The sequence below is a fragment of the Acipenser ruthenus genome, chromosome 21, assembly GCF_902713425.1.
Source record: "Acipenser ruthenus chromosome 21, fAciRut3.2 maternal haplotype, whole genome shotgun sequence".
In the NCBI taxonomy this organism is placed as follows: Eukaryota; Metazoa; Chordata; class Actinopteri; order Acipenseriformes; family Acipenseridae; genus Acipenser; species Acipenser ruthenus.
The window spans coordinates 28246661-28504660 of record NC_081209.1 but is presented as its reverse complement, the minus strand read 5'-3'; the positions used below and the strand labels follow the sequence as shown (position 1 = coordinate 28504660).

At 41.3% G+C, this 258000-nt stretch overlaps 9 protein-coding genes across 17 annotated transcripts; 4 read left to right on the top strand and 5 right to left on the bottom strand.

Moving 5' to 3' along the window:
* The first annotated feature begins 25933 nt into the window (after positions 1-25933).
* LOC117964206 (DET1 homolog) lies at positions 25934-32272 on the top strand. Its single transcript, XM_034906999.2, has 6 exons — positions 25934-26212; positions 27138-27922; positions 28420-28773; positions 28863-29053; positions 29202-29393; positions 29729-32272. Exons 2-6 carry the CDS (start codon positions 27194-27196, stop codon positions 29916-29918), a joined length of 1656 nt encoding a protein of 551 aa, XP_034762890.1. The 5' UTR covers positions 25934-26212; positions 27138-27193; the 3' UTR covers positions 29919-32272.
* Positions 32273-35664: 3392 nt separating this feature from the next.
* Positions 35665-40336, bottom strand: LOC117427972 (small ribosomal subunit protein uS11m-like). Its single transcript, XM_034046414.3, has 6 exons — positions 40149-40336; positions 39685-39780; positions 39354-39452; positions 38859-38988; positions 38055-38120; positions 35665-35895 (listed from the first exon to the last, which is right to left on the bottom strand). Exons 1-6 carry the CDS (start codon positions 40214-40216, stop codon positions 35788-35790), a joined length of 567 nt encoding a protein of 188 aa, XP_033902305.2. The 5' UTR covers positions 40217-40336; the 3' UTR covers positions 35665-35787.
* Positions 40337-40558: 222 nt separating this feature from the next.
* Positions 40559-43245, top strand: LOC117428437 (large ribosomal subunit protein mL46-like). Of its 2 annotated transcripts, none has more exons than XM_034047438.3 (4): positions 40559-40860; positions 41402-41624; positions 42330-42503; positions 42726-43245. In XM_034047438.3, exons 1-4 carry the CDS (start codon positions 40600-40602, stop codon positions 42971-42973), a joined length of 906 nt encoding a protein of 301 aa, XP_033903329.3. In that variant the 5' UTR covers positions 40559-40599; the 3' UTR covers positions 42974-43245. The 2 variants fall into 2 exon arrangements, with proteins under 2 accessions (XP_033903329.3, XP_033903330.3); XM_034047439.3 differs by having other exon boundaries at positions 40561-40860; positions 41402-41594.
* Positions 43246-43941: 696 nt separating this feature from the next.
* Positions 43942-54085, bottom strand: LOC117428436 (cartilage intermediate layer protein 1-like). 3 transcript variants are annotated; one of them, XM_034902228.2, is made up of 9 exons: positions 53956-54085; positions 51607-51792; positions 50913-51008; positions 49913-50182; positions 49256-49447; positions 48539-48856; positions 48190-48298; positions 47372-47529; positions 43942-47038 (listed from the first exon to the last, which is right to left on the bottom strand). In XM_034902228.2, the coding sequence occupies exons 2-9, from the start codon at positions 51674-51676 to the stop codon at positions 44673-44675; spliced, it is 3579 nt and encodes a 1192-aa protein (XP_034758119.2). In that variant the 5' UTR covers positions 51677-51792; positions 53956-54085; the 3' UTR covers positions 43942-44672. The 3 variants fall into 3 exon arrangements, with proteins under 3 accessions (XP_034758119.2, XP_058851424.1, XP_058851423.1); XM_058995441.1 differs by lacking the exon at positions 49256-49447; XM_058995440.1 differs by lacking the exon at positions 50913-51008.
* Positions 54086-70233: 16148 nt separating this feature from the next.
* Positions 70234-72296, top strand: LOC131699185 (gonadotropin-releasing hormone II receptor-like). Its single transcript, XM_058995646.1, has 3 exons — positions 70234-70746; positions 71019-71220; positions 71706-72296. The coding sequence occupies exons 1-3, from the start codon at positions 70234-70236 to the stop codon at positions 72092-72094; spliced, it is 1104 nt and encodes a 367-aa protein (XP_058851629.1). The 3' UTR covers positions 72095-72296.
* A 904-nt stretch (positions 72297-73200) lies between these two features.
* LOC117428344 (cysteine-rich motor neuron 1 protein-like) lies at positions 73201-77943 on the top strand. The gene is made up of 5 exons (XM_058995645.1): positions 73201-73554; positions 74249-74339; positions 74734-74929; positions 75222-75296; positions 77929-77943. The coding sequence occupies exons 1-5, from the start codon at positions 73203-73205 to the stop codon at positions 77941-77943; spliced, it is 729 nt and encodes a 242-aa protein (XP_058851628.1). The 5' UTR covers positions 73201-73202.
* Positions 77944-82288: 4345 nt separating this feature from the next.
* LOC117427970 (protein mono-ADP-ribosyltransferase PARP16-like) lies at positions 82289-88454 on the bottom strand. 4 transcript variants are annotated; one of them, XM_034046413.3, is made up of 7 exons: positions 88388-88454; positions 86848-87043; positions 86559-86696; positions 85731-85937; positions 85296-85467; positions 84153-84297; positions 82289-83893 (listed from the first exon to the last, which is right to left on the bottom strand). In XM_034046413.3, exons 2-7 carry the CDS (start codon positions 87034-87036, stop codon positions 83749-83751), a joined length of 996 nt encoding a protein of 331 aa, XP_033902304.1. In that variant the 5' UTR covers positions 87037-87043; positions 88388-88454; the 3' UTR covers positions 82289-83748. The 4 variants fall into 4 exon arrangements, with proteins under 4 accessions (XP_033902304.1, XP_058851421.1, XP_033902303.1 ...); XM_058995438.1 differs by having other exon boundaries at positions 88393-88413; XM_034046412.3 differs by lacking the exon at positions 88388-88454 and adding an exon at positions 87892-88353.
* Positions 88455-118253: 29799 nt separating this feature from the next.
* Positions 118254-181865, bottom strand: LOC117427845 (immunoglobulin superfamily DCC subclass member 3-like). Of its 2 annotated transcripts, XM_058995435.1 has the most exons (15): positions 181506-181865; positions 174326-174631; positions 153544-153591; positions 143951-144095; positions 143317-143447; positions 142641-142778; positions 140166-140324; positions 135133-135298; positions 127990-128237; positions 126840-127004; positions 126001-126189; positions 125653-125757; positions 125132-125267; positions 124357-124570; positions 118254-123530 (listed from the first exon to the last, which is right to left on the bottom strand). In XM_058995435.1, the coding sequence occupies exons 1-15, from the start codon at positions 181567-181569 to the stop codon at positions 123381-123383; spliced, it is 2364 nt and encodes a 787-aa protein (XP_058851418.1). In that variant the 5' UTR covers positions 181570-181865; the 3' UTR covers positions 118254-123380. The 2 variants fall into 2 exon arrangements, with proteins under 2 accessions (XP_058851418.1, XP_058851419.1); XM_058995436.1 differs by lacking the exon at positions 153544-153591 and having other exon boundaries at positions 181506-181861.
* A 5508-nt stretch (positions 181866-187373) lies between these two features.
* Positions 187374-241338, bottom strand: LOC131699159 (immunoglobulin superfamily DCC subclass member 4-like). 2 transcript variants are annotated; one of them, XM_058995434.1, is made up of 20 exons: positions 240633-241338; positions 222808-223125; positions 220081-220222; positions 217564-217697; positions 212567-212701; positions 210815-210967; positions 210016-210426; positions 209684-209851; positions 209233-209370; positions 208888-209058; positions 207860-208093; positions 204646-204753; positions 204134-204317; positions 203632-203759; positions 201570-201740; positions 201015-201158; positions 199236-199341; positions 197715-197952; positions 196079-196243; positions 187374-193199 (listed from the first exon to the last, which is right to left on the bottom strand). In XM_058995434.1, exons 1-20 carry the CDS (start codon positions 240700-240702, stop codon positions 192711-192713), a joined length of 3807 nt encoding a protein of 1268 aa, XP_058851417.1. In that variant the 5' UTR covers positions 240703-241338; the 3' UTR covers positions 187374-192710. The 2 variants fall into 2 exon arrangements, with proteins under 2 accessions (XP_058851417.1, XP_058851416.1); XM_058995433.1 differs by having other exon boundaries at positions 208888-209061; positions 240633-241337.
* Positions 241339-258000: the final 16662 nt, after the last annotated feature.

The window sequence follows — 258000 nt, the reverse complement described above, 5'->3', positions numbered from 1 at the left end:
GGGTTCGCTAAACAGCAGCAGTATGAAACACTCTTAAACTCATAAACTGTTCAGTGAACATTCTCTCAGCTGGCAGTCTGTAGAGCAGTAATTGTCATGAAAACGATGGATATGTTTGAGCACTAAAGCCAAGCACTGAGCTAACACCACCCCAGACTTGGGTATCTCAGTGCAGGAGTTAGCACTCATCCTGGCTGGGGGACAGAATGGGAGGCCCCTAAGGAAGGCCAGCTGGGTTGGTGTCACTGCCACACAGCAGCAGCCGGTTTGTGGGTAGCTGCGAGAAACGCTTCCTTCAGATGCTAGTCTTTAACCGTGGTCCTTTTATTAAAGACGTCATTTTAAAGGGTTGTTAATCTTTGTTACATTCTGAGATATATTACCCAATACTGCTGCAAGGGAAGGCTTTAAAATGAACACTATATTATTATTATTGTTATTATTTATTTATTTATTTATTTATTTATTTATTTCTTAGCAGACGCCCTTATCCAGGAAGACTTACAATTGTTACAAAATATAAGTATCGCATTATAAAATATCACAGTACAAGTTATCACATTATATAGGTTTTGAAGGTTCAAACAACTGCTTCCTCATTCACTTCCTGTGCTGAAGGTCACCCCAATGATAGAGGGACAAGTGGACATTTAGTCAGTACTAATAAGACGTACAGATTTTAAAGTGTTTGTTACCCAAAATGACTTGGAATTTCAACAGGGTTGTATTTATTTTATTTATTTCAGCTCTTACCCTGCTTGCCCATTCTAAAAATCGGAGAAGTAAAAAGTATTTCTTAAAACAGGTCATGTGATATTTTAATAGTGACAGACTCTGTAAGTACTGGAAGCACAAGGAAACTGGCTTGCCTTGCAATAGGACAGTGGGTTTGTTAACAAAAATACCAGAAGCAAACCTCCACTCTCATCTTCACAAGATATACCTTGAGAGGAGATTGTCAGCGAATCTATCGAGCTCCAGTACGGCAGGTAATAAGTGTTTTCCTAACTGTGTTTGTTCAGTGACAGTTTGTATAGCTGCTGTACATAGTGTAGGCAGTGTGGTGTGAGGGAGTAATATCTCTGTAGTCCTTGTGTTTTACCCTCTGGGCTCCTTATGCCTTTTAAACTTCACCCCTGTTAATATGAGCTTACCAGATAGCCCTATACAAACTGTAAGACGTTGAAACTGTCTCTTTAAATGAGTAACTCACAATCAATCCATTTATACCCTGCTGAAGAGGTCTGATGAGCGCTGTGTGTAATGAACCTCAAGGCTCTTTGAAATCACATGAACAATCCCACACGTGTCTCTGTGACTACTAGGCCAGGGTTGGTAATTCAGAAATGGTTGCCATGGCGGTATCCATGGAAACATCCTACACCATTCTGGAAGAGTTGAAGGTAACACCCACTCCCGTTGATCAGCTTCTTTAATGCTTACTCATGACCAGAGAAAAGCTATCACATAAAAAATGAGTAGCGTGAAAATGTGCCTTTTATCTATCTATCTATCTATCTATCTATCTATCTATCTGTCTATCTGTCTATCTGTCTGTCTGTCTGTCTGTCTGTCTGTCTGTCTGTCTGTCTGTCTGTCTTCCTTTCTATCTATAACTGTCAGTCTGTCTCATCAAGAATTACAGTATATATCAAAGTAGCTAAAAAACAAAACAAAATTGGTCCTAATAGATACATATATAAACATATTTAAATCATTTTTATTGATTTTTTTAAACCAGCAGTACAATTCAATATTAAGAAAGCAAGAGTAGTGTAATACACACACACACGCACACACAATATAAAAAAGATACAACTCTATATATCTCCTTTTACTTACAATAGCACTCATTACATGCTGTTTCTATAGTGTTAGCATCATGGCATGGTGACAATTAGGAGTCAGGCTCCCTGTTGCATCCTGATTTAATTGTCATCATTTTTGCTAAATTCAAGACTTTTCTTTTGACCAATAAAAGGCTTTCCTTGGATACCTTGAGCCACTCATGGAAGGTGCAATGGGAACCATTGTGTAGTTGCTATGCATGCAGTCCTCATGCCTGTTCAGTTAGATGTGTGTGGGATTTCAGATACAGCCCAGCATTGCTTTTTGGTAAAAAAGATACAAAAGCAAAACCAAAGGTGATCTGAAAGCGAGAACGTGAATCTGCTGGCTTCCTGTGGGCGGCTGCACACACATGGTGCTGCAGTGCTGGCTGGGAAACCAAAGAAGTATCCAAGCTGTGGTGCAGGAAGGGGTGCTGGGAGTGTGACAGTGGCAAGCTGTCCTCAACCCAATTTCTCCATTGATTTCGGCTCAATTGAATTCAGTTATTTATTACTGAGCCAGGAGGAGAAGCCATTGCGATCAGCAGCTCATTTCCAAGCACATTTCTGAAATGACGTCAGCGCTCTCAATTACAGTGGAGTTTGATCTAATCATGAGCTTCTTGTTTGTTTTGAAATCGGCCCCAAGCTATCCCTGTCTGGGTGAGATATAACTGACATGTTTTCCAGAGACTGTTTTAAAAATCAAATTGCCCTACTTACAAATTCTTGTCGTGCTCGTCACATGGCATTCTGTCTTTCGGATGAGTTAAACTAATGGCCCGTCTACTTTTGTGGCCCCTGTAACATGGCATGGGTTTGTATGAACGGGTGAATCACGTGTGAATCTGAAGAGAATATCCTGAGCGGTGAGGTAGACTGTGACTTGTTGTCAGGTTACATTGTGATAACAACAAAATCACTAGTCTTCCACACCGGCCAAGACCACTGACTGGCCCCGTCTTTGTGTGAGCTTCTTCAGCCAAACAACTGCAACCTGTTTACTTACTGTTTCCATGGGCAAATGGATGCACTGTGCACTGCTCTAGTATTCTAAAATATATCACAAGGGCTGCATTAAAAAAAAAGAAAAAGAACAAGAAAATACTTTAGAAAAGCAGATTAACCCATTAAGTGCCGCAGGATACTTTGTCATTTTGTGAAGCATTTTTAACTGGCATCTACGTGTTATTGAAATGTTCTCTTTAACTATATCGTTATGGTGACTTTTGTTATGTTAAATATAATGTATCAAATCACATAAGGGTCTGATTTTTTCAACGAAAAATGTATCTGGTACTTAATGGGTTAATCTCGGAGTGAAGGAAATCTGTTTTTCTGGACAACCCTATAAAACCCTATAAAACCCCATTGATATAAATAAAGCAGCTGTGTCTTGACCGTGAGCAAATGACTGCGGCTTCAATTACTCTAGCATCTGCAATGGATGAAAAAGGGAAACAAAAATACAGTTGCCAGTTATTCATTTGTTTATGGCATCGTGAATCTGTATTATTAAAAAAAAAAACTTGTTTCTTCCTCACAGAACAAACACATACCTAGAATCAATTGCCTTTGCTTCAGTTACATTGAAAGCATTGCAATAAACTTTGCATTTGTGAAGCTTTCGGCTCGCCTCGTGTCTCTAGGAGGTTTTATAATGGGGTTGCAGAGGTTCAGGGCTGCGCTACATACATTTTTATAGGGCCAGGCCTTAGCCATTTATGAGCTTAAAAAGAGATGAGCATTTCATAAATTCAAAGAAGCCTCATGAAAGGACCCTATTAAAATACATTTTGGACAGCGACGAAACTCAATAAACTTTTATTACAAACCTCATGGGTTGGCTCATTGTTCTACTGGAAGGGCTCTAAAGCTAGCAGGACTTTAGAATATTGAAACATGCTTTAAACAGTGACATTCATTTCAAGCAGCCTAAATGATCCATTCAAAAATGTCTTCCTACACAAAAAAACATTTGTTAGGTTTGTAGGAGCATTAATACCCTCCGCAGCAGATCGCTGCTCTTGTCTTTAAATGCCCTCACCTTTGGGATACAGGCATGCCAATGGAACTGGCAGAACTTCCAGAATGTTGCCAATTCAATCTTCAAGCTCTAACAGCACAAGAGAAATGTAATAAGACTCCCAGGAAACACCTATGGATTTCATATTTGATGGCAACCTCCATCACGATGTTAAAACTATTTTGTAATACCTTCATTTTTTTCGGTGCCAGATTCCAAAACCGGATGGTACAGAGTGCAATGCAAAGGGGTTTGAATGGCTCGTCAGCAACCTCAGATTACTGTCACGATAAAGCTAACCTGTAATCTGCTCCTCCGCTGGCTACCAGTTTATTGCATGCTTCCTGATTTGTCGTTTCATGTGTCCCGTTGGAGCTCCCGTAATTGGCCATTGTATTTCAAGTGCACAAACCTGCATACTGATTTGAGGAAACAATAAGCACGCAAATAGGGATTGCGTCTGGGATTAGCTGAAAGGAGTCAGTGGTAAATGTCACCAGAGTGTTTGCTGTTCAATAAAAAGACACCCAGCTGTCAGTCTGGCACCTACATTTGTAATCAAGGTACGCAGCTTCTTTTCATAAAAAAAGCTTAGCGATGAATCCATCAATCCAAAGCTTTAGAGTTAATAATAGTATATCACAGTCTGTACCCTTCCGGGCGAACAATCCTGTGTCATCTCTTCATTCCTGAAATCCCACCCTCCCTTATTTCCAGTCAGTCCCATGGATCTCATTTCCTCTGCCCCCTCTCATACTCCTATTCAAATACAGTAGAAGCTCCAGTTGATTTAATAACTCTCCTTTTCAATTGGTTTACTGTAATGCTGTCCTCCCTGTACAGCGAGTAACACAACACAAAGAAATAGTGTGGCTGAGCATTCGTCCCACTGTAAAGGTCAGCACTGTATGTATTGGTGGCTGTGGTTACTGGACAGTGCTCTACCTACAGGACCCGGGCTGCACTCCTCAATCTGTCGCGGTCTCTCATTCTCAGCTGCTGCTGGAAGCCAGTCATTAAGCAGTCTGCAACAGAAAAAGGGCTTATAATCAGAAAATAAATTGGAATCTGTCAACAACTCCAGGGCCATGAATGTGACAATAAACATGTCTGAAGTATCTTGTTTGAGTCTTACCTGGTTAAATAAAGGAAGTTATTGATTGATCAGTTGATTGGTTGATTGGTTGATTGATCATTTTAGAATCGGTATTGTCTTGTGCCATACCCTATAGGGCTAGATTCTCAAAGATATTTACTCCAAATCGTCATTAGCACATTTTATTTCTCAATGGAAAACACTGTTTAAAACGTCTAAAAAGAATAAGAAATAACGTAATCATTCGACTTCATTTCATACTTCATTCAATTATTGTGTGCGTCTCTCTTTTCTGCAAATTGTGCTAATGACGAATTGGAGTCAATAGCTTTGGGAATTTAGCCCATAATGTGTTATATAAACCCCTTCCCAGAATGACTCCTCAGTTGTCCCTCAGATGTACCAATGTACGGTATGGGCACAGCTGGTTGACAGATCACACTGCACAAAGAAACACAGAGGAGATGTGAGGACCCTGCTGATGAAACTCGGGCGCCTTCATTCTGCCCATCTCAGCCTCCTGGCAGCAGCAAACAAATCCACTTAGAACCACAACAGGCCTGAATAAAATATAAATTAATACAAAAAAATAAATCCCCTCCCTTCGCCCTCCACACACGCACGCACACACGCACACACACACACACACTCAGAGCCTTTTACGATTTTAATAGAGGAAGCTTGACTACAAGGATGTGACATTTAGACTCTGTACAAAATGAATTCGAGGGCAGCTACCAACAGGAATCTGCGCTTGCATTAAAGACCACTTAGCATGGCCATGTTTCAGAATGCAGATGGCTAATTCAGCACGCCTTCTGTAGTGTAGAAGCACTGTGTCTTTGATTCACATCCTGTGCCCCGCAAAGCCTGTTATCTGGATCGTTCTCCAATCTGTCACCCTGGCACCTCTCATCTCTCCAGCTCTGTCACCCTTCACAGCAAGAACCAAAGCACTCCATTCTCTCTTCCCAAATACCCAGCACTGTCACCAAAAGGAAAATGTCATTGAACCAATTCGACACCCTTAAAGCCATTAGAAACTGCCGGTAAAGCCCCAATAGCAACAGCACCTTTACCCTCCAGTGACCTTGCGATTGACAGTTGCCTCGGGCTGGCGTGATTGCCCCGAGTTCATGTTACAGCGCCCATTTATTTTGTATAAGGCACTGCTCGAATTAGCATGAACAATAGAGCAGCAACAATCGTCCGGCATTGTGCTGCAGACAGTATTGTATGGAATGACAGGCCGGTACTTTACTCTGAAGGAAAGGGTCATTAACAACTTGCTCCTCGCTGTCACTGACTCAACAGGGGGCCAATGTATTACTGCAGAAGCCACACTGTGATGGGGAAATTAGGCTGGATCAGATCTGTTTTTTCCTATTAAGAATATATTGGCTATAATGGAGCCCTGCGCCTCTATGAATACCCCAGACTATTTTAAACAGCGAAGCTGCCGCCCTTGCATTTATGTATTTACTTAAAAGATTCTGGGAAGCCTGCATGGAAGCAGGTCTTTTGTTTCCATGTAGGGTTCGGGTAAAAATAATAGACAGAGTCTGGAATAGTAATGCAGCATTAAGATAACTGAGCTATGGCATTCAAGCTAGGGTGAATAGCTTTAATTAGAGAATATAGGGAGTGGAGATTTAATTTAACCAACCCATCCCAGGTCACATTTCCTTCTTGTCTGTTTATCATGCAAGCATGAAACCTCAATTAATATTAATTCATATAACATATCGCATTGTTACAGGTTTTTACTGCACTGTTTTTTTTTTGTCTATTGTTGAAATGTATAAAGTGCAACTTTTTCTGACAATGGGATTTGGAAACCAATTTTCTGCACTGTCTACATTTGGAGGACTGTTAGTTTCCACAGATCAGTAGTGAAAGATTTATTTTTTGACAGTAACAAGGGAATCACAAAAACTGCAGGTTTTCTGTAAAATGGCACTAGTTTGGTGGTCCTAACAGTGCTCCACATCACAAAACCAGAATGAGATTCAGCACAATAGGTACTGGGCACCGTGATTCTTAACATCATGTTAGAGTTACCAGCAATGATTTGGGGCAAATACGAAAATATTAGATTTTGCTATTCCTGCACTGTGGATAAATAAAGAGGACTTCAGTGTTCAGTTCAGCACAGTATATATATATATATATATATATATATATATATATATATATATATATATATATATATATATATATATATATATATATATATATATATATGTGTGTGAGTGTGTGTGTGTGTGTGTGTGTGTGTGTGTGTGTGTGTGTGTGTGTGTGTGTGTTTCTTGGTTCCCGGTTACCCAGCTGGATAAGTAAAATTCTGCTCCAAATCGATTTAACAGTAAATTTCACGGCAGACACCAGCCAATCAATAGACTGAAGAACTGCGAAAAACAGGCTCCATGGTTTAATCATGGCCGCATGGGAATCATTGCACAAGCATGGAAAACTTTGAGTGGAAACGAGGCATTAAGAAACAAGCAGGCTGCAGGTACAAAGGGGCTCCCCTCTATACATGCATTTCAATATTAATGAGGATTCACCACGAGACAAGCCCTCTTTACAAACCCCACACAGCCCATCTCCTAATGAGGTACTGTCACGTTAAGAAACCCCCAAGAGGCTGCAACACTTAAAACAAACATTTACATGAAGTGAATGTGACAGCCACAACTGGCGCTTAATGAGATTGAACCCCACTTCCCTTACCCAGAGCATATTAATACATTTGCATAATTAATCCTCCACCCCCCTCAAAGAGTGTAGACCGAGATGCCCAAGTGGAGCTGGGATACGAACTCAAATATTCACTGAAATCTCTGACGCTCCACGGAGCCGTTGTTGACTTTAATCACTCTAATAGAAGCATGACTGCCGTCAGGAGAAAGGGTGTCTGTGTTAAAGCTTGCGAGCTTTAAATGGGATGAGATAATGAACCGCATCGCCTGGGTTCTATATTTGCTCAGTTTGAAAGGCTTTTAGGAAGTGAAAAAGGCCAGGTTATTGTGGAACTAAATGAACCCATCCCAGTGTTTTTTTTCTTCTGATTTTAGAAACAGGACAGAGAACATGGTTAGTTTGACAGTGTTATTCGAGTGTCAGTGCTTGCAGCCCCCTTTTATATGTAAAGGAATTCATTTTATGTTTCATTTACTTTGTTTATAAAATATTCTTTTTTTAAATGTTAATGAATGTTTTGTTATTATTATTATTTGTTTACTATTACTACTGTTTAATAAATAGATCTGAAATTGCTACCTGTCTACATTTTGCAGAAGTGAATGCGTATTTACTGTACTGTTCTGTAGTGCTCATTGCCTCTCTAGTAAGACAGCTATAGGACTGAGCAGCGCAGAGATTCTCCAGGGTTTACTGGGACAGCTTGCCCCAAGATGATCAATACTCATAATCTAGGCAACCCTGATATGCAGGTGCACTAAGTGAGTTTTATTTGCAAAGCCTCATGAAACCCACAATCCATAAACGGAAAAAATGATTATCGTCTATGTAATTATCTCCAGATGAAGAAGCATGGGACTGAGTGGCCAGCGCAGGTCTAAGGATCTTTGGGACTGAGCTGCCTGTGGTATTACATTGCTGACAAGATCACGTATAGATACGCTAAGTAGAAAACAGCTGGCTATTTCCCATCATGACTTATTGAAGGTAAAAAATAATGATATTATCTGTAACTACATTTACTTGCCTATTGCCTGCCCCTTACAATGACATATCTGACTCAAATGAAGGGCCATATCAACACAACGCACTAAGCAAAAGGGGAAGATTCATTCCAATATTCCTCTAGGCGTGTTGAAAGTCTTGTCACATATGCAGAGAGATCTGCACCAACACAATGGCGTTGGGACACAGAAATCTGGCATGACCATTGATCCAAGCAGCGGGGGAAAACAAGGGTCTGGATCATAAAGAACACTGTCTAGAGGCAGAAATAACAAGCGCTAAACTCATCTTCCTGTTTGCACAACAGGTTCCAGCAGAAGAGTCGGGCAGCTTTAATTCAATAGCTCCCACCACGATTAGTCTTGCTCTTAAGGCGGCTCGCTGCCATCACCTTTCTAAGCAGATTACTTTCTCATGGAGTCAGCCTGTCCTGTGGGGAGCACGGCTGGTACACCTTAACTGGCTGTTCATTCACCCTTCAATTCATTACCTCTGCTTCTCCCCAGGCGCTGAGCGCAGCTGATTAAGAGTGTGAGTTACAGAAACAGAAGTGACTGGAAAAACAAGGCAAGGCATTGCTGGTTAGAGCTGCCCTTACTGATTCTTCATTAAGGGCACTGACAGGAGGATGAGAGGGGCTGTCAGCTGGCAATATTAATATATATTATTAATATATATATATATATATATATATATTGTTTTTGCTCAAAATACCCAGCTTCCCAGCGTTTCTGTGTGTTTAACATACCTTTGTCAAGGGAAAGTGCTTGAAAACAAAGGAGGTACTTTTAGGCTTTTGATGCCATGGTAACTACACTCACTTATTTCTATTTAAATCTGTTAATGTGCTTGTGATGTCATTTGCTACATAGTTAATGATGTAATGATGTACTATTCCTTTCTATAAATATAAAATTGTATTGAAGGACATCTTTGTGGAAGGCTGCCTGTGTGTCCGATCTCTTTAGAATGTGCCTTGATAGGCTATTATAGGCAGGTTTGACCCTTTTTTTTAATGTGAACCTGATTTTGTTCAGAAGGCCCCACGTGTCAGTCCACAGCAGTCAGGTTTTCAATGGCTATGATAAAGTCTGTGATTTGCTGTAATTGCTTTGGCTGGGGCTGCAGTGTAGCTCTTGTTAATTACCAAAGCGCACTCTCCCAAAGGGGCCCTGCGGGGAATTTGTCTTTCATTTTGTTGCGGCAGGAATTTGAGGGGTGTGGGGGTGGATAATTGGCCTGCACTCCCCTGTCAGAAAGTGACACAAATCCTTTCCGAAGCATGGCAGTTTGGCAGAGAAAGTGATCTTCGCTGGAGCTTGGTGAGATCTATGCTGTATTACAGCAGCAGTTTTTTACATGGGACCTACATGTCTTAATTATCGAAGGTGAGTCCAGTCCTCTGCAGGCAGGCGTGAGCTGACGTTGCCATGCTTATCTAGGCTCTTCCCTATTTCCATTTTGAAGGTGACCAGAAAACCATTTTCACAGCTATCTTCCTGTCATAGATATCAATTGCAAGACGTGCCATTGCATCAGGGTTGGGGTCAGTTCCTGATTTTCAATTCCTAATTCCAATTCCCTTTCAAAGGAATTGGAATTGGAATTGACATTTTAGAGACACAATGATAGTTGTGACCGTTCAACTGCTTTCATTTGAAGCCGGTTGAATTGACTGACTGACAGTGACTTCAATATAAGTAATGTGTTGCCACTGTGAGAGGTTCATTTTAACAGAATACTGCTAATTGCAATTTTGATCGATGATGTGTTGGAATTGATTAACAGGGAATTGGAAATTGATTTTTAAAAGGAATTGACCCCGACCCTGCATTGCATGTAGTTTTACTTGTTAAACTGTTAATGTCTTTATCCAATACAAATCATTATTTCAACACTTGCAGTGCCACTCTACATGGTGAACACGATGACTACCTTGATTTCATAGCAATCCTCACCACACGTTTATCATACACTCTAGCCTCTTGTAATGGTTTCGACCTGCATTTGTGTGCATGAGTTGGTTTACATTAATATACTGGCCTCTGAATCTCTATGCAAACAAACACACATTAATTCCTGTTAATCATCCAACTAGATAATGTTACATTACTTCCGACGGAGATAATTCATAAACGATGAACTCAGATATGGAGTACATGTTCTGTAAACGACTACGCAAGACAAGATATCCAGATGAAGTGCTTCCTATCATCCACAGGGTCTTCTTACGCACCCATGGTACACATTAAGATGCATGTAGTTACTCTCAGTTAGTGGAAACAATTTAGAAAAACACATGCAATACATGACAAGGAAGCAGGAGTGAGATTCCATTTATTCAGGGGTGTCCAAAGTGGGCCCGTCCACTCCTGGTCTTTATTCAAACCCTTTTCTATATTGTCCTCCAGCACTGCGACTGGCCAGCTCCGATGTAGACAAACTGACAGGAAACTCACAGTTGCCAACAGGGAAAGTTAATTAGGGTGAAATAATCTAGCAATGTACTCTATATACCAGTTGGGTAGGTAACCACCGGGAAAGCAGTACATGTGCTCCAAACTCCTACAAAACAAACATTAGATACAGTTTCTTTTCAGCTAAAGAATGGTTTCCTTGTGTGAAATATTTTGAATCCATGAATGACTAGGACCCCCTACCTTGGGTATCTCCTGCAGCATTACCTAAGGCAGTGTGAGTAGATTGAGTGGTGCGTGGCTGCACCGTGCTGGTCCAGCTGAGATCATCTGTCTGCTTCCTCCCGCCCCCCCCCCCCCCCCCACCTCCTCTGCACCCCACCCCTGCCACGAAACACACACACAACCCACATCAATTCCTGCTGGCTGGCGAGCTTATCGATGTGCTATATCTGGAGCGCAGTGTCTGCCTGGCTGCATTCGGCCCATTGAACATTTTTCTTTTGTTTGTTTTATTTTATATTGCTTTACCCAGCTGCACAATTTACTTGATTAGCAGAGTAACGATAGCAACAGGGGACTGCACCTGGAAACCACACCTGTTCTCTCTTAAGTAAGCAGGTCAGTAAGAATACAACAGAGACTGGGAGAGGATTGGGGGGGGGGGGGTGCTAAAGGTTAACCTTTCATTTTGTCGTCTCAGTGCTTTCCAGGGCACACTTCATGGCTCCTGAGTCACTCCACTCCTCAGCCTCTTCCACAAGAGCTATTCTGCAGTAGGGGCTGTCCTCCTGGAAGAGCAGAGAAAAATACACCTTATATCAATGTAGGACCTCAGTGTTTATCACGCCCCTCACATTTCTCTTTTGTTTGTTGGCATTTCAGACACAAAGAGATGCCCATAACTACTACGCACTAGGGCTGGAGTGACTCTGAACGAGTGTATTGAGTTCCATAAAGGAGCTTTAGAGAAGAGCCAAATAAATCCTTAAAACCCAGATTCATTGATGTTTTCTGTCCGTTTTAGCAGTTTTAGCGTATTGTAACATTTCAATTATTCTTGTCGCCTTTTTGAATCTCCGCCTCAGTGGTTTGTAATACAAGATTGCCACAATGATCAATCCATGGAAGGAATCCATGATTAAAGTAGGATGTTTTTTTCTCATGACTCAGTTAAAATCAGAATCCCATTTATGTTGTCTTAAAGAAGACACAGTTCCCTCTCACTGAGGGACTCCTCATCAAATACATCTTGCTAAAGATGGTGAGGAATAACAGATGGAAACATCCACAAAATGATTGATCAGCTCGGTTTACCGGGTCATTTTAAAGACACCTACAAATCATTTCAATTTCATTTGAAGTAGGGTCTTTAATCGATTTATCAGAGCATGTAAATAATGGCTCATTTAATTTGATCACATATCATACAGGTTCCATATGATGTGGTAGCAACAGTCTACCCCAAAGCATTCCGTAAACTTTTACATGAAAATGAAGCTCTGAGACACAAGGTTGAAGGCAGCTATTTCAGTAAATGCATTCATACTTTGTAAACCTGTTTAATGAGCTGATGAAAGATTTTTCATTTACTTTATTAAAGACAACCTTTAAATCAACTAAAACCCGCATGCAGTACTGTCAAGACCTTGAATAAAAATCATCAGAGCTGTACAAAATGGAACTATTGTTCTGGCATAAATACACTTGCCATTTCCATCACCTTATGCTACTCATTAGCTTGCAGGGGGGCAGAGTACATGGAAAGCTTTAATAGAGGCTTTCACGAGGCAGGATTTTCATGCTTTTCCCCTGAATAGGTATTTTTAACTGCTAAGGTGCTGGAAACAATTAGTGTGGCTGGCATGGGATGAACGTTACAGATTCTCAGGCCCCAGTCTGGGGAGTGTACAGCTTAACTGTCCTATTAGTGGTTAAGGATAACCTGGGCATATTCCTAATCACAATGCATCGATCAAATAGCTAGCTAAGCATACAGCACATCCCTCTGAACAGCACTGATAACTGAACATGTTTCCTATACTGGACAAATAGGCAATGGGATTGTTAAGGTTACTTAATGTAGTACAAGGGCTTCAGTAGCCCTGAGTTGCTAAAAGTCTCTAACCTGCCCTTCATTCTTCATGTCACCGTATAGACCCCTCACCCCGCAGCCCTCAAAGGCAGAGATCAAAGGCTGCAGCGGATCCTGACAGCGCTGCAGGGACCAGGGGGCTCTGACGGCTCAATTGTGGTGCCCCTTCCCTGATTGTGTTTGCACTTCAAACGCTCTTCCAAATGGCTCCTCTTTACACAAATGCTGTTGCGTTTTGATGTTACTTTAAATGCCCTGCAGCGCCACATCATTTTCAAAGGACCTGCCTTCTCGAAAGGCGATCACACATCTCAAGGTTAGGCACAGGAGAGAAACCTGTACAGCGTGATGCTGGAGGAACCAGCCATCCATATGATCTATCTCTAGATTCACCCATTCATCCTTCCTTTCGCTTGTCGTTCAGGCTCATTTTAAGTCGTGATGAGGAATAACATTAAAGGTAATTTAATTAATGCATCTCATGGGTGGATAATAACTGCATTACCTAGTGGAAAGTATGAACAAAATATACAGCCATCAACGCTTCCCAGGAGGAGCTAGCACATGACAACGGCCACTATTCCTGAAGCCACATTTCTATAACAGCACAAGATGTGTTCAAGTCTCCAGCTCAGCCCTGGTTCAGACCTAACTCTTATGAGCCTCTACACATATGATAAGTGCTGGACAGGTGAATATGCACATGATCACAGCCTTCCAGACACAACCAGTCAGCTACTGCAGATGCAGTAGGAGAAATAGCCTAAGACCACCTCGGCATATCTGAAAAACAGCGTGACTGGTGAGGTAGAAGCTATGGCAAAGTTGTCCTGTCGCTTCAGCACAGGGTGTGCCCCCTGTCACGTGACCGGCTGTGCATCACAGTATTAGCACCTGCATCCCTGTAACTGAAGCTGAGAAACCAAAGACCACTTTGCAACGCATCTTTAAATCTAAAAGACTGCAACCACACCCAATAGCACCCATTCAGCCTACCATATAACATATAAATAAACGAATCCCTCACACACATCATGCTGCTGCTAGGCTGCATTTGTGTATGTGCTTTTTGCCTAAAACAGTAAAAAGGCCTGCTGCGGTATTGATGTAGCTCTTTTCAAATTAAGCTGAATTGACAAGATAACAACCAACGCAAACATTTCTCATGTCGAAGTCTTTATGACACAACAGGAGCCGGGGAAGAATGAATTCATACATTGCATTTACTCTTTGGTTTTCATGTGTGCGCCTTGGGACAGTTTCCCTTGTAATGACATTATCTCTGCCTGCTAAGGAGCATCCTGTCAGCCTCAGTTCTTCCCCATATCGTTTTTTGTTTGTTTGTTTGTTTTGTATGCAGTGAGGTGATCTGCGCTCATCAAGCGCGCGTACGGAGGACACCACCAAGCCTCGCGTTATTGGTAACTCGATTATTATAATTGCATTTGGTGCTGAAAGGATATCAGGAACGAGATAACAGTTTCATTTAGTCTCTTAGGAAGGCTCGCTGTCTGTGGTACTATTTAGACCACCCGTGTGTGTGTGTGTGTGTGTGTGTGCGCGCGCGCGTGTGTGCGCTCGCGCGTGTGCGTGTGCGTGTGCGTGTGCGTGTGTGTGTGTGTGTGTGAATACGTGTATTATTCTGCAACAATGCTTATGGCTTTTGGAGCTTTCTATTTTCTTTTTTTTCCGACATCATAAAGTCTTATTTATCTAAACATTATTTGTTCTTTACAACAATACCATTGATCAGTCCCATAAATATAATAAAAACACAAGATAATATTGATTAGTGTTCTATGTTGCAAATGCAAGTTAGTTATTGTCATGGTGTATACTGTAATAGAGGCGTCGGTGTTTACTGTGAGATTGTCTTACCAGCTGTTACTAAATCCTGGGGCTTAATAGAGCACACACTGAACAGAGCGGCACCAGCATCTGCGAAATCATACCGCTTCACCTTCACTAGCCGCAGCCGACAGCACAGGAAAAGTTCACGATACAAATTGTGAACACTGACAATCCATACTCGCGTTTACAAACTGCTAGGGCAAGGTATGCATTTTATTATTATTATATATTTACAGGATTGTATTATTATTATTATGATTATTATGATTATTATGATTATTATTATTATTATTATTATTATTATTATTATTATTATTATTATTATTATTATTATCTATTTATCTGTAGTGCAGCTGTCTTTTTTCTTTAACCTTAATGTCTTACAAAAAGGAATCACACAACACCCTAAACAGAGACGTTAGCAATAATACAAATAAATAAATAAATATTTTGTAAAAGGATGTTCTAAACAGACCAATTACGGGTTCCATAATTCGATGGTTCGTATTTGGAACGCCCGATCTCTACCAGATCCACTGTAAATATTAAAAGTACGTTGAAGAACGTCCTGTCCAAAGGGGAATTGGTTTTATTACCTTACATTACATTTTTTTAAAACAATAATAGAAATCAAACACTAATCTATAAGGACTCTTTTTTTCTTCTTTTCGCTTTCATCTTCAAAAAAAAGTGAGCCAGGCTATTGGATCCCAGCGGTGTCTTAGCTGGGATCCAACCCATCCACGTTTGTACTAAAAGCACACTGTCATTGCCTAGCCTAATGCTATTCACATAGCTAACATAACTAACACGATATATATGGGTGGCGTGGCGCTGTCCGAAACGGAGGTGCTGAAATTGTTTCCATCGCTGGTGTTCTCACAGATCCCCCGAAGATAATTCGACGGGGCTCGCCTGCGAATATCCGAAAGCGACAATCCCTGACAGGCTATCGGTGCTTCTCCAGAACAGGCAGTTCAAGAATGACTTCTCTACATTGTGCTCAAGGGAGTGTTCTTATGGCAAGTGTATGCTACGGCACGATGGTTTTCTGGGATTGACTCCATGTGATTACATTGGCAAATACCAAGTGGTAAGGATATCTGATCCACCACAACACTTGTCATTAGGCCAGATTTAAAAAAAAAAACAGAACTATCGTGCAGTATTACAAGAATGGGGTATGTATATATTTTTAAAGCGTACTTTTAATTGCGTCTCTTTCAATAAAACAATAACCTTCAATAAAACAAAAATACCCTGTGCGTATTGGCATGGCAATATTTTTGTTTGTAATTAATTAAAAAATATGAACCGCCTGCTTTAATGAATAATAATAATAATAATAATAATAATAATAATAATAATAATAATAATAATAATAATAATAATAAAAAGGCGGGTTGGGATCGTGCCGTGCATGTTGGTCCCAGTTTGTCATGAATCTCTACAACATCATGGTATTGCTTTATTAGAATTGCATGTGGATCAGGCCAACTAGGACATTTTAATAGAAACCCTGAATGATATGGTAACTATGGGGTGCTGATAGGAGGCTTCTGTAATTGAAATACAGTAAAAGGCAGCCACTACGATAATAGCAAAAGACTTTTCTTAGCGTGCTCTTACCGAGAAAGGGTTTTGGAGTGGCATGTGGAATTAATTTCCTGAATCGGTAGCCTTGGGGGTGATGTTGGAATCGACTTCTTTCAATTTGATTCCAGAGCAGTGGTGGCCAAATGGATTTACTAGAGAACAGCGCGACGGGCGGGAGAAGCGCTCTCCGGTTACTATAACAGCTCCAACAATACCAAGCTAGCTGACCCTGCAAATGAAAAATCCCTCAGCCGTGAAGGCATCCAACACCATCAGAGACCTGAAAAGGTGCCGGGAAATTGGGCGAAGTTACAAACACACCCAAAAGTGCACAGTATCGGACTTCAATAGGTTTAGACTTATTCATATATATATATATATATATATATATATATATATATATATATATATATATATATATATATATATATATATATTAAAATTAAACATGTTCACTTATAATAATGTTTCAATATTAAGCAATGTAGATTGATATTCTAAACAACGCATTTTACTGGTAGATTAAACAAATACTGTACATACATACATACAGACAGACAGACAGACAGACAGACAGATAGACGTATATATTTTCACTCCAGCATAGTGGATATAGCTTTGTTGTTTTAATAAAATAAAATAAACGATACACCGGAATAGAAGATACACTGCTGGTCTATGTCTGGAGCAGTTCTATATAACCTGCTGGTGTGGTATTGAATTTGTCAAAGATAAGTACAATAAGCGTTTTTCAAATCAAATTGCTGTCATTCGGGGCGTTCTTCCTATATGTGATAGCATTATTGATTACATTGTCATAAAACCAATGAGATTCGTTTAATAAGAGGTGGGCAGCTGGGAATATGGGTGGGTAGACGTGTCCGTCAAGACAAAACTGGACGAAGTGCTAAACTTGAAAAATATGAAAACTTAAATAGAAAACAAAGACAAAACGGAAGAATTGTGCTTGAGTTTATTACAGACCAGGGGTAATTACTAAACTGGTGATATGTTGTTGTGTTTTTACCGGTATACCAAATGAATATATTCATTTGAGTTTGTATCTAGATAATCTTGAAAGTAGCAAACATGAATCCACAAGCACACATGCATTCTGAACTACGCCTTGCCTTTCCTTCACAGTGAAGTTGAGCCACTTGGTCCTGCCTTCAACCTGTTGCTGTCTGTGTCCGGCATATCCCTCGCTATTTAACTTTCGAGATGGGCACATCCTTCACAAACGCCTTTCAATGCCATCATCAGACACAACCATATCTAGCTTACTTAGTAATACATCGATTTATATATGTATATCTATGAATTGATATGCTGCATATATAAACAGCGTGTCCAGTAAAGTAACGAGTTCACTCTTCGAATTGGCAACTGCAGCCTACTCTTCTATATTATCTACATGCTGCTCTTATTAATATGATCATGTACAGTTATTTCTTACCTTTCCCGGCGTCTTTTCTGCTTTTGGTGTATTATTCTTTTTATATCTGTGGTTTCTGTTGCTCCCGCGGTGGTGGCAGGTCTTGATTGCCGATGGTGCTTCCTTGACAGAGCAGTACTCGCTGCTAAAAAAATAAATGTAAAAATCTACCAGGGAGATTCGGTTGTATTATGGAGAACTCACGCGGTTTTTTTTTTTTTGTATCCCCGCCGGTAGCTCCAGGCTAGGGACCAGTGCTGGATATGACAGCCCCCTTTATATCTCCAGCTGAGACAATGAGACAATAGCCAGGGCTCCTGTTTTAGCTCGAGTCAGCCTCTTTAAAGCCCAGATCATCCCACAGGTGGCCTGTCAGTTTCACGGGCACCATGACGTCACTACTAGAGGAAATGAAGAAACCTCACTTTCATAACAAAAGTCCCGCGGGCGGAGGAGGAGTATGACAACCCATTGCAAATGTCAAAGCGCGTAGTAGAGAAAGTAAGAGCCCCGGTTTGAAGCTAGGTTGTCTCCCACTCCCACTTAACATAAGATCATTATTAGTGGTTAAAAAATAAATACATTGTTTGCAAGACAACATGCAGAAAATACATTTGCATCATATTAATCTCGAACAAACAGCGTGTGCACAATTGCATCACCATTATCTCCCATCTGTCTAGCTGTCTATCTACCTCTCGCCATGCATTATTTTGGTGTTTTTCCCCGCATCATGATATTTTATATACATAGGTTTATCAATATGTTCATATTTGATAAAATAGACAAGAAACACAAACGTAATTATGTGCACCCCCTGCATCAGAAACAGCTACATTATGAACTTGCTTTAAACTTGTTTACTACATTGAACTTGTTTGCATGGGCTTTACCATGCTTTCACTATAATTTCACCATATTACCATTCAGTAACAAATCAAAGGGGTGTATACATGAAATAAATGCAGATTACAGTCTTGTAATGCACATTTCTGTTACTGTTTGTTTGGCTCACACTTAGAAGACGGGGTTCGTGAACGATATGGAATCATATTACAATAGATCCTTTGGGCTTTCTTTGGAATCCTTCGTTTGTTAAGGTTCTGTAAGGTTTCATACTAATAATATTGTTAGGTAACAGAGGGTTCGGCTCATATCTAAAAGGAGGATCAGATTACGTGTCATATATGGCATTTCTGATTAGGGATTATCTGACCCATTGCGTTGTGTCTTTGAATACCCTACTCAAAGGACTAATCGCAATGGTTTCACTGTTTCAGACAGAAGTTCTACTGTCTCTCCTTGTCTGGCTCTCTTAGACCAGGGGGATTGATCAGAAGGAGGATCCCTCGTGTAATGCAAGCGCGGGATTTTCTTTAAAAAGAGCCGTTTGATGTAAAAATAAATAAATAAATACATAAATAAATAAATAAATAAATAAATAAATAAACAAACAAATAAATAAAAATACAACAGCAGATGAATAAGGAATATTCTGGTAAAAACAAATGAAAGCAACTTTTTTTTCTGAGTATGAGAGAAAGTAAGAAGTTATTCCTGCAAAAAAAAAATACTTGTTACTTTAATATTTTAACACTCCTCTCACGTTTGTCAAACTATTACATTAAGTGGACAACAGCACAGGCCAGTCTCCTAAGGTAATGTTGTAAAAGCGACAGATTGTAAACTGAATTGTGCTTCATCTTGTTTAGTGGACCTTACACCTGTTTGTTACATTTTGTTTTAAGAACCTGCTGGCATTGCTCGGATATAATCCACTGCCCAAGCCTCCAGTAATATGATTTTTGTTTTAGCTTATTAGAATCGTAGATGGCAGATTTGTGTGTGCTGGTGGTTTAACCCATTCAGTGCCACTGGCCTAATTTCAGGACAGGCTAGTTTGTAATTTCTTGGAACATTTTTAACTGTCACCTGCCTGTTATTTTAATGTTCTCTTTAACTCTATTGTTATGATAACTTACTCTAATTTTGTTATCTGCAAAAGTTAAGTCTAAATGTAAGGTATCAAAATACATCCATACAGCTTGTGTTCTGATTTTTTAAAGCAAAAAAGTAATTTGGTACTTAATGGGTTAAGTTAGTCATGCTGGTTCAAGAGGAGAATGTAATATTAGGTCAGTTTCTGGTACAAAAATACAGTCAGTTTGCTTTACAACCCTATATTGTATAATGTGGGATGGGGAGGCAGGATCCAGCTTGGATGAGGAGGATTGTAAGAAAGGGTTGGCCAAGGGAAGTTTTCATGTATTGATCTTGGTATTTACCACCCAATGGTTAGGTGTCTATGACTATAGGACAATTACCTGCAACCCCGCCACCCCGACAGAGCAGCACCCTAGTAGACTGGATAGAAGCCCAGCTGTATCACTGTTGATTGACTAGCATCTCACTCTGAATCAGGCTGATCAATGAAGTTCCAAAGCACTGACCGTTCGGAGTCCCCCATTGGAACCTGCCACAGCATCCTATGAGCATTGAAAAGTGGACAATGCCATCACTGCCATTGGTGAAAACACCAGATCCCCCCCATCCACATAATGTGATTGAAGGATAAGCAAGGCTGTATCATGTATGCTTCAGGGTTGCTTAAACTGTACATGATTTAACCTTTGGTTTGCTTCCTCCTGTAAGCAGTTCCTGAATGGCTGGACCTCATCAAGTTGCTGCCTTTCCGAAACAGAGACCAGTGCATGGTCAGAAAGGGACGAGGGTTGTGTTACCTGTTTGAGAACATCCGCAGGGTTCAAAGGTCACAGTGGCAGACGCCTGTGTCAGTGTTACACAGACTGGGATGAGGGCTTTTTTTAAGCTGGCTGTAAGTCATTAATTGTGTTCAGGAAGGAGGAACATCTGGCCATGATAGAGCCAAATCCCCTGGCTGTAGGTTGCACCTATATTTCCTTTGCAGTCACTTGGACTTGTTTTTGATGATCTATTACATATTTTGAGATCACTATCTAGGAAAAAAAGTGAGATCCAGTAACAAGCTCTCATCTTTTCAAGGTGTTCATTCAATGCAATCCTCTTTATCACACACACACACACACACACACACACACACACACACACACACACACACACACACACACACACACACACACTGCACGGGTGCCATAGAAGACATTCAATTAAAATAGTCACTCATCAAAAAACAAATCCTTAAAAAATAAACCATAAAAAACGACATTACTACATTTCCATAAAGCCTACCCTAAGCAATTGAGGTGCAAAATAAGGACCATATTTCTCTATGAGAATGGTCCTTGCTATTGCAGAAAAGCAACGCACACACTTTGACACACACAAACATGAAACAAAACAGATGCCAACAAGTGGATGCTTGCCTCCTCCTCCTCCTCCTCCTCCTCCTCCACTGTCTGTTTCTCTCCTTTTCCATTCCTTTATCCTTTGTTTGGTGCTGAGAGGTTTCTATGGAAACCGGGGTTAAAACAGCATCCTTATATACCTTAAGATACACTAAGCAATGAGCTGCAGGATTTGCTATTAAGTATAAATACAGGAGCAGCTTTGTGTGTCTGTGGATTGGGCAGTCTCATAGGAAGAGTCGCTAAACAAGAACCATGAACAGGCTCCACTGTACATAGTGTGCATGATCCTCAGACTTGTAGATATCTAAGCTCTGGCTAAATATTGCCATTGTTTATATTGTTTTTATGCCTTTTGTGCATCAAGGTTATCAGTAATAATAAAATACATTTTCAAAAATCAGCTTCATCACTCAGTTTTCTTTTTCAAAACATACAGTACCAGTGTGATTTTTCTCTTGTATGCTGACATTCAGGTCAAGGTTATTACAATGTTAACTCTCTAAGCAAGAGCATTCTTCTGCTGTATGTCTGGAAATCAGTTGAATACAGGTGCTGTATTATTGGATTTGAGTCTGTTTTAGTAGTATGCAAGATTTTATGATTGGTTGCTTGAAGTTAAAGGAGATTTAGCAAGGTTATAGAGACAAACATGCTTTGATGATTAAAATGGAGTCCATCAATGCCCTTTCGACAGTTATTGCAAAGAATCAGGCATATTGGTGTTTTCAATTAACACACTCATCTGGCTAGCATGCATTGACCGAAACCACACGTCGGCTCACTTTACCCAGCATGTGCCTCAATCAGATCAGTGGTTGGAAACTCCACTGAATAAAAGGTCAAGACCAAGCACCAGGCACACCTTATTAGTGCTGAAGAATGAGTTGTGCCTGCTGGTCTGGATTGGAATCTGGAATATGGGTCAGCACTCTAGGGAAAAGAACGTAGGAGCAGAAGAACAGAAAACTGAATGAAAGAGAGGATGCCATTCGGCCCATCTAAGCTCGCCCGGTTCCTGGTAGCAGATTGATCTCAGAATTAGTCTTTGATTCAGATGTTTCTAGAGCTCAGAAGCTAACGGACCAGAACGCAACCACACCATGTTGGTATGGGGGCCATTTGTGGACAATGCCTTTAAATATTTTGTGGACATAAATCTGTGCATTAAAGGTGATAAATCAATTCAGTAAACCAGCAGCTTTTGGAAGCAACAAGTTGACCAAACCCACCTGCTGTGCCTAATTGAATAATGTTGTCATGTTGCCTTTTACTGCTCCTGGGTAATGGAGACAGACAAACCAATAGATACAAGCCGGCTGCAAGTGAATTTGTCATTGTAACGAGGCGCAGCCATGGGGGAGGTGGGAACCAACACATTGCTGTATCTGGTCTGTGGAAAACATTCCAGTCAACAGTGCTTGCAATCCAGTGTTGTTAGCATGCACTATGCAATGCAAACATAAACACATTGAAGGTTCTGATTCAACTGTTTCAATGGAATCTAGAGTCAAATAACCAGTCTGATATGGTATTGCTTTCTGTTTGTAGTATTAGATCTGCTCTCATTTGCAGTAGTAGAAAAACTGTGTGCAGCGTTCCTATAAGACTGAAGGTCAGAAGCAGCACACCATTTATCAGACATCTTAAGGTTACCAATACCTCTGTTTTATTGAGTCCATATGGGTCAATGCTGTGGAGTTTACTCCTTACACTTGCATTGAAAGAAAGAAGTATAGATGAGAGCCCTTTTTACTTTCTTGGCCTTTCTACCCCTCTTTTTTTCTCTCTTTTTTACACATCCCTCCCGTTCCCTCACTCAGTCTCCTGTTGCCTCCGCAGCTCTCAGCCCTGAAGCTCGTCTCTCTCCTCTTCAAGTAGACTGGAGAGGGCCCTTCTCAATCAGCCCATACCCGAGATCCCCCTCTCCTCTTGGGATGAGAGAGACTGGGCTGCGGACGCCAAATGGAGCTCAAGTGGGGTTATGACCTACCAGGCTGAATAGCAAGCCGAGCATTCCTGCCTTGCAGCGCTCGCCTCTGCCCCATTACCATAATGCATCGCTGGCAGCTGCTAAAAGCCTGAGCGAGAAGAACATGTTTTTTTTTTCTGCATTTATTACAAACCCTCCAGGCTGAAATGGGCACTTGAGCGTTGTTTTCCTTCTTTGTTCTTTTTTCCCCTCTTCCTCTTAGAGACTAAAACACAATGGTCTATATATCCTTAACCATTAGCACCCTCGTAACTGCACTGCACTAACTCGGAACCCCAGTGCTCCCCCAACACACACCCATTTTGTTTCACAGCCTGCTATTATAGAAAATTACAGTTTATATAATCTACATACTTGGGGCAGAGATAACTGGACACAAAACCATTATGCTGCTCTCAAGGCCAAGCATGTAGGTTTCTTTCTCCCTTTAATGTGTTTTTTTGTCTTAAAATAGAAAAGGTCTGCCTTTCTGACAACACACAAAATGATATATCAGAACAACACATTATTTTCCATCGCATTTCTTTTCTTTCTTTTTAAAGATTATGAAAATAATATTTTACAATGAAAGTAAAAGCCTGCCTTGGTATTGTATGATAATGATTGCGGTGCACTTCAATGTAGCCACATTATCAGTGCTGTGCTTGGTGGAATTGTGACTTCTCTGATGGATACAGATTGCTGTTGACTTCTTTGGGTCGTTGTGTAAGACCCCCTGCCACAGCCGCCTTCCCCTACTACACACACCCCCCTTCCCATCACACATTGACTGATTACTATTTGTCTTGATTTGATTGGCTTTCTAAACACGCATGACATAGTGGAAATTCATTTTACGTTTCAGGCTGAAACTGATTGAATGACAAACCCTGTTCCACCATTGTTCCCTTTTGTAACTTGAATTATTATTATTTTTAAATCTGCTCATTTAATGGGCACGTAACTATAACAGCTAACTGGCAGGTCTCATGGCAACGCTATGGTTCGGCTCCTCAGTGCATTCCCTCATTATCAGCCTCAATGTTTTACTAATAGTCCTGGATGAAATGGCCACACCCTGCAGTATCTGCTGCATCTTCATGTTTGTTATGACAGAAATTACTTGGTAGAACTAAGACAGCACAAAAGACCTCTCACCTAAATTAAGAGCTTGAGAAAATAATAATAATAATAATAATAATAATAATAATAATAATAATAATAATAATAATAATAATAATAATAATAATAACTGAATAATTGTTCTTGCTTTCATAATATCTGCGTATTCTTCTGGAGATTGGAGTGAGTATAAGCGTATGTAATATAGGATCCAGGCAATGCTGAATTCAAATAATTTCATAAGAATACTCCATTTCGATTTATGAATTTAGATTCTGGTTCTTCGGATCTGTTTGCTGCTGTCGATTGCTGCTTAGTGTGGTGTGTGTGTCTGAAATGATGTTGTATCACTGACTGCGTGTGTGTGGGTTTCCATGACTACCACAAGATCTCTAACCACCTCCCAAGTTCTCCTGCTTTTGGTCCCTTGGAAGTGTTTTTTTTCTGCAATAAATTAAAAGCAACATGTTTTAAGCATCTACAAATGGAAGAAGAATGAAGCACAAAAAATATTTAAAACATAAATACATAAATACAAATAAATACAAAAACAATAATATCAGTAAGGGATGCAGAAATTCTACTCTTATAACAACCTTGACTTGTATAAAGAAGGAAAAACATGGAGTGAAATAGCTTGCATCACTCGATTTTCAAGGTGTGGTATCCGAAGCATAATCAACAAGTACAGAGAAACGTCATCTGTAATTGACAAACCCAGGACTGGAAGACCCAAAAAACTGTCTAACAAGGATGAGCAATACTTGAAGATAATATTCTTAAGGAATAGAAAGAAGACAAGTGTTGAATTGACAACAGAACTGGCAGAAGGCACAGGTGTTGTTGTCCATCCATCAACAGTCCAAAGCACCTTTGACCATTGTTCCATAGTCCAATTTCTGTGTTCTTGTGCATATTTTAGCCTTTTAGTCTTGTTCCCATTTCTTAACAGAGGTATTCTTACTGCAACACATCCTAGTCTTTATTTCAAGAGTGACCTTCATACTGTTGATTTGATGGACAACGACACCTGTGCTATATTAATCATAGTCAAAGTTGTTATAATTGTGGAAAACATTAGTGGAGGCTTTGAGTAAATTGTTGATGCTTATAACATCGATATATTGTAACTCCTGAATGTATCTAAGACTTTTGCACAGCAGTGTATATGATTGAAAAGGATAGTCTTAAAATTTTCCGAATAAAAGTTAAGTGTTAAAAAAAAGGTTGTTGAATTGTATAGAACGGTTATATAATCGCAGTGTGTTTTACCACCAGTTTCACGCTTAAATGTTGATTAATATATTTTGACATGTCTTGTGTTGTTTAGCCAAATCCTACAGGTTTGCACAATGGGAAAGCCAAGGTACCGCGCTTTCCATCCGACAGGGGTCGCTGTGAGTAGGAAGACGCACCACGAGAGAGGAGGAACTAAAGGAGCAAGCGCTACTCCATCTTCCGTAATGATTTCTGTGGTTGCTAGCATGGTTTCCGAGTTTTCAAGAGGAAAGCGAGGAAACCTGGTTTAAACTATTTTAAAATTAATTTATTGCGTTTAATTATATTCTTAGCAGGGTATACTTCGAGCCACGTTTGCTACATTGGATTTTGAATCAAGAATGGAATTTTTTTTTAGATAAATCTTTATTTTTCTCAGTTTTTTTATAACTAATAAACCATTGTTGGGAAAATAGGGCTCTGCGCGCTTCGGAAAGTCGGTAAGTGGGCGTGGTTTATTATTAATTAAGAGATTGCTTTTTAAAAATTAGCGCCGTTGAATTTGTTTACAAGTTGAATGTAACTTTACTGTGTATTGTAGTGAAGGCTCAGGTTAACCACTTGCACTGCAGACATTACAACTTGGCTGTCAAACTGTTACGTTTTTAATAGATTTTTTAACCCGCTTCATTTGTATTTTATTTATCGACGATTAAAGTTAAACAAGCCCAAATATTCTCCACTGCAAATTTTTTAATGTTATTTTTTCAAAATTATTATTTTTTTTAATTTAAAATGTAATGATATATTTTTGTGAGGATTGGACCTTTGTTTGTGAGATCACCGAGCACCTTCAAATTTAGGTCGATTTGATTTTCAGCCCATTTAAGGACCAAGTTAAGTTGATACATTAACATTTAAACATAGCTTTTGCGGTTAAAAGAGTTAGAGAAAATTAAAATAACAGATGCCAGTTAGATATGCTTAAAAAATGCTTAAAGAAAGTAGTTTAGGCCAGTACACATTCTTGCTAAGTATATTAGCAAGTTATATTCGTGGTAGCTGAGTTTTAAAGTGTGTGTACAAACAACTGACAAATGTAAAATAAAGTGTAGGTTTAGAACCAGTGTGGTCGCAGTGACTCATTGTTGCTTTAGTGCAAGGTGACTTGTATTTAAAATTATAAAATGGCTTAAACAAAACAAATGCTCTGATATGCCATGACCCACTAAAAATCCTTACAGGACTGCACTGGTTGGATCCTATGAACTCACTTCCGTATTTAAGCTATTTTAAAAGTGAAATAACACTCTCTGGGCTGTGAGGCCATTTGTGTAATATAAAGACTTCTTGGGTGTGTTGATAACCGTGAAATCCAGCACCTCTTATTAATTTATCATTACTTTTTGTATGGATCTTTTGTAGTGGTTTTAAAGAAACCATGTAACCCATCCCACTAGACCTCCCCAGCAGTCAGTAAGATGGAGGATGAGTGCCCGACACTAAAGCCCCGTCGGATCCAGAACCAGAATGTGGTCCACCGGCTGGAGCAGCGGCGGGTCTGCTCGGGCAGGGCCGGGGCTCACTGGTACCGAGTGCGCTGCTTTCACCAGAACTTGTTCTCCAACTTCACGGTAGTGAACGTGGAGAAGCCCCCCTGCTTCCTGCGCAAGTTCTCCCCAGACGGCCACTGCTTCATTGCCTTCTCCGCGGACCAGACCTCGCTGGAGATCTATGAGTACCAGGGCTGCCAGGCGGCGGAGGACCTGCTCTGGGGCCAGGAGGGGGAGACCTTAGCTAACGGCAACGACCAGCGGTCCCTTAACATTCGCGGGCGCCTCTTTGAACGTTTCTTTTCTCTTATGCACGTCACCAATGTGGCGTCCAACGGGGAGCACCTGAATCGCGAGTGCAGCCTCTTCACGGACGACTGCCGGTACGTCCTTGTGGGCTCGGCAGCTTACCTCCCGGAGGAGCCCCACCCGCACTTTTTTGAGGTGTACCGCAACAACGAGTCAGTCACCCCTAACCCCCGCTCGCCCCTGGAGGACTACTCCCTGCACATCATAGACCTCCACACGGGCCGCCTCTGTGACACCCGCGCCTTCAAGTGCGACAAGATCATCCTGTCCCACAACCAGGGGCTCTACCTCTACCGTAACATCCTGGCAGTGCTCTCCGTGCAGCAGCAGACCATCCACGTCTTTCAGGTATTTTAAGCACAAAACTGATCTCATTTACTTCATATGGGTGTCCCATTACCCTGCTGTTGCAGTGTTTTCCACTGACCAGTTAGTGTGTGTGTGTCTGTGTGTGTGTGTCTGTGTGTGTGTGTGTGTGTGTGTCTCACATTATACCTTGGCACAGAGATGTAATTGTATTGGTGAGAAGTGCAAAACTGGTGGTGATACAGGTCACTGCACTAACATGTAGGTAGGTACTAAAGGGCCATTGCATTAAAATGTAACATTTGTTACACTGGGTAAGTCATCGGTATCAGACAACTGACAAGCCCAAGATCTTTTAAAAATCTGACACTTTTGTATAGGCATAGATGCAACACCACAAAAAGTTAGAATGTGCCATTATACTTATCAACGTCATCAATGTAGCAAATGCACCATTATTGAAATGGCTGTATAGAACACTAGTATTGCCACATAACGCATGACCGCTTTAATAAAACGTGTATTTATTTGACCCCAAGGTGACTCCAGAGGGCACCTTCTTGGACGTTCGGACGATTGGCCGATTCTGCTACGAGGACGACCTCCTGACCCTGTCGGCTGTGTACCCCGAGGCGCAGGCTGAAGGGCAGCCGGGGTTCTCGCGGCTCTACAAGGAGAAGACCATCAACTCTCTGAAGCACCGGCTGATGGTGTACCTGTGGCGGCGGGCGGAGCGGGACGGCAGTGCCACCGCCAAGCGCCGCTTCTTCCAGTACTTTGACCAGCTGCGGCAGCTGCGCATGTGGAAGATGCAGCTGCTGGACGAGCACCATCTCTTCATCAAGTACACCAGCGAGGACGTGGTCACCCTGCGAGTCACGGACCCCTCCCAGGTACATAGTGTAGGGTGGGTACATATAAATAGCAACATGAAAGCTTAGTCTACCAGAGCCGTTCTCTCTCTCTCTCTGTCTCTCTCCAGCCATCTTTCTTCGTGGTATACAACATGGTGTCGACGGAGGTGATGGCTGTGTTTGAGAACACGTCGGACGAGCTGCTCGAGCTCTTTGAGAACTTTTGTGACCTGTTCCGTAACGCCACGCTGCACAGCGACGCAGTGCAGTTCCCCTGCTCCGCCTCCAGCAACAACTTTGCACGGCAGGTCCAGCGCAGGTCCGTTTATTTTGTTTTTTGTTTTGCTGTACTAATCGTCTGTGTAACACACGGTTTTAGAATTCTAAACCATTATGGGCCTTTGAAAGCGTCCTGATTTGAGAAGGATTTCCTGAATGCCATTTTAGAAAATGCGTTCTTCTCTCAGGTTTAAGGATACGATAGTGAACGCCAAGTACGGCGGCCACACCGAAGCAGTGAGGAGACTCCTGGGTCAGCTACCCATCAGCGCCCAGTCCTACAGCAGCAGCCCCTACCTGGACCTCTCGCTCTTCAGCTACGATGACAAGTGGGTGTCTGTGATGGAGCGCCCCAAGACCTGCGGCGACCATCCCATCCGGTAGGCTTTAGTTAAATATGCATCTGACTCCAACTATTTATACAAGAAGATTGCTTTCCCTGTTTCTAAAGCTGAGGGAACACAAATTTTGTAAATTGGTTTCAGGAGACTAGATTTCAGGGCACTGCATGGCACACCAGGAGAGATTTGGGGTTTGATACAGCAAAGTTGCTTTTGAACTAGGTCTCCTGGAACCAGGTTTCAAGCCACTGTTCCTGAAAAAGTGGCTTTGAGTTCCCTCAGCTTTAGGGTTTTAGGTTGCCAGTGCCAGCACTGTAACTGCATTTTGTTCTCGGCCTGCTCCGAAGTTGCCCATTGTTCTCTCTCCCTTGCAGGTTTTATGCCCGGGACTCGGGGCTGCTGAAGTTTAAGATCCAGGCAGGCCTCTTGGGTCGGCCTATCAACCATGCGGTACGTAGACTGGTGGCTTTCACATTCCACCCCTTCGAACCCTTCGCTATCTCCGTGCAGCGCACCAACGCAGAGTACGTGGTCAATTTCCACATGCGCCACGTCTGTGTCTGAAGGACCTGAGGGGGACAGGCAGCTACTGACTGGTGCACAATGGGGTTGTGAGTGTCCCTGTTTCAAATAGGTTTTCTCATACTCCACTGTTATCAATCTGCTTTTAAGCGTGGTCTGGGATTAACAGTTCTGAACCTGCATTTTAATGAAGAAACAGGTGAAGTGACCACTATAGCAATACAGGGTGCCTTCAGAAACGTGTTGAATTGTCCTAAGACTGTATTGTGCTGGCCTTGGGGCCCATCTTCAGTCATGGAAAGAGAAAACTGTCTAATAGTGTTTTTAAACGGATGAACTGTACCACATCATACTGTGCTGCCATGGTCCAGAAAGACCATTATCAATAACAATGAAACCAGGTCCAAAATGTTTTCACAGTGTCAGGAAAAGCCTGGGGTTGGAAGTCAATAAAATGAAAACGTATGTTTGAGCTAGGGTTTTGTTCTTACACGCTCCTTGGAGGTGTAACTACCAGGATTTTAAATGAGGTTACACTTTTTAATTTCTTCTTTTTTCTTTTATAGTGTATACACATATTCTGCATCACAGGATTGATTAAATACAAAGCAGCTGAGAGCTTGTTTTACTTTTTAAATGTATTTTTTACCTGCCAAACAGGTATATTGTGCCCTGTTGTGCATTTTAACATTGTCGTTGGCCACACACGTGACCAGAATGTGTATTAGGCACAGGTTTGTGTTTCATACAGGTTCTATTAAAACTAGTGACATTGATACATTAAAATGCCTTTGAGGTTCACCTCAATCACCTGTAAGCACATGTATTCAAACACCTCAAGATTTGTCATTTGTATCTTTTATACCTACCTGCATGAAAACCTCAGGGTGTGAGAATTTCAATTTGTAGTCTGTAATCAGTGATATAGAAACAATAGGCACTTGTGTGAAAATGTTCGACCACGTTGTGCTTTTAGTTAGGCATCTTAAACAGTCTCCTGCACATAAGTGTGGCTATGTGTGTCTTTTCTCTTACTGTTTTTAATTACTTTAATTACTGGCTTATTCAAGTTGTCAATTAAATTTAGACAATCACTAATTAGCTTATTTTTTCAAGGTTTTCAGTTCCAGTGGTTTGATTTCATATGCACAACAAATCAAACCAACAGAAGCAACGGGGTGTTCTCATACAGAAGCAGCTCATACATGTGCTACTGCTGTATAGGCACACTACAGTATATATTAACAGAAAATGACACCCTCTGGTATACTAACATGTACAACATGAGGAAAGTTGGGTGTTATGAAAATTGTTAACAGTAACGGTGCACTACAAATGAAAAGGCTGGTTTTTAAGCTTTTAAATTTCAGACGTCTCCTGTGGTATTTAATTTATTTTTTTAAACATTGTTCTCAAATGTAGTCCTTTTTTCCCTAAATGTAAAAGCGAATGCATTGAAACGCTGTGTGCATGTATTGTCGTGAGTGTGAGTGGGTGTCTGTGGGTGGGTTCCTTTTATTTAATTGAACATGAAAGGTCTTGCTGCAGAAAAAGCACTCCAGGAGCTACAGCACCACACTGCAATCAGAATAAAAGTGCAGTACAGCACTACAGGACCTGGACTGGTGTACCAGTCGCTCTGTTCCAGTAGCATACAAATTACACTGTCATATAAAAAAAACAAAATTTCAACACAATAAATATTTTTGTATTCATGCCGCTGTACCGTGCCCCCCAGTTTGAGCCCCCCTTTCCTCAGAAACACGCAATTAAAGAGGTTTCATCTTGAAAGCTGTACAGCATCAAAGAGTCAACCATTTTCAACCATGCAGGCTGCTTAATAGACTCCGAATTGACCTTTAACATTATGAGATTGGCCAGTGTTTACAACCTGATTATAGCGTGATCCAGTTCATCTTGTAAAATACAAAAGAGGGATTATATTTTATTTATTTTTCTAAAAACCTTACTAAGTGTCTAACGCAGAATCGAATCCGATATTTATTTTAGGTTGGCTGATATATAGCGGTGTGCACAATACGATTTGAAAGCGCTCGGTGTGTCGAAAGCCATTGTGTTTTTATAGACCCGAGTCCAAGACTCCTTTCTCTTTTGAACAAATAATTCAGTTGTGAAATGGTATAAACAGCTGTTGTCAGTGTGTCTGATTACCCCCTTGCTGGTAACAAGGCTGCCTCCTCCCCTGCAATGCTCTTATCCCTCAGTGCCATTATAATGTAGGTCAATTACGGGTTGGTTTTAGGAGGTCCTAACCCAAAAGTTCAAAAAGAACCAACTTCTTTATTGTTTTTATATTCTCCATAACATTGTCAATTTTTGTAAATATATATTTTATATTTATCCGGTTCTGTTGCAAATAAAGATTTAAGTATTTATCCTTGTTTCCCGTTTTATAACTATTTTCTTTTGCCACCGGTGGGATGAAATGTTTAATTTATTTGGGGAGGGGATGGTGGGAGTGTCATGTGAGGTTGATTTTTCTATCGCTTCAATTACCTGTCATATTACTACTCCTTAGGTAAGTAACAAAAGGGTGTGTGTGTGTGTGTATACAGTACCTTTAAAATAAACTTCAATTAAATTAAACCCAACATGGGCCAAATCCAAAGCAGCTGCAGCAACTCTGTGAATACAAGCTGTCTGGAATTACCTGGAGAAGGACAGCAGGTGCATGGAGATCAGCTGTACACAGTGACCCTTGGATTACGGGGGGGGGGGGGGGGTCGGGTTACGGGGTACTATAAACTATAATCTTGTTTTATTGCTACAGCTCTTCCTCTGTTGGTAGGCAGGGATTTCTTGGTTGCGTACCCGATGGTTTGAGTTCAGTCAGTTGATAGTGTACTTGAAGACTGCATGGTTGATACGGTACAATTACTGGAACACGCTAAAAGCAAATCATAGGTGTGTGTTTCAAGAAAAAAAAAAAAAGTAACAGCAGTACTAAAGACAGCCGTTTGTTTATTTAAATATATAATACTATACACATTTAATAGGTATACAATACACATTTAAACAAGTTCTGTGTATATTCAATAAATTCGTTCACACCAGGTATAGTGTTAGGCACACTGTAGCTTCTTGCTGTTGTAATCCTTGGCTTCTTGAATTTCGGTTCATTAGAAGGTAAGCAAGCCTTGTAAACTCCTGAAGAGCCATGTCATTGTCTAGCCAGCTGTCACGGTGGAGCTCCTGCTGCTGCTGCTGCTGCTGCCCTGAGGCACACATTCAACTTAAAAGGTCACCACTGGAGAGATTTGTTTTTTAACAAAATTAATACAGAGCCAGCAGCGCCGCAAATTGGAGTCCTCAATCCTGAATGCAATCACCTGAGTAGTGTCTTCTTTGTCTGATGCTGTGTCAACTGGACTGAGTTGCTTCAATTTTATTCAGGTTTTGTTTTTCAGTGTCCGAGGCTGTGTGTCGTGTGCTTGCATTGTGCATTGTGCACTGCCCGTTGTGTGTGTGTCTGCTGAAAGACTGTTAGGTGGATTTATTGTCCTGCAAGTGGCATTGGAGGTTCTTGGTCTATATCCCAGTGGCCAATTTAGAGTTGCTGGGTCTAAATGACAAAGCGAAAGATATCGCCCAGACAGGTGCAAAAGGCTCCAATTTGATCAAATTTGCATTGTCTTTGAAATGTAATGAACTGATAAGAAACGGTACTGTCTGCCAGCTAAATGATTGATGGAGTATCTGAAACCAGGGGTTTCAATAGGGGGTGTGTGTGTATTAATATAAAGGAGGAATATGCGATGCATGCTTTAAATCTGAGTGGGTGAGGGGCTCTTTTTGTACAGTCACACGGCGGTTCTTTGGAACATGCATGCACAGTTGAGTTCAGTATTAGAATGTATTATTATTGATTGATTATTGATCAGTTCCCAGCAGTGCCTCACTCAGGTGTGAGTTCTTTGTTCTTGTTGAGCGTACACTTTAAAGCACACCTTTTCAAGGAGAAATTGTGAGTGGCAATCGCCACGTTTACATGGAATCAACAATTCTTGTGGTTTTTGGGGAAAAACTGATCACAACATGTAATCGAAGTCTTGAAGTCCTGTACATGTGTGCTGATGGGTCAGGTGCTCAATACCTGCACTGAGAATATTAATACCATTTACAAACCGTTCTCATCGGGATCTGAATCACGGGAACAATGCACTGAACAGCACATCCAAGAAAATCAATTTTCAAAACCAAGTTCATAATTGACCTCTGGTTATTAAGAAACTAGCTGTCTTAATTGCATTTATTTCAGTGAGCATTTTAATTCAGTTAAGTGCTATAATCATTGGCTTTCATTGATTTAGGTGCCCTCTCGTCATTTCTAAAGACTTTTTGGCACCTGAACTGATTTAAAATGTTGATTGAAGTGTTTTTACATTTTGTGTTGAAGCAGAGAACACTGGAGATCTGAATAGAGGAAGGATAGAACAATTGCTTCCCTGCATAAAAGCTGTTATTTCATATCAGCTTTCATATTCTGTATCCATTATAATCTGAACGCATTTCTTTTCAATGCATGCTGTTTTAGATGTCAGAGGTAGCATTTGAAGGGTCAGTAAAAAGAATTTAAAAAGACAAATTGAGGCTTTTATTGGATCCAACAAGTTCTTTTCTTTGTTAAAAGACAAATTGTGTTTTATTTTTAGCTGAAAATTTCATGTCATGATTTCGACCTGCTGTAAACCTGTTCCTGTTTGTCTCCCTCTGCAACAAGTTGCATTTTATTAAGCCTTTAAGATATTCCTAGTGCTGCTAAGGGGTAATAAATGGATTCAAACCTTTGCTAACACCAGTATGAGAAATATATATATACGTGGGAGTTCATCTCTGTAGCCACAATGGACAGGAGGTCGTTCTACACAGTTACAGGTCTGACTGTTGCTTTCAAACACAGGTTTAACACTTGAGCTGTTCTATATGTAATGATGGCTTTTGTAACATTTTCATTTTTGACTTCTTGTGCTTAACATCGTACCTCCGAAGTGTGATACCTAAGTAAGCGGTTGAGTAGACCTTTTCCTGTATGGAAACGGTGTGAAGGGTTTTTGGTTAGTATTTCGACCTGTGACACCCAGTGTGAGAATACAATGCACAGCATATGCTTGTGTTTAATCAGTGTATCTGATTGCATCAGCCCCCTCCCCACAAGACTGTGCTGCTGCTTTGTGAAGTGGCTAGTGCAAAGGCAGATGTACAGTGCTGGCCTGACCAAGGTTGTCATGGTTACTATATCCACAGCCTGCCTGGAAACTCAGTTCCTGCTAATTGCTGTTGTCATGGCAACAAAGCACCTGATGTAATCCTGGGAAAGGGCAGCAGTCCTAAATGGATACGTTATATTTTTATTTATTTCTTGTCTTCTCTTGGAAGTGAACAGGAGATGGGGTTACATTGATCCCTGGCTGGGGGTTAAACAAAGCCACGTCTTTTAAAATGTTTTATTCTAACCTCTACCCTTGTCTCCAATGCCTAGGATTACAGGCCTGGGCAGCCCTGCAGCTGTAACAATTGAATTCTCTGTAGACCCCAGTGCCCTTGTTTATAAAACTACATGCATGTCACCCTTAACAGACACACACCCAGAACCCTGACCTGATTAGAAGGTTTTTGGGGGTTATTTCCATTGTAATGACCTGGCTTGAACAAGCGGTGTAGGTGTGATCGACCCACACACATGTACGTAGCCAGCATGCTATAAGACAAAGGGAAACCTGTCCCACTATCCACATACTCTCTGATGATAGACAAAAAGCCAAGGAGGTTAGAAAAAAAAAACTGAAATCTTTATTCTATGATTGTGAACAGGGTTGCAGGGTTAATGAAGTCCATGTGCACTGTTGAGAGGATGCAGAGCACATTCTCTCTCTCTCTCCCTCTCGCCACCTCACATCCTCCGAGCCTTGCGTGGGCGGCAGCCGTTGTGCGGAATGGGGGTGTTGTCTGTGATGGACACGACCTCCAGCCCGCCCATTGTTAAACCTTTGATGGAAGACTGAAAGAAAAAAAATATATATATATATATTTATTTATTAACATTCATTTTAATATGCAACCTGAACCGTCTAAGAAGCCGCTGGAAATAAGTCACCAGTATGCAGTAGAACTAACTTCCATGCGTGTTACGGTTGCCACCAAAAAATATTTGAGGATGTTTCACTGTTAATTTGTGTTGTCAGAAAACCATTGTAAGAGGAATTGTACTGGGGGAGGTTCTGCCTCTCAACTTCTAGGTGGAGATTGAGATAATTCAAATTAAGGGTCGCACAGCAAGTCTGTGGCTGATCTGGGATTGGAAGCTGGCGTCCCATGTCTCTTAACTCTAACCTGACAACGCCTCACATTGCAGGAAAACATGAAAATCTGCCTAGCTGCAGAACAGCACATTACAGTACACTGCACGCAGCGGTGCCTCCCTGAAAGCCGTTGCCCGTCGCTGCCTGCCCTTAATTTAGCACTGTGTGTGGCTTGACAAATATCCCAGCCTCCCAGGCAGAAACACCCTGAGCTGGTGTGAATGAGATCCTGAATGTCAGAGGAGATTTCCAGCCTTCCTTGCCATGCAGCGCTGCGCCGTCCCCGTCGCAAATCAACAATTCCAGACGCCTGGAAGCATGCCTGCTTAGGAAGCGGCCCCCACAGAGCAGCCTGGATCGTCCACGCTTCATTTCTGCCTCGTTACCTGTTGCGTGTCTCATCATTTCCGTCAGAGGCACACACCTGAGTGCACTGAAGCAGGGAGCCTGGTGTCATGTTGTTAGGAGAGTCACGGGGGAGCAGCAACAAAAAACACTACAAATATTCTGATAGGGAACAAATTTGCTTTTGCGACAGCACTGTTGTATTGTGGAGACTCGAGGAGACAGCATTGGGATATGAAGCACTTCACACATGGGTTGATACAGAACGTTATGCATTAGCTTTAAATAGCTTTTCCTTTATTATTATTATTATTATTATTATTATTATTATTATTTATTTCTTAGCAGACGCCCTTATCCAGGGCCTTTACAGTGATTGAAGTTTACAATCAGAAGTTATGTTTCTCCAATACTGATATAATACTTACTTAGGCAACATGCTTTCTGAGGACATATATATATATATATATATATATATATATATATATATATATATATATATAATCATAACAGAGTCAGGGGGTGATATCTTGCATGCTATTCTCAGGAATCAACAGCTGATAGCCAAACAAAGATTCTCCCATAAAGCTCAAAGAAAGGTACAGATATTTATAGACATATCTAAAAACAATCAAATCACAAAAATGAAGCACCACAGAATGATTGTAAATAACAAAGGAAAGTAAAAACATTCAAAAGGTATTTGAAAACATCTAGTGTTTTAGTTTTCTGAGATACTGACGGCTAGTTCCACAGACCCTGATTATAGCTATCTCTAATCTTGGATTACCAAACCTAAATTAACATTGAGTAGCCCAAGAGTAATGGGAAAGGGGGTCTATGAAACTAGCTGTGAGAGTGCCACACAACATCTCACGCATCTTTGAAAAAAGTGTTTTCCCCTCCAAACTAAATAAGCGGAACAATTAATAAATAAATAAACAGACTGGTTCTCTGAGATAACCCGGCCTGCCAGGAGTTACTGTGAAACAAATTACATTCAGAGGATAATCAAGCATACTGGCCTTTCTCAAATACTCAATGGTAATAAAAAATAATGAAAAAGGAAGAAGCTTTAAAGGTTAAAGATCTCCCTTCGACTGCAAAGCAGAGTTTTCTTTACGAACCCACGGCACCCAACAGATAAGAGAATACAACCCCATACTGAGGCTACACTCAGTGCCTGTCCTTAAAGGGTGAATAATGAATCTGAAAACCGGGAAGTGATGGGCGTAAGGGCTTATGGACCCTCCCCCCCACAGTATCTATTAAATGCATTTTAACCACAAATGGGTGATGTTAGGGCTGATGGGCCCGAAGCATGAAGCATTAATTCATTCTCTCTCTGGCTTGATTCTGCTCTGCAGTTCCTTGCCTGTTGCTCAGAGCGGCTGTACTGAGGCATTGAGATTCAGACATGGTGCAGGGTCAGGAGCTCGTCCCCCAGCCTGTGAGAGCAGCCTGTAATCACTGCTCAGGCATGCAGCGGAAACCAAGCAGTAAGCAGACTTACCATCCGTCCTGGCCCTAGACCCTTCACCACCACACGCACGAAGGACACGCCTTTAACCAGCGCCTTCTGTTGAAGAGAGATAGGAACAGGAATCAGGAATACTCCCAAGAGATTACAACACCCACACTGGACACGATCCAAGATCATCATGAGATCATTAACATTATTATTATTATTATCATTATTATGCATTTGTTTCATGTATGTTTTTTAAATTACTTTTAATAATACATTCACGACAATATAGCTTTTCTGAATTTGGAAATAAGATGAATACTGGAGAAATCAGAAAAACTCCAGGAGTTTATATTGAACAGCAAGTGAGAAAGACGGAGAGGGACTTGCGTCAGAAGAGGAAATTATATTTTTCTTAAAAAAAAAACAGACGAACAGAAAGAAAATACATTTCAACACAATAGATAACTACCCTTAAAACAAAACTAATTTCTACTGTTCTGAACACAGAAGGATGCCTGCTGGGTGAAATCAGAGACATAGCTAAAGGCAATTTCTTTTTTTTTTTTTAATATAAGAAATGAATAAAACAAGTTAGCTTTCCTCGAATGACTGGGAAAACTGATAAATAATATAACTGGACTAGCGAAGCTCAAAAAGGATTCAGTAAACAAACACATCTTGAACATTTTTTTTTTATAAACAATATAATATTATATTGAAAGAACATTGCAGGTCCTCAATTAAAATTGACTAATGCGCAAGTGCTGCCATCTACAGGAAAATAACAAGATTGCATGAGAAAACAGGAAGCAGAGCATGAGAGTGGAGATCAATGAGTTTCCTTACTGCCGCAGCGGAGATCCCTGCAGTCTGAGCAGCGACCGGGGTGCCTTTCTTGACATTTTTGAACCCCTCCGTGCCGCAGGAGGTCCTGACCATGTACTGTCCCAGGTGGTCTGTCACCTGAATGTGTGTGCTGGGGGAGGGGCGGGGTCACAAAAAAATCATGCATTAACCATACGCATTTCATTTAGCGGCTAACATCTCATATGACAAATCTCATCCCCTGTATATTGCTAATGTCTTTCATTAGATTTCAACTAGCTAGGATATAAAACGCAGAAGTGTGTACAACACATTTAGACATGTTTGTATTTAATGATTTAAAAATGTCTCGCACTGTCCCTCATTTTGATATATACTGGGTATTTTAGCTTCCATCCTCTGATCTGTTTAATGGGAAATATGTACTGTAGGTCTTGGCTAGAGTGATGTCTTTGTTTTGCCTTGGTATGAACTGCAATCAGAAGAGAATGTGAATGAGGAGAGGCAGAGACTCACTTGTTGTAGGTTGCTTTAATGTGCGCTATGGGCAGCTCCTCATACTTCTTACCCCCCCATCGCAGCAGGCTCTCCTGTCCGGGGAGTGGGGGGAAAACACTGTTCAAAACAAACAGAGGATTCAGAAGAAGAAGGGCTATGAAGTGTATCGGTAACAAGCTCAGGTGTGTCTTATTAAACTCCTAGTAAAACCAGGAATGGATCAAACTGCTATGCAAGGGGAGTCTTATTGCCATCCCTGTCTTGACATGGACTGGACACATAAGGAAGATACTGAAGTCCTCTCTGTTTTCCCATTGAGTAGGGACTGCACAAGATTAAGAGTGCCCACCTGAACTCTCTTGAAGTCTTTGCTGGAGCGGTGCTGGCAGAACTCTCTGCAGCCTCCTGGAGTCTCTCTGCACTGAAACACACCCCGCGGCTCACACTGCAAAGGGGATTGAAGGAATTGCAATATCACACACAAGGAGTATCCTTTATGCAAGCGCTTGAACATGCCACTCCTGCAAGCTGCATTTTAAACACACCTACTCCTACTGTTGAAGGGCTGCAATGACAATCGCAGTGAGGCAGGCTTCAAGGAGACTGAGACAAACACGCCTGTAGTGTGAATTACATACTACTACTGCACTACTACTATAATAACCATTCAGATTAAAATAGTGCGCTTCAGTAGTTTTTTCGCCATCAGTTTGTTTATGCCTTGCCTCTAAAGACGGGGACGGTCTGTCTCCTACAGACAGTACTAGACCGTGTCATGCCTGTAGTACGGAGACAAACAGTAGTCGTACTTACAGTGTCGAGCTGTGGGGGATCACAGGAGCAGAGAGTCGCAGACACGTTGTCCTGGCAACGCTATACATGGTATTATTAAGAACACAATCTCCACTTTATTCCCCAAAAACGAATTTCTAAGACATCCGTACGGCACTCCGCTTCATTGCTGCAGCCATATGTAACGTGGGTCACGTGAGTGCATGTCAAGGTTACATGAGGATCAATCCATAATACACGTTCTAGAGGGGGCGAGTTTTGTAAATCGATAATAGCCCTCTTTCCAGTTTAATGTAATACTGAATAATGCCTTATTGTGTGCGGTTTTGACTTTCTACATGATAAACAGTTCGCAATTACCTGAGTGTATGTTTAATACAATTGTAGCAACTCCCCTCTTCTCATTTTGAGATTTCCCACTTCCCTGCTGCTATTTGCCAGTTGGTTATGGGAAAGGGGCTGTGAAGTCAAGATGGCTGCGCCCGTAAGGAGGGTGCTGCTTCGTCCTCTGCGGAGGATTTTAACGCAGATTCCGGGCTCTGGAGTCGCCAGCAGCGGCTGCAGGCAGTTGTCAGTCGGGCTCCGGGTGCCGGCGGTTCAAAAGCCAAACGAAGCAGTGCTAGAAAGCCCCTCTCCGTGGAGGCTGCTGGGAGCGGTTTTTGTGCAGAGACTCGCTGTCATCTCCAGAGACCGGAGCTCGATAGAGAAGGACTTTGCCGAGCTGCTGAAACAGGTGTGAGCATCTGAAATAGTTATCGAGATAAAAGACGTTTAGATTAGGTCATGCGAAATAATGTTTCTGCCAGATTGTTGGTGAACTGGGGGGCGGCCCTTCATAGTAAATTTCATATGTACTGATTAAGCTCCCTTGCAGAATAAGTTTTGTAGCATGTGACCCAAAAACAGATAGTTTGGAAGTAGGTGTAACGCGACGCGCTGGGAATTACATAACAAATAAAACATGGCTGTGATGACAATTCTTATGTTTTGAGCTTCACAATTTGACTTCACTCAGTGGGCTCTTCCTGAATGTAGGGTGTGTTTTGTTTTTTAACCCTTTACTGCCCAGAGTATGTTCCCATACCTAATTAAATGAATGCCTATAGTCTCAATGTCCAATATATTGGACACTGGGCAGCAAAGGGTTAACCTTTGTAGTGTGTTGTCACTCTGTATGTTGTCGAACAGTCTCTGAAACTTTAAAGTCTTGAAATTCACTGCAGTAATGTGAAGCAGGGTTCATTAACGACAAGCCCACGTTTACCTCTCTGTAGACTGAGCTGGAGAGGAGCCTGCTGGCCGACCACGAGCTGCGTCTGCTGGAGGATGCCGAGCGGGTCAGCCGGAAGCAAGAGGAGGATTACGACTCGGACGAGGATTCTGGACAGGACATCGTGACCGCGCAGGACCTCGAGGACACCTGGGACCAGAAACTGCGACAGTTCAAGCCAGCCCAGCGCCTCACAGGTTCCATTCAAAAACAACTTCTGAACTCTGGTAACTAGGAAGTGGCAGCTCCTGCTCTGAAATGAGAAATTCTGGCCAGTTTTTGGCCCAGTTGTTTTGATACAGTACAGGTTGTGCTCTTGCAGCCTACTCTAAGTGGATATGCACGGGTCTAGCATCTGATTCTCTAGGTCCTGCGCTCTTGGCAATAGCTTAAGCAGATGTGCTCATTTTATGCATGACCGCATCTATGCTGTTGACACTAATCTGAGTGAGATGATGCTCAGATTAAATAAATAAATAAAGCCATGCAGGATGTGCCGACTTCCATGTGTATGCAAAGGAAAGTTAGCTTGTGCAACTGACAACCATATTCAGAAACAACCTTTGAGCGTTCGTGCTCACTTAATTAAAAAAACAGTAACTGAGCATGACCATGCAAGTTTTGTTTCTGAATATGGCCCTAAAGCTGAGGGAACACAGTCACTTTGTGGCTTGGAACTTGGTTTTAGGAGACCAGGTTTCAGGCCACTGCATGGCACACCAGGGGAGACTTGGGGTTTGATACAACAAAGTTGCCTCAAACTATGTAGGTCTCCTGGGACCAGGTTTCAAGCCACTGTTCCTGGAAAAGTGGCTTTGTGTTCCCTCAGCTCAAGTCCCCTGATAAATTAGGGTTTGCTGACAATATCACCAGAATTTTAAGTGCACTCTGCTTCAGTGATTATTGGTGATAAAAACTGCAATGTGTTTCAGAAGCAGACAAGAAAGCAGATCGAACCTGTCTGGAGCGCTGTCTAGAGGACAGCCTGGTGTTGCTGGTGAAGGAGAAGATTGGCAGCGAGGATGTATGGCTTCTCCCACAGGTGCAGTGGGAGAATGGAGAGACCCTGAGAGAGACTGCTGAGCGTGCCCTTACCACTCTCACAGGTACTGAAAGGATTCTCCACACCACTCCTTTCACAGCTCTCTCCAGCACTGTCGCCCCGCACCTCTGTAACATTCACTGAAACACTCCAGTTGAACCATTGTCACCTCTACACCTTCAAGAACCAGTGCTGAATGCTGCATTCTCAAGTCTCTAACACGGTGTCCATACATCTTGAAAGTAATTCATCACATAATTATTTTTTTCTTTCTTTCTTTTTTAAGGTAACAGCATCAAAGCCACGTTCCTGGGAAATGCTCCCTGTGGAGTTTACAAGTACAAATTCCCAAAGGACGTCCGGACGGAAAGCTGTGTCGGAGCCAAGGTGTTTTTCTTCAAAGCCCTGCTGGGTAGCGGTGACATTGCCCCAAACAAAAAGGGGGGCCATGTGTGGGTAAGCAAGACGGAACTGCAGGACTATCTGAAACCACAGTACCTGGAACAGGTGGGCCGTTTCATGGTGGACCTGTGATGAAAAGTGCAACTTGATGAGACTACATGACCAGCACTGGGTGAACTGGAGGGTGGTAATTCTTCTTAAAGGGGAGACGGGATACACAATGCAGGATGTCTCCAGATTCTGTTTCTCAATCAAAGACCAAACCCCCTCCTTTTTGCAGATGTTTGCCCTGCTCTCATCCTTTCCTTGTGTATTTCAAGTACTTTTTTATGTTTCTCTGTCAGAGCCCCCTTTTCATTTTGTTATATTGTCACAATACGAATAAATCCAAACTCTATACAGTATTTTACTTGTAATCTGAAACTATGAAGCACTCTGTAGGACTTGCATTTAGAAATGCTAAAAGAAACTTCAATGAAATGATCAATGTTTCCAAACCAGATTTTTCAAAATTTAATTTTTCTTCAGTTTTCCCTAAAAGCACAAATATTCACGCAGACTTTTATCAAAACACTCTCCTATTATGTTCTAATTTGCTTCTGGAAATGAAGCCAGTGTCTCATTTTACCAAGACACAGAATGGCAGTATATAGCTAAAGCTGTTTTGGACTGAACAGCTGAAAACTCCCCAGCACTGAGAATCTCCACCTTACCTAAAACAGTTCATAAAGAAACACTCCAATTATAGGTGTTTATAGACTGTACATGTGGCAAGAGGACTAGAAGCAGGTTCAGATGACCATGATGAAAAGAACCACGACGGCCTTTAAAACCTACATGACACTGTGTATTGCAGTGACTGTGAACCTATGAAGACTTCACAATCAGAGCCCGGTTTACATCCCTGTTTCACTGACCCCGATAAGCACTAATCTACCTATGGTAAAGTAGTCGGAATAGTGAAGCCAGTTATGCTTCATGTCATTTTCAATCCCAGGTTTGTCGCAATACCAATGTTCACCACCAAATGGCAACACATGCACACAAATGGTATTGTTTAAATGTATAGCTCTTAATGAAGTAGACACAAAGGACAGAAATTGGAGTTTGCTTTTATTAGAAAGTATGGCACACATTTAAAAATAGACGCTTACTGAAGTTTAACCTAAAACTGATTGCACACTGACTTAATATTTAAATATCAAGACAGTGTCTGGTATAATTCTAAACAAACATTTGTACCATTCATGTATTAGGATAACCTAAGAATAGTGTATAGAGTATATGCTGTATACACACATTACTTCAAGCTGTTTATGAAATAAATAAGTCCCTATTTACATATTCAAGTACAGTCCCATTTATCACAGTGTTGTGATTGAACAACTCTTCATGAACGTGGTGCTGAAATGAGCGACTAACCTGAAGTGATTCTGTCTCATATTACTTGGCAGGATGTGGTATGTGTTAAAGAATGACTGCTTTTAAGCATGCACTGGTTTTGAATGCCGGCTTTCTCAGTGTAGTGTTGCAGGAGTTTCTGTTTCATCCCCTGTCTAATTTATCAGTTCACAACTAGCTACTGTAGTGGCAGCGTTTCAATGTTTCTTTATAGGTGGATAAGGTGTTTGTTTGTTTTTTATTAATAATGTATTGGGATTGAGCTAGATCAGAAGATTTCAGAAGATACTTTGGAATAGGAGTAGAAATAGTTGTATTTATTTTAAGCTATTTAAATCAGTTCCTCTGGTTCTGTTTTGTATCATGCTGCATTTGTTCTTTGTTCTTTTGGCTTTGCTGTTGCATCTTTTTTTCCTGTAGAATTCCTTTCTCACGCTCTGCTGGTCATTCGAGTTCTTCTGAGAGTGCTTGCAGGATTGCGTGCGTTCCGTCTCTGAGCCCGCTGAGAAGAGCTGCCTCTCTGTCTCCTGCTGGTCCTCCCTTCCCTCATGGAGCTGGCCAGTGACTGACCGGGAGAGTTCTGCAGAGACTGGAACACGCTCTGGCGAGTCACCTCCCTCTCTCCACAGTTGAACGTCAGTGCCATTCCCACATGGCTCTTCATGACTCTGGAAGAGCCATCCGAGGTCCCGTCAAAGCATCGGCTCAGCGCAATCTCCTTAGCGGTCCTGGGGTCTTGATCAGTCACTGTGTAGATGCCGTAGTTGTGTCCCAGGGGGTCTAGAGGAGCCAGCATGGTGAACTCGTTTGTGTCGTTATTAACAGCGAGGGGCAGGTGGTTCACCAGGTATTCCTGAAGCATGCCGTTAACGAGCTCTCTTCGACAGGATCCCTGGGGCAGGATCTTGACCAGCGTGCGATCGACGCGGTCTTGGTCATACAGCATGCCACTGCACTTGAACTCCAGGCAGACTGCAGACACACTGGGCTGCTCCATATCCCGGGTACTGCGCACATCCCGAATGCCATACAGCTTGCCAGCATTCTGGGGGTGGGTTCCTCCCATGTTTTTGGATCTCACCATTATTTCCTGCGGCCCATTAATTTTTACTTTTATGTAGCATGCTCTGTATTCCAGAGGCTTGGGCCACCAGCTGAGGTAGTCTGCAGTCCAGCTCATGGGATCGTCCTTGTTGAAGGGGACTGTGTTGTAGTCATATCTGTCCCCTTCAACCCTGTAAAAGCGGAAGTGACCGCTAGTAAAAGGAGCCTCCTCACATTCTTTGAGGTTTTCGTACGAATAAATGGGGCCGTTACTTTCTTCAGCAGCGTTTATGCTCGGCTTCGCGACGTTGATATTAAAGGCTGTTTTCTTAACCTTGGGATCATCGTGGTCAGTTCTCTTGTAGTTGAGCTTGTTTAAGTAAGGCTGTGGGACTCCAATAGCATTGGGGTTGTATTTTGGGGATGATGCAACTGCTTCCAGCTCCTCTCCCCCTAGGTTGGCCATTACATAGGCTGAGTAAGCGTCATGCCTTTGTTCGTCACAAAAAGCAGGTAAGCAGGCTCCATTAGAACCAGTAATGACGCTATCAAACCGCCCCCACGACCTCGGGTTTGAGGCGAAACCTGCCGTGGGCTCCATGTTAATCAGAGTTATCACAACCCCTTCGACCTGTTCACTTAGCATAAACCTCTCGCTCCGGAAGGCTCTTACTTTCACATGACACCTTCTGCTCTCAGGAACATCTAGATTAAAGAGTCGCCTTTCCCGAATTTCCATGTTCCCAATCAGGAAGGTTCGTTCTTCTCTCTTGCCTCGTTTGGTCTTTGCGAAACGGAATTGTCCTTCTTCCTCCCATAGCCCAGTTTCAGGGTTGAGGGACCACAGCTTCATCTCGTTCAGGTGCTCTGGCATTTTCACTTGTGCAGAATCGAGGAAGACTTTCACTTCCCCCGCATTGAGGGACTCGGTGGATGTTTCATCTCTGAAGTCCACTGAAAACATGCCGTAGGTCCGCAATGGGAAAATATCTCCTTCATCGTTGACAAAGTTGAGGTCGCTCTGGGCTGCTGTAGCAGTTGAAATATTTCTGGGATCCAGGAACGTTATGCTGGCTTGCACTTTTCCGGTGTAAACCTCCCCATTCTCTCTGTAGAAAGCGTTGGGAGGGATTTCAAGCTCAGCAATAGGGTCTTCCCCTTCAATTTCTCCCAGAGAGACTGAATTAGTCTGAGTAGAAACCAAAGTTACTGGTTCTTTCTTCCTCAGAAGCTTCACTTCGTGATACACAGCACCCCCCTTTTTGTTGAACGGCAGAACTTTTGTGGTGTTCACAAACTTTTGCAGGTGGTCAACAAATGTCAGTACCAGCCTTTCCATGTCTACTGGTACCTGGATTGAAAAAGTTCCTTTATATCCAGTCCTACTGATTCTAACCTTTCCCATAAAAATATGTCCAAAACGCAAAGGTTCACCGTTGTCTGCAGCAATGGCACGCCCACGGACAATGATTTTTGTTTCAACACACTTTTGACAGCCACATTTGGAAACCACCATCGTTGGCAGAGTGTATCCTTTGCAAGTGATCTGTCTCTCTTCCAGTTTTTCAGCTCCGCAGCAGTAAGATGTAGAGTCTTTGCATCTTATGCCATTATCTAGTTGTCCTGCACACGTTGCTATGGGACATTTCCCCACGTCGTAGTAGAAAGAGTTTGTGGGATTTTGGAAACAGTCGTGAGGTAGTCTGATGAGATGGCTTTCAGGCACTGGGTTGCATGAAGGTTCATTGTAAGCTATTGAAAGAGAAAACAGGAACAAAAACTGTTTAAATCTGAGAAGAACAAATCCTTACTGTAGTTCATAACAGAACTTTTCTTTTTATTATAACAATTTAGATTTGAGACCCTCCATTTGACACCATAACGATTTACCTGCCAAATTTGTGGCGGCATTTCCATTAAACTAAGAGAATACTGATGTATTCTTGTGGAGCCCATTTGTATGAATTAGCCTTTAAGGAATATTACAGGTGAAACTGCAATCATTTGACAGCACATGTCATTAGCTAAAATAGTGTTTCTTTAGAAAGATCTTTCTAACAGTCTGGCTGCTGGTATTGTGCGTACCGATTACAGTAAGTGTGGCAGGTTGGGATTTGATGGAGCCGGCATCATTGCTTGCTTTACAGTAGTACTCCCCTGACTGGCTCATTTGCAGGTTCCTTAACACTAGAGTGCTGTCGTATTTGTACAGCTTACTGTTGAGAAGGCTGCCATTGTGGTACCTGAAAAGAGAAGACATGGAAAGCGTTACTCAGAATTACAAACCCAATAGCATGGAAGCATCCACTGTTCAAACTAAGCTTGGAAACCATGTTAAACAACGAGTCCCAAGTTCACTATGATGATGCAAAGCTAAAGCCTGTTTGAGATTAATGAGGCACAGGTGGTTTCTGGGAAGGGCAACACGCACACACACATTTCAACAACTCTTACCAAGAGCAATCTGGAGGAAAGCAATATCTGCAACATGGATTGATGGTTTATCTTTTTTCGAAAGCAAGTTGTCAACAGTCAAAGCGTGTATCATTTTTAGTCTTGAAGAAGGCACTGTTTAAATATTTTCCCTCAGTCAAGTTCTCTCTTTATTTTGCAATGACAGAGCAACTTAAAATGTCTAATGTGCATTTCGATATTTAATGATCGGAGGGGCGTATTCTAGTGATCTTTAGAGCAGCGTATCTAAAAGCCTTCACCGTTTACACCATTTAAATAGTCTTGTGTTGTGTGCCAAGATTCTGAACCAACATCTCTGTCCGTCCATGTGAGTCCCATTGGGGTATGTAAAACATTAGGGAGGGCACTATTAAAATGTTTTTTTTATATGATATTTTTCTATAGGTACAGTAGCTTATCTATAGGTTCTCTCCTTTTGTTTTCCTTACCATTGGTAATTGTCTGGGGCTGGCTGCCCCACAATCTTGCAGCAGAAGGAAGCGGTCTGTCCCTCTCGTCTTGCTTTGCCCTCTGGGTTCATCAGTACATATGGCTTCTCTGCGTGGTACAGTGGAATGGATCAGTTCAGTTCAATGGACCAGTTCAACGGCACATTTTAAATTGCATATATATATATATATATATAATGAAAGACAATAAAAAAAAATCAGAAAACAAAGAGTTGTGAGAATGTTATTATGCTAACGTGATGTCGTGTTTTTGTTTTAATTCACTTTTTGCTGTTAAAGTGATGTGCTTAATTCTTAGAATTCAGACCGCACTCTGTAATTCACGCACCTGCCCTTTTGAAGCTGACATCAATAACCGAGGTTCTTTGGTTGGTAGATTTGGGCACAGTGACGGTTGCCGTGGCGTATCTGTCCATTTTGATTTTCAAGGTGGAGTTTCCGTCTGGGCACAGCCCGGGGATTCTGAACTTGCCGTTGTCGTCGGACACGGTGATGAGCTTGAGGGTCCTGCCCTGCCTGTAAACCGCGGCTCCGGCAGCCGGCTGACCCCCCTCCAGCTGCACCGAGCCCAGCAGCAGGTGATGCTCGCACATGCACGCATCGCACTCCGCGTTCACACGACCCTCCGTGCAACTCAGGCTGCAAGCTGGAGCAGAAGAAATGACAGGAATTAATCAACACACTCTGCTAGAGATATAAGGAAGCACATCTGTCAACCTCAGCATTAGACTGAACCCATAAAGAACTGGCAGAGATTGCGAATATAGGTTTGTTAACTTGTAAAACTGGTCACATTCCCATTTTTAATGTGAATATTACATTTGTGAAGCACACCCCTCTGCAAGGATACAGGAAAACACAGCTTGATAAAGGAGACTGAGCTGACTGGAGAGGAGATGTGGTGGAGGACGGACCACATAATGAGTTTGAACAGATGAGAAGAGAGACAGAGAGGAAGGGGCACACTGCAGGTGCACGTAATGAAAGTTATGAGCAAGGTTAGCAACAGAGTAAGAGATGTCGCTCCCACACTGGTGGATTCTACCTTTACAAGGAGGTCCCTTGCACATTCTGCCTTCCACAGTGCGCCCGTGGCACTGCTCCTCCCCCTGCTGCTGACTTTGTGTACTGCAGGTTCTAGTGCGCACCTGCACGGCCTGCTGGCCACAACTTGCTGGGCACTCGCTCCAGCCTGACCAGGGGGCCCAGGCCCTTCTCGCTGTGTTCCAGGGCTTCCCTGTGAGAAAAGAGCTGCTTCTGGGTCTCACTTTTCTACAACATCATTATTTGCTAATGAAGAAACCCATATACACAGGAGCAACACCAGCTACAAGACCATAGTGTTTAGTTTTGATTTATTTGATCAAACAAGGATATTGTTTAAAATGATAAGCCTTATTGTAAGTGTTGGATGATTGGCTAAAACATGAGACCTTATCGCAAAAGCTGTAAGTACCATCCCTATACACCTCAATGAGAACAAATAATAAAAAATAACTTGCTTTTAAGAAACTACTTTCAGCAGAAATAAAATGTGTTAAGGAGTGTTTCGATAAGGACTGTGTTTTTTTTTTTAAAGATCATTTTGATTAATGAATTTAATTTTGCTTCATCTCTGTTAAATCCTGCTGTGTCTGGTGCTATTGCTTAATTAGCACAACTTGACTCTTAACTTTCTTTTTTTTTTTCTGAATGCACCAACCTGCCGGACAGAAGAACCTCACTGAGTAGTTGGAGCAGTTTCTCCCTCCTGGTTGCTCTGCATTCAGACACCAGAACCCCAGCTCTGGGTCTGAGTGGACCACCTCTCCGGTGTTTTCTGCCGCAATCCATTCTGTGGTCCGAGCTTCAATTGCCTTGGGTCTGTCACACACTCGCTCTCTGTAGTAAAACCTGATGGCATCCAGCCGCTCATAATCCCCACTGCCTCCTGGGTGATCCACGTTGAACCAAGTGCTCCACTCCCAAGGATCTGCAGCAGTACGGAGCAGTGTTATGATACTTAACAACAGATACCGCTCTTCAGGATTTTGTTTTTAAAAACAATTGTGTTTATTTATTTATTTATTTATTTACTTACAGTAGTGTGCAAATGTATTAGAACACCTCCATTGCTTCTGTCATTTTGATTTTGTTGTGCATAGGAAATCAAACCACTGGAACTGTAAATCGTGGAAAATTGTCAAAATAGGCAAATTAGTGGTTGTCTAATTTAATTGATGGCTTTAATAGGCTCCCCATGCAAAACTGAAATTCCCCCACCCTGAGGTTTTCATGCAGGTAGACATATAAAGGATATAAATGACCAATCTGGAGGTGTTCTAATAAACGTGCACACTGCTATATTTATTTAAGGAGAAGCATTGGCAGGAGGTTCTAAGCAATTCCCTGATACAAGCTTTAAAGCCATACAAGGAAAGATGATCTGAGTCCGTCGTACAATGATGGAAACAGTTCCATGTCTGTTTGGAGTGACGCAGATTTTATTCCTGTTTCCACTACAGTGCTGTGTAAAAAATCGGGCTTGGTTGTCGAAGCTATTTATTCCAAATCGTTATTTGCACAATGTCTGTTTCAAAGAGAGCGATCGTTACTGTCTTATCCTATCATAGCTTCCATGCTGTTCTGTACTGGTACCCAAGAGCACTATCTGAATGTGTACAATCGAGTAAGCAATGAGGTGATGAAAGGGTGTGCCTTACCGCTTGTGCTGTACTTGACAAAAGAGTTGGAGCTCTGCTTTCCAGTTTGCACCTGTCCCATTGCTTTATTCAGAACGGACCGTCTGTTCTGGGTACCTTGAAGGAGGAATATTACCCAAGCATGGTATTATTGTGTACAATATAAGACATCAGCAGCAGGATTAAAAAGCCTAAATCGGAGCTATCGCTAATTTTTTGTCCTTTTACTGAGAAGTTATTGGGATTGTTCTTTAGCTGTTATACAGCTGTTATCTTAAAGTGACATTTTAAAATGTTTAGGCAGGTGACTGACGTGAACAGTGGCTCATGAGACCGAATCGTACAGAGCTTGCCAAAGCCATCCCCTACCTCGCATTCTTTCCTAGCATAGCCTGGGTAGAATAACCATTGTAGGCCCAAAAAAAAAAACATATGTGACAAATCAACCTCATAAACAATGTATTCTGGAAGATTCATTCTAAAGGTATTGGATGCAACAGAATCATTTCATTCTGAAATGCAGAACTATAAATTAGAACGAGTACCAATACAATTGTAATTAGGTGTAAGTACACATGAATTGTAATATGTAACTACAATGTAAATGCACAGTAATTAGTGACACTTAATGTAAAGTGTTATGGGGATCTCTAGTGTTCAGGCTCCCAAGCCATTAGATGTGTGTGGTCTATACGGATAGGTACAGCGCACTAACCTTGAGCTGCAGCACATGTTATCACTCCTAAGAGCAGGAGGAGAAGGATTCTCCCCCTCACAGCACTCATCTTCCCAGGCTAGTCCTATAATTGGCTCAGCCGGCCCCCCTGTAGGAATGTCACTGAAACAGCGCAAGGTCCTTCGCTAATTATAGTCCCGCTGTTGTGTCTCCAGCAGTAATGGCCTGTAAAACAAAACCACATATTATAGTTGAGTTCTGCAGCTGCCTGAGCACAACTCTCACAATATTTAATCAGAGTAGCAACATTATTATTAACAAAACAGCTCTCAATTTAGGATAGCAGATTTTACATCTTGAATTCATTTTGAATTTTGTTTGGATAAAGCTATTGAGAAGTAGTACTCATTAGCAATGGCAAATCATACATTAATGCCACTCACATTGTTATCATAATAGCACGGCCCCTAGCCAAAACTAACAGGCTAACTTTATGGCACACAGATCAAAGCTACCAAAGATAGCCGCACTTCCAAACCTGTACAGGGAGATTCTGTAGACACAGGACGTACAGTACAGTACCTATGTGATCATGCATACAATGATCTTTCCGACTCATTAATAAAATACTGTTTCTATGTGGTTTCTGTGGTTTGGAAAATTAAAGTTCCAGCAATCACAAGAGGGGATCCTGGAGTCTTGACATGTTTCAGTTTATGATTGATTCTCTATTTCCTTCAGTTTGAGTTCTTTAACTCCCAAGAACGTGGTATTGGGTATAGCTCCAGAGTTTTAGAAATCTGACATATTGTCGTGTTCACTACCCGTGTCATCAATTAGCAGCAGGGCTAGGGAGATCAACACAGGATCAAACAGCCAATCCATATTGATCAGTAAAAGCACGCCTGTTTAAATTTCTACATCCATAACTTCAGCAACACCCATAGACTCTCAATCATAAAACAAACTCAATCATTAAACAAATGTCAAGTAAACAGACTAGCAGAAACACTGGGCAACCTGTCTCATTTTTCTATGAGTCATGGAAAATATTCTTAAAAAGAAATGTTTCCTTTAATTAAAAACAATTCACTGAATTCACAGCTATGCAAACAAGATTTCCAGTGCATGCTATTTTAATTCATCAAGTAAGCGTTGCCTCGTGCACCGAAAACAAATTGCGACAAATGCTTACCATTTTTGAAAGGAGAGATGACCAAGTCTAAGTCTAAATTAAAACTAAATAATTGTTCACATTCTCTCCGCTGAGACTTTTAAGTTCCCCTGCCCACCCAAAGGCATCACATATCACCTCTCAACTTAAAAAAGAGACACAGGACTCAACGAAACGGAAAAATAATTGGGATGTTTGTAAATAAGATGAATGGAAAGGCTAAATGGCTGATTTATATCAAGTATTCCATTCTCAGCGCTGTTTTTAGATTATGGCTTGGATTTAATTATATCTTTGACTGACAAGGTCAGGCATGCTATAAGTGTCCTATTAGACTTTTTAAACAGCTCAGAAGCCTTAGCCCTCTTCCCTTTGAAAGCTAAGCCAGAAGTGTTAAACATTGGGCTAATTTAATATCAAGGTGAAGGTAATTCTACACATAAGGTAACTGAGGCAAATTGCATCAGAAATCAGCAGAATCAGCCGAGACAGCAGAAAGACCCCCTTCTCATATAACACAGCTGGAAAAAACATTTTCACATGTCAAGGGAATTTAAAAATCTTAATGCATTGACCAAAGCTTTTACACAGTCTTCATGAAACAGGCATTCCTCTCACACTGAAATGTTTCTTTTCTGAATTTAAAATATATTCTAATTATCTGCTCCAGTTCTAAGTTAGCATTGCTTTTTTTGTGTAAAAAAATAATAAAATACTAAAGCTGTGATTTTACAGAACTAACTTTAAACAAATAAAGTTATCTCCCCTTCAGCCATGATTTTTTTATTTCATTTTTAGAACACTATATAGTTTGAAAAGTTGCCCAGCCGCCCAAAAAACAACATTATGCATTATAAAAAGGATACAGATAGGAAACTTAACATGGTACAATTATACACACAGTGACTGAAAAGGATATGAAAGCAGTTCACTTTTTAAATGTTGCCAAATTATCATTTTTACTTTTAGACTGCTGTTCTTGAGCTGGAGAAAATTATTAGTTAAAATATCTATTTAATAACAATTATGCCAAAAATTACCATGCGTGTGTGTGTGTGTGTATATATATATATATATATATATATATATATATATATATATAATATATATATAAAACATTGAACAACAGAACCCATATAAAATGGTTCACACTTGCCAACACATGCACCTATCCTCATATCACTACTCAAGTTGTTGTTCTTGTTTAGACTTACCCGGGCTGCCTGCCTGCCTGTGAATTGAGATGGAGTGCTCTGTGCTCTGATGTCGCTGGCTCTTTTTATAGAGGCATGCGCAGCTCCTGTGTCTGCTGTTAGCCACACAGAGGAAACCAGATCAGAGTGTGAGGAAGCTGCCGTCTGAATCCGCTCTCTAACAAGGTGCATGGAGCGGGTTAAACGTCGCTCAGCTGCTGCTTGTTCTTTCACATATGCAAAAGCACACTGCCAGAAAAAACACTGCCCTGCATCCTGCACTTACTGAAGATAATTACTACTAATTTGCTCATTTAGAACAAGGTCACGTTTTAAAATGTGTGTTGAAAACTATATAAACATAATCCCCTCTTTCTTCTCTTTTTTTAGATAATAACCCCAGTCTGTTTAAATTAAAGCAACTGAGAACCTAAATCCGGGGTTCAAATGCAGTTTAACTGCTGTAACAAATGACTCTGTTTCATAGCTGCTTGGCTGGTGTCCTATAGGGATATATAACCAGTGGGTATATATTACCAAAGCATAAGCCCATTGTGAGGGACCTTGTATGCCAATGCATATACATTCATGTACCTTTATATTATGTCAATGTAAATAGGGACGGACAATATAGTGTATTCATATTTTTTCCATGTGAACATACACAATATTGTTTGAAAGTCTGGGTACATTCGGAAACTAAAGTACTGCATTAAACAAGTCAGGAATAGCAGTGTGCTTATGGATGACAATAGAGTTGACTTATCTAGGAAAGTAAGACAGAATCCTACAAATGAAAAGATCTAGCCAGCGCCAGTGAGGCAGGCAATGCGTGAGTACTGTGACTCTCCAGTTAACTCTCTGAACATGATGTCCAGCTGCACCTCAAGCACACTTCTGTTACATAATGAGCATTAAAGCAAAACTCCACCTCACTCTGCTTCTGTAGATTTGTATTCATGGTTTAGACGCCAAGGTCTATGAACCATACCAAAAGATGGTAGCCCGTCAGCCACACTGAGCTCTCGTTGATACTACCCTTCAATATCATGCTGGCATCCTACTAAAAACACATCTAACTAGACCAGATAGTATGAAGCCAGATCACATTCTGCCTTACCAGTGTTAAAGGGATGGAAGTTGTGCTAACACGATTATAGACAGATGCTGGACCACAGATCCATGAATACAGTAGACTGTGCCACATAAAGAAGGTAAAACATGGCAAACCGCATGGTATTAAACAGCAGCCTTTCAACGGTGCATTGTTATGAATGGGAGTGAGCTTCCAGAATGACTGCCACAGTGTCATGGGATTGGAGAATGCTATCACTCAGGGAGACATGCAGACCTAGAAACAACGCTGATGCCAGTCATCACCCCAGCCACTCAGCATCCATCTGGAACAAATCACATCCCAAGATGGAGCTGTCTTGGCTGCTGGGCTCAGACAAATGGTTATGTGGTAAGCATATCTGCTCGATTGATGGTTTTCACACATGATTCAAAGAAATGACCCAGAGCATTCTTCCTTTTAGACCTGCTGATGAAACTGACTACACGTTTCACATATATTAACTCAAGCAAGGCATTACTGAGGTCAATTAGTAATGCTATTTCAGGTGGCATTGCTTAAATTGTTATGACACATGAGACTGCTAAGATTACATTGTTACATTTTCAACTGCAGTCTAGTCTATGTAAGTGTATGTGCAATTACAGTGTGATTAATTGTACTCAGTGAAGTCTCGCTAGTAAAATAATTCCATTCTCCTAATGCATGAAGGAAAGGATTTCCTATTATTTACTATAGTACTGTCAAACTCATTTGGTGTCATATTCAATTTAGTTTTACCGTATAGCAGTCTTGATGTTCCATTTGTAAAAAGAGTTGACCTGAAATGTCTACGACAGACTGAAGTGGAGTTTATTCCTCCCACCTGGACCCCTTTCCTGCTGTGTGTGACATTGAACAGCCTATCAAACAGCAATCTCTGTCCCACCAACGTTGCCATCCTGAAACAAAATATTAAGTTACGATAGCAACAGTTTGGGAGAGCAAGGCATTGGGTTGATCGTTCTGTACCGCATGGTAAGACAGGGTTCTCAGCATTCATAGACTCCTCGGAAGAGTTTATTCAATTATTGAGCTTTTCAGTGTAGTACCTAGTGCTATATCTCTGTCTAAATTACAGTCTGACTTCACCGCCCTATTGGCCAGATGGTTGATTTTGCTTGGTTGGAAGCAGGCTGCCACACCCTCATATGTTCACTGGGTCAGGGATATTTATGTATTTCCTTCAATTGGTCAAGATTACATTTACACTAGAACATGTCAATCATTTCCATAAACCTCATAAGCTACATAACCCTCACTACTGAACTACTGAGAGTCTCACTCTTTCTTTCTTTCTTTCTTTCTTTCTTTCTTTCTTTCTTTCTAGAGAACCTTAAGTTTGCTTTTCATGGTTCATGTGGTGTATTATTTGATTGGTATTGAAAATCAATAAAAACATTTAAAAAAATAAAAAGAATGACTCACTCACAGGAATAAAGAACCTTCCGTGCTTGATGAAGTAATGCCAGCTGCCAGGGATCAGCCCATTTGAATTTAGAAAAAAACAACCAAACAGGTGGCAAGTCACCGCTAACCACAACTAATGAACAATGCAATCAATCCATGTGCCATAAAGCTTGCCTCATTGGATGGCATTCGGGACACCACTGTTTAACAGGCCGGGTTCCTTGTTAAAATGACTCATAGTTACAGCATGACTGCATTATCTCCATTTCATAATTTACTAGTTTTATAAGAATACGTAAGCTGTAGGAAAAGAGTTTCTTTGGTTTTGGATTGGGAGTCTGGAATACGATGAAACATTCGAGCAACCCCTTGAGGTAGCTAAGAATGTCTCTCAGCTTTCCCTCCAAGCCTCTTAGCACTCCCAATGCATTCCATCATCGTGTTTCACCATCTACTGTGCACACATTAAAAGGGCAGTTACATTTCCCATTCTTAAATCTTACAGCAGATATCCCACAGCTTAACTAAGATGTAATTATTAAATCTTAAAGCAGATATCCCACAGCTTAACTAAGCTACATTTATAGTTCTTTCTTGTTTTGTTTTGAGGCAGTAAAACAGATTTTGTTGCATCAGAGTCAAAAATAACTCCTTGCTTTCAATAGGAAAATGAGGGGCTGTTCTAGAGCCAGTAGAACATGCTTACCCGCTTGTTCCTTCTCATATAATTAAACTTGCCATATCAATCTTCTTCAGGCTTTGTATTTGATTTTAGTTTACAGCTTTTTATTCTGTGTTGATTAGGTTAATATAATGTAAATGAAAATATGATGTTATGAAAGGACAGTATAGTATATGAATATTTATTAAAGATCATTTCAAGAGTATAGAGGCAGCCAGGAGTAGCTCAGAACAGTAATTCACCTGATCCTGGCTGAGTTACAGCATCCATAGAAATGATGTGATCCGCTTATATTGCGACTGTTGAATACACACCACTGTGTTCACCAAGTTAAGTCACACAAATTAGAAGTCAAGCTCAAGTTTTAAAAAGCAAAGTACCACATACTAATAATAACACAAGTACAGTACATAAATGTTAAATAATATTCAAATTATTGTAGAAGCACCAGTCGGTTTTGAACAGTGAGTTTGTGGAATGAAATTGGAATGTCGCACCTAAATGATTTTTATTTTCTCTCTAAATGTAAGTCACCCTGGATAAGGGCGTCTGCTAAGAAATAAATAATTATAATAATAATAAATGTCTCTACGTGGTTTAGAGCTGCCTAGCGGATTGAATTTGCCTGTGCTTCCTGGTTCTAACCTGCCCTCCATCCCAGCAAGCACAGCTGAGGAAGGAAGAGGACCTCTGGGAAGAATAACAGGAGCCTGGTGTGGAGCCAGAGATCCCTGCTGTGCTTTTGATAGGTGATGTGTTTAAAGCACACAGTAAAGAACAGTAAGCATCTGGAAATTGCTCCTTGGCTTTAGTTAAACCTGGAAAAAAATATCAAAGATGAATACTTTTTTTTTTTTAAGCACGAGGTTATGAGAGCAGAACCAAGTGATCTGGCATTGCCTGGAGCCGATGTGTTGCAATTCTGTGAAAATGGGTTTCCCATCAACACTGGGCTAAATGGCTGTTTTTCATCTGGAATCTGGAAATCTCCACTTCCTTCTTGTGTCTCATGGAGCGGTATGCAGGGATTACATCATAATGAAGCTGCCAGTTCTGCTTGATAACACAGTCCCTGTAGAGTCTGAGAGCTCGTTCACAGTGCTGGAGAGGAACGTGGAAACCCTCTTGTGTCACTACAGTGTCTTTATAGCTAGGCAGCACAGTCGCCCACACGTTCAAAACAAGCTATACAGTGGTGTGTGACTGTATTAGAACACCTCATTGCTTAACATTTTCATTTTTTTTTTGCTGTTAAAATGGATGGCTTCATGGGGTTTTCTCATTAACTTTGGTAAATGATACATTCATCATCCCTACATTTTTTGGTCTTGCCAACAAGTTGTTTTCTTTCAGGCTGTCACTCAGCTAAACGGTCGTCGTTTACAATGTGATGACCTCATTTTGCCGTTCCAGCCTCGTTAGAGTTTCTGAAGTGCATTTAATCCTTGTGTCAATTAAGACAAATGTGTGAACCACTCTAGATCAGCGTTGGCAAGATCAGGATGACCCTGGTGTTACATGCTGTCCTTGTGGGTTTAACACACCTCTTCAAGCACCCAGATCCATTATGAGTGGGAACAGCTGCTGTGATGCTTGCGATGTGTGTTTAAAAGGCAATCTGATGCACTGTGGGACAAGGGGAAACATTCATCTTTCCAGATACCAGTATGTGTCAGAAGTGCTGCTTTCAGCAAACGTCCTTCTGTCCCGTGACAGCAGAGTTCATCCCACACAGCTTACCATTAACCATGAACAAGCTTACGCCTGCTGCTAGACGGCTATTCTTCAAAAAAAAAAAAAAAAAAAAAAAAAACCTGTCTGCAGTCTGAATGTAAATCCCAGGAGCTGTTGCAGGGGATTAGAGCTATTTCCCAGTGCTGAACTGTGTGACACACATACATAGTTCTAAACTTAGTAAAGCTAAATTGGCCTCTGTGAGCAAACCACAGAGATCAATTTGAGCTTATTGTTCTGCGATTTTATAAATGAAGTAATAATGGACCCATTCCCCACTGTGCTGTATTTATAAGGCATGGCTCATTAATTCAAGTGTGTAAATGCTTTCAGTAATGATACCTGTTTCAAGTTATTTTTATTTCTATGTTGCAAGTCACTTAAACTGAAGTATATCATTTAAAAGAGAAACGAGAAGACCCTGGCCATTGCAGTTGGATGTGTATAAGAACATAAGAACATTTGCAAACATGAGGTGGCCATTTGGTCCATGAGTGCTGGTCAGGTTTGCATTATCTGATTGATCCAGAACTACTTCTGTTTCCAGCATCAACAACATGGCTTGATAACCCATTCAACACCCTCACCACTCTCTTTGTAAAACAGCTCCTCCTGCCCTCTGCCTCAAGTCTCCACTCGATATCCAGCTGTGGCTTCTGTTCCTGATTGCTCTGTTAAGAGCGTGAATTTCAAACAGCCATCCTCAATGTGCAGGACATGGCACAGGGCATTCATGAGCAACTATTTGATTACAGTACCCATTTAGATTGTAACTACGGTTGTTTTATTTTGTGTGTGGCGTGTGATTTACTGGATTAAGCATGAACGAGATGGTGCATGAACAGTATCACAATATAATGCACACAGGCCATCGGGTAACAGTTCCTTCTGTTAGATAGAGGCTTCTTACAAAAGGTGCTGTATATTCTGATTGAAGACTACTACTGAACTGAAACTCAAAGAGGCGTGGAGTTTGAGACCCCACGGAGAAGAGATTCTGCCACAGCCGTAGAGATCAAATTACTGGGACACTGACAGTCAGTCAACTGTACTGATGGCTAGATTGAAAAGAGCTATTTCTGTAGTTTGCAATAGTGCTGATTGTATATTATGTCATTTTTACAAATGGTAAAATAATTTTGCATGTGAACAAGGGTCGCTCTTAATTCCGGTATATTCTGTGTGCGCGATGTTACGGGATTACGCGATTCTCATAGTTCAGGTATGCACGGCAATGGGGCAGCCAAGCCAAAGCTACAGACGGGAAACATCTGCATCCCAGTAGGGCTGTTACAGCCCAGTCTATACAAAGAGCAGACCAGGAATCAGCTGGAGCTATTCCAGTGGAGAGCATGATTGAAAATGCATGATTAGAACACAGTGATATTCATTTGATTCCAGTCTAACATCTATTGCAGTGAAGCGTCCTGCCCCCATGGACCCCTCTTTGTATTATTGGGTAGCGTCTGCAGAGAGCCACTTTCTAGATCATCTATGTCATGGTACCATGGAATCCATGAAAAAGGGTGTTTTTATAGCAATACATATCTGTGCCTAGCTATGTTTTTAGGTGGTGGAAAGACGGCCACAGAATGAGCTGTGAAGTAATCGAAAGGGAGAGGCAAGGAAAAAAAAAAAACACAGCATTGCAATAGAAATCCATTCCAGGTAAAGAAAGGTACAACCATTTTTCACAGCTGCATTTTAAGCTTGTTTTATTGAGATTGCAAATCTAGTTCCAATCCAGTTGTAATTCACTAATAGGTTTAACAAATTATAGAGAAGTGCATCTAAGTCTGCCAATACATGTGCCCAAGTCCAACTATTACATCATTTTAACAAAGACATTACTTTAATTATGCTCACTTGCAGAAAATGTGGAATTATGGATAGAAAGAATGCAAGGACAATTGATTTGCTCTATTAGTGGTACTTAATGGCTAGTAAACCACAACTCGTTTTTACAGGACAGTTAAACAGATTTTTCTATTTTTATTAAGCATGTTAAGGACACAGTTCCATTGTCTTGTGTATTACAACAGAGCAGGCACATGCTGTGCTGGAGAAGCAGCTTGTGTAAGGGCAACAGCATGTAGTGTACCAGAGTCTGACAAGGAGAACATGCTGGTAAAGTCCTTTCTCCAAAGCTGCAGGACTTAAGAAGTGCCAAAGGTGAATTTCTGGGCACAGCTGTGATGAATCATGCAACGGCCATTAGACACACAAGTCTGACATTTTGTCCACAGACACAGCTGGATTGTGTATCTCAATAAAAACAATCCTCAACTGAGTTCTCAAGTGGAAGCAAAGGCTTCAATGCAACTCTTCCAACCTGTGCTTGTTTTATAGTCTGTTCATACTCACAAAGACATTCTTCAGCTGTGAACGTCCTGTACTTCATCACTTAAATATACTGAACGCCTCATGCTGCCGCTTAGGAAACAGTTGAACAAATTCCAGTCTTCTTGGTTTTGTTCATAAATACTTCCAGCACCGATGGGGAATAAAACCATTATTTACACCCAGGTTAACAGGTCGCCACTCAGAACTACAAAGTGCCAAGTCATAGTGCACTTACTTTGATTTCTCTTATGACGTTGTTTTCTGAGTATGAGCCTGCAGGACACTGCAGCTCAGGAAACCAGGAGCACTTCCATTGTGCCACTTCTGTGTATTTCGGAAAATTCACATTGGTTTATATTGGCTTCCAAACCAACCTCAAATGGTGAACTTCTAAACTGGTCCAGCTTCTGTTTCCTAGATGCAGTAGTATTGTCTATATTGTCTTGATTCAGCCAAGCAAAGACAACCATACAGATTTATGGAACCCCCTGCAGCCTTCGAATGAAACCATGATGGTTCTTTGAGATCTGTGCTAAAACCAACTTTTATGGTTCTGCTTGACTTACTCCAGTTGTCTCTTATCTTGACTTGCCATAAACAACGTTAAACCTGTGAATCTGCGGTACATCTGAGTTGCAGACTGAAAACACATGCAAGAGCTTGTTTTCATACTTGTGCTTTGCTGTGCTGTTGATTCAGAAGCATCAATCTGTGGTTCTCCTGTCCACGCTAATCCCTTCTAAAACCAAATGAATTCAGGCCATGAAACATGATGCACTTTTCTTTATTAAATTCTTTCAGTTGAATATGACATTATTCAAGAAATTGTTGGCAGAGTTTCTCCAGTCACAATTGTTTGATGTTGTTGCTTAGAGAAAATCTCTGGAAAACGTCACCTACAGTATGTCTAGTCTGTTGAAAGGCTGCCACAAGAAATTCATAGGCTTTAGTCTGCCTGTTCTGCTTGACCATTTTCTGAACTCATTATAATCAGTCACAGCCATGCACTACCGTTCCACACGTTTCTGTACAGCCTGTCATAATACAGTCTCAATAACTTCATGTAGAAATATACAGTTAGGGTTACGAAAGAGGAAACTCAGTTAACACTTAAATAAGAGAACTCTGTTAAGGACAATGCTGATAAATTAAATTAAAATGATATTCGTTATTGGAGTAGGGATCCCTGTGCATCTGTTTATTACAGAGATTTGTATTTTTCTTAAATCCGCTTTTTCCACAAGAAAAAGTTTAATGAATCGATCCCTTAGTGAACCTATGAGGCTCACCGCACAGTACAGCACAGTTACCCCTGTATGTAACGCTGAAAACACTTTCTTTCTAAGTGTGTGTATGGGGGGCACTAAAATGTTACACTTTTATGCCAAATTGTGTTTCTTTCATAACCTTTGCAACATGTGTACAGTAAATCATCTTTAAGATGGCTTTCAAGACAGCATTTCTAATGTTCATCAAGTGAATCATTTAATGAACAGCAGTAGTCTTTAGTGGATACTCTATTGCTAAACCATACCTGTTTCCAATCTTTTCCAAACTCCCAAATCTGGAGTTATTTAAAGAGCGTCACTGTATGACTGTCAGAAGACAGCTTATAAGATATATAGCATTGTTGGGAAGATAGCACAGATGGTTAAAACAGGGAGGAGAGAACCATATTGTCAGTGTTTGAAATCTCTGCCAACCTCTCCCATCCATCATGCTACCCTTCTGTTTACAGCAGAAGATCAAAGCCCCCCTTTCACAACACCCATTTATTAAGCAAAGCGGTGGTTCAGGCAGGGAACTCACTTTAATCTCAGATCAAGTCACATAAACATCAAGCATATTTTAGACGCTTCCAATACCAGAACAAATCATCAGTCGAATAGCTAGTATCTTACTTGTCTTTCGATAAACAATACGTCCAATGATTTGCAAGGAAGGGATTGATTTGTTACCTCAATCCATTATGTCTCTGCTGTGTGCCAGGCAGCTATCCTACCACCCTGCCCATGGCTTCCCCATGGTCAGCCTCTCCACTTATCTGCAAGCTCATTTATGGTCAGGGGTACCTCAAAAGGCGAGTCCAAAGGCCAAAGAATATAGTGTAAAAATATGTATAATGTAGTAGGGTTGTCTAGTCTAAGCTTCAATACATTTCTTGACTGAACTAAAGTTCTAAATGCGACCTGGTATTCTTGGTGCACAGACAACCACTGGTATGTTTTATCTTTCGGATTAAACTAGTCTTAGTAGACAAGCTTTTCAAAGAGATTCGTGGTGTCTTCCCAAACCCTCAGCTGCAGCAAATGTCTTGTATATGTGTAAAGCCAGCAATGACAATATCAGTTCATTCTCTCAGGAGAATTGAAAGTAAGATTAAAGGCATTGCTGTGAAATTAGTGTGATTACAGATCTGCAATGGAAATAAAGATTTAAAAAACCTTTTGAAACCCTTACATTCTTTGTGCCAACAGTCATTGAGTAAAATAATGGCCTACTGGGACTGATGAGGAAATAGGAAGCATGCTATAATATTGTCTTTGTCAATATTGATCATTTCCTAAGACAAGGATCTGAAGGAAAGCCTGAAAGCCAGAATATATCTGTGGTTGTGATACTGGCAGCTTGTTGGACCAGTAGTACTAAAGCTCTCATTTCTGTATAAATGTATAACAGAAAAACCCTGCAGATTCTCTTGTCAAAGGCCACCACCAAAGTACTTCGTTATAGATGGATTCAAGTATAAACCCAGCATTGTTTAGTTCATTTCTGCATAACAATCGGCCCCACTGCCTTTAAGAAACGTTGCAATCCCTTTTGTCTGTATGTTTTGTAAAACATATGACATCATTGTCTGGAACTTAATGGCTGTAATTGCTTGATGTTCTGCCACTTTGCAAGACTCCCGCTATGTAGTGTTTGGTAAAAGTCATCGAAGCAGTATGATTTTCTCTCACGCTCTAAACAGACCATCGCTGTCTGTTTATGCCACTTGAGCTGGCCCAGTAGCACAACCAAACCAACTGCTAATAAAAAATAGTGGAGTGCAGGACTGCAGATCCTCCAGCTACTTTCAATTGAAGACTAAGCTGTTGGATCAGGTCCCATTAGAGGATGAGACCGTGCTTTGCAGAACAATTTCAGTAGAGGGTGATGGTGATTTGAAGGGGGACTGTTACCCAATGCTCCAGCCATGGCTCTGCCTTGTGTTTGCAGAACAATTTCAGTAGAGGGTGATGGTGATTTGAAGGGGGACTATTTCCTAATTAGAAGGAATTGTCCAACTTTGGTAGACGTGAATGCATACTGTATTGGTCTCACATCTATCAGTCTCATCACAGCAGATGCTAAGGAAGTGTTACATTATAGTGGAATTGAGGTTACCTCACTGTGAAACTTAAACTATTCCTGTTTTCATACAATACTTAACACTAATCCTAACAAGTCTCTTTACACTAGCAATTATACAACTCCATTATCATTCCTCGCTGGACACTTTTGCCCTAAAATTTTGTATTTATGAAAGTGTTCTAGACTGAATGTGAAACCTTCTTTTTTAATTCTTCAAAGCACTTTACATGATATTAATAAATCACGATTTAAAGCTTTGTGAATTGGCTTCAATATTCCATACAAATACTTCCGCAAAATATTTTATTCTTAGCTAAGAAACCAAGATCACAGAATCAAATCTCAATTGTAATATGTCATATAATGATACAAAGTAATAACAATATGTACCGTACCTGTAATGAAATGGCTGAGGTTTTTATGAGCATTTGTGTTTCCAGCCAAATACAGCAAATATACTGTTATTTCTATTCTGTGAGTGTGTGTGTAAAGTTTGCTAAGGCATAAAAGTGTTAAAAAGGAAGCCCTGCTGAGTGAAGTGAGGCGTGCATTCCTTTACCTCGACATGCATTATTTATACATGTCACCTGAACATTTCAAACAGGCTTGACAGCTTCAGTCAAAGATTCCCTCAGCCGCTGTCAGCTTCCTGTCAGTCAGAAAAGTTGCAGACAAGCGGAGGAGGTACAGCTTCCCCTTGGAACCAGGAATCTGGGAATGTCGTTAAGAAAACTCCTGGGTCCCCTGTCTCCTTCCAGTGCTGGGATTGATCTGCGCAGCTACCAGGAGTCTGGCCAGCCTCTGGAATAATAAATGATCTGTACTTAAAAACAACACGGCACACTTCCACACATGTAACTCATTCACTTTCACTGCACTGCTCCAGGGCTCAGATATAAGATTAAGCAAAAAAGAAGTTAAGATTCAACATCTCTGGGTACATAAATTGGTTTGTGCTCCATTGTAACTGTCCTGTTTTTATTTTAAAAGCGAAATCCAGTTCTACAAAAAAAACACACTATTTTAAATATGCATTTGTCTGCAGCACTGCACGGATGATATTCACATTAAATTCATTACCAAAGATTGGCCCAGCTGAATTGATTGAAAGTGCCTGGTGAGCAAACAAAGCCGAGAATGGAATGAAGTGAGAAATTCACAGCTTGACCACACGCAGCAGTCCTCAGAGTTTTATATCTAAAAAAAAAAAAAAAAACGGAATATATTTAAACAAATGTACAATAGAACTGTGTGCAACAAGATACTGCAATAAGCATTCCAACCCACTGCTCTGTAAAGCAGAAAACAGGATGCTTGGGTCCATAGGTTACACATTTTAAGCAGATTATTTTAATAAGGACAATAAGCATTTATCAGTTGTACATATTTCCTGGTACGGCTGAAACGTTGTCACTACAAGCTTTCAGAAAATGCATCTACTATGTCATTTACACTGGTATGTCCGTCTATATTGCGTCAGGAACCATTAGCCCTCTCTCCTTACCTTCATGGGATTTGTGCAAACTCTAACCCTAAGAGAAGCACGAATGGGTAGGTGGGTGTAAATGGTTCTGATACACAACCTGCCACCTCTCTCTCCCTCGCTGTGTATGCAAACAGGAACCAGATGAAAGTGTATGATAAAGATAATGAAATAACACTGCGACAGAGCCTACCATTCCTGACAGATTCATCAGCATGGCAGCCATATCGTATTGCTTTTATCTGAATAGAATAACATTGAGGAATGTGTGGAATAAAAAAACGATGCAAAAGCAGCTTTGTTTTGTATGATTCAAGCCCCCATGGGTGCAGTAAGACATGTCTGTGGCTTCTATACTCGTTTAGTTCAAACATATTGTGTCACTCCACTAATCTGTCAAGAACATTAGAAATGGAGGGCATGGTTTATGCCTCTAATCTAAAGATATGACTAATATTAACTTTGGCCCACGTCATTTTGCTTCAAAAGGGAACTTTCTTTTAGTTCCCAGGAAACAGGCTAAAAAGCTAACATTGGCCTTACCATAAAAGGAATGGTTGGGTTTGAAATAAAGCTTTGGTCAGATTGTGATACTTTTAATTATAGTGTAATATCTAGAGTATAAGGCACACTCTTATACAGGATATGTGTCCTGTACTCTGGTTATAGTAATATATAGAGAGAGCGTTTTTGTGCTTGTTATATAAAAAGAATACTCCATGCACATCAATGGATTGCTGTGCTAGTTTCACTAATGAGGATGGCCGATAAGCAATAAGTATAGTACTCCATGGTACTAATGGAGCATTCCCTGTAACTAGAGTGCTTTTGCTGGGGTAGTATGGACAAGCTGAGCTTTATAGAAGAGATGCCAATTATACAAGGCATGTGAACCAAGCACAGCTCGCTCATACACTGGGAACAAGTCATATTGTGAAATTTACGCTAGCTTCGTATGGTAGTTTTTTACAACTTGACTAGATTATTAAAATATCAATATGCACCCAGCTGAGAGTTCAACCCTCACTATGGTATTACAGGTGTCCGAGGATCCCTGCTGTACAAACAAGTTACATGAGTTTATCTGATTCTGGGATACCATTGGAGGCACTTCATGGAGTCAGAGCGCTCCTACTTTATTGATCTCAGTTTCTGTATACTGTAAGGGTATTGAAACAATTTATTATAATAAAGACAATCCATTAGCATTTCTGTATGCATGCGGTCCTCAAATTACTGTGAACACCAGTAATGAAGTACCTGCCTCTTTTGATGATATAAATGTAGTACCAGCCACTATGCCACGATTCTATCTTAACCATGAAGCCAGTTTGATAAAACTCAACCTCATGTTGTTTCATTATTAATATGTATTTTATTTAAAGGTTTCATCTGCAGCCTACAATCCAATCTTAAACTGAATGTTTTTTATTATTTAGAGTGCCCAATTATTGAACCCCTGATTTTCTCCCCAATTTAGAAACGTATTTATTATAATTCACCGCTGCAATTCCTCACACAACTCAGGGGAACTGAAGGTTCAGCGGGTGTCCTCCGATCACATGACGGAGCCAGCTTCCTTTTCTACACCCAGGAACTCCAGAGTGGATGTCAGCTCTGACCTCTGGAGGACAAAGCCCGAGCTCACTGGGTGCCTGGCCAGTAGGGTCTGCTGGTATTGCAAATACCCCACCTCGGGTGTTCCCTGTTTATGAATCTCTCTTAATCCTTTTAAATAATAACGATTGTAGATAACTACATATTTTTAATGTAGTAATTATGATCATGTTTAATAAATGTATTCTGTGTCTGAGTCAATGCTGTGCATCTGTTTACTTTGCAACCAAGAGACTAATAAAATGCAAAGCCAAAGACTGTCGCCTGATAACCAGTTCCAGTATGTATTAACATAGACATGCAGTATAAACTGCAGCGTGCTAGTAATTGGTAGAGGAGCCTCATGTGTCCTTTCCTATTTCTGTTTACTCCAGTGTTCTGTGCAGCTGACTCAATGATATCTCCCCTTTAGCATGCTTGGTACAGGCAGATCAACAAACACAGGTATCTCTGCTTGTAATCTTTGTTATGTAATGGCTGTGTGGCCTGGGGTTTCTGCAGTGGACAGGGCAAACAGTAATTTCTGATCTATGATCTGCTGTTGAAAACCCAGGTGACAGTGTGACTGAGACAGTCTTCAGACAGATTCAAATCCTTGGAGTTATAGAGATGTGTACATGTCAAAAAGGACAATCAGTGAAGCTCTTCCCGATTTTGATAAACAAACAGATAAAAGTCTTGTTGTGGAGCAATGCAACACCGTTTTAAATTGAGCTTACCTTATGGAAACAAAAAATATAAAGCAATATACTGCAACATATTTTTACACTATGCTTTCAATTAAACAGGCAATAAATCCTTTTTTTTTTTTTTAGGGAAATAAAGTAATATATGAAAGCGTGTAAATGTTGTTAGGCCAAAAGGTTTTGTTTTTTACAGTTATTTTTACTTGTGTCATCTTGAGCAAGGGCTGAGAATGCTGTGATGTGCTGGGAGAAGGTACTGCAGCAGACAAGGGTTTGAAATCTCCATGGTAACAGCCTCCAGAAGGAGAGAGGATGAGGTAGGACCAGCAGTAGCTGGCTGTCTCACAGGCTCACTACCTGAGACTCCTGGAGAAATAATGATCACTGGTAAACACTGACAGAGTCTCATGTACCAGACTAGCTTCTGTGCAGCACTACAGACACTGGTGTGTGCTTGCTGGCATGGACGAAGTGTCTGCTGAAACTGGAGCCAAGGAGTTTATAAAACCCACCCTGCATATGTTTTAAAATTACCACCCGGGACTAAACAATTATGGTACGTACCCCCTCGTCTCTCGTTATTTTATTCATCTCGTATGCTTGTTAAGTTTGAGTTGATGCAAGAGACTCACAGTAAGATGTGATAAATAGCCTTGCTTTCTGAAAAGTTTGACATGATCACAATGGGTGAAGTAGCTGTGGATATTTTTGTCTGTAAAGTAATTTGAAATAAATCAGGCAAACTTTAATGCAGTCTTTTAAAACAATTTAAGTATTCAATGTTGATTGAATGACCTTAAAATACCCTTCAATCTGGACCAATATCTAAATTCCAGTTATTAGTATGGATAACTTTATTAAACCAAAAAGTATTGCTATTACGAAAGAATAAAAAATCCTGTTCATCATAATGAATTTGTTTTGGTAACCTTTACTGAGCCTGAAGCATAGTCATACTTCAATTAAATGACGGCAGGGCAATCTGTGTTGTTTTTTTTTAAATCTACCTTATCTTTAGAAAAATGTAAATTCATACTTTTCATTAAATATTTTTCATTAAATATTAATATATAGATATCAATACAGATGTTAATGTGACATTACTGTACATATAATGTATGGAATATATATTTTCATTGTTAACCAATCTGAATATTCTCTGAGACAAGATAAAACTTGAAGAAAACACTGAAGTGGTATTTTTGTATTTCCGATATTTGTTGCTATAGGATGCTATAGGGTGGTGTAGGGACCAGGAGCTACTGTAGCCATCAGAATTGACATCACCACTAATTATCTGAAAGATAACAGCAAGCATATCAGATTCAGAAAGGTCCCTTATTACCCTTTAAAGGGCTTGAAAGGAAAGGAAATGTCAAGACTGTAATGCTGAAAAGATACTGGATATTCTACATAAATATGTCCATTATTTCTTATATACAGTAATGCATAATAGTATCCTTATGGAGCAAGCTATTTCATCTGAATGACTAAGCATGCAAGAGATGCTTCCTCAATTCTCATTGTGCAACATGCATTAATTCACTGCTTTTATCATGTACTGCACAGAATGTCATTTTTTATAAGCTTGTTAATGTGACATTCCTAAATGTCATCTTTGTTCAGTTAAAAATCTATACTGAATCAATGGGTCTGTTTCTCTTAGTTTCAAATACTTATTCTCCCTGAAACAAGAAATTATTTTAATAAGGAATGGCAATTTCATTTGATTTAGTGCTAGACTTGTATATGCAATATCGAAAATATGGTTAACCGCACGCCAAAACTTGACGGCCAACTATTTAACGTTTCTGCAGTTCAAGATAATGGCCACTAGTAGGCCTTTATGACGGCCTTTTTTCCCATTTTTCAGGCGATGACAGAGTCTCCAGTCTCATGCAATCACACACAGAATATTGTGACTTTAGGTGTCACAGTCTCCGCCACCAACTCCTCTGAACCCTGGAAGGAGCCTTCCTTCACAGCAGCGGCGAAGCTCCGCGTCATGCTCACCTTCTGCTTCTTCCTCTTCGCTGGGTACAGTAACTCCGCGGTGCTCTACAGCGTCGCTCGCAAGGGAAGAAAGTCCCACATCCGCATCCTGATCCTCAGCCTCACCATCGCTGACCTGATGATCACCTTCATCGTGATGCCACTGGACACAATCTGGAACATCACAGTCCAGTGGTATGCAGGGGAGGTATCCTGCAAAGTGCTCAACTTCCTGAAGCTCTTTGCCATGTATTCCTCCGCCTTGGTGCTCGTGGTTATCAGCTTGGATCGACACACAGCCATCCTGCGTCCTTTCAGCTTCACCAGAGCCAGTCACCGGAACAGGGTCATGCTCGCTGTCGCCTGGACAGCCAGCATTCTCCTGGCCTCACCGCAGGTATGGAAACATACATAGTGGAGCTATCTGAAGCTTACATTTGGGTGGGACTCACTTTTAAAAATGTAAGGGACAACTCAAAAGGCGAAGGTTTGAGGCTTCCGATGGTCAATAAAATCTTCAAGGCTGATAAGAAAAAGAAGCCTTCCGTTGTTAAGAGGACATTTTCCTCAAAATACCGTTTCTAGGGATCCAACCAAATAAAAGTCATTTTAATTGAACATGGGAGTTTATTGGGACGGGGCCTAACTTCTTTCTTGCTCTCGGTTTAGCTGTTTCTCTTCCAGCTCCGCACGGTTGAGGGGGTGAATTTCACGCAGTGCATTGCGTCGGGCAGTTTTAACGAGCGCTGGAAGGAGACGCTGTACAACATGTTCACCTTCGTCACCCTGTACGTGACCCCGCTGAGCGTCATGATCTTCTGCTACGCCAGGATCCTGTGGGAGATCGGCCGTCAAGCAAACCACGGCAGAGGTCAGCCTCAGATTCTGCAATGTTACTTCTCTGAGCCCTTCTTAAAACCTGCCCACCGTCTGTATAATCCAAGGGCTACTTCCACTGTATACTCTAATAAAAGCTCCATATTTAGTAAGTTAAGCACATGTCAGTTTAGGATAGATTTACTGTGTTCATAGCCTCCATGGGGTTTATTGAATTGTTCGAAATGTTGAGGGATCCAAATACCAGCAACCCATTATGCACCATTGCCCTCATTTCGGGACAGGCTACTTTGTCATTTTTGGAGCATTTTTAACTGGCATCTACCTGTTATTTACATTTTCTCATTAACTATATTGTTATGATGACTAACTAAATTTTCTCAAAAGTTAGGTCTAAGTGTAACTGTTAATTCTGCAAATACAGCCCTTCAGATGCTTTTATGACGCCTCAATATAAAATGAGAATTTGTTCTGCACATTCCTTTCCTAGACAAATTCTGTTTTTTTTATGTTCCTCAGCTCTAACAAGAAGCAAAAATGACCACATCTCCAAAGCGAGACTGAAAACTCTCAAAATGACGATTGTGATTGTGGCCTCCTTCATCGTGTGCTGGACCCCGTATTACCTCCTGGGGCTCTGGTACTGGTTCCAGCCCAACATGATTGAGGAAATGCCAGAGTACATCCATCACTCCCTGTTCTTGTTTGGCCTGCTCCACACCTGCTCTGACCCCATCATCTACGGCCTCTACACGCCCTGCTTCAGGGAGGATATGCGGATGTGTTGCCATGGTGTAACGAGACACAAGCTGGCACAGAAACCCAGGACTGTCGCCCTGCTCCATGTAAATGGTGACAATATGGGGTCTGTCGTTTCAAACAGGACAGCAGTTCAGACTGTGTTTTAAAACTGTGCACTGCTTGCTGACTGCATGCTATGGGATGCTACTGCCCAAGCAGATCTTCATATCACTTAGTACAGGAGGAAGGAGGTTTCTCAGGTGTTTTACAGTTTTACAACCCAGGTGTGAATAGGAGTTGATGTTTCTTATACAGTACATATAGTGGTATAGATTGGTAGCAATGACATTTATTAAACATCTACGTATAAGATGCCCCATTGTTTTGTCTCTGGCTTAGGTTCTTAGGTTCTTATGGTGTAACATTAATATATAAACATATATATTGTATTCACTTATGTGTTAAATAAATTAAAAGTGTTTTTGCTGAGCCAGAGTTGTGCATTAATGTTTTAAAAGTTTATCAAGAAGAAAATAGTTCTGACAAGACTTTTTTTTTTTAAACGCTATTGTAAAGCTACACAATATATTTAACTAAATATTTATTACAACACCGCTTGCCTGTTTAAAATGTTGCTTGTCACTCTTCAGAGAGCACCTCACACGTTGCTGTGCAATTCTGTCTTCTGCATAGGGACACAAAGGGACAAAGCAATATAATGTTCTGAAGGCAAAATGGAGGGCATGTGGGTAAAACATCCAAACAATTGTGACTTTGTGTTAAATAACTGGACCCAGTCCCTGAGAAGTGTAATAAAAGGCAAGGCTTTACTTACTCGTGTTTTAGTGTACAGTGCTATCCACACTGTTTCATTGTAACTGTTATTAATTTACTTAAGAACATGCTGATCTTAGATAAACAGCTTTGACTTAATCTCGTCCTTGTTAGAACATCTCCTAAAACAGTATTATCTCCAGGTCTGATAACCTTAATTGCCCTTCTTAATAACAAGGCTTTTGTCTTTTAATATTATCAAAATAAACCCGAAAATCTTATCTCGGATTGCTTAAAAAAAAGGAATATATAAGAAAACAGATAGACAGTAAAGATAACGTTCGCCTCTATCACTCTGATATCATACGAGTCAATATTTGAAGTCCATTGGCTAAAGGGCCATAAACTCTAAGAGGTCTTGTCAATCTTTTAACCTGGTGTGCTTTATAAGTGCACCCGTCTGTCAGTACATTTCAAACGGGATTCAGATTGCGTTCTATAATGACGACCAGTTTCAGGTTTCAGGTACCAGTAGCACTTTTGATTCCTTTACTGGTTTCCCAGTTTCCATTCACTTTGAAATGTGCTGAAGGGACAGAGCTGCAGACTCTCCACTGCCCCCCATGTGAACGCATCCACTGCACCCCAAGGAAGGCACTGAAGCAGCAGTGCAACGGAGGCATAACCACGGGCATTTGTGGGTGCTGCCCAGTCTGTGCCAAGACCGAAGGGGAGACCTGTGGAGGGAAGTGGGACTATCTTGGGAAATGTGACGAAGGCTTGGTTTGCACGTACGAGGAGAGCCAACACATGGAGGTCACTGGCCAGGATTTCAAAGGCATCTGTCAAGCAGGTAAATAATAATTTATTTTTCATGCCAGCAGGAGTACCAACTGAAGAAGTTATAATGGGATGCATGCCTTTTTTTGTGGGTGTAATTCTGAATATTTGAATACCATTTGGTGCTTAAGAGTTTGTAATGCATTGCTTTCAAGATTCTGTATAGGATGTTGCTTATTTCTTCCCTTTCATGATTCTTTTGCAGATTAAATCAGTTTTAATAATCTAGATTTTTGAATGTCTTTGTGCCCTTGTAGTTCCAGCCACCTCAACATGCCGATGGGACTCACAGCCGTGAACAATAATATAATCTGCGCTTTGATTTGATATGCAAGCTGTGAAAATGACTGCATTATATCCATTGTGTTTCTTTCATGTCAAAGTGCTTTGTTAGGTTAATAAATTAATAAGTACCGTGCTTATCTAAGGTATGCTTGATATAGAGCCCAGTTTATCTAAACTGCATCTCAACATAGTCAATAGTTCAATTGTCTTTCCAGATTATTTCAAAGGCATATCACTTCTACCCTGCCAGAACAGAATGTGACTTTTGTTTACATTGACATGCATTGTACCTTAACTTTAAAAATGTATAGAGAATATTCCACAGATATACATGTTTCAGCATTAGATTGTTCATAAGTGTGTTATTTTAAGTAACTGCAGTATATACATATGCATGATATTATACATACTGTCTCTTGCAGTTTTGGATCGACCATCAGAAGATGAAGTTTGCAAACCTGAGTGTACCTGGGAATTTTGCCATGCCAACCCCTTTGAAATCTGCTCTGCCAAGTGAGTCTAGAATAATCTGTCCTGAAGCCATTGCTCTACAGTGGATTAACAAAGCCATGCAACTTCTTAGCAGGGAAAAGCAGTCAGCCCTGTTCGAAGGCATTAACGAATGCAACTCAATGGAGCACCATTTATTATACAGAGTGAACTATATGCGTACCTTAAAGGTACAGTAAGCAATTAGTGAAGGATCATTACAGATTACAATGTAATTGACTGTGTTACCGGAACTGAATATATAAAATATACTGCTGAAATGTTGTCATCTTTTAATGGATAGAAAAAAATAAAAATAAATGATAGACCAGGATCATCAGGCCAGAAAGACAGCTTTTGGAGTACTAGGGGTTCTTATACAGTAAATACTCCATTGACGGTTGGTCTTTGATTGCAGGACACTTGCCCTGGAGAGAAAGGCTTGTCATGGCTCCTGTCAGCACACTGCCTGCAGCAGCTGCTTTCAAATCAAACAGTCCCAGTGCAATACGGGGTGCCATTCAACTGACCTGCCCTGCATCAGGAGCTTCGGGAGGTGTGTGTACCATGAGTTCATGGACCAGGAAGAGACGGTCTTCCAGCAGGTTCAGCACGTGAGTATCTGCTATAGATCAGGAGCTTCGGGGGTGTGTGTACCATGAGTTCAGGGACCAGGAAGAGACGGTCTTCCAGCAGGTTCAGCACGTGAGTATCTGCTATAGATCAGTAGCTTCGGGGGGTGTGTGTACCATGAGTTCATGGACCAGGAAGAGACGGTCTTCCAGCAGGTTCAGCAAGTGAGTATCTGCTATAGATCAGGAGCTTTGGGGGGTGTGTGTACCATGAGTTCATGGACCAGGAAGAGATGGTCTTCCAGCAGGTTCAGCACGTGAGTATCTGCTATAGATCAGGAGCTTCGGGGGGTGTGTGTACCATGAGTTCAGGGACCAGGAAGAGACGGTCTTCCAGCAGGTTCAGCAAGTGAGTATCTGCTATAGATCAGGAGCTTTGGGGGGTGTGTGTACCATGAGTTCATGGACCAGGAAGAGATGGTCTTCCAGCAGGTTCAGCACGTGAGTATCTGCTATAGATCAGGGCCTTGTCAGGTATTCAGGTACAGTAGCTTCACAGGTATGCTTTCCATATAAAATACAATATAATACAGCACTGTGCAAAGTTAAAAACAAAACAAGTGAGCTCATATGTATAATACACTCCAGCTACAACCTGTTATATAAAAGCACATTAAAAAATTGTATGTTTTCAATTTAGGTTTAAAATAACCTAATGTTTTCAACCTGCCTAATGTCATCCTGAGTTCCCAAAGGAGCTCAACAGCAGAAAGCTCTGGCCCCAGTTGATTTAAGATTATTTTTTGGAACAACTAAATGTAGGAATAGGCAGCTAGTAGTTCTTGGAGATAGGATGGCCCTAATCCATGAAGGACCTTTAAAATCAATTTGGTAACTCACTGGTAACCAGTGTAAGCACAGGAGTAATATGTTGAAAAAAGACGAGTGTGAGAAAGCGGATGGCTTCAAGTCCATGAGGACAGCATACAGTATCTCCTGGTGAAACTGTAGGGATATGGTAATCCTTAAAGGAAATGGCAAAACAGTATGTCACCTGCAACTACTGTGTAAACACACAAGCACAAGTTGTATAGACGCACTCAAATGAAAACACTGACGTGTCTCAGAAGTTACTGTACTTAGTGTATTGTTAGGACTTCTCCATAACACTCAGTACAGTATTGCAGGCACTAGAAACCTTGTTTGCAGGATGTTTATCAGAGCAGTCACAGCTAACAGAAGACTGTTTTGGAGGAAAAATAAATAAATAGAGAGTAACCTAGAGTTAAGATAAGATTATTATTTGTTTATTTATTATTTAGCAGACGCACATATCCAAGGCGACTTACAGAGACTAGGGTGTGTGAACTATGCATCAGAGTCAGTTACAATTACGTCTCACCTGAAAGACAGAGCACAAGGAGGTTAAGTGACTTGCTCAGGGTCACACAATGAGTCAATGGCTGAGGTGGGATTTGAACTGGGGACTACCTGGTTACAAGCCCTTTTCTTTAACCACTGGACCACACAGCCTCCTTAAGTGTAATGCTAATGAAGTTTCAGACTGTTACAGTGTTTTCTACCACTTCATTATGAAACAAGTCAGAGGATTGGATTAGGAGAACTGTCCTGGGGGAAATAATTTTGTGGGGTTTTTTTGTTCGTTTTTTTTTTTCCTGCACCAATCAGTAACAAGCATAAAAGTCTATTTCTGGCTTGTTTTTATAACTAGTTTCGTTCCTTCTTCTGTGTGCAAATCTGGAAGCAGTTTGTGGTACCAAATCAAAGCTATTGGTTAGCTTAGTTATTGCTGAACTTCACATTACTTTCACCTCTAAATGTTACGCAGGTCCAAGTACTTTGTCTAATTCGAAATTATCAACAGATTCACTTTATTGTGTTTCCAAGGAAACGTCCGTTAAATGGATATTGGGTCCAGATGTAAGCACAGTAAAGCACAGGTACTAAGACCTGTTCATTCTGAATGTGTCAAGTTCAGTGATTATCATCCAGATAGTCTCTAATGGTCTGGAATACCTTGTCCTCGTTCTTTTACAGAATAATGCAGATGGGTATTTTGTTTGCCTGATACCAAACTGTCCCAGCAAAGCCTGAAGACAAAACCGAGTCCCTTCCTCCTCAGTAGAAAATGTAGCAAACTCGAAGGCAGCTGTTTTAAAAACAAATCATCACAAACTAAGCAGAAACATATCTTTTTTTAAGAATCATCCACAACGATCTTTGTATATAAATATGTATTTAATGTCTGTTTGAATATCAAATCAAATTTATTTTTGAATCTTGAGCCTTGTGTATTAATAATTCTACTGAAAGTGTTAAATAAAGATCTTGAATGTCTCTCATGGTGTGTCTATTTTACACCAGTGGTTTCTGTACAGAACTGTAATGTATTAAATCAGTATGGGTTATAATTGCATGTTATTCAACATAACTTTCACAGCCCTTCAAATAAAGCTAGGTTGTTCCACTGTTGTCTAATTGTGTAATATACAATCCTTAAAGAGTAAGTAGAGGGGTTCTGAAAAATATAGCGTCACACGTCCCGTGTTGTTACAACTGTTTAAATAACGTAATTTGTCTTTTCATTGTTAACATCCTGACAACTTTTTACACATAACTTTAAAGTCTGTTCCAAGCTCTTTTCAAATGTCTGCTCTAATAATACATGTTTTTAAAATATATTAAAAGAAAGTTGAATATATTGCAATGTATTATTAGCAAGTTGTAATTCTGTGTCCCTCTGCATCCATGACCTGCTGTATATATGGGCTTGTTTCTCCAGTGCCCTCCAGCTCAGTGTTTGAGAATTGGTTTCAGCTCAGGGGGTGAGAATTTAAGGGAAGTTATTAGCTGGTTATTGGAACTGTTCTTTGTAACACATTGATATTAAAGTCTTCATTCTTGAAATCCACGTGTTCATTAATAATAACCTCATGTATCAAATTAGAATTTTAATGTTGAAATAATTTACATTTTCCCATAACACAGTATATCCTTTGTGTTATTGTTTCTGTTCCTAGCCCTTTATCTCCTGAGGGATATGCATTTGACAAGTCAAGTTAATGACTGAATCATATGAAGTGCTGTCCTAAACCAGAACGCAATGGCTGCTAATTGGCCGGTATTGTTAATTCTAAGCAATCACAAATTAAAAAGACCTTTTAATGGATTGCTTGTAAGTGGAATGGTCTCCTAAGAGATCATTAGGAAGTTTGTTTTTTCTCCCTGCCTATCCCCCATGAATCTTAATGACTGGACTTGGTATTTGAGAGTAAACTGCTTCACTGTGCAATGTTTCAAGTTAATTACTGCATTTCTCTTGGGCTGGGTTGGGTGATTGACTCACTCTTGTAAAATATTGGATAAATACTGTTTTCAAAGCCACTTGTCAGAGCAGCGACCTGGGGACAGGTAGAACTGAAGGTTGATTCAGACGTCATTAAAAATGACACAGCTGACTAGATTAAACTATCAAAATATTTAACTATACTGCAATTAAAGAAATGTAGAACTAGACATGTTTTAATTGCAATACTGGTGTGGTGATTCAGAAATAAGTTACTGTAGCTGATTATTGTTTTTCATTCTAAATCTATTTATATTAAACTTATATAACAAACAGAGGTATTTCATGTTTGAATATTCATTCTAAATGTCTTATTTTGAATTAACTGGGAAACAAAAGTATAATTCATAGTAGTACATTAAAGTATAATATGTCCAGTATCCCATGTGCTTAACTATTAAAGGAAGGAGAGAAACGCTCTTCTGTGTATTACTCTTTCTGATCACCTTTGTGCATTGCTTTCCTTTGCATGATTTCTTTTTGACATCGTCAGTTCTAAATTCTGTTAAATGAACGAATGCAAGCATGGTCATTCTTGCCACTGAATACAATTTGGAAAAAAGCAGGGCTTGACCCAGCACTATTCCAAGTCCTTAATATGTGCCAAGTAGTAGAGGACTAGACGTATATGTTTATTCAGTAGCATGTATAATATTGTGGGTGCAATAAGGATTGGGTTTGCAGCAGGACAGCACTCTGTGACTGTCGAGTGTTTGCGCAGGTACAATGATTTCCCAGCTCCTCGATACCCTATAGCACACACAGCTCTCTTGACGTAGCACTTTGATTTCCTCATTGTGCACGTCACCTTGCACGGCTCCTGTAAGGACAGTGCTGGAGACAGGAGGAGCCGTGTTCATTCACTCTGCTATTGGACTCTCCAAGGCCAGGGACTGGTTAATGGGTTTTGAGTTTATGATACAGCAGCAATCATAACAAAGTTATCACAGCTTCAATTGCCAGGCCTGGGTTTGAAATACAATGGTCAGTTTTGTTAGGTGTTGTTTCATGTTTTCTGATGGAGTTTTTTTTTTGCTAAGAATGTTAAAATAAGTTAATTATTACATACAAAGAAGCAGTTGGCAAGTTTACTCAAACTGAGAGGAGGCAGGTTTGTCCTTAACCCGAGAAGTGAACACACCAAAATACAGCATTAAAGAACTCCGATGGCTCACTAAAATTACAATTCCATACCATATGGGAAACATTTAAGATATATGAGTGATGGGATCTCATGCAGATTGAATGGACTGTTTTCACAAGTATTCTTAACCTCATGACTTTGAACAGCATTAAAACCAACCCCTGATTTCTACAATGCCTTTATCAGAACTTTTAAACTATATCACTTTATGCTTACACATTACTGATCAGTAAAGTGTGTCCCTCAACAGCATTTTACATATTTTACACCAGGGGGGTGGTGGTCTCAGTAACTCGTTGATACAACACAACAGTCCCATTCGACACATTTAAACAACCGCAGTATTTAAGATCTCTGCTGTTTAGATCAATTGAATAGGCCTTTCACTGACTGCATTGGGAATCGAGTGCTGCAGATTGTTCACGTTATTAAGGTTTATGGGCCGTCTCCCTTTGAAGCCAAGAAACTATTCCTGAGACGGGAGAGTTCAACGTTGTTTCATTAAAAAAGTTAACATTTAAACAAAGTCTCTTCTACCTTCTGTTCACAAACTTTAGTTGCCTCACTTAGCTGGCATGGCACCAGTCCTGTTAGCACAAGCCAAAGAGAACTAAACCCACACAGAGAAGGAAAGTGGCAGAAATAATCGCCATGGCACTGTCCCTTATAAATAGTAGCTACGGTATATTTACAGTACATAGCAATATTGCAGTTTGCCATGCTTTTTGCAATGCTTTTACTGTAGACATTATCTGTGATTAGCCTTGGTGTTAGCAATGCTTTACCAAACTTACAAGGTAGTCATTTCTTCTAAACATGTGTACATGTGTATTGAATGGACATGTTTAAATGCTCTTGCACACTAAAACCAATCCCAACCAATTATTCATATGGGTATTTCTCTTAGGACCCCTTTAACCCTTTATATAACACACAGCATGGGTACAATAATGCATAACGGAACAGACTACAGCCAAAATACCCATTGCATAATAAGGAATCTTCTGCACAGAAGTGATTCGTTTGTATTATAATAGGGGTGCATTCTCTTTAAGCAGCGATAACCAGGGATTTCAAATACATTTTCTTCGCTCCTATTAGCACAAGAAGGATGACTCTATCTTCAATGCAGCATTGTTCCAGTCCCCTTGAAAGCAGTAAACGGCCATACTGTAAAAGAGAAATACATTTAATAAAGAAAGTGCACACCAGGAGAACAACAGCAAGGCCTTGAAGCAGCTGGAAAGGGTTTTGTTTACTGATATGACAGCAAAATAAAACCTTACAAGAACAACTAACTCATTTAAAATGTGTTTTCTTTCACACTGTATGTAGCCCTGCAACAAGCCGATGTTCAGGGCTTTGAATTGGGTTTTCAAAATCAGCATTTGAAAACCCAGTTCTGGGCTGTTGATCTTCAAATTGAAGGAGCTTAAAGGAACAGATTTGAAAAGGCTGTCTCAGCAAAGCTCCACTGTGCTTCTATAAGAAAGTGCACAGGTGCAGCATTCGATCATAATTACAGGAAATTTGAAGAAGATAAAGCCAATAATAAACCAGAATGACTTGCAGCCAGTTAGTTACCAGTGAGTAAAACAAATACAACACATTGGTCTATAGACAGACAACAGCTGTGTTAAAATACTAGCTGTACAATATAATGCCATGCAATTTCAAAGGCTCTCTCTCAATATGCAAGGATAACATGCACAATGATTGAAGCACTGGGCAAATATATGTCTAAATGACTATGTTTTTAAAACACTTTTTTTTTTTTTTTTTAAGCAGAAAATTCTACACTAAAGTGACTGATGTTAAAGATTGGAGTAAACACTTTTAATGCCTCTCATTTTCTTCCCTGTGACATCCTGTAACATTCATCAACGCTCTTTATAATATATATTTATCAGAAGATCCTCTTTGTCTAGTTTTGCCATCACATCCAGTTCAAATTAAATGTATTTAGTCACCATTTGCACTAAGCAGTATTTACTACACTATAACCTAGTTATAGCATAACTCCAGATAGTCCCAGACTTACCATGCAAAAGAACATAAGATTGATTTAATATTGTTTCCCCTCCTCCAGTGATACAAGACACATCGGCAGGTGTAGAGCTTCAACAAGAATATACTTAATGCTCTCAAACAAAATGTGAAACAGAGGACGCTTGATTCTCAATGGTGAGTGAAGTAAGACATTACCACTTTGAAACTTGGAAACAGATACAACTCCACTCAGCTGCTAGTGTTCATGACATGCTTTCAGGAGCTGGGCATCAATTTATGGAAAATGATTTCGCTTTGGAATACGCTCTAGACTAGGCTAAATCAGCATGCCCATTTATTCACAATAGAAAATCTGCTTGAAAATGGTGAGGTTCACCTGTGTGTCTTGAGCTGTACATGTATGACTAGTTCACACAGAAATGCTTTTTTTTTCTTCTTCTTTTTACTGTACAATGCTTAGGACAGAACAATTCCTTTGTGTAGGACAATTCAATGGTTCGATTGTCTTGACAGCTGCCAGAATATAATACACAAGCTTTCTTACTGATTAAAGCAATCAGATAAAGACATCATTCAAATTATTATTTCAGTGCTGTCACCAGCTATAACCACTAAGTTTATAAGATAAAACTCAAATGGTAATTTCAATCATTTTGTCAAAGCAGTCTATTCTTAAAATGTATTTACACTTCTTTAAATCAGGCATTTGTAAAGAATAATGTACAAAAAGGAGGTACACACCTAATGCATGGAGGTAGATAGAGCCCACCCAGACCACCCCCCACCCAGATAACCAGCTTGCCAAAATATCCCACCAGGGGTGTCATAATAATTTATGACCCTTTGCTTATCTTACAAAACCAGACATATATCTGTGAACCTGGGTTAATAAATCAAATTTATTACACTCTAGTTTTATATAACACCTGTGTTGTAACATTTACTGCACAGTATACTACCGTGTCATTATTTGTGTTGTTAAATTATAACAGTGCAGAATCACAATAATTCTGTCAAGAAACAGACACTGTGGAAGTCTTCATGAAATGCATTTACCAGCTTGCTAGTGCTTTATGAATACACGTCTATATGTTGCTTTTTAAACTATAGGGGCTATGTAGTAAAAAAATAATTCTCCCCATTACACAATGACCCTCCAAATTCCTGTTCGTATTCTAGTCTTATGAAGATACAGATTGCGTGGTGTCCAGTGTTACCAAAATGAAAACAAATAACTGGGGATTTACATATCATGCAGTTTGTCTAATTAATGAAATGGAAGTTCTAATTTATATGCATCTGTGTTCTGTCCTGTAATTGCACAATTATATGAAGGATCATGCATTTGGAATTACTGGACTAAGAAAGCCATCTTTGCAGGAAATGGATCCATGAAATTCTTCCAAAGATACTCTACAAAGAAGAATGAAACAAAAATAAAATTTCACTGGACACTCACGGACGAGGTATACTAAGCTTTGGCAACACCACATTGTCCTCAAAGAAAGAAACTTTAAATAATGAAGAAATAAGAGCCGATGTCAACACTCATTTTCTTATTTTTTTTATACAACTTAAAAGTCCAGGAAAAACAGCTATGCAATGCTGACCCCTGCTGGCAGTCATTTTTATATCATTCTCTGCACCGCTTCACAGGGTTTAGTGATTAAAACGATCTTTGAAAAGAGTATTTCAAATCTTTATCTAGTGAATCTGTCACAGGTTGATAACTTTATAAAATATGTATTATTGTTGTTATTAAAACCATCACATGAAACTGTTTGAAATGTAATTATCAAAGAAATCCTGATGATCACGTAACCATCTTGCTTTGTACGTTTTAGTCTGTGTCTACGAGAGAAATACCAATGAAGTCCCACATTATTTATTCCATGTCTTTAGGATTCATTTTAGCATAGTGAAGGCAACATATTATAGCTCAACACAGTGCTTCCCTGCTATGGATGGTCACACCATAAAAATAGTTTAATATAGCACTTCTAAACATGCAAATACAGAAAATAATTTGAGCCTTGAATACAAAATACATTCTCTTGTCAAGAACAAAAGATAAAGCTTCAGTTCCCAGTTAGTATAAATCAACAGATACAGAACCGAACTACAGATACATATTTATTGCATTAAAACTCTAAATGTTTGAAAAGTGAAATACCTTACTCTACATGTTCAAGGTCCGCATATAAAGATATTGTGCACTAAAAAAAAAGGTGCGAAAAGTCATGTGACCTTGGTTACGTACAGTACTGCATAGCACTTTTCCAGAGGCTGTATTGCAGTTTATATTAAGGCACTAGGCAGGAGCCGGTGGGCACGACAGCCTCATTTTCTTTTATCAAATAGTCTGTTCCAGAAGGACTGGAATGCTGGTGAATTACAAGCCCCAATGACGATTAGCAGCAATAAATACAGGGACATCAGGATAGCAAAATAGTGCTTGGACAGCCAGGACATCTGCCTTGTGTGTCTGAAACAAACAGTTAAGAAAAAGACAATTACATTTGCATCGCAGAATAAGGAACTGAAACCAACTTTGAATACCCCGCCCCCATAATATCACTACTTCACAAATAAAAGGCTCCTATTCCCCAGTTCATCACTGTAGAGAACATTTTCTCAGATACTGGGAAAAATAAAGAATGATTGAAGTAAAAGTATCAGGGGTTCCATAATCCACTATGCAGCTATAATCTTTCACCTTGCGTATACCTTTCACATTCACCTACCTTCTCCTGTGCTGTTTTTCAGAGTAGACCAGGAGATATTTGACTCGGAGGAGCTGATTGTTGGTGACGACAAAGTATTTCTGCGGAACATCTCCGCCTTCACTGTTCCTCACTCTGGCTCTCCGCCTGTCAATGCTGTCTGAATCTACCCAAGAGAACGCAGAACAGGGGGTTTGAGTAGGAGGTATTTCATATATGTCAATGTAGTTTTTGTCATAGCCCAGTTATGAGTCAGTAATTATACTAGTACAGCCTCATTCTTGTCATAGCCCTCCTCTCCAGCTTTGGCGACATCCAGTTCTTAACCTTGAGGCATTGGTAGGACCAGATCTGGTCATTATAAAGTAAATAGAAAATATATGTAATAAAAGCACTGAAACACAAACATACAAATGCTCACTCTTCTTATGCAAACCAGGATTAGGTTGAAGGATTAGCACTGTATACATGGTATACAGTTCACATTTTTAAGCAGCTATTCTGTTGGCGTTACTCAACAATATATTTTTTAAAAAACAAAAGTAACAATGCATACAATCATTTCCACTCTTTCATCATCCCTGCTATTACAAGCCGTTGCTCAGTTGTACACAGTTTGATTTCCTTATTTATTTAGAAATATTCAGATCTGTATACCCATTGAGAAAACCATCACCTCATTCTGGAAAGTATTGTTACACAAGCCTTCCATGAGGTGGCAGTGTAGTACAAGAGTTTCTTAAATAATGTGCCTCGCAATCGGACCACAGAAATGTCCTATGGAGTCCCAAATTATCCTAAAAGACTGTGTGCCTAATTGTGATTCATTTTAGAAAAACGACAAGGTTTGCAAGGCTGGATATAAGACCCATTGGTTGGCCAGTCCAGGTTCTAGTCAGATGTGAGCTAACATAGACAAACCATAGAGGTTGTGAACTTGGGTACAAATGGTTAGGCTCACATTGCTGTGTAATGAGACCTCTGTTCTCATTGCTGCACTTAAGGCAATGTATGGTTTGAAATACTAGGTAAAAAGGTAAACTAAAAAGCTGTACAGTATAGAATGCAGATTTTATCCCCTACCATAGTGGGATGGACAGCCTTTAAAATGATGGTGTAATGTACAACGTATGATAAACTGAATGATAAAAAAAAGATTCTCACCTTTATTTTTCAACTGACATTTTACATCTGGGTGGTCAATAATTTCACATACAGCCACACAGCTGAGCAATGGTCCCAGAATGCACTTCTGCCATCCACTCCCATGGGGGCTGTACAGCAGAGCCAAGCTCAGATCGCTAGTGAGATAGGTACCTTCGCCAAATAACGAAGTCTGAAAATGATCGTTTACAATCACAATGAAAAATAAAATCACTACACTTGAAACTTTTCTCCACCATTCATCACTTAGAGTCTATGTCACCAGAAGGATTCCCACAAGCAACCCTGCAATGACTAAAACCACTTTTAACTCTTGAGGAAACAAAAAAACAGCTGGACGTTATTGTTCTAAAAGCGACTTTAGTTAACTGTGCAGTTTCTCCAGGTTTTACTTCATGAAATGTAAAGCTTACATGTTAAACTCAAAATACTTGCCTTGTTCAAATGACAATGCAAACCATTGTGGACTATTGAATGAAAGTTTTCAAGACGGCTCCCGTGAAATGCATAAAAAAGGTCCCTCTCCCCCTTTGTCTCCTCGAATTTGGCATTCATTTGGTCACAGTAGACAATTTCGAACAGGAAGTCAGGAGGCGGGACGGAACCCCAGTTAAATCCTGTCAACTCCTGGATTTTCACATACTAGATTATAAGAGACAGAAAGAGTATGGGAACAGTTAAAACAGTAATGCTTGCTAAAGAAAAGAACATTTATTCTGCTAATTAGATTCCAGTGTCAAGTGGCTGGTTAAGGTCACAATGGCCCCCACAATGCGTTCTACAACCAAGCCTAAACCACTTGAAGATACACTTCAGCACTGAGTCCAGGATTTCATTTTCATTTCCCACACCCTCAAACCTTCAGAACAAAGACTGCTGACTTGGTGTCAACAATTGTGGCAATACTAAATAAAGCAATACTTTTGTAAAGATTTCAGAAAAGTTGTATGGTTTTACATCCCAATCAGTTCCCAGAAAGAAAAAAAAAACTATCCTGTTCTCAGCTTGGTTTGGAGTTTGGGAACTGTGATAGGACTACAGATATGTGTCATCTCATTTACAAAGTCAGTCCATAGGAAACAGATCTCACAATCCTGTAATATATATTATACCTACATAGGCTTTACTATAGTTACCACAGTGAAAGCCTTTATGATAGTAAGCACATGCTTTATAGTTTGATTTCAATTGTATATACATTCAAAAACATTGCTGTGAACTAATATGAAACAATACTGTACATGAGTTTAGCATAACCTGTACCTCTTCTTTCAGTAGACTCTTAAGAGTTTGGTTCTTTGATGATAAAACCCAGTGGAGGAGGTCCAGCAAAGCCTTGTCTCCCCCAGGACCAGACTGCAGCACGTCTCTAACACTCGGCAGAGACTTTACATCTGCCAGCTGAAAAGATACAAAAGTACAGGAGGAATCCTTACCAATACAGGATGAAGAGGTGAACACCTGCCTTGAAACTGAACAGTTTTCATGATACTAATTCACACATAGTACTCAAGACATACTGCTGGCACTCAAGTTAGCGGGCCGTACTTACCAAAGCATCAAACTCTTTGTTTTCTCCATTAATATAGGTGGGTGGGAAAGGTCTGAGAACAGAGTCCCGTTTATAGCTTTCTACAGCGGCTACAAAGAGACTGCACCGGAGATCAGCAGCCAGGAGGTCTGTCCTCAGGCATTCTTTAACCTTCTCCCTGGTGGTGGGATTGTTGCTGGGCTGCTGCATTCCCACACTGTATGAAATAATATGAATAATACCAATAATTACAATAATACAGTTATGTTGCTTGTTTTTTATTTAACATATTATTACTAAATATGGATGCGCCTTGCTTCAGTCTTCCACTTTTTTGTCAGGCTTGATTATATATATATATATATATATATATATATATATATATATATATATATATATATATATATATATTCCTATCGCTTTTGCTATAAATAGTGGCCCTATTTAACATATGTGCGCGGTCTCACGATGTATTGTTCAGTACATTCATCTTAGCAGCTTGTCGTGACCCTGCATTTGACAGACCAGTTAACTTGGTTAACATTACTTTACACTACTGTGTTGTGCCAGAACGCTACTGCTAGGTTGATTCATTTCACTTTAAACATATTTTTTTCCGCACTGCGCACTTTTCACCTTAATGGAATAATGCAAAACACAACAAATGAGAACTTTTGAAATACCTTACCTTAAAGGTATGTGACGTCACTGAACAAAAACTAATGCAAGTAACTATAAAGTAATGAATGTACTGTATTTTAGTCCAAATTAGCTTTAGGACTCCAACTAACATAGTTTATGATTAAACAAATGAATGCCATATGCTGCAAAAAAGGTGTTTCTAGATTTACAACTCGTACTTCCTGGAACGAGAACGCATGTGTTCCACTTTTCAAATGTTCTGTTTGTTTAAAAAAAAAACACACGGAGTAAAACCAAACACATACTAATAATACAATTGAAAATCAGCTCTCTGGGTTGTCTGAAGTTTCCTGGAATACCTCGTTTATGTATTTATTTATTTATTTTTTACAGCACATCTGACAACGTTTAAATACACCTCACCTCTTTTTTTTAACGGTGCCGCGAACCAAGTCGCTTGTATTTCATGTAAGGATTGGCACAGGAAACTGCGAGAGGTATGTTTGAGCAGGATAAATGTAAAGCATGTCTCTTTTCTACGCGCTAAAGCAAACATCTACTCATTCTCCAAACTATACAAATGCTTGGCAACAACTTTCGTTTAGTAGCTCTCCGACACATCATTCTAATTAAGACCCTGCTGCAAGACCTAAGGGCTGTCTTTGGAAACGCCTGACAAATACTGCTGTAGGAGTGGAAAGCGGCGACCTGCACTAGGTTATCGGGAAAGGGCGCCCGATGCGAACAACATAAATGGAACAAGTTCTTTCTAAAAAAATTAAAAAAAGGGGGAACACGACGTCAAAAGTAAGAACTATTACACCAGATAAATTAAACAAATTCTAACGCCGGTCACATTCATTTGGAATCGTTGTTTGAACCTATAAGTCACAGCTAATATCAGTGTAATATTCCACACCCCACCAAGTTTCTTCTCACGTCCGGTGCAGTCGTAGCCGGAGTCTGATAGCATGGCTGTCACGTGTGTTTTGAAAGTACCGTCGAAGAATGCGAACAGCCCGGTGAGCCTGCTTTCGTATGCACGTGCTCAAGACATGCTGGGACACTGCAGCTTAAGCACGCCATAGACATGCAACCGTGTTCCAAAGCACAACACAGGCTTTCTATCGAATACATCCATATATGAACTCTGACATGTATAAATAAATATACGTCGTCGTGTAGGTGCACTAGGAGTAATCAGCGCCACCGTGCTAGACAGTCATGTGCAATACTTTTAGGCCTGTCTGAAGCAGTGCTGTGCTAACTCTACTGCCTGCACTGTCTGGATGATTAGCGTTAGTGTAACACAGGCTTCATGCATGCTTCTTCAGTGCTCAGCGCATCGCTGTGCTTCCCCACAGTCATTCTTTTTAGAAGCATTGTTTGCTGAATAGCCGCTTGTAAGAAACACAGATCACTCATTACATGATATTAAACTGGTAGGACGTTAAATACTGTATTAGGAACACGTGGGTGGCATAAAGTGTTTAATAGTTTCAAATTCAATTTATGCAACATGCGAGGAATTTCAACTGGAATAAAAAGTGATGTATGTTGTTTTTATTTTTGTAAATTATTTTAAACATGTATATGGTAGATTAACTTCACTGCTGAATCTTCATTTGCTGGTCATTACATTTCACCGATGGACCGTTTTATAATGCAATTCTACAGTTTTGCAGCCGCAGCACTACTGACGACTAGAGAATTTGATTTAATTCTGTGATAGAAACACATTAACCACACGAAATAACTTTAAACCAACGTAATACCTTTGCAATCAACTGTACAGGCATTCTGCACCCCATTCATCATGCATTTGACGTTGCACAGTGCCGGCTATGGTACTCCAGTGTTTCTTCCATAACCTCTGTGAGGATTACTTACACTTCCCGAACAAGACTCAAAGCAAGAGCACGTTTTCCTCACTACATTATTCTAGGAAAAATCACCTGGCCTTGTCCTAATAAGAATTGCGCTGTTTGATATTTAAACTGATACGAGAGTTAAATATTAATAATTGTTCAATTGTTTTATTTTTATTTTTTTGCAATATTATTTTGCTATTAGAATCTTTTAATCTGCTTCAGCTTTGCTCACTATGGTCTTGTCTCCAAGTCTTCAGTAACTGTCATGCTTGTAAATGGCTTATTTTGTCAAGTTTGTGTACCACATTGGCAGTCTTAGAATTTCTTGTATAATATAGCCACTGCTCTAGTGTTTAAAGTGTGCGCTGCTCAAACATCTCTAAACACATATCTGACACTTGAGACAGCTGTTTAACCCATTTCACTTTAATTGGCATTGTTCAAGAAGAGACTTAATCCTCAAACCTATCTATAACTTTAAATCAATCAATCAATCAATCAATCAAGCTTTATTTTATATAGCGCCTTTCATAGTGGACCACCATCACAAAGCGCTTTACAAGATGCAGTAACAACAAGAAAATCCGTAATACTTTAAATACAGAGAAATGCAGAATACATTATATAGTAGCATAATACATGAAATAATAACAACAACACAGCAGCTAATAGCAGATATCAGGCTTAAAGAGCATGGAAAGCAAGAGAGAACAAGTGGGTCTTGAGAGGAAACCATAACATATACAGGAATACAATGTTCAACCCCTTAAGGTACACAATGAATTGAGCTCGAACTGGTTCTTCTTAAAATGCATTTGAGTGAATTTGGAATTTGCCAACCTGTCAGCAAATGAGCGTGTCGTGCACCTCATTGCAAAAACAAGAAACGTATTACCATTTTATTTGTGTCCCTCTTACCCTAAAGGGTTAAAGAATCTAGAACAATGCCCCTTCTGTGTGTTCAGCGTCTTTCCATTCATCAGCTTCTTTATTTTTCACAGTAATTCTCAGATGTGCTCTTACTACTCTGAAAGCCTGTCACACAAGACAACAGTGGAATAAGTACAGTCGTTTATGGAAATATATGTGCTTACTATATCTGTTACAAAGAGTAGAGGGGCTATAATGGAAGTACGTCTTGATAACACTTTGACAAAGGAACATTTAAAATACTGCATGCTGTTGTGATAGGCGCCAGCCCAGGCTGTCTCAACTTGTCCTACAGGAAATTAATAAAAGTCGTTTTATCACCATTATGATTCATTCACAAGGGGGCAGTGTATCCCAGTGTTAAGGTCATTGATGTAAACCACTGTGGGGGGAAATTGTATGTGGTATCAAATATGTATTTATGATGCAAAAATAGTTAGATTCAGAAACAAAGAAATATTGAACAGAAATTTGGTAACATGGCTTAACAACCCATGTGCAATTTATTTCAACTTCTGACATTTAATAGTAATTTATCTCAAAATAAATCCATAGCAAAGCATGCTAGCTGTTAGCAGCGATATTATCATGTTCTCAAAGAGCAAAGCATTACATTAAACGTGTCCTTTTAAAATAAACAGCTCCCTGGAAGAAGCAGAAAAAGACATTTAAACCATTAACGTTTTTTAAAGGTCACTTTCATATGAATGCCCTTTTCTTAAAGAGCTGACCGGTATTCGTGTATGAAAATCTTTCAGGTAAAACTTTGTTGCGTAAGGCTACTTTTTATAAGGAGCTAAAAATAACAGTTTATGATCTTGATATTACACATAGATAAATGATGATGTTTCGTTGCTCATGTATTACAGTGAAGAGGTTCATCAGCTGCCTGGGTACACAATTTAAGAAAGAGCATTTATCTTTTTTACACACCACCACATGCCAGAAAGGAACATACTGTATGTCAAATGTATATTAATGATCTGATCACATGGGGGGGCCTGCAGGCGTGCACGTCTGCAGCTACAAGCTGAATAATCGAAGCTGTGTGCTGGTTGGACAGAGAATTCGAAATGCATGCGCTATTACCATCATTAGAGTGCAGGGTCAGCTGTTCCTGGGAGGCAGGACCATTCCTTAGTGGTAATGGCATCTACAGCCAGGGGGTATAAAAAAAAAATCTGCAGAAAAGTCTCCAAAATCGGTCTCACTTTTGAGATTGTTAGGTTGTTAGGGGCTGCTATACGTCTGTATAGTCTCGTAAGACCTGCTGTCTTGCCCGTTGTAACTGAAACTGACTTGCAACAACGAGGAGTAGCTTTGAATATATGTGCCAGGGATACAGATTGCATAACAAGTTATATCGGTCGTGTAGAGGCATCCCATAAACGCAATAATGTGTGCTACATTGCGCATGTATTTCCAGTGTTTTGTTCCTGAACCTGCTAATATAAGGGCTTAGGAACATGTGGAGCGTTCATTTGTTCTGCATGCTGTTTTCCATTTGCCATCTTTCATATGCATATGCTGTCCATGTTAATGCTGATGCAGCAAGTGATTTCTTGTGCATTTTAGGTCCTCAGTTTACTACCCCAGGATTAATTTACAAAGCAACTGGCTCCACATGATTCTGACACAGTCCCAGCCCTGGGTCAAATTAAATCTAAAGCTTACCAATTTGTGTTCAGCTCCATTTAAATGCAGATTCTGAGTTTTGATTAACCATCACACACTCTTAACATCTTTCTAGGGGAACGGGGACAGCCTGAAATTTAATTTACATGACAAAAATAATAATAATAATAATAATAATTTGAATGAAATTTCCATTTTGTTGTAAAGCCCCACAGTTCATTCACCCTGAATTGAATTCTTTCAGGATGTATTCTACGTCTTTGATTACATTGATATTGAAAGGATGGATATATTTCCTCCTGAGAGCTGTGCTGTATCTAAAGAGGAAACAATAGGAAAGCCATGACTGCAGTCTCCAGCACTAACGAATCAGGGCTCAGTTTCTGTGCTCCATATTGATATTGGAGAGCGTGCATGCAATGGAGAATATTGGCTTTTTAGGAATTTCTTCTGAGACATTTCAACCAAAGTTGACACTGAAAGCTCTTGGGTCTGTTTTATTCATCTAAACGTGGCTAGGCAACTTTGGTGCTTCAATCCCAGGACTTTGTTAATGAAAGTCTGCAATAGACAAGGTCTACTCTTGATAAAATGGATGTTGCAAAACCAAAATGAAATGAAATCTTCTGTGCTAAATGCCTGCTAGACTTCAAACCGTAATTACAGATGTGTGTTACAGGATGCTAGGCAGCTAAAGCACGTCTTTGTTTTTATTATATTTGTTTGTTTTAGTTTGTTTTACAAAGCTGTTGCGATTTCTTCAGGTTATAAAGCATGATTTACATCCTTTACTTCTTCTCTTTTACAGCTTACTAAAAAATGTTTTAAAAAATCTGTCAAAAGTGATCCAGCAGATATTTGTAATGCAATGTGAAAAATGAAATAATTAGTTTGTCATTGAATGCAAAGGTGAGTGTTCTGTTGTGGTCTTTGTGTCAGGTTTGATTTATGGATTCTTGTTATAAAAATAGCCCCATACTGTCATCCATCTCTCTTTACATTCCTCCCTCCACAGGAGGTTCATTCTGTTAGATTGACATTGCTAACGGTGTTAGTATTTCCTTGGCTTTTTCGATGCTTTTACTCAGCACTGTGCCTTTGATTTGCCATGCTTTTGCTAGGCTTTTACCACAGTTTCCCACTTTCATTGTTATAGCTGAAAAATAACCTTTTGTATCTGCTAAAAATTCAAAAGTTATGGGCAGGTGAAAGTCATGCTAAGTCATGTCTGACCGGACACGAATAGCACAAAAGAAGCAACAGAACATTCTAACAGTTCCGTTTTTGATCTGCTGCCTTGTGTATGGCATGGAAAACAATAATACATGTTTCAAACCCCCAGTGAAAATCAAGCTAGTGGGTCTGTGTGTGTGTGTGTATATAAACGCTCCAGTAGTGAGTCAGTCAGGTTTACAAACAAACCGTCAAACAATAAGGCCTGGATTGCTGGGAATAGCAACTCCTTCAGGCTTAAGAACATATTTGTGTGTTCTGTTCCCGTCTTAGGGCTGTGCTGCTTGTCAACGATAGTGGAATTGTAATGACCTGTGGAGATGGAAGCTAAGGCTGCATGATCCGGTGGGACTTAGTCAGCACCTCAGGGCCACAATTGATTGAAGCCCATACTCAGCAGGTCTGTCCGAGCCATTGCCTGTGGCCCAAATCGCATTGTTGCATCGACAGCGATGGGGAGGTCAGTAACCGTTTTGCTGGAAGAGGTACTTTATATATATATATATATATATATATATATATATATATATATATATATATATATATATATATATATATATATAACCACAGCCACGGCTAGAGGGGTTTATTAAAAAAAATAAAATGAAAACAAAATGTGCATTCCTCTATCCCCATGGAGATTTGTTTATTTACACAGTTGGTCAAATCTTTCATCTCTTTAAATATTCAGTTTCTTTTTTTTTTTTCTTTGATTTTTCGTCAGGCATTGACCATTTCAAACACACTTTCACATGTGATCATATCTGTAATGACGATGGTAATAATAAGAAATAATTGGGGGGCTATGCAACTTCAAAAGGGCAATTTAAAATTCCATGCGTGGGGAGGGGGGGGGGATTTTAATGATATACACAGCAGTGACTTTAAAGTATATTAGATTACTAATATAGAGACCTTTGTGCATCAGGGTTATGAAAACAATCATCTCTAAGTGCAAGCATGTCCCTTTCGTGTGCTTTTCTGTCTGTAAATGTAAAAAAAAAAAAAGCTCTACTATTGTATTGTGAAGGTTCTCCCGTAAATGTAAAATGTAATCCTACATGCATAACTGTAATGCATCCATACCTTACAGTCCATGAAAAATAAAAATCTTTTTCAGTGGCCTAGGGAGCTGATCCTTATTGTGAGAGGCTGGCACAGAATGGGGATAAAGGTAGTCTTTATACTGGATGCAGCTCATCAGGTATTTCTGAATTGAAATGTGTGTTTTCACACAACACTGAGGTCATAGCCATTCTTTAAATATTGCATAGTACTGTCGGGAATCGCAAATCTTCAGAAAACACTGATTTGGCCTCAAGAAGTCTCTTTGCATATATCATAATAATCTGCAGCATCGGTGACACGCTCTGCCTCTGGAGGTCATGTTGGCTGCTTGCCATCTCCCACTCCAGCACAGCTCCACCCTGAGACACAAGCTGCTCTCATGCTCTGGACACACTATCATTTGCATTTGATTGGGCTCTTTCTGGACTCTTTAGTTCTTCTGTTAGCTGGAGTGCACGCTGCTCACACTGCGAGGCGTCTCCGTCAGACTGGAGTAGTGTACTCAAATGTGGAGTCTACCCATAACTTTAAACACTCAACCATAAGATCTGCAGGGATCGCACTGGAAACTAAGTGAAGGTTAAGGGTCAGGTACCCTTAGCTGCACTCCAGCTGCTCTCTTAAGGGGACTCCTGGGCTGTCCATCAAGCCTAGTCCATGTGACAGAAAGAGATGAGAATAACGGGTATTGTTACCTGGGTCTCATAGCTGAAATGTTTTATTAAAAAAAACTGCTATCCAATGAAGGAAGTTCTCAAGTGCTTCTATCGGTTGACAGCGTCTGTATTTAGTAATAGAGGCTTTGGACAATGAGGGTCTGTGTCTGCACAAGAGCAACAGAACTGGCTGACGCTTGAAAGTGGTTGTTTAAGTCTTATATAGATGGTGCTTGCCATCTATGATGGAGGCCCCTCTAATAAGCAGCCCTCCTATCTGAGCGTTAGTGATTGTTAATGTCTCTGTGATCAGTTCATTTAGGTTTCACTGGTAATAAACACATAAGTAGTGCATGTCTCCATTGCCAAGAGAACCCAATGAACTCATAAACAGATTTATAGCATGAACATAGGTTGCTGGCAGAATTCTGTTTTGTTTTTTTTAATCATTTTGAAGTCAATTGTGGGTCATGTGACATTGACCACAGATTTGAGCTTTATAGTTAGCGTCACAGCCCAGTGGTGTGAATAATAAATATAAACCACCCAATGTGGGTGTTTTTTTATGACCTTAAGGCAGCGTATTTGTATTCTTTGGTCCCCTATTCCCCCCTATTACCTTAGACATAATGAATAATCCCAAATGCTTTTTTACAGCTAACATGATGTTATGCTTAATGACGGTAGGGTGTGTCGCTCGTGATAAACTCTCATTGTTGTCTACATATTTAAATACGGCTAGTTAATTCTATCGAAGCCTGAAAAGAAAACAGCAATGAATGGTTGCATGGCTTTTAGGTGCGTATAATGTGTCATTCAAGACTGTCAGAAAGACAACTGTGCTTCTCTTTCAGTTTTATTTGCTTGCCGCTTTATTGGTTTCCTTCAGCGGAAACACTTTATTTTTCATTAGCTCCATCAGCTGAATCTTGATATAATCTAAATTGAAATCCATATGCCAGGGCTGAAGAAGCTTATTTAATTGAATGCTGTAAAAGAAATGACACCAGTAATATTGGAATATTGAATCTACACGAATGCCGCAGCGTTTTTATCTCCGCGGAGCACGGCGACACTGTTTGTCAAATATTCTGAACGGGTTTCCCTTTCTCGTGTTTGATGTTCTTCCTCCACCTTTTTTCAATGTGTAAGTATTTTTTTTATTTTAAAAAAGAAGCCCTTATTCGTTTTCTGTCTGTCACAAATCTATGTGGTTGAACAATAACGTTAAAAACAGGAAACGTAACCATTCTGAGTCTGCAGTTGTAAAAATGTACACACATACCGCAGCAATTAACGTCAGCTGAATGATAATTATATTAACAATTCTGCAACGCGCTACCCTCCAACAAGTACAGCGACAGATGAAGACATGTAGAATAATTGGGAGTGTATTGCACATATTACCCATTTTAGACCCATGAGTCCCTGAATAGATTATCATCTCAAAGATATGCAAAATGCAGTGAATTATAAAGAAAGCTGTCTCACAAGTGCTGTGCTACTCATAAAATCACATCCCAATTTTGAAGGAATAAAGAACGACATGGGGCAAGGAAACAGTTGCTTAATTTGACCCCACTCACGCCCCTTGCTTGCCTCATTAAATAGCCTGTTATCTATTCATTTGAAATGGATTGGTACATTTTCTGTCATACATGTTATTGACCAGTATGTATTTTTAATGGGAACATATTTTCAACTCACTAAAATCAGTAGTGGGAGCATTTTAAGCCAGAGCACCCTTGGATATTATTGAATCGATTACAAAAAGAGCAGGTGTCAGGGTTGGCTGCTGTAGTCTCCCTTCTTCTCAGAGCCTGTTTGTGTTGGGTTGTTTATTGTTTTTAGATCAGAGTGATAAGAACTGTTTTTTTTTTTTTATTATTTACTGTCAGGCACATATTGATCTCTCCCCTTGATTATAACATTGAAGGCTCAGCAGGGTATTATCGTAAGATTTTTCTCAAACCTTTTTCATTTGTTCTTGCTGCTTTTTTTGTACAATGTATCAAAGGTGTGCACGATTCCTCTTAAACTGAAGATGGCAATTTGCATTTAGCAGTAGTGAGTGCTGTTTATAAGTGTTTTGTTTGTTTCCTTCAGATCTGCTCCCCTCCAAACATTTCTGTATTGCTGCAGATAAAACAGATATGGAAGACAGGCAGGCAGAGAGAGAGAGTTCTCTCTTCAGAATCTTGTTTCCCCTCAATATCTCTCCTGAATGTGGCATGTCTAGGAGGGAAGCTGTGGTTCAAAGGGCCAAAGATAAGGCGCATTATATTGTCTAAATATAACATCATCTTGTGTTGGTTGTCACCTGCCACATCGCATTAAATGATCTGGCTTTGGGTAACAGTTCAAGGGCAAGTTGAATAAGCGTGATAATAAACTTTTAAAGAAACCCTCTGAGGGCTGTCAATCTCAAAGGGGCCCATTATACTGGACTGTACCTCCCTGGTAAAAAAAGAAAAAACTTTTACCCACAGGATAAATGCTTTTGCAAAATGAATAAGAAATAGCCCGGAATGGGTCTTCTCTGACCCCTTTCATAAAGACAGGGATGCATATATATATTTTTTAATTGCAGTTCTTCAACAGTCCCCACACAGCACAGACGTTCTGAGGGCGTGTGAGCGTCCTCCGATCTGATGAGCCTAAAGCCAGAATCTCTTTTACACCGAGCAATCCAGAGCAGAGGTGGGTGGGCTACCGATCCTGGAGAACAGAGATCAGCCCTGATTTTATCCACTCTGAATGTGCTCGGTGTCTGGCCAGTAGGGTTCGCTCTTGCGTGATGAGGAGAAGCAGTCCCTGCCGGTTTCCTATCCCCAACCCTGGGAGCGTCAGAGCCAATGTGACGCCCTGCTCGGGGTTCCCAGCAAAGTTCGGCCTCTTTGCACAGCCCAGACGCGAACTGGCGAGCATTCCTGTGTTTTAAAGGCATAGCAAACTCTGCATGTCGCTATTCAAATAAATGTTTTTAGAACACTGATGTGCAAAGCATGTGAAATTGGTTGCCGGTACTTAATTATCAATTGCTTTGTAAACCCCTCGCAAAGCTGAAATATAACTGACCAATTTGCCCTGCTGATAACCAAAATGGTCACCAAATAGTTTTTTTTTCTTTAAAAAGACAAATTTGTAAAATATGTATCTCTGCTGATTTCGTGTATATTTATTGGAACGATATTCCCCTGCCAATTATGGATTGGTAAGTAATCCATTAAACGCATTGCCTTTGCAATTACAGCTGGCCTCCATTCCCTGTTTATTTCAAGAGAAGTCCCCATAAGTATTTCACTGAGTGCTTTGATTAGCTCATTGATATATATGCTTAACTGGTTAACAAATGTTCAAATGACTACAGCGGCAGAGAACAAAAATACATGGATCTGTCATATCGGCTAGCTTTAAAGATCACTTGGATAATCTCTCACAGGTGTATGTTAGTGGTTGAGGATTGTGTTGAAATTCGTGTTAGTGCGAGAATGTGTTCATTGGAAAAAGCTTCATAAGTTTATTGATGCCGCTTATGCTGGTTGATAAGGGTGAATGGGTTTCCTTCTTTAAGTTGTGTATTTAGAAGAAGAACACTATAGCATTAGCTTTCAGTCTTGTTTTCTATACTGTCAGTGTGTGTACGCACAGGCGGCATGCATGAGGCAGCAGTGGTTAGATGGGAAACAGAAGGGTTTTTAGTGTGGGGTCTGTGGTCTCACAGTGGAATTTAGAGACACATGTTTTATAAGAGTGAAATAGACTAGAGGCTTGTGTTAAGGGTGTCACAACCCATATACTACAGGAGGTACAATACTGTAGCTGTTGGAGTGAATCTGCAGAATTAGATCGTTTGAAAAAATGAGCTACTGTTTATAACTTGGGTTATTATGAGAAAATGAATTCCGTTTCTGCTAAATTAAATCAAACAGATCAAAAGGGAGGAATCTTCATTGAGTGTTTTTTTTTCATTCGTTCATTGCAAAAGGATTTAGGTGCCCAGCAACGAGATGGGAATGTTCTGCCATACCGTCTGAGGTTCAAGTGGCATCATATCCGACAGGCTGAAAGACATCCGTCTGTCTGCTATTGGCTCGCCATCGGCATTCCTCATGCGGTTATCGATACTGACCTGCTCAGGGACCCTGATTTGTTCCTTCACTTCAGTCAAGAGTGGACGGAAAGTTTTTTCTCATGTCCACTTTAAAATTTATGAGAAGTGCTGAATTATTTACAGCTCGGGGTTGAACCTCTCCAAGGCTTTAGATTTTTAATACCATATTTAAAGACTCTCAGACAAGAAGTCCAGCTGACCCTTACCCTCCAGAGCCAGTCTCCTAGTCCTTTGTCTTCCCTTCCATCAACCTTCATTTAATAGCTGCTTGGCAATGGTGTAATCAAGCCTGAACTCGCATGATACCAGGCAAGCGAAGTCACGTGACTCACAGCTCCCTCACAGCTGTCTGATTCAGTCAGCAGTCCTCTTGAGGCAATGAAAACAGGAACTTCTATTATGAATGCCTGCTTTAACTTAAGAAGGCTAAAAATGCTGACGAAGACGACAGCAACAACGCATCGACTACGACTGTGGTCACGAACATAGCCACTGACACACACAGACATGTAAAATAAAGCATTCTGACAAGATGGAGAAAGACACTTTGTGGAAATGCTATAATACCTATTATATGTGTTACTAGAAGTTCAATACACAAATAACATGTAGATTTTTATAATAATTCTTGTTAAAGCAAATCTGTGGCGTTCTGGTACCTTCAGCACTACATCACTGCTGATTGGATGATGAGGGTCAGGCCCTGCTCTGGACCCTGTTCTGGTTAAGCACAGTGTTTGCCTTCTACCCTGCGCAGTCTGCTCTAGTAAAGCATTCTCAGGGCAGGTTGAGTGAGCGCACAGGGCTCGAAACAGGAAAAGACATCATAGGTGATGAGGATCAGAGGTATTGTTTAAACATGTGTTTTGTGGATAGGGCCCGATATTTGGTTAAGATTCTGTACGGTTTGTAAAAACCCTGTGGTTAAACTATCAATGGCATTGAGATGCTTTATGAGACGGTGTGCTCCGGACCACCTGTTCACCTCGGCTGCAAATCTCTTCATCTCTCTTCTTTCTGAACCTTGAATATGAGCTCTGTAGTAGATTGTATTAAAGAAGAGCTGAATGCACTGTTTCCTGACAATAATCCTTTGCAAAGGATAAAAAGGTTCATCCTTCACTCGCGTGGCCGTCCGCAGCTCCGAGAATAGCTGTCTACTGGCTTGAAGACAATCATTGAGAGAGTACGGGTTTCACTCCCAGCCTTTGCAAAGCTCAGCTAATTTCACTGAGCTTGGAATCTTTTAGTCACATTAACTCCTCAAACTCACAGAGCCGCTGGAGCTATACGTGAGCCTGCAATAATTCAATGAGATATTCAAGTTTTCATTACTCGGTTTTCAGTCGTGAGAAATTGCTTTTCTTGTGACTTTAGTGGCAGGTATACAACATTGTTTTTCTTTCTTTTCAGATAATAATCTTTCAAACCTGTGTTCAAAGTCTTCTGTTTTGCCGCTTGTGTCTGAAGCTGCACAGGAAGATGCAGCGTTTATAAATTACGAAATACACTTAAGGGATTCCATTTTCATACCTGAACTGTCCATTAGGTGATTTAGTGCTTTTTACATTAATATTATGAAAACCTCTCCACTTTATTTTAATCTTAATTCACTCCCCTTTTCTGAGCCTTGATTACAATGTCAGAGTTCATTGTGATCAAGGCTTAGAAGCCTGCCATTTGGCTGCTTGGGCATCACTGGCTAAAGCCTTGAAGTACAGATATGCCCTCTTTGATTGATGTCTTTTTTTAGACAGGCTGTAAGGGTTAAGGCTTTACACTGCAGTATCTTAAAATGCTTATGTCGTTGGATTCTAAATGTAGCATGGATAGCAATATGGTTGATATTTGAATATATGTATGCACCATAAAGCCATTTACAGGGGGTGTGGGAGTTGAGTACTGATTTGGAAACCGGCCAGGGACGAGGGAGTTTCAGCCAGCCCTGACATCCTGGTCTGCAATGGTCGAGTTGAACAGCATTCTTCTTCCTTATATCATGAACACCAAATAAATAAAGAAATCTCTCTATGAAGCCCAGACTAAGAAACACAGTAGATTCTCAGACTAATACTGCACTTTATGGTTTCGACAGCATGAAATAAATCCTGTACTGATGGAATTTGGTAATATATGGTAATGAAGGTAATCTGCATATTTCAACAGTCTGGTCTCAGCTCTTCACTTAATTATAAAGGCTACAAAATTGTTGGTGTTTTACAAAGGCATCGCATACTGTAATTAGCAGCTTTCAGCTTTAAATGCTATGCTGTCAGAAAATTGTAGCTCCACTGCATCTATTTTTTTTTCCTGTGTGACTTCAGCAGCATGTCGATATTATCAGAGTGATTTTGTGACTGCAGTAGATTGAATTCCCCGGGGGGGTGGTATTCTGCTTGCCCCCCCCTCATCCCCGGGTCCTGAGTTTTAATCCCTTTGCAGAGGGTGGAGTGGAGTTGTGTCAGTGGACAACAAAGGAGAAATCCCTGTAATATCTGATTTTAGGAGCTGTAGATTGATAGCAGGCCACTATAAGCCCACCTTTTATTGTCAATTGTAAGATTGGACGCTATCAGATTCGTTTCTAAAAAATAAAAAAAAGCCTCCTGGATATCTGAATAGTTAATTAAAGTCAAGAATTGCGTATCCCCTAATGTGTCAATCTGATTAAATTAACCCACATTTAATCCAATGACCATAAATAGCCTACAATTTAAAAAGGCTTGAATGCTGTGGTTTTATAGATATGTGCACAGGTAACTCTTAATCCTCATTTACAGGTTGGTAAATGTGAGAGTGTTTTTCTTTTCTGAAAAAACAATTAGAATTAAATCGCTTTTTTTTTTTTTTTTTTTTTTTTTACACCACAATATAGCCTAAATACCATATATGGTAAAATAATAATATCAAAAGTCAAACCCAAGAAGCGTGTTTTATCCTTACTCTGCAGTGAAACCGTATGCGTTTCCTGATTCATTGTTGCATACTGAGTTGGGGTATTAGTTGTCTCACAGTGCCTGGTGTGAATCTGAAACGGTTGATGGAGAGTGAAAGGTGAATTGACTTCAGGTAGTCTTATTCCCTGTCTGGGTGTTCTGGAATGCTTATAACATCACCGGTGACTGCCCTGAAGTCACGTCGGTGGCAGGATTGGGGATTAGGAGCGTGACCAATGAAATTTCACCGTGCTGATTGAGAAGTGTGAGGTTCGGGGGCATATTGGTAAAACCAGTCTTGGGGGAGCCACACTGCCCTTGACCTTGAGCGTTTGGAAGAAAAAGCAATTACATTTTTTCCGCTTTCCAGAGCTGTTGTCCTTTACACTGCGCTTGCAATTTGTACATTTATAAATAACATTATTATAAATTAGGATAGTTTTATAAGTGTGTTTGAGCAATCAGGAATTGCCAGCGGATTCAAGGGCAGCTCTGAAGAAAGGTTAGCCCATGAACAACCAATTAAATTGAACAGTGTATGAACTCCCTGGAGTTAGCCCTTAGTTTCAACCCCGACACTCCCTGGGTCATCTCTGACACTGCGCTTCGGAGTCAAATCCTCAACTGTTTAGCACTGGAGCATGCAAAGTAGTTTCTCTACTTGGCTGAATGTATTTCTTAATTTACACTGTCTGCATGTTCATTTTATTACCTGTTTTACCTGTGCCTCTTCTGAGTAGTCAGGAGCCGGCATGACTGCTTGTTTTGATAAGCCCTTTCCTGACTGGACTTGGTTTGCCAATAGAGGAATAGAAAATTTCAGTGACCAATACAGAGTACATCAGGCAAGATATGGCACATGTTTTTTAGCATTGCATCCGCTCATTGTGTAGCTGAGCTCATGATTCTTACCTCTCCTCTGTTATTGAAATAAAGCTGATTTGCCCTGCAGTTTTGTAGGTCATTCCTTTTGACATACCCCTGTGTTTCAGCACAAAAGAAGAGCATGCTTTAATTATGAGATAAAAGGTACATCTGAAAAGTATTTAAAGGTTATTAGACTGTATAGCAGCCTTCATAAAACATTAGAAGTATTCTGAGACTATTCACCACGGATGTAGAAAGACTTGAGGCAATAACAAAAGAATATACATTTTCTTGTTTAATTATTAAGAGAAAGGAGGCGTTACAATAATATGAAATGGCTGGTTCCTTTGCCAGCGTGCCACTAGAGTGACTGGCATTTATGTGCAGTAGGTAACAGCCTCTTATCTCCCTTTGTCAAGATCTGGTTTCTTTGTTTATCGTGTCTGTGTGTTCAATCTGGCTGATATGACCTTCTCAGCACCATGTGTGACCTTTATAACCTCATCACATTGCTTAATAGAATTGATCCCGTATGGATTCAAATTGTATTTGACAAGTTTGGTTTTAGTGTACCGGAACAACAGTAAAAGGATCTGCTGTAGTTTTAACATCCTAAACATAGAATCCCGTGTCTTTGCAGGTAATCATGGGATGCGTTGACAAATCAGGACCCTAAACAGGCTTAAATATTCTGTAGCTCATACATATGTGGCTCTGGAGACATTGTTTGCACAGCTAGAGTATATGACTATATAAAATTATTTTGTGCTGTAGGTGAACATTTTTTCCTACATCTTCCTGTGCAGCTTCATGCAATGTTGTTTTTTTTATGCAGGCTGATAATGATATTCAGCCTGTTTTCCATTTGTTATGTTTTTAATTGAGGAGATGACAAAAAATATGCAGAGTAAATGGTAATGAGCAGTAATGTGTAATTCCATTGTATGGGCACTAATTGCCTTGAATAAAGAGGCTCTTCCAGTACTGATCCCCATGCAGCAGGCATTCTGTTTCAGCAGCCTTACAAAAGATAAAAGATCTTGCATTCTTTTTTTTTCCCCCCTCAAGAGCTACAGTATATTTTAATATATGCAGAAATGAATAATTCACAAACACTGCTTAATCCGGCTGCAATCTATAGTAGATGATGATAGTGATGATTATAATTATGAAAATGTGCAAGATTTTCACATATTCATCTTTTCATAACTCCAGTCAATCCTAAGTAAGGGGGAAATGTTACAGGTGCATGGAAGCCTTTACATTCCTGTTTTTTTCAGTTGTGTTTAAAGACAATGGACTGGAGTTAAGTCAAGCTTGTATTGTTGAAATTGCAGCTGAAGTCTGCATTAGTGCATCAGCATTAAACTGTCACTCTGCTTGTGTGTGACGGCTATTACCTCCTCATGTATAATCGATGGTAACAGCCCAGCACAAATAGGTTGTTGTTTTCCGTTTTTTGGTGGCTGAGAAACAAGAAAAAGTAGAATATGTGGTTTAACCTTGAGCCTGCCCGTGTGTAGACGAAGACTTGGAGAAACTGTCCTTCACTGTGTTGATTTCCTAATGTCTGGATGAGTTTGCAATGGAGTAATTGAACGTAGGCAAGCTTTGCATTCTGTTGAGAGTTTGAAAGAAAATGTAATTAATCAAGCTGAGAAATGATTGGCAGCATCTCTGAATAACTGTAACAGCCCGTCAATACCGCCGAGGACAGTTTGCAGTGATAAGCTAACGAACCTGAATGTTACTGTATTGATGCATACAGTAGTGTGTGTATATATATATGTGTGTGTGTGTGTGTGTGTGTGTATATATATATATATATATATATATATACAGTAGTGTGCAAATGTATTTATATACCTACCTGCATGAAAACCTCAGGGTGTGAGAATTTCAATTTGTAGTCGGTAATCAGTGATATAGAAACAATAGGCACTTGTGTGAAAATGTTAGACCACTTTCTTAAACAACTTCTAAAAAGTCTCATGCATTTTTCCATGTGTGGCTATGTGTTCCTTTTTTATCTTACTATTTTAAATGAATTGCATGTGTAGCCTATTTCAGTCATCAGTTAAATTAGACAATCGCTAATTTGCCTATTTTGACCATTTTTCAAGATTTTCAGTTCTAGTGGTTTGATTTCATATGCACAACCAATCAAACCAACAGAAGCAATGGGGTGTTGTAATACATGTGCACACTGCTGGATGTGTGTGCGTGTGCGTGTGTGTGTGTGTGCATGTCGTGTGTGTGTAAACAATTCCAACATGCGCTTTGTCATCAGACCTACAGTACTGCATCCTATTTAAATATTCCATTACACAATCTGATGTCACGAAGCTGGAGGTATAGTAATGCATTCCTATCCGTACACTATACAGTAGCTGTAAGTAAAGCCTCTTTTTTAAAAGCAGCTGATGAAATTGATTTATAAAGATATAATGGGCAGTAACCTCATTGGAGGTACAGCACTGTACCGCATGCGAGGGAGACATACAGAGCCTTATCACTGCAATGCACAGGAGCCAAATCTGGAAGTAAAAAGGCAGCTTGCCAATACAAATGGGCTTACCAACATTGACAGTAATCCAGAGAGTTCTAAATAATGACATTTTCTCAAACATGCCCAAAAGGCTGAAGAGCAGAAAATTGTATCTAAGCCCTGGTGGTACGGTAGGAGCTCCAGGGAGAAACAGGGCTCTAAAATATTCATGTGACTGCAGATTGACTGTTGGAAATGTGCTTTCCCAGGGGATGCATTTAGGAAATAATTAATTCAGTTACTGCACTCTTCCATTCGTTGTTAAGAGAATGAAAACCCATTTCTGTATAGTGCACACACTCAATACATAGAAATATCATTTTGTTATACTGTACTCTGGGCTGCGTAGTCAGACAAGATGGTGCCTGCTATCTTTGAGTAGTGATACTGTATTATATGGAAATCTTTTTTGGCAAAAAAAAAAAAAAGAAAATGCTTATTTTTAACCAAGGCATTTAAAAAAAAAGAAATATGCACACTGTTTATAGAAAGTTTACCCTGGGTGTGAGTTTGATTAATCAAACTACTGTATGTGTGTAAAGCCATGTGTAAAAATCCTTGATCACACATCACATGTCGTTCACAGCACTGAACTAGGAGCCTTGCTTGTCTCATCAGTGAGATTTCTCAGAACTAAAATCAGAGTGAAAAAACATCGTCTAAATACCAGGAACGTTTAAATATTAAAACACGACAAAGCCTGCCATTTTACAACACCTACAGTACTTTTAAAGCTGGCTCTTAAGAGCCTGACACACGCTGATGGGGTATTCATGCATTGGGTTTGATACCATGGTCGTCCCATCGGATTATATTCCATGATGTTCATGCACTGGAGTTTATTCTGCACCGGGATAGTCCTATTGATTTAGGTATAGAACTGGGCATGGCAATCCCATCAGATGTTAGTTTTATGATACCATGATGATAATACATCCCATGTTACTGTCCAATTTACCATAGGACAGAACCATGGGATTTTTTATAGTAATCCAATGGTAGTTTTTTGTAAGAGAAATCTTGGTTCTTACAAAGTCCTTTTCTTTTACTGATTTAAATGAAAGCATTGCACAGGTCCGCCATTGTTTAGATCAATTGAATAGATCCCTGTGTCTGTTTTAGTTTCTAATTAAGCACGTTACATTATATCTCAAATAAGGTGTTTAATGGCTTTTAGAACTGAAGTTTCATGTGTGAAAGTATCAGACCCCTCGGAGTAGGCACCAGCATAGTACCCAGTCACATAAGCCCCTTTGTACCTTAAAGGGCTAACATAATGTTAAGCCACATTCTTCCTGTAGGATTTCACGCTGGTCAGTTTCCCACATCTTTCACTTCAGCTTCTTGAAATGGGGCCATAAATATTGACAAGGTTCATATTTGTTCATAGCACAGTTAGTACGTTGCCAAACGCTTCAGCATGAGATGAAAGGAAGAGAGGCCTTTCTTTAAATGTAAGCTCAGGGAAGAAGGACTGCTGTTGTAGAAAACACCTGACTTCTGCTTGATTAACTGGGACCATAGCCAAAGCACACATAACCCTACAGTACTGTACATTCAAACTGGTCCAGATCTGCATTGATGTACTTCCAACTCTTGAGCAGCAGGTGGCACTGTTCCTCTCTGTCCTGATGAATGAAGTGACATGTTCTTGTTATCACCAGACTGGAGCTGAGAGTGAGGCCATGTTCACTCGTCCACTCTCTGGAAATCTACCTGACATGTTATCTTTCTGTACAGGAATTCCACACCATATTGAAGTGGAAATGAATCTTACTCATGGTTTTTCTTTCAAAGAGATGGATTTTAAAAAAAATGCAAATAATTTAAACTTCAATCTAGAATATTTAATGCAATAGATAAAGAAACCTTTGCACTGTGTTCACAGAATCAGAATATGATATGGTCGTAAGGTACAATCAGATGTGTGCACATGGCATTAAAGAAGCCGTTTGTAGCAATCATTCCAAGCCCTTCTGCCCCACCACTTTGTGACTCACACTTCAAATCACTTAAAGCTTTCTTTAATGACAGGCGCTACATCTAGGACGCTTGCTCTAAATGGAAAGGTGGAAATACAGTAAAATGGGGGGGGGGGGTGTTCATGCAGCCTGTTGCCAGCAGTCTGGACAGCAGCTTTGTATCAAAGCCAGAAAACATCTAGACATGTTGATTTGTAGAAGTGTTGGAAGTTACTGTTTCTCTATCGCTACCATCGACAGGGTGGTTTAACATCTTTTTATTAAAAAAAAATAACAAAATGTTAGCTCTGCTTGTGTTTCTTTATGTAAAGTGATGCTTTTAATAATGTATTCAGAGCATGATTTTTAGTAATATGAGTTGCTGCTTTTCTGATGTCCTGCATTTCCTGTGTCCTGTATGTACAGTACAATGATGTATGTGTCAGGGTAACTATAGAAACCTGCGTCTCCATTCCCCTTTCTGAAATCTGTGAAGGATCACGACCTGATATTCCTTCATTATTTGTGAGGAAACCATTTAGAAGTTCTGAGGAAGTAACGGCAGGTAATTATATTCTAACTCCAAGGAAATGAGTGTTGGTCCTTTTGTCACCTTGCTTTGTAATGTGTCAATTTAACAACAGACCTTTTTCTATATATATCGTATACAGCAGTGTGCAAATGCATTAGAACACCCCACTGCTGCTTCTGATGCTTTGATTTGTTATGCATATTACATTTAAATTAGTGATTGTCTAATGTAATTGATGACTACAGTAGGACACATGCAATTCATTTAAAATAGTGAGAGAAAAGGAACACATAGCCACAAATGGTGAAATGCATGAGACTTTTTAGAAGTTGTTTTAAGATGCCTAATTAAAGCACAAAGTGGTCTACCATTTTCACACATTTCCTGTTGTTTCTATATCACCGATTATTCCGCTCTCCCACCCTGAAGTTTTCATGCAGGTAGGTATATAAAGGATATAAATGACAAATCTGGAAGTGTTCTAATACATGTGCACAAGTTTATTTTTTTGGAAAAAATTAGTTGCTGGTCTTTTAATGATACATTTTATTGTGATTACAAATCAACACACTTGGAAAGAGTGCAGTGGTGATGTGGAGCAGGGTTTTATTATGATTTGTTTAGCTTATCAGCAGCGATAGTTCAAAATAGAAATGGGTGCACATGCCATCTGTTTGTTGCATGCATTTCTATTTGCCTAACCCCTTTAAGTGAATTCCAGCTGTGTACTGTATTTATTAGGAGCATGCCTGAGCCTCTGCCTTGGGAATTATTGTTGTTGGATTACTGGGGGTGTCAACAAATATAGTACTGCTTAGATTTATGGTTTCTAGTAAAGGTCAAGTAATGTGTATGGCAGCTGCTCTGTCTCTCTGCTGTACTGTTGCAGGAATCTCGGATCAGTTTGCAGAGTCCTGTCCCTGCTTGTATCATGTCCCTGCTAAACAAGACCAGAGATATTAACATATTAACCCCACCTTAAGTTTCCAAGCTATAGATTACCTGACCTCTGGATTGAGAATATGAAAAATTGATAGACAAAGTGTGTATATTGCAGTGTAGATCTGTTGGACTAGAGGATAGAGTTGCTGAAGAAAATGGCAGCTGCAAGTAGAAAACTACACAAATCATTCAGATATACGGGGTCATTTTGGGCCACGGTGTTGAATGTTTTTAATGAGCCACCTATTGTGGTTTAAACTGTTGTGACAAAGGGCTAGATTCTCAAAGCTATTGACTCAAAATCGTAATTTTTGTCTGGGAAAAGACTATTAATAAAACAATTTTAGATGAATTACGAGCCCCTAAATGAAATGTCTGAGTTGTCTATTTGTGGTTTGGTACAGTAACCTCATTGGGTTTTTTTTAGTTTTTACTATCTGAATAAATCGTGCTAATGATGGTTTAGAGTAAATGGCTTTGAGAATCTAGCCCACAATGTCTTTTTACATTAGCCTCGCTTTATTTGCTTTACCTATTTGTAACACCTCTGTTTTGCCCTTTTCTTGAACCCCAGTGTGCTGGAGGAGTGGCATCAAGTCTAATTTAGAGGTTCCTCTCCCGACCCTGTCTTAGAAACCTGTCTTTGTTTTTCAAGCAGCATACGCTGCTGTTTGTGTAATGCTGCTATTTGAACGTGCAGCAGCACCATGCTATCCTATGGTTTGGATCAGGCGGATTGTTCGTGCTCCCAGTTTAATATGGAAAGCTCTGGGCCAGACTCATGCTTTGTCTTGTTTGCATAGCTTTTCCCTGTAACCTTTTCCAGCTGCTCTAATCTGATGAGAGAGAAAGGTTACGCGAGAAAGGGGCTCAGAGGTGTCAATCCCAGCCCCTCCTCTATCCTAGATTGTGTGTAACCAGGGCAGTGGCATGAAATGGAGGCGCTTTCCGGAGACAATTCCATGAGGCAATTTCATGTCCCTATTAGGAAAATGCATTCAGGATACTTAGATTGATATGGTCTTGCCTAATGCTGCATGTTGAATATATGACATGTTTGTATAATTACAATACATTTGCTGCCGTTTGTCCTCATTTAGCTTGAATTACGGTAACGTACTGTAGTGCTGACATCAGTGCTTTCCAATTTGCATCTCTCTTCTGAAGCGGCCAGATTTCTTTTGCTGTATTATTTATTATGCAGAGCAGCAAGTCTCAAAGCGGGACTGAAAGATAAGTTACCAGCAGTATAATGAGCAGTGAAAGTGCCTACATTTACCTTTTGAATTCATTAGACATGCTTTGAATGACCAGGACTGAGCAGATAATCTGAGGTTAAAATATTCCTGTTAAACAATGATTGACTTTTAGAGTCTGTCACAAGAGCATTTCCTTTGAATCTAAATGTCATCATTTATTTTATTTTATTTTTTTTTTTTTTTGTTACTCGTCTAAAATTCATTTGTGTTTTTTCCACAAACAGAATGACTGATTCCCATTATATCTGATCACCTCTGCTATTTAAAATTCACCGCTGCTGCCATGGACACATAAGGAATACTTCTGGGATACAGTGAATCTGTTGAATTACCCTGGTGTTTGCCTGTACTGAGAGTGGTGGGAAAGTCTCTAGACCAGTTCATAGATATGTCTGGTGGGGAGGGTTAGAGTTTGTGTGTGACACTGAGTGAGTAGGAATTGGAGAAGGTGGTTCACAGCTTGAGACATAGGGGGCGCTGTTTGGTCACATTGAGCACCATTAGGCATGCTACAGCAGCGTCCCCTATAATGCAAGCTGCTGACCATATTATACTGCTGTTGCTGTTTGCCAAGCGTGCTTTTTAGATGTTTTGTTGAATTACTGTATAATGTGCATGTATGTATATAGCACTTGTCTTCGGTCCATGTGGGGACTGTTCTAGGAAGTGGTGGTTTGGAACACAATTCCAGGTCATGCTGAGCAGCACCGAGATGTAGCGAGCTGTTTTTACTGCTTTGCAGTTTGCCTGTTAGTGGCTGGATGTGTAATGGTGCGGGTGCAGCAGGAGGAGTAGAGTGAGCTCAGTGCAGCAGTCTTTAAACAGGCTATTAGCCCTGTCATTAGCTAATTGCAGCTCCATTCCCGTGTCCAGGGAAATGGAGCCATTCTGTGTGCAGTGTTCTACCTCTGTGGATTTTCTCTTTTACCCAGTGAGGCCCATCACAATCATGAGAGAGAGAGAGAGCTGGGGAGGCATTGTGTTGGTTTCTGACTGCGCTAACAGAAACCAGCTACACTCCTTTAGAAGGAAAATAACAGTAATTATTCAAAATAGTGCTTTCCTGCTGAACTCATATGAAGTGAAGAACAATCTGTGATCCATCTGTATTTCAAAAATGCAGTTCTTTTGAAGCAATTGAATTAATTGTAATACACTAGTGTTAAGTGTTAGCATAATTACCAGTAATGTACATATTGTAATATATATATATATATATATATATATATATATATATATATATATATATATATATATATATAAATAAAAAAAATATTCAAGAAGGTTCTTTTTCATTTCTGTGTAGTTCAGTAGGCCAGTGTAAAAAAGAATCTTGTTCAGACCCTCTACTGCGATGAATGTCTTCAAAGAAGTGCAATTTACATTCAGGGTTATGGGGTTCTTCGGACTAAGGCTGTCTGATAAGCAGCAGGGTAAATTCATGTCCTAGATACCACTATTCACAGCTGCAGACCACACGAGACCTCATGGACATACATCTTACTAACCTAGCAACAGGACTGGGGCCAGACAGCAATATTATTGGGCTGTGAATTTAATACCATCTTCTTTTTACACAGCTAGACAACGTTTTAGCTCACAGCGTGAATATTCTGTATTTCTAACTTACTTTGTCGTTGGGAATTGCATGCTTTGAAGCAATGGGGTTAATGAAGTTAGGTAAATAAATAATAATAATGCTTGTGTGTTCAGTAGTTCAGTAATTATCGTAGATATGTTGATAGGAGGCCCTTCATTGAATACAAGACTGTCACTTTAAGTTCCATTCCTGCTTTCCTGTGACCTTTCTCAAGATCCCTGCTATTGATTATCCAGTGATGTTATCAGTCAAATTGCTAATAGGCTATTAGAAAGTGGACAGGAATGAACCACTTGTGGTACTAGGGGGGGGGTCAAAAGTTTAAAAAGACATGAAAAAGTAGGACTTGTTCTGTTCTAGGTAACATAATCACATTAGGCTGCCCCTGTCTGCAGAAGCATTAGTTTATTCCCTCCCAGTTCCTTTCTTTTGAAGCCCCCAGATGATCTTCAATGTCAATTTCAGTGGCACTGCAATGGCGATGCAATGCTTTTGTACAGAGGTTGAATAGTAGTGCTGTATGGAAGGTAACAGTATTTTGGCATACCAATGGCACGATGAACCGAGATGCTGGTTATCCCTTGCAGTAACGTATAGGGTTCTGGTTATAATCATCATTCCAAATTGATGATGAAGGTCAGCTGAATGTCTTAGTGACATGCAGTTGATGAAACATACCAGTATTTGCGTAGATAATAATCCCCAAACACTTGCACATTCTTGTGATAACGAGACCTGTAAAATATATAACACATTAAAAAAAATATGACTATCTGCACAGATCTGACATTACTGATAGTGATACAAAAGAATAGCTGTTCTTCTTTCATGCTGATCTGCTTTCATCCGCGATATTAAGGAGTTGACTGCAGGGGTGCTGGAAGTAAAACAGCATCAAGTTTTCTCCATTCAGAGCATCACTTGGCATCTTGTCAGATTCAGTGTTCTCAGACACTGGATTGTCTGAATACTGCGTTACTTGTTTCCAATTTCAGTTGCAGTTTACAAGAAGCTGGCCGTTTTTCTGAAGACTAGGGGATCACAAATTTTACCAAGAAGTCTTTTTGCAGAGAAGGCACACCTGTCCTGGGGAACACAAGCAGGCGGATGGATGGAGCAGAGAATTGTTTACGTAGACAGACTTGTCATTCTGAATATGAACTGAATTATAAACAAGTTAAAAGCCATCATTTTCTGATATTATGGTGGTGTTTTATTTTTAGAAGTAATGGCGCACATTTCTCAGTGGAGTAAAGTGTTTGATGAATGTGAATCTGTTTCAGTGCATTTAAAAGGTACATTAGGAATTCAGTTTTGTTCTCCTGTAGGCACGTGTGATGGTGTGCCATGCTCTCAGACTGGGGAGCAGACAGCAGCCACCCATGTGTACAATAACATCCCTCCCTCTTATTACATTTGAATTACAAATTCATCAAAGAAAGTACAAGAGGATAAGTGCCTAGGTGGCCTTTAAATACATGTTGATTGGCAACCTAAATTAATGTATTGGTATGTGGCATAAATATACAATGATCGTCTCCATGACAACTAGGTCGCTGGGTAATGAAGGCGCTCATTATTATACATTTTAGGGACCGAGTGTGCCTTGGTATGCAAATTCTGTACGTTCCTTTCCACCTGGAAGGAGGGTAATGTTTTGCTGATTGCTGTAGATGTAATCTAACAAAATATCAAATTCAAAGGTTAGGAGTTCAAAAATGCCAGGGTTGTGAATAAGTGAAGAGAATGTAGGGACCTATTAAAGGGAGGGCTCCTTTTGAAGTGGGAAATTAGACCCTAAAATGTGTACAAAGGAATTTCAATGGAAGCATTTCAATTTTGTCAATACTGCAAACAACATATCCACCCTTTCTATTCTGAGGATAGACCAGGGGTGTGAATAGCTTGGTTACTGAGAGATAACCATGTCAAACATTGTATAAAAGATCCACTGGATTATTTTTTTAATTCATTTTCAGTATTTCTTTGTATGCTGAACGCATGCTAAATTAAATGTTACAGAACCGTGCCGCTTGCATGGTGTTTATCTGTGTACCGTAGCAATCTGGATTTTACTTTGCTATTAGACTGAGAGGCTGTTAAATCAAGTCTCATATAAAACTTCCTTTTAGTGACCGGAGCAGTGCACTCGCTAGCCACTGCACCAGCCCATTGGATTGTATTACATGTTATGCCCGAGTACACTAGATGGGTTTAATTACCACCATGCTGATTTTATTCATGTTGGGTTTTTAAACTCTTACTGTATTGCCGGTTTTTGATATTTTCTTTTTCAGATTTGATTACCACTTGTCGTATCTAAAGCTTGTCTTTCCAGCCACCACACTAAAAGTTTGTTTCCATTGCTTGTTCGTTTCCTGGATTACATGTAATTGGATAGACAGCATGTGTGTGAAAGAGAAAATAAAACAATCAACTGCAAAGCATTGTTTTGTAACTGCCAGTTTGAATATAGGCTTAATTTAATGTCTGTGCACATTAATCATTTGACAAAATAAGCTATTTTACCCTAGACCAATGGGAATGATTAGTCCAATCAATAAGAAAAGCAATTTCCCTGACTTGCAGTAATACAAATATATTAGTGACATTTCCCATGTATCTAAGCAGACGTTCTCTACACAATATCATGTGTAGCTTCAGTCCTGCAATTAGGTGACACTGATTTCTTTGGCACGTGCTGCACAACGGTCGATCTGAAAAGTGAATCTATTGAAACATGCACACTGTAAGATAGACATTGTAATGGATCCCAGTGCATGGGTGCACAGTCTGAGTGATGTGGCGCTATTGCTCCACTGACTAAATGCAATCACAAACCATTGTTTTCAGAAGTGGCTGCTTTATTCTGATTACAATCTTCCTCATTGGGGCCTTTACTGGTTGCTTTGATTTGTTTTTCTAAGGTCTATTTCATCAGGTACGTGATATTTGTATGAGAAGAGGGATTGGAAGCACACTTTGTACAGTAGTATGTTTTCTCAAAAGCATTTCTTTGTAGATTTGCCTGTATTCGCTCTTTTTCTCACAATCACTTTGTGTAATTAAACAACTGTAAGGCAAAGGCACACAGCCAGTCGTGTGAGCACCAGAGAGTAATGCTTGTCTGTACACAACACTGTTAATCTTTGGGCATGCACTATACACTGAGTCATTACCTACCATTTTGTGGACCTCTGAGTTTGTTTGATATAAAACCTATACTTAATGGGCAAATTGTGCATGTCATCACCATAGCCAATGATAATCCCTTTTCAATAATGAAACATCTCCTTTGGGCTTTTGTTTAGCAATAGAAACGAGGAAGGCTGCCCAGAGAGCTGCAGGGGCATTGTAATGATTTGCCAGTAAGAATCTGGGAAGAAGCAGCCTGCGATTCTTAAGTATCTATGATTACACAAGCTGAAAAAACAAGAGGGTTGCAAGATAGGGGAAAAAGTGCATAGTTAACCAGGGGATTGAGGCAAGATAAATACAATCCGAATGTTCCATGAAGCACAAATAGTTCATGCAGCATTTAAAACAATATAGATGAACTGTACAGAACCCAACATTCACCCACTTCCCAAAGCATATTATTACTATTATTATTATTATTACTGAATGTTGACCAGGTGCTAATGAAATTGAACCAGATGCTAGTATTCATAATTTTGAACAGCTAAAACAGCTACAACGGCATTACTGCCAAGTCGGATGTCAGCAAATGGCTCCCAAACATAGCAATTTGTTACCGTGCTTCTGTAGGATTTGTGCTAACTGCAGGCTGACAAGATGGTTTCCATTTGCAGATCTGTGAGTAGTGGTTTAACAGTCACCTGGCCTGTGCGTCAGGGCTGTGAAATCTGGAAGCAGTAAAACCTTAGAACAAGAAGGCATGAAAGTGGGTCTGGTTGACATCTGACCTCTTCTCTACAGTTCCTTTGAGCTGTTAAAAAGCATGCGTAGCAAAAGTCAAAAGACAGCTGGGGTCTTTTCTGCATTTGGAACATGTGGACCGAGGGAAGGCAGGGGGCCCAGTCTCAGCTCTACCTCAATTGCTTTTGGGTCAAGAAAACTTTTTTATTCCTGTAGCAGTGGTCTACTCCTGGATCAGTTTTCACTGCTTTTATGGAGTGACTTGCCCTTTCACCGTCAGCCTTGGCCCTTTCTTCAAAGTTCCATATTTTCAGATTTACGGTACGATCTTCAAAGTTAATGTGGAAAACAGTACTTGGTGCTACATTTTTTTTTTCTTTTTAGAAAAAACATGAGGAGAGGTGTTTTGCAATGGGCACTGGATATTATCTCAGTAACTGGCCCTCTTCCGTTTTTTAGTTAACATCAGTCTTTCTGTTTTTCTCAGTTTACACTAAATATTTTAGCAGCCGCGGTTCAGTGAAGCTGTGACGCATTGCTTTTCAAGCCCCTGCATCAGAATGCCATCAGTGTCACGTTGAGTGATGACAGACTTGACGCTTGCCTATTACTGGGTCGTTCGCTAAAAGGCTTTCCTTCAGCAGTCCTTCTAGACTTGCAGTGAGCTGTCCTGCAGAGCCTTGTCAGTTCACTGTAGTACGCATGTCACACTACTTGTTCACAATCCTGCTCTGTACTACAGCTGTGCCAGGGGAGATTTCTTTATTTATTAAAACTCTTGTGATATGCTAATCCAGGGGTGTCCGATCACAGTCCTGGAGGGCCACTCCACTCCAGGTTGAACAGGTAAGAGGAGATAATGAACTACTTCGGGACCTGGTTGGAGGTTTAGATTGGTTTTTACAATATAGAACACGGGTGGAACAAAGAACAGGAGTGGAAGGGCCAACTTTGGCTACCCCAGTGCTAATCAGTATCATGCCGTACAGTACAATATGATTCAAACGCGTCTCGTATTTTAAATGATTTCTACGCTGTCTATATAAAACAACACTTGAGACCCAACCTTCTGCAGATTTACAGATTACCGATTTGAGACTGAAGCTGTTCAAAAATAAAGGCCTTGCTAGAAAATGATTAGTAAGCATCTTGTTGGTGTCCATTAATGGAATGCCTATTGAAGCATGTACAGCACAGTTTGTCTTGAGCCCAAGGGGTCCTTCCTTCACTCTGTGAATACTACTGCTCAATGGAGCAGAACAGGTGATTGCTCAATACTTTGACAGTCATCGCATTTAAATGCATTTCATACTTTATTAAGCCTAAGGGATTGTGCATTTTCATGACAATAAACAACACTATCAATTATTTAATAACATCACTGTATAGTGGGACCATGTAAAAATACAAGACGTCTGCATACTCCAGGCTAAGCTTGTCCGGTGATGGATCCGGGCAGCTCTAAATACACCCTTGTTGTTTGCTCATTGCTCACATAACAAATAAAACATATTTGAGTTACAGCAGTTGAATTGCAGTCATTTATGCAGCAGAGCGCTCATTGTTTCCTTAGAAGCGACGAAATGTTAGTTTACAAATTGAGTGAAATGCCTGCTGTTAATCTCCTCTTGAGGTTGTGAACCCAGCAATATTACATTGATTTAATAAATCAACAGCGGTATATATATATATATATAGATAGATAGATAGATTGGGACTTCTGCAGCTGGATGAGTAAATTTTAAGTTTTACCTCGGATCTCTCATTATGTGCTTGTACCCAAGAAATAAATCAACATGCTGTACAAACGTGCGCTCCTCTGAGTGTCCCAATAGTTAATCAATAGAGCTGGATAATAGTGTGTATTTTTTGTAAACACATTGGCAACACATTTCTTTTGCTCTATTGCTTCTAAACGTTTCAGCAAACGCCACAGAGAAGTCCTTGTGCTCTTTCCAAGCGTCACCCCCTGGGCCTCACTTAATTCCCTGGCAGTGTTTAAGCCTGCAATCCTTTTATCTGCCTATCCACTTTACTATCACAGCCACATTGCACCTAGAAAACCAGGGCATTGGAAATGACACAAGTTATGTTCCAGCTGGCAAACAAAAGTCTTGTTCAAAAGCTGCAGTGTTTTCATTGTCATTAAATCTCTTACAGCCTCCCCCCCTCCACCCCACAGCTATGTGTTGACTCTGGCTCCCAGTTCTCATTCTCGCCAGGGATTCAGCAGTAACTGAATGCATTCTGCATGTAAAGCCATGGACACCAGCGGTTACTATCGACGTGGAGGGATCCAGGAATCTGTCTTCTTTTTATAACGTCGTCTTCAGATATATGGACTTCAATTCACCGCAAACGGGGCTCCAACAGAACCCATTGGTGGAGAGACTACGATCTATTCAGTGCTGGCTGGTACCTTAGTATTGCTTTGTCAGTCTGAATTAGTAGGTTTACTTACTGTAACTGAGTTAATTGAAAGGTGGTGTGAGGTTCTAGAATCAGAATCCTGACTACAAGTTTGGAACCAAGCAACAACAATCTACAAAGTCAACGTCACCTAACCCGCACACACACACAGCTTGTGTACATATTTAATACAGATTAATGACTGCAGGTCTTTTTTTTTTTTTTTTACAGTGGTTTTAAATCAAACACATGTGTGCAGGATCAGAAGTAGAACATTGTGAGGGTACCGTTAATGGGCTCCCTTTCTTCCATACTTCAGCAGTAAATACAAGACACACAGGCAGGTTTGCAGAACTAGATCTAGCTTTATTCTTCTTATCAATGGTCTCACAATGAACTCTAAACAATACAAACTACAAAATCATCTAGTTTTTTATTTTATTTTATAACTGACCAACAATCATATCATCAGCGGGACTTCAACAGGATGGAGAATACAACTTAGTAGAAAAAAAAAAAAAAAAAAGTGCTTCCTGACACAGACTTCAAGAACTCCTCTTTACCTGAAATGTAGGTGTAAGGGCTGAGCCTGGGACAAGGACAGGCAATGTGAGATCTTCCACAGCTACAGCTAGCAGAGGAATTCTGACCTGAATAAAGCTTGTGCTTTTATTGTACCTCTTTTAAACTTCTCATCGCCTGTACTGACCTATCGTGCATGTGGGATGTTTTCTTGCGGCAAGAACGTGTTTTGATTAACAGGTAACTGAACAGGTGCTACTGCTTTTTGGTTTGGAGTTTGAGCCGGTTCCACATTGTGTAGTGTTTGAAATACCCCTGCGCTGTGGAGGGGAATCCATACCGGAATGTTGCATTCTGCAGATTTTCTTTTTCCCTGCAGTGTAGTTCTTGCGGATGCGGGCCGGTCACAGCTAAACAGCCGTGGCAGCTGCAGATCCCTTTACAAAGACTTGGCCATAGAGTGTGGGCTAAGGCTAAAGTCCCTGTCTGAAGCTCATCACCCCGAAATGTGTGTCCCATTTGCCGAACTGGAGTACATACAAAATATTAACATTTTAAATAAGATTCCAGCATTGCATCTGCTATTTCATCATGTGACATCACCAGTGAATATATTTCAGAGCAAAATATGATGCCTATTGGTCTTGGACAACTGATATACTCCAGTGTCACAGCTTGAGCAGAGTTTGGTCTTACATGGGTTAATTCACCGCTCTCCTTTTTGTTATGTTTACAGTATGTACAGTATAAAAGGGAACATATGTGAGATACACTTCATGTTATAGCTACTACATGGTAACACTTCTACATATACAGTAAGAGTGGTTTTGTAACAAACACATTTACAAAATGACAAGAGCAGTACTGAGTAAACTGCAGGGCTTCAAACTTCACACCAGCAAGTCTTCAAGCAGGAGGGGGTATGGGGCTTAGACAACGTGCAGCAGGAAGTTAGCATGAAAGAAAATGCTCTGCAAACTTCTGACAGCGTTGCGGCTTTGAGTGATTGCCCTGAGCATATAGAAAACAGAAAGGGAACACAAACTATTTAAATACACTGACAATATTTCAGCCGTACATAAAGAAAAGCTAGCGGGGAGGGAAAAGGGGGAACTGTTCTTTGTGACGAGCTGCTAGAAACAGCAGGGGGATTCTAATTCTCTAACAACTAAATTGTTGTACACCAAAGTGTTTGATACTACATATTCATAAGAATTTGTGGTCTTTTCAGCAAAGGCTAGAAAAAAAGGATCTTGATCCTTTTCAAAGCTTTTAAAAGCTGAACCAGCAACACTTTGGCACAGCAAACTGTTTGTTGATTCAAGGTTTGATCTTCTTACTACAATCTTTTAAATACCCTGCTGTTGCCATAGTAATATTTGGAGCTTAACTGCGTGTTAATTCTGTGTCTATTCCACTGGGCAATTCCGAAAATGGGGTAAACTCAGGACAAGAGAAATTAACCGCTATTGAAAAACGAAAACGCAGTTGAAATTTGGACATAAATGCACTTGTTGAGGTCTGAACAGCATCAGTTTTAATAGAGCCACCCTTCATACCAGTAACCTGCATTGATGCAGGCTGCTTGTGTATTATTGTATTTAGTTAAGAAGGCAATGGGAAAATACAAACTGGATAATGAATGGGTTGAAGTGGAGCTGCATTTATAACTTTTCTTTAATACATACATTGCTGCTTATTTGGCTGGTGGAAGCTTACAGAGAAGCCTTACAAAATAAATACCTGGACTCGAACAGTAGAAAAATACCCTGTAACTACTATCACACTACTAGCTACTCAAACAATACCATGAGGACACATTCCCTGAGGTCCCAGACAGAGTCTCGGGATGTTAATCTGTCCAGAATAACAGGCTGCTGTTAATGCTGTGATTAATGGGATTAGATCATTTCAGATTTATCCTCCTCCTGTTAATTAATCTGTCTGGTGAATAAAATGTGGGCAGCTCTTGTATTCCTTCTGGAATGGGATCCCAATCTTTGCAGTCAACAAGGGCAGTCTAGCTCTCTGGACAGATTTATTCCGTTCAAGGGCAAAAACTTGCAAGTATTACACACTCCTAGATATCACATTGGCAGCAGTGCTGTCAAGCAATCAATCTTTTTTTTTTTTTTAGACCATTTAAATTCCGTGATGTTGGTCATTGTTTTTTTTTTTATATATAAAAACACGTGTGAAAACACTGTGGATGACAAAGCAAATTTCAATTGAAACATACTTTTAAAAGAAAATATTTTCTGAGCAATATTCATACCATTTAAATACTTCTTTCTTTATTCAGAAGAAGGCTGGAGTATCCCTGGAATGTTGAGCATATTCAAATCCGGAGAGTGGATTTATCAGTGCTCCCCCCCCCCCCCGTTTTGCAGTTCACAGACTTAACTATACCATGCCTTTGTGTACAAGTTTTGCACAAAACGTGACTACTGTGAGTAGGTGCTAACTCTATACTATGCATAATTACTGTATAGCTAACACCCAACCACAGGGTCCTGATAATCAGTACACTACAGTGTGCAGCGTGTCACATTGCACTCTGGGAAATGTAGTTCCACCATACTGTGGGGTTTATTATATGCCGCAACAGGAACTACTTTTCCCAGCTTCTACAGCTATACCATTAGATGTCACTGCGATTTTTAAACACTCCTGAGTACAGAACTGTACAAACCACATGAAAAATTGTGATGCAAAAAAACAGAATAAGAGAATCCATAAAATAATAATAAAAAAAGTCACTATTACATTCATTACCTGAAATGAGATTAAAAAAAATGTAATGGATTTTTTGTCCACATACTCCAGTGAACCTGCAGTGAATGCCCTTGCTGTAGACTGTTAATGTACAACCTGTATTTAACTGTCCTGGACTTGCTGATCGTACAGCCCACCATGACAGCGTGGCTGCTTGTATTGAGGTAGGGGACCAGACCCATGCATTGACTAAAGCTACAGTACACAACTACCAGCTCTAAGGCTTGAAAGACGAGCTCCACAGAAGACACTGCCACTCGAACCCCCAGGGAACAGGAGCTATTCGTTTCACACATGGATAAAACAAACACATTTCAAAAAGACTGAATTATACTGACTGGCCCAGAAAAAAGGGAACTGAAACGTAACTGTACTCTTTTTCAGGTAGAAATCGTCCACCACAGTGCCACAGTCTCTTTTCTTGAGAGCTGTCGTCGGTCACATGGCCAAAGATAGGACGAGGTTGAATTTATACAGTAGGGGAGAATGAGCTGAAAGCACAGCATCATCCAATAACGGCTTTGAAACAAGCTCCCATGGTGTTGGAGTTACCTCACTGGGTTACTTCAACGCATGCACTTAATATTATGTTCAGTTTAGTTGCGTCTCCTTTTTTCTGTAAAACCCGAGTACTTTTCTGTGGGGATGACAGGGTTGAAATCAGTACTGGAGTGCTGGATGACTGGACACCTGTCTGACGCCAATGTCATTTACATGACTGATAAATAACTGGATGCATTCCATTTAAATCCTTCAATTCAGCTGACCCCCAGTAAGCACCACCCAAGAAGGAAGTATAGTTAATAATAGGTCTTGTTACTGCTGAATATCAGCTTTCAAATCTGCTTTAAGTGGACACATTCACTGCTTTGCTTTAATATTTTAACAAATATTCTTTAATGTTGAACTGTAATTATGGCAGATTTTTTAATTTTTTTTTTTTTTTAAATATACTTCCCAAAAAAGTCCTTAGGAATACAGCTATATATTTTTAATTATAAATGATATAATTTGTATTCTTCAGAATTTGTGTTGCTGTTTTTTTTTTATCCTCAGGGTATTAGTAGCAGCGCTATGTATATCTAACCATCTTCACATAAAAAAATAAAAAATAAACAATACTAGAGGTTTTTTTTTTTGTCAGAACACACTACAGGAACGCAATTACTAAATATAAAACACTATTTAAAAAGCCTTCATGAGAACAATTTCATACAACACCTTGTCCTTTACAGTTTTCTGAGACTCCATCAAATCCACGAGTAGATCAAATAATGGAGGGAACAGAAGACCCCCCTGACAGAAACATATGAACTGTTTATAATACATAAAACATTAAAAAAAAACTTGAGGTAGAACATTGCCTTCAGTGTTAGGAAGTGCTTACGTTGGAAATATTTTGTAGCAGGTGTGTAACAGAATGACTTTTTTTTTTTTTTTTGAGGTATTACTAAACAAGTACAGACCAATTGATACTCGTTGAAAACAAAGGAAGACACAACAGCTGTGGCTTCCCAGAAGACATTCATTTCCGGCTGAGGTAGGTTCACATTGAGCATCCCAAGGGTTGTTAGCCAAGTCTATAATAGCCTGCATGTAGGGCAAACCGTTGACACAGCTGAGCAAAAAACAACTTTACAGTAAAAAAGAATCCTGAGAACTCTCTGGAGCAGGCCTCTTCTGGCCCCTCGCGTGGAATCATTGGTAGGGTTACTGGCAGGACTTTACAGTTCCTTTTCTAAAATCAAAAGGCCTACAAGTGTAGGTACTGGGCTGTCAATGTTAAACAATTCACTGAAATGTAGAAATCTAATCTGTCAAACAAGTCTGTCAAACAGGCTTTATTGAAGATGGCAATCTCGGTCTGTTGTCACTTGCAGCAGTGTCCTGTAACCGGCCTCTGGAGAGATGGCAATAGAGAAACGTCCATCTGTCCAATATCACTGCATCTTATCATTCATAAGAACAAAAGAAAATAAGAGAAAGAAGATAAAAGGCCCGAGTCTGATAAGAATGATAAAAACCTGACCTGACGGCATTTCAAGAGCAGATTGAGTATCAATCCTTAAAAAAAAAAAAAAATAAGCATGCAGTTGACCTGAGACGGAGTGAGACTGTTAATAAGAATCCTACAAGAGGCGTTCTAAGACTTGGCGTTCATCCTTGTTCCTCGGCTCAGTGGAGGTGGTTCTCGGAAGGGCCGGTGGCGCCCCCTACTGGAGCACTCTCACTCGGCGGCTGTCGTTCTTCCATGATGCTGACTTCGTCTAGCGGGAGGGTGGAGATTTGTGTCTCGTCGTGCAACGTACTAGGGATGTTGTCAGTCTGCCCAAACAAAAAACAGGTCACAGTTGCAATACATTTTCTTGTTGATCTGTGTTTAAAATCCCGAAGACCTACGGTAAATTGATTTCTTTGGGAATATGCCACATACATTAGGTTTCTTTAAATCAAACTGTAAATACCAGTATTTGTTTTCCCATCCTGGGTCATCTCAAAAGCTTAATACTATACTGTATCAGACCCACAGGTCACCAATACAGATTTATGAAACCAAAGTGCACTACAATAATTTTTTATTGTATTTGCTATAGGGGTTTCACTTCTCGTTTTAAACCATAGACCATCTCAAATCACTGGATTAAAAATCCTATTTGTGCCCGACAAATCACTCTGAAGGCTTTAGTCATCTCCCATTCCCGCTCCCTCAACCTCAGGGCACTCTGGGGTGTCTAAATCACTGGCGAAGCTAGGGAATGGCACGGACAGCTGGGACAGCATTGCCCAACCATCTTCTGCCAGTTCACATTCTTACTGTGCATTTGTCATCTGCACAGCAATATGATCTTTTGTGTAAATAGAAACTCTGCAAAATGATATTAAAGGGCTTTCATAAAACCAAGACTTGCACTAATATTTAACCAGGTCTTGCATCAATGTTACATTCTGCAGAATAGTCTAATCATATTGCAGACGCTATAGCATCAAAAGGCCGGGCCCAACACCCTAATGTTACTTTTATTGCAGGAAAAAACAGACCACAAACAAATTTCGTAAAGAAACAGCTATGAATTGAAATGATATCCCCTGCAACAGTGCCCCCCCCCCTCCCCCACTGGCCCTGTACCCCCTCGTTCCCCCACTTGCTCACCTCGTTCCCTTTGTCAGGCTGTTCTCGGAGGGGGGTCCCTGGGAACAGCCTCTCCAGCTCGTTGGTATCGGCAGGCTGTTTCCCAGTGTTTCCAGTCTCATCGAGGTCCCTCCGCGACACTCTGTTCAGCACCAGCCCTGCCGAGCTCCCGGTCTGATTGCGGACGACCTGTGGTGTGGCCAAGTGATCCTGTACGTTCTTACACATCAGCAACCTGCAAAACAAGGGCAAGAGGAACTGATCAGAGAACAGGTAGGACTCGTTAAAACCCATTAACTGAATGAGGTACAAAAACACAACAACAATTTGTTCAGGTGACTAGTAGCATAACTGAAATCCTCTTTTCCTGCTATTCCAAACGAGGGATTTTCCAAAGGTATTCCAGATCTCCACCGTGAGAAAAACAGCAATGTTTAGGAAACCTTCCACAGACTGCAGCATGAATAATCTGTGGCTAATCGGCTATAAAAAAAAACAACCTTGAAAGCTAAAGAAAACCATAGGATAAAAATGACAGGGTCATGAAGTGCTACAAACATGGAGGGGCATTTCTTTCAAACACAAGGTCACCGTCTTTCAAGGGGTGTTGTGTGTGCCCTATGAAAATGACTGCATTCTTCTATTTTCAATGTTATCTCAACAGTTTGTTGACTTGGTTATCCCTGTGTTGCATTCTCAATACTGCCTATGTTTGCAGTGAAACCATAGGGTGCATGTACCCAGTTAAAGGTTAGATATGTGTATAGCTCTGCCCCCGATTTAAAAGTCTTCCTACCGTCCACGATATCCGAACATGAGGAACAGGACACAGAAGATGATGCAGGTGACTCCGATGTGAATCCCAATGATGATGCCTGTGGTGGAAGTTTTGTTTTGTTCATCCTTTACACAGTTGCAGGGGGTATTCAGCACTGAGGGAAAAAAAACAAACATTACATTTAGTTTGAATCGTTTTCTACAAAACCACGACCCTCTCAACTGGAAACCACGAAAACCACAATGGGCGCAATGTGGCAGCTTCATTTCACGTGAGGCAGATATGAAGCTAATCTCAAGAGGTGGATTAGGAGGTACTGGAAAGGGAGACAGAGGATTTACTACAGGCCAAAGCTTAATGAAACTATAAAAGATTACACGGCATTAGGAAACGACAGTTAGTTACGAGATTACCCTAAACTAAAATATACGTTGCTCTGTATAGCTTTGAGGTCGTGGTTTTCTGACTGACTTGTATACATGAAAGTCTCCCCCTCAGGCAGTGTGTTTGGAGGATCGATTGGACTCTCTCTCTCTCACCTGAGCGCTCGACGGTGTCTCGCAGGGATACGAAGCGCACGCTGGAGTTCCCTTCTCCATGCTGGTTGAAGGCAAGGAGCTTCACTTCATACACCACAGAGGGGTCTGAGGGTGAAACACACTGAGTTCAGTATCACATCACTGGAACTGTACCACACGAAGCATGCGCCGTACATACTGTAAAACACCAAATATCTGTGCGAGAGCCCCAGTACTTACCGAGCTGGGTGATGCCGAGGGGTGCGAGAGCCCCAGTGCTTACCGAGCTGGGTGATGTTGAGGGGTGCGAGAGCCCCAGTGCTTACCGAGCTGGGTGATGTTGAGGGGTGCGAGAGCCCTAGTGCTTACCGAGCTGGGTGATGTTGAAGGACGTGATGTTGCTGGGCAGCCACAGCGGGCCGGTGAAGTGTGAGACGTGGACCTTGCGGTAATACAGCTTAAAGCCCCTGTGCATGCCCAGCTTAATAGAGGGCTCCCATGTGGCTTGGATTGATGTGCTGTTTAAAACCTTAATAAAGAGTGATGGTGTGGCTGGAACTGAAACAAAAAAAGATATCAATTTCACTGCCTAGCCAGGTTTTCAAAGCCTTTATTATATTACTGCTAACATGCTAGTTTGGGCTGTAGTGCAATACTGAATTGACAAATATAGCCCAAGATCAAAATCAGTAACCAAAAACTAGCACCAGCCGTGTGCGTAACACATAAGTAGTAGAATTGATATATACGAGCAAGTCTGATGTAATTGACTTTAAATTGCAGAATTCCTGTGCTTAACAGCTGATCACTTTCCCCAGCAATGCTTTGACTTCTGTAAACATGGCATGAGCTGCTTGCTGATGAAATGTTGGCAATTCCTTAAACTTCTCTTAATGTAATTCTATCATTCTCCATCTTCAATAAAGTGTAAAATCCATATATATTACGTAATGCAATTCATTTTCCTGTAATCCGCTCCAGCACATCAATCTGTGCCATCCAGCAAAGGCTACTGGGATTGTTTCAATGAATCCTAAAAGTGTACAGTGGGTGGAGGAGCGATTAACAAGGCGCAGCCTGACCTGACCGGAGTGGTGTCAGATACATACCCTCCCTCTGTCAAGATAATCTATACCTGCGGCTCACGGTTTATGGTGCGTGTGCGACTGAACTCCCCAGAGAGTGGACAGGACAGGATTTCTACCCACCTTCCCCCAGCGTCTTCTCTGTGGCCGTCTCCGAGGGCTTGCTGGCTCCGCGTGAGGTGTAGGCCTTCACGTAGAACGCGTAGCTGGTGGAAGGCTCCAAGTCAGACACCAACTGTTGGAAAGTACTTTTACTAACAGCTTCCTGGTACTCCATTTCAATGGGATCTGAAGAAATAAAAGGATATGCTGTATGCACACACACACCCCTTCAATAAAACCAGGTGACGGCTACAGCAGACGCCGCTCAACCTGAACCCAAACCAACCTGAATAAACTTCATCTCTACCCTCTGCCCTGTGACAGCTTAGTTTATGTCTAAGGCTGGTAATTAAAGTATTTCCTCCCTCTCAGACTCCAGAGGCTTTAATTAGCGGCCTGCTAGCACGGCCGCAGTGGCATGTAGCAGTGAAAATAACACGCCTATGGTTTAACAGTCGTAATAATAATAATAATAATAATAATAATAATAATAATAATAATAATAATAATAATAACAAAAGGGATAATTGAATTCCTTCAAATTGAATTTAAAAACCCTGTTTAATTTCAGGCTCCAATATGCAAGTGATTAAAATCGTTTAAAGTGCAAACTATTTTTTTTTTTTTTTTTAAATCTACTTGGGTTATATCTCTCTCTTTTTTTTTTTTTTTTTAACCAATGAAGAATGAAATCTAAACCAATGCTGGGGAAAAGGGTAATGGAAAGGCACAGCTCTGAGATCACTACTGGTGGTCTTGTCTTCAGCAGACAGTGTTCCTTATTGCCTGCAATTAAGGAAAGGATGGTCCCCCACAGGTGTTGACAGACAGAGAGAGTCCAGGGTCCAGGGTCCCCCCTTCCCCCCACGGTCTTCCAACCTGTGACCCAAGGTGAACGCACCCCCTACTGAGGCTCTAACACCCGGTCATAAACATGCAAGTATCATTAAACTGATCTCAAGCAGCGCACATGGCGTGGCGACGTACTGTTTCAGAACGACTGGTGTAGCCCACACTTAGAACTGAGCCCTCCGTGTAACGAAAGCTGTCTGCTGTTAGAGGGCTCAGGTGCGGTACAAGGACCCAAACATCTTTGAAAAAGGTCAGTGATGACTATCTTGATTGACTGCGCCTGGACATTTCTTCCCCAGCGCCTGCTGGAGGTGCTTACCTATGGTTTTGCGGATGTGCAGCACGTAGCCGATGATCTCCTGTGTGTTCTGCAGGGGCTGGCTCCACAACACCTGGATGGCAGTGGAGGAGGCCGTCACAGCCTTCACGTCTCGAGGGGGACTGGGTAACCCGTCTGCCCAGAGCACAGTGAGCCGGGCGCTGGCCTGGGTGGAGCCCGCGCTGTTCTCCGCAATGCACTGGTAAATCGCCTCGTCCTCCAGGCTGATCCCATAGATAGTAAGGGTGCTGCCAAGCAAAAGAGAAGTGCATGCGAGGCGCATTACATAATGTTTAAGAAAAAAAAAAAAAAAAAAAGGACTGGAGATGTTTTACAATATTGGATTGTGAATGCATACAGTAAATGTTTCAGTCCCTTCTGGGAGCAGTTAAAAGGCATGATCACTGGTGAACACTGCAACTGTTTCCACTTGCCTCTGACCTGCTTGCATCGAGTTACAGAACTTAATCACCCTGCTGTACAAACAGCAACAGAGGCTTCTCAGTAAGAGCGGTTGCCATGCGTTTAAAAAACACAGCTTCGTCACATTGCAGCCTCCCAGCTTTACAGAGAGCTAGTTCTAGGGGGTTAGATTATTAGGGCTGAATATATCATTAGCGTCTTTGCTTCCATAATCCTTGGGCTATAAAAATAACACATTAAACAGTTAAACTAATCATTTGGGAGCGAGATATGTAAATTGGCCTGCAGCTCATTTGAATTCTGGCTTCTGATCATTGGATTCCATTATCATCATCTTTTTTTTTTTTTTTGTATTATTATCAAAAGTATTTATTTTCGAGGGGGCTACACTGCCATTAAGAAGCAAGAAAAAAAATATTATTGTACTTTCTGATTTGGCAAATTATGTACCGGTAAATCAAAAATGTGTGTGATTACAGTTAAAAGTGAAACGTGTGCTCCTTATCCACCATACTGCTGTGGGATAAATACCCGCATTATTTGGCTTCACATTTTATTTTTGAAATGCCTTTGCGTTGAAGTTCAATATTGGTTTTCATTTTCACACCATTCAGTTTCACATCCAGCCTCAGTTGTTGCAGCCCCCTCTATTCAAACCCTGTGAAGAAGCAGGGTTCTATAGGAGCAATCTCAATACAAAATGGAAAAGGAACAAAAGGCCCAAGGCATCTTCAGCACGGCTCGGAGGTCATGGAGAGGGGCACCGTCCTCTTACTCAACACTCTCTTTATTTGGTAACTTCGGGGACCAGCAGTACAAACTAGAGGGATGCATAAACGGAACAGTGACTTTAACAAACTCGCACAGGTTATACAATTTTATAGCACCACCCAAAACACCACTACACCAGAAAATATTTCCCACTTAACCCATTAAGTACCATTAAGAACACGAGCTGTATTTATGTAAATCGGACCCGTGAAATTTCACACCGGCTATGAAGCTCAACACACAGAAAATGGCGCTTTATGATCACTGTATACAGAGGCTTCTTAAAAGCATCTGAAGTGCTATATTTGCAGAATTAACAGACTAATTTAGACACAAATTTCATGGTTAACAAAATTAGTTAAATATAGCTAAAGATAAAATTAAAATAACAGCTAAATGCCAGTTAGAAAATGCTCCAAAAAATGCCTCTCCTCAAATGAGGACAGTGGCACTTACTGGGTTAAGGAATCACCAGATCTAGAATTGCCTCCTATCCACCCCGTTCTCATTTTCTTAACATTTCTTTACCTTTTACATTTCCCTTGTCTGACTTTTCCCTTGCCTACATGACTTGCTGTAACAAGCACCTATGGATAGAAGTACTGTATATGAACCAGAACTCATTTCATCATTGAATACATGGAGTGCTTGTTGTTTAAAATAAGCTGACTTAATGTCATTAGCACAAACCGAGATAAACTGCAGTCTGCTCTTTCAAGTCTAAATACAAGATCCAGACTGGTCAATGCAAGTTAAATGTAAGTGTAAAATATTGATCTGTCTGGAAGTGGATTGGCGCTCAAAGCAATTGGGACAAGGGCTTGAGGCTTCCAGACTTGCATGTCTGGTATTTATTGCAAACATGTTAAAAAGTCTAATCATCTTTTTATTGTATAGGTTTGTTATTACATTACCTACTCTTTTGTTGGTTTATATATAGTAAACCCTGATATTCATGTGATACAGACATCTTAAATGTGTAAAAGCATATAGTAAAATCCTTTAATTTCTTGTAAAGGTTGGTCTTTGTGAAGTAGATGTGTGACAAGCTGTTCTCTTATATCCAGCTGGATCATTTCTTGTTATGAAGTTGAACGCACAGATCCTGGTAGGCTCATGCTGTCAAGCTTGTCAGGGCGCACACTGCTTGAAAACGTGGGAACAGGAGTTATGAGGCTCCATTTACACCTCTGGCAGATCAAGAGTCAATCCTATTGAATCCGTTGTGATTTTTATGACAAGTTCCAATTATATGTGAAACCACGCTACTGTCTAATCCACACCGGGGCTGAAAGCAGCAGAGATATCTATAAAATGGATGGCAAATTGCTGCCTATTTTCAGCAGGGAGATGCACAATATAATATGGACCAGTTACACATCGCAGTTCTAGCCTTAGACAGTCTTGCCCCTACAGTGTTGATACACAAAAATGATAAAGGCTCAATCAATGTCTTGTTTTGCTCGGTTTGCATGCAGTAGTGCAAATAGAACCTGCCAAATGCGCGCACACACACACACACACACACACACAGATGAAATTACTCGTTTCTGTCTATCTGAGAACTGTCAAGACTGTACCCCACTGCCTTTTACTACAATTGCATGTTGTCTTTTTACGTATTACTACATAGACAATGCCAGTAAGGACGCAATAAAAGAAAAGTCAAAACGAGATTTAGTATTACCAAAGACGGTGCGACACGTGTTTCACATTCTGCAGCCTTTACAGAAAAGGCAAAGTGGTTACAACAGGCACCCACCTTCGGAATGCAGTGACAGCTCACTCTGCTGCTGGAGTTCTGTACAACCTAAAAATGTGAAAATGAACTTTGACACAGCGGTGCCGGCAGCAGCCCTCCCTCCCTCCCTCGCGCTACGCAGATAAAAGCTTTACATGTCGAATGAATTAAGTGTTGCTCGCTGAACTTCTTGACCAGACGCCACAGCCCGCAGACCAACAGGCCCCTGGAGAGTGCTTAGAGGCGGGCCTGGTCTCTGTGTACCCTGTGGTATTTCACAGGCACCACATATTTTACAAACTCGCCAGCACTATCGGAGCAGAAATCCAAATGAAATACTGGAAGCTGCTTGATTCAGGGCTTGCAAGGCTCCACATCCACAGGCAACATCCCCTAGTTTAAGTCGTGTCTCTCTGGCTCAGATGAAATGCTAACTTGCCCTTGTGGCTTTTTGGACCCTTTTGTGTCATGCCTCTGCTTTCTCTCCGAGGGTGAAGCGGGGTGGTAAACAGCCACCCTCTCGCACTGTGAGAAACAGCAGAGCCAGTCTCTGAGGCCAATTCCAATTCCAAGTCCGTCCGTAACAGAAAATGGAATTCCACCACTTGGGTGACAAAAGAGGAAACTGCTATCAGTGCATCTCAACTGGAATATAAATCTCACAGGAATGTTTTGTTTGGTATCAGGGATGGACATAATACACTACTATTGCATAGCAGTTTGATCATAGTAAAACCTGGAATGGGTGAAACTGCTATGCAATAGGACTCTTATTTCCATCCCTGGGTATGTTGTTTTAATGCATACAGTGCTGTATGGTCATATTGTGGTTAAAGACAAAACTTAAATGAGAAATAAAAACTCAGGCAGCACACAAGCACACACAAAACACACAAAAAGCTCTTTGCAGTCTTTAAAATGTGCATGATTAGGCCATCTGCTCTTGGGGGTTTCTTTCTACAGACAGCAGATTGATACCATCATTTACTCATCAGTTCAAAAGCACTTCAGAGATAGGAGAGGCGAGGGCTGCTTTGTTAGGTTGCAGCGATGTTTGTGAAGCTGCCAATCACTAGCTTTTCAGTAGAATGCACTAACAGCCCTTAATAAAAGGCAGCCGGAGCGATTTCAGATTCACACCAAGCTGACTGGGAGAAGACAAGGGGGGTCAGGGTCTGTGAAGAGGAACACATTCACAAGCTGTCTCCCGGCGATCAAGATGACTGATTTCAGCAGGGTTAGAGGTCAAGGCCAGTGACCAAGCCCCAGCATTGGAGGGGGGGGAGGGGGGGTGGACGGGACGGACTCAGGAGGGTGAGATTGAGAATCCTCTTCAAGAATTCAACAGCACAATGAAAGCACCAGCCTGAATGATATCACCATACAGAAAGGGAAGCTTTCTCCCTCTCAGCAAAGGGTCATGTAAGGACATTAATAACAGTTCTTTTTTTTTTTTTTTTTTTTTTACAGATAGTAAACCTTGCACAATGGCTGAGTGTCTAAAGTGCTGCCCATAATATCTCTGCTTTCAAGCTTTTCATTCTTATCATGCTGAAACAGCCAGCATGACAGAAATATAACATTCACTAAACAAGCAAGGTTGCAGCGAATAAAAACCCTATTGATCAGCATAAAACATGGCAACAGCAGGGAATGAAAGAAATACAGCAAGTTACTGAAAAGATCCCTTTAAATGAGACTTGGTCCCTATTCTCAAATCATTTGACCCCAATCAGTAATTTAAACAAGACCCAATTAAAGGTTGCACTTCTGTTTGGAGATTAACTTTCTTGCCTCTGGGATTATTTCATTTGTCAGATATTTCAAAGCTAACTATTTAACACCCTTTTAAAAGTTTAACCATGCAGTCATTTTGCAGTTTTCCCCATCGGTTACCATGGTGTGCTAGGATTTTTAACATGCTTTACAATATCTATCTGGTCTTAACAGTGCTTTCACGACGCAGAATTCCATTTCGCTCTGCTTTTACTGTGGTAAAGCACTGGAAACTGCAGAGATTAGGCCTGCCAGCAGAGGGAGCACACACAGTTCCAGGAAAGCAAGATCCTGTGTTCAAATAGACAAAGGCAAACTAATTGCAAACTGTATGAGAGTGAAGCATATCTCCTAGTTTATACCAGCTTCATTAATACATGACTGGCAGGGGTGAACCCCCACTCGACCTCTCCGCTCCGCCTGCACTAGAAGACTGGTTCTACCTCCGCTACACTCCCCTGCCTCCCGAGCCCGCTCCTTCTCCACCCTTGCTCCGCAGTGGTGGAACGACCTTCCTACAGATGTCAGGACTGCCCAGTCCCTGACCACATTCCGGCACCTCCTTAAGACTCACCTCTTCAAACAGCACCTGTAGAACTCCTCTGTTGTATCCTGGGGCACTATCACCCTTCATTTAAATATGCTTTATTTTGCTCTTATCTGCCCCCTATTTTACTGCATTTAATCCTGTACCTCAGAATATTGTAATCTGCCAAGTATTTAATCTGTAGTATTTTGTACTTAATCATATCCTGATGTAACTTTCACTATTATCTGCTGTATTATTGAATTGTGGTTTGTCACACTTGAGAATTATTGTATTTCTTGTTCTTATTGTATGACTTATATTGTAACACTTGAATGTATTTGTATTTGCTTGCGATTGTAAGTCGCCCTGGATAAGGGCGTCTGCTAAGAAATAAATAATAATAATAATAATAACTTGACCTTTTAGGCAGAAGGCACAGGGACATAACTGGGGTCTCACTCCCCAGGGGGCTGTCCTATATCACAGCAACAAGAAAACAACCTGCATTATCATATTGCTAAACAAAATGCTGCAGGGAAATCAATAGGTCACAGGCACTGAGGCTTCTGTTACACAGGTTATTACAGAAACAGCCTTGGATAACGACCTGTGACCTGATAATGACCTCTGAACTGGATCTATACAAGGCTAACTGCAGACCTCTGAGTTGGCTGCATTTCTGTTATGATGTACATGCACTTGCTTCCGATTGGGTTTCACACTGATTTTGGTGCTTTACTCTCTGAAGTGCTTTACTTTCTGAGTTTTAGCCATGGCACTCTCAGCGGGATCTGGATCACTACAGAACACTGCTGTCACCAAATGCTCCCATGTATACACAACACTGAAGTGTAATCCGTACAGCCACACGCTCTGAACTGATGACAAAACTCACAGTATTTAAAACAAACAAACAAAAAATTGTTATGAGAATTTGCACATTTCATCTTTCATTTACCTGGTGAGCCCTGTGGCTTTTAAATAAGTCTACCACATGTAATCTATTTAGAATCTGTAATCAAGTATTGGATCTCAACTGCTTACGGAGTGCCATAAAAACGAGAAATCCAATAGGCTTGCCTTTGGACACAGCACCACAGTCAGAACAGCAGAACTGAATGTAGTAAATACAGACAAACTGGAGATATTCCTGCTCTCTTCCAAACTGAATGCCCTCAGCAGAATGATCTTGTTACAAGCCTCGATTTCATCACTCCCTAATAATATTGTAACCTACCTGTGCTGGGTGATTGTAATGTTAGGAGAGGGCCTGTGTGTGTCAGGTAGATAGCTCTGTGTGTGTGTGTATCAGCTAGGGAACTCTGTGTGTGTGTCAGGTAGGCAGCTCTGTGTGTGTGTGTGTGTCAGGTAGGGAGCTCTGTGTGTGTGTGTGTGTGTGTGTGTGTGTGTGTGTCAGCTAGGGAGCTCTGTGTGTGTGTGTGTCAACTAGGGAGCTCTGTTGTGTGTGTCAGCTAGGGAGCTCGGTGTGTGTGTGTGTGTGTGTGTGTGTGTCAGGTAGGCAGCTCTGTGTGTGTGTGTGTGTGTCAGGTAGGTAGCTCTGTGTGTGTGTGTGTGTGTGTGTGTGTGTGTGTCTAGGGAGCTTTGTGTGTGTGTGTGTGTCAGGTAGGCAGCTCTGTGTGTGTGTGTGTGTCAGGTAGGGAGCTCTGTTGTGTGTGTCAGCTAGGGAGCTCGGTGTGTGTGTGTGTGTGTGTGTCAGGTAGGCAGCTCTGTGTGTGTGTGTGTGTCAGGTAGGTAGCTCTGTGTGTGTGTGTGTGTGTGTGTCTAGGGAGCTCTGTGTGTGTGTGTGTGTCAGGTAGGCAGCTCTGAGTGTGTGTGTGTCAGGTAGGGAGCTCTGTGTGTGTGTGATGCACAGAGGGAGGCCTCTGTGTCCTATTCGACTCACCTGTTGTTGTTTCTCAGTTTGACGTTGTCGCTGGTCTCCAGAATCTGCCCGTTCTTCAGCCAGGTGAGCTGGGGGGCGGGCTCTCCCTGTGCCACACACGTGAAGATTGCCGTGGTGCCCAGTGGCCGGGAGATGGACTGCGGGGACTGCACAAACTCTGCAGGCGCTGAGGACAACAAAGACATTGCTTCAATGATGTATTATTATTGTATTTATACTGGGCAACTTCACTCAGCATTCATGGTTTTAAAATTACAAATACTGTATCTTATGAATCCCTATGCAAAGAAACTGCCCGCAGACAAACCCACTCTGTCACATACAATCCAGTATTATGAAGAGCAATCGGGTCTTTGAAAGATATTGTTTGCACACTGCTGTGCACAAAACTGCATGAATAATATATCCATCTACTGTTTATTGCAATAATGATTTATGTATTTAATATATTTTCATGTTTCAGCGTGAATCTTTCAATTAAGCCGTATTCTTTATATTGCATGACGAACATCAAGAACAACAATAAATGCAGAAAACTGATCACGTGACACATCCCAGAGCCGGACTGCCGTGTGACTCGCTGGGTGATGCAGAAACGGATCACGTGACACATCCCAGAGCCGGACTGCCGTGTGACTCGCTGGGTGATGCAGAAACGGATCACGTGACACATCCCAGAGCCGGACTGCCGCGTGACTCGCTGGGTGATGCAGAAACGGATCACGTGACACATCCCAGAGCCGGACTGCCGTGTGACTCGCTGGGTGATGCAGAAACGGATCACGTGACACATCCCAGAGCCGGACTGCCGTGTGACTCGCTGGGTGATGCAGAAACGGATCACGTGACACATCCCAGAGCCGGACTGCCGCGTGACTCGCTGGGTGATGCAGAAACGGATCACGTGACACATCCCAGAGCCGGACTGCCGCGTGACTCGCTGGGTGATGCAGAAACGTGTCAGCCTGGCTTTAGAGTGCAATACGTTGTGGAGTTTCTCAAAGGTATCCCAGCTGATTATTTCACATTAAACAAAAAAGGGACCCTTGATCTTAAACTCAATCCACTCAATATGTTCGCTGTACATGAGCCTGCCATCTGGGAGTAATAATGATGTCATGAACAGGGCAATCAACTAACTGCTGTCTGGAAGCGCTGGGAGGAAATGTGTCACCTAAAAGCTGACCAGTGCAGCTCCGGCTGTAGGCATTAATACTGAGAGCTTGGTCGACGGTTTAGTGTCAGCAAAGATCAAGCTAACCGTGTGCTGACTGATTCCATTACGGGGTGCTTTGCTTGGGTATCCTGTATTTTCCTGCTACTCAAGTTCATGTTTACAATAGAAAGAGCCTGCCACGCTGTCCATTCCCTGTCGCAGGTAAAAGCAGCAGCAAGCCTCTGCATGGCACTATTAGTTGTTTTTAAAGCACTGTAACAACAGTTTGGAGTTAGAGAGGCATGAGACAGCCTACATCCTGGCAGTGGGTATGGATTTACCGCGACACTCAATACAGCAGCAGGATCTGCTGCAGGCAACTACCATTCCAGTCTGTTTCACAAAAAGAAAATAAAAAATACTACACTTCAATCTGGCTTTGATTTTCACAACCACCCCCCCTCCCCAGAGTCTACTTTCCGTCACCCTAAACACTTAACATACAACAACATGCTTCATTGTATGTGCATGCCAATCAGGAGAACGTTTCCCTAGATGAGTTTACTGCAGCGAGCCTGCAGTCCTTCTGAAGTCTGTAATGCTTTTCTCATACTCAGACGACACATTGACTGTGTTTTACCTTGATCACAAGATTTCCAGCAGTCTCTATACATTTTGCTGACAAGGTAACTCCTCAATACTACTGAATTGCTTAATATATACATAGACATTGTTAGGAAACCAGTCCATGTTAATGAGCATGGCTTGAAATAGCTTCAATGCAATGCACGTGCCCACACTATAACATGTGTCCATGTAATGAGGTGCTGGAGGGCTTGGATCTAATCACAGGAAAGGTTGCCCTTGTCGACACGGTGGGGCTGGAGGTGCTGGCTGGGGGCCAGCTTTCTCTGGTGTCCATGCCTTGACAGAGCACTGGACTGGACTGAACTGGACAGCTTCTCAGAGCTATTACAGCAATTTACAGGCATTATTTCAGTTTCCACAGAGTATTAAAATCAGTTTTAGCGATCAACATACTAATTGTGAGTATTTTTCATGTTTAAGTGTTAGTCTGTGTGCAGTCACAGCCTCCACCCCCCCCCCCCCCCGCCCCGCACACCGTAGAAACTTATTTAACATCCTTCTTCCATTAACAAAGTCTTCCTTTCAGCGAGGGACCCGACCCGACCCGTAGGCAAGCAAGCCTTCTGGCACGGATGTAATCAACCCATTGCATTGCACAGTGCAGATGTGACCCTGGCATGGAGCCAGTGGCACTACTTAACAAGGCAGCAGTGGACATCACTGAAAACAACCTGGTCCCTCCCATCTCCCCCTCTCCGTCCCAGCCCTTGTCCCTCCCTCTGTGGGTAACACTATCTACCTCCCTGGCCCTCCAGAGGGAAGATCAGCCTATCACGCGCAGTCCTCTTCGGGGAGTTTAGATGAGTTGAGCAGACACCCTGAGAACTGCTCCAATGTCGTAAGAGTAAGGGGAAGACAGGAATAAAGTGTGCACTGCAGCAGCGCCTCTCCTAGTTTGTGATTACGGGATCAATCCGATTCTAAGCGCTAGGTTCTCTCCTCTCTGCTCCCTGTGCTTCCTCCCTCCCTCCCTCCCTCCCGCTCTGTGATGCTGGTTACTGGTTGTTGCCACACACAGCACAGATGGGACCTGCCTGTGTTGCGATGGCAAACTGCCAGATCCCACCCCAGCCCCGGATTGTTGTGTTCAGCGCTGGATTGAATTACCCAGTGGTACCACTTATATATATACACACACACACACACAATATATATATATATATATATATATATATATATATATATACACACACATACACATATACACGTTTTCAGTCTTGGCTTAAACTGTAACGGTCCCAGCTTCCTTGACAAACGCAGGCAGAACATTCCATAATTTAGGAGCTCTACAAGAAAAAGCCCTGCGGGAGGTGTTGATTTTGTTGATCCTAGGAGTAACCAGCACACAGCACACAGTTCAGAAGAGATTATTACTACCCTGACTCACAACAACCGCTGTGCCCATTAGATTAATCTAAACGCTGGCGTGGAAAATAATACAATGCATTTTGCATATGCATATTGCGTGGCCCCTTCTGGAAAATCATATACTGCATTGTTTAGATGTCTATGAATGTAATTTATGTTACAGGCAAGTACTGCATTAAAAAATAATCGTTGCCCATAATCATTTAATAGAAAGGGTCTTCTTCTAATGCACTTTTTATGCAGTGATAAAATACATTCTGTACATTGTGTGGATTGACTTACACAGCTGACAAACAAGCAAGTGTGCAAATGAGAAAGCATGTATGCACATTTGGTAATTATCATTCAAGTTTCTAAGGCTTCCTATGGCGTATGCATGTTTCTACAGCTGTTTTATTGGTTCTGGAGGAGAAGGCGTACCTGTCTTAAAAGACGTACAGCTCTCCAGGATCTCTGCGTTTATTACTGAGCTCAGTCACTGTAATGGGCTGATCAGCAGGGCAGAGAATTCAGATGTATGGCACTGTACAGCACTAATAAAATGAGACATTGCTATGATCTGACTTCAGACCATACCATACGAGTGAGGCCGACCTGCAGCACAGGAAAGCTACAGATTTAACTTACATTACCATGACAATCAGCGTGGCGATAACAGGGGGAACAATAAAAAAATGTTGCTTAAGCGTAGAGGCAAGAAATGGGATTTTAAAAGCCTTGGTTATTACTCCTTTAATTGGAAATTACAAAAGCAATTAACTTAATTATCGGGAAAAAATCTTCATTACCTGTAGGCTTCTACAGAAATATGCCTATTCAGCATTACAATAGGAAATGATTTTAAATTGTAATTTGACAATTGCCTGGTAACTGGCTACTGTTAAACCTTTCTTACCGTGCAGTTACAGATTAATTGGGTTCTTTATTAAACTGCCAACTAAACTAGACGCTTTCTTGGCAGTACATTTTTGTGATAAAAAGGCTGCTGCCAGCTTATTAACCCATCAAACCATGACACTGTATCATTGTCAGCTAAATGAGAAATGCACTTTCTTTTTCAATGGCCGTAAAGATGTATTTGTTAATAGTGAGATATATGCGAATGTGTTTTTGTTTCTCTTAATGCAATATTTGGTTTGATTCTGTCCTATTCCTTTACTGTTGAGATTCAGTTGTAGAGGTATTTCTGAAGCCTGTTCCTCGTGGTCCGCGGGGGGAGGTTAGGTGAAGGTTTGATCGTACTGCTGCTTGGTACCTATCCGAGGTAAATGGAGTGTGCAGCAGGAAAGGGCTGGTGACCATCTGCTCATTACAGACCATCAATTCTGTTATGACATCATACTCCTAATAAACAACACGACTGCCGAAGTTAATGGGGTAGCGGTTTATAAGAGGTACTGCTTTGTTTTACTGGCTAAACTAAATGCATGGAATATGCTGTATGCCAACCTGTAACAGCTGCATTGAAACATGCTTGTAACAAGCAAGCAGGATAGCCAAAAGGTTATTGCTAAATATATATATATATATATATATATATATATATATATATATATATATATATATATATATATATATATATATATATATTATTTTAATTACTAATTCCATTTATGAGAACTTAGCTGGTCTCGATCATCCGAACTCCAAAAGTCACATGACCACAATATGATCGCCAAATAAGGTCAATGTTAAAGGTCACCAGCAAACTTCTCCTGAGGAATTACATAAACCTGCAAAAACAAAGTCTGTTTGTGAGGAAAGAATGACGTCTGGATTCTCAAACCTGTTACTCCGCCCTGCTCACAGGGATGCTTAATGAAGACCCCGATACAGCTTCTTTACCACGGCGCTCTCTCACCTTGCACAACGAGGCGCCCCTGAGCAGTCCTTCGAACACGGGTCCCGGGCTTGTTTGCCGCACACACGTACACCCCGGAGTGCTGCACCGTGAGGTCCGAGATCATCAGGTTCCCTGTGCCCAGCACCTGGATGCCTTCCACTCCAATCGGACGGCCGTCTAGAAGACAAACAAGAGCGATCAGAGGGGCTGAACCGAGACATGCACTGGGGGAGGGCCATGTTAGAACGGGTCTGCATTAACCCCGAGACCTGTGCACAAGGTCCTTCCAGGTCGGGTTCACACTGCACAAGAGAACGGTGGATTAATGAACTGTGAGGAGAAATAACAGGCGTCTGATCTTTCTATAGTTTCAAAATCAAATCGATCAGAAGGAGATGATTCACTTCCATTTCACATTGTGTCATGTATCCTTCTGCGTATCCTACAGCAGCCCATGCAGAACTGCATGACGGACAAATGACACAGATCCAGTTGCCACGATGTAACGTTCTACAAACACAGCTTCTGACAGTCATTTGGTGTTCTGTCAGCATTCGCAGCTGCTCTTTCTAAGAGGGTGAGAATATTTCTGTTGCTATGGTTACTACAGAATAAGATCCCCTCTCTTCTTATTTGGCTTCTCTGGGTCTCCTGCATACTAGCTAATGTATGCCCCTGATTTTCTTCCTGAGGGCTGACTCAAGCCTGCTATGCATCTTGCTATCATATTCGCTTCACATTTATGAGAGGACACATTGGCATGTTAAACACCCGGGAATATTTGACTGATCTGAACGCGCCGTCATTTAGCAGACATCTGTCATCCACATTACTCATACTGATAGGTGTTAAAAGACTGGCACAGCGCAATGAATGGGCTGCCTTTAAAATACATCGCACATGGCCGGCTGCCACAGCAAAGCAATCACATCGAGGATGGAAAAGGCAGCACATGGTCAGCCCCATATCAAACGAACAACAAGCCAACCGAGTTTCAAGAAGCACATGTGCAGGTTTGCATAAGACGAGGAAGAATCGAAGACGCAGGCAAATGAACTTTTTAATGTCAGCAGCTTCTGACGGTTTCAATGCATACCCTTTAACACAAGGATTAAATACTACCTGTTCATATTTGAAAGGGCTGTTGAATCGGATGCTGAATAATTCTTCCTCACTCGCATCTTGTAAGTAATGTAATGCCGTATTCAATAAGTGTATGTATAGCATGTTCTTGTTTTTGAAATATTTACCATAACATGCATATCATGAAATCATGGAACAGCAAAGCTCCATTTTCACAGTTGTTGTTTAAAATCATAACTTTCAACAACACAATTATGAATTATACAGATCGCAGATAGATAGATAGAGATAGATAGATAGATAGATAGATAGATAGATAGATAGAGAGACAGTCGGATAGAGGTAGACCCAATCTGTTGTAATGATGTAAATTAAGCTTGATATTCATGTAACTGTCTTAGACTGTCTTATTCAACAACAGAACAGTTTCATGCATTTAAAACTGAATTTAATCCATCAACTCAAACATCAAATTTCATACCCCATGAAAATGCAAGAAGCTTCTATGCCACAATGATTTCTCTATACTGTGTTGATCCCTAAAATATGAATATTAAATAAAAAAAAGGCTTTACAAATAATTGGTAATCTTCAGTACAGTCATCAGAAAACCTTCGATTTAATCCTGAATCCAACGACATTTCAGATGCAACTGTATTATAAATCCTGCAATGAATTTGGTTATAGGAGAAGAATTAGATTAAGAGACAAAGCAAAGATTCCAGTTTAAAGAAGAATGAGTGTTTGTCCATTAGGTTCGCTCTCCAGCCTCCCCCAGGCCTCTTCATTGTAACTGAATACTGACAGACCCCATCGTGCTAGCATTTCATTTGCCATCCAAACGCAAAGCAATATAAGGAACATCTTGGAAAAACAGAGAAGGGGAAGGAGACGGCGGTGATGTACAATTTGTCAACCAAGAGAAATTGGACAATGGGTGCTTTGATATTGGTGTTAACACATTGAAACACATTGTAATGACATCAGTACCATTACTGGATTAACATCCAACTACTGTACAATCTACTCGTTAAGAATTCTACTGTATAAAGACAATTCCCCACCCATACCCTAGCTTTACATTGCATGACCAAGCAGCAAAATGGAAAAACAAAAGAAACATTTGAAGATATAGGAGTTGGCATCATGGCTTTCTCAACGGTAGCTGCTTACGACAAGCTTTGAAAAAAATGCATCTCCTCCTGGCTTTCATACACCAGAAATATCCCCTGTAGGTTAGATTGCTGGGACTGTATTTATTGCATTGGAATCCTGCATCTTACTGTATCTCAATAGGGTGCTGCATTTCAGCAGGCTTTCCCTGAAGAGCCAGTTTTAAATACATGAATAAAATGTCAAGGCGTCCCATCATCTTAATATTAGGGAGGCTGGAACTCTGGGATAGCTTACCCAGCCGGCTCCAGGACACGATGGGTCGCGGGTATCCCGTAGCAACGCATTCCAATATGGCGGTCTGGTGAACCGTCAGGGTGAGGTTCTCGGGGCCAACCAGAATCATGGGTTCTTTGTAAACAGCTGACTGAGAGCCTGAAATAAAAATATGTGAAGCAGTGTAATGTAAAATGAATGACAGTCTAAATGGAATTTGACTGAAAGATCAGTACATCTGGATGCCACATGATGTTACTGGCAAACTAACACAGAAATAAGGTTATAAGAGTTTAGATCACAATACTACACTATACCATTATCCATTAATGTTTGTGCCAACAGGCAAGAGAACTGACCTAAATACAAAGCTGTAAATATCATAAAGCCCGGTCAACACCTCACCTATTTAAATAACACAGAACTGACTAATCAACTGTTTCAGTGAAAAATCAATAATAGCGTTATTTCATTAAGATTGAATGGTGTAGTTATGTACCAGATGTATCCGTGTAAATGCATGTACGTTTACCTTTCTGTTCATGTTTCTGTCCGCTATGTGTTTTTGAACACGCTGTGTCCAGGCTGACCCTCCGCACTGTACAGTAGTAGTACTAAATAAAGAATTCTCAGAACGCTTGCTTGTCAGTTTCTCTTTTTGCACCGCTGTATCCCTGAGTGCTCTGGATGCACTGACCTGATACAGTGAGCCTGGCCTCCAGGCTGCGCTTGACGCTGGCGATGTTGGTGGCAACGCAGCGGAAGATCCCGCTGTCTTCGACTCGGACTCCTGTGATCTGCAGCACGCCGGTGGGCAAGAGTGTGTACCTGACACCAGAGAAACAGAGAGTCATTTCCACTGGGAATGAAAACACAGTGGCGTCATACTACAGAGTGGCCTTTTTCAAGTGGCCGTTGGGGTCCTGGCTGAAATGAATATACTTCTGGACGTCTCTTGTTTATCTGTTACGTTAAAAGCTACACCCTTAAGATTTCATTTGAACCCTGTAATGCCCATTTCTGTATCACATATGACACAATGCTTTGCCACCCCTCTGTAGAATTATTTTTTAAAGCCATCATTTTTCATATGCAGTACATTACGGTCAGAGAAAAATAAAAAGGTGTTTTGTACAAGAAACCGAATCTAGTTAGATAAATAAAGAAGCTTTCAAAAATGATTGGGCATTACAGGGTTAATTATGAAAGCCTCTGGATTCTGCTACTTCACAGAGAAACGGACAATAGGAGCGGTACTTCCTAAAAAGTGCCATTCCTCTCATTCTTTATCTAGTTGTAAAGGATTGGAAACACATGCGTTACTGCGTTACCTCTCGTTGTCTGTGTCCACCGGCACCCCGTTCTTCTCCCAGCTGACGAGCGGCTCAGGCAGCCCATGAATGTGGCACTGGAAGCGGCTGACTCCCCCCTCCTCAACCTGCACCGACTGGGGGTGGACGTGGAACTCAGCCATCGCTGGAAGAGAGGGAACAGGGCCGGTTAAACAAGCAGCAGAATGTACGAGAACACACATTCCAGATTTCATTATAATCAAATTGTTTTCTTTCATTGCCTGAAATCTACAGTAATAAAAAAGATTATGTATGTATGTTTTTGGTTTATCTATCTATCTATCTATCTCGATTATGAGTGACCTGAATATGAAGGGTAACCTTGGTCCTGGGAAATACTTTATTAAAGGACGGCAGTCTCTTCAAAGAGATTGCATCTGAGACTGACTAATAATATTCATTAAATACTGCTCGCTGTAAGAAAGAGAACAAATCTTTCTGTAGCAGCCAAATGGGAGCCCCTCAGCTACTGCACCCAGCTCTGTGACCTCTTCTTCCTGACGTACACGACTAGAAATACCTTGATGCCAATTACTCTGGTCTTATCTGTTAATTACGCAGCCGATGAAACATTTCGTATGGATGGTTATCATGAACTTCACACTGCATTCCAGCCTGAATCACGGGGGTGGGGGGGAAGGAAGGATCTATTGCAAGCGGATAAGAACAGATGAAAACCATTCTGAAGTGGAATCCTGCCGGATTCTTGACATGACTTCAAATTATTGCATTCCTGCCTCAAAGCAATCAAAAAAAAAAAAAAAAAAAAAAAAGCCCTGACGTTATTATCTGAAGAATTCTTCAACTACAGCTCTCTCCTTCTCAAAACACACACAAGATTTTTTCATTTTTTATTTTGTTATTATTGATTTGCTGATTTTCATCAGTCTGTTACTATTAACTGTCACCCGGCCCCAATTACTTCACACAGCTAGGGCTGTTCAGTGAATGAGCACTTTAGATTAGAAACACAGCTATATTAGCCATTTCAAATCTAAAAGGCCCCTAATTGGAGAGCGTACAGAAAATAATTCTCTGAATCACTAGAAAGAATGGAGCAGATGCCCTGAAGCACTAGCCTGTCACAGTCCAGCCACTCCCATTGTGCCAGAATAGTCGCTATAGATCTCATGACTATGTTGGTAAAATAGTGTGGAATTGTGTTAAATAGTGTTGGTCAAGATTTCTCTTAACCTTCAACCACTTTCAACATAGACATCTGTCCAGAACCAACCTACAATAAAATAAATCATCAGTCTGCAAACATGACTACTGTACAGATTCATCATACAGTAGAACCTCTGAGCTACCAACTGACCGCTCAAGCGAACACCCCACTTTGAGCTGGAAGTACGCAATCACTCAACCATGTGTGCAATGGAACCAGATAGACACTCCTATAAGTGGTGTGCTGGTCATGAAGAATGCAACATTACTGGAGCAACAAATGTACCCAGACAAAGGTTAGGCAGATTTCAAAGCAAGTACGGGCAATTTCAGAGTCGTGAACACTTGTGCACATTCTAAAACTGCCGGCCACTGATGCATCATCAGGAAAGGGTTCTGTATGAAAAGACGCCTTTGAAAATGAACCTGTGTAATTCCTGGGACACCTTCATAAAGGTTTTATAATGGGGATGGGAGTTATCATTCTGTACTATTTCAGGTAAACAATCCTGTTGCACTGGTGTGGTCATTAAAGGAGTCGAATCTCTGAGCCATAGATCGAGCCTTGCTGTCGCCAGCAATTAGTACTAAACATCAGAAACCCAGCTGCTATAAAACAAGCCATCAGATTGCTGAAGTGAAGTGAAGTGGCCAGCTCAGAGGCTGAAGTAACATTCCCCAGTGCTTTCAGTCATCTCCCAACGAACAATTAGAAGACTAAGAAGCAAAAACGAGCAACTCCGGGGAGTCTTAATGCCAGACCTTCAGCACATTATTCATCCCTCTGATTTAAAAGGAGGGGGCACTCTGGCAATGCGCTCAATCCCCCAGATCAGTGCGGTGCGAGCGAAGACCCAGATGGACCTCGGAAATCCAGCGCCCCGCCCCCCCGTCCCCCCACTTCATCTCCCACGTGTCAGAGGCAATCAGCGTGCATCTGTTCATGAAGCAGCTCTCTGTCGGAGAGGAGAGGCTCCATCACTCAGCCTCCCTGCAATCAGGCCAGCCCAGATGGGAGAGGGCTATTAACATTCATACATTAAACATGAAGAGCGTTAACCTGCTCGTGTCTTCCACATCGCTTCGTTCCCAACAGCACAGACTGGTTAGAACATCCCATTAAGACTATTATACTTCACCATCACATGCAAATGTCTTTGGAACATTTCAGGAGACTTGCAGTAATGATGCTAATTCTAAAATAAATAGACTGTTGTTTACACTCCTACATTAAATGTAGCTGCTGCAAATCTTATTTATTTAACAGTATGAAACCAGTAAAAATGGGTTCCAATTTTGAGTGTGGATATGAAGCCACAAATCAGCTCTAACACAGCAGGCTACAACCTACTTATACCAGACCATTTACCACCCTTACAGTCATTTGCTACTGTATCATACATCTCTGCTGGATATTAAAATAAGGGAAGTGGTGCATATCTCTCAAAGACATTAAAAGCTCCATTCTTGCCACACAGGTTTGATTTTCATTGTACATCATCTGTCATTTACTGTAGGTCCCGCAGGGAGAAACAGTCCTTCTAATATGAAGCATGAATAATGTAAGTTAGGGCTATAAATAATGCAAATATGATGCTATTTCAGAATGAAGTGTCACCCTTCAATGGTCTTTGAATAGCTGCACTGAAATACAATTTGCAGTAACGTTACGGAAACAGATTTACTTTTCATGCAGATCCAGCTCTTTTCAGTGATTAAATCGAACAGCACATTCACAAAATGATCTCATTATAAGGCTTCCTGTGCTTTGCCAGTAAGTGAAACATGACTGGTATACATATGATAGGGTTACACATTGAAAACAAACACTCTGTTGCATACGATCCCCTCCGGACGCTGGATATCTAGGTCGTGAACATCCTGGCCTTGGACTTGTGGACTACAATCCAGTTTTTACTTTCACTTTGGCAAACACAAGGAAAGCAGCTAATCACAGGCTCTCAAGCACCAAGCGAAACAGTTCAGTGTGATTGACTGAGAGAGGGGAAAAAAAAATGCATGACGGGCAACAGGCCAGGAATACATTCAACTTAAACAGCATCTTAAATGACGTGAAAAGCGCTTGTCCATGGGGCCCGTAACGAATAATAAGACAGTAACTGGCAATTAAAGCAAGGCGTATTGGCGATGTTTTCTGTGGCCCTGCTTGTAAACTGCGTCCCTCACTGGCCTTCTATAAAACACAAGGCTTGTTCCAGGAGGAGCTTCCCAGGTAATTAACAAACAAATATAAAGGCAGTGCATGGAGCAGAGCTTTGACGAAAAAGCATGTCATTCTTTAAGCCATCTTCCTGTTGTAAAAAGCAGCACATGGGGAACAAAGGCTGGGCTTCTTGAAGACAGCTCTGCACTGTCCGAGGCTGAGCCCTGAAGAAGCAGCCATTCACAGCAAACAACAAAGCCCACAGATATATCTGAGCAGCATTAATTAGAAAAGAGCCATTCACAACAGATGCTGAACATTAAGGGATCAGTTCGATAATTGCTAACAGAAGTGGGGGGGGGGGGGGGGATGACAGCAGCATTCAAAAAATGCATTTCATCCCGTTTCAAATGAATTAGCATGCGTTACAAGATTTGCACCAGCATGCAGAGCTGTATATTCAATTGACTGAAAACAAGAATCCTTTGTTTCTTGAAATGATTTGTAATCAAAGAAATGTGTGTCATTTCAGCACTTGTAACACAGTGATAAGAATGAATAGCTCAAGGCGTCATACAATTCAACACACCCAGGCAACGGCAAGCCATTGAAAAGGAGGGAATCCATTCCCAAACGTTGCCATTCGGAACAATAAGAGATACAGAAGCATGCAGATCACTTGTGGTTATGTCCAAACCTCTAAACACTAATAATGAGCCTTTAGTATAATCCTCATATGAAACAGGTTTTAATGAAGGAAATTAATTGCAGTATCGGGTGCTGTAACCACACTGAGCTTGGTACAGTATTTACTAGTGATGGGAAGTAAACTTGATCGGATCTTCCACTCATGATAATCATTCCTATGTATTTTCAGTCTGAAGTATGTTATGCACTAGCCTTTTGTTCAGACAGACTATTCTCAAAATCAATAATATTGTAAACATTCTGGGACGATTTATCCTGAACCAACCAAAACCAAATTATTTTGCTTCTAAATTGTGATAAGACCGAGGTTATGTTGTTAGATACTTCCCATCAGCTGCGTAAAACCAATAAGCCTGTCAGTTGATGGTACCATGCTTGAGTTTAGATCCAAAATGAAAAATGTTTGATCCTGGATTAACTTTTGAACCTCATGTACAGAATACTCTTTAGGCATTATTTTTCCACCTGAGAAACATTGCTACGCTGCGACCTATGCTCTCTGCATCTGTAGCTGAAAAACTGGTTCATGCTTTTGTTTTCTCACAGATAGATATTGTAACTCCCTGCTCGCAGGCGTCTCTAAAAGCATACTTACCAAATTTCAACATGTTCAGAACTCCGCAGCTAGAATCCTGACTAGGTCACATGCAGGTGATCACATCACTCCTGTTTGAGAGTTCTTGCACTGGTTACCTGTCAGGTTTCGAGTTGATTTTAAAATAATTCTTCTTACCTTTAAGGCTCTGCATGGTTTGGCTCCACAGTACTTATCTGATCTTTTACCTGTTTACATTCCCTCACGCAACCTTCGCTCAACTGATTCTAGACTGGTATGTGTTCCCTCTGCTCATCTACGCTCCATGGGTGACGGGGCCTTTTGTTGTTATGCCCCAAAACTCTGGAACACCATTCCTAAAGAAATCAGGGATTCAGCCACTTGGAGTCCTTTTAAATCTACCTTAAAGACTTACTTTTTTAGAAAGGCATTTTTGTGAATATTTTTATTTTCTGTGTTTCTTTGTTGTGATTTTCTTGTAAAGCACTTTGAGATGATTGCTTTTATAAAATAAAGTTTATTATTATTCTTCTTATTAACCGACTTCTCAATAATTCACATGATCAGGCGACTCGTGTGACCTCCTCGTCTCTCTTGACTGGCTCGTTTAACATTCAGGAAGGGTTGGGCTCGTTCAAGCATGATTGGCCGTTCCTTTCAATTTCAGCCATGAAAAGATGCGGGCTGCTTGACTACTGCTTACATTACAAGGTCCCTTCCATAGCTTAAGATCAGGATCTATGCAGCAAACATGCTTCTTTGTAAATTGGAAGGACAAGAATAAATCCTGGTGATTTCCCTCCATATACAAGTCTATAGTCCTGCTGACTTCAGATCTATCCTGGAGGACCTGAATTAGAACTTGAATCTTCTTAGACTTAGAAGTTCGACATCATTATGAATCTCTCTCTCTCTCTCTCTCTCTCTCTCTCTCTCTCTCTCTCTCTCTCTCTCTCTCTCTCTCTCTCTCTCTCTCTCTCTATATATATATATATATAAATTCTTATTCTCCATATTGTTGCACTAGGATTAGTATATTTAATAACATATTCAACCTTGACTACAGCTTTTTACATGAATATTACAGGAAACCAAGCCCAACAGCAAAATCCTTTATCATGTACAGGGTAATGCCTTGAATACCCAAGTGATTTCAAGTAAATCAGTTATTAAGACTAATGCTCCCACCGGCCTGATCTCCAAGCCTGCCCTCCCAACTTAATTACTCTCTCATTCGTGCTATTTCATATTGCTTTCACCGGACACAATAATGCAAGGCTCTGGTTTTAACAACTGCTGGCTGTGACAGTGTAGAATCTTAAATCACTCTATTTTCTGCTAATGCAGTTGAAATACACAGAAATACACTGAGTGGAGTTACAGTGAGATATAACCTGTGAGCAGGATCCTCACAATCGTGTAGTGGTTAATATGGAGAGAGCAGCAATAAGGGTGACAATGGCTCTGGATGGACATCACTGATAGTGTTGTAGTGCTGTGTGAGAAACTGAGTTTCTATCTTCATACTAGAAAAACTAAAATGCACCAAATAAAGTCAATGTAATTGTGTTCAGTTATGAAATCATACTCCGCAAAAATATTTTAAAAATCATAAAATCCCAATCTGCGTTTAACTTGCAAACCTAACCTCGCCATATGGCGCAGTTTCTTTTTGGTGCAAGGCGTACTGATAAAAAGGTCTAGCTTACCCTGCATCACAAGAAACATCTTCCCCATGCCTTAACTTAATGTGTGACATTATTTACATCTTCCTAATGTGCACACTCCCCCCAAAGAAGCAGCACGTTAAAGCATTCGACATTAATCTGACTCTGACACAACAAATCAGTAAAGCGTTTACAGCACCTCCCACTCTGCTCCCTCTCCCAAGCCTCTGCTTCTCAAAAAGACTGGGGCTCCTTGATCCCCAAACCTTCAACTTCTAGTCCCACAAAAGCAATCTGCAGTTCATTTTCCTTAAAGCATTTCATTTACTCTGGATAGAGAGCAACACAACTACCCTAAAATAGATTTCTCATTCACTATCTATCTCAGCTTATGGCCCAGAGATTATTTCAAGAACTGATTGTTGGTGGAACGAACATCCAGACTGTCATTATGCACTAGCCCCGGGCAATAAATGTAATTATATTACCAATAGCATGTGATACAATCTGTCGCTGTAGAATTGCAATCATATTGTGTGCGTCTTTTTGTACTTTTTCTCTAGCCTTGTTCAAAGAAAGAAAATGTTTTGTTCAATAATGAGAATTCAAGTTTCTCATTATTAAGCAGGCTTTTTCCTTCTATCAGTATTGTACATATACCTGGCTTAGGGATATTTAGAGCCGTTCAGAATCATTTCTTTAAAATACAAAACGCATGTTTAATGACGTTTTTAGCACATAAAATGAATAAAAACGCAACACTTGTGTGAATGACGCATGTACTTATTTTTCTGCTCAATTATTTGTGAAGCTTTAAACTTGACACTGGGGTTGGGGAGGGGGTGGAGAAGTCTGGCTGCTATTTTGAAAGGTGTCCGCACACTGTGAATAGGAAGAATGCTGCCCCTCTCCTCGGCTGGGGAATGATAGCTCAACATCTGGCCAGCCTGGAGAGTTAAATAGATAAAAGGGAGGTCCTGAAGTTCACGCTCCGCTGGGTATAAAGGAGTGTGCATTTAAAACAGGGCTCCATAGCTGTTAAATAACAGCCGCACACAATGGCATCATTAGATACGCCCGGTGAGTTTCAGCCCTGGGTAAAACTGCTGGGATGCAGTGAATAGTCAGAGACACCAGTGTTAAAATAAATCGACAGACACTGCCTTAAAGACACAGGCCCTTTATATTAAAAAAAAAAAAAAAAATTGAAAACTGGAGTTCTGAATTTCAGTAATCAGAAACTAATAGGAATACAATATGGTTTAGCATGAGTTTTGAAATATGACCAAAAAATAATAAAAAACTTCCAATGCTGATGTTACCATGCAATATTGCTTCTCTATTCTCTCAAATAGAAAAAAAAGGTAATAATCAGACACTGCAAAAACCCACACCTAGACTTGCGACTGATAAGTCACGTGCGTGCGTGCATGCGCATATATATTCATGTACGTGCGTGCGTGCATGCGCATATATATTCATGTGCGTGCGTGCGTGCGTGCATGCGCATATATATTCATGTGCGTGTGTGCATGCGTGCGTGCGTGCACATATATATTCATGTGCGTGTGTGCATGCGTGCGTGCGTGCACATATATATTCATGTGCGTGCGTGCGTGCGTGCACATATATATTCATGTGCGTGCGTGCGTGCGTGCATATATATTCATGTGCGTGCGTGCGTGCATATATATTCATGTGCGTGTGTGCGTGCGTGCACATATATATTCATGTGCGTGCGTGCGTGCGTGCATATATATTCATGTGCGTGCGTGCGTGCGTGCGTGCATATATATTCATGTGCGTGTGTGCGTGCGTGCACATATATATTCATGTGCATGTGTGCATGCGTGCGTGCGTGCACATATATATTCATGTGCGTGTGTGCATGCGTGCGTGCGTGCACATATATATTCATGTGCGTGTGTGCATGCGTGCGTGCGTGCACATATATATTCATGTGCGTGTGTGCGTGCGTGCGTGCGTGCACATATATATTCATGTGCGTGCGTGCATGCGTGCACATATATATTCATGTGCGTGTGTGCGTGCGTGCATGCACATATATATTCATGTGCGTGTGTGCATGCGTGCGTGCGTGCACATATATATTCATGTGGGTGCGTTTTTAAAATGCACACAGTTGTAATTCACAGCGGGTTTATTTGCAGCACATTGCACTTGCTTTTTCTGCACCGATTAGATGTTCATACATATTAATGGGTTTGTTATTTGGAGCAGAAATCTTTAAATATGTATCTGTTTAGCCCAGCTTTTTCCAGTTTGCTGTTCTATATAACATCATTGTAAACAAGACAAATGAAGCAGATAGTCGGGGTAAATGTCAATATCAGAGAGGATCCACAATAGCAATAAAAATACTGTGGTTATGCATCTCTAATCATCAGAATACCCTGAATAATGCTAATAGAATTGCAATAAAAGTACAGCATTAGAACTGCAATCTGCGCGTAACACCAGCTTCAAAGTGCCCACAGTGTTTATTTCTACAGCTTTCTAGGAATACATTTTTTCTATGAAGCACACACACCCACCCACACACACCAGCATGCTCAGATCCACTCTACTATTCGCTCCATTGGCAGTAGTAATGGCTTATCTCATCCGAGCAGCCAACTGGCACCAACCCACGGACAATTGCAGCCATTCTTCAGAAACTAGGCCAAAATGGGCAGTCACATGTGGCTGACGTCGCTCTGTTTACAGCCCTGGAGAGGATAGCCCACCTTCCTCTGCCTGCCTGCCTGCATGCTGCTGGCTCCCTGCCAGTCAGTCAGCCAGTTAGCGGGAGAGAAAGTTCAGCACTTGCTCTGATCAGCTGTGCTGCCACGGCGTGCCAGTGTTTGGGAGTTCTGGTTCTTTCTTCCAACGGCACAGGCAGCAGCTAAGGCACGGATTGTATTTAATGCAATTTGTATTATAATAGTAAAGGTGGAATCATGTATAAGCTCTGGGGCTTCATGCTAACTGAAGATGAGCGAGTTCTACTGGGCTGTGGCAAGAATGTTAGGACAGCAGGAGAGACGTGTATATAGCACAGGGCTGGAAAAAAAATACAGAAACGCCTTTATTCCAAGTAACATGCGTTATTCAATTAATGAGCAACTGTAATATATATATATATATATATATATATATATATATATATATATATATATATATATATATATATATATATTATACATATATACACACACACCAATCATTTGTGGAGATCTCAGACTTATTGTGTGCACAGGAAATCGGATACAACAAATTAAAATGCCTATAGTGTATAAAACAGAAGTACCTGCCAACCAAGCTTCAGCTATCAGCCCTCTCCCAAAGACGATCAGATCTACCTTGCCCATCGTGACCAAAAGAAAAAAGAAAAGATTTACAAAAATGCAACTTGTACATATCAATAAATACATGTAAGGGTTGCCATTTCCATTTTGATTTTGCCATATGTATGCTAATTAAAAAAAAAAAATGATGTCCAACCTCTTTCACACAGTAATGAAACACCCAGAGCGAGCGGCCAGTCAGCCTCTTCAGCAGCGCTGGATATGAAGAGCAGTCTAAATGAAACACCTCACAGAGACAGATGGGCTTAAAATCGGGTCTGGGGCTGGAGGAGACCTCCGTGGCACCCACTCAACACCGACAGGCTTCTGATAATTACTGTGATTCTGACACAGCCCCTACATGCACCAATCATGCACAGAGCTGCTGCTCAGCGCTTAGCAACCACATATTTAAATGGGAGAGCAGTATGGGGACAGTACTGGGGTAATAATAATGTTGCTACTAATTTAGGGGTCTATATTAATGTAGGTATTCGAGAGAATTGCTGTGAACCTGTTTATGGTACTGTCTGAGTGCACTTTGCAATGTGAGGGCATTGATAGAATAGAGTAGGGGGTTATTAAAAGCCTTGATTGTCCAGCAGTACTAAGCAGAACAACCACCCACTGCCTTACTAAACACAACTGAGTGCACATCATTCGATTTAAAACAACCCCCCTGCACTATCTGTTCCACTGACAGGCCTGTGTTAAGGTAAGAGTGTTAGAAAAATGATCCTGCTCCTCTTTTGTAACCTGTCACAATGATCATGTCAGGACCTTGATCCAGGGTCCTTGCAGGCCATCTGGCATTGGGGCAGCCACCTTGAGAGTGGCCCCCGAAGCTGCCACTAATCCATATGTATTAATGCTAATGCAGCTTCCCTCCGAGGATTCAGAGAGCCATCCAGTCAGCCTCGCAGCAAACAGCACGAGAGGGACAAATACAAGAAGCAGGGAGAAAACTTACCAGCACACTCCTACAAGTACTGTATACAGAGAGCAGAGCACTGAACACACAGCACACGCCTACAAGTACTGTATACAGAGAGCAGAGCACTGAACACACAGCACACGCCTACAAGTACTCTATACAGAGAGCAGAGCACTGAACACACAGCACACGCCTACAAGTACTGTATACAGAGAGCAGAGCACTGAACACACAGCACACGCCTACAAGTACTCTATACAGAGAGCAGAGCACTGAACACACAGCACACGCCTACAAGTACTGTATACAGAGAGCAGAGCACTGAACACACAGCACACGCCTACAAGTACTGTATACAGAGAGCAGAGCACTGAACGCACAGCACACGCCTACAAGTACTCTATACAGAGAGCAGAGCACTGAACACACAGCACACGCCTACAAGTACTCTATACAGAGAGCAGAGCACTGAACACACAGCACACGCCTACAAGTACTCTATACAGAGAGCAGAGCACTGAACACACAGCACACGCCTACAAGTACTCTATACAGAGAGCAGAGCACTGAACACACAGCACACGCCTACAAGTACTCTATACAGAGAGCAGAGCACTGAACACACAGCACACGCCTACAAGTACTGTATATAGAGAGCAGAGCACTGAACACACAGCACACGCCTACAAGTACTGTATACAGAGAGCAGAGCACTGAACGCACAGCACACGCCTACAAGTACTGTATACAGAGAGCAGAGCACTGAACACACAGCACACACCTACAAGTACTGAAATGACTGATGTCATTTGCATAACAAAATCAGCTAGTCGTGTGAGGGACAGCCCATTCAATTACATATTGTAATTGTTTCTAGTTTTGGTCTCTTTTGGAAATGCCTTAATGACTGTGACACAATGCAATGTGCTAGCCACATTTATAGTGGTTTTCCTGCATCATTTTCCACATATCTCTGATTAGTTTGTGTTATACAATGGCACCTGCTTGGCAGCCTTCTGGATAACAGCATGAATTTCTCATTTCACAAGCAAAGAGTCCCAGAATACAAAAGAAGCCGAATCTTCATGTTTCCATCAACACCACAAGAGCAGCAGGGAATCCCATCGGGGTTTAGTAATTGAAGGCACCTTATCTTGTAGGACTGTATTACCATGTTTTAGCTTCCCAGCTTTGCAACACAGTACCGAAAATGTAATTCAACAAAATATAAAGGGTTTTCAAATCTCCCAACCTGCACTTATATTTGAAAACGTACGAGCTAGGTGCACAAATCACTTTTACAAAAGCTTAACAAACATCTTGGTAAGAAATCAGTCCAGAATTCCAGTCTCTTTTGAAAACAGACATCCTTTAAGAACCGTAATAAATCATTTCAAAAGCACAACAGCACTTCAAAAGACGCCTCAACCTAGTTGATCTGAAATATTACTAGCAGCAAAGTTGTCACCTGAAATAAATTCCCAAGGACATCAATAAAATCAGCAAGCCATTAACTTACTAATTAGTTAACAAGTAACTGTTGCTTCTGTGCAGTGATTCAGTCATAAACAATCTATTAGTAATTTCACGCTTTGCTGCAGACAGATAAACAGGTCAGGACTGCTAGCCTTTCATATATCCGGTGTTTACCTCAGAACTGAGAAAAGAATTAAAAACTCAATTAAAAGAGACGCTCTCACTAATAAGCATACATGGCATCATTTTAACTCTCTATTGTCTCACTCATCACAGAACAGACCAGCTATGTAGTAAATCGACAAAGACGTTTAGTCATGTTGTTTGTATTGGAAGCCCCGCACACACCACCCTCACTGTTCTTTAGTCATGTTGTAGGTTTCAGAAGCCCCGCACACACCACCCTCACTGTTCCTTAGTCATGTTATTTGTTTCAGAAGCCCCGCACACACCACCCTCACTGTTCTTTAGTCATGTTGTCGGTTTCAGAAGCCCCGCACACACCACCCTCACTGTTCTTTAGTCATGTTATTTGTTTCAGAAGCCCCGCACACCCCACCCTCACTGTTCTTTAGTCATGTTGTTTGTATTGGAAGCCCCGCACACACCACCCTCACTGTTCTTTAGTCATGTTATTTGTTTCAGAAGCCCCGCACACACCACCCTCACGGTTCTTTAGTCATGTTTTTATTTGTTGGTTTTGTTGTATTGTTTGAGCATGTGTAAGCACTCATCCAGCAGAACCCCTCCTGCATCAGAAATGACTCCCCAGAGTGCTGTTAACCTAGATTTGGGATAAACACCGATTCAGTTGAACTCGTTAATCTGCTTACCTCCGTTGGTTTTTATAGCACTCTGATTTTAATAACGTATTGGTCTTTATGTTCATTATGAAACAACCATTGATCAAGTCTTGTTGATCTCTGAACATCACACTACACTGGACAGAGAAAACTCGTGTGTATTAACATCTAATCAAGTAAAAAATGAAATGGGATCCATTCACAGGCTGCTGTCGAAGAGTAAGCTCCCATGACGAGAATGCAGTTTCAACGCCCTGTCATTAACTACCAAATCAGAACACAAACAGTATTTACGTAATTTGATTAACTTAAATTACAGTAAGTTATCCTAACAACATCGTTAAAGAGAAAATGAAACAGGTAGATGCCAGTTTAAAATGCTCCAAAAATTACAAAAGAAGCCTGTTCTCGAAATGAGGACAATGGCACTTAATGGGCTAAATGTAAAAAGATCAAGTTAAAGAACTGTGTTCTTTCAACCACAACACCGGAGGAACTACCTGTAAATATTATTTTAATGCACATGCATGGTTGTCTCTGTACGGCACTGTGAAAATAACTGATTAGGCTGCAGCAGTCATCACCAGTTTAAAACACCACAAAAGGATTATTTAGCCCTGAAAGAGGCAGTGTGTCTTTGTTATCTCTCTCTCTCTCCCGAGGCACCTCACTCTGGTCCTCCCTGACAAAGATAGCTAGGAACCAGGTAGAGTAGTGGTGTGTGTGTGTGTGTGTGTGTGTGTGTGTGTGTGTGTGTGTGCGCGTGCAGGCTGTCCTGATTGGCTAAGGCTGAGAGATACAGCTCACACCCCCCTTGCTGGAGCGGCTCAAGGGTCCCACAGGGCTGACATGTCCAGAGATATCCCAGCAGGCTCAGGCAGGGCAATCTCCTGACCCCCTGCCTCCACCTGGGCCCCTCTGGTTTCAATGTCAGAAAGGAAAAAGCAAACGTTTATCTAATTTTAAATGGAATTCTGCTAACAGCATGTCATTTATTTTGCTTTCAGCAATAATTGTATTTCGCTCTTCTTAATATACTGTACAGGAAAGGTGATTAAAAAAAACTTGAAGGGGTTATAAAAAAAAGGGAAGATTTACAGATAGGAGTTCCGATGCCCCCCTTTTCTCTTTTCAAATGTGTTAAAAATCTGCTCAGAATCTGTGAACGTTGTTATTGTTCATTGTAAAAGTGCACAACCAAGAGAAAGATATGCAATTCCACAAACACACACCCTTCCAACACCAGCAGAAAACCCTCTCAACACCTACACACACACAAGCACAAAACCCTCCCAACACCTACACACACACAAGCACAAAACCCTCCCAACCGCTACAGATACACACACACACACACACACACAAAGACACACACACACACAAAGAAACACACACACACACACATGCAGGCAATCTCTTCTCTTTTCCATTTAATTGAAGTCCCGGAGGCACACTGCATCATTTTTACAATGCATAACTAACACAGATAAGCAAACGTGATGAGACAGCATTAGAATCAAGCTAATAGGTCAATTTGTCCGCAAAAGCCTTTTATTTTTATTTGAAAACAGCAGCAGAGTAGCAGTGGAAAGCCTTCAAAAGACCAGCGATCTGTGAGCCCATTTCACTGCCTTCTTTTCTTTCTATTTTGGGATATTCTAATTTTTTTTCAATCCTACGCCAGGCAGAAATAATAACACAATGTAATAACACAGGACAATACTGAGCTAGATATATTGATAGACAGATAGACAGACAGATAGATAGAGATAGATAGATAGATAGATAGATAGATAGATAGATAGATAGATAGATAGATAGATAGATAGAGATATACAAAAGTGGTGTATAAAGTGCATTGGTGAAATAAGACACACTGCTCAATCACAGGGTTAGGGTTTCTGTTAAAGGGATCAAAGAGTTTGGGCCGGTCTGAGGCATTTAGAGACTCACAGAGCTGCAGGATTTTATGGTTTTGAAACGCTGGGCTGCCAGGGCCTGGCGGGAACAGCGTTGCAGCAATCAAACAGCTTTCCCAGCTGGTTCTGCTTACCCCAGTCACCGCCATGGCATCCCAGCGAGGACAGACACAACACAAAACTGGAAGTCTTCAGCAGGATCAGATGTTCTCCTGAAAGCTTCAACACCTCCTGACACACCGAAGCATGAGCATGTGTTCAAGAACTCATCATCAACAAACACAAGGGCATTAATATGAATAACTGTTGGTGTGAACTTCTTAAGAATGAAGGAACATTGTTTGTGCAATCACTAATGTTTTATGCATGTTATACTGGACCAAAGTGACCTGCATCAACATGCTTAATGCGTGCATCGGCCTTCTGTTCACAGGGAAGGGTAGAATGCAGGTCCGGCAGAAACACACTGGAACTCATTCACAGAGAGGGTTAGTGAGAACCTACCTTGGACCCTCCCTCTATAGACATGCCTAAACATCTAAAGATAGTTACCCAAAAGTGTAAACGACACACTTTCAATGTATACCACGTAAAAAATATACAAGCAAACTACATATAAAAGGCCTTTACTCCTCCCACCCATTATTTCTGTTTTCTTATCATCTGATAAAAAACACAAGCATGCAGTATTATGTGTGAAAGATATCCTTACACAACCAGAGAAAGTGTACAAAGTGTTGGCTCCGTCCATAACGAGGTGTTATAGGTAGTGCACACCGGTCCCTTGGGCTTTGGGACTTCTTAAAGAATTTTCTTCGCTGGAGGAATAAAACTGGCTGATTTTGGACAAAATGACACAGTCCGGTTTTAGAAACAATTCCTGAGCCACACACACACACACACACATAAAAGCCCTGTAGTCCACACAAGATGATTCCAACAATAATGAATGACAAACTGCAAAAAAGATTTTCTGTTGCATTCCAGCTGAGCAACTTCATCTCGTTGGTCCTTGCAGAACTCCACTTGCACCAACAGCAGTCCTTTCCAGAAACAAGTCTAACTGACCTCTAACACCGTCTTCCTTGGGCACATAAGCAGGTGACAGAAACACTCCAATGAAAAATAAACAAGCCCCCTCTAATGTGTTTTCACACGCTGGGAAACTAGCTGTTTTTTTTCAACAGCAGACTAATATTATAGTTAGCGTCTCGCTGGCGCTCCCCCCTTCCTGTCACATTCACAAAGCAGCTTTTAGATAATGGTTGCCTTTCCGGTTTCTTCGTTGATTGCCAATGGAGTTTAATATTGGAATAGTTTACCCTTTTTAGAAATATCTTTATTCTTTCTTTCAATAAAAAAAAAAAACACACAACAACACTCAAATAGAGGCTGCAAATTCATTGCTATTCCTACTGTATGGTGTTCTGTGTGTATTCATTAGACTAGAACTGGACAGCTAAGGGGAAACACAGAAAGCAGCTTAAAGCAACCTTAAAACACATCCCTGGTGACAGCATGACAAACCGCGCCGGGTTGTTTGTGCTTATCAAGGGGGGAGGCGTCCGCTTGTTAAAACCCGGCACGTCAACACCAAGGTCAAGGTGCCTCTGAGCTCTGTCAGAGCAAAGGTCAAAGCCGCTGCCCCCAGGCCATGGGAGAGAGGCTGAGAGGAAGGGGGCGTGGCCTGGTGCCCCACTGCTCACACAAAGGTTACTATTTTCCAGCAGCCCGCTCTCCTGACCTCTGAACCCCCGGGATCATTCAGAAAAAAAAACAGAAAGGCAATGACAAAGGGAGAGGGGGAGGGGAGCAAAACACATTGTGCTTACTCATCACAAAAGAGAGAAGAAAAAAAACTACCAAGTGTCCGATACCTCGATTTCTTCCTCTGTTTTCAGTTGAATCATCAATTAAACTTTAAATCCAGACTGAACATATCCACATGAAGGACACTGGGCAGAAATCCGGAGCTGCGATGTGACGAATGTTAAGAGGATATCTGTAAGAAAACTGACACACTCCAGTAATCCCACGGAGTCAGGCAGGAACCCCTTACTGGGAAACCATTGCCTGATAACGCTGCTACTGTGTGTTATAATCAGAGGGGGAAGCCTTCGACAAGGCTAGCTCCTTTAATAAAACACAAGGTATTCAAACCCAACCTGAACGCTACCACTATGACCGTGAAGCAGTGATGGTAAGAAGACTCCTGTTGTATACCGGCTTGATCCAGTTTGGGGTTTGTTGCAAGGTTAATTCTGGTACTGATACTGAACAGACTCACAATCCTTGGGGACACTATTTTGAAGGACCAGTGCCGTTATTTAAACACAGCCATGCTATACATATTGCAAATTGCAACGAGAAGAATTTATCTCAATGTCATTGTGCATTTTCTGTACTTCCTGGGTAGAGAATGAGGAAAGAGGAAATAGAATGCATCAGAAAAGCCTTAAAAGTGCCTCTTTCTACTGAGCTCCTCAGTGGCACACTGTACACCAGCACAGTTAGTGTCTATCTGTAAACCACAAACCAGCATTGGCAGATCATGCCCTTTTGTACTTCTGACATTTGCTCCAAGCTATGCTCACTAATCGGCCTTAAAGATACAGGATCTATTATTGCATGCATTCCTTGGGAGTAAATGACCTATATTATCTTTGACCTCTCCCCCACCCTCCCCAGACAGCTCGAGTATCATTTTGAAAGCACAAACGTGGTCCGGGAAGGTCCGCGGTGCCGCTGTGGAGAATGTGTGAAACCCAAATCTCTGCCCTGAGCTCCATGGGATGCCCTGGGCTGGCTTTCAGATACAATTACTGGGGCTCAGTTTAAATGTTACACCACTGTGAATGGAGGAATCTGCTCAATCTTCAATGAGATCGGACCTTTGAAACGATCGGATTCTGATGAAACCTGTCAAAATATATTGGCCAGGATTTTTCAAATGTATTTTGTTACAGATTTTATCAGTGTTGGATTTGCATGTATCTGATACAAAACAAACAGATTTAAACTGATGGATAGATGGATAATTAAAATCAGATTGGTAATGGATTGTTATACAGCCGCTCCTATAAGTTACTCTCTAGTAAACCAATAAAGAACAGTGGCAAAGCTTGGCAAAATATAGAAATCGCAAATGGAGATCCAGAAGTTATTCACTTCTGAATACTTCTCTCTTTTAGGCAACACATCCTGGTAATAGCATGTGTATCCACTTTAACCCCTTCAGGTACACAAGGAATTGAGCGCTTGTTCAAAAGGTTTCTTCTTAAAATACATTTGAGAGTGACTCAAGAATCACGAGGAGGAATCTAACAATCTGGATGACCAGATCCAACCTGCCAGTAAAATTAAAACTGTGTTTCGTGCAGCTCGTTGCAAAAATAAGAAAGGTAGGATACTTTTTTTTTTGTGGGACACATGTCCCTTGTACCTTAAAAGGGTTACACATCAGAGTTTTAAAAAGAAGTCGCCAGGAAGTGATGTCTGAAACATTTTACACAGTGAATCTAAACAGCATACCAATTTGCATTGCTGAATTGTGCAGTTTGGCAATGACCCTGCCTCTGAGCAGTATGGACACAGACAGAGGTACTGACACTGAGGCACACTCATACAGAGCAAGAGAGCTCCTGTAAAAAACACAGCCCTGGACCTGAGCTGGAGGACTGAACACTAACGCCCAACACTGACCTCTGACCTCCATTACTCAGGAATTCACAAGATCAGCCCGTAAAGGACAGATTTTTGGCCCCCTTTTTTTTATTCGTTTGAGCAGGCCAGGGTGGTCTAGAGACATCCGGACCAAGGCAGAATTCATTACCAGCCCCCACCCCTCACTCCCTTCAAAGTCAGGAAAGAGGAAAGTGTCCTGATTTTATACAATTATCCTCTGAAATAACCAGAATAACCTTCAACGCTCGGTCGACGACTGACAGATACACAGAACTTCCAATTTCAGTCCAGATACCAAAGCTTGCGTTTTCATTGTTGTTTTTAAAAGGTGCCAAACAGTAAAAGCAAAAACCACCCCGTGCTGACGCGCTGCCTTGCAGGACTCTAATTAGCATGGTGCTGAGCGAGAGAGAGAGAGAGAGATGCATACGGTACATTCCACAGCTCTGCAGGATCTCTGAAATAAAAATCCTCCCCCCCTCCTGTCCCCTTCCACCTGAAAACCAAGCTCAGCCCCAAAAGGTCAAAAAACACTCCACTGGCAATCTCCTTGAAACTTCTTTATAAAAAGTTCACTACACTCCCTTGCTATGCCCTCCGCCTCTCGTATAGAGCCCTGTTAGAGAGAGAAGGAAAAAAAAAACCTTTCCTTTTTTTATCGCAGCTGTCCCCACTTCATCTTAATTTAAAAGGACCGGCTTGTCTGAATGGGATTCAAAGCTACCTATTTACATCCACGGTAAGTAGCTCTTAACATGTCACTCTGTCACTCATGTTTTCCCAGTGTCCTTGTCACAACATTCACACAAGTGCACGCCGATGGGTTTCTGGCCTCCCCCTGAATGAATGGCATAAAGGAGTGCTGTAAGAGTGTGTTCTCTAATTGCGTTCTGCAGGGTATGGTATATTTGTATGTTGGTTTTAGTACACCAGGTCATTATTGCCATTGGCTGGCAGCCCAGTGTTCCCTCAACAAAAAAGTCCATTTTGACTTGCAGTATTCCCTTTATATTGTATAAGCTGCACATTTTGTCAGTGATTTTCAAGAAATGTATCAGCGGCGAAGCACAAACTGAAACACTGTTGTATTTGGTGGTATCCAGCACAGTGCATGTGCAATTATCAGCCATTTAATTTAGCAGTTAAAAGAACAAAGATGTATTATTACCGCCCCAATTAAAAGGGGGGGGGGGGGGGCAGGATTACAGTATTCTGTATAAATAGATACATCTATATAAAAGCAACTTTATATTTATATGCATTAGGCTGGATAGGCTTTAAGAAAAGCTTGGAAGTAAGGGTTAGCTAACCAAGCTTGCTCGCTCTTCTGAAAAATATACAGTCGCTTGCAATAAGTATATGCTAGATACAATACAGAGAACATCTAGAAGTGGAAATCTGCAGGGGAGAACGGGTATGATAGATGACCTGTTTATATTGCAGCTCTCTGCCAGTTCTTTCAAAGAATCACAAGCACCAGGCCGGCACAGGGGCTAAAGATTGATTTGTGCAACAGTGCATGTTTGCAGTGAGTAACCAGACCCACAGATAGTGCACGGAGGACAGTGATAAGAAAGACTCAGCTTTACATGGTACTCCACTGGTAAAATATGCAGGACTGCAGATTTTTTTGTTTTGTTTTTTTACTTCGGTGCAATGTTCCATCATTTTTAAAAGGAAAAAAAAAAATTGCAAACAAAACAGAAAACAGTGTACAAAAAAGCCTAGCAAAGTGTAGTGAAGCATAGTGAAAGCACAAGCAAGCAGGGAATATCAAGTAATTAAAGCATTGTAAACGCAAAGGGCAGCCATTGTTAAACCTGGCCCAGGGAATTTCTTTCATAGCATTTCCTTGGATTAGACTTGCTTTGATGGTCACGGAGTTCAACGTAACTCAACACCTGTGTTAATAGAAGCCAGATGAAAAGTATTTACTGGATGAACATACCTCAGAGCCTTGAGGCCAACACAACAACTCACAAGCTCTGTGATATTACCAATGAACCCCTGCGACAGTCTCTAACAGAGCTCACACTGCCAACATCCAACACACACAATCCCTGAGCCCTGACAGCAAGAACAAGAATTCAAAGTCTGTTCACATTTTAGTGGCACAGACTCTGCTACGTGTGTCAATCCATTTGATCATTATTATTTCCAGCAACTGGTGCAGAGAGGTAGGCAGAGAATATACACTACTGAATATCCCGTATTTACTGGATAGTAAGCAACTTTATCTAATCTGCGGTTTTCACTTATCTCATGAAGATGAGGCCTGGGTGTTTTCTGCATATAATTGTGCAACCTGTCCCCTCTGGTTCACTGCACCGGTGAATCGGGGTGTGAGGATCCATCACGCACGCTTTCTTTCTTGATATCTCATATCGTAATTGATACAACGTAGCTCGTTGTATCATATGTATCGTGACACATGACATATCATGACATAACCAAGATACAGGGCTTGATTCCATCGAGTGATACTGCAGTGAGATTTAAGCCAGGCAAACGCTAAACTGATTTCACTGCTAGCTCTCAAACACCACAGCGACCAGCAGCAGAGCCCAGATCAATCACATCATTCCACTAACAGTGCCTACACATTCCTTCCTCGCAATAAAGGACAAACAAGGATATCAGAAGCCAGCTTGCTCGCCCCGGTGATGTCAGGGCTCTGATTAGAAGACCTGTGTGGAGAGGCATGCTTTCCTGCGGTGCTCCCCGGGGGGGAGGGACCGCACTGTTTTAAAGCAATCAAAGCCTCTTTCATTTGATTTGCTCTGAATATCTCGCTGACTGACTCAAGCTGACAGATGTGGAGCACACAGAGTCATTACGCATGGCAATATGAATCTAAAAACTCCTGCACCGCTCGGGGGGAACAATTCCACAACCCCCCCCCTGGAACTGAAAATTAATCTTTCAGAAGACTCTTTTTTCAAAGCATAATTTTGCGATTGCTGGGTTTCCAATGTGTTTTACAATGCCTACCCGTGCTTTACCATGCTTTCACTATGCTGCTATGGTAAACTTTGAATACTGTCACCCTCAAACCACAGACCCTTTCCCACTGTATGTATATTGTATTTAGGTGTGTTGATAAGCAGATCAATAAAATAGCCTGGGGGGGTGGGATGAAGCAGGATTTATAGAGTTGAAGGGCGGCTGTATCACTGAACTCAACCCCAGCATTCTTAACACCAGAGGCACTCCATTAGAACACTGCTAAAGGGAATGTGACTTGAGCCCAGACCCCTTTGTTGTGGAAACAGCACTAGTAAAGGATCAAAAGGTTAAATAATCTTGATGATGACAGCATTTTCAATCTGATAAAACTAAGTACGTTAGCTGTTTCCTCTACTGTACATTCCAGAGCTGTGCATTATTCTTTCTTCAATAAAAAAAGCCTTCTGCCTTATCAAAGGCAGTCCCCATCTCTCTCAGCGGATTCTTTAGAGAACTCGAGAGCAGCCGTTTGAAAACAATGCTCAGAGTCTCCAAGGCAGAGGTGCCGACTGAACCCAGGTCACAACCTTTACTGTAACAGAACTGCAACAAACTCAAACAAGGACACAGGAGGGGCAGCCCAACAAAAGAGCCCATTATCAACAAACCAAACGCATCCATTTAAAAGCAGCCTCAAGCATCTCACAAATGTACAGTACGTGTGACACGCGATTAAACAGGTGATTTGTAATGCTGGGGCGAATCTGACAAAGGAATGATTTATGATTGCCTAACGCTATAAACCAGTAATTGTAAAAAAATATCATTTAAATGTATTCATTACTGTACCTTGTTATTTACAATGGGATTTTATTGTCTACAGTGTAATACACTTCCTTTCTGTAAATCCTGCCACAAAGTCACAGATACTGGGCAGCTATAGATGGCTTCCCCTCTACTACGGCATTAGCATATACAGCATATTGCAAATACATCTTAGCATGAACCAAACTGCACAGGTTAGCGTAGCACTGTGGAAGCAATGTATACCTTCTTGACAAGCTTAAAAGGAGGAGAGAGATTATAGACCACAGAGTCAATCTAGTCTCAGGAAATCACATGATGCGGTGACATTTCAACTCTGCTGGGGCCCCCTTCTTCAGACTACTACAGTTCAAAAGTCACCTCATCATCAGGTGATTTCTTTGGAATCAAGATCATAAGAGAATGATAAGAGAAAGGTGAAAAAAAAAACAAAGATGACATCTGAAGCAAGTTATCCATTCATCATCGCAGAACAAACCCAACTGAAAGACTGCTGCTGTTCAATGCAATTACAATCACAGAACAGTTTGAATGAACGTGACTGATGAAAGAGCCAAGTAATATAAGATTCCTTTTATTACAAAGGAAAGCCGTCCTCCAATTGTTCTCGATTCACAGAACCTTCAGGGTGGAAGCTTCTCTTGCTGGTATACAGTTACAGAGGCACAGAGAGAGGAACATCCACTCCATGTGTACAGCATCTGCTCAGTATCTCTGGCACACCAAGCCAACGCTCACCCTGCAGCCTCATGGATTGAAAGAGATGCTCAAGCCGCTTCAATGGGAAACCAATGGGCTCCATTAAAGGAGGAATAAAGTTATGCAGATGGACTACCTTATCTAAGGAAAGACATTCAAAAATACAAAAAAAAAGAAATACAATTAGTTTTGACACTACGCATCTTTGCCAATTTCTTTCATGGAATCTCGGTGGGACTGAAGCATATTGCTTAAAAAAAATGTACGGTATAATCTTTCATAACTTTACATTTACAAAATTAGATTTTATATATCTTTTTCAATCCAGAAGAAACTGTCCACTCCGTTTGCGGAGACTTTCCGTTGATGTCAGCAGAGAATAATCACACGTGACACGCATGTCAAAACAGCAGCAAACAGCCCTGCTGAAAAGTCGCATTGATTTCAGGTCCATCAAGGCCATGCCAATAAAAGCCTTTAAATATAAAGTGGAATTGGCCTTTCAATCCCTGTAATTGAACAGTCTGAAACCCAGACAGGAGATTTGATCCAGATAACAGATTCCAATAGTACGTTGGCGATAGAAATGTTTCAGACTGATAGATACCTGCCCTTGCACGTCATTTCCTAAGCTCTGATGCTCCATCAAAATGACAGGCTTTAAGAGCTCATGTAAAGAAGCCTATGGTTGAGTGTTCCTTTCCTCCGATCGCCTACACAACTTGGGAATTGGTTTGGACTTGTGGAGTGTCCGGCTTGTTGATTCCGCCACTTGCATCTACTTGGACTAATCCATTGGGAATTGTGATACCCACTTTTCTCTGGTTTGCAAAAACGTTGAAGATCTGCCAAGTGTTAAATGTCCAGGGCTGCTGCCTCAGAGCTCCCGAAGAGGAATGCAAGTGCAATTACCCGGCCTTTGTGTTCTCTCTACTCACCCTCTTGCATGTTTACAGAGGGGCCAGGAAGACATTTTGCCAAACAATTATCCCATTCTCCAGCCCAGAGACGCTAATGTCTGCAAGAGCACATTTTGCTGCAAAACAAACACCAAACATTCCCCAGACTAAAAGATAGCATTGACTTAGCAAGTAATGTATGGGAGCATTCCTTACAGTCCTGGCTAAAATAAATAAAAAGAGAATGCAGATTGGCGTAGCTGCGTTCACGCTTACAGCAGAGGGAACGTCCGTCTTAATGACTGCATGATTGGTTCTGTTTCATAATGTACCAGCAAGAAGGGGTGCACAAAGCAGCCATAGTGAAAAATACATGCACCGTGTTAAAGCTGACAGTTAATATACCAGATCTCAGTCACTGGCTGACAAACACATTCCCCCGTGCAGCTTTTGGGAGACGAGCCCTTAAGACTGGCACGTTGATAGAGGACCTCAGGTTAATATGGAGCAGTGGAATGAATCTGTAGCACATGCAAATAAAAACCTCTCAACACATGAATGCAAGGGGGGGGGGGGTGGACTTTGTGGCAGTTCGTACTCCAGCAATACAGACTTCTGAAAAAGACAAGCCCCCACCCCAAATCAATGTTACTGGCCCTTCCTTTTTTTTGCACTCCAGTGGTAGGAGCAAAGACTATCCTGCTCTTAATTAGCAATCTTAGTTGCAGCACAATTTCATTTGTTTCCTCCAAATGTATTCTGATCTACAGTCGTTCTCCGCTGACCTGTGAAAAATGAGTCATTGAGCTCGGTGACAGCGGTAAGTGCGAAACGCAACATCAAAGATGCGTAATGAGGGGGCCCTCTTAAGACTGACAAAGAAACGCCATTAATCAAGGAATGCGGGAGAGGTGGCGGCCCTTTGGCAGGCATGTGATCTGGGCTTTCTCTGTTCCCCACCAGAGGAGGGCAGCCTGCTGTGCCGAGCTCTTCAACCCAGAGAAAAGGAATTTCCACCTCTCTCTCATTCCCCCCCCCATCCCCGGCAGCCAGCAACTCTTTGATGGTTATATGTCAACATGACCTCTTTGTCATCACGGCTACAAAAGGTGGGCACATTACACTCCAGGATACGTTTTTACAAACACACACAGGCACATACAAATTGGTTAATGTAACATGTGTTGACATGTACTGACCTGTTGTGGAGGTCCCATGTTATTACTGTACTGTTTCATTTTCTAGAGAACCTGAAGCGTTTGTAACCTAACATGTACGTTTTATATTTTTTTATTATTGTACAACAAAAGAGTTTCTTCTGAAAGACGCGAAAGAAATGAAGGTAGCTGCGGGTAGCCAAACCACAAATGCCTCCCGGATCACAATTTATTTATCCCTAATCTTTCTTCTCTCCATACCGCTGCCTTTTTATATATTTTTTTATTAACCTTGGGGTCAAACACAGGATTATGATCAGTATCATACATCAAACTAAAACCAACGCTTCATTCATGCTTTCCAAATGCATACTAGTCAGCCAGCGGGTCGCCAATACCTCAAAGTTTTCAGCACCGAATGGAACCCCAGAAAGTAAATTATAACTCACAAAGCTCAAACTCTTTCCAATTAATGGTTAAATAAAAAAGAAAAGAAAAAGGGAGAACAAAGGATCGTCTTTCTATTGATCATAATAACATTTTGTAGGGCCTTTATAATCAGTTGCTTGGTGACAGACCTCCATGAGAACAATGCATTGAAAATCTGTAATAGGCGGCTTGGTCCACTGTAAACCTCCCGTAAGGTCATTGAAATGATAAAAAGCATCCTGGGGACACGCTGAGCCAAACCTAATGAGGAACACTAAATGGGAAAAAAAGCCTTCAAAAGAGATAGCATTTACAGAAATAGAGTGCTTCCTGGAATGGGCTGCGATTGAAGGAGGCAACAGGGGCTCCGGCTTCATGAACCCCCTAGCTGTGAGCTGGGGAATAGGACACAGCTAATAAGACAGCAATTTATGACCAGGGATTTCTTTATCTTTGCAGAATACCCTATGGGGGGGGAGCCATAAAGACATGGGGCTAATCATGCCAAATCACCCCCCACTGCCCCGCCACAGTGCAGCCTGTCACCGTGCTACTGCCATAGACTGCCATTACCTAAATTACTAATTGAGCATGAGAACTAATGCTAGTAAATCCTGTGGAACAAAAAGACTGTTTGGTCTTCAGAAACTGCACCCCAACTAAAGTTCACTTCAGAAATAACTAAGTGGCCCTTCACTTAACAGCAGTCCTTCAAGTAAAGCTGATAAAAGTGTGAGGAACACTGCACACAGGCAGTGTTAGCGCATGGATACCATTTAAGATATTCTACAGGTTTTACCGTGTACTCGCTTGTAAAAACCTAAAAAAGGAATCCACTCACGAGCTTGATTGAGTGTGTGCGTCTTAGTGCGTCTGTGTGACTTGTGCGTTTGCCATAAAGTTCCAATCCCATTTCACTGTGTAACATACACTTTGAGGCAAAATTGTAAGAAAGTGAACAGACACGTCTGCCTTTGAATCCACTGAAAAAGACATTTTGTGGCAACTTAGGGTTTACTTGGTTTCTTGTGGCTCTCCCTGGACAGGCAGGGCACACGTTCACAGACTCTTACCAGCACCTTGGCAGCGTGGAGACGGAGGAGGAGTGTGAATCCCGCGGGACCATTGACGAGGGATTACATTCAGTTAACGGAGCAGCAGCTCTGTGTACCGGGGTCACTGACTGCCCCGGCACCACACTGACAACCACTCTCTCCTCATAAACCACAACAATTACGAGCCGTTCAGTGTGGCTGCTGAATAAACCTCCAGGTCTATGTGTCTTTGTGCTAAACCACTGTGGCTTGCTTTGTTACAGTACATGGTGTATTCAGCAGTGGCGACCAGCAGGGGAAAGGAAAGGACTTGGTACAGCTACCATCGTTCCGACTTCAATAAAGGCGCTGTGTTGGTGCTCCTTTAGGGTTTCTATCCACTCTGTATCATCTCCCATCGGAAAAGCTGAATAATGATTTGCGTATGTTTGACAGCTCGGTCTCGCTGGCACTTGTTCAAATTTCTGAAAAAACGGTGTGTGTCGTGGGGAGCTGGGGGTGGTGATGACTGACATATCGGTTCATTTGCTTTTTACAGCAAACTGCACAGCAGCCCGGAACACTAACCCTTTCCTACACAACTCAATCACTGAGTCAGCCACATCTACACTGTTTATGCTCAACAGCTTCTGCACAGTAACAAGATTTTGCTTCTTCCTAAAACGATTTCCAAAGGAGGAGCGGCAGCTCACCGCTCTCTTCACACCTTACCTGTCAGAAGAAACCAGGTGAATTTGAACAAATGGACGAACACACAATTCTCCTGTTGCTAAGAAAACAAATTACCCAATTGGATGTTGTTGTTTTAGCATATTGTAATACGGCTTGCATAGCGGTCAAGTGCTGCAAAACATGAGAAGAAGACCATGCACACAGCACATGTTCTGAATATGTGTTGCATACATGCAGTGTCACTCAAATCCTTTCTACTGAAGAAAGGTTTCAATATTACTAGGTGGCTGCTTGAGAATGTCCACCCGAGACAATGGAACTCGTTTCACAAGGGGGTCGGATAGGAACCCACGCCTCCAAAGGGTGAAAGGCATGCTGCAACATCCCGCCACCAAGACTAAAGAGTTCCCCTCAAGATTGATCTCATCTCAGATAACACATTAGATAGTCATTAGGGGGGAAAACAATATCCTGGCTCTGTCAGCTCTGTTACTCACTGCCCTCTATTAAAAGAGCGCGATTAGCCCTGTTTGGAGTTCATACACCCAGATCTCAAAGCCTCTTTAAACCCATAGTCACATGCTATCTTGTCATCCATTACAGGTGGAATGGACTCATTCAAGTAGAAGGTTTTGAAAGAGTTCAGACTTCACTCCTCCAGAGGTAATGTTCAAGGCTGTATTGTTTTTTTCACGGTTACCTCTGATTTCAAAATTTCAGTGAAATTTGTTGTATAATAACTGTAAAAAATGTTGTAGATATTAGGTTTAAATCATGGGACTATCTATTTTTAGACCTCGAAAGCAATATAGCGCAGGCAATGTTACATGATTAAGAAGGACAGGTTCATTGTGAAAGCACAGCCCAAGGTCAAAAAGGATCAGAATATGACCTCTCAGGAGTCCTTAGGGGTTCATAAACCAATAGGAACAAGCCACGGTCATCAAACCCATGACCAAACACAGGAGCATTCCATTCCCAGAAAACACAAGAGCTGGATCTGCAAATGAATGTTGATTTGGATCAACTGAAGTGTCATTAAAAACCATGTTCGACGGGTACTTTAGTCACAATTACTGAACATTCAACAACGTTAAAGGTTTACCTTGGTTCTTTTTCAATGAAACTGCTCAAGCTTGCATTACCCAAGCCCTGATCTATAGTAACACCCTCACCGACGTACTCAAAAGTTGAAAGTGTGGTGCTGCCGAGTTTGTTTTCATTAATCCCGACAACAAAGCTCTGTGCCCATTCGGCCATTGTGCTAAAACCCGCTGGGGGTTCCATACACTCACTGAGCCACTCTCGATTCTGCACTACATTATATACAGAAGCTTTCGTCCTCATAAATTATTAGGATGACATTGATGTTCCTCAAGGTAGAAACATAGGGAGCAACCTTACCAAAACACTGCTTTAGCAAAGTCTGAACAGGCTATACTTTACCAAGTGCAGAAGAATGCACATCAATCTTAATTCTACCTTTTCATTTCAAGTCGCACATGTGTGCTAGTGTGTACAAAGCAAAACAATCTTTCCCCTTTAAAGAAAATGTACAAAGAAATGAAAAAATCCTTTATGCGTCTTCAAAAAATTGAACGCAAAATAAACAGCATTTCAATGGCTGAAACTTAGGACTTTAAAAAATGATAAGGAATGACTGAAGAGAAATTTCTGGTGATTGTACAAATCTATACTGTATGGGGGTGATGCAATTACATTTTTTAGTTGAATATTTAAAGAAAGTATTTTACTTTAGCCATCTGTGTACATCAACCATCAAATGGTAATACCCTGAGTTTCTGTTAAACTACTTGTCTGTGTGTTTGTCTGTATATCTAGATCCACATGTGTGCATTGCTTTCCTTGGGAGGAGTGCCGACTAAGATAAATTGTGTTCTTCCGAGGTGCCCTTGTGTTGACAGCCATACAATCAATAAAAGACATATGTGCTTGGATTAAGAGAATAGGTCTTAAAATTGAAACCAATGATTGTTCCGGGGCTTAGGCAATGCAGTTGTTTCTGACCTTCATATTCTCAACTATCTCAAAAGATACCAGAGAGGATATATTGTTCTGTGAATTGCTGTTCAATCACCCAGGACTTCATACTGCTACGATCTGATTAAATAATCATAGAGACTCCTGAGCAGAGCGAGGTGTAAATCAGACACATTCTGAAGAGGCAACGAGATACAAAGCCTGAGGTTCATTAGAATCTAATTACATGCAAACTGTTTTTTTTATTAAAATATGTCTATGATAAAGCATTCCTAGAACAAACCTTGTCATTTTACTGTACACGCCCCACACTGTAATCCTGCAGTTTCCTTCAAATAAATGATTGTGAAATGATGTTTATTTTTTATAGAGAGGCTGTAGGAATACACCAAGAGCCAGAGCTAGCAAGATCAAGTACGAGGCTTGTTGTACAGCACTGTGTGCAGCCATGTGAATTTCAAACACTAAAACCTGACATTCAGAAAGAAATAGATTACTGTCACACATGGGCTTATAGATTCAGCAGCCAGTGTCACTTACATTACAATAGAGCTCGAAATTTCTACTCTGACATTTTCATTTTAGCCTCCACAAAAGGCAATCTGCCGCCTCGTATTACTGTGGCCCTTGAAAGCACAGAGCTATGAAAGCAAAAAAAAAAAAAAATTATATTGAAGGCATTTGTGCGCATCCAAGCTTTTTATTAAAAAATAAAAATAAAGTGACCAATATAAGGCACTTTGTATATTAGAGAATGTCTCTACAAAGTCATACAATAGATTTCAGCAATGGTAAACCAACCATGCACACCTCACTTAATTGTTGATTTTAATGGAGACGGGACAATGCGTTTTGACACATTGCGTGTCTTATTCTTAAAGAATACAGAACATTTGTTCTGGTTTGTGTGACCAGTCCCATTTCACACGAATATCAACAAATAAGCGAGGTATGCATGATTGGTTTACCATTGCTATGAAATGGCAAGGCCATTGTAGCCACAATATTATTGTGCCTACCTGGTCATATACTGTAGCAGTAAGCTGAATTATTATTCAGTTATTCGTGTGGATTATAACTTGTCATACCTAAACGTGCCTAGGATTTAACACCAGTTCAGTTTGCAGTATATATTAATATCTATTAGGGATTTGGGGCAGCCGCTGCTTTATTACAGTTAGTGTGCTACACTGTGTATACAAACACTGTGGATACACAAGCTTTTGCCATGAAAGGGATGACTTACTTGCAGCCTGCACTTTTGCTTTCCGGCTGACCACCAGCCCAAAGTGGTTCTGGGCGACGCAGTCATAGTCCCCTTCATCCGAGGACCCGTCGGCCTTCGTCTTCTGGAACCTGGTGATCACCAGCGATCCATTGACAAACATGGCATTGTTCTCACCGTCCAATAGGAGCACACCGTTTCTCCTCCACGACGTTGTGATTGGCTGGATGCCATCCACTTGGCAGTGTAGCATCAAAGGCTGCTCCTGGACAGCAATGATGTCGCTGGGTTCCACAGCAAAAGCGAGCTCTGCGCAGTGACCGACCTCTGCAAAGAATACGATAAAATAAATAAATACATAAATAAATAAAATATGGAGATTAACCGTACTAGAATGTACACTGATCAGCCACGCATCCTCACAGGGTTTTTAAATTATAAATATAAAAAACAATAACAAAAGACGCGGCGCTTTTCTCCGCGCCGCACATAAATACAAATAATAATAAATAGGGGCGGGACACTCCGCCACAGCGCCCCGTTGTACGCCTGTTTATTCATTTGAAATGCCCAGTTCGAATGTAGCCTCACCAGTTTCGTTACCTTACCTCACATTACCTTGCTTGAGGCCTAATCGCATACTGTAAAAACAAACCACATACTGTGCTCAGATATATAAACACAGAGAGTCCCAGAGCAGGCCCCTAGCACAGAGGAGTGTGAAGTGGCACACAATCCTCACAGACAACTGCAAAATTCACTTATTCCCTTATAAACAACTTTTTTTTATTTCAGTATTACTGGTTAACTATCTGCATTCCAATACTACTGGTACTTTTCTGTGTATGGCATTACATTACATTGACATGCGTTATTATAATACAGAACACCTTTGTTTTATTGTTTACTATGGAAACATTTCCTTTATCCCATTCAGGGAATATATATATATATATATTCCTGTTCAGAGTTTTGCGGTTAGGACATGAAAAATCTTTGAAACAAGATGATGCCTCGTTGTCATGGTAACCCTGTACTTCACAGGAGTGCATTCAGCCCTTTTAAACTGTCACTAAGCACTAAGTCTTTCCCTTTCCTCATACAAAAAAGAAATCTGTTTAAAACAGGACAGCCTTCAGCTTTAGTGTATGTTACTAAGTTCAGTAGAGCTGTACAGCCTTTCAATGCAGCCAGGTAAACTCAAACTGACATAAGAATGTTTAATATCAGTCTCTGTGGAGGGGGTTCCACACAGTTCTCTCAGATCTGCAGGACACCAGTAGTCACAGTAAAATCACATCATCAGGACTTGAGACTTGAATGCATTTTTGCCCCTGGCTAGTAAATTCCATCGTCTCCCTCCAAGTCAAACTTAAGTTACTTAAAACAGCATTATCTGCCTCAAGTAAGCTGTCTAGGTCAATCATATGTTGACATGTTCGTGTTTTACCTCCGCTGTAACGGGATCTGCAGAGAATCAAAGCGAGTTGTGCAAACTGCTTGTTGTTGCTGTTTCAATAATGATAAAAATACATCCTCCAGACATTACAAGTAGCTGTGCTGAAGCTGCAGTGTCCCACGTTCACATCCAATTTTAGAAATTGATATTTCATTGCAGACCGGACCTCGTTCGCTAGTTTTATAATGGAAGCTGCAGGCACACAAGCAGAAAGCTTTCTTGCCGTGTCGCTAAACATGCTCCAGCTACCTTCAGCAGCAGGAGGTTATTAACATCATCGTTAAGCTCTGCTGTAGCTCAGGGAAGCCAAACATACTGCACTTTGGACCCCTCACCAAAAACGACTTGACAAAATGTGCATCACAAGATGACTTCTTGTATGGTTCTTGTAACACAAGACTTTGCTACCTCTGTAAACTTGTTTTCCCCTCACAGACTGTATGTTTCTTCCAAACAACGTGAAACGCACTGTTCTATCATTTGTGGTCAGCATTAATCCCCCGTTCTGCTCCACTTGTTAGTACGAGCTGTTTAGACAGGAGACGTAAATTAACACACAGTACAGCGACAGCATGTTTTCCACCAACTGGCTTACTGTGCATCCAATGTATTACGGTGTCTAAAACCCATTTAGACATGAATATCATACAGCAGATATCCTTCTGCATTTACTGATTAGCTCATGGAAGTAATGAAGGTGAGGAATTATCTACGGAGCTGTCTGTATACTGTGAATAACATAAACCAGTTTTCACAGCCTATATGTGTGCTCTTATTAGATGAGGTATGGTCTACTAATGCTAGCTGGATACAGGTGTATGTATACACAAGGAATTATCTTTGACACTGGCATTTAAGTCACTTAGAAGTACAGCATATACTACAAGGCTTTTCAAAGTGGGACATTCTGAGAAATATACACAAGAAGCAGTCCTAACGTTAGACAATCTTCTAACATTTTCTTGTGTACATTTAAACAGAGCACATGCATACTGTAGTGTCTATCTAGTTGTGTTTAAAGCATGCAGTACAGATACTGCAGTCTGCCCCCAGTCCGGATTCTGTCCCCAGTGATTTCAGAGTCTGGTGTTGTACTTTGGGAATTCCGTTTGCCACCATGCTTCTCTGCAGTTTCATCTACCGGACTCAGCAGATGAATGGATGCAGAGTATGTACAGATCCCCAGCACTAACACTGTATGCAGAGGCTTAACCCTCCCCAAGCAGGACCATTGAACACTTTTTCTATAAAAGTGTGGGGGGGGGGACAAATATACAAGCCACTTTATCTCCAAGCTCGCTTTAAAAGTGGTATGGTTGCCAACTCCTGAAGCACACTCAGGTCTTGCATTACTTCAGCACGAGCGCTAGCTTGGCTGGGGGGGGGGACCTGAATCAATGGGAGTGGAGCTTGTAGTTTAATGGTGACATTGATATAAGAGAAATCACAGTGTCTCAGCACAATGCCGACTCCCACCACATGCCATCCGAAGCCACACTACTTCATGCAACTCATTAAAAAAAATACAAAAAATCAGGGAAATCTCATGCATCAAGTGGTTTAATATTTAAAGCACTGGGATTTACTGTAGCATTCACCCGCTGGTACACTTTGTTTTAATCCTGTTTTTATATCTGATCTGTGGACTGAGCTGCTGATTGGAGGCAGGACAATGGTTCCACTCACTGTGATAATTCTTTGACTATCTGGGAATAGCGTTGACATTACTAGGCGACTCTGATTTGCCAAAATCCTCAGTTATTACGCAAACGTGAGCATGATGCTCCTGTACATTAGTTCTGCAACTGTTCCAAATATACTGAATCAGCACCTTACCAACAATTAAAGTATAGAGTTCTTCTGATGTAAAACAGTGTAGAAAAAATACCTTAATGCCCAGAAAATAAAACACTCCACTTAAAACATACAAATGGCACAGCGTCTTCAAGAAGTCATCCATGTCCACATCGAATGCCATTTGTAAAGCTGCACTTAATGTACAATGAAAATGTGTAGTAAGCATGTTAAGGACTTTTAGGAAAACAAACACCACAGCGAGCACCTACTGATTCTTTGGTGAAGGACGCATTAACCACCTAGGGCTTCGTCTGCAAGTTCAGCACGGGGGTACACGAGTGAAAGGAAACCTGGGAATTTGCATTGTAGAAATAAGCACCACTCTGCAGCCTATCAGAATGTGATTCTTTGCAGGGGTTCTGCAAGCAGGTCAACACAGCAAGTGGATGCTTTGGGCTTTGCAGGCAGGCTGTATTGAATAAACAGTTGATCCAGACACAAGGCAATCACCTTCTATACAGAATGAACTAATTTTGCATCATAAAGCTGAATGAAACCTGCTGAATAATGTTAACATATTGAATTACACACCGCATTGTAGTTTTATACTGACAATTGAAAAAATGTGACATTTCGAAATCTAACATGAAATGCTGTACTACTATTATGGCTTCCGGTAGACTTTAGCGATATCATTTTGTATTCTTTGATTACATGATGTTAATTTTTTTTTTTTTTTTTAATAATATCTCAATCCTGAAATTCTAAGTGAGTCAAAACCTTTGGCCATAGCTGTAGACTTTAAATTTGATTAAACAACTTGGACTTTGAAGTGGCTCAGAAGAGCTTGAAAGACCAGCCATGAAGAGCCTCTTGTTAAAACCGCGCAGTGTGGGGGCGTATGTTGTCCTAACAAGCCATTCGGATGCCTAGGATCATTCAATAGTGACAGCTGAAGAGCAGCTTCCTGTCTGACTAGCCTATTATATACTATAGGGGGAAAAACACCAAGAACTGAACCTGAATCCTATTGTTTAGCCTTTTCCAAACATGTGAACACACACTGTCAAAGTGAAACATACATGGGATCTTCAAATGATAAGAGACTGCGGTATAAAATGAAACTATAAAATTGTTACTGAATGTGCCAAAAAAAAAAAAACACTGAATATCCAGAATTTATAAATCTATGTTAAAACACACACACACACACGATAGCCAACTTGTAATATTTGTATCTAAGATAAATTGAGTAAATGGTAGGAAATAAAGTAATGTATTCTGCTGTGAGTGAGTGCGAGACATCTGATCACAGTCCTTACTATTCTGAGTGTCTCACAGAACAAAACCCAGGAATCTCATATCCTGTGTCTTTCCTTGAAAGCAGGCTTTGCCTTGATAGACAATAGCTGTCAATCATCCAGAACAAAGCAGCCCAGGAAATAAATAAAATTTAAAAAAAAAAAACAGAGAGGAACTGCCTTAGCTTTTAATCTCAATATAGCATCACTCCAGCAAATCGCCTGATCCCTTTGTTAATAGCGCACTTAATGCACGGTCTAGATTATCATTACTGTAGTATTTAGCACCATTTGAAGACAAATACACACACATACACTTCTACAAAACACATTATAAAATTAGTCTATGTATTTTGGTGTAACAAATAATAATAATAATAAAAAAACACGTTCATAACTGCCTTAGTCCGACAGTATCAAGTTAGTGCCGATGCCTAATGCACCGTTAATAGCATGCTAGAGCAACTATTTTTCATCCTGTATGATTTCACATAAAGATTATTCACAAAAGAAACAGATAACAGACTGGATAACAATGAAAAGTTCACAGAATGAATCAAAGTTGTAAAATCTTTGACAGTGGATTCACTTGGTTCCACGGGAGTGAAGCACTTCACAGTGCTTCATAATTCACAACAACAACACCACCAACACCATCACCACCTCCAGCTGCTAGTGCAGATGCACAGCACAGAGACATAACAGAGCATGAAAACAAGAGCTCTCCCAGTATTGAAACGCAGGTAAACGGAACGGTTAACCGCGCGTGCATTCTGTGTATCCACAGTCAGTATTAAACAAAACGGTATTCTATAAAATACTGTAACAAAAAAACAACACCATACTTCACAAACATGCTTCTACAAGCACTTCTTTGTGTGGTTGGGTAGATTCCAGTTCTGTTCCCTTGTTTTATTTCAGAATATGTAATAAATCGAGAAGTGGGTTTTCATTGATTTGTATTTGCTTTACACGAGATCAATGACGTTGTAATGCAATCCCGATTAATAACAATACCGCCCCTTCTGTCACACCCCTCTCCCCTGCATCTAATACAGTATTGGCTACTTATCAAAATTAAATATTTTACAACACTGTTAATCCCGTTAAACCTGTTTTTTTTTTATTTTTTTTATTGTTATTGAGGTGTGGAGTTGTATAATTGTCTGGCATGTAACAGCGGTGAAAGCATGGTTAAAACACAAGCAAGTATAGTAAACCGAACGCATACACGAAAATGCGTGGGAAATACATAGCATTAGCACTGCATGAACCCACTAGTATTATTGCTGTTTCTTTTTCGAGCAATACACAGGTACACAGCAGCCAGCTTGTTTAGCACCAAGTCAACCCTTTGATGTTTTTACAAGCAGACCTGGCTTTACTGCAACCTCCTTCAACGCGAGGCTGCTGGTTTGCACAATGTTCCCTTTTAAAAGCGCGTTAGTGCTACACAAATAATAAAAAACAAATACAGTAACAAGTAGGGCCTATGCAAGCTGTACACGATTATAAACTCCCCCTTGTAAAATTTAATATTTTACTATATATGTATGTAGTCACATGCATCCAAAAGACAAGTCTTCTCTACTTAACTGGTATATTATAAAGTTCAAGGTTAACTTTATATGTTCACTTGTCTATTGAAGCAATAAAAAATACACATTTCTAAATTAAAAGAAACAAATGCAGGTTTACAGACTTTTTTAAGAAATAAAACGCATCCACTGAATTTGAATGACACAGTTACTCGAACACAGCGCATCCCGACAAAGGAGCTCCAGGAGAGAGACGAGAAGAGATCTCCCCGTAGCGCGCACGCACGCACGCACACACACACACACACACACACACACACACACACACACACACACACACACACACACACACACACACACACACAGTGTTTAAAATTACTTCAAACCGTCGCATTTACAGTCGTTCCCCCCAAGCAAAATGCATGACTGCAAAGTTTAGAATGTTACAAAAAATATCATCTAAAATATAACAGCCAGCAAGAAGTGACTACTACACAAACAGCGAGGAAGGCTTCAATAAAGCCTTGGACAATGGCATCCACTTCTTATTCTCTCATCTAATACGTGATGATGTATTTATATGTACAATTGGTAAAGTTTAATAACACGGCGCTGCAAAAGTATTAATGCAAACCAGCGTCCTTATGTAAACAGTAAAATTCCTATTGACTCCGTTTATAACCCTCAGCACTGCTGCATTTTGGAAAGCGCAGGGAAAGGACCATGTGCTTTAGCACAGCGTCTCCTATTAAAAAAAGAGATAAACACAACAACCACAGACACATGGCTACACAGTACTGAGGCAAACCACTGAACCGGGAAGAAAATGCACAGCAAACCCACTAGCTACACCACGGCTGTGAACGAAGCAGATCTCAACTGTACCTATAAAACTCACAAAAAAATAAAAAAAGACCCCCGTTTAAAACTGGGATGAGCTGATTCAGAAACAAGCGGTATCCTCCGCAAACGATTAAAGTTTGCAATTATTAATCACGCATGTTAACTTTACTAGAAACGTAGCAGGTCAAGCAAGCAACCAAGACTGAACCCGACACGTTTCCAAGGTCTGCCCGGTTTACTACCATGAAGTGTGCGGTACTCACCCACTAAAGCGGTCAGAAGTAATCCGAGTGCGCCACAAGACAGGTAGCAGCGTTTGGAAACCATTTAAGCACCTTGAAATGAAATATTAGGATACAAAAAAAACTGGTCAAAGCGAAACAAACCAACAGCTAAACCCTTATGTCCCCAGTTATAAGAATTTGTGGCTCAAGGGGTCGAGTGAGCTTGCGCCATTTTGCACATCTATCAGCATCTCTCTCTCTCTCTAGCAAACACACATTGTTGCTCTTTCACACTGCAATCAACTAGGCAGGCAGCTCCCTCTCTCTCCTCTCCCCTCCCCTCCTCCTTTTCTCTCTCTCTCTCTAGAGGCCCCGTCTGGGGAACAAAAGAACTGACCATCAACGTAAAGACAAATGTTATATATCTGCAACAACCGCCGTATTGTATGTGATCCGTGCAGGACAGTGACGTATTCTAAACTCGTATCACCAAAGCATGATGTAGCTGTGCAATCTATGCACTGTAACCTACTACAGCGGAGATGAGAAGAACGCTGTACCTTTTGCACTGTATAATAGTAATATACTGGGAATAGGCATTTGGCATTTAAAATACTATTATTATTTAAAATCAGAAGTCTCCATTTATTTGGGAATTTTGTTTTAGAAATATGTTCAAGATAAATACAACACCCTTGTGTAGCCTAGAGGAAAAAATGAGTTGCAAGTGGTAATAAATTGTATAATTAATGATACCCATCCAGCGCTCTCGACATTAGGGATGGGGAGCAGGCACTCGTCACTCCCCGCACTTGCGCCTTCATTTTGCTGTTGGCCTCCGGCAAGACAGGGTTGTTGATCAACTATACAAGTCTAATTAAAAACACGACTTTGACATCCCAGGATCGAATAATGTGGCTGATGTGTGCCTGCTAAAGGGGAATGTGATTGACGTCTCAGCAACACATTAGCTACTACGAGGTTTAAAATAGAATTGCAGTAAATAACGTGTCCAATCCATTTCAAAGTGCAACGCACAGGTTAATCGCACCTAGTCTGCATCTTATCTTTGCGATATATCCACCATAAGGGTTTTAATATTCAAACAGTAAAGGGGGGACGGACGCTGCCACCAAACCACGCAACTGAAGAGCACCACCTAGCGGGTCGATCGCAGTGGGCACGCACAGTACCTCATCATACTCTTGAGTTTGTACATTTCCCTGGATTACATATCCAGACCTTCAGAGGGTTATTAAAGTCTTGTTTTACCGGCGCGGCTGTGCTTTGAAATTCTGCATTTTAAAATAGCACAACTGGTGTATCGAATAATACTGATAATTAATATTTACAAATAAATTATTATTACATAACCCCGTGTATGTTATCACAATGTCGTTTTAGCGGCGGTGTCTATGAACCACGGAGATTAAACACCTCGTTATCTTCTTTTACTGTCCATTCGATTGGGTGTACCCAGGTTTCCGCTGTACGCAGACATGCAAATTAATTCAGAAGCGCCCTCGAGGTAACGAGCAGCCAAAAAGACAATACAAGTATGTGATTAATTAATATAATTATCAACAAGGTCAGCGGCGCATCAGTGTGTCTGTGAAGAAGATGTACATCCCTTCGAGTCAAACAAAACAATATGAAAATATGGAATAATGGAACTGATGGTTATTACGCTCTCATCTTCAGCTAATTAGCTACAGGTGTACAGCACATCAACACATAAGCCATTATAAAGAGCAATTTACACTAACACAGAGAATTTGTTAGAAAACAATGTAAAGATTATTATACTCCTGGTGAAAAAAAAAATACATAGAAAAAGATCCATACATTCAAATCTAGGTAACACTTTATATTAAGGTGATGCTTATTAATGTTTTATAAATATACAATAGATGCTTAACAACTATGTCATAGTGTTAATAAAGCATTATAGATGGTTTATAGCCATGCAATAACCATAGAAGGAATTACATTTAAACATCCCAAAGTATAATAGGTGGCTAAAAACTGTCACCTTTATAAAAAGGTAATTTCGTCTATGGCTATTTCATGGTTTTGCATGTGCCAGAAGACCGGAGATTTTTGCGCTTTGAATTCAGATAGTAGAGGGGTGTCAGAAAGAAATGTAAAATGAGGAGCAATTTAAGATACAACTTCTAAAAAATGGTTGATTTAATCAACCTATACTCTGCCTGGATAAGCCAGGGGGCCTCGCTCTGGAACGCATCAACCACCTATCCATGGTTACTCCAGGATTATCCTTAAAAACAGGTGGTTGATGAAATCCAGAGTCATTCCCTGTTGCTGTAAAAACAGGGAGTAGAAAACCCAGCTGTGGCTTATGCCGGCCGGGTACAGCGTGATCAAATCAAGCAGATGAACGTTTCAGCAAGTGCCTGGACAACAAGCTCCACTGGGCTCAGTCTTGTGCGATGCAGATCTATGCAAAGTGGTCAGGGATTGGAGAAACGAAGGAACAACATGAGCCTTTGTTTCAATATGCCAGCAACACACCTCTCCCAGTGAATGCTGGCTGCTGTTCCCTGGAGCGCAGTGTCCTTGATTTCATATTTCTCCGACACTTTTACAATTGAGATCTGAGGATTCCGCTGGCATTTGTGACAACCAATTCCTTGTCTGTTGTTTTACCGTGGATATAATTGCTATGCGTAAGCGATGCTCATTTTGTTGTGTGACAGCTGGATTCTGGGTAATCTTCGTGTTCCTTGGAGTTCGCTACACCTCCACAGAATTAACTGCTGGTTTTACAGACCACCATTAGCTCTCACCTTGGATAACCAAAAGTTACCTTAAGAAAGGTACATCTAGTCCAAAAATGCAAATCAGGGTCTGGAGAACTAACCGTAGCAGTTGCTGCTGTATCTGGGAACATAATCATTTATCACTTCAATGAACCAACAGTATCCTTTTAGCGCTTGAGGAGCCCACTCACCTTGTGCCGAATCCACAGGAGCTGTGATGCTTTGTGCTGCCATCTACTGGGAGCCAGGAGAAGTACATGTGACCTGTGTACATAGAGATCAGTTTGGAAGATAACACAAAAACATGATTACAAATGCATCAATGATTAAGTGGTGACATGTTAGTATCTAGCACACAGCAACTAACTCACATTCCCCTGCAGTGCCTGCATCTTTGAACTTTCATTGCTTTGGAATCCTAGTCAAAGAGGCCGGCTAAATACAGGGTCTCCAGTGTATTCTCTGAACATAACAATCTGTTTAGATATCAAGAGACCTTCCCGGGTTTTATCATGGCTCCATTTTCATCTTTTTTGATGCTTGATATTAGAGGCCAGTGGGTAGTGGATGGGGTAAGAATAGCTAACGCAGAGTCTGCTCCAGTGACATGCATACGCCTTGATCACTGCAATCTGAGGCTATTGTTTGTCTTCTCTGCGGCGGCAGTTGAAAATTAGACCTGAATGCGAGTGCTGAAGAGTGACCTGCTGCTGGATCTGCTCAGGATTCACTGCAGAGCAGAGTGACAGCCCTTCATCATCCGAGCTGGGATGGATCAAAACAAGGAAATGCAACACTTGCAGCATTTTCAAAATCGAGATGGGCCTTGCACAGCAAAATAATATATATATATATATATATATATATATATATATATATATATATATATATATATACACACACACATACACACACATATATACATAAATACATGCATACTGTCCTGAACCCAGGTCCTGTCTGCTCTGTAATCGATGGACGTGTTAGATTCAAGTTGAGTTTAAAATAAATGCCTGCAATATTAAAGACTGCATGTGTACAAACACGTGTAAATGAAAAGAGACTACAAATACCTTTTGATTATTAAATAAATAACCTTACACTGTAGTTCCTAGTGTATTAACACAAAGCCAACATCTATATTGCACATATATATATATATATATATATATATATATATATATATATATATATATATAGTAATATATATTTCTAGTAATGGTATAACATTTAGACTACATTTCTAATTAGACTAATGGATATCTTAATTATGGTGTCACAATACCACCAGCATGAATAACAGACTGTATCCTCATGATTTTAGTTTTGATAAGACACCCTGGGAAGCGTTACGATGATCAGAATGGACGGTTCAAACCTTCACCCTTTGCTACTAAATTACCAGGATACTGCACTTGCACTCCTCAAATCTCTTTCCCTGTCATGCAGACTGTGCTGATACAGAGCACCACAGTGACAGTGCAGGAGAGGTGAGGGCTGTCCATGTTTGTATTAATGAAACCTGAAAGCAGAGACCCTGCCTCTTGTCCAAGGTCAAGACGACAGTGCAGACTATTTGAAAACCCTTGCTGTGTGTGTGTGTTTTTTTAGTAAGAACAAGGGGAAAGTCATTGTGGATTTGAGCATGTGACTGCTGCGGACCGCCTGTTCCGATATCGACAGGGCGCTGCCAGCAATGCGGATCCCTCAGCTGTATACGGATGTTGTAAGGGAGACAGCCTTTGTTTCCGACTTTCTGAACAGAAATACACAAAGCTTAACTGACACAAAGCTTCTTGTGGTGAGTGTTTTCACAGGGGAGGGAGAACGTGTTCACATGCCGTGTCCCCTGGCTTTGCATGGCATTCGGCCGCTTTCAGCCTTTGTGTTTTCATGGAAACATGGGGCTTCACTTTTTCTCAGTCTATGCACAGGACCTTAGGTTTTGTTCTTAACTAAGCAGTTTACTCACAGGCTGTCACCTTTGTTCTAGCCTCTGTTGATCTAAACCAAGGGGCTCTTAACATCGCTGCCATACATTTAATACAGCATCCTCCGACACCAAAACACACCTCAAAGACTCACAGTATGCACAGTTTAAGACAGTAGTGTTACTAATCCCGGTACACTAATGGCATTATCATAATCTAACCGGTGCCTATACTTGGGAGGTCTGCCCCATGTAGATCAATTGAATAGATGCCAGTCTTCCATAACCTCAGTCCATTAAGTCCTGATTCACCGTACACCTTTAGCATAACTAACACACAATGCATAACGACTACTCGCAGCGAAAGCATAGTTTCAATACAATCTGATGACATGGTAATTGAATCCAAATCACTGGTGCTCCAGGACTGGGCAACACCTGTAATTACATATTAGAACTAAAATATCTTCTTAAATTCCAATGATGCTCCTCTAAAGAGGCTTGTTCTGGCTCTCACTGAAACAGATTGACTTTTAGAGTAAAGAGTGTCCGTCCGTCTGTTACCTCCATGATCTTGTTACTTCATTATTTTTCTCCACCTGAACACATTGATAAAGACTTCTCATCAGAGTCTATGTTAGCAATTTGAACGGTGTAAAGAGAAATGTACAACATTACATCCTCATACTCATTAGATATATCCCACACATTTTTACAACCCAGCAGGCAAAGTGACCCCAAACTCCTGTATGTATAGAAAGAGGCAGAAATACAATTTAGCAAGGAAGTAGAGGAACCAAAGCATGCCGGCCCATCGCACGTGCAGGACTACCTCTTGAATCTTTATTACAATATTTATTTACAGTAACCCAGTGGCTGCACTCAGTACCCAATGTGTGTATGCGTTTCACAGCTTGACAGTTCAAAGTGTTCAGTTTAAAAAGGAGCAGTGGCACACGAGAGTCAAAATATGAACAACATCAGAAGCAATTCATTCATCCTGTAACATTTCCTTCCATCTCTGTACCTGAAGAGTAGCAGGGCTGAGCATGATGTCACTTCCTGTAGAGCACATCGTGACAAAAAATGTACTTCAAATAAAGCAATTCAATAACATGCTGCAAGAACAGAGGGCCAGTAATGAAAAACAATCCACCTTTTTCACATAAAAAAATTATACAATAAGTATATAAGAAATTCACATTCGTCCACCTTTAATTGAGAAGTTTATAAAACATTAGAAACCGTGTTGTGTTTGAGGTTCTGCTGAGCGACACACACACTGCAGAAAGTACAATCATGTTAATTGTATTAGTCATGGAAAGTACCTGATAAAATACAAATACAGCAGCTTTTGAAATATACAGAATATAAAAAAAAAAAAAAACTGGAAGTACTTACAATCCAGAGTGTGGGATGACTCGAAGCGCATCTACAGTACTAAGAGGATTCTGATGTTCGAAACACTGTAAAAATCCAGCGCCATTAAATATACAGACCCATAAACAGACCGTACTTGAACACTTGAAATAAGAGAATTCTTTTGAAAACATGAAATCATCCGTCTGAACAGAACGCACTGCTCTGGGGGCACCGGAACTGATGTTTACAGGTAAAAGTACACGTCTACATTCAGAAGCAGCATATACAGCAGGTTTTATTACCAGGCACAGGTATGATCAGCTCCACTGAACAGACACTTTGATCTCAGGCTTCAGCTCTTCGCCAGGCAAGCAAACAAGCTTTCAAATACAGTACCGGCGGGGGACAATTACAGACAATGAGAGAACGAGCAGCTGTGTACGATCAATCCCACCTTCGTTTCTATACCCAATTTGAAATGCCCACCAGCGGCCTCTTTCCACTCACCCAACCAACCAGCGCAACAGATGTTACCAAGATACTGAACGCTGGAGGCTCTGCCTGGCAAGTCTGACCAGTAGGGGTCACTGAAAGCCCCCAGCCAGTATCGGAAACTCTGTAGGACCTGGATTGGAACCAGCGAGCTCCTGATCGGATGACTCAGCCAGAGCTACAGGCAGTACTGCCTTTATATGCAGGTGTAATTTAGAGCCAACAATAAAACAAGACACCAACTGACAACTGACCAAAACGCATTAAATTCAAAGCATATTTTTCTTATTATACAGTTCATTTTGTTTTAGTATAATTACGATACTGGATTTTAAAAGGCAAAACACACAATTTCTCCACTGTAACTTTGTCACAACCACACTTCTCAATCGACTCAGCCTCCATTGACATTGGAGGTAAATACTGTAAATGTTCAGCCACAGAATTTAGTATTATGGGTAAACGTTTTCAGTCCCAAACTTTCCAACTTAGCTGCAACTGAAGCTAAAGAACCAAACACTTTTTCTACGCTACTTGCATTTTATACAGAGGTAATGACGTGACATCATTTTCAACAATATAAAGCACCCCCTTTTACTCATTTGAGGAGAATCTGTGCACATTCGATACAGGTTGTGTGGTATATACAAGCTGTGCAGTATACTTGGTTATAGTGTTCTATACAGGTAGTGTACAAGAGGTGTTACCGCAGGATCTTAGTCATGTATATTAAACACTGGGTGCACCTTGTCATTTCTATTGCAGAGGTCAAGCTTTTTCATAGTGGTTTTTTTCTTCTTTACAACAGTTTCTTCCCTACAGGAAACCCAGGTGAGATTTTAGTTTTCCCAGTTTTAGAAAAGGTATTTAAATGTCCAGTGTTACTCAATAAAATTAATAACACAAATTATTAAAACAGTAAGAAAATCTAAAATCGAGAAACCAGGTATCCTACTTGGAATATCAAAATACAGAAAGCTGCATACCTGAAGAAAACAATAAAAGCAGATCTGCTTTTCAGCTTCGAAAAGGCAGATGGGGTGTAGTATGGATTTGGTAACTCAGACGTAAGATTACATAATCCACAATCTGCAGACAGGTGTTCTGTAACACGCACACGCAGGCACACGCAGGCACGCGCACGGTGGACCACATTCATAAAGAGGTTGTGCATCGATGCATTTCATGGCAATGTGCGGTTTTAGTTTTTTGTTAAAGTTCGTTCTTCATTCTGTGCAGGCTCAGATAGCAAAGACTGTTAGATAAGCATGTCTCCATGGCATTGAGAGGCATGGTTGTATTGTTTGCTGATAAACACTGTTCAATTGCAGGTCAGTAGGTATTTGAAGCCAGTGACTGGACTGTCCAGCTCTTACACCCTTGAGCAGGGCAGTTTAGGCACCGCCTCGATCGATCAATCAATAGATAGACAGATAGTTTGGCTTGTTATCACATTTATTCCATGCCTGGTATTTAAATATTTAAATTGGATCAGGCTTCCATTGCTCCAGACTAGCAGTACAGTATTTAAGGCTGTACCTGTTCCAGTGAATATAAAAACTAATAGCATACCTCCAAAATACCCATACGTGTATAGGGTAATTATCTCAATCCTGTCGCATACTGCGATCTGTAATTGTTACAAATCAAATACTCATATTGCCAAAATGAAGTTCTGTATGCATACAAACTTGCAAACTTGCAACTACTTGACCTTATGCAATCCCCTCATTTTTTCTTTTTTCAGCATCAGGATTATTTTAACCCCAATTCAACAGTAGTTATTTTTTTTTTTTTTGCTTGTTTAAAGCATAAGTGCACTAGTTCCTGTGCAGTAATACTGCTAGCGTATACGGACAAGTGCTAGTTTGCCTTTTGTCGTTAGCCTGACTTCATTCAAATCCTAGTTTTGTGATGGATTACGAGGTAATTTTCTATGAAACTTGACTAATGTTGTGGCTAATGCAGAATGATGCTGTAGAGATTAATGACGAGCAGAATTCATAGTTGAATTAGCAACAGTATCCCTGTATCTGCACCACACAAGAAGAAACAGATACCTAGCATTAATGAAGGCATCAGCTGAAACAATGTAGTGTTTTTTTTTTTTTTTTTTCCAACCTCAGAATTTCATTTTTTTTAAGTTACGGATCATCATTACATGAGGCTAATATATAAATTTCTTTGCATATTCCTATAAATAATTCATTAGAGTTCAGGAAAGAAAATAAAAAAAGGTCAAATGGTAATTTGTTCTGCACAGCAGCAATATACACACACGCACGCGCACATAGGCATGCACACACACACACGTGGGAAATTGAATAATGAATAATAATCCACTCTGATTCATACACAGGCTACGCTGCTCCATTTACCCCATGATCCTTTGCGATTCTGTCTGGCTGAACAGGCCTGGGGAGAACCCTGAATCCTCGACATCGACAAAAAACTTAAATACTGTAATGTGCGCTAACAAAAAACGAAGCAGGGAGTCCCACAGGTTTGGGTTGGCACCTCTGAAAATTGTTCACTTCAATTGAAAATTCAAGTTTGGAACCAAGGAACCCGAAGACAGTTTCCAGCTAACAGATCAATGCAAGTGCCATCCGGGGCACTACAAAGTAATCCTTTTATTGCCATGAAAAAAGGTAGAGATTTGCACTCTCTCATCCAAGCAATTTAAAAGAAAAAGCCCCTTGTTAATAACATTGGTGGGGTCCTTGTGGGATAAGCCCACCGTTTCTCCTTCCGTCACTACCCAGGCATTATTTACGAGCCAGTCAGGAGATCACAGGCAGAAGTTAGGGGCTGAGCGATAACTTTTCTCTTTGTCAGTCTTTGACTCCAAATCTACATCCTGCTCCTTTTAACGGTGTTATTGCTCATTAGAGGGCCGTTTATCTGGGATACAGCAGGAGTGAAAGAAAGAAGTCAAAATTACATAAAATGGGGGAGAAAAAGGCATTTAACAACCAGCGAAAAGGTTGTCTTAGAAGAAAGGCAGTGCATCATTTTAAAAACTGTATCGAATTACAAAAAAAAAAAAGGAGTAAAACTATTTTTTTTTTTTTTTTTTAATTTAGTCGTTGCCAATTATTTTTATTATTTTCTCCCAATTTGGAATAGCCAATTATTTATTACGGTCGGCTCACCGCTACCACCCCTGCGCTGACTCGGGAGGGCGAAGACGAACACACGCTGTCCTCCGAAGCGTGTGCCGTCAAGCCGACCGCTTTTTTTCACACTGCAGACTCACCATGCAGCCACCCAAGAGCTACAGCGTCGGAGAACAACGCAGCTCTCGGGCAGCTGCAGGCAAGCCCGCAGGCGCCCAGCCAGACTACAGGGGTCGCTGGTGCGGGGTGAGCCGAGGACACCCTGACCGACCTAACCCTCCCTCCCCCCGGGCGACGCTCGGCCAATTGTGCGCCGCCCCTTGGGAGCTCCCGTCCTCGATCGGCAAAGGAATAGCCTGGATTCGAACTCGCGACTTGCAGGCTATAGAGCGCATCCTGCACTCACGTGGAGCGCCTTTACTGGATGCGCCACTCGGGAACCCCAGTAAAACTATTCTTAACAGACATGAGGTAGTTCTGTTGTCTGGGAGAAGAAAAAAAAAGAGAGAGGAGAACGTATTAAAATGCTATTCTAAAAACACACACATTACTTGACCTTAGAAAATGAAACAGAAAGTAATCCCAGGAAAACAAATATATTGACGCTGTACCTAAAATACGAGGCACTAGAACCCAATGCAAAGTCCAGGCTCTGTTCCTCACCCACAACTTGGAAGAGGCTCCGCTGTAGTGAAAGTTGTAAGAGGCACTCATAGAGGGCAATAAACGGCTGCTGCTTCAGCCACTAGTGTGAGTTATTGTGGTTGTGTACACAGAGACAACTGAACTCATTGTGACCATGGGAGAGCTGAAGAGCGTGTCACTGCAAACATGCAGTGTGGAATTCACACTTTAGGAAGATTGCAATCTTTGTTTAGATTCAAAAGGTACTCTACTGTATGGGTGTACCCCGTAAAGTTTAACGAATTCCTTCAAGTGAGAGTGGCAATTACTGGCGATGGTCTTTTGTTCCTGTGGATTAAAGACAGGCTTCGATGATGTTACAGGATACAGGTAATAAGATTTAAGGGAGATTGTAAATTAAGGAAATACTAGCGTTGGAGATAGGTGCTTTTCAAATAAATAAATAAAGTAATGCATTAATAATAACTTGGATGAGAATATTGACTATATCTATGTAATATTAAAAAGAGTCAATTTTACTCAAGCAAGTAATATATACATTAATATCTACCTGTAGTTGGTGTACAGGTAAACCACCTGTTCTCTACAGGCTTTGGTTAAAACAAACCATATAATAAAACCGAATTGTGTGTGGGCTGTAAACGGGGCTGCACTTCTATATCCCACCATCGTAATGGGAGGTTTGTTCATGACGGACAAAAACTGCAGTGCAATACATCATAGTTTTGCCTCTATGTTCCACACCCAAAGCCTTTGTGTTGTGTGCTGACTGCAATCACAATTGAAAATGTAGGCTGCTCCAATCAATTAAAAATTTGCATGGTTGTGTGGGTGTCACGACGCTACAGAACAAAACACATGACACATGCCTTCTAGCTCTCCCAAGACCAAAGTGACTGAGTTGCCCATTCAGTGGTTACGGACACAAGTGGTTGTTGGTTGTTGAGGTAGAGTTTATGATACCAGAGCTAACAAACTGCTGGGGGTGCTCCTGTGGGCCTCTGGGGAAAGGCTGGCACTTTGCTGGCTGACAGTTCCTGTTGTCATGCTGAAGCGAGTCAGTGTCTCCGTTCTGCAGTGAGCAGTTGTGTTCCTCGACGCTGTGGAAGCCGTTGGGAAGGCCGTGAGCATCGCCCGACTCCGGCTTTCCTGGCTTCTTCCTGTTGTGGCTCAGCAGGACATGGCTGCCCCTCTCTCTGCCTGCCTCGTTGCTGTCGGCAGTGTTCTGATTGGTCAATAGGACGTCGCTCTCCTCTTCCTCCACGGCCTTCCCATCATGCCCCTGTGTGCACTGTGCGGGGCCCGCCCCGTTTCTGTCAGACTCGGACAGTTCTGAATGCACAATGACCAGCGCTTCCATCTGATGGGTGCCCACCAATGGTGTGGCTTTATTCTTCACTTCACTCTGTTCCAAACACAAAAACAGACAATATGAATGTGTTTATGTGTGTGTATGTATATTATACAGTACTTTAGTTACATTAAATGTAGTATGTATTATTGTTACTACAATGCAAAACGTTCATGCATATATGTGCTGTAAACATGCTATTGTAAAAACAGACACACGTGATGGGACTGGCCTACTTATTCGTGCACAAACCACAGTACTTTCAGGAATTCATAACGACCTAAAACACTAGCAATAGAACACAAACAATGCAAGCAAATCGGCCAGTAATTGTCGGCAGTGATGCAATAGGAAAACAGATGAATATTTTTAATTTGTGGATTTTAATAAAAGGTCAACATATCTGTGAAATACCAATCTGAAGATACACATGGGAGTCTATAACTGTCCTACACAGTGATTTAAGTACACCCAGCATTGAACTGGAGCAGATTCTATAAAGCATTGTACCGGGCCAGTGAAAGGCATCCATCTATCCATCAATGGCCCTGAACAGGACAGGACAGCTGTGACCTCCCTTAGTCTAAGGTAACTGTGGGTCATTTTCAATTCCCTGCAACATGATTGCATGGTTCACCTGGGAATAATGACCCTTATAGGCAGAGTGACCTTTAGGGCTGGGTTTACTGTATGCTGCTGGCTCTCAGGAATGTACGGCCAAGGTCACGTCATGATTAAATGCCTCCAAACTGACCCATGCCCTGCATGCCTTGACCTTTGGAAGATCAAAGCCACCAGATTAAACTTTAATAGGGAGTGCACAAAATTGGAACATGCATGCACACACACAGTTAAAAGGCTGATCATTCTCAATATCACAACCTTTTCCCTACCTTTATTGTATTGATTTAGCACAAAATCCAATCTACAAACAATTTAATACTGCCCTCTTCTCAGAAATGCTACTGAATTCGGTGAACAGACTCAGGCCTGAAGCGGTACAGAACTGTTGAGGGTATTAAAACAGGAAAGAGGTGACGGACGACCTCCAAACAGTGGTTTTGCCCTTCTTTCTGACTGACATCAACACTCCTGAGCTGGTTGCTCACAAATTGCTTTCGAAGAGCTTTGCTAGAAAGACGGGGGTAGAATTTTATTAACCCTTGAGGGCAGGGACAAAACTAGACCCTCTCCACTCAGCTGAGTCCCAGTGGGCTGTGCAGTTTGTAATTGAGGAGGTCACACGTCGTGTCTGAGAGGGCTAGAGGAGCTTATTAAACACCAAAGCCCTCTCGCTTGTATAAGAAATAACAGACTTTGCTTCACCTTTGTTCTGTTCCCTCCCTTTACCAGCACTCTCACCAAAGAGGAACTAATTCACACCACCATGCAGTACAGCACCTAACGTAGTGGGAGGAAATGGACGGATTGATGTTCTAAATAAAGAAAAAAAAAATGGTTTTGAACAGATTTGACACCTCGTGATTTGAAGGCTTACATTTTTTAATTTGACTCTCTTTCTCATAAGGGTTCGTGAACAGCAAAAACACAAATATGTTTTCTGTCGGTTTACAAACTGATGAGCAATTATTTCTTTAACCCTTTAAAAAGGTACAAGGAACATGCGTCCCACAAAATAAATGATGCACACTTTCTTATTTTTGCAACAAGGTGCACGAAACAGGGTTTAAAATGTACTGACAGGTTGGATCTGGTCGTCCAGATTGTCAGTTTGAGTCGCTCTCAAATGTATTTTAAAGAAGAAACCGTTTGAACATCCGCTTGTGGGGTTACACTGGTGTCGCAGAGGAATGTTTTGTTGCATCAGCATTACTACATTTGAATCGTGATGCTAATCAGATTGGTACAATTCATATACTAATCATTTTCTTTGTTTAAATCTGTTACTAGCAGCTCATTCAAATTCACTCATTCTAACACCTCTTTTTCAGTGGGGGTGGTTGCTGTACACACAGTGCTTGTCAAATCCCAATTAGCTTTTAAAAACACAGTGCTGTCGTAGCATGTGTTCACCTAACACACAATCCACAAAGCAAGCCTGAGAACGTGGGCTGACAAAGATTATTAACAGGAAAGTGAACATCAAAACAGAGGCATTCATCTCTGTGACACCTCAATTAAACAACGGCTAAAACTGTCCATTCCATTTTTCAAATACCACCCCACCCCCCCCCTCCCTACATAATGTTTTTCAGACACACAATGCAGAGAAGTGTCAGGGTGATGCTGGCAACAAGGGAGTGTTAAAATCACTTTTAAAAAGTAAAACAATAAACAAGTAAACTGCCGGCTGACTTTTTCTTGGTTGATCTTGTCCCCACACTTCACTGAGAAATCTTTGTTTCGTTACATGAAGGAGACTGACAAACATCACCAGGTTTAAACGCTCTATTAAACATTATTTAAATGTAATTTGAAGTACTAATTAATCATTTTATAACATTAAAAGACAGTGGCTATAAATTCTCATTGACACACTTGTCTAATTTTATAAGTAAGCTTCTTTTTTAGTTGCTAAAATCAATAGCCATCAGTTCTCTGGCAAAACTTGCTTTGAATACCCTATCTGCTCCTCACTTTCAGATTGCAGTGCCCTAGTTCTACTTCATTAGCGCATCCATTGACCTGAGCCAGAGTTATCGATCCTCACGATCATTTAAAAAAACACTTCAATTAGGTCACATTGATGACTCCTCGCCTCCAGCGAGAGCAAGCAATTCGTCTGCAAGCAGCTAATGCCTTTTCTTTCTAGGCTAAGAATGCTCCAATATAGGAAAAAGTATCCTGCCAGGTGCCAATCCTGCGATTAAGTAAGAGGCGGTCAGCACTGCCAGTGGAAGGGATTGATGCTGGTGTGTTGAATGGTTAATGCAGTGCAGTGGATTCAGGGCTGACTGCAGGCTCTCCCTCACCTTGTTGGACTCTGGAGCCGGTGTCTGAAGCAGCCTCTCCATGGCCGGCTCGCTCGGGGGACCCACCGCCCCGTTAGTCACCGCCTGAGATCCCTCTGTGATGGTGTCGCGGTAGCTGGTTATGTTATTGGCCCAGTTGCGACTAACCGACCCATTCCATGCAGGCTGAGGACAGAGACAGCGGCTTCAATTAACTGGAAAACAATCCGCGCTGGCACCAATGTTTGAATATTCTTTCATTTTGAATTAGCTGGAAATTAAAAGAATAATTACAGGGATGGGAATAAGACTCCTATTGCATAGCAGTTCTACCCATTCCAGGTTTTAATACGAGCTTGATTAGCCAGTGGGTATAGGTGAAAAGCTCAGGTGTGTGATTAAACTCACAGTAAAACCAGTTCATTAGTACCATGTCACAGTAAATTCTCTAGAGAAAAATCAACCTTGTACCTCATCAAATGAGCTATGAAAGAAACAGTATCCCTATCCATACAGATACTAGAGTTAATATATAAATGCATTCATTTACTTAAACTGTACCTTCCAAATAACATAGGCTCTGCTAGTGAAATGTTTTCTAAGAAAGCAAATGAAGGGCACATATTCTGAACCTCTTCACGGCATAAAACAAATGAAACAAATCAACCGCCTCACTGAAAATGATTAGTTTGGCACGCACTCATTTAAAATACAGCACATCCAAATTGTTCTTTGATTTGGTAAATTGTAGGAATAAGGCAACAGCAATTTATGCAGAGAGGATTACACCTCTTGTTCACTGCAATGTGTAAATTAGAGATGCTAGTTAATGAGATAACTAGTGGTAGGCACACACACACTCCTTGTCATATTCCTGTAGCTTCCAGCTACTCATTCACTGATCACTCAATGTATGTCAACTAATCAATTAACCAAGCAATTGCTATCAATAAACCAATATTAATCAATTACCAGTAATAACATTTGGAAATTAGCCAATATATCAATTACATATAATCAACAGCAGTTGATTTTTTCAATGCAAAGCCAGTTTGTGCAGTGCAGCGCCTCCTTCACAGCTGTCAATGGGTTTTGCTGGCCCTGCTTTTGACCAAGTTCACACTTCAGAAACGGCAGCTACATCAAAGCAGAGCAGCGGTGTGCAAGGTTAGCAGACATCGCTTTCTTCAAGAGCATCTCAAGTAAAAGTGAGCCTGGATAGGTGAGCCCACATGGAAATGTCAATGAGCACAGGTAGATTCAGAGTAGAAAAGGCAGGATGCATCACAGCACTGCATTCATCTGTGTTGCCACCTGGCCTGAAAACGACACGTTTCACTAAAGCGGTGTTAGCAGGCAGGCCGACTCCGCTCATTTGGTCTGGCGTGTGAAAATAGAGCCCTCGGTTAGAACACCTGCTGCACCATGCAAAGAATCAATCAACCAACAAACAAACCAACTAAATCAATCAACCAAGTTATCAACCAATCACACGCACCCCGAGTCTGCTTGGGGCCCGGCCTTGACTTTAAAGCACAGTGAGTGGACACACAGCTCCAGTGTGGTGCGTGTGTGTGTGTGTATGTGCGTGTGTGCGTGTGTGAGTGAGTGTGTGTCAGTGTGAGTGTGTCTGTGTCTGTGAGTCAGGTACCAGTACCTTGAGCTCGATGTGGAGGCTGTCTTCTGCCAGGCTGGTTCCCATGAGGCTTTGCTCCTCGGTAAGCTCAGTGATTTCGGTCAGTGGCAGGGAGGTGTCCTCCGGCCACGGTGACATCAGCGTCTCGAGCTCGTGGCAGTCGTGGCACTCCAGCTGGGTGGCGGGGGCAGGCCGGCCCTTGCGGTAGAGGGAGTGGGGACTGGTGGAGCTGTGCAAGTCTGAGCCCTGGGGAATCTCTCTGCACGAGGATAAATATCCAATTACCATCAATCAACCAGTTTGTAAACACACACACAGTGACTAAACTCTGACTTTACACCTGCAGCAAATCTGTGCAAAACAATCTGGATTGTGCAGAAAAAACGTAACATTCGGTCAATGTTTTAAAACAAGATGACAAGTATGTTTGTGATCGTGTCATGTATACAAGATAAATCAAGTTAGTTTCAGTCTGGTACACAAGTGGTGCGTGTTACACAGTGCATGTGACTCTTGAAGGCAGCTCATTCATTATGGGATGTTTGCAGCACAGTATCTCACAGGTTTAAAGCAGTATTTGCTATTTAAACTCCAAAGGCAATTTTCTTGCAATTAGATTAAATTGAATGCACATGTATAGTGTAATGCAATACAGACATTGAAAAAAGTCTTACAAATAAATCTAGTTAACCTTTGCTATGAGCAGCTGCCAAGCCAGCTCAGCAGATGCTGTTGTCTTTCTCTCAGAGGAATTAGGCTCTACAGCGAGCCCCCATCCTCCAGTATGAAGTGACTGGGTTACTGGAACAGGTTTCTTCAAATTGAACGTACACGAAGGAGTACATGTTTCCTCTTTATGAGGAAGCACATGAAAAACACATTCTCCTTACAGCTTCGGCCAAAGTAAACACATTTCCCATGAAGAATGGAAAAGAAGTTGCACAGGACCCATTTGAAACATGTCTCAAAGTGTCCTGGTTAAAATACATCCCAATGGGAACTATCAATAACCCTCCCCCAATGTTGACTGTCTTAGTATAATGTGGTCACCCGATCATGAATATTCTGCTAAGATTTCTTTGAGTTCTTACTTAACGCAGTATTGATTTGCTGTGCAGATTAACAGTGGTTTTGTAGACTGAATCAGTTCACCACATCCCTACACTGGCACTCTAATACTGACAAGACAAAACGATTCACTTCATTAACACAAAAACTCTGTAAATCCAATGCATGATTTTTAATCAAAGTGCAGCAAAACTTAATGGCTGTCCGCTTTTAAGAGCTGAGAGCAAATTAGATACATCAAATATACACTGTGCACGCGGAGTACATCAGCGCAAGCATCGGATTTCATTGCCTGTTATATTAACGATTTAGCTTTTAATGAGACGATACCCCCCCCGCCTCTATCCACGTGTAGCATCAAGAGATGGGGCTGACTGCACACAGGAATCAAAGTGAACCCCAGTCATGAATGAAACACTTTTCCTGATGAGCTGATGGAGCGCTCTGGTGCTGTTGGTGTCGGGCGGGACTCACCTCTGCTTGCTGGTGCGGAAGCTGACCCACATGCACAGCAGAATGCAGAGCAGCCCCAGACAGACCCCCACGATGATCCCAGTGACTGAGTGGACATCCAGGATATCTGGGAATCAGAGATGACAGCACATCAAGATCAGGGTGAGCACAGAGACATAGTGGTTTTAAACTAACTACATCCCTCTTAAAGAGCGTGCAGTGTGAAAAAATTCTGTGACTTTACAATGATAAAATTTATGCTTTTTTTCGCTCTCTCCATAACGTAGATATCTTACAGAATTCTGAAGCTGTTTGAACACAAACAGGATGTTACATCATAACAGCCACTAGCTTCCTCCTGCCTGAATGGAGACCAGGAGTTGAGGGATCCGCTACCAGAGCACACAGTGTACACAGTGACAAAGCTCAGGCAGACATTCTGCTGCAGGTCACAATTCAATGTGGAAATGTAACTTGTTCTTGTACAAAGGGAAACACAACATATTTAGGGGGCATACTGTGCAGAAGTGCATTCAAACTCATATTTTCTCCAGAATGACCTATACCTATGGACTCCATTCTCTGCAAAGCTATGCCAATGTAAGCATCTGCTTTTAGGCTGCAGCAGCACTGAAGACAGGGACTCACCCTTCCTTTAATTACTGCCTTTAACTAAACCCCATCAAAAACGAGTCTGGCAAAACACTGCGCAAGGATGCACCACTTCCCTGTAAACAAGCCTCCTCTGCTTGTGGGTACAGCCCTCCCAAACAGCTCCTTTTCTCCAAAGAACACGCTGGTAATTAAACACCCATTCGCTAAAGTGAATTAGGGTTTTTAAATTAACAACATGTGTGAGGAGGAATCTGGACCAGGATTTATCATACTCTGCTGGGACATGCCAGGGTTTGTCAAGCTGTTATTGGAAAGACTCAAGCAGTCAGGGAAGCAGCGAACCAGAAGACAGTAAAAAAAATAAAATAAAGGAAACGCAGAAACTGTTCTAAATGATAAAGTAAACTGCTCACAGTTGTGTACATGCTGTCAGTAGCTGTCACTTCATCTTCTCTGCAAAGTAATTGCTAGCGGTGCCCATAATATAAACCTGTTTGTAGCACAATATGCACAAAAACATAAAAAAGAGCCACATAATTCCCAGGGGGTGGAAAATCTTGCTGATGGGATGGTGGGGATGTTGTGCATATTCCACTCCAAGCTGTCAGGTACGTTTTGTTTTTTTCCACGCTGCTTTTCTTTTAGATGTAAAAGTTCACCCCGAACAGTGGGGGATAGAAACAGGCAGACACACCGGCACACCTTCAATGAAGAAAGATCCAAGCAGCTTTAACCCGTGTGTATAAATAGCAGGGCTGTGCTGTTCATCGTTACTTGGACTCGGAATTGCTTTTTCAGCAGGTGTTCAATGAATCGATTCATTAACGCGTTGATATCAAAAGCTGTCCTTCCCTCAGTTTACAATTGAGTACCAATCAAAGGCAATTAACTTCAGTTTTAATAGCACTGTCAATTTTACTGCTGTACTGGCATCCCAAGGCCGTAAACGGACTCCGTTCCGAGTACGAGTAGCAGCACACCCCTAGTAAACAGGGGGCAGGGGGATAGAATATTTCACAGTATTTACCCCAATTAGGGATAGAAAAGCTAAGACTTCCTGTGGGTTTATCAGCAGCGACCGCTTTATGAAAAGCCCTGCAGACTGAGATGTTAATACAAGTAAACCTCCACATTCCCTCAACCTGTCTTTGAGGTCCGGAGAACAGCGGCCGCAGATTTCATTACCAGGCTCGGGGTGTTTCTCCGGGAGGGCGTGTGCTTCCTTCACCTGTGAATAGGGCCCGGCTCCCATCACCGTCTTTGCACCCATCTTGAAGAAATACCTGGTGCCGCTTTCCAGACCCTTGACCTCCGCGCTGAAGATGTTCCCTGGTAGGGAGCGAGACAGAATGGAGACCCAACAGAGCCTGCGATTAAACTGCTAGCTTTGGACGCTTTGCAGTGACAGACTGCATGAAATAACTCAAAAGGCAAGAAAAGAAATTAAAAAAGGTAAAATGAAATCTTCAAAGAATCTTTGAAGATATATTTTTGCCTGCCAGGGACTAGTTTTAAAACATGATCCTGACAACAGCCTAAGAATGCACAGCAGAGGCGTTCAAAGTGAACCCTTGTACTGTGCTGTCATTCTGCACTAGCTACCATGAAACTGCCCTATACTGCTGTTAAACGAGCCAGCTGTTTCGTGAGTGTCAAACAGACTATCTTTCTTGAAATCAGTTCAATGTTCATGAATGTGGCCCAACAGGCACAGAAGACCCCTCAGTCATTTTGACTCACCCTCTCGGGACAGCGAGCTCCACATGCTGTCTGGCTGGGTGCTGTTGGAGTTGTAGAGGACCACGTACTCCACAATGAGCCCATTGGGCTCCAGGGGGGGCTGCCAGCGCACCAGCACAGAGTGGGGGCCCAGGGGGCTCAGCTGCAGCTCTGAGGGGGGCGAGGACGGCCCTACAAAACACACAGTAATCAAGAGGAGGCACTGATTAATACAACTGCTTTTTTACATCCCTCAATCCACCCATCCTTGTAACACATATAGACACACATCGACACACACAAGCACGCACAAGATAAATGTTCACGTAATGCTTCTTTGTCTCTACAAAAAAAAAACCCCACAAAACTAATGAGAAACAATGACGTTAAAGCACAATTAAATTACTGCAGTTTGTCTTCAAAAGGTAGTGCATGAAGAAAGCTGTAGGAGATTGAATGAAATCCTATCATCATTGTTGCCTTGAGCCAGTTTATGCATGTGATTTATAATTATTTGAACACTCGCCGAAGGTAAATGCAACATGATGTGTATTACAGATGAATATAAATTGCAGTTCTCTGTAGCAGTAAAACACGAAGGCAGAACATGCCCTGTAGCCAGAGCCCCACATGAATACAAGGTGGGCTACCCTCTATAGCAATAATCCCAGAGTGTGAATTATTGAGATCAAGAAATAAAAACACAAGGTTCTTGTATATTTCATATCCCAGCCATGCCCTGGACCTGATAAACTGACCTGCCCCACTGCCTGTCCAGTGCCTGTGTGACTAATTACTGCACTGGCTCAAAGACAATCAAGCTGAAACCAAGAAACCTGTGTGTACAACAATAGCGCTACTGTGACGAGCCACTGCTTTGGATAAGCCTTGAAAACTAAGTGTGAAGAATTGGACACCAGAGAGACATCAGAGGCTCAGATACTCTGAAGATTAGATCTGAAGGCAAAACAGATGGAAGACCCACAGGGGCCATCATTCATCTTGCTCTGTGCACCACGAACTTCCCTCACGCCAGTATGGGGCAAATATGTTACTTTATTTACTAGTGCCAAGAAAATAAAAGACAGGGAATAAAAAGAAATGAATGAATGCATTTATTGTGATGAACACTGCATCAGAACTCAGGCTGGGAATCACAGCAGGGGTGCTAGGAGTAAGCGCCCAGTGCAGCCCAGCTACCCCCCGATAAATACAGCTCACAATGAGTCCTCTCAAGCAACAAAAACATCAGCGTGCAATGCAGAAGAATGAGATACAGTGTATCACTTGTATTAGTGCAAAATGAATTTGGACTATACGTTACAATAGCATCGTCTCAGGTACTATTTAATCCAAATCGGCATCAATACCAAAGGTTTGAAAATTGAAGTAACAAACAAATCTGAAAAAAAAGATAACACTAACATTTATTTTTCCTTTCAGAAGACACAGGGAGGCAGGGAGGGAGGGAGGGAGGGAGGGAGGGGGCTTTCCACTGATCCAACAGAATGAAAATTGGGCCTAGAGTTGATTAAATTGGATGTAATTTATTTTTCTTTGCAGTGCCTACAACTGATCAATAACTAACGCCGGAGAGCTACAGGAAAGTGATTTATAACTTTCACTGCCAACAGACCAAGAGGCTGGCAGGCAATACGTATTACTGAATACAGGCTAACCATGCATACCCCACTTTCAAAACAGGAGACAGACAGAGAGAGAGAGAGAGAGAGAGAGAGAGAGAGAGAGAGAGAGAGAGAGAGAGAGAGAGAGAGAGAGAGAGGATGGACAGAGACAGAGACAGAAAGAGGGGGGAGAGAGAGAGAGAGAGAGAGAGAGAGAGAGAGAGAGAGAGAGAGAGAGGGGGGAGAGAGGGTCAGAGACAGAGACAGAGACAGAAAGAGGAGAGAGAGAGAGAGAGAGAGAGAGACAGAGACAGAGACAGAGACAGAGAGACAGCTGTATTAGGGAATAGTCACCATGGCCGTGGCTGGTGACAGAATTCAATCACAGTGACTATTTCCATATGCAGCTCCCTGTGCTAACATCTCACTCACACACTCAGGGTCAGTTGTGTACTCACTGTCGGGTAGGGTCGACTGCTCCACCACTTTGCTAAAGGGGCCGTCCACCCCCACTGCGTTGGACTGGACTGCCAGCTCATACTTAGTGTAGGGCTTGAGCCCGGTGAGAAGGATCTGCTCTTCAGAGCTGCACAGACAAGAAGAGAAAGAGAGACCCATGTTTAGCACAGCCAGCACTGTGGCACAGGGATTCAAAACACAGTCCAGTAAAGAATCTGCAGGTAGTGCTTCTTTTCATCAAGATCACCTACACGATGTTGGATCGCACCACTAACCTCTCTGGGATGCTGAAAAGTTGTTTTACTGGTACTACAAGTGGAAAAGAAGGGATGTACTTGGACCTAGCAGCAGAATGATACTTAAACAAGAATCCCACTAGAATCTGCATAGACAATTACACATTTAAAAAAGGAGATGTCGCAGTCAATCTCATATCCCTGACAGGTAATAAATCACCAGTGCAAAGCATGAATCTCGATCCGAACATGACCCTGCGTTCACCTGATGTAATAGGAGACTAGAGAGGCGTTTTTGACGCCCCAGGGGTTGCAGCGCACAGTGTAGTTCACGATCTTCACCGTGCTGAAGCTCGGTTTCTCCCACCTGAGCCAGATGGAGGTGGAGCTGTTGGACGCAGCGTGCACACTGCTGGGGGGCAGAGGGGGGACCTTCTGCACCGGGGGCTCTGAAACAGAACGAAAGCACTCTGAAAGCACGTTACTACTTTAACTACAGATTAGACCAACCAAAACCAGTCAGAAATACACAAATAGGTCCACTCCTTTTGTTCAGTTCCAATTGGAATGGAGTAAGTGAATGGGAATTGGGAATGGATTTTAAAAATGGAATTGAAACAAAAGTAAGTGACCCTCAACCCCGCTTGAGATTTCAGTATTTTGCGGGGCAGTCGATGGAAACAAGAATGCTTTGGATCCACTGTAGTGGACCCGGTTTAGCTGGGATTATTGGCAGCTCTGTCTGCTTACCCTCAACCTCTATAAGTGTCATCTTACCTCCCATAGTGAGCGGTGCCCTCTCTGTCCTGCCCTTCCACACAGCCGCATAGCCATCCTCATGCTTGCTGAAGGCCATGACCTTCACTTCATAGAGCCGGTCAGGGGCTGAAGAACACAATAGGGACCCTTAGTCACAGCTAGACTGGGTACAGTTGCTTTACTGAAGTTGATGCTGTGCCTCCAGTAGGGGGCAGCATTTAGCATGAACAGGGAGCAATAGAGCACAGCAGGCTACACTGGGATTGCATGAAAGGTGATCATCATCAGGTGAAAAAGCACTTGTAGATAAAGAAAAAACAAACACATTTGTTTTTTACTATCAATTCTAAAATGAAACAAAACAGCATGCCGATCAAAGACCTGCCACAACATCACACTGATTTATTCCTTACATATCGAGCAGACATCCATTCATTTTAGCAATCTTGTTCATGAATTGAAAATGTAATGTGGGATTTAATGCAACTGAACGTGAAATACTGTACAATGTGTCATTCACTCATGATGCAATTTGTTTAGATTCAATTGCAATGACAAGTTATGGGACTACATTGTTGTTAATGACAAGAATTGAACAAAGTGAGTTTTTAAACTCTGTTCACAACTGAAAGGCATCAGAAATAATAGCTGTCCCCTTTCAGCAAAGACTCCAATAAGAATGTTTACATTATTAAACACCTAAGTGCTTTCGGCTCAGAAAGAAAATGCTTTAAGGTACTGCATGGGTTTGGGATGAAAGCTATAAGACATTCAAGTGTGCTGACGTCTGACCGCAGACTGGCTCGACACGTCACTCTAATGCCTGTTTTGCAGGATGCCTCCTCTCTACAAAAGTAGCTGCTCCCAAAGCACTCGACTGGTTAGGAATTGCTTCAGCAATCCGAGTCTAACAATTATAAATAATGCAAATGTATCTTATTATTGCACATTAGCAGTGACAGCTTTAGTGAGACTTTCTAAAAACCTGAGCACTCGGGAGGGGTTGATTGATGAATGAAACAGATTTACAGTTATTCATTTTATTAGAAAAACGGTTTATTTTGAACACAGGGGTGGGGGGGCAGGTGAGCCAATGAATTAACCCAGTACTGCCCAATTCTGTCTGCTTACACTCTTAATTATCAGATGAATTTATCACCCATGTCATGATTAACAGCCTACCTCTGTTTCCACTGTCAATCCAATCGCCCAGCCCCCATCAAAACCAAAGTTATTGAAACCTGGAGGCAATGGTCCAGTCTGACCAGTAGGGGGCACTGGAGCAGGATGATGTGAACCCACGCCAGCCCACTTTACCCTCCTAACCCACTGGAACGAACAGGACTATGCATCACAACCTGTTGTCATTCAGCAAGACCAGGACTGAACCAGCTCCTGACTGCATGACTCACGGGTCACTTCCACGCTGCAGCTCCTTCACTGAATGAGCAATAAGTTCCTTATTTCTACTTTTTAAAACATCAGCAGTTTTTTTTTTATTTAATGCACTGAAGCAAGAGCTAGCAACCCCCACACCCCCTGCATGTCTTTCAAGAGTAATGCCTGCGTTTAAAGGCTGTATAGTCAGCCATTTACCCATGATTTAATAGATGCTGGTGGGATGTCTGAATCTGAATGCTTTTGAAATTAGCGAGATGATAGCTTCCCCCTTATTGTCTCGACACAGCAGCAGCCTGATGTTCTGAACCGTTTGCAGAATTTATTGAACCAAGCTGTGTGTGGATGAGAAGCAGGCTATGGTCCCAAGTTGCTTATAAGGATACTATTTATATCTCTGTATCTATGACATGCTGTCACCTCTGAAATGCAGCAGGGCTCAGGAGCTATCTTGCCGTTTCAGCAGTCGACTCCTTGGTGGATCCATTCATCACGCTGCAAAGAGACTACTGCTACTCATCAGTAACAGGTTGCTTTCTGAATCTGCGTTCTGTTATCAAGCAGCTCCCTGCTGCTCAACTTCATTCCTCCTGGGACACCAAACCCACTTTATTTTTGTATTATCCATGAAATAAATATTTCCAGTGCACATTAAAGAAAGCAAACACAGAATGCTTAAAAACACCACAGCAGAGGTCAGTACCAAGTAGGCAACCGGGACAGTTTTGGCTAGCGTGTCAGACGATGTAGCCTTCATTAGCCCAGCACTAATGCAAGAATGACCTTTTGATACCCTCAACAACTTCTGCTACGGAATGCCCGTGCCACATTTCATCACAATGGGTTGGGTGCCTTCATGACTGCGACACGTTTCATCACAATGGGTTGGGTGCCTTCATGACTGCGACACATTTCATCACAATGGGTTGGGTGCCTTCATGACCGCGCCACGTTTCATCACAATGGGTGGGTGCCTTCATGATTGTCCACAATGGGTTGGGTGCCTTCACTGCAACAGCCTGGCTGGGCTTCACTGTAGAATGGCTCATGCACACCTACAGGATGTGCTTGTATAGACTGGAAACACTCTCTGCTGGTCTTGCTTTATCACTTCTAAATACACAACATGTATAGGTATGCAGTTTTGCATACAAAATATATCATATGCAGTGTGAAGGGCAGAGTGTTCAGTTTTACTTCACCTGTTTCTCAGGATAACATTCTTATCCCTGTGAGAACATGCTGCCAGCAGCAAGGCAACACCCAGCCCGGCAGAGGAGATGGAAACGGATATTCAGTCACCCCAAGTAATTGGAACCAGTGGAATACAGAACGCTGGCGAGGACACTGAACAGTAGTAATAAAAGCTGGTCCTGTTTGTACAGCTTCTCAATAACCCAGCACAGTATATTGTTTCCCCCAGCACAGTACAGCGTTTACCTCAATCTGAACAAAAATGCCATCATTGGCAGCTGTCAGGCAGTGAAGCTGTACTTAGTTTGCAAAAATGCCTTTGTTACACATAGTACAGAAAGGGCTATTTAGTTCCTGAAGTCGTCGAGAGGGTGCTATCAGTCTAGAAAGACGTGCTTTTGTGAACAAAAACAAAACATCCCCATGTTCTCTCACTGAGGTGGCTCGTAAGATATGAGGACCACCTGCAAACTATTGGCAGATGGAGAAGTGCACATTGCAGTACTGTACAGGTCCTCTAGAAAGGAACCTAAGTAAATGTACTGTAGTCAGCAGCTACAGATTGAAGTGTAACACAAGGACAGGCTCCTCCAGTATATACAGGATTTGAGAACACTCTTGTAAGGTGAATGGGACTCACCTAGGCCAGTGATCTCATACTGCTTCACTTTCTTTTTCAGCCTGATGGGTGAACTGGCCCAGGTCCCCTTTCTTGGAGGGTCTGGCGGATCCTCACTGGCCAAATTCTCAAGCTCCGCCTCCCGGTAATACAGCTTGTATCCAGAGATCTGCGCGTGATTGGATGGTGGCTGCCACATGACGTGAAGGGAGTCCATCTTGGCCCTGACCTTCAGTTCCAGGGGAGCAAAGAGAACTAGGAAAGAAAATAACCAAAGATCAAGCAAGGTCAGCGAGTTTAAACAAGCGCTAGTCTTAGAGGACAGGGTTACGAAGGGCAAAGGGGATTCTGATGAGTTTCAAATAATAAAACAAAAAAGATGTTATACTGCACTAGATCTATCACTAGAGGTTGCCAAGGTAATTCTCTCTAGACAACCAATAAATTGTGATTCCTGCGATTTTCATGCCATATGAAGGACTATGAAACATAAAAAACCGTTCTCCAACCCCGATTCTGGGGAATTCAGGTCAACCAAGGCTTAAAGATTCTTTATTGTATTCCAGCATAACAAAATAAATAAAAACAGCAGCACTCACATATGACCTCCTGACACTTTTGCAAAGCATGTGTCTATCAAAGTAAGAAACAAACAAAAAGAAACGACTGGCACACAGGGGCTTGCTTCAGGTCTGTGCTAAGGGCGGAACGATTCATCACAGATCGATGAATCGGGATACTTTCTTTAACTGATATATCGTATCATATAGTGATACAAGAACAAAAGCACAGCACAGCTCTATGAAGTTCACCAAGTGCTCCTTGAATGAAGAACAAGTGTTTCTTATAGTTGGTATGAATACATACCCTCCCTATCTAGTTGAAGTTTTAGTTTGACAAAATAGCCCATTGTTAAATTATCATTTGATCTTATTATGCATCATACAATAGCCAATCTGGGCCATCGCATGTATTGTGACCTGCATATTGTGACACCTATCGCATTGCCCCTAGCTTGTGCTGGGCGGGGGGCTGGTTCTCTTACTGACCCATGGTCTGGTTGTCCCTGTCGGGGGTCCGGTGTTGTGTCCACTCAGAGGGGTCTCCGAAGCCAGCGCTGGTTCCCGCTGCAATCCGCACCTTGTACGTCTTGTTGGGGTGCAGTGAATGAAGGGGGACCTGCGTTTCGTTTCCAGCCACTTCAATGGAATAGATCTGATCTACTGGAGGGGAAAGAATCAAAGAAGGGCGCTCGCTGCTCGCTATCAAATACATGCCGTCCTGATTTAATATACACATATATATTAAACAAGTGCAAAATAAAACAGTAATGCAACTGCTCCTTTTGAAGCCGTTTCTTGCTGGATTTCTACATGTCCAATGGCTCCACTCACCCTCCTCCACTGTGCAGTAGTCGATCCTGTACTTGGTCACCTTGCCCTGGCTCAGCTCTGCGGAGAGGGGGAACCACATGACGCGGATGTCGGTCGGAGTCGTGCTCAACAGGGACAGCTGAGGCGGGGCACTGGGGACTGGGGAGGGGAGCAGAAGCAGGAGAACACTTTAGGAAAGGTGTGCTTGTAAAGCCTCACTTAGGTACGACTAAAGTCTTGTCATGCAGGTAAACCATTGCAGTCATGCCTGTGCTTTAGTGCATTGCACCGCTCATATAAAGCAGTTGTAAAACTCCAGGGACATTCCTCAGTTTTCTTACAGGCCAACAGGCCAAATGCAGGTTTAGGTCACCAACTAGTTTGGTTTTACCAATAGATAAGAGTTTTTCCATCCAAAAGAGGAGAAATAGTAATGCCGATTTTACCAGTAAATCAGGAGACGTGTACCCACCATCCTCCGAGGTGTGGACAGTGACCGAGTTAGACGTCCGACTGGCGCCCAGCGGGGAATAAGCCACCACGTAGAAGGTATAATTCGTGTTGGGCTCCAAGTCTTTCACCTGAAACTCAGTGGTGTCGTTGTTCACTGCAAACTGGTTTTCCACGTTATCCGTGCCTCCTACGGGGAGAGGAAAATAAGAATGCAAATAAATGAGACTTGTTTTGGAGCAAGCCAATGATACTGAGGGCTGAAGAACAGGCACTAACAGCTATGCTTGTTCTTGTACTTGCTCCAGTCCTGGTTACTAGGAAGCAGACTGACTGGGATTAAAATTCCCTTACCTGCAGCCCTCTGGTAGTGCAGGGAGAAGCCGATGATCCGTTCGCTGTTGTGCTCGGGCCGCTCCCAGGTCACCAGGACGGCGGTGCTGGACAGGGTGGAGGCCGACACGCTGTGGGGGTTGCTGGGAAGCCCCTCGCGGACGATGACCGAGAGCCTGGCAGTGGCGCAGGCTGTGCCCAGGTTGTTCTCGGCGATGCACTGGTAGTATCCGGAGTCCTCCACCCCGATCTGGTTGATTACCAGGCTGCCGGAGCTCTGGATTTTCACCCGCCCGTTGGAGTGGATGGGCTGGCCGTTCTTCATCCAGGTGATGGCAGGGGCCGGCTCCCCAGACGCCTTGCACACGAAGCGGCCTGTGCTGGCCCGCGTCCGTGAGATGGTTTCGGGCAACTGCGTAATGACCGGGGGAGCTGGAGGGTGAAAACACAGACAACCAAGGCTCAACCACTGCACTAGTTCACACTTCTGCAATTGTAGTCGTTATTGAGGTTCTAATTTGCACATGGGCCCGGCCAATACGGCACACAATCTGCACAAATGCACAATAATTAATAACACTAACAACATTCTGATTCAGGATGTGATCAGCATTGTAATAACACATGGGCCACAGCTAGCACATATTAGACATAGTTTGTTTGGAACTCAAACAACCCTACTTTAACTAAACGGTCAAATAACCCAATACAAAGACATCCTTCTGTCACTGACATATATAACTGGAATGCGATCTTAATATGTACCAGTATATATTAAGGATGCCCTGATAGACCCTCCCCCATACTAGCTCACACTTACCCAGTACTCGCAGCGTGGCTGCAGCATTCACAAACTGCCGGGTCTTCGGCTTGTTGGCTCGACAGACGTACACCCCAGCGTGGTAGGACTGGGTATCAGCAATCAGAAGGTTCGTGGACAGAACTACAGCATCGGTGGCAATGGGCTTTCCATCTGCACAAACAGGATGTGCAAACCGTAAAACTACCCATACTGACACATATACTAAAGAGGTGAACTTCAGTTTTCAGTGATTGAATCTGAACCAACTTCTCCATGGTCTCTTCTCCAATCCTATTTTGCATTCTTTTAAAAAAGAGAAATCCTGGCTTATCTAACTACGCCCCATTCCTCTTCCTGCACCCAACCTGCTCTGTTTAGGTATAAAGCATCTTGCTCTCAAGACTGGGGTTAGGAAAACAAGACCTTTACTGGCTTATGGTTAGATTACTGGTGCCAGTCAACAGTCTTCTTCAGCTTTCAAGTAGGCGAAACTATCAAAACAAAGCAGAAACAGATGTCCTTGATTTGGAAGGCGGCTTTTTAAATGACGTCAAAGCGGCCTGCGGTGACCCTAGATCCGTCACCCCTGACCTTTGACACCTCCGTCTCGTAACGCTGGCACAGCGATTCCAGATCAAAGGGACGGGCGCAGCGCCGGCCTGGACGTGTTCTGCAGATGAAGTCACTTAAGCAGTGTTGTTGTTACTCAGGTCATTAAATCTACTCCAGTTCATTTTAGCAGCTCCATTATCACAGCTTTTAAGGCAACGTGCTTTATCAATATTTCAAACAGGTACAAGCAGAACAGACCAGAGAAACAGAACTCAGGATACCTTTCATAATTCAAACTGATCCTCTATCGAGGTGTATGGATAGCCCTCCCTACACTTGCTGACAGTGTGTACTGTTATATAATAAGAATGAACGTCACACTGTCACGCATTTCTTTGTGTTTGTAAAGATCTTTGCAACAACACACAGTAAACGTTCTAGCTACAGACTGCTAAGTCACAAGATGTGTGCTGAATTCTCCCCCTTTCTCTTGTACACACTGCATTCCTCCCACACTAAAAACAACACTGACTGTCAAACTGAGCAAGACACCTGGTTTTGAAAAAAAAAAAACCCTGTTTCACAAGCCAGAGGAGGCAAGTCATCCATACCTTTAGTAAAACAACAGGCATTCCTGCAATCAGCTGCAATGATGGGGCCCAGCTGCACTGTCACATGATTCACTGTAGCAGTGTGGGTCTGTAATACTGCAAGGCCAGCGGAGAGCTTGATCTGATTAGGCAAAGCAACCCAAGGGCAGGGCTGGAATTGAAGAACGCGTGCCCTGCCAGGGGCGGACCACTGTATCGCAAATATTAAAGCAGCCAAGGACAGGCTTCTGATGTTTTATAAGAGGCAGCACTTGTTAGCCATTGAGGTGAAGAAGATTATGCAAAACTATTTAACTGTGCATGAGGACTACCCATTGCAAAACCCATGCTACTGTGTCTAATGTGATTCCATTGCTTCCATTCCTTTAACCCCAAATGGAATGGATCCCCAGTGTGTCTGTGTGTGTTAATGCACAAAACATCTTCTATAGTACATTGTGAAACACCACTGGGCAGAACTTGCACATTAATAGATACAGAATGACAAAAGCAATGGCCACCTTTGACTTGGGTTGCATGCACCTGGAAACTAGCTGGCATGTCAAAGTCACCTCAACAGCGTCAAAGAGAAGAGATCCAAGTGAAGAGCTTAGTAAAGAGAGCCTACCCTGCCGGATCCAGGACACGAAGGGGGTGGGGTCTGCCTGGGCCATGCACTCCATCACCGCGGTCTTCCCTGCCACCACCGTCGTGTTTTTGGGGGCAGCGATGATCACCACGTCCCCCTGCCCCGATGGAGGACCTGCGGGACACAAGGAGAGCTTGATAATAAAACGAGGAGGGAGAACTTTAAAACACACCAGGGACGGGAATAAAAGACTCCCACTGCATAGCAGTTTGATCCATTCCTGGTTTTACTAGGATTTAATAAGACACATCTGAGCTTGTTATCTATACACTGTGGCTAATCAAGAGTGTTACATTAACAGCAATGGTGCAGTTACAGTAGGGACATATTCCCATTTAAACTGCAGTCTGCCCACTATTGAGCAAGTGGGAACGACACACTATCAAGTCATAAGGAGACTTACAGAGTATAATACATCACTCAAACAAACAACAGCAATACACCGCACTTGTTCCAAATCAAAGGAGCTGAAAAGGGCCCTCTAGTATAGCAACTATGGCTTTAAAAAGCATCTCTTGATAAACACACCGCTTTAAAAAGCACTTGCAAGCAATAGAGCGCCATTGCATGAAACCACGATGACAAGAGAGACACAAGTGTTGGCGCAACAATGCTGATTTCTTTACTTCAAAGCCATTCTGAGTAAAGCAAGTGAAAAGCACAGTTTTGTTTCTGAGCAGCAGAGTCATTTCAAGGCCTGCCTCTCATTTCAGGCTCGCAGTTCTGCAGCTCACTGGCTCACGTTGCCTCCCCTGTGTGACTCTGAGCCCCAGACACCTTTTCACAGCAAGCGAGTGGCCTTGTGTTGCAGAAACACTTGTGGCACGTCTGTCAGATATCAAGCATGTCAAGAGGCTGACAGCCGATGCTGGATGCTGCGGTGTGTGTGTGTGTGTGTGTGTGCGTGTGTGTGTGTGTGTGCGTGTGAGAGCGAGGCATGTTTAACCTGAAGCAGTTTAATCCAAACAAGATGTATGTTGATGTAACCCGAGAGGAATGTCAATAGCCATCTTCTGCCGCAAGAGCTTTCCATTTAACTACAAGGCAGATGGGAGATTTCACACAGTGCAGACGGCAGCTTCCGAATTAGGATTTCACACTTCGCCTGGCTTTAACACTACTTTTACAATTATTGTAATTTATTATAATTGAGGCAACCAAAGATTAATTGGATATTTACTGAAGAATGAAAGCTCCACCATGTTACTTATTATTTCAGTGATATCACACACACACACAATAAGCAATAAGGAAATGTAATTATTTTAATTCAGCACACCTGGGTAGACCCTATGAGATACAGATGTGATGTATTTTGTTTCAAAACCTAGAGAGTACAAGGCATTTGCTCACCAGTACAGTTTTAGTCAACTCCCCTGGTGATTTCTCGAATCGTCACCCCCACCTCGCACTCCTGTATTAACTGAAGCTTGGCCAGGGTGCTAGGCGGGAGAAGGAGAATGAGGGACCCCTGCAGAGCAGACTGGACAACTGCTGCGCACGCAGTGCCCTCTACTCCCAGCAGAGGGCACACTTACAAGACTGGAGAGAAGACGTTTACAAGCTTCGTATTTGTCCCAGTACAGCAGATTCTTTTCTGCACAGGTTTGCAGTGTGAATACAGTTTGTGTTTTCAAGTCGCGCCCTTTCGTTTTGTTCACAGTTCTCTTAACAAGCAGGCGTGTAAATGTAAACTTCATTATTTAGATCAACAAAGTCTCTGCTGCTGCTGCTGCTGACACAAGTTAGACCCATCCTCTAGCAATCATTTTGTTAATCTGAGGTGGTTTATTTCAACCTATATGTAAAATACAGCAGTTGGAAATGGCGAACACCTCCAAGTGACTTTATAGATCAAGAAAGGCTTGACAGTAAGATCTTTTTCAAAGAGGAGACGACTGCACAGCACTGTTTGGGAATTACGAAAAGCTATTAATGCATTGCGCCCCGAAATGAGAACAGGCTTGTTTCACCAAAGTGAAGAGATGATTTAAAAATCAGCCCTGTGTACATCTATGTTATAAGTATCTATGGTATAAGTATATTTTACACTAGTCCATTCAGTGCTGTTGTCTTCATTTGAAGACAGGCTACTTTGCCATTTGGAGCTTTTTAAACAGGCAGCGACCTGTTATTTTCATGTACATGCCTGTTAAAAACGTACTTTCATTTTGTTAACTGCAAAAGTTAAGTGTAAATGTAATGTACCAAGTAACATACATACAGCTGGTGGTGTGATTTTTTTTTTTTTTATAAAAGGAAAATTGATTTGGTCCTTCAGTTAAACCAGTTACTATTGCTATCTCAACGAAGTCGTCAGTGGGCAGTGTGCGTTGCTGAACTTGTCACCTGGACTAAGCTGCCATCTGCTTACAACGGCCAGTAAAACTGCCAACAGATTTCCAGCATCACAACATGTACATCAGGTGTTGTTAGTGCAGCAGGAAATTTAAGAACGGCTGAAAAGAGAAACCAAATCGGGGCCCACCCTAGACTGAACCTTGAACAGAACAGATGGACCTGGCCCAGCCCCAGCCCTGGCAGTGACCGGGGTGATTAACTGACCAGATTTAACACATGGTCTCTGAGATTAAATAAAAGAGCGGTGATTGGCAGACGTTTCTGAAACAGACACAAATCGGGCGTGGTTTAGGCATTAAGTAGACCAGCCCCCTGTAGTGGTACAGTAGAAATCCAATACTGTTACACTCACCTTTACACCGGTTATGTTTCAGCTCGGATGAAATGGTTGTTTAGTATTCTTAACCAAGAATGTTTTCTTTTTAAAATCTGCTTGTTTAAAGATACCTGTCACCATTCTGTGTGCACTAACCATCTGTAAGATAATGTTCATAACCCTTGTTTTAAAACAGCGTTATTATAATGATTTTGACATTTGCAAAGTGCTGTTGGGGGTGGTGGGTTGTTAGAATTGCAGGATATTGAAAGCTGAAAATGTTACTGTTGTCATGCTGGCTAGTGCGGTAAAGTGGGACAGAACAGAACAGATAGTGTCAGACGTACCCCAATATTGTGCTACACTTAAAGGCTTGTGCAAAGAGAATGACCTCAGCCAGTTTCATCATAATAGACAAGGTATATGTGAAACTCTGAAGCGTGACTCACGCCTGCTCCATCCCCAGCAGGGGAGAGTAAGAGGTAAGGAGTTAAGGAAATGGATTTCTTTAAGTGTGGTTTGGAAACAGTTGCCAGCAGCTTTGGCTGCTGTAGTTTCCGAAGCGCTGCCAAAAGCAATAAAGGGAGCGAGAGAGCAATAATGACTTGTCATTCATCTCTAATGACTGCAAAGAACAAAACAAAAACACTGGTCACAGATTCAAGTGGAATCAGTAACAGTTTACACAAGGCTTTTTATTATGTGTTAAATATACAAGGGTAGAATCATTTGCTGTCTTTCCAAACAGATCAAATGAATCCCATCCAAACTATAGGAAAAAACAAACAAACAAAAAAAAACTACCAATAAAAAACACAGTATGTCATTGTAAGATTACTCCTTTGAGTTTTAGGAGACATTGCAGTATAGATTGATCTAAAACAGCAGTTTTGTTAACCCCATTCAGTACCAAAGCAAGCTGTGTTTTTGGAATTTTGGAATTCTAAAATCAGTATTTATTCACACAACTTTTGCTGTTAAACAATATTATAGTAAGATATATTTAAAGAGAAAATGTAAATAACAGGTAGATGCCAGTTACAAATGCTCCAAAAATTAAAACTTGTCATATGAGAACATTGTCACTTAATGGCTTAACACAAAAGAGGCCAGATCTACCAAAATGACCCTTATCTGGGATCACTGCAGCCCAGTTAAATAACCTCCTGCGCTGAAAGTTAATTGCAAAACGTAATTTAAATAAAAGTGGAAAAGAAAATCAATGTCTTCCCGTAAACATGCATCAAACAAACTACCCAATTAACAACACTTGCTTTAAAAAGGTTCTTTGACTTCTAAAACATTAACCCGAGTCGATTGCTATTTTAGAGCTCAACAATAACTCAATTACCAAGCCAGATAACAACGTCCAACTTCACCCTTCAGAAAAACTAGACTCCCATTATACAAGTGCAAATACACGCTGCGCTGAACAACTGAGACACCCAGAGTACTGAACGCCCTGTACTGAAATCATGACACTTCTAATAAAAAAAATCCCAACTACACCTTCCATACATCACGTACTGCCTGGGATCACTACAGTCAACAAGCAGGCCTGGTACTCCACCAATGGCACCAGCAGGGTACTTTCTGGAGATCATTCTGTTCCTCATGAAGTGTGCTGCAATACAGCCTATACAATCACAGAAACCATGCAAACTGGACACATCATTTCCACTTGAACAATGCATGCTTCTACCAGTCATTACTGTAGAACCACACTCAAAGCGTGTGTGCACTGGTACAGTGAATTCAACAAAATCCTATTACATGCATAGAGAATGATTAAATCAAGCCCTGTAATAAATAGAGGCTCTCAATTCAAGTGCATTTTAGCTCTGACCAATCCATATACTGTAGCGGTGTCCTGGAAAGGCAGTCATTAGGGCTGCATTTCCACACATTTCATTAGGTGGGTGCTGTATCTGCCAGAGGCTAGTAATCAGATACAGAGTGCGAGTGTTCGCGAGAATCCTCCCAGGATGGCAGGAGGATTACCTTCATAATACAGTTTATTGATCTGCGGCACATTCTTCAGCTCCAAAGCTGATTACATTCTAATCTGGAGCGCACAGCTCGTGGAAACTTCTGACAGGTAATGCATGCAAAGCCAAGTCATTTCTTTTGAAGATACCAGACCATTCCTATTCAAATCTGATCTGTGATCATGAATCGTCTCCTAAACTCAAAACCGTCCCATCAGATCTCACAGTTGTGAGGATCATGGCAACAGTTGTATGCAAGCTGAACTCTTTCTACGACACATGCACAGTACCGTATGCGGCTGCTGGTTTACCTTCAGTGACGGTGAGCGCTGCGTCCTGGCTGTAGCGAGTCCGAGCCGCGTTCGCTGCCACACAGCGGTACACCCCCGCATCCTCTTCCTGCACATTGACAATCTGCAGGACACCGTTCGGGAGGGGGGTGAATCTGGAACGGGAAGGGAGAGACCTGGTCAGTATAAACCGTACTCACTCTAAAGTGTTACAAACTTGACATGCAAGAGGCCCTGGCAGTTTACATTACCCACCCCTAATTGTGATGCTGCTTCTTCCAGCTGTAGGTGTGAATACACTACCTGCAACTAGCTAATTACACATGGTATCTGCTACAGAAGGGAATAGGACAGAAAAATCTGTTGCACTTCAATGAACAACAGCGGTTTAGGGCCTCAACAGCAGCCACTGGAGAAGGGGTTAGAGGCAAAACCCGCGGCTGTCTAATAAAAGGAGGGAAAAAAAAAACTAAAACAAATTGACAACAAGAAAGGATCCACTCTCCAAGCACAGAAACCAAACTTGCTAAAAAGAAACCCCGATATAACAAAAAAAAAGGAAATCTGTCTGGAGTGCTGTGGAGCCTCCTCACAAACGGATCACTAATTAAACCATGCATTCCATGGCTAGGGATAAACAAATGCATAGAAATCCTCAGCGGTATTTAGTATGTTCTTACAATATCAGCAACACTATTCTCTAATCTCCATCCTGCAAAGAGCTTGAATTGCTGATCGCATTACTATGGGAGCAATCAATAACCCTTTACTGAACCGCTTCAACTACTGAACCGCTGTCTCTCTCTCTCTCTCTCTCTCTCTCTCTCTCTCTCTCTCTCTCTCTGTAGCGCCTGCACAGAGAAAGAAAACTTCTTATTCCCTTCTTTGTGTTTTCTTCATTGATCACTAGGCAGTAAGCCTCCTAATCATGCAAGAATACGCTGTAGGACTCGACTGCAACGCCAGTTAACCCTGATGTGGCGATCACCGTGCAAACCCAGTGTATTCAATTCTGAAGCCTCTCCCCTTAAGCCACAGTGCTGAACCTGCAGAATTTCATTTGGGAGTGTCACAAGGCTGGCTGGTAGTGACACGTCAGACCCGGAAGAAACACACAGACAGACGGTGGTGATGAGTGAAACTGAGTGCAATGGCTGCACTCAGCGTTTAATAACAAATAAATAAAAAGGTTGAACAAACAGAAAACAGGACACGGCACTTGCGGCCAAAAAAAACAGGTAAACAAAACGAACAGACACTGACACACAGGGACGAACACTAAAACAAACACGTACACTGTAGCAATTGCTTTTTAACTAATTCTCTCCTCACTCTCTCCCGTTCCTTCGCCCTGAACACACAACCCTGAGTGAATGAAACGTGCATCTATTTATACTGTTGTGCTGGGTTTCAATTACTAATTAATTATTCACTTGAATCCCAGCACGTGAATTAATTATGTGCAACCTCGTGCGCGCATATTACTTACTTTAAATGCACGTGCAGTGATGTGCAATCCCGTGCCTAAATACAATTATACATTTTTAAATACACGTGAAACACAGACCCATTTATATCCCGTGTACCAATGACTATACACCAACATTAACACACGCACCATACAACACATAACACACAAATGCACACAGGGGCGGGGCACATTGCCACAGGGAGTGATCATCTATAAATCATTTCATCTGACAGATGGACATTTCATTTTGTTTCGCTCATGTGGGAATAGGTCCTAACAGAGCTGGGGATACACATCAATGTAACGACACATGAGATACGCGAGGAAACAGGGCTGTTGAACGTCCGTGTGTGCTTTTAAAACGGAGAAACACACATTTTGGATAAAGTAGCCTGTTTCAATAGCATTTGGAAGTACAAGCAGCAGCTCCTGCCTATCCTCACTAATCTAGCAGGTTTTGATGATATTAAACAGAAGCATGTATTTAGAGATTGAAAAATATGGTAAACTTTTTCACTAATCACGGACAGAATGCGCAGATTAAAAAAAAAAAAGCATATCCAGGTTTTTCCTCATGTATCTTGTTAATGCACTTCATTTTGATAAGATTGCTTTGAATACATTTCACTGGGCCTGTTTGGCTGGGAAGGCATACCCTTCTGCATGCTGCACTTTATAACTATGTGGCTCCTGGTGTTTACCATTAGAGCGTCTTACTGTATGAAGCAGGCAATTATACAGCCAAAGCCAACAAGGTTTCATTTTATTGTGCTGTGGGAAACTATGCTAAATTTAAAACCTGGCAGAGATCCACGGTTGATAGGCCAGTGCCAAGAACAATACTGTGAGGTTGTGTTATTACCGTAAGCAGTACCAAGTGTTGCTGACCAATGAAAAAACCTCTCTGGGGGGGAATAATACGCCTTGTTTACTTAGGTTTTTCACTCACTACTCCATTAACCACAGAACCTGTGGTGCAGCTAACGAGTGAATGTGCGGCTGTCCTCTTAAAGGCACACTGTCCAGCACACAGCAGAGCCAGCCCGGCTCTGCCTGTGATGACTGACCTGGCTTCGTTGGGGAGGAGGGTCTGGTCTTTTTCCCAGGTGATGAGCGGCGCTGGGAGCCCGTCAATTCTGCACTGGAACCGTGCCAGGCCACCCTGCTGCACCACCTGAGACTCGGGGTGCTGCAGGAACCGGGAGAGAGCTGCAGAGAGAAGCAAGAGGCACAGCCTTAGACAAAACAAACTTTCTGTAGAGAAATGGGATGATCATGTATACCAAGGGGACCAGCAACTGGAGGGAGAGTTTTCTAGCTAGTCAAGAATGATTGGGAAGAAGTGGGAGCTCCAATGATGTGTTCAGTGAACCATGTATATAAAAGTAATACATGTCCAGATAAGCTCAAAGACATGGTGTCCACAGATGTACTCTATCAAGCATGGACAATAGAATATACTGTCCTATATTTAACCTGTAGTATGGAACGTAAGGTGGTGGCTGGGAGATGAGCAGAATTACCTGTTTGACAGAAATTGGTTTATGACCAGTTTCTTAAGAACAGATAAAAGGAAATAGTTAAGGGTCCCCATTTTATTTTAAACTACACATTTTCAGTATAAATCTAAGTGTCTTTAAGAGACACCCCGAGACGATTCCAACGCCTCCAGATCTTCTATCCACATTACTAAATGTAACAGAAGTTTAATACATGCGAGTTTGTGCTTTTGGAATCAAATAAATGTAATCTTGTTAAGTTTCAATTATGAGTCATGCAAGTCTTGCTTATACTGTATTGATAATCACTGATAATGACAATACCAGAACGAATGTTGCAATTTTAACCCTACGCTCCGAATGTGCACAGCAGTGACTCCGTACAGAAACACAGGCAGTTTTTAATCTGCGAGGCAGGACTGGCTGCAGGACTGGCTGCAGGACTGGCTGCAGGACTGGTTTAAGTTTGTTGCCTCTCTTGTATTTTATTTTATTGAATTTCTTTCTGCTTTGCTTTAAATGTCCTGCTGTAAGTGAAATGCATACCCTGGTCTATCACTTTGACATTGGATATTCGTTCAGGTGAGAGTCATTGCTCAGTCTTTCAAACAGAACTTCTCACAGTTTGAAGGTAAAATTCCCACCGAGGAACAAACCAGCTTGCAATCGGAACATCTGGTGTTCATTCACTGTCATTACTTCACTGCACTGCCTATAGACGAGAGTACCTCCCAAACAAACAAGTCAAATAACCATCAATGAAAAAGTCATTGTATTATTATTATGATCATCTATCTGGATATTTAACATGGTTTCACACACTCCTATTTGTACTTGTCTTGGACAGTGTATGCAAGGAATAGTATTTTTGGAAGGCTTTTTATATTAGTTTGACGTTTATCTTAATATAAGGCAGCTTTCATTTATTTACAAAACTAATACAAGTTATTGCAGGTACTTGCCAACAAAATCATAAATATGCGATTACGGCTCATAACATTTATTTAAATGTGTGTGCGTTAGGCTTTTTTATAAAGGTCTCTGTATACTGTACTGCTTTATTTAACACAGTTTAACTGGAAAAATGTATCTTCTAAACAAATGTAATCTTTACCGGATTATTGTTGTTAATTACAGCTGCTGCAGGGAATGGCTTGATAAAACCCACAATATTAACAGAGACGCTCTGGTTTCTAAATCCCCCCAAAATTGACACAAATGACATTTGCTGCATGAACCACCCTAACTATTGGCTGTTATGTACACCAGACAGTCAGTAGGCCGTGACGCACAGCTGTATAGATAGAGTCTGCTTTCATTGATCCCAACTGTGAAAACGTCACCCCGTGTACAAAGAAGATTCCTTTGCTGATATTGCACGACAATGCAAGAAATAATGAAGGGCAGCAATACCTGACCTTTGAAATCGGACTTCTCAGAGCTACTGTAACGAACCATGCATCTGTAACCTTGAACAATAGGCACATAACCAACAGAAAAGTATACCAAGACTACAAAAGCGTTTAATTACATGAAACTGGCTTTATTCTTTACTTCTAATTGATAAAGCACCCCCTTCCCCCCACCCCCGCCTCCCTTCAAGATGGATCATCAAAAAGCATTGTGAATTCCTGGCACGATTCATGGACAGCTATCAGTATTGCCGACTCCTACGCTGTCCATACAACCAAGCCAGCTTTCTAATGAACTCTTCCCACAGGCGAGGAAATCACATTTACAGCACTTAGGTTGCACGCCACACTCCCAGAGCTGAGCAATCAAAATCACAAGCGTCCTAATCTTTTTCAGCTGCACCGAAAACGACAATAAACAAAATAAACTAGATCATTCAGGTGAGAAATGAGAAATAATAAATAAACGTGAACGCTTTAGGGTTAGGAATCCATTTTTAAAACATTTATCAATGCGTTAATAAGGTTTCAATGACTTAACTGTTTACCACCATAATATTTTAATGACAACCTACCAGTAGAATGCTTCAAGTCATGTGTACGGGATTATAATGATCATTACATGTCTTTAATTGTTATATGTGTGTAAATGAGGAATGCTTAACAAGAAAAGGTGTGTCTATCATTTGAAGCAGTAATGTTGTATAGCGCCTTTCACTGCCGAAGCTATACTGACCCTTTGGAATCATTTCTTGGACGTACAGTAACAGGGGCTGTTACTCTTTGGCTGGAGCCTCTTTGGTTGGAGCATCAAAACATACTAGAAAAGAGACATTTAGAAATGTGCCGTTTCTAAATCGCATCACCCTGAATCTCTACTTACTGGAGTCTCGGATGACGGCTGTGCGGCTGGCGATGGCTCCGAATGAGCTGCTCACGGTGCAGAAGTAGCTCCCCTCAGCACTGCCCCGCCGCTCCGGGACCCTGCCCTCGTGCACGGCCTGCAGGATGGACAGGGAGCCGTTGGGCAGCACCTGCAGGAGCCCATCACTCACCACCGGCACACCGTCCTTCTCCCAGGAGATGTGGGCGGGCTGCTCCACAGCCGGCAGGTTACAGTCCAGCATCAGCTCTTGGGCGGGTTCTAGAACAAAATGAACCGGACCAGCGCTGCAGCTCAGCTCCAGGGAATAAGCTTTACCTGGAACAGGGGGAGAAAAAAAAAGGGAGACAGGGGTGGTGTCAGCTGGAAGTCAAGTATGCATTAACAGATTAGTGTATACTGCATTAGTGAAGATCTTAAAACAGGGATAAAGTTGTGCACTGCAAGACTATAAGAGACTAAGCCAAGTAGACAAATCGTTTTGGCTAATGCTAGTGTTAACAACGATGAAGGCTTCAGCCATGCTGATTTGTCTACTCGTTCCTTACAGCAGTACCCAAGTATGTATTAATAGGGATATACAGTCGCTTAAAATCCCTTACACCACCGCCTCTAAACAAGGCGATTGCATTAAGGATAATCAGTTTCCGACTGTGCACCGCAGGTCCCTTTAAAAGCTACTGTGACTAATGCACCCTGTGATGTGTACAAAAGCTGATGTGCAAGACTGATGTGCAGAAGCCCTTTGCAGATTAATCTGGACAGACAGCTTAGTTAAAGATTGTCAGAGATTCAAAAGGTTCCAGTATACTGCAGTAACTCCACAAGTTTACTCTGCAACCTGTTAACTGGAATCCTTTAAAATGCTTTCAAAAACACGGGCTAGTTTATAGTGTTTATATTATAAAACATGCCCCCCCACACACACACTCTATCTTACTCGGAAGGAAACGGCTGTGGACCTCATCCAGATGATTCTGTCACGGTTCCAATGAAAAGGGATTCCAGCTTCCCTGGCAAGGAGTTTATCAACACTAGACTCAAAGCACATGGCTCCCTGCCTGCTCGTTATCACACACAGTATCACCTGGAAGCGAGCCCCACCTCTGGGCTACAGGGATCTCTATGAGATATGAAGCGTTAAGTACTGCACAGTGCTGCCACGCCTGATATCTTACTGTTATAGCACTGTATCATTCTTTAAATGTGTGATAACCAAGGCTTGAAAAGGAACAAGTGCTTCCTGACAAAGAAACTCCATTCCCGCTATGAAATCCGAGGACTCTCCGATGCACAGGGACAGCAAGTTGCATCCTAACTGCAGAATTGCATGCTGGTTTTATGGTATGGGCTACAGTACTGCGACAGTAATCAAACTCACTATATCCAGATTTATCCCAGGCCTCCAAAGCGGAAAGGCTAGTACGTTAACACACCCTGTGCCACCTAGCCACACTTCCCAGAATGCTTAGTGTGTTCATCCATCTGTAATGCACATGGCATTATCATCCTAGCTGCAATGTACAGCAGACAAGGGATGAAAACCCCAGCAACACCAGAGTCCCTTTAATCTGTCAGAACAGGTCTGGGTGAAGAGCCGGTGAACCCTAAAGACCAGGGGCAGCCACACGATCCATTCAGAAGGAAGGAGAGCGAACGCTGCAGTTCAAGAGGTTGGAAAGGCTCTTTACAGGACTTACAGTCACTGCAGCTCGGAGGGCTTTATACAAATTATAACAGATTACATATCTGTGACAGGTACCAAAGAAGTGTGCAGAACAACATTGTGTTAAAAATGTCCAAAGGACTCCCAAAAAAGTCTTCATTACTGTAGCCACACCAGTAAGAGCTTAATCATCAGCACCCCCCAAGGAACTTGAAAAGGAACGGTCATATCAAGTTCCATAACAAACACACCAGACTGAACAAAATCAAACCTATTAAAAAAAAACAGCCCTTGGCTGGGCAGTCGGAACACTTTTGATGAACGCCTTCTACAGCGTTGTGATGGAAGCATTAGCTAAAGCATTTGTCTGCTTGACCAATTTTCATGCAGTTTCACCGCAGGGACACCCACTACCAAATATGACAACCAATCACGTTCTCCCATTTAAAGAAAATAATACGACTACTACTCAGACAACTACAGCTACCAAATATTATTTTTCAGACACCACTGACCAACTTCAAAATCAACATCATCATTAAAAACATTGTAAATCAAATCTTATTTTAAATATTAAAAAGGAGGGTCCCTGAGTGGCTCATCTAGTTTATGGTTCACACAGCTCGGATGGCGCCAGTTCGCATCCAGGCTGTGCAAAGAAGCCGAACTTTGCTGGGAACCCCAAGCGAGGCGTCACATTGGCTCTGACGCTCCCAGGGGTGGGGATGGGAAACCGGCAGGGATTGCTTCTCCTCATCACGCAACAGCAAACTCTACTGGCCAGACAACGAGCACATTCAGAGTGGATAAGAGGCAGGGCTGATCTCTGTTCTCCAGGATCGGTAGCCCGCCCACCTCTGCTCTGGATTGCTCGGTGTAAAAGCGATTCTGGCTTTAGGCTCGTGAGATCGGAGGACACTCACACGCCCTCAAAGCGTCTGTGCTGTGTGGGGACTCGCTGCGGTGAGGAGAAAAAACAGAATTGGACATTCCAAAATTGGGGGAAAATAAATACATATATATATATATATATTAAAAAGGAAACAGGAAATAGACACAGCTGCTGCTTAAGGTGCCTGCAAGTCAAATATGACCTGTGCCATTGGAGATGAACTGAGCCCTTTGAAAACGACCTTCCAGGAGCGGTCTGCAGTGACATGACAGGCTGCCTTTTCCTCTAATACCTGTAGCGCTTCTGCTCAAGCAAAATGTAATTTCAATTTGGAGCTTCTGTCTGTAGCAAAGTGTTGAATAATCTGCAAACACTCTGCAAACAAACAAGCACACACACTCGCCGTAGAGCAAAAGCAATAATGAATTGCTGTGAAATGAACAGTGTGGTGAAGCTTCTCTCGCTGTTGACTGCAAAACCATATTCCAGACCCGTATTCAAACTGTCAATTGGAAATGCATTTAGAGAAAAATGAGACTGACCTGAAACACATTCAGAGGCAAGGTAGTCACAGCCAGCAGGTTTTAATGAATATGTAACATATTACCTGATAGCTGGGTGTTGCTCCTCTTTGTTTTGCATGATATTTTGGGGGTTTAATTATAACGCATGAAATATTAATAATTTAACATATCACTTAGATTTTACAATTACATACAACTTAAACCCTTATATTCTGGATACCCCTACAGTTTGAATTGGGGTCACAGTATTTATTCAGCTATGTGGTATGCAAGACATAAAAAAACATTCTTATTAGCAAAAAGGTACAGTAGAAGCCAAAGAGGAGAGCAGAGCTGTCTCTCAAGAGACGACTGCGGTGGTTCTGTGTCCAGCAGACAGACACTCTTTCCGGGCCTGCAATGGAAACCGTGCTCCTGGGCTCTGGCCCTTTGAAATGAGACCAACGTGCATGGCCTGGCATGGGACCTCCTCTTACTACATACCGATCAGTGGCACAGCGGACATCTGTCATGGAAAAGCACAACATTTTGACCCATCGACCAGTCTAATTATTGAGGCAAAACGCAAACGGAGCAGGAGACCTTGGCGTTGTTCCGTGGGACAAAGCAAAATCCTTGAGAGCGAAAGTGCCGTTAAATTTATAGAACAGTACATGAAAATCAGCATTTCTCTCAAAGACACAGCTCTTTTTATATGCGAATGCAGAGTCTGTGAATGGATGCAGTGGCAAGATGCCAGCAAACATTTTGCATAAGCTGCCCTTGAACAGTGTTAGCCTGCTAAATGGTGCTGTTGAGCAACGTGGTCTTTATACCTTGCAAGATAAAACTGACAAACGCAACCCTTTCAATATTCTGAGCAGTGTTCTGTAAAAGTATGGAGTTACCCTTTTACAGTACAGCAAGACTGGTTTCTGTGAAAGTAGAGCTACCTTTTTACAGTACAGTAAGACTGGTTTCTGTCTAATCTCACCAGAGATGCACAGACTATTCCCACATTAACACGACTGCCCAGAGATCCTCCCATGTGGATGTACAGGTAGAGCAGGTTTCCAGTTACAGAGCTGCAATCAGACACACCTGCGGGTATCATGTCTGTGAATCTACATCTCACAACTGTTCCCATTCAATTACACTTCATTCTGTCACTACGATGGCACGCACTGTACAGAAGCAAGCACTGTCGAGCTGCTTTTATCTCATTTACATAAGCACACGAATATTGATCAACCAAGGGCAAGGGGAGGCATGTCTGAATCCAGACCGAATGCATTTATTTCTCTCGTGGGTTTAATGTCTAACCTCCCTGCCAGTTAGTAATCTAGTTAGTAAAGCAGATAATGAATAAATGTGGGCCACAGGTACTGTACAGGCTGGATTGAGCATTGTGATTTCAGGAGGCTGAACTACTGATCCAGTTATGATCAAATGTGTTTCCGACATTCTTAACCAAAAGTAATTGAAAGCAACAGAAAATCAGGGATATTTACAGAAACATTTCCATCTGGCTTCATTTAGGGATTATTGTTAAATCGTGTTGACCTGTTAAGTGTGGAGGAGCCTTAGTCATTAAGAGCACAGTCGGCCTTTCAAAAATAATATACTGGCTTGAGAAGGGAAATCAGTCCCTACTGGTCCAGCCCCACAGCTCCAGACAGAGATCTCTGATTGGTCTCTTGTTTCCATGGCTCAGTTGCTTAGGTTCCGTGGGTAAAAACGTGCGATTGGCTTTGCATATGAAACGGTTCTGTTCATTAAGTTGATTCCAGCAGTAAGGAGGCATTTGAATTGTGTGTATATAAAAAAAAAAAAGAAATTAAATAGAAAGAAATCCGAGTTGCAAAAAGGTTTTGTAAACATTACAAAACACCAATTTTATTTATTGCCTGAAACAATTCTTACGATACTGGTAAAACCAAATTAAAATGTACTATTTTATAATAAGGTGAACAAAATAATTGTCTCGTATTTCCAATTTCAGGTCAAACCGACATAGCTCCAGCATGCAGTATCTTGCCAAGAGGTTTAGACCTAATTCTTTGTTGAGTATTTAATAATAATGCGCATTTATTAATTGGGGTAGCCACATGTTTTACAACTGCCAGGTATTTAGCGTGGATTCTTGGGGCATGCTATTTTTAAAAATGGCTTGACTGCATCTGGAACATGCTCAGCGACACAGACTAATCAGATAGCTGTGCAAAAACTTCACGTCTGTACAGTAAACACAGCGCGGGTGAAGACTGAATGGGTGAGAAGAGATACAGTACGAGAGCTGTGCTCTAATAAGAATACCATGTACATCTGAAAATCTATACCCCAATATGCTCTAGTAATTTGCTGTAGAACAGCGGTGGCCAAAGTCAGCCCTTGCACTACTTTTCTTTGTCCCAGCCCTGTTCTAAATTGTTTAAATGAACCAATTAAACCTCCCTCCAGACCCTGAAGCAGTTCATTATATAATTGTACCTGTTAAACCTGGAGTGGAATGGCCCTCCAGGAACGTGATTGCACACCCCTGGTGTAGAATTATAGAATGCAGCTCAGAGTGGTGTGTGACTAATTAAGGATACACATCATATTTAATTAAAAAGGCAGTCTATAGCCTTAATTCTTTAATTACGCATTTTTCCTGAATCAAAACTGATTAATATAGCAGAGCGCTTCTCAGGAGCAGTTTAACAAGAAGCCCTGAAGGAAACCAGCTAAGCAGTCACACGGCCAGACTGTATCATTTCAGCTGTTGGCAATTCCACTTTTTCCTTGGAAAGCCTCTTCTGCATGTTCCTCCAGCGTCTATTGCACTCGGGAGCAGGCTGCTGCTCCAGCGCCTTGCAGGAAAAACGAAATGAAATCTCCCAAGTATCGGCCAACGGAAATGGCCATTTTATTGCAACAGTAGCTAGCGGTGATCTCATAAAACTGCAAACCGCCAGCACCGCTCTAGTGCGGACACGCTCGTGAGATGCAAAGCTGCAAACTCTCTGCAACAACCCGACCGAAACTGATGCAAACGCTTCGGTGGGAAGGGCAGGACAGGTCATTGAGAGCTGCCTGTGTTAAAGAAATTGCATCATCAATCACAATGTTCCTCGGCTGCTTTCTGTTCTTTGAGTGCGTTTACAGGCAAGACATCGAAAAATCACAGCAACAGCTACCGAACTATTGAAAAACTGATTCTGTTTGGTGTAAAACTTTGAATGCAGAAGCATGGAAGCATTGTCGCAATCCAACACCATGAGGGAGTTCAGAATAGTAAATCTGCACTTAACGAGAGTCAATGCAACACCCAAGAAGTCATGGGCTCCAGACAAGCGAGGGGAACCAAGCAGAAACAGATCAAAAAGCAAAGGTTAGGGAAACCCTGCCTCAGGTAGAGGGCACTGATATACTGTATCCATGAGCAACAAAGCTTAATGGTGTGCATCTCACGGAGCTGTGCAGCTACTGTTTGTCAGAAATGAGGTGTACTATCCTACTTCTTCGAAAACACTACCAGCAAATATTGAATAGTGCTGCTTTTTTGTATTTTTCTAGTCTCAGTAGGCTTTTGACGGCCACATGCCGATTTCCCCGTCCTCGATTTCTTATTACCTTAACCCTTTAAGGTACAAGTGTTCCACAAATAAAAATACCAACTTTCTTACTTTTGCAACGAGGTCTACGAAACAGGGTTTAAAAATGTGCCGACAGGTTGGATCTGGTCATCCAAATTGTCAGTTTCCTCGTGAGTCACTCTCAATGTATTTTCAGAAGAAGTGCTCAATCCCTTGTGTGCTGGAAGGGGTTAGATGGGGTGTCTGTGCAGTAGGCATCCTGTAGGTGGCCCACAATCACTACCCTGCAGTCCCAGAAGGAATGCCGTGAAGTCAGCTACTCTACATGAGTTCACTGCATGAGGGGCTGCTTGACATCTTTCAAATGGCAGGATGCGTGTGGGCTCATGGAGGAACCCATAAATCTGCCCCCTGATAAAAACATCAGCAACTTTCAAGCCAGCGTAGGTCTTTAAATAGCCTATTAAAAATAAGAAACCCGACAGAGCTAGCAATATCACTCCACTAACAAAGAGACAGCGATGTTCTGCAGTACCAGCAAGCCTGAACAGCAAGCACAACTTTCAACGCTCAATCATATTCTGTGTTAATAAAGTAAGCAAAGTAAACCGGCTGCCAGGTTCCTAACGCAGTGTCAATAAGACAAACGTTTGCTGGATTTATTTATACAGTCTTACTCGCATCCTTAATTGGGTTTTGAGGCAAGACTACCCCCGACTACAGTGGACTGAAATGACCCTGAAATATTACACAACATTTCCATAAATGAATCTAGAGAATTTCCAAACTGCACTGAAAAAATCTAGTACATTCCTCTCTGCACAGAGACAAATCATTTCATTGCAACAGACTATCTTAATAGGAATCAGAAGCACTTAATATAGCTGCCAAGTGAAGTTTTCCACATACATTACCGCCGACACTGCCCAATCACGTTATTATGTATTTTTTAATGTTAAAGTGTGTGAAAGAAAATACATTTTTGTCAAACACCACCAGGAACGTTCATCTTTTTTTTCCATTAAGAAGGAGAAATCTGGTCTTGGCTAAATCAGTTTTATGGCAACATCTGGCCGCACAGCTGCTGATATCGCTGGGTAAAGAATTAGTTTGTAATTCCTGTGAACTGCTCCAAGCGTCTACTGTATCAGATCTGCTATTTTAAACCTTTTTTTTTATATATGTCACATCAGACGAGTCTAAAATGCTGCGTTTTGTATTTAGTTTAAATTAGATGGGGGGGGGGGGGCGGGGGGGGGACAGCTGTGAGCCACGGCTGGATTACTTCTTGTTAGAGGCGTTCAAATTAAGCACCGATCTCATGATCTCTCTGTCTTGTATACCAGGGCTGGGAACTGTGAACAAAAACATCGCCGATTGTTCTTATTAAAACTCCACCTCCCTTCCCCCAAACAAGTGGTGCTTCACAGGACACTGGGATTCCAGTGGTAACCCAAGTCAAACTGAAAAGATAAGCTGCGCAGAACCTACAGCATTATGTCAGCTTAGTGCTTTAGGCTCTAGTAAAGCCGACAGGGCCTGGCGAGTGTTTTTCATATCTATTTTTATTAACATTCCTTTATTCTCAATGACCCGGAACAGAATTTTGGAAGATTTTGTGATATTTTCTGTTTTTGCTTTAGAAGCTGGATCATGCATTTGATGATAAATATATATTTATCATTAAATGCATACTCAGTGCAATTGAAAACAACTTTATTTATATATTTTTTTTAATTTCCCCCCCAAATTTGGTAGGGTCATTTAAATTTGTAGATGCTGAACAATAATCTCATTGTCCAGAGATGTGTCTAGAGAAAATGCTTATTGCAACCTTTAAACTACAGTAGCATGCAATGCATTTACTATTCCTCACAAATCACAGTGTAGTCACTTAAAACAATACAGTAGGTAACATCTTACATCTGGTTATTAAAAAAGGGGAGTTTGTAAGAATACTATCTTAAAATGATGTTCATCCTGACCTACAGTGCGTGGATTTGAACCACATGACAAAGATGCATGGAAAACCGAATGTAATTTCAGATGAGCCTACAGCCTACAATACCATCATACCTACTGCAACAGCATGCCCAAACAAAACCGAGTTTGATATAACTGCATTTGCGGTGCAACCTCCTACTGTAAACTGAAGCACAATTTATCAGTGCAGCTCCCATCCGTCCCATTCCGCAGTCTGCAAAGTCACACGCCACAGGTCATTTCTATAGCACTTGATGTATACCATAAACAGGCTCTTTGAAGGTGGAAGAAATAATAACACGCTATACAAATGGAACATGTAGGCTTTTTCCGATAAACGGGGGTGGTGTACACATGGTTCTGTCCCAGTTAAATTGCACAAGCTCTTATTGTTTCATCATGTCCCCTTTAAATGGTAAAGGAGTGAGAAATCATTGACAGTCTGTCTGTGATTTTCCTGCGTTTACTGTAAGGCTTTTCAAACTCCTGCTTAACCAGCCCAAACCAGTGAACCAGCAACTCTACACGTACACACTTTACACCCACGCTGTTTTAATAAGACCAAGAGGAGCTGACAGAACCTTGGGTCCCATCTTTGTTTCTATGTTACTATTTCATTACCATTTCACAATTTGCAGTAATAGGGACCGATTCATTCTGAGAAGGGCTATTTGCACATCAGAAGAACTGAATCTAAACAGATTTAAGCAATTTATGCATTGTTCTGTAAAAGGACACACTATGGGCAACTGATTTTCCTAAAGTTACCTTCGATAAGTGCAGCCCTTTCCTACGGGGAGACTCCTAATCCCACACAAGCATACATACATAAAGTATTTGCCAACACCATCATTTTCCTATATGGCAATTTTAATCCACATCAATGTACTTATAAGACAAGACTGCCCCATGTTTCACTACAGAAGAACCTGGCACACAATTAACCCTGTTCTTCATTTTCACCAGTTAATGTTTGACTAAGATTTGAATGGAAGTTTATATTTGATTCAGCCCTTGACAAATGAACAGCTTCTAGCCTTTTGTTATGCTCTATTGGCCCTTTCTCGTTCTCCACACATCTCTAAATGGGGTGGGCAGGGACGAGGGTCTTTTTGATCTGGCACTTTCAGGTTGAAATGACCAAAGCAGTGCAGCTTTTGTCAGTCTCAGGAAACGGCAAAATTCGGCCCCAAAACTCACAACGGACACACCTGTGGCTTTTCAGGCAGCTCACAAAGGAAGCTCGCATGAGCCAATAACAAGCTGAATGAAGGGTTAACAGTATGTAAGGGTCATCCAAATGGAGACAAAGCACATGGAGAGCTCCAGCGGATTCAAAGTGGATGGCTAAATTGGATTCTGGGATGAAGCGTCTGTTGTAATAAACGGCAATAATAAACAGATATGACATACACTGATATAATAGCAAACCCTTAGAGAACACAACAGCACTAAGCGCTCTTCTGTGCAGTGGCTACAAGCAGGAGGGGAAACAGGCAGCTACAAAATCAACAGGTTCCTCTACCTGAAACCTTGATGCGGGTCTCAGCTCATACACAACCATTCATGCAAACCTTTCTTTTACGAAGCAAAAACTACACTTCCCAGCTGTTACTCCTGTTGGTTTTGCTGGTTCTTGTTCAGATCCTTGTTAAAAACTCCTGTTATCTCCAGTCAAGCAGACATTTAAACGTTTTAGAAATGAAACAGAATCAAGCACCTCTATTATACTGAACATCATATACTATAATTGTGAATGAACTGCTATACCACTGACTGCAGACAGACACGCAAGGCTGCCCCCAGCCTGCACTGCATGTCACACACACACAGACACACAGACAGACACACACACACGTGGACATATATGTATATGTTAAAGAATACTGAAATGGTTCACAAGAATGGAATGGAAGAAATGCATTGGCCGGTGCAGGCTTGACTCAAGACCGAATTGAGAAGACAGTATGCAATGTCGCAGGGTGAGCATGCTACTGTGTGTTCATGTTATAGTGTCTGATTTCGGATTGCCGCACACTCAGGACTGGACACTTGTTACCAGGGCAGGGCTGCTTACGCTAGCAGTGTCAGCACACACTGTACTTACCGAGTAAGGAATCATTAAAATAATGCCTTTATTAATATTCCATGCAAAAATGAATTCTGCATAGCACTCCTCCCAAAACTTTCAATGCCCAGATTTCAATCAGCCCTGCTGGTCATTTCACATGACTCTAGTTTATTCTTAACTCTGTCTATTCTGGTCAATACACATTTTTATTCATTGCTGTGATGTCTTTTGGATGAGATGCAAGGGAGGTAACTTTTCAGCTCCAGAGAGCTGGGTTCAGACACAGCTCCGGACATAATGGATATTTGTAGCAATAGACACAGCTCACCATGCACAGTACGTCCATGGATATACAGCAAGTGAAATACGAAATCAAAATGGAACAGCGCTAGTGCAGAACTGCATTCTGCCTTCCACGTGGATTCAAACTGAACCAGCAACAACACAGGGGTTAATCCTGCACTGTGCTGCACCTCGCCAAAGGCTTTTCTGGCATTTCGAACCACGTGACACACCAGTCAGTTCTCTGGGAATGGAAAGAATGTGACTGTTTACCAAACGAACACTGCTGAAATATCAGAGTTCAGTCAGAATAAAAAAACAACACTCACTCCCCACACAGACCACAAAAACACAAGTAAGCAATGAAAATGTAAACATGTTTAGGGATATCACCATCCTATACATTTTAAAATCTTTGGAAGATGAATAAAACAAAGATTTGCATCATCGTTTGAATATGTACAGTACATAAAGATGTTCTCCTTTGCACCTCCTCATACTTACTGTATTGTCATGCTGCAGCACTAATCATGGACTACCTACGTTAAGGCAGCTAAAGGTCAGTGCTAGACAAAAAAAATATGCTCTACCATGTGCTTCAGGGGATCTACTGTGCATAGTGAATGGGCGTTGCTCGACAGGTTAGATGAACGAATGTTTTATTGTATTCACTGAGCAGAACGATTTCAGAATGGAACTGTGATACTGGAGACGGTATTACAAACAAAACTATTTTGTAATACTAGTTCCTAGAGTGGGAAAAAAAAGAAGTATCAAATATTGCTTGTACAGTACATGGGAGCTGGGCTTACTACAACAAGCTCAGTGCTCTAATGTTTTTTTCACGTGACAAAAGTATATTCCACCTGTTTACATTCCATGACATTAATCAGCTTGAAGGCAAACCACTGAATCAATAATTTAACGACACCAATCCAGGAGTCAAAAACCTAAGCAGCAGCCAGGGAGAACTTTCAAATGACCCAGCCTCCTCAATCATACAGCGTGTACTGGACTGATTCCAAAACACAAACCTGGATTCTGCTGCTTTCAAGTTCCTACCGACCCGACACCAAAGTTCACTGTGAACATTGAGGAAATTCACTTTCCCCAAGGAAAGCTCCTGTGATATATCCTACTGGAAACGGTAGAGTCCATGCTGTGTGCGTCTCTGGAGGAATGGGACACACAGCAGTCAGGTAGGGAGAGGTCTTCCACGAAACATGCGGTGTGGATTTCTGCACCTCTGCGTGGACTCGCTCATTCTTTTGTAACAGCAAGGCTGTGACTAACTATAATAACAGATTCAACTTTAAACCCCCTTTGTTTAAACAGTGGGTTAACCCTTTAAAATGCCATACACATTAAATCATCTATTTTTTTGTTTTGTTTAAATTTCACTCACTGTACTGCACAGTACTCAATTACAGTGGTTTAGAAAGCATCAAGATAAACCTTTAAAAAAAAAATAATAATCCATGCAAAATTCTCAACAACTGTAGAGTCTGGGTTAAATGTCTGGTGAAAGCCGAATTTAACATTGCTATCGTAGGGTTAACAAGAGCACACCCAGCCACCCTGCTGCTTAAGTGAGGAAGGAGGATTACAAAACCAGCTACTGTTGTAACAATGCAATTCCAAACTATCTAGGAATATAGGAGAGCCCCACAACGAAGGCAACATACACTATGGGGTTTTCCTCCCTTTTACATAATTCAATTTGAAATAAATCCCCAAAAATGTAGACGAGGAAAAGCCTTAGGACCGCTGAGGTTTAACTGCGTGCAATTACTGCAGCTTTAAATCTTCCTCCTCATTGTGGTTTACAGAAGAAAGACAGAATACAGGTTTACACAACCGCATAATGAAAGGGACCAGACACCAGCAAGTTATTAGCTTGTCTTTACACACACACACACACACACACGTTGCTGCTCAAGGCCAGACGGTGCAGCAGAAGAAAATGAAACGGGAGAGCGATGGTCTCAGCCCTGAAGTAGCAGGATTCAAAGCAGTTTTATTTATCACACCGCAATGATCAGAAATAGCAGCTCTTTGATTCAGTTTTTACTTCCCCCTCTATGCTTACACTCTGCAGTGTCATCCTGGTGCAAGTATGTGACACCCCATTGAAAATATTGTTGGGAGCGCTATCTGATTCATAAACATCCTCCACAAATAGCATGTGCTGTGCAGCGGGATCTGCTCACGAACAGCCATTCTTCAGATATCTTTAGTTGTTTATCTCCTTGGAACATGCCAGACCCAACCCACAGCAAGCAGACACACTGTATAAAGGGGAAGAGATGAACTCAACTAAACTAGACAGCAAACTACAAGCACAAAACTGATAGCAGCGCTGTACTGCCGTGTACTAGGGACGCTCTGGGACAAACAAGGGCTTTTCAATGCTCTAAAAGCCTTTCAAAATATATTATTCAAAGTCTAATTGCATATATTATTCTAGGATCATACTGTATTGTACTGTACCTCCAGACAGGAGGCAAATGAAATCCTGAACTCTGACAAATTAGAATCCAAAGAGATATGCCATACAGTTGAACGTTATATTTGTTTCAGCTCTCAGTTAATACATTACAGATCAGCAATATCTTTTTTGGCTTACTGGATGCAGGTGATACGAGGTTAAAAGCTACTGCAAACAAGCCTGGATCTTCTGCACAGGCGTTCCCCATACTGTACAAATGACTTGTGATTTAAATGCGATCACAGTCATGCTAACTGCAACTGCAAGGGCAAAATAAAAGAGAAAGAAGAGCTGGGGTTGAAGTCAATGTTCCACACACATCTGGGATGATGCTAATCCATTTTAAGTGAACAGCTCATTAACATAATGTAACATAATTACAGCATTTCAAGTGTCTTTACATAATTAACTGTGTAGACAACCCATTAGAGAACCGCACAATCCATTTAGTGGTGGGCGGGGGTGAGGGCATGATTTCTACCAGAAGAACACCCACAGCTCCTAAATAACATGGGATCAACATGCACTGAAACCATGTGATCGCCGTGAACTATGGCGTTTTCAAAATGTGACGATTGCTCGTTATATAGGTAATGTGAATAGCATACAAGAATGAACAACTCTCAGTAGACCTGTTCAGTCTCTGTTAAGTGCAATCAGTTCTGTGCGGATTTCATCTGCCGATTTCAATAGTAAACCTGAACAAAACCCACGACTGGGTGCAGGGTTACGTTTCTAACCCGGGTTTTGCAACACATCCAGTGCTAAAAACACACAGATAAAGATGAATGCAAAGGTTGAGCATTCAGAGAGTCAATAGGCTGGATGAATCTGCATGCATGTGACTTTCTCCATGAGAACAGCGGGAGCCATGTGACAAACAGCTCAATAGCAACAGTGGCATTTTGTTTTTCCGCCAGCAAACAGCCGCTGACTCCCTTCTCCGAAGCATCAAGGCTTGCACGACTGCAAAAGCATGCGGATAGCGAACAGGAAAACAATCATTATTTTATGGGCTAAACAAAACACAAGCAAATTAAAAAAAAAAAAAAATAGAATACTGCGATGACTAGGAAGCACTTCAAAGTTCCGAGCCCTCCGTATTAAATGTGCATGAATTCTCTGAATGACAAGCGTTTCATTTGATCTTTCAGATGGAAAACAAGCCCTTTGTTTTTAATGGCATGCAAAACTGCCCCCCCAACCCCCAACTCCCAACCCCCAACCCCCAACCCCCCTCCCTGGATCTCCTCCTCTGAACAAAACTCAGCTGCATTTCCTTTACAATGCCCAGCCAACATTTTCCAAACAGTCCCAGCGTGTTTACTGGCTCTTATAATGGCAGTCAGAATTGCCACCTAAGAAAGAAGCTGTCTGCCTCATGCAGCAAGGTGTGGGAGACAGGGGTTACGAGTGAAGCAAGCACCAGTTGTGTAACATTTAGTACAAGAAAAGCCTGTGTGCATTTTACATGAGATTAGCTCTACTTCGGATCCATTCCAATTCCAACTTCCACTTCAGCTGATAACATATCCGAGGAACACTTAGACTCGTCAGCAAGACAAACACTGGCCAGCTACAGTACGAGCTTCAAATCCACCAGGCTATTTTAATATCTCCATTACAAAAACAAAAATCAGATTCTGTCAAATGCATTCATGAATATGGCATGCAGGCTGTATGAAAGTGCCAATAAATGTTCACTCCTGGGATTATTAGGCAATAAAACAACTGATAAATATGCTGGGCTGAGTAAAGCCATTATGTATTAAAGAACATTCTACTCTACTTCTGCAGCACAGCGCTGAGATCTGATTGGTTTAATGGAGTACTGAAATGCCCCTACAGGGGGACAGAGAGACACACGCACATGCACGCACACACACGCACACATGCTAGGTAATGGGGATGCTGAGGTGCCTTGCATTCTTACATTTTGTTTTATAACTGCCTTCACTGCAATGAGAAGCACAGTCCCGAGAAGGCTTCACCCCATCAGTGCCACTCTTCAATCTGGAACTCTAACAGAAGCTCACTGCCTTTACTGCATGTCCCATGTCACAAAACACACAGTGCAAGCCATGTTTATTTGCTGGGTGGGTCCAATTCCAGGTTGCATAATGTCTATTTTTCGCCTGTACACTTTGACTGCAGATTATCAATTTGACCTGCTGCTCGTTTGATTTATGTTAGGAACTAATCTTTGGTTATCTAAGTGAATAAACACAGTTGATTCATGCATGCTTAATATGGAATACAGCAGTAGTAAAAATAAGTGATTTATTCTGCTTTAGCATGCTAGATTATAAACGAATATATATATATATGTTTAACAGAAGATCAGCTGTCGTTTTAAGGTATTGGGAGCAGCAGAATTTAATCCAGTGTAGCTGTGCTATTCATTTCAGGCAGATACCAATGGGATGAAACAGAAGTGGGTCACCAAGTGAAAACTGAATGTAGTGTTTAGTATGGACACTGCCAGGGCTGAGTCAATTCCAATTCCTATTCCCTTTTAATCAATTCCAACACAACACTGATCAAACTTGGAATTAGCAATATTCTGTTTAAATGAGCTTCTCACAGTCAACAAAATGACTTACACTGAAGTCACTGCAAGTCAATTACATTGGCTTCAATTCCAATTCCTTTGAATAAATTGAAATTGGGATTAGGAATTGATTTTTAAAGGAATTGGAAGAGAAAAGCAGGAAGTGACCCAAACCCTGGATACTGCACTTATTATTTCTTGGAAAAGCTTATCACATCAGAAAACATGGTACTGTACCAGTAACCTTTCTTCCTGCTTTTCTTCCATCCCTGGTCAAATATAAAGCTTACAGGACATGCCGACCTCACTGCAGGTACTGTTGTAGCAGGGTGACAGCGGTTTCGTTTACAGAGTGGTCACAAACGTAAACAAACTGGCAAGGCAACAAAACCTGGTTACTGCAGAAGCAGAGAGCACAGAACTATGGGAAAATGCAGTGAACACGAAGGAATGATATTTCACTGTAAAAACTGTGACACTAGTTTTACTTTTACAATCGATTTAATTAATATTAAACAGATTCGTAAATGAGTCTTTATTACAATGGGTCACGGAATCATTGTGTATTCCATCGCAAACGTTTTGCTTACGCAGCGCTGAAGAGACTCGCAGGGTACTTCAATGTATGTATGACCAGCAAGCTCGGTCTATCTGCTGCAGCGAGCGCTTGTTTTTTTTCATGGATGTTTTGGCGTTGAAATAATGTGCGGTTATGGAAATCCTTACAAATGTACATTCATCCCGCTTAGAAGGTGCTTGCAAATCCATCGTTAAATTAACAGAAGCGTATATGTTGCAAAACAAGAAAAAGACAAATTAAAAGCATTAAAATTCCAGATTCTGTTCTGCTGTTTGCATTCTATAAAGACGAAACCACAGTTACAGAATAAGTAATATACAACTATATACAAATAAACATTAAAGGATAGCTATTGCGGTCCAGTTCGCTTTTCTTTGTCATGTAATGTGCAGGCTGGTTTGTTCCCCCGCCCTCCTTCCCGGTCTGTCGACCGGCTAGCTGGCTGGCTGGCTGGCTGGGTACTCCTTGGCACGCCGTTACTCCACAACAACAACAGTGCTGGAAAAAGCAGCAATCGCAAACACACCCCTTTCTGTTCGATATAAAAACACCGGGCACATGGCATACAATTGGCACAGATTTTCAAATCTCACATTATTATCCGGACACTGTTTTACAAGCTCTGAAGAACAAGCTATACCGGGTGTGTGTGTGTGTGTGTGTGTGTGTGTGCGTGTGTGTGTGTGTGTGTGTGTGTGTTACTATAGGAATAATACATACATAAATAAATACAATGAAATAATAATAATAATAATAATAATAATAATAATAATAATAATAATAAGCAATCAATTATAATCACAAGATCAAAATGCATAACAATAATAAGTATTCAGTGTAATTTACTAAAAATGAAAACTGTACAAACACGTTCCGAAAACTAGGTCCCCAAACTAAGAACGCGTAATTGCATTCCAAAAAACAAACGGTTTGCCTGACGTTCACAGACCATAAACATGTGGCACAGTGCCATGCCAACTAGCACATAGGAGGAATCTTTAGTAAAACAGTGAGTTTGCACATAAACTCCCATTATGTTTTGCAACAAGTAACAAGCAGAGAGAACAGACAGCGTTAAGCAATACTGCGCAGCCCTCTCTGCTGCAAAACAACCCCATTACAAGGGGCACTGACAGGGACCGAAAGGGGGTGACTATCCCAGCAACAGAACTCCTCTGGTGCATCACACACAGCAACCCATAAACCTGAAATTCAGACATATCCCCGTTACCTTGCGCGGTCAGAAGAGCAGCGAGGGTCAGAGAAGCGAGGCAGAGAAAGCAGACACCGTCCAGCGCCATGTAAACCCTTTGATTTCCAGCAACAACAAAAAAAAGTGCAAGGATTTTTATTTTTTTATTTATTTATTTATATAGTTTTTTTTTTTTTTTAAAGTAACAGTAGCAGTTACAAGAGAGCCGCCTCTCCAATCCATCGCCATCTTGTGTGAATGTCCCAGTGTGAGAGTTACACCGAGCCAAGTCCCGCTTTAGGTGTCCACTGGAGACGCCTGAACCGCTGCCAACAGAGCAATACACCCCCCTTTCTTCCTCGCCCAGCAGCGTGCTGTTTTTACACAGCAAGCCTGATGGAACACCGCGCAGCAGCAGCCTCTCATCCGCTCCATATCACAATTCAAGTACGATGTATGCTCACCAGTGAACGCAGAAGTCCGTCCTCTGTACTCCGCACTGTGCTTGAATATGTATTACTAGGGAACGTAGGGAATATAGAGAGAGGGGACCATCCATTACATGGACATACAGTAGTACTTTATAATTCATGATATTGATGGATAGATAAATAGACCCTGCCTGGAATTGTAAAAACAATATAGAAGCCTGCCTGCTCAAATCCACTGCCCTAGCTAACAGGTTAATAACACCAATAATAAACTCCACCAATAGCTATACTGTCATGGGTCCAGGTAGGATTTAGTAACTGGTTTGCTGGAAGAGGTAGGGGGTGTTTTTTGTGCTCCATTCCCCCCTCTTATCAGCTTTCTGGTGAGACCATTGCCTGGAATATGCATGCTGTCTCTCCAGGTGCATGTTGGGCTTGCAGAAAGCTGCTGGGAGAGTCTTCTGGCACAGTGCTGGCAGCACACGGGCAGCCCCTGGGCTTGTACAGCTGTTCACAAAGAACACAAGGAGCAGTGGAAACTAGAGAGAGGATGCAGTTGGTAAACTAAAAGATGGAACTGGTTCGGTGGTCTTTGCAAGAGCTTCTCCCAGCCCTCAATACTAAATTTGCATGCCCTGGATGAAAATTAAAATGTGTTGATACCAGCATTGCTATCCAATGGTGGCGCCGCTGCCCGCTTTGTCTGTGCTGCATATTAAACATGCCCTGAAGGTGTGAGAAGGAACATGGCGGGAGTGAGTTTGGTAGATGTGTCACCTCGCTCTGATGGAAATGTCAGTGTGGTGGAAATGCACTGGCAGGGTGTCAGGAAGCCCATTCAGGGCGCTTTTGTTTTGTCAGTGCTATGCTTTGTGCATGTAGCCATGGATACTATTTTTGCAGCAATTAGACAACAATTTTGTTTGCTTGACTTTTTGTCATTGTACTTTCTAGGGCAGGGGTATCCAATCACAGCCCTAGAGGTCCATTCCACTCCAGGTTTAACAGGTAAAATGAGATAATTAACTACTTCAGGGTCTGGATGGTTTAATTGGTTCGATTAAATAATTTAGAACAGGGTTGGAACAAAGACCGGGAAGGGCCAACTTTGGCCATCTCTGTTCTAGAAACTGGTGGGGATCTGCACACCATTGCCAAAGCAACATCATACCAAAGGAACTGGTGGGGATCTGCACACCACTGCCAAAGCAACATCATACCAAAGGAACTGGTGGGGATCTGCACACCACTGCCAAAGCAACATCATACCAAAGGAACTGGTGGGGATCTGCACACCACTGCCAAAGCAACATCATACTAAAGCTCTGTAAAAGTGTTGTTGTTTTTTACAATTCTGCCGTATGTTCTATGCACAGGATGACATCTTTACACAGGAACAGAGATTAACTGGAATTTTAACTGTGATTGGTTGATTTCTCATTCATGATTCATTATTCATTGTGGGAATAAAATAACTTACCCAGACTTCTGTTTTCCTATCGACAACAAATAATAATATATTCATGCACAATGCGTGCTGTAGACTGCTTAGTATGTGCTTTCAGATGCTGATGCTGAGCATGTCGAAGGTTCATTAGGGCTCGAGGATTGATGCCACTGCAGTACTGATATCATTTTCATTACTTCTCTCTGACCTAATCCTGTCACAGGCTCCCCTGACAAATGTCAGCAGCATGAGGCCTTTGCAGGCTACCCTCCCTCCCGCCTCCCTCCTCCAACACATTACCCAGCGGTCCTGCCAGGGTTCACAACTCCAACTGGAAAGTAAAATAACAGTGACCTCATCTGCCTGGCCCGTACAGGTACACTGTCACAGAACTGAATAGAAAAATACACAGTATACAGTATCTATATATTAGCTCAAAGAGCCAGCTGCCTTTATATATATGTAAAATTGATTCAGCTTTATTTTTATCATCCGTTAGCCATTAGCCTTTATACGTGCGGTGGGTCAATGTGTATAAGGATCCCATACGAATTGCACACCAGTATCTTAATTGCATTTGTAAAGATATACTGTATATATATATATATATATATATATATATATATATATATATATATATATATATTTAATAAAGACGTGCGTACTGTACATACCACCAGGGTACTCTAAAGAGATCAGAAAAAGCCACTTCTTAAATGCTATAAATTGCTGGACATAAAGCTTTTTTACTTTTTGTTGTCCCTTTGGAAATCGACTAAAAACGAAATTAACACTAAATTAAATTTAGAGTACCAAAGAAGTTTATTTATGCCATGAATTACATTTTCTTTACAGTGCTGTACAGTCTTTGTCAGAGAACAACACAGTAAATGCAGGTCTATAGGTGGCACTGTGGTACTGCAAGATAACAGATAAAAATGATATTATTGGTGTGACAACAAGGATATTGACTCTGATATATTTATACAGCAATTTAACTTCCTTTAAAATGCATTAACTATGCTTGACCCTTTTTTTGTTGTTGCAATATTTTTACCATGTCTGTGATTAAAATGTTTGGCTACAACACTTAGCAAGACTTTAACCATTGTATAGCAGAGTAAACATTTAGAATGAAATACAGGAGGTGTTCTAGTTTTTTTTCTTTAGAGTCTGGCTTTCTATTTTGCAGTGCTAGTACAGAACTGTACAGCATTTAAAAGCAAACCTGACTGGTGTGTTGCCGTTTCTGTTGCTGTGAAAGGCGTGCTTGCCAACATCGGCAGTTGGTTCAGGATCTGAGAACACCTGGAGGGGTGACAGATTTCTCGACAGCTCTCAGAAATGGGTCAGCCGGTGTCCCTGGTGATGGAGCGAGCAGCTGCCTTTGATAAGGAGAGAAGAAGGGAAGTAGAAGCATCAGTGTGACACTGTCGGGATTCTGGCTGGTCTCCGTGCACAGCTCTCTGGCACACAGGAGCAGGCTCCAGCCATAAGGGAACAGCTGATCGTGCCAGACCAGTGGAGGAACAAATACTGCCATGGAGGCGAGGACAAAACCATCAAATATAAACTAGAAAAGACATAAAACACAGCTCCTTTAAATACAACTGTCAAAACTGTTATGCTGTAATTGCACGCTGCTGAAAGGCAGGCTCTTTCTGTATTGCGTATGTTGGTCCTGATGCTCTGGACTAGAGCAAGCTCAGTATTAGAACAGGGGGACCCACAAGAACCCCTAACGAAGAAGCAGAGTCGATCAGACTTCTACTGCTGCACTTGCTCAGACCGCTGGAGTTTGAAACTACTGTGTTACACTTTGATAGCTGGGGATAGTTGCTCGGAAAGTTAAAAGAAGACTAGCTACGTTTCTCCTGGTAACTAAAATGAAAAAATAAACAGTTTGGGCATAATCTTTGTTTCAGCAACTGATGCTGCTACCCCACACGAGTTCTCTGACAAAACTGCTGTGGAAGCGGTGGAATTGAATTGTAGTTCTTCCTTGGGTTTTTTTTTTTTTTTTTTGGTTTGGTTTTTTAACCACACCACATACTCTGGTATATGTCAGCCCAAAAAAAACTATTAAGAAAAGAGATAAAAGCAGAAACGTTTGCACACATGCAGTAGATCTAAAGAGGCTAATGAGGCCGAGAAAACTGACAGCTCAAGTGCTTACAACAAAACTGTGCTTTTTGGCAGTGACTGAGGGGCTTGTGGTTGAGATTATTCATTCTGAATTTCATGTGCTAACAGTGGAAAAGATGTGTCTCCTATGCAATGTGGCTGATTAATTGCTGCTGCATGAATTCCCATTTAATGAAAGCCAATTCAAGTGATTCAAAGCTTTTAAAAAGATAAGTGGTTGTACGTCGGGACGCCTACATCTTTGACCATTTTTATTCCATTACTAATGGTTATTGGTTGTGGAATCTGAAAGCATTAGAAAGACAGATGACCTGCATTCAAATGAAACGCAAACAGCATCCATTAATTCATGATGACTTTTAAGAACTGAAGCACAAACAGATTTTTTAATCTTTTAAATTGGTGGGTTTGTTTACGCAATGGCGTGTTGAATGAAGTGGTAGGCTTTCAAATTGTATCTGTACCAAATGAAAATATATAGAAAAAGGGTGCAGCTATTGTTTTAAATGCTTTAACAAAGAAGACATATACAGTACAGAGTACGAAATGTGCGTTCAGTAAAAGTAACTTCACTTCTTTTAGATCTTATGATTCGCTGTTTACAGTTCCAGATAATACTGTGAAAAGGTTGTTTTTTTAAACTGAGGTTGGATTGTGCAACAGTAGTACGCTCTTGTGAAATGTGGAGTCTTTTCATTGCAGCCCAATGACATGCTGGCACCCCATGAGCAGGTGGTGGTGTACGGCTCTTTCAATGGCTGTGTTTGTCCAACACTGGAGTGAAATTAAAAAAAAAAGCTGATTTTTGAAGCTTTGAAGAAGTGGTTTATGTACAGGGTAAGTTACCATTTAAATAATAATAATTTTAAAAAATAAATACAAATGATTAAAAATAAATAGGTTTATTCCGTTTCCAATAATGTTTGCACAAGTCAAATGTTGAATAATAATAAAAAAAAAGTCTTATCATGGATTTTGTTTTTTTGCTTTAGAAGCGTTGTTGTAATTAATGGTGGGGTGACATAGGAAAGCTCCATTTAGGTGGTATCCATAGAAACAAGCACTTTCTAGAGACAGCAGAATCCTAATAATGTGTCCCAGAACCAGTAAACAGGAGCCGATCTGGAAGAGAATATTGCACTGATGATTTCTCTAAAATGAATAATCTTATATCTTAAAACCTGATTCAGGTGTGTTCATCGTTACTCAGCAACAGGCTGTAATACAGGAAGTGAACTTATAGCGTGATGGCAGAAAGAATAAAAAAGCTCTTCACTTGAGTCAAACGGACAAGAGCAAAACAATAATGGACTTGTGCGAACGAGAGAAAACGTTCTGAAAATCTGGGTCATAATGACCTACCCCATTAACAACTTCCTTAAATAAACAATAAAGAAATCATAAGAGAAACTTAAGAAGTTCAAAGACAAATGATTTGACTAGAAGTGTTCTTCAATCTCTGTCTCAGTCTTCAATCTTCAGTCTCAGTCTTTAATAGTTATGGAAACAATAAATAATAAAGAAAAAAAAAATCAAATCCATTTCATTACTAAATGCTTATTTTTCATGTTCAGCAATAAAACAGAGCTGTTAACATAAAGCATACTGTGCAGTAGAAGGCCAATTTAGTGCATATTTAGCAACTTGCACCTCCTGCGTTGCCCTATTTTATTTTCCATTCACAAAATGAAATGCACTTTGGCATAAAGGCCTTGATCAATCAGATGCTTTTATAATACCGTACTCCCCCTCCCCTCCCCGTCCCATTCGGATCCTAACTGCTCTATTGTGAGGGTGAAAGGAAGCATGAGCAGAGACCATTCTATACTTGCTATAACCAATACTTCACAAGAGGCCCAACCCTTACCCTAATTAGCTTAGAACTAGATTTTAAATCCCACTAAATAAAAGGCACTTGCTGGTGAAAGGGGGCTCCACTGTGCCCCAGCAATGTGTCACCTCAAGTGTCCCTCTCAATAGAAGCTGTGTAAGCTGCACAAGGAGAGTCCCGCTAACAAGCTTATTATTTGTATTTTAGCTTTCCATTCAAGGTGCATGCCATTAGTACAAGTGTTAACAAGAGGTTTCAAAAGCCTGCCTGGGCTGCTCTGAGCTGAATATTCATGAAGGTGACTGAACTGAATGGGAGAAATCTTTTACATGTGGGGTACATGGAGTGAGCTGACATTTTCTGCAATAAAAATTATTTTGAAGCATTGTCTTCAATTGTTATTGAAACCGTTTAACACTGACTTGCTCATTTCCTGTCATGTGATACAATACAATACAATTTATTTTTATATCAAATAAAAAAAGAAAGAAAGCTATTGACCAATCATCCAGCTCAAGAACAAGCTAACACAAACAAATCTGTTTTTAAATGTGATTTTAAAGACTCGACTGTGCCAGCATTCCTGCTAGGACTTGGGACAGAGTTCCAAAGGCAGGGAGCAGAGCAGCTAAAGGACCTCACCCCATTTTAGACATGATGATGGTAGTTCACTAAGACTTTTATTTTACCTCCTCAGTGCGAACAGTTTATTTGAAATCAATTTTCTTATCAGCTTTAAAACATTATTATTGGTCTATCTTGTATTGTACTGAGAATCTTCCCTTTTTACATTCAGGTTCTACAGATATTTCAAGTGCAAGGGTACAGAGAAAGTTCTGCATTCTGGTACCTTTGATTTAGGTCACCCAGTCTTTGTTTTTCAATTATTTGTTTTTAACAATGCAGAAATTAGAGTACAAACGAGGGGCATATTGGAACCGGAGAGTTTTTTAGACCTAGCAAAGAAAAATCTGATAACTGCCATTAAGTGTTAAAAAGTTATATAGACAGTATATTTAATGTAAAGAGCAAAGAGAAAGTTTTCTTTTCCTTATGTACTGTGCATTGCCATTTTAATCTGAGTGATAACAGCAACGCTCCAGTTGACAAAACCGTGACTTCTTAATTCATTCAGTTATTTTTCCCCTAGGAGATTTACTGTCTACTTTACCCACAACTAGAAGAAAATATAGATTTTTAGATCAATAAGAAATATTAAATAAATGTACATATAAAAGTGACAGGCAAATCTTCAGGAGTTTATAACAGCACATAAGAAGCTGTGTCAAGTCAAGCGATATCCAGCACTGCAGGAAACCTTGTCGTCTGTTTGTGAATCTTGACATGCCATCCTCTTGACAGGATATGGGCTGCTGTGACAGGAGTCAAGTCTTCCATTTAGGGCCACTGTGTCTCAGTTTTTTTAAAGGCCCTGTTATTAAAGCAGCTTTTGTTCTGCAATGCAGAGCACATCCCCATTCCCATGTCAATTTCACTGAGCCGTTCAGAAAAATAATCTAGAAAATGTGTTTCTGTCAACTCCCGGTATCGCCAGTCCCGCTTTGCTGTGGATCGCAGATATCCCATTGTCACAGAAATAGAAACAGATCTAAGCCATCTAAAGCTTTGTGTGTCTGCTAGCTTGCAGTACCACCTATTAACTGAAATTCAACGTGAAATGTACTCGCTGACCCTTTCCCGTTAATTAGAGGCTTTCTGGGGGATCCAACGCTTTACTTAAATGGAATTATATTATAATAGATTCCCTTGAGTGTAAGCAGGAAGCAGTTCCCATTTGGGTAAATGAAAGGATTTGACTGAAAGATTCAAGTCTGGGTGGGTGAGATGCTCATTTACAAGAATCAAAGGCTTCATGGCATGCATACAGCTCAGCAGTAGGCTTTAGTAACCAAGTAGGTTGTAGTAAAATAAGATTCAAACTTTCTCTTCAATTTTGTACCAAAAAAAAAAACAGGGAAACAGCTAGGCTGTTATACATTACTTGACCTACCCGTGACAGTACGAAGTAAGCCCAGGCTTGAACCATGTCCATTTTTAAATCAGCCAGTGGCCAGGTTGGTTAAGACACTGGAGACCCACCTGTGTTAATAAGTTTCAATGGACTGGCTTAAAGTTGTGTGTGTCTATTTGGTAAAGTTGTGCTAACAAGCTGTGATAAGTATTGTAAGTGAAATGGAATAAGGCCAGGATACTGGAACTGTTTTGTCAAATGAGGTCCACGTCTACTGATGGGGCTGTTTTGCATTTAATCTACATATTTGACAACCATCGTTCCAACATGCATGACTTTCGCATAGATGTGCATTTGGAAGATATGATCTACAGCCTCAGTCAATAATGTTCCCATAGAGAGCTTATGTGCGTTCAGTGTACAAATTAGTATAGTGTTGCATGCATGAATAAATCAGACAGGCACATGCGATTAGGAGCTGGAAATAAGATACAGTTAAGAGGGTGCCCCTGAGGAGTGTGCTCATCACTCCATTCCAGGCAGTTGGTATTATTTTGTTTATTTTTTAACTGCGTGTGTGTTTTTTAATCAGCACCACAGGGCCTGTTGTAAATGAGCCTTTCACAAAGGTGGATCGACCCCTGAACTCTAACTCGTGGGTCACAATGTTAGAGCATTGCTAGAGCATTCAAACTGAATGTTTGCATGTAATTATCAAGCTAAAGCAGGTTCAATTCCTAGCAACCCTTCTGAAATTCAGACGTCCTTTTTTTGCCTGTTACCCAAAAGGATATGTGCCATCCACAGCGTTGGCTTCTTCATGTTTTTTTGCTGATCCAAAGAAACCATGGGGATGTTTTTTGAATACCACTGAAACCCTCAGTTCAGCCACAAGCAGACCACAGCCTTAACAGCAGAAGCAACAGATTTCAAACATAGCATGTGACAAATTCATATTGCAGCCTAGTCTAACAGGAATGCAGCATGGCAATAGACATTTCTGTATTCATTAGATTCTGTGTGTCTGCCAGCCTCTCTCTTTATTTGTCTGTCATTTATTTAACCCTATATAACTGGTATTAAGACACACCAGGTTAGTGCCACCAAAGGTCATCTGTATAAATTACCTTCTGACTGGAATAATAAAACATATGTTCATCTAGCATTGCATACAGTACAATAAAACAGGCAATCTGCTCTGTATCTAATGGAAATTTAAATGAAAAACACGACAGGGGCAATAAAAAGAAAACTTCCTTGGTAGAGCAGCAAAGGCCTATTCTAGTGAGAAAACCAAACACAGAATGCAAAGCAGCATGGAACAAAGATCTAGCTGACAGAGCTATTATTGTAGAGCAGCCCTCACTTCAGTAATCCAACACAAAGAAACAATCCTCTCTGAAACAGCCGTCCCTCGCCATGAATGGGCCCCTTTTACACGGGGGGGATTGGAGGATATTACTAATTCCGCTGCTGTTTTTTAATCAGGCTTTCTGCTCTGGTACTGGATTCATCGCTGTGGGGAGTGCTGATAAACATCCTGAAGAATGAGGTTTGTGTGAAAGAAAATACATGGTGTTTGTTGGCATGTTCAGTGCATGGATGACAAAGTGTAAAGATATGATGAAGGACACGCAATCATCAGTGGACAGGGGTTGAACATGGCGTGTTGTTTCCATGCAAGTTTCAATCAAAATGGTAAACGTATGACAAAGGAGTGAATAGAAACAGCCACCTCTTCAGCACTTGGATGGGTGAACCAGTGCATCAATTCATGTTGGTGGCTCTGTGAAGACACATAGGGCCCTGTACTCCACTGTGCTCCAAGTCACAAATTATTTCATTTGGTAAGGTCACACTCTCTGGAATTACACCTGTTGTTTTCGTTGTATTGTTAAGTTATATAGTTTCATGTTGCATGTCCCTGCAACTGGAATAATGAACTTACCTTTAATGAATGGACATCCCAGGCCTCAGTCACTCCACCAGCATGGTGTTACGCAGCACTGTAGAATGTGCTGTCCTTCTGAATGAGATGTTAAACCCAGGCCTCAGTCACTCCACCAGCATGGTGTTAGGCAGCACTGTAGAATGTGCTGTCCTACTGAATGAGATGTTAAATCTAGGAGCTGTGATCCTTCTCTATATGAAGAGCAAGGGTGTTAATAACACTGGTGTCCTGTGCCAATCCCAATACTGAAACTGTAGAGGCATGCATGCATCACAAAGAAAAGTATTGTCTGCAATAGACTTAAATCACTCCTAGCTGTGTTTATTCAGCAAACAGGATCAAGTAGAACTGCTTTACATTTATCAAAAACAAACTGCCAGAGCACAGGGCATACAAATTAAAAATTACAAATCAATACTGTACAGTGGAGATTTATAAAGAGTAGTAAATAAAGTGCGGTCTCCACTTCAGTTCACGTTGGAGTTGAGATCGTTGGGCTGGTTCAGCACCCTGGACAGCGGCTGCGATGAGCGCTTCCTTTTAGAGTTTCAGCACCACTCACCAGGCATCCAAGTGGATCAGCGCTCAGGTGTAAGGTGCAGTGCAGCAGGTCTGCTAGATGGTAGAAGAGAGACCAAGGAGGGAGCTCCTAACAAGGCAACTGGCTGGGAAGCATGCAGCCTGCACTCTCTCCCCACATACAGCACCTTCATGGACTCACATTATGTTGTTCATGACAGTACATGCTAGATCCACTTGGAGCCTCTAAACTCAAAAGTGGCACACATGCTTGTTACGTACTGTAGTGCCAGTGAGGGCTTAGGTCAGCAGAGCAATCCATGGTTCATCGTGCACCAGCGGCTGATAGGGCGCTGCGGGTCTGCAGTGGAGCCATTCAGATCTGTGTTGTCCTCCAGCACTATAGGTCTGGTGGCTTCGCTGTGGATCCACAGTGCGAAAAATGATGGATTGACAGGAACACATTTCGGAGGATGCGTGTTTCAGCCTCCATTCCCCGAGTCGTCTGGGGGTTGCAGCGGTGAACCAGGATAAAAAATAATAATTGGGCATTCCAAATGGGGGAGAAAACTGGGGTAAAAAACCTTGGCGACGACTAAATAAAAAATTTAAAAAAAAAAAAAATTAGAGGGGATTTGAATAAGATTCTATATGCAATAAAAATTAGATGTTTTCCATCTTTATTGGGGGATTTTGCTCCTGGTATAGAAGCAGTTTAAACCCTTATTCTCTTAAAACACTCTATTATCATTCATGTGGTCAACACTTATATACACATATCTCTGCAAATATCCATAGAAAGATTGGTGAAGGTTGTTTTTTTATTTTAAATAAGATCTGGCAGCCTCTATGTTGCTCGTACTGTTAATGCAAAGGGTGGTGGGTGTGACTGCAAACAGATGGAGTTTCTGAATTTAAACCTGACATGACTGATCCTATCTTTACTTAAGACAGAGCAGCTAATTAGAAGAGACGCTTTATCACCCTTGGCCATATGGATGCCAGCTGGCAAGGTCAGGTGAAAACGGTGCCCGCAGAAGCCATTAATGCTGGAGTCTTTAATGCTGGAGTCTTTAATGCTGGAGTCTTTAATGCTGGAGTCTTTAATGCTTCCATGTGCGGTTCAGGAAGAGGACTTGCGCTATCCTTGAGCTGTGTCCGCCGGCTCCTCTCTGATTAATGAACACATGGAATATAACAGCTCTCTTCTGATGAGCACTTCAGAGGATATTCAGAGCTGCATTGATGTACAGCCACCCTGCTGTTCTTCCCCACCTGAACAAGAGGAGCGCTGAGATTGAACCTGACAGCTGTCCCCTGTATGAGCTTCTTCTGCACACGTTCTGGAGCCTCCATGATTGAAGCTGCATCGATTGTGAAGTATGTCCTCCACATCATCAGCCAGGGAAGGGGCTGCTAGAGGAAAAGCTGTTTCTGAGGTGGGAGAAAATGTCATGGCTTCCAGTTATTCAGCAAGTTTTTTATATCGAATAGGGATTGCTGTTAAGGCAGAGGGTGAAATGTAGATGCTGTCCAGTGTGATTACTTCCAGTGGGTTTAGCATTACTCTTAATAAACCCTGTGTCCCAGTACTTGGTGGTGTATACTGGATTTGATGAACTTACAACCAAATCTAAATGACATCTAGAGCGTATCATTTCATTTTTAAGACTGTTTCCATTTCTCACGAATGTATATTTAGAGATTAAAGTACCACGTTATAAACTGCATGACTCATACACCCTGTACCGTACAGTAGATTCATTTCCTTTGACTAAGTATTGCTCTTAGCACTTATCTGTCTTGCCAATCACATACAATCCTTCCTGATTTTCAAAGGGAAGTGATGAAAGGAGGGGGTTCGGTCGAGGTGGCAGGTGGTACTTTTCATAGACAGACAATTCTGTGTGACGTTTCATCTTGGCTCTTCAAATCTCGACTCCTGAAAAGTATTCTGTTATATAACCAATGCTTTGGTTTCACACATGCTGCTGCAAGAGATCCCGACAGGCGTTGGTAATTATTTTCTGTGAAAGGCCTGGCCAACTATTCATTTCTATCATATTCCTATCATATCATATACCATTATTAATGTAATGGTACGCTGTGTAGATTATCCACTGTAGTGGTATTGTGATAATGCTGTGATCCGCTGGTAGAATGGTATCACAGTGGCAGCATGTTTACATCAATGCCATTACAACAGTATGAGACAGAAACACACAGAATCCACTGCACAGCCAAGGTACCCTGACAGTACCCGTGTGCTCCTGTATCTACTACAGGATATTCATTCAAATCCATTGTGTGTGCTGCCAATCAGTGATTAAGCATCAGCAGAAGAGTTTAACATGCTGGGCTCAACTTGAGGACTGACCTTGTACATATTAAGCATGATTAGTTCTTCACTTGAATGAAGAAAACCATTAATACACAATGATGCAGAAAACATTGCAAAGTGCTTACGGCATGATCAGCAAGTTCATATGAAACCTTTATATTTGTAGTTGCATCTTGGCATTTTCTGAATCACTTTTCCCCCCGATATTTGAATTGGATTCCCATCAAATCTTTGTCTTTTTGTTTGTCAAGTTACAAACAAAGTCAAAACTCTTTGACAGGAATGTTGCCCCAGATAGTTAGCGTACATGTTGTGCTCAAAAGCGCTGCACCAAGCATTCGTAGTAATTCTGAAAATGTATTATTTATACAATCTGTCGTTTCTTTTTCATTTACTGAAGGGCTTATTTATTTCAGGTTAACAGGTTTTCATTTTTCTGCAGCATGATGTATTGACTTCTCCATGTTTTATTTATCGGATGCCTAATAAATCACTTTTGTATTACAACCGAGAAGCGTCCACAGACTTGTAAAGGTCCTCTATGCATTATTAAAGCTCAGCTCTATCCTTCTGCTTTTCATATCATTAAAGTGTGTTTGAATTTCAAGTGGAAATTCAGCTTTCTTCATTTAACTAGGATTAATATGAATATTAAGGACAGTGAGAATCTAATTATCAAATGTGCTGCTTTTGTAATTTAGATTGGTGGCTAAAATCACTTTGCCTTTAAGACATTTATACTAAAGCGCAGCATTGCCTTGTGGGCCTTTACCCTAATTGGGCTATATTTATAACAGCTCATTCCAATGTTCTATTAAAGGGAAGGCCCTCTTCTGTGGTTCTTATCCCCAAGGGGATGCTCTGGTTTGCTGCTGGTGTCCCGTGGCTGAGCTGAGGGTTCAGCTTCATGTCATGTTCAGGGAGAGTCACAGCAGAGTTCAGGGAGCCATTCTGTGAAAGAGACCCTTTCAGCTCCTTTCAGACACACAGGAAAGAGACTTCACAGTCCTGTGCGCATTTTCTCCTGATTGTCTTGACAGTCAAAAAAATAAATAAAAAGAATACTAAATTAAATAGTAAGCAGCTTCAAATTAAACTGGCTTAGTTTGTTTTACTTTCACATTGTTTGATGTCTGCAGTCATTCTGAATACTTCTTATTGCAATCACTATATATATATATATATATATATATATATATATATATATATATATATATATATATATATATATATATATATATGTATGTAACATTGACTAGAACAAAGTCTGTACAGAAAGAAAGAAAGCGCCAGGGCCCTCTAGTGATCTGCCGCTTTGGATCTCATTTTGTTGTGTATTGCTGGCAACACACTGCTGTGCACAAGAGGCTGCTCACTCATTGCAGTTTCAATCGAAGCATGATTTGAACCCAGGTTTCCAGTTTGTGTCCTAGCCCCAGGCAGCGATGAATTCCTGACTAAATGACATTTTCTGAATTAACAGCTTTCACTGTTCTGATTCAACAGGGCTGCTTGTTAGTAATGATTTGCTAATCAGTTGCAGCAGTGGTTTTCGCAGCTGACCGTCACAAGATCCACAACACTATAGCATCACTGCGTGCATGGAAATCAGCCTTCAGTTTTAGATAACCTCCTTTCTATTTATAACAGCTGGAACTAATCTGTTTAAATGAATGAATTAGCCATCCATCAAATGGGGATGGGAACGTTTGTGGCTCCTTAAAGTTGCCGCTATTGTTGAAAAACAAAATAAGGGCAGGTGGCTGCTTGAAACAGGTGACTGGAAAGACATATTCTTAGAATATGGACTGATTTTAACTGGAGCCTCACCTCTGTGAATGCTTTCTGAACTCCAGGCTCGTTTTGCTAGAGGCTGGCTACTTGTAACATGTCCTGTTTCTCCAAGCATAACAACAAGATGAATGTCAGTTTGGTTATAGATGCTCTTCATTCTCTTTGTGTTTTACAGGGCTGCAATGTCCTCCATAAAGCTGGTCTCTGGTTTTGAAGGAAGGTTTCCTACTGTATCCTGCTTACCTGCCAGTCTCACACAGTATTTCCAGGAAGCCCTGAAGCAGGGGGCAGGGGCAGGGAGGGCTTCATAGTGAGATGATACTAACCAGCCTGGAGCTGAGGGGACATGAAGCCACTCTGTGGTTTGGAACTTGCTTCCAGGAGACTAGGTTTCAGGCCCACGGTACGGCACACCGGGGGAGACTTAGATTTTGATACAGCAAAGTTGCCTCAAACAAGGTATCTCGGAACTAGGTTTCAAGCCACTGTTCCTGAAACAGTGTCCTTGTGTTCCCTCAGCTTAGGAATCACAATTCACTTACTAAAATACTGTTCTATATTCATAATACAGATTTCATAATTTTTATTTTTATTCATAAGATCTGAATTATGAAAAATTCTGACTTGGGGAATGTATAGAAAAACATGACCATTTCTTAATCCAAGCTGGTCATGTTTCCTTTGCATATTAATTTAAGCAGCATAGCATAATTGACAGCGCACCACTCTGTAAGTGTTACTTTTTATGCAGTTGTGATATTTAAAAAAGAATTATGATATGCAGTCAAATGAAGCACCTAATAACGTTTTGATGAATCAAATTCGAAATGGACGGGTGCAGATAATGACTTTTGATGAGCGCGGTTCCTCTTGCAGATTTTTCAAGGTGACCCTGAATGGCACTCCAGGTCATGGCACTGGAGGACTCTTGTCCACGTTCTGTAACACGCATGCAAACAAACAGTGCAGGCAACAGAAACACTGTATTCATCGGAATTCATTTCTAGGAAAAATGTCAACACGTTACATTCTGCTTCATTATATGGGTTTTTCCTTCAATGAAACAATGCTGACCGTGCAAGCGCACACTCACTGGACTACTCCAAGCTCTGTAATCTCATGGCAGGGTCATTCATTATTGTAAGGGAAAGGACTGAGCATTTTAACATCGTCCATCATTCGTTAGTGTCCATCAATCACCGGGACTCGACAAACAAAGTGACACTGTTTGAAAAAAAAAACCTCATTTACGTGATGTAGTGTGATGAGGATGAAATATTATTTAGTAGCCACTTGGAATTCACATTCGGAGATGTAGTCTTCTGCATCTCAAGCGACTACTCACTTGTCAAGGGTGCCCGAATGACCCCAAGGATTAATGCCATGGGTTTGGCTTTGCAGTAGAAAAATCAGCAATGTCCTGCTCTGTACCTTCCTAGAAGTACAATGAGGTTTCCAGAATCAAACACTGTATTGTTTTAACCAACCCTAGGATTTAGTGTTTATTCAGGTAATGCTATCCGAATGGTGGCTTCTAAAAAAATACCAAACGACAAAACAAACAGCAACTGTGATAAAGCTAAGTAATGCATTTGTTAAATCAGTGCGTGCAGTTATCATAAATGTTGTTATTTAACAGCTACATTATGCACAGTCTGCAAGCGTAGCTTTCCTAGACTTGCATTTCCACACTCTTTAAAAGTAATAATACAACTGTAACATTGCTATCATGTTTCCTTGGGTCTTTAATATGGAAGGCAGACCCTCTACTAGGTTGATTTGATCGCCATTTTTTATTGAAATCTGAACCCTCCTAAGCGTTTTTATTGACACAAGCATAAATAATGCATTTACTATAATCACTGTGTTTTTGCTGCAGACTTGCCGCGGGGCTAAACATCCTGTCCATTCCTGCCACGTCCACATGGAGGAGGGCCTAGGAATGAACCGTCTGTTCAGTCAGCCAGTGTGTATTAAAACCTTCTTTAAACTTTAGACTCGCTAATACAAAGAACCCCCAGTGATTTCAGTGCTACACCACTTAGCAGTCAAATAAAACAGGGACCAAACGCTTCTCTAAACGGTGCAATGAAGCGCAATGTCCCTAAAATACAGAACTGCTGTAGGAATTACTTTTCCTCTTACTTTTGCAAATAGGGTGATAAATGGTTAAGAAGCCATGCCTCTTTCGTTTGTTTTTTTTTGTTTTTTTTGTCATTTGGAGCTGAGAGCCTGGGTAAACGTTCATTTGTCACTGTGGTGTACGGTGGGTAGGTATTCATTCATCATTTCCATTCCAGTGATAACATGCATGTTGATAACATACCTCTCCGCAGCTGACAGCATTTCCATGATAAACCGAGACAGCCTGTTAAGAGGCTTGTAATTGCTCTGATTCGAGGGATGCCATTAGAAAGCCTTACAAAGCCTTTTGTCTTTTTTTCCACAAAAAGCAGAACATCAATGGTTAGGTAAAACCATTCCTGTATCAAAAGCTGCTTTGTTTTCAGGATGAGCTCGACATTAGTCCGGGTTCAACTGCCCTGCTTTTCCATCTGAATGAGTTATGACTGTATTAGGACTTCAGATTATAATTCAGACAGAGACATATCCTTATTCATTACAGGTACTAGAAGTGTTTTCAAATGTAGTTGCTCTAGTCTAGATGAACAACTCAGGAGTACAGACTAAACGTTTTCTCCAGTCCAAAGTTTGGGTATTTCCTCAAAAGAAATGGAGTTGCCTGCCCTTTTTATAGAGATAAGACTTCAAACTAACGTATAAACTGTGAACATATTTGATCCACAAAATAATGGGGAAAAACCCCACTTTCCTCATCTCAAGAACGCATGAGTTCATTATTACCATTATCTTCATTATTGTAACTCTTGCTCAAGGCCTGTGATATAGAGGACAATGCTGTCCACTGAAGCTAATTTAAGAGCATTATACTAATTTCACTTGTTACTTAAGGCA

Bases quoted from the DNA above. Each gene is read 5' to 3' on its own strand.
- LOC117428344 (XM_058995645.1), top strand. From the start codon at position 73,203: ATGACGACCAGTTTCAGGTTTCAGGTACCAGTAGCACTTTTGATTCCT. The intron at 74,340-74,733 runs GTGAGTCTAGAA...CTTTGATTGCAG, and splicing joins TTTGAAATCTGCTCTGCCAA to GACACTTGCCCTGGAGAGAA. The intron at 74,930-75,221 runs GTGAGTATCTGC...TATCTGCTATAG, and splicing joins TCTTCCAGCAGGTTCAGCAC to ATCAGGAGCTTCGGGGGGTG.
- LOC117964206 (XM_034906999.2), top strand. From the start codon at position 27,194: ATGGAGGATGAGTGCCCGACACTAAAGCCCCGTCGGATCCAGAACCAG. The intron at 27,923-28,419 runs GTATTTTAAGCA...TTTGACCCCAAG, and splicing joins AGACCATCCACGTCTTTCAG to GTGACTCCAGAGGGCACCTT. The intron at 29,394-29,728 runs GTAGGCTTTAGT...TCTCCCTTGCAG, and splicing joins TGCGGCGACCATCCCATCCG to GTTTTATGCCCGGGACTCGG.
- LOC117428436 (XM_034902228.2), bottom strand. From the start codon at position 51,676: ATGAGTGCTGTGAGGGGGAGAATCCTTCTCCTCCTGCTCTTAGGAGTG. The intron at 50,183-50,912 runs GTAAGGCACACC...GTACTGCTGCAG, and splicing joins TGTCAAGTACAGCACAAGCG to ATCCTTGGGAGTGGAGCACT. The intron at 49,448-49,912 runs GTTGGTGCATTC...CTTTTCTCACAG, and splicing joins GAGGTTCTTCTGTCCGGCAG to GGAAGCCCTGGAACACAGCG.
- LOC117427845 (XM_058995435.1), bottom strand. From the start codon at position 181,569: ATGGTTTCCAAACGCTGCTACCTGTCTTGTGGCGCACTCGGATTACTT. The intron at 144,096-153,543 runs GTACTTCTGTTT...CCTCTCTTCCAG, and splicing joins AGCTGAAGCTTGGTTGGCAG to CGATGGCTGAGTTCCACGTC. The intron at 124,571-125,131 runs GTAGGAAGACTT...CTTGTTTTGCAG, and splicing joins ATGTTCGGATATCGTGGACG to GTTGCTGATGTGTAAGAACG.
- LOC117428437 (XM_034047438.3), top strand. From the start codon at position 40,600: ATGGCTGCGCCCGTAAGGAGGGTGCTGCTTCGTCCTCTGCGGAGGATT. The intron at 40,861-41,401 runs GTGTGAGCATCT...ACCTCTCTGTAG, and splicing joins TTGCCGAGCTGCTGAAACAG to ACTGAGCTGGAGAGGAGCCT. The intron at 42,504-42,725 runs GTACTGAAAGGA...TTCTTTTTTAAG, and splicing joins TGCCCTTACCACTCTCACAG to GTAACAGCATCAAAGCCACG.
- LOC117427972 (XM_034046414.3), bottom strand. From the start codon at position 40,216: ATGTATAGCGTTGCCAGGACAACGTGTCTGCGACTCTCTGCTCCTGTG. The intron at 38,121-38,858 runs GTAAGGAAACTC...TCTCTTCAACAG, and splicing joins CAGGGATCTCCGCTGCGGCA to AAGGCGCTGGTTAAAGGCGT. The intron at 35,896-38,054 runs GTAAGTCTGCTT...TTTTTCTTTCAG, and splicing joins GTCTAGGGCCAGGACGGATG to TCTTCCATCAAAGGTTTAAC.
- LOC131699185 (XM_058995646.1), top strand. From the start codon at position 70,234: ATGACAGAGTCTCCAGTCTCATGCAATCACACACAGAATATTGTGACT. The intron at 70,747-71,018 runs GTATGGAAACAT...CTCTCGGTTTAG, and splicing joins TTCTCCTGGCCTCACCGCAG to CTGTTTCTCTTCCAGCTCCG. The intron at 71,221-71,705 runs GTCAGCCTCAGA...TATGTTCCTCAG, and splicing joins TCAAGCAAACCACGGCAGAG to CTCTAACAAGAAGCAAAAAT.
- LOC131699159 (XM_058995433.1), bottom strand. From the start codon at position 240,702: ATGGCGCTGGACGGTGTCTGCTTTCTCTGCCTCGCTTCTCTGACCCTC. The intron at 212,702-217,563 runs GTAAACCAGCAG...TGTGTCCCGCAG, and splicing joins AGCGCTCACCGTCACTGAAG to GTCCTCCATCGGGGCAGGGG. The intron at 209,371-209,683 runs GTGGGTACACGT...TCCCCTCCCCAG, and splicing joins TGTCCACACCTCGGAGGATG to TCCCCAGTGCCCCGCCTCAG.
- LOC117427970 (XM_034046413.3), bottom strand. From the start codon at position 87,036: ATGCAGCAGCCCAGCAACAATCCCACCACCAGGGAGAAGGTTAAAGAA. The intron at 85,938-86,558 runs GTACAGGTTATG...CTTATAATCTAG, and splicing joins AGAGTCTACTGAAAGAAGAG to TATGTGAAAATCCAGGAGTT. The intron at 85,468-85,730 runs GCAAGTATTTTG...GATCATTTTCAG, and splicing joins TGCATTGTCATTTGAACAAG to ACTTCGTTATTTGGCGAAGG.